Source organism: Hippoglossus stenolepis, chromosome 8 (genome assembly GCF_022539355.2).
Source record: "Hippoglossus stenolepis isolate QCI-W04-F060 chromosome 8, HSTE1.2, whole genome shotgun sequence".
Lineage (NCBI taxonomy): Eukaryota > Metazoa > Chordata > Actinopteri > Pleuronectiformes > Pleuronectidae > Hippoglossus > Hippoglossus stenolepis.
Genome location: NC_061490.1, coordinates 5,107,621 through 5,392,650, shown reverse-complemented (window position 1 = coordinate 5,392,650; position 285,030 = coordinate 5,107,621). Strand labels below are relative to the sequence as shown.

Here is a 285,030-nt window from a genome sequence, read left to right as displayed (position 1 = left end):
AAATTTAATCGTCTCAAAGGGAACCGTGGTCTATTTGCAGCAACCACACAATAAGTATCACGGGAGTTATATTTTTTCTGAGATTTTTATTTTGTTTCCAAACATATAAATTCTCCTTTTAATCCAATCAGGTCAAATGAGCTTCTTTCTTTTTAAATATAGGAAAGAGTTTGCACTTGTCACATTCGGGCTTCAAAGGAAATAGTCCGGTGTGACTGCTGTTATTGGCGGACGCATCACAGATTCTATTTAGGTTTGCCACTGAATTGAATTGACCCTGTGCCTGCTGCAGGCCAAAAGAAAGAAGCCGGAGTTGTGAAGGAAGCTGTAAAAATGCGTCAAGCACCACGGCCTAAAGACAACACAGTAGACAGATGGGCACGTGTGAAAAACCTCGTGTTTGTTATATTGTGTCTCTGAATAAACACCACCTCAGTATCACCCAGTGGTGCGCGTGTGCTGCCTCTGTATACTATAGGCACAAATAAACACGTGTTTAAGTTCAACTGCAGACGCTCAACCGGTGCATTTCAAGATCATTACAGACAAACTGGACATAATAAATTTGTGATAGTTAAACAAGCTGAAGTCGTGCAGTGGTCCTGCTGCAGCTCCTCCAGTCCAGGCACCTGACAGTTGCCCTGATCAGCAGAGGCCTAACACAGGATATCTGCATCAATCAACCAGACAGCACGGGGACTGAAGCAGCCCTCAGCTCACCTCAACCCGCTTCTAAAGCCCTGTACATCTCATTTACAGATGGAACCATCACGACCGTCCCCTGCTTTTTTTTAATTCCTGCATATATCAAAGTCACCTGCATGCGAGAGTTGCACACCGGTTTGTCAAACCGCTGGTGCCCGACCCCTGAACAGTTTTTTATGAAAACTCAAACTTCTTTATGATATATGTGGATGTCTGACGAATAGTCTGGCTTCTGATAAAAAGATAGGAAGTAAAGTATGGCCTATATCACAGATTCAGCAGGGGAAGATGACAGCTAACAGAAGCACAGCCGAATGCATTTAAAATGAAATCAAACAGCTTTTATTAGCGGGAAATATCTAAATGCTCAAACTGAGGATATACCTCCAAAACTCTTCAATCAAAAAGAAATGGAAAACTGTTTAGAATTGTTTTGTTAACATCACTATGACATCTAGAAAATCAATGAAGGTATAATATATTCAATATTAAATCCTTAAAATTATCTAATTCATTTAGAAAATCACTAAAACTTGAACATAGAGTTCCACAGATAATGAATTCACATTAGCATTCCACTGAATATGTAGCATGGTGTCGTTCAGCCCTGTCTGTGCAGTAGTCATTACAAACAGACTGCCGTTTTGAAATGGTTATACTGTATACACACATAATAGGAGGAAATGAGCGTATACTTTTCTCACGTTCACTCTCTCCCACGTTGGAAATAGATGTAATTGAGGTGGCGGCTCTAAGCAGACCTGACAGCTGTGATGAACCTCAATAGCCATAAAAACATACAAGGAGAGAGAGCCCAGGACACCAAGTCTCGTTTTACCTTCACAATCGTTTCCTCTCTGTAATCACCAGCACCGACTCTGCCCTTTAGCCCACTTAAAGGCTCGGCACGGCCACTTTTCCAAGGAGAGTGAAATGCTCTCAGCTTCTGCCAATCACACTTAACCATTTAAATGCCAGTTGAATGTAGAATCACTTATTTTCTCCTTAAATAACTTTCAATGTTATAATATCAATTTAATTTGGCCATCGGTTATTAGACTTATTTTAGCACCACTGCAACACAATTACACTCTGAGATGTGTTTCACCATGTTTCGTCGATGTTAACTCATTATTGTAAAGTCACCTGTATGTGTCAATATCTTAATATAGGTACATTCAAATAGATTTCTGGTTATATATGTTTCTTATTATCAATAAATCATCTGATTAAAACCAAAAATGAACTGAGATGAACCACTGTCTGTGTATTAAAGCCTGATATAACATATTCGCCTCTTCCATAGAGCTTAATAATTGAAATGCCTCATTGCGCGACATGTTCCCTCATTAACATGAAGAGGAAGACTATTTGACTCATTACATTCTCCTGCTGCTGTAAATACTTCCTGGCGGACCATTTGTGTGTTAATGTGCTGCTGAAGATAGTCCCCAAGAAACACACCTACACCATATCCACCTGTTTCAGAAAGTGCGACGGCCCAGCAGTTGTAGAAATTTACTGAGCTATAAAAAAATAAAACTTTATATATTATTTGTGAGCAGTTTAATTTATTTATTTTGAATTGCATGATTGATTTACAAGATTCTCCCACGTTGGAAATAGATGTAATTGAGGTGGCGGCTCTAAGCAGAGCTGACAGCTGTGATGAACCTCAATAGCCATAAAAACATACAAGGAGAGAGAGCCCAGGACACCAAGTCTCGTTTTACTGAGCTGTAAAAAACTTTATATATTATTTGTGAGCAGTTTAATTTATTTATTTTGAATTGCATGATTGATTTACAAGATTTTAAACATGTATGTGGTGCATGTGAGTCCCTTCCTCTGTCTGCATTGGCCCTCTTTCACTTTTATAAAACAAGATGGCTCCAGCTCTGATCAACAGTGATGATAAACATGTCACCTGGGTGGCCATGCTAATTTTCTTTTTTTTTTTAATACAATGTCTACACACAAAACGATGCTAGCCATGTTAACAAGCTGCTTGCTGCTTTACCAAGCAAAGCATCTCAAACAGAGGCCCAGACAGGACCTGACTGGATCTAGGACTTATCCATGGAGGAGAGGCGACGGATCAATAGCTAGGTGGATGAGTTTTTTAAATTTTGTTGGCTCTCTTGTACACAAGGTAACTTTATTCAGTTGTTCATTTGTGATTTTGGTTGTGTGTGTCTAGGAGCTGCTTTCATTAAGCTTTACAAAAACCGTGCTGAGGAGGCGAGGCCGCAGGTGTTGCTCACGAATATGTTGTTTTGGTGCCAGAAGATGTGCTAGTGTGACATCTAGTGGCAATGAATATTGTTTATATAACCTTTAATTTGGAAAACAATTGAATTGACCATAATTGGAACTGAGGGAGGGTTTTTATATCTTCATATGGAATTTCCACAAAGCTGAAACTTCTAAATCTTTCCCTAACTTTCACCTGGGTTCACCTCGTCCTCGCGTTTCACGGAAAACAGTAAAAATGCATCTGGCAAACTGTACATCTTATATAACAGAGAATAATGTGATATTTTATGGAGCTAATAAAAAAAGCGTAATGTGACTGACACTAAGTAACATAGACGTTGTCAAAGTGTCTGTGTTTGGTATTTTTGATGTGAGAACGTTTCAAAATTGCTCTCTACCCAGCGTGCATTTACAGGTCAAGTCATGCGTGTGCAGCGGAGAGCTGACAGCAGCAGATAGTGTTACACAGCTCCGACTGACAGCTCTGACCTCCACCAGGCTGATCGATACGCAGAGAGAGAGGAGGGAGAGCTGGGGGAATGAGGGAAGCTCGGGGAGAGAGTCGAAGAGGAAAAAGTGAACCAGAATGAGGAGTGTTTGAGAATAAAGGAGGAAGGGGATAAAAACGATGGATGACAGAGAGAACCAAAAATGAAAAGGCGACAAAGGAGAGGCCGAGATCAGTTATCTCCCAGCTGAGGGTGTCTGGGTCGGACACCAAGGACGTCTAGGCTTTCACTCACAGAGGTTCAGAGGGGAGGCAGGAGGGAGGGGGAGACACACTGCTGGGACTCAGGTTATCCCCCAGCTAAAGGGTCTCTGAGTTTAGACACTGAGGAGGGTATTAGCTTTCACACACTGCTGGGGTAACGGGGGAGTCTGCCAGATGTCAGCTCCTTACCCATAAATCCTGCTAAATGGGCAGCGGCTATGGGTTAGAGGGGGAAAGTCGAGTGGACGTCACCCCTCTATCATCTTCTGTGGTGTTTGTTGAAGTCGGAGCTGGAGTCATATAATTGGATTATAGTCATCTGATGTCAGCTCTTCATCCCCCGTTATTTCTCATCAGACTGAAGACTTTCCTCTGCTGAGAGTGTTCTTGATTATGTCTATTTCCTGTGTTGAATCAGTTAAATATGAGTCGAAATGTGCGTAGGATCAAGTTCTCCTTTTCGGAGTCTCTATGAAGGTGTAGACAGACAGTGCAGCAGCGGAGGAAGTGTGGAAAAAGCGTGCTACGAAAATGAGAAGTTTTTCTACTGTTTTCCCAAATTAAATTCAAGTAATTCAAGTGCAACAAAGTGCAATTCTTAACAATACTGAGTATGGGTTAAGTGTACAAATACCTGTATTTTGCACAGTGACAACAAATTCCAGTGGAACAAACTCATTGCCAGTTAGCAATCGGTTTATCTCGGGTCAGTTGTTAAGGAGTTATGATTAAAACCTTCTCATATTCGGCCTGACGTCAATACATTCTTGAAATTATACACATGGTTTTGGATGGATTTCATGGGCTCCCGGTCATAAATCTCACTCGCTGCATAAATACCCTTGTAAACTTTAAATTCATATTTTTAAAAAAGATAAAAAGAAAAAAACAAACACCACATTTTGGATTGGACAGTTTTTACGTGATGGCTTTGCACATTTCTTTTTTTTAGAGTGAACGGTTCTGCCTCTCTGCTCAGCTCTCAGACTCAAAAACAATCACTTGCATTCACTGTGATGTCCAGTGAGTCTCAGAAACCACCTTGAATTCCAACCCACCTGCTCGAGTTAAACTAACCCCCAACAGGACAATAACACACGCTCATTCACCCCAGAAGAGAACTTTAAAGAGGTTCTGCTTTTAAAAATCCCTGAGGGCCAATCAGTTTTATAGGCGCAGTCACTGATCTCAGGTCAGCTTTAAACACCAAAGTGACCCTAAAGCACTGCGCGGTTTCTCACAAGAAGCTTCTTTCTATTTTCCTTCTTTTTCTTCCTGCTAAATCTGGCTCATTTTACCTCTTTGTAAGTAGTTTTTTTGACATAGTGGCACTTAGTCTTGTTGTAAAAAGAATGTTTCGATTATACAGTTTCATTGGAGGACTACATATATTATTTTTGATTTGACCTTTTAACCGTCTCCTTTTGTTTACTTCTACTGACTCAGTTTTCTGCTCACCATTTTCCTCTGGTTGCTGAGGCAGAAAGTACAGATGTGCTTGGGCTGAGTCGATTGGTCAGATCCTCGGTTGGGGGAGGAGTTGACATGGAAGAACGGTGGTGAGGGAGCGTGGCACGGCTGTCCGTCATGAAGTCCCTCACCCAGCAGCAGGACGTTCCCAAGATGACTGATGTAGCTGCTGGCCAGACGTAGAGTCTCGATCTTCGACAGCTTCCTAATCATCAAATTAGAGGGAGAGGTACGGTATTAATGAAGACAAAAGGTTTTTCTGAAATTGTGAAAAACTGATGCAATAACCCACATTTTGTTGAAGTTTTTGTAAAGCAATTCAAAATATGTTGCAACATAAAGACAATAATGCTTGATTTTAAATATTTCTTGGAGTGGCCACATCCTGGGCACAAAGTATGACACCTCTATTAAATGAACTCATAACTACAGGCGTGTTCGAGAAATATTTAACAGTGATTAAATGTTATCCAGAGCAATATCAGGGGCTTCTTTTTCCCTTTTTTTTGTCTGTGATCGTATTTGTGCATAAGATCAAACGTCAGGACACAGGCTGCTCTGTACCTGTCTGCAGGCTCGGTGGGGATGAGTGTACGCAGCGCCGTGAACGCCGTGTTGACAGAGTTGGTGCGATCTCTTTCCCGCGCGTTGGCTGCAGTCCTCTGGCGAATTTCCCCCGGGGGAGACATGCCTGGGGGGGCGAGCCTCCCCAACATGCCCCCCATACCTACCCCTCCAATGCCAATTCCCGCACACATCTTCCTCTTCCTGTTCATCTTGATGTGGAAAGCAGACGGGGACGAGGAGGACAGGTGGAAGGCGTTGGAGCTGTGCTCATCGGAGCCAGACCCCTCGCTCCCGTTCTCGTCTTCGTCTTCGGAAAGGAGCGCGATGTCGCCATACAAGAAGCGGCCTGCGGGAGGCGCCGTGCGCAGCATTGCGAATGTCATCTTTATCGTAATAAGAGTCTGGCAGCTGCTGATTGATTCTTGTGTGATTTCCACTTGTTGAGATTAAACTTGTAACGTTTCTGCAAAGATGCTGCTCCCTAAAGGTGTCCACCGCTCAAAATGTCACTTTACCCCCAACGTGTCTTCGCTGCGAAATGTGTTGAGCCAGGTAAGTCAGATGTACCTCTAACAAGGCTGAGTCTATCTTGGCTTAAAAGATCAGCAAGTTGATCTTGAGTCAGAAATCAAGAGTGACTTGACCTTGGAGCTGCTGTGTCACAGGTGGCTGCAGGTTCCACGACCTTCTTGTTTTTCTCTCTTGGTTTACACAAATCACTTCACAGGTCAGTTCCTCTCTCAGTTAATCCTGTGGCAGAAAGCACATGATGAAGTCAAGTGGTTGTTGATTTCTCCTCTTCTTCTCCTCTAAACCTTCTGTCTTGGTCCTTTGTTTCTATATTTGTCTGTTTCAAGTCCAGATGCAGAAACTACTCCCAGTCCGTGGCAGCAGTTTGACTCTCTCTTGCTCTCTGCTGGTCGCCCCTCTTCCCTCTCTGCCTCTTTGCTCCACGTGTGCCTGCTGTCTGAGTGTTTCCGTCTGCCTCTGGTCTTATAGGCGGTGGGAGGGCCAGAGGACTCCTCCGCTCCTCCTCTGTGCGGTGAGGGTCCCCCGGCTGCTGTCTAGAAGCAGGCCAGAGAGACCGGAGGCAAGAGGCAAACCATCAGCAGGAGTTTGTTTTGGCTGCACACTTGTGTGTTTCAGGGGAAATCCACCCTAAAACAGAACTTGCATCATCCCAGTTTGTTGGGTGGGTTTGGTGACCTTAGAGGCCACGGAGCCTTATGAAACTCTGCATGAATACTGTATACATATTCAGTTACTTGGATGGTGACTTAATATGGAAATTGAACAGGAATAAATGTTGTCAACTGACAGGAGTAATAAAGACGATGATCTTGGACAGTACAATCAAATATCAGATGCCTAACACAATCGAACTATTAATATGATCTCATAATAGTCTGGCATATTGTGTTTGCAGGTTTTGACATGGTTTAGTTGTGCAGGCAAAAGAAGAGAAAATGATATCCTACATTTTTCCTGCTTTTCTCTACTGGCTGATCTTTCTTTTTCCAGATTTATTTGACAGAGCAGGCTACCAGCAAGAGGTAGAACTGGGACTTTGGTTTGCGAAACATTTATGTTTTCTTCAACCACTTTCTTGACAGCAAGAAGCTAAGAGGCTCAAGTGGTGAAGTCAGAGTTTGCCTTTCTCCCCGCGTCTTCTTTTCTGCCTGCGGTCTCCCCCTGTGTTTGTCCCTGGGCAGCAGGCTGGGAGGCTCAGGCAGACAAGCCACAGTGCTGGAAGCTGATAGTTCAACCTGGACTAATGGCTGAAGCCTGGAACTGGGCTTATTCATTCACTTGTAGTGTGGAGGAGAGCTGCTATTTTACTCACTTAAACTCCCTTTAACAATCTGTCTTCCTCCTGAGGAGAAGAAGAAATGAAAATAGACAGCAATGGGAGGGGAGACAAGTAGGGGAAATCCCTATGGAGAAAACTAATGAGGAAAAGCAATCTATCTATCTATCTATCTATCTATCTATCTATCTATCTATCTATCTATCTATCTATCTATCTATCTATCTATCTATCTATCTATCTATCTATCTATCTATCTATCTATCTATCTATCTATCTATCTATCTATCTATCTATGTCTGTCCATCTCTGTGTTTGGAAAATGGAGCTTTGCCTCAGATAATATGAAAAGTATTTGACTGCCTTCATCAAACTCTGATCTACTTTTCCAACTTCTCTGGGATTTTATTAGCAATGATCATGCAACTTAAGTCTCATTTCCAAGGAACTGACCGACCTTTACATTTTGTTTCCTGCCTCAAATGCACAGTGGTTAAAGGTCGACAACCTATATGAAACTCAACAATGAAGTCCATAATCCTCAGTAGTACATTAATGAAAACTCTAAACCCAACTGCCGTTGCTGGTATGCATCTTTTGTGTAGATTGGCAACCGTGAGCTGCTGCTGAAAACTAATAGCACAATGAATAATCTGTCAGAGTTACACAATGTTATAGTCACCATTCATCACTCCCTCTCTCCCTCTCTCACTCTGTTCCGCCATCATTTTTTCTCCTCTTTCCATATTTCTCTCCCTCTCCTCTGTATCTATCTCTACCCTTCAATCACAGTCGTAGTGTTTATGCTGTGGTATTGACTGTATGAACAGGAGCCAATGTTGGTTGCAGTTGTTGATTACAGTACATACAAGAAGTGCTGGGAGCAGAAAGGATAGGGGGAAGTATGATGGGGGGGGATAGGTTATAGGTAGGGATCAGACCACTGTCTAAGTACTATAATAAAAAACCCCAGCATGGGTTAAATCTGATCCTTCTCTATAATGTAATAAAAGCTTGGTTTATAGAGAAAAACTGAGAAGCATTATGGTTTTGGCTTTCACTGGTCCTATAGCTAAATATCTATTTATGTACTCATTCATTCATTCTGTCGGTCTGAATGTGGTTCGCATATCTCGAACATTGTTCATCTTATCGGTTTCACACTTTTGTGTTTATAAGAGCCCAAGGAAATGCAGTGTCGAATTTGGTGCAATTTGGACATATGGTAGGTTCAATATGAATACATTTTGAGTAAAGCATTAAACAGCGCCTTACAGTCAGTGGAGGCGGGGCAGTGTGCTAATGTGGAATGAGTTGAATATGTATTCAACGTCCTTTGATAAACTACAGCAGTGGTCGGCAACTAGCAGCCTGAAGTATAGTGCAGTAAACATGTGAAGCAGAATAAAGTGGAAATACTCAGCACAACTAACTTTCCACCCTTGCACTCTTGGCAGTCTTTGTGCTGCACATACAATTCCACGACATGTCCTTAAAATACTGACATAGGATTAATGACTGAGGTTTCATGTTACTGTTGTGGCTTGAGATGTGGTATCAACAACTTCAGATCTTACACGGAATAAGAATTCAAGGGAAACAAGCAGCACATCCAGTCAGTGGATATCTAACGTTTTTCCACATCAGATCATGTCACTCAGCACTGTGCCCTACCAGCGTCCCTGCGTCCTCAGCAGTGACCTTTACTGCAGATCACTTTCCTGCATCAGGGCCTCACCTCAGAGTGTGACCCAGATTCAACAGCTCATAAGATTGTATATTTGTAGGTATTGCAATAGCCCAAAGCAAAGCAGACCAAAAATAACCGAATCACATAGTGAAAACAAACTTTTGACAACCAGCACTGTGGTGTAATCCAGCAGCTGATTTGTCATGCATGGTTGGAAAACCAGCACAGCAATGTGGTAAACAGTGGGGTTTGGCTCTGGTGTTGGATCTGCTTCTGATTGTTAAAGAATAATCAAATAATGAGTCTAATGGATATCTCATCAGTTCTTTTACCAGCTCTCAATTAGAAAACAAGGAGATCTTTGATTTGGAGCAACAGTCCGAAACTAGAATGGCACTCAGTAGAGCTCATACCTCCGCCAAGGCCCAACAGTCACTTCAAAAAGGCCACATTGAGTCTCCTCAGCTACACATTGGCGGTGGTTACGCGTTTCTACCTCAAGCTGTTACCATACAGCGGATGAAAAACCCTACACCCCTATTATTTCCAAACCAGCCTCCCTTGCTGTGATCCGTCATTACATGCATTAGCATGATCCTCCTCTGATTTGCATCTCCCACGAGTGTGTGGCTGCTCTAACTCAGGATCCATTTCTTTCTGAACCGTTGCCCACGGGCCAGAAAACATTTGACGGAGCAGAAAGCAGACTGCACGACTTTTCATCGTCACTCAGAGTTGCATTTGGTCGGAGAATGTTGTAGGAAGAGGAATAGCAACATTACAGCCCAGTAATAGTTACATTTACATAAAACTACATGGAGTGGTGGCCTAAGTGCACAATACAGATTTGAATTAATCATGTTGATTGTGCCTCAGATCGCTGCACATTGATATGATAAATAATACATTTAAAATAGCATGAAATATATATGCGAGATTTGTAGCTAAATTTAAAATTTTGATTAGGCTTCCTGATGTTTTGCCAAACTGAAAGTCCAACTGTGAATATTAATACTAATATTTATATATATTAGAAGAGTCATTTTCCGATGATCGCTCTTTCCATATAGGACATAAATTCAATATGACTGCAAATGAATGCTAATTTTGCTCTGTATCTGCTGCAACTGTCACACCAAGTCAAGTTAAGTGGTGAAGTTGCATGTTGCAGCTGTCAAATTGTCCGTATCTTAAAACAAAGTGTCTCCATACAACTGATATGTAGCAATTGTACGAGTTGGTCTCATTTCTAAATAATGATAATTCATCCCAAATTCCTTCTGTCTTACACATTTTTAATTAGGTAAGTTGCATTATGAACTTGATGGTGCATTGATGCAAATCAGTGAATCTTATGATCAGAATTGTGCTGTTCAATAGAGGAGGTCTATGTAGCAAAAAGGAGGGATTTAACAGAATATATATTCACAAATTTACCTAAAATGAACCGAAATTAAATATACAAGTAAAACAATCCTCATGCATATTAAGCAACAAACCCAACAGAGTAACTAGGATGTAAAATGAATAAGGCTGACACTGCTAAACTTGTTACATGTTTGTCTGTTGATTTCTGACAACAGGACTAGGAAACAGCTTATTGGGGATGTTGATTGTACATATGACGAAATCTCACACACGAGAATCTGTCTGTGAAAAGGTAACATCCCTCAGACAGCAAAGGTTGGGGATTCGGACTTTGAGCATCAGTATGAACGGGTCTCAGAGATGAAAAAAACTCAGAGGGGTTTGGGGACAAGAAGTCTAAAATGTTCGAGTGTGACGGCTGTTGAGCTGGAAGTCGCTTTAAAGCTCTGTAGAAGTAAGAGGAACTGGTGGTTATGGGTTAGTGGGGAGTCATGGGATAGTTAATTATTCTCTAAATATTCTTTGTAGCTGTTTTATATTACTTTTTCCAACACCAGTTAAACCAAAGAGTAAATCTGTTTACTGGGATAAGGACCTCCTGTCACTCTCTCTGACTCTGGCAGGTCGTCTTCCTGTCCGCTGTATTGCACACCAGATTTTAAATGTCACACATTGGACTCTCCTCTCTCTTCCTACGTTTGGACAAGATGCTTGTTTGCTAGATGCTTGACAAGATGCTTGTTTGCACCGTTCCAGAGAATAGTAATCACATATGTGATCTTTTTTTTAACATAGTTCTCCTTTTAAGACACAGCAGCAGCGGCAGCAGCAGCGGCAGCAGCAGCAGCAGCAGCAGCAGCAGCAGCAGTGGTGGCGGCTGCAGCAGCACAGTAGTAGAACACCATCTGATAGTCATTACCCCTCCCCTCTCCTCCCCAACTCCTTTCTCCTCCTCTTCTCCTCTCGCTCGATACTCTTCTCTCAGCTCAGACCTATTATTCATTAGTCTGATGAAAAACACCCACAAACGTAGCCAGGCTCAGCCTCGTGCATACGCACACACACACACACAGTCCCAACCCAGCTGAACTGCTCTGGCGCAGGTCAGGGACCTGTCAAAACTCGGAAGCAGGTCTGGACCTGATATGGTACCACAGAGCAGGCGTCTAGAGGGGGAGAGAGACTCCAAGGAGCTACGCTATTTATCGTAGTCCTTGGACAGTCGTTTTTGAAAAGTGACAGAAGAAGGGGAGAGGGGGAAGGATTTCTGGACTTGTTATGATGCCAACGAGCAGACGTCTGGAGAGGGTCATTACCAAAAGTAATTGTCTGCTTTCCACGCCAGTGAGCGAAAAAAGGAGGACGTCAGGAAGAAGGTAGGAAATGGAAGAAAGCAAGGAGGGATGGTGGAAAGCAGGAGGAGGGAAAAGGAGACAGAAGCAGCAGCAGTTCGGCAGAGGAAGAAAAGTAGGATGGAAAGGAAGGAAATGAAGGTGGGAGGGAAAGTAGTGGAAGGGGAGAGAGTTGGCGGCGGCCTGCCAACGCTCCAGACTGCATGGTGTATTGCATGGGGAAAATGGTCGGAAGTGCTCGCCCCCCCAACTTGCACCCCCACCACCAATTTCAGCCCCAGCTCGAGCCACACTCTACTGTGCTTCCCAGGAGAGCCAGACTCTACAGCTGGCCTTATTAAACCGAGAGAGGCAGAGAGACAGAAAAAAGACGGAGGAGGAAAGAGAGGTCACACAACTGGAAGACATCAGTTGAAACTTTGCTCGCTCTCTACAGTTTTTTTCCGTTCATATCCCGTTTTATGATAGAGTTTCTCACAAACACACTGGCGGTGCACTGGGTTCAAACACATAGTAAAAAGCTATTGTTTGATTCGACGTCCCTCAGAACGCAGTAAAACAATGAAACAAATGCTGGGAAATTAAAGTGTGTGTGACTTTTATCTCGGTTTGTCTGAAAAGAGTGCGTCTGAAGGCTGTCGTCAGACGTGAGCCCTGCTGCACGTGGGTGTCTCTGCAACTTTTCTTTGAATCTCCCAGTATTTGTGAACACAATGGGGCAATAAAAGAAACTTGGACGGATGGGATTCTGTTTCCAATCCGTTATCTGGTGTTCATTGTAATTGAGTCTTTTCCACTCCAGCTCCTCTGAGTTGCCATTAAACATTGAAGCTTTTTGCGTGTTTGTGTGTGTGTGTGTGTGTGTGTGTGTGTGTGTGTGTGTGTGTGTGAGTGTGAGTGTGTGTGTGCGTGCATGCATGTGTGTTATTCTCAAGCAGATGCTCTTTGTTTGACAGTAAGACACATTCACACCTGCAGTATTTCCACTAACAGCTGCTAGTGACTGAGTTACATTGCTTAAATCCATCTCATCTGCAGTAGAAATCCAAGGTCAGGAAAGAAGGGTTCAGATCGGCTGCCCACTCATAAGGTAAACCTGATAAAGTTGATCAACAGTCTAGTATTCTCTCTTGTTTGAATGTACAGAAGTTTTATTTTAAATTATTATAAATTATTATTTTAAATGTGTATTTTCAAAATGTAACTATTTTCAGTCTGGATCTTGGGCAAAGGACACAACCAGTGGATGAATTGAAATGCTGCTGTCATCACTCTTTCAACTAGAATGGCACTCACCTCCTCCAAGGCCCAACAGTCCTCCTACATTCATCAAGCCAAATTTCACCCAATTTGATATCGGTTTCCTAAATGTGCCCAATTGTCAAAGTCCATGAATTATTCTCTGAGAAATCAATGGAAAGTTTTTAAAAAGTGAAACCAAATTCTAGAAAAATCAATGGGTTGTTCCCTGACGAAAACTGAATCCTTTCCCCAGGTTTCGTGGTAATCTGTGCTTCAACTTTGTTAAAAACAAACAAACCAACCAACAAAAAACAGACCTTGGCCAGGTAATAATGGTAAGAAAAAATAATAATAATAATAATGATGATAATGACTAATTGGTTATTAAACATACATATATAAACAACATCAATTGACGTGTCACAACTCTTTAGCCTCCATTTGGTGGCTCTATAACCACCACAGCTCCATTATGTAGTTCGTGAACATTTGCTTACTAAATGCACAGCTATAAAATTGCACCTTGAAGCAGAAATATAAATCTGTCTGAAGATGTGGAGCTTCTTTAGATTTCCAAAACCTGAGTAAATGATGTTTCAGTTGCAGTAAACATCTTTATCTCCCAGCAAATTGTTTTAATTAGGTGCAAAATGCACTGAGCTACATAGCCAGACCCTTCTGTCACACCCTCTCAGCGCTTTACTTCAATGTAGGTCTGGTTCATATCAGCGAATATTAAACCATGATACTATTAATTTTACTGTAGCCTATCAAACTCTGAGCAGCACTTAAAACTCTTCTCCTGACTGTTAGGCCTCTGTTTCCTGTTGAAACTGTGCCGGACAGAGAAAACGAATGGCCCTTTGCCTCTCAAAGGTACAGGGATTGACTTGGTGCCAGTTTGGAAGCACTGCCTGTCACCTGTGAAATATTTGCTTTGTTGCAGTATGAACAACTCTGAAAGCTCCCCGTCCTCAGGAGAAGCTGTTAAAGGCTTTGTTACAACTGAATCAGTGGAATACAGACAGCTGCAGCTGATCTGCGCCCCAGTCATGAAAGGGAGTAGCTTTGATATTAAAACTCTGAGCTGTGATTACTCAGCTCAAAGACGGCTTCTCCGAGCGCAGCACATCCAGCCTCCTTCTTACTCGCTCAGAGTTATTGACGACATAAAAGCAGCTCCCCCGACTCTGCCGTTAAAGACTCTGGCCGGTAGCAGCTCTATACGTCTCCTGTAACAGAGGAGTGGCGGAGCGGTAGCAGGCTAAAAGAGAAATTAGCTGTGATGTCATCGCTGCTAATGAGGTGGCAGGAACGGTTTGACCACCTGACTCACTCACCACCTCACCTCTCTCGCTCTCTGTACTTTTTAACTATCTTTTCAACTCTCTTGATCGCTCTCTCCCTTGTTTTTCCTTCTATACCTCCATCTGCCACCATCTCTGCCTACCACTCTGTTTTTTTTTCCTCCTGGACCGTGTGTTTTCTGCTTAGCCAGGCTGTTTGACTCCAATCACTTCCAGAGCCACGCTTGAATGCAACACTTGGACCGTTTGAGCTCGCTGGAATAAACACAAAGCTCCAAATCTGTACGCAGCTCACTTTGTCTGCTCACAACTGTCGAAATGACAATCAATCTGCTCTCTTTGAGAAAAGCACGAGATGTTTGAGCAGTGAGGTCATGATAAATGTATATCAGCTGAAACAAAAAATAAATAAATTGGTTCACACTATGGTTTTCCAAACTCTGGTTGGCTCCACTGTACGTTCCATGGTGTAATGACTGGCTGCCTCAAATGCCAGGGAGCCCACAGCGCTGACACAGTGAGTAACAGCAGCAAAGGTTGATTGAAAACTACAACTTCAGAACGAATTTTATTTGCTTCGATTGATCTCATTGAGAAAAGGAGAAACTGTGACATACTGCAGTGAAAAAGTTATGAAAATAAATTACCTTGAATCAAAACACTACAAAAAATTTACAAACTTTAAAGTCATCGGCTTGTTTGAACCTGTATAGTTTTTTAATCTATGTGTGAAACTTGTATTTGAGACAACACTTGCTGGAATCACAAACTGGGTCACAAATGGAGAGACCTCCTGTTTCCTTTGAAAGGCAAATCCATCAAGTTTGCTCATGGTCCAACCACAGAGGAACTAAAGCTTAAAGTAACAGTTGGACATTTTGACAAATACGCTGAATTTCTTTCTTGCCACAAGCTGGATCTCTCATGGTTCCATCCTAAATATGCTCTCTCTCTTCTCCCTAAATATGCTCTCTTCCCAAAGGTAACAAGAGTCTGTGTAATGCTTTATAGGTCCATTTTCTTCATTTAAAAAATGTTATTCAAATTTTTCCGTTTATCAAAACAATGTAACTTTAAGATTTGGAGCTGGAGAGAGAGAGAGAGAGAGAGAGAGAGAGAGAGAGAGAGAGAGAGAGAGAGATGAGGTGTATAAGTAGTTCTTCTTCCACTGCAGTTACAGTTTTTTTTTTTCACTTTTTAAAACCCCTTTCACACTAGCCCCATATATATAAGCTGACACCTGTGGCCCGTATGGGTTTTGTCATTTTATTTTACAATCTATATAAAAATGCTGTGGTACCATTATTTGCTGACTGAGTAAACTCTGAGCTCAGTAAATCTCTCATCTCTGTCATCACTGACAGACTCTCTTGTGCGTTTTAGATGTGCATTTTATCCCCAAAACTTTTACTGTGGAAAAGTGGAGATGCAAGACAAATAAATATAGAGTGCAAAAGCACTTATACTTTTATACTTCATATTGAATTTTATGAATGTGGAGCAGCAGTGGTTCGACGCTCACTGGCCAGGCCTTGTATAAAGTCAAACTGAAATTACTGGGCAGCCGGGGGGTTGAAGAGAAGATATTCTTCTCTTTGTTGACCTGCTTGTTCTGCTCCAGAGAGGTCAGAGGTCACGGCCACTGTCAGAGTTACATTTGTTGACCTGATACGACATTTTCGTCTTGCATATACAACTCGGGGTATTTCTATACATTTATCATATAGACTTCAACTATTAACTAAGAATTTGTCTACAGCGAGACTGTCTAAAACTATGACAGGAGCAAAGGAGGACGTCAGGTTATATGGAGTAACAAAGAGGAGGATGGGGATGGATGGATTTACAAAGCACAGGACTTTCACAGAGGAGACCGCTCTCTGTTTCCTCTGTGAAACCGCTGAAACAACTTTGTGTCTTTGATTTGTGATCATTGCACAACCCTGTTTACTAATGTGAACACAAACCACAATCTTTCACCGAGTTCAACCAATTTGTTTTTATGCCTCAAACTAACCAAACCTTGATGGTTCCACAACTTTAACCATGACTGTGCAGGGTTTCACACACATGCTCCTTTGGGCCATATGTGATGGGACAGGACAATCGACATATTGACATTGAACTAGGATGAGTTGTTGTGAACAGTTTATGTATTTTACTGTGAGGAGGGGGACTGCAGGAGGTGTGAGAGTAAAGATCAGTGGTGTGTTGGGAGGGGGAGCAGTGAGAAGAGGAGTTCATTTGATGAACTTGTTAAGGGAGGCTGAGCGTCGAAGTGAAAGATGTGTGAAGTCAGACCTTTGTCTTAAGTGTGTGTGTGTATGTGTGTGTTTGATGTTACAGTCTTGTAAAGCAGCAGCTGGAGAGGGCTGTCCCTTGAGAACCACCGCAGCCGGCTAGTAAACCACACACGCACACACACGCACACACACACACACACACACACACACACACACACACACACACACACACACACACACACACACACACACACACACACACACACACACACACACGCACGCACACACACACACACACACGCACACACACACGCACACACACATACACAGATGCAGCCTTTAATAAAGCTATTGCTTGGGAAACAGGCCAGACCCGACCAATCCGAGGCTCTTTCAAGGCAACAGTGACACGGTCATGCTCACATTCATTTTGATTCACATCCTCTCAGCTGAAAAAAAAAGGGACGGTTGCTAGCTTTTTCATTCTAACTTTAAAGTTCACAAACCACCTTTGTTACTCACCACAAAATATAAAAAAGTGACAAATAAGTCAAAATGAAGGTCTATTGTGATCGGTTCTTTTTTTGATGTATGCAATTATATGTGTTTTGTCTGCATATGGTTCTACTGTAAAACTGTAAATGTACTGTAAAAGTGCCCCATCCAGATGTGGAGTTAGTAATACAAGCCACAGCAGGGGACAGGGAAACACCTAGTGAAGGCTATGAAGTCAGTAGCTCAGTGAAACTCATTAGAACAGTGGAACACCTGGAAGAGCCTGTGAAACCAGACTGAGGTGCATGTCTTCATGTGTATATAGTATTTTGTACTTCCTTGGTTCTCTCTATGCACCAGGAGCAGGAAAGATACTGATCAGATCATGTATTTATTATGGTGAAAACAAATCTTTTTTTTCTTTTTTCAACTGTTCATCCACTTGAGAAAATCTGAGACAGGTGCACGAGCTCTGGCAACAAGTTTTTCTGTTGAGGGCAAGTCTCTGTTTAGACAAACATTAGCTGCAGACAGAGCTCTGAATTAGTCTACACCACAAGAATCTCCATATTTAAAGAAACCACTGTTCTTTGCACATTCACATGTCATCAAATATTTTTTTTTTTCCTTGATTGTAGGAATTATGTTGGATGACATCATGCTGCAGCTGACTGGGAGCAAACACTCTTATTTTAGAGCTGTGGACCGTTTCCAGGGAGATGATATAACACAGTCCAGATGAGTCCCTCCAAGGATTGTCTCATTATCACACACGCCGCAGCTGCACGACCACTGTGTGTGTGCTTTGTGTGTGTGTGTGTGCGCGTGCGCATGCATGCAGGCCGCACGTGTGTCTGTGTGCATATGTGTCTGTGACCATTTAAACTCTACTTGCAGTCAATTACCAGAAAATGACTTGTGTGGACCATTTTCGCTTTAAAAGAAAAAACTAATTACAGGGTTTGGGTTAAGGTTAGGATTGGGGCTGGGATCGCAGGAAAGTCCTGGACTGAGCTTGTTCCATGTGGACGACGTGAAACCGGGGCGTAGCCGGAGCACCGCCAGGGTGGGACTGGACGCACTCCAAATCTGATCGCTCCCCCTCTGTGCCCCCCCGACGTTTATAGGCTGTCTTTTCTATCTCTCTTGGGCTTTTTAAAAACACAAAGGTAAGAAGAGCTAAGTAGATCCAGAAACTTTTTCTTCCAGATTTATGACAGTCAATAACATGGCTGAATCTATGACACACTGTATATCTGTCCCTTTGTCCAGATCAATGAATGGGTTCTTTCTTGGCTCGTGGCACATGCCTCCACCAGGTTTCAGTGAAATCTGTCTAATAGTTTTTGCTTAATCCTGCTGACAATCAAACAAACAGAACCTCCTTGGCAGGGGTTAAAATGGCAATTAAATAAATGCTTTTGTAACATTCCACTTTCCCCAAAGCATCAAAAGAAATCGGATTATCACTGAGAGACAGTATTTTGATTAGATGATGTGTTTTAAAGTCTGACATTTGCAGACAACGTTTTAAAATAAAGAAGCTTTGCATCAGATGGAACCCAGAAAACAAGTCACTGGATTATTTACAGCCATCGTGGTTCTTACTGAAGAACATAAATTGCCGAAAAATCCATTTGGTCATATGACAAAAACTTTATAATATATATATAATAACTACTAATACAATAAGTCAGCAATAATATAAATTAGAATTTTAATAGAACTGCAATTTGCTTTTCTCATTTGCCAAATCAAACTGTAAATTATAACTTAACAGCAATAACCTGCATCTCATGTACTGTACAATGTTCAGATGTAAAAGGTGGAATGAAGAGGAAGAGCAGGAAGAGGAGGAGGAAGAGGAGGAGGAGGAGGAGGAGGAGGAGGAGGAGGAGGAGGAGGAGGAGGAGGTAACAGAAGGAGGGTTTCCGACAGTAGCCCAGACCTGACAGGTTCCTTCATATCCGACTTCATTCAGTCCCATAGAGGGACTCTGCACATGGTAAAGTCATCACAGGCACGCAACACACACACACTCAGACTCCCACACACTGTCTCTCTCATACACAGACAGAATACACACATGTTCTCTCTCAGTCTCAGCCAGGAAATGGCTTTTACTCATATTTGAACACACGTGAAATACAAAGAGACAGACAGACACACACACAGACAAATTCATTTTCTACATTGTTGTATTCAACGATATACAGTACAACAATACAATTCATTGTTGGGTGTTTAGTGCCAGTGTTCAGTATATCAAGCAGATTTTTTTATAAAAGTAGGGGAAGGTTGGGGGGGATATTTGCTCTCTCGCTGAGAGTTAGATGATAAGATTGCTAAGGCCTTGAAGTACAAATCACAAAACACAACAAGTAACAAAGCACAACGACAAATAAGAAAACACAACTTTTATGAAAACACAACAAAAAGTAAGAAAACACAATAACAAATCACAAAACACAACATCAAATGAGTAAACACATCAACTAATATGAAAAGACAAGGTCAAAAAGGGAAACACAACAACAAATCACTTGTGTTTTATAACCATTTCCTTCTTCTTAATAAAAGTGTGTCTGTCCAATCAGCAACAAGTCTTTTCTAGAGCAGGTACCTACCTTTTCAATTAGACGTTAGTGCTGTTGTGTTCTATGATTTGTCGTTGTGTTTTCTTTCCGTACTGAATAGTATATGCAGCTGCAGCCAGTTAACGCTTTGTGCAAACACTGGAAACACAGGTAAACACTCCACTGCTTGAATCACTGTCTCTTTTTTTCTTCTTTCGAATCAATAAACAAAGTGTTAAAATGGCACATTGTGGTTTTATGGGGATTGTTTGCCAAACTAATTGTTGGATTGGCGCGGGTCACTTGGTAACTTCAGTGTAACAACAAGACTCTAGAGCTCTACCATGTTAATTAGTGAGCTTTGGAGCTGCTCGTAGGATTGTGTTACTTTTGGACAGAGCCAGGTTAACTCTTTTCACTTATTTGTCAGTCTGTGTGATGCTTGGCTCGTCGACTGCTCACAGTCGCCTCGTATTTACAGACACATGGCCGTGCTGTTGATCTTACCAGAACATAAATAAGCAGATTTCCCCAAACTATTCCTTTTAAAGGAAGGAAACACTCTTCACTGACGGGCAACAGAGCATGACCCTGGACCTTCAGTGTCAGAGATGAAGATGTTTTGCACCCATTCATCCAGCACCCTGTCCTTTCCACGTTACCAGATGGACGTCATTTTGTGCACTGGCAAAGAAGTGAACAGATTTACTGCTACTCCGAGGGGGACTTGACTTCATGGTTGATCTTGGATTTGTTTTTTGGTAAACTAGTCAGGTTACTTAGTGAGAGGATTTTTAAACTGTAGTTGCAAGCTGCAGTCAGGCCAAATCCGAACATAATACTTTGTCAGCGAGTCAGCTAAATATTGACATATCTTTATCCAGCCCGCTCAGGTAAAGCTGCTGTTTGGTTGGAATTCAAATGAATAACACACCTCCTACACCTCCCAGCCCCAAACCGAAGAGAAATGGGTCTGAATGACTCGAATGCCTTTTTCACCTGAAAACGCATCAGCTCTGCTACAGATACGCCTGCCATCCACAGTTTTAAAGCCGCTAAAACAAAGAAGTTTTAACTCCGGGGCAGGGTTTTAGTCTGGACAGACAGAAACTGGAGACGTTTGGAAACATTGACATACACACTCATAACCGTTTGCTGATTGGGTCTTTTCAGTCATGACCCACCCTTGGCTGATTTGTCAGGCTCCTATCACATGACCCCTGAGCTACCAGTGCAGATCACAACATGGATAATCAATGACAAGTTTTGATGATCCTGTTGTCTCTGCTAACAGCTGTTGTACAGTTAAATTCTGCATATTTTGTTGCTTGAATACAACACAAACACAAGTTGATAACAGCTAGGAACATCTCATCCAATTTATAACATATTTATATCCGTAACGTAATCTTGTCAGAATCAAAGTCATTGACTTTGTCATACAATTCCAAGAGGGGGGGCTTCTGATTGATCTTTGCCCCGACCCTGTCTGTGACATCACCCCTATGAAGTCATGTTATTTCAGTCACATGATATCCATGCTAACCTATAGTAAAAGTCCTGTTGACTAGATTAAGTTAGAACAGGAAATAAAACGACTGAGGTTTAAATGTCCTACATTACCAAATGTCCCAGATTACCCAAATTCATGTGTGTTTTTAGGTGTGTTAGAACAAATAGGGATTAAAAAGGATATGGAGCCAAAACGCTTGTGTGGACAGAGATCGTTTTAGTTTGAACACTGTTTTAAAATGAAAACACAATAATATGGATGAAGCCTAAGACCACCACACATTTCTGAGATGCAGAGATACACCCACAGTCTTGGCCACCAAACACATCAGTTATTACTAATGTAAAGATTTCTGGTTTAATAACAGCTTCTGGGATATTCTGGGATATTACCTCTTTTTTTATTTATTTTTATTTCCATCTTCATTGACTTTATACCATTAAAATCTGCTGATCAATACTTTTGTATAGATGCCATAGTATTTATATTCATATATTCTCAGTAGTTACAGAGATATACACTATTCATTTGTGTTGGGTCATTTTAGAGCAGGGGCCTGAGAAATGGGCCTAGACAGTAAGAGGTTAAAATTCTCACTACTTTGTTTCTGTTTTGACCTCAATAGCATTTTAAAATACTCAGATTTTCTCTCAACTGTAAATGGTTTGAAATATGTATATGCATTTAAGTGTATACTTCTTCATTTTCATAATCTTTAATTTTTTTAATGAGAAAATGAGACAGACATGAAGTTGAACAAAACAATCTACAAATTCACCGCTAAACAAAATGTGTACTTACTTCATCTGGGGTAAGAGACTTCATCTAAGTCAGCTTGGTTGGATGAGCCTCAAAAAAATAGATGCAATTTAGCCTGCTGCCACTAGACGGGGTGAGAGAAGGGGGGAGGAGGGTACGTCAACCGCCTGCCCATAATAACCACCAGACATGACTCATCCAGCGTGGAATACCACAGCAGCCACAGACAGGTCTCTGGCAGACACAGAGCAGAAATCCGAGCCTGCAGCCGAGTTTGTGAATGGGGCAGGAATGAGCAAAACCAGGGTAAATTTAATAGTGCTGCAATAAGTTTCAAAGATTTAGGAGTTTTAAAAATTCATCAAGTGTTTGGTTTGGCCTATTTATGAAAGTCAAGTGTCTAAGTGGCTAAATACTGTGTGTTTTATCGATAAGATGTAACAGCTGAACTAAGAAGAAACTGTTTTCTCTCCTTGTTTCCCTTTATTTCTTTTGTTTAACTCCCCGTTGGTTTCTGTGATTCTTTGGCAAAGCTCCTGCTCATCAAGTCATCACGCCGAGCTCCTCAAACACAGCACAGGGACAACATATCACCTTGTCAGATATGATTGTAGCTCTGATCATCGTCATTCCTGCCCAGATTTCCCCCCGCGGAGAGCAGCACTCAGTTTGAAGACTAACACATGTTGGACAGTCAAATCGTTATTTGCTTATGTGGAGTCCGTCCAAGGCTGGAGGGCCTGCAGAGCCAAGAGTCTAATCTGTGGGCATAAGGAATAACACAGAAATAACATATTGTACAACTTAAAGTATGGCAGGGGAGCAAACTGTGAGCGGTCACATTACATGAAAACAGCAGGCAGGAAGTGTTTTGCAACAGCGGAAAATCTTCAGGTCCAGTCTGACCACCAGACGGTCACACTTCATCTGGCCTGAAGGCTGCGGTCAGTGGATGGATACCTTCCCCATCGTAAGGTTGGATACGCTGTCATACATTTGTCTATGGCTCCCCTTCGCACGTTTTGTTTTTCCATTTCTCTGGCTCACTTGTCTTCTTTCAAACCTTTTCTTATTCATCCCTCCTTTTCCCTTTCTCGTCTTTCCTTCTTTCCTCTTTTGCAACCTTACCTCATCATGTTTTTGGCTCCTTTTTTCGACCCCCCTCTCTCTCCTATACCTTCCCCCTCGAACTTTCTCATTCCTCCCTCTCTCACCCTCTTTCTCTCCCTGTTTGTGGTCAGTCACACTTAATCTAGCTGCGTCCATCTGTTTCTCTTCATTCGTTTAGTCCGGTCTGTTTTCGATTAAGATTACATCAGGCTTTGACCTATTAGTGTGCCGTGATCCTTTTGAAGTCATTCTGTGGTTACAGGTTAAGCTCAAAGCCCACCACTCTTCTTACTCTATATAATACAGACTGTATTGGAGGGGGGAAAACAGTATAGGTTTTTAAAACTTTTCAGCCGGCGACCAAAATGACTTTTTTTTTCCCTGGGATCCAGGATCATTAAATCATAAGAGAGTTCCTGTCATGTGGAGACCCGCTAGAAAAGGGCCTGTGACCCATTTTGGGTCTCAAACCATAATCCAACCTAGCAATCTGTGAACTGGAATATATTGTTCATTTAACCTCATATCCTGAGGATTTTGATTATATTTTGAAAGTAACTCTCCCGACCAGAGAATTTCTGTTCCCTATTAGGGCTGTAGTTCAAAGTCAAGCTCATTTTCCCTGCTACACATAATGCAGACCTCTTGTGCAGAATAGAGTCTTTTCAGGACGCAAATGAGGAATGTAACGATTAAAACCACTAATAATAATTGTGTAGTTTTCATGTGAAGAGCAACCAAAGACGGATCCTAACATCCAGAAGGATATAAATCGGATATACAACCATGTTTCCTAACTACAGCACTGATCCCTTATATTGCCCCCTCCATCATCTTTGATCAGTTGGCTAGTAAGTAAAATGTCAGTGTTCATTTCCAGATGTAGATCAAGATATCATCTCTGAAACCTCAAAGTTAACTCCCCTTTTTTTTCTTCCATTTGGACGCCTGCGAATCGAGATTGAATGAAATGTTAAACTGTACATCATCATTATTCCTGGGTCAAAGCTCGGGTAAGTAGCCAATTGGCCGAGTCGTGACGCTAAACTGACATCTATTGGCCAAATTGTGGCAGGGTGGGATGTTAAAGTCATTTAGACTCATCAGGCTAAGTGGTCACAGTTGACTGAGAGGTCTCGAACCTCCCCACGTCTGGTTGTGGGTAGTTGTCAGTGCCAACAATTCTCAATTAGAGCCGTGGATGAGAGAACATCTGGGCTGCTGCGTCTGTCTGCTCGACATATGTATATGAGCGAACGCCAACAGGCCTGAATTCATTTCTCAAATGAACCGTGCACGTCTGTCTTTTCAACAGATAGACATGGCTGATTTAACACATCCGTCAATCGGGATGGTGTAAGTTTGCACCGATGTTGTGACAGTGTGAGAGCAGAGTGAAGATCCCCTCGCTCTTGCGATGCCATAAATCTGATCACTGAGTCTCCTGTATGTGTGTTGAAGAACATTTAGTTACAGCTGGAGCGGTCAATATTTGAATATGATCAATGGGTCAAATGTGTGATGTGAATGGTGTCCATAGATATGAGCTGATCGATATCTAAACTGTGTACACTAAACCTGTACATTATTTATTTGGAAGACTGGTATTAGCATCGTAAAACCACAATAGATCACATCACAGGCACATAAACACACCATTTGCTTTGCTGCTCTGGTTGTCATCAAGAGACAGTTGTGAAAGTGACACAATCACGAGGACACGTCACATTTTCTTTGCAACATAATGAAAGTCACTGCCGCTTAAAACAGTCACAGACCTGCTGAGGGAGAAGTGAGAAAAAGTGAAAATAGAAACAGCTCAAAAGATGGAGGATGATGAGGAAGCTGAAGCGACTTTACAAACACACACATACTGTATACTTCCTCTTCCTCCTCTTCCTCCTCTTCCTCTTCCTCCTCTTCCTCCTCCTCTTCCTCTTCCTCCTCTTCCTCCTCCTCCTCCTGCCCTCTCCACTCCTCCGCTCACCTCACACCACCTGACTCTGAGCACCATGCAACTGTCACCGTTATAAAAAATCCCCTCCATCGCTGTCCGGGTCGCACACAAGTCTCTCTGTTAGACTGTGCTGAGGTGAATGAAGATATTTAGAGAGGTGAGTGTTTCACCTTTAATCAGCTGTTTGGTGTTTGGTGTTTATCCTGATTAATGTTTTGTTATCCACTCCTCTGTGTCCCTGCCTCTCTGCTGCGACATTACAGAGCTCGTGTCAGCGGAGATGTTGGCAGGTGCGTTGGTTCTGGGCATCATCCTCACAGCTTTACCAGGTAAGACAAACAACACCTCCGATATCATAGCTTAGTTTCATTGTGAGGTGTCAAATCTAACTGAACAAGGTTTTACATTTATTTAAATTCATCTGAAGCAGGAGAGATGAGCTGGAAGGCACTTTAGTTTGTATTTGTACTTTATTTCAAAGTTTTACTTTTAAAAAAGTATCCCACATTATTGTAAAACATGTTTGGAAAGATAAATGACTGACTAATAGGATCCATTATGCACATAGGGTTCTGCAGCCAGGTGTCCTTTGTGCCTTTACGCTCAGGTTATTTATAAGTATTGATTGGCTTTTGTGCAAGGTAGTCAGTCAGGCAGGCAGTTAGCAGCACAGGACGACACCACGGCTGCACATCAAGGCTCAATCTCAGTGTGAACATTTTATGTGTCACAACTGTGGTTAAAGATCCTCTCTGAGGAGCCACATGGAAGGAAACGTTTTACTTGCAGATGATTGAAATTTTCTCATTCTTTAGTTTCTCTAAATCTACAATATGCTTCATTTTGTTTGGAAAGTAATTTCTGGATACAACAGCCAGTAGATGCTTAATCATCCTGGTATCTGAGCTGGTCTTTATTAAAAAAAACATTAGTTCAGAAGATAAAAAAGTTTGAAAAGACAGAGGAGTGTAGAGATGCTTTTCAACTTGAGTGCTTTGTGCAAGTTTGTTTTTTGTGGCCTTTTTTGTATGTGTTTATGCACAGTACATGTTGCTCTTGTGCGGCTTGCTGATTCAGGTTTTGTGTGTTTGTGCCTTAATATTGGTGACCCTGCCCCTGCCCGTGTGTGTGTGTGTGTGTGTGTGTGTGTGTGTGTGTGTGTGTGTGTGTGTGTGTGTGTGTGTGTGTGTGTGTGTGTGTGTGTGTGTGTGTGTGTGTGTATGCTCAGGTATCCAGAGCAGGTGGAGTGTGTCATTTTCCAGGAGAGAGATCTGCGTGTGGGCAGGAACAACTGTCACTCTGCCCTGTCGCTATGACTACCCATCAGGTATGAACATTTTTTATCCTAATGGGCTCTGCATGATGGATGGATAAATGGATATATGGATTTTGTATCCTCTCTTGGTTATTGGATTATAAATATTGTACTTTATATATGCTTATATGCTACGTTCTGGTTTTCAGGCCACACTGTGAAGCGAGTCATGTGGTTCCGTGTGTCTGCGGAGGGTCTCAGGGAGTTCACCCACCACACTGACTCAAATCAGATCAGCCTGTCGTACCGTGGACGCACACGGTAAGAGAAACATAGATACACTGTATGATGGATGTCGGATGAAATGACGTCTTTGAAAGTGACCTGATTGGAAATAAGGTAGGACATTTAAATCCTGGGTTTCAGCTACATCGGGGGCAGCTATTCCAGCTGTTCAGTCCAGATTCGGGGCGTGAAGCTGAGTGATGCTGGCCAGTATCACTTCAGGTTTGAGACCGACCAACCCCTGGGTAGATGGACCTCCCCCGACACCATCACTCTCGATGTCACAGGTACAAACTGAAACCACGAGAACATCTCCCCTGTGATGCCAGTGGTTATGTGCATGTGTGAATGTCTGTGTGTATATGTCAGACCTCCAGGTCCACGTGCATCCAGCCAGACCGGCCAACATGTTTGGCTTCGGGGAGACAGTGTTTGTTGGCTGCCAGGCCAGTGGATGTGCTGCTCCAGGAAGGAGCCTTGCACTCTACAGGTTTGTAGATGTTAGTTACACTTTATTTCAGGCTTAGGTCCATATCAGTATAAAAATTATCTAAAATAAATAAATTACAAAATAGCACAAAAATATAGAATGCAAGCATCACACTCTACAGGTTTGTACGTGTTTATGTTCCGCTTTACTTTACAAAATGTTTTTTTTTTTACAAGAAAATACAATGCTTCTAAAAACAAGATGAGTTGTCTCAGTTAAGGCCGTTAATTGGTCAGTTAATCGAAACACAAAATGATGCTAAAAACAAAAAAAACATAAGCTACTAACTAACATGTAGCTTGCAATTGTCCATCCTGCATCATCATCATATACCACCTGAGGGTTATTCCGTTTTGCATGGCTAGCTGCACCACAAGTGTGCTGTGTAAAGTACAGTCAGCTCTAAAAAGGACACACAGAAAGTTTGTGTGGCAACATGTTGGCTTGTGCAAAGAACAGCACTAAAGCTGCACATTGCCATCATGGCTTAAATCATCCCTACTGGTGTGACCCAGATATTTAACTTTGTTCACTACATTTAAGACTTGGTCGGCCTTAAAGACTGAGGGAAAATGTAGCTTCTGATCCTCATTGGTTCTAACAATCACAACAACAGTCAAATGTAATGTCATAGTTCACAGCATCACTTGAACAAACTTCAAGCAGTGACCGTTAACCAGCATTCTGCACAATGCACGTGTCACTTACTGGAGTAAAATGAACACTGTTTACAACAGGAATGGACTGAACCTCGGCTCTTATGAGAAATGGATGATCATCACTCGTTTTGACCAGCAGCAGGTTGGAGCGTACACCTGTCGACCAATCCCGCCACAAAATGTACAGTGCCCCTCCCTCTCCCTCGCTCTGGGACGTGAGTAACCTCAATCAAACAATCAAGCCGACCAAAACAGGAGGATTTCAGGATACCTGTTCCTACCTATACATGCCTGCAGGACACCGAAACACGTGCAGCTAAAGCTATATTTCAATATCAGAAATAATTTTGTCCAATATGTACGATAGCATGTAAGGATTTTAACAGTTTGATAAAATGCTTAAAATGTTTGATATATGATAAACTATAACTGTATTTACATTTTTTAATATATCTCCTCCTGTTTTCTTCCCTCTTTGTACCAGTTTTCTTTCTTATATCTTCTGTTTTTCCTTCTCTCTCTCTCTCCCTCCAGACGGCCCTCACTCCACCTCTATATCCGTGTTTCCTGGAGGGGAGGTGACCGAGGGGGGGTCGGTCACTCTGACCTGCAGCAGTGATGCAGCTCCGCCTGTAGAAAGCTTTGCATGGTTTAAAGGTACAGGACAGTCCAGGCTGTTTACGAACGGTTGATGACAGAGATGGTGTTTGGAGTGTCCTCTAACGTTAGGTCATACATGTGCTAATCTGCACGCATGTCTCGGTCTGCTCTCCAGACATGGAGAGTGGCAGCATCCCGGACAGTTTCAGGCCTCAGCTCCACCTGTCCCACCTCAAGTACTCAGACAGAGGAGAGTACTTCTGTGTGGCGCGCAGCTCACTGGGGACAGACCGCTCCAAACCACTGCTGCTCAATGTCACTTGTAAGTGTGATGTCATCACTATCACAGGCATGGTGTGCAGGCAAGACTACATCTTACAGAAATTTATTTGGACTATCAAAACCTATATTAGATCTGGATGTATGATGTGCTATATGTCTTAGGCCTCACTCATTCTCTACTTGATGGAGGGGTGGGTGAAGTGTTTGAGTCCACAAAACACTTCTGGAGTCTCAGGGGTAAACAGTGTTGCAGCCAAATCCAATACAATTGACACCACGCGAGCAGTATGGAGGCATTTAATGTTTTTTTGTAGTTGTTTCTTTTACATTTGAAGAAGTGTTCACCAGTGACTTCAATTGTATTGGATTTGGCTGCAACGCTGTTTACCCCTGACTCACTTCACCCACCCTCCATCAGATTAGTGGTGAGTAGATAATGAGTGAATTTTCATTTTTGGATTAACTATTATGTTAATACTACTACTACTACTAATAATAATAATAATAATAATAATAATAATAATTCTTATTCTTATTCTTATTCTTATTCTTATTCTTATTCTTATTATCTTGGTATATTTGAAATCCCATATTTAAGATTCAACATTCAGTTTCCTGGGTAAAAACAGCATTATGGATTTGATATGGTTTGTTGGACACAAAAACGTTCATGATGTGGTAATGACCTTCCTGTTTGTCTCTCTGTCTCTGTGACTAGACTCTCCAAAGAACACACATGTGCTGCTGAGTCCTCGAGGGGACATCAGAGAAGGTTCATATGTAAACCTGAGCTGCGTCAGCCACGCCAACCCTCCTGCCTACAGGTACCAGGAATCAACGTGGCGTTTCCTTCAAGTATAAACCAAATACATGACAAACACATGACCTGAGTGTAACCTTTCTACATTTTAAATGTTTTCATATCATGGTCCTTAAGTGTTTTCCCTTTGTCATCACATAAAGTAGGAATGAGCACTTTTGACCAAACTAGATATGTATCCATATCTCCTTATTTAAACTAAATCCAGTGTTATCAGTCCATCTATCTCTTTCTCTCTCTTTAAAAAAAATGACACTGTTTTCCATTATCATCTCTCCTGCAGGTATGCTTGGTATCGTATTCTAGGTGAACAGGTGTTGGCTAAAGGAACATTTCAGAACCTGACGTTACCATCGGTGCGTGCTCACAGCGCTGGTCAGTACTACTGCACAGCATCCAACCGGTTAGGATACCAAACCTCCCCTGTTGCAACACTCACTGTGCTCTGTAAGTAGTGGCATTGGGTCTCTTCTACATTTAGATTATTATCTGAGATGGTTTTGCCTGAAGCATCTGACCAAATATTGGGGTCAATATCAGCAATCTCTCCTGACCTCCACCTTCCTTTTTTTTCTCTGATTCAGAATCATTGTCACAGTATCCCAAAGATTCATAACACGCCTTTAAAAAGTGACCATGTCATGTGGGAAAAGTAAAAGATTTGATTAGTGCAATCAACATAAACATAAATCCACTCCATGTCTCTTTTTCCCTCCCTCTCTCTCCAGATCCTCCTAAGAACACCTCGGTTCTGGCTCGTCCCTCCAGTGTGGTGGACGCTGGCCGACCGTTGACTCTGACCTGCAGCAGTCAGGCTAACCCAGCAGTGGACAACTTCACATGGCACCGCTTAGCTCTGGACGGGGGCTCTGTACAATGTTAGCATTCAAAAAATGTGATTCCACTTGAAGTTAACTTAACAAAATCATCAATACTGAAGTTCCTATGTGGTAAAAGGTTTATAAAAGCTCATTGGGCCCCTGTTCTGTTTATCTATGTGTCTGTCTTTCTCTGAAACGCTCTTTGTGCTCCATTGCTCAGCGTTGGGCGCCAAGTCTGGTCCAGTTTTCACCTTCTCAGAGGTCGGCCCTGGAGAGAGCGGCCAGTACTACTGTGAGGCCAGGAACCGAATCGGAACCCACAGCTCTCCGGTCCTCACCGTACGAGTCAGAGGTACATTGAGACTCATACATTGACATTATCTCACCCTTCAGACTCTTTGTTTGTCTATCTTTAAATTGCTTCTAATCACTTTTATTTGTATCCCTGTCAGCAGTGTGTTGTTGGTTGGTTAGTTCACCAATTCGGCCTAAACTGAAATATCAATATCAGACAGAATGATATTAGATTCTCTACGAATATTTATAGTCCCTGAAGAGTGAAACCAGACTTTTTTCACCCCCCACTTTTTCACATTTGTAGTTTTGAGTTGATTTAGCAATCAAACCTCATGGACAGTTCTCTAACCTGTTTAAAATGCTGTTTTGTGAAAGATAGAAAAGACAGGCTGGATTTGAAACTGTGTACAAAGTTGGATGACACGTCTCCACTTCCTCCCACTGGTGCCTCCTTGAACATTTGGAGTCTGAGAAGTAGTGATTGAAGATTGGAGCTGCAGTAGCAAGGTCCTGTGGGTACACGTGTTTGACCAATCACTCGTCAGTCTTAGCTGTCAATCATGATGTTTCACCTCATTTTTTACATCATCAAATAACCAAATAAAACCAAACCTGTGGGTTTTGTCCAGGTAGTCCGGCTTCCTCCCACATTTTAGGTCAATTGGAGACTCTAAATTGACCACAGGTATGAGTGTGAGTTGTTGTTTGTCTCTGTATGTTGACCCTGTGATACGCTGGTGAACTGTCCATGGTGTACCCCGCCTCTTGCCCAATGTCAGCTGGGATTGGCTCCCAGAGAGTTTCTTATGAGATCTTCAAAGCCCTGATACGTATGATAATGTGGTGTTACTTTGTGAAACTGATTTTAATGCAGGCAATAGAAGTGACACGTAGATGACACGTAGACAAAAATTTTGGCTTTACTTTTGTAATATTACAACTTAATTCTTGATTTTTCCCCCCGACACGGCTCTATACTCAGTTGTAAGATAATGAATTGGTCATATGCTGATTTACTAGTTTGTTGTTTTGTTTTTAATAACAACAAAACTGGAATATATTTCTTTAAATTGATTATTGCCAACAGTGCAAGTTTGTGAAACTTAAAAACAGACAAAGCAGAGGAACCTGGTGAGTTTCATGAATTCATAATCACACTGGTTCACCTCTGCTTTGACATCATATATATCAGTGTAATGCAATGGAGGAGATGGCGTGTCTCTGATAACCTCAGGGAAACACCCCTCCCCCATTCTCTACATCTATGTTTCTGATTATCTGAGATTTATATGAGATTGTGGCACTAACAGTGTTTTATGTAGGTCTCTGTGAGTTTGAAGTGAGTGATAAAACCTCCCTGTCACTACCACAGCACCAGGTCCAGGCTCTGGTCTTCATTGTGCTCTCATGATTCCTGGCTGTTTGTCTATGAGTCATGGTGAGTCATGTAAAGTCCTCTCACTATGAGGGCAGAGGAGGAGGTGATGAGGTGTTGTGGAAAACTACTATTTGAGTCTAGACAGCTGAAGAAGTGGAGTTAGGTTTGGACATCACAACTGGAAACACACATCTCGAGTCTAGACAGCTGCAAGATGATGCACAGCTCTTTTCCCCGTTCCCTCGCTTTCCCTTTTTCTATTTTTATGTCTGCTGTTTTCTTTTAGCTCACTGCACTTCTATTTTTGTTCATTTCATGTCATCTCTCATCCATCCACCATTTCCTCATTTCACTTCTTGCTTCCAGTCATGCTGACGATGACCTCTCTTATCCTTCCCCCGGCAGGTCGCCTTAAGGTCATTGCCTTGGCATCCGCAGTGGGCGTGTCTGCTGGACTCATCACTCTGACGGTGGCCATTATGATCAGGTGACAGGAAGTACAGTTGTGCCAGAAAGTTTGGGGACTGTTCAAAATGTTACATATTTCTACTCACATACAGCTGACGAGCATGTGACCAGATCCTCTAGTATAGATATATATCTGCACCGCAGACATCAGGATACACAAAACCATGGTTCAATCCCTGCAAGGACACTTGAAGTAGGGCTGCTAAGGGGACTCCACATTCCTATTGGTGAGAGGCTGTAACTGCAAGGCAAAAAAGTTAATTAAACAAACCTCACCCCAAACGTAATTTAATTTTCTTGGCAAGTCTTTTGAAAGCATCATAGCAGTAGACACAAAGTTCACTCATCATTCATTTATGTAATATTTTACTTCATTTTCGAACATCCAGTGTATTTCCAGTTTATGCTTATGCGTGTCGCATCTGATGCAAAAATGCAACATGTGACATTGACAATTGACAATAAACCTGATCCGTCCAAAGCGGAATATGTTACCATGCTGTTTTGCCATGCAGAAATTTAGTTATCAAGTTAGCTGTCTGCTGTAGTATAAAATGTCTGCTGTTTTTAGTTACCCCATTGAAGATTCATGACCTTGCCATTGATTTTTGCAGTCCAACCACTCCTGGGTTGAGTAACGTGCAGTGTTTAGCTGTCACCTCATTGCAAGAAGGTTCTTTGTTCGAACAAATGGCCGGACCCTGAGCCTTTCTGTGAGGAGTTTACATGTTCTGCCCCGTGTCTGTGTAGGTTTTCTTAGGGTAATCCAGCTTCCTCCTGCAGTCCAAAGGGTTAGGTTAATTGGAGACTTTGATTTGACAGTAGGAGTGAATGTGTGTGTAAATGGTTATTTGTCCATGTGATATGCTGGCAACATGTCCAGGCTGTACCCCTCCTCTCGCCCACTCGTCGGCTGAGATTGGCTCCGGAAATTGTCTTTGATTCAAGCATGGTACATTTCCACATCTGCATGATGAAGATCAGATATTGATGGTGAATAAAAGGTTTTTATTCTTTCAGTAAAGCCCACACACCAACTCACACTGACTGATAAACCTGAAGATATTAGTTCTTTAAATTAACTGATATATGTACATTTATATCAGTGATCCATTAGGTTTACATACTTCGTCCGTACTTTTTCCGACAACAATTAATGTTACTGTTAAATAATTACTATGTAATATTTTGTGGTTTTTTTGTGTTCTCATTATCTAGTTTCAGAAGAGGATCTGGTTATGATTGAGGTCAGCTGCATGTGATGTGGAATTGTACACTGCTATTTTCTCACTGCTCGATGGGCTATTTCTGTTGTCCTCTGCATTATTAAAAATGTTTGTTATCTCTGTCTTTTATAGCTTTTTTTACTCAATACGAGTTTGTTGAATATTACATTGATTTCTTTTGCAGGAGTTTGATTTTCTGTCAGCCAGTTTTGTGGATTAATTGCATTATTTTGGTGTTAGATGTTATCACTGCATTATGGTTTGATAATCGCTCCTGTGTCTTCACAGCAAGAACATGCACAAAGTAGACATGGAGTCAGTAGAAGTAGCAAACAAGGTACAGTAATCACTGTGTAATTATTTTTACAATACTCTTAAACTTACTCAACAGTTCTTCTACCTGTAAATAAAATCAAGCTTCTAATAATAATTACACTTATCTAGGATGTGCGATTTGAATTCACTGTTTTGTCTCGACGTGTGTGTGTGTGTGTGTGTGTGTGTGTGTGTGTGTGTGTGTGTGTGTGTGTGTGTGTGTGTGTGTGTGTGTGTGTGTGTGTGTGTGTTTGTGACCCCAGCGTCCGTCACTGACAGTTGACACCATGTTCTATGAGTCAGCCCAACAGACCCTCCCAGTGAGAAAGGGCAAGATGTCTGACATTCCGGTAAGCAGCTCAGTCTTACAACACAAATGAAAACTATCGGAATATTTGATTTAGTTTTTTGTGTATGTGTCTAGGAAGAACCAGAGGACTTGAGTGACAGCTCCCACCCCTCCATCGTTCCTCTAAAAGATGCTCCGCCAATCACAGAGGTTGAAACTCGCAACCCCGCCCCCAACTACATCACTGTCCACTACTCCAAGTTGTGCAGGTAGCTTGTTTTTCTTTTCTTTTTTACCAAACCCAGTTGACATGTAATCGTGCCCATTTAGAATAAGGGTGATTTAGTCATCTGGAAGTGGAGTTTGTTCCATCTTAACTGGGTTTGTACATGCCATGTTCCTCTATCTTCATCTCTTCCTCTCCCCCTCTGAATCCGACTCTTTCACTTTCCATCTCTTCTTTTTTTCATTTTCCAATATTCTGTCATCTTCCTCCATCTGCTCTTCCTACAGATCTGTTGACCGCAGCAGCACATCTACTGTTTCATGTCTTTATTTTACAACCACACTGGTTTATTCATCCCCATCTCCCTCTTGCTCTCTTGTTGTCATCATCTCCTGTCATCGCTGTCTCTTTGGACTGTTTCATTCCTCCTCTTCTTACGCCTTCTTCTGTTTGTGATATTACAATAAATCTCTGGTCCCAGTATTGATGCACAAAACAATATATCTGCTTATGCGATAATCCGACTCAGATGTCCAGATGAACTCATATGGTTTTTATTCGTTGTTGATGTTGATTCAGTGCAGACCAAGTGCAGGTCCACAACCTGCCACTAGGTGGTGATAGAAAACCAAATGACTCCTCCAAAGTTGTTTACACCTTACTGCCCCAGCCTCGTCCCTGAACTGAAGTAAAACAGGTATGTCTATATATTACTACTGATACTAATACTGATATTAATCATAATAATATAATAATAATAATAACAACAACAACAATGATATTAATAATAGTAACTTTATTTATATAGCACTTCTCAAAACAAAGTTACAAAGGGCTTCATAAATGAAACACACACGTAACAACACATTAAAATAGCATTCAAACCAAATAAAAACAGAGTTGTAAAGAATCAAAGAATCTGGCATGACCACACATATAGTATATACACTGGAACAAATCAGAACTAAAATCATCCACCTGCATTCTTAAAATTAGTTTTTACAATAATCAACTACAGTTGTGTCACTGAGATAGAAACATTACACTTAAGGGATGCTGCACACTGGAGGATTTTCAAATCTTGACCGATTTGGGAGACCACAGACATAATGACAGGTTTAATTTTTCATTTTATAATCTTCAGAACACACACACACACACTGGACAATTTGGCCAGAACGTCAGACCATGCGCTATATCTTCTTCAGTAAGAAAAACAGTTTTGCTGTTGCTGTTTTGCAGCGGGAAAAAAAACTATGAATGTGGTCATGGATTTTACATTTTGCAGTGCGAGCTGGAAGTGAGTCAGAAATTCATTGTTCTTTTTCATCACAGCTGTTCAAGTACGCAACATCCGGTTGGTGACGCTTCCCAGTCAGCTCTCTCTCTCTCTCACACGCTGTCTCTCGCTATTGCAGGTTTCTGTTGGAGACAATTATCGTAAATATCAAACATTTGGGATTGGGGAGGCTCCGACTCAATAGGTAGCATTACGATTATTTTGTAAACCCCCCACACTCCAGTCAGAAGGGAAAAATCGGGTCAATAATCTGTAATAACCCGATTATTGTATAGTGTGCAGCAGCCTTCAAATTATGAAACATTACATTCATAGTTATGTGTCTGTTTTATCTTTAATATCAAGCGCCTCTGTGAACAACTGAGTACTGCGACTGGATGATATGGCCATTAATTATTTCAAATAAAAAATCAGTCAATAGTGATTTGTATACAGTAGGCTAACTTTTTACAGCAGTGAGAGTAGGATGTATGTATGTCCACACAAAAGTACACCATCACCTCGATTACTCGCGGCTGTTGGGGTCCATCAAAAAAGCGAGAGTTGGGCTACTTATCAAAAATAAAAGTAATTACCGCAAATTAAAGGCTGAGCAATAAAAACGTCATTCAAAACTCTATTTTAAAGATGTATGGAATGCAGCACACGCTGTGTTTCTTTGAAAAGGATGTAGCTAGCTATTGTAAACCAAATTGACAGAATTAATGGATTGTTTTATTTTTCTCTCAACCCGACATGATCAAATGCGTCCAATGAAAGTCCGAAGTCCTCTTGTCCGAGAAAGCACGCTGTATCCATTATTGACCAGAAGTGGCTAACGTTAGCAATTCTAGATCTTGCAGCATGATCTTGGTTAAAACAACCAAGACCATGGTTGATCATGGTCGAGCATCGCTTTCTCCTCCGCTGAGCCACAGGAGACATTTAACACCTGTGAACTACTTCCCATTAACTGACGTTTATGTGTAAAACTACTTCCCCTTGGCACTTTACATCCATTTCCTCTAAAGTAAAAATATATTCAGAAACCACCAATACTCATCTCCAACATACTGTCACATAGAGGAAACTGCTGAGGTCAGATTTTCATATTTAAGTCCATCGTTCCTGCAGGTTTTGATAAGTTTTCACTGACCGGGTTCTATCCTGAGATCCACATAGAGACGGAATTCTACTCACAAATGGATTAAGTAAAAAATGTCATTTTAAAAATTTGTATTAGAAATGTTTGCATGCATGTCTGCTTATGACAAAACAAAATGTTTATATTTATGTCTGTATATGACAAGGTAAATACAGTTAGTATAAATTACCCCAAAGTTTCCAGTTTATTCCCATTAATTCCCGTATATTACCCTTAATTCCCATGGAAAGTTTCCAACTTTGAATATTCCCGGAATTTTGCAACCCTACTCCTGAGGTTGTTGTTGTGGTTTTAAACTCTGTGAGCAGAGAATGACAAACACTTGATAAACAGCAAAACAATTTATAAATCTGAGGTAGATCTGTTATGTCTTATTCCTCCTCATACACAATGCAAACATTTTGTATCAATATATATTCAACCTTTGTTATATTGCTATTGATTAAAATAATATTGTGATAATTCTTGACATTATTTTATTTCCCAGCTCTACCTACAAAGTAAAGATCTCATTGTGTTATGTTGTTCTGTAATCCAGTCATTGGCATTCAGTTGTGTTCTCTTAGCTTAAGGCCACTCATGTTTCTGCTCATTTTATTCTAGTTTATTCTTATCTACTGACTTTTCCTCTTTTGTCCCTCAGCTGAACCAAACTCCAGGTTGGTCCCGTGAACCAGAGAGACTGTGATGGAACCAGAAACGACCCCCTGTGAACTCAACTGATGCCTTATTACACTATTCTGAGTCAGACATGTTGTTATGGTTCCTCAACATGTGGCCCTGCTGCTGACTGCGAGTCCTGTGTCTGCACTGTGCTGCATGTCTTTCCTGTTCTTCTTTTTCTATGCATCTAACTACAGTTTTATCTGATGAAGTCAAAGTGCTAAAGTCCTGAGTTAGAAAAAGCAGCATCACTACTAATAGCCACTTTGCCTGCATTCATATCAACAGTAAATGTTATAACCACTGTTGCTTTTTAGTTCATGTGTGACATTAAAATTTGCAACCACTATGTAGATGGAGCAATATGACTGTTTGCTGCATTAACTTTTGCAACCTAAGACTAATGAAAAGTCATAATCATTTTCATTCAAACATCTTTGACTCCAATAAAAATGACAGTGTGGTATTACACATGATAGTGGGGAAAAGCTGAAAAAAATAAGCCATATTTGACATGAATCTGCACACTCTATTCTTGTTCTAATTGCTAATGCTGTGACATTTATTCAATTATTATAGCTGTTGTCTTTCCATTTCTACTGTAGCTTAGCCAGCAGTAAAGCAAAAATAAAAAATGTTGCAACTTGATTCTTGTAGTTTTTTTGCAGGTCACGAATACTTCAAACTAAGCATATATTAGTAAAGTAAGAGGAATACAGTGAATAGACTTCAAAGCATTGAATTATAATTTGATTCAGAATTTTCTCTGACAAAATGTTGCTAGCTGCGTGAAACCTCACACATATGAATCAGCCAAACATGTTGAAGCAATGGCACTAATATATTTCGTACGCTCCATGTTATTTTGTACTGTATGTTTCGTACGTTGATGTTTCAGTGGTACGGAAGTGGAGGTTAGTTTTCAGCTCTGGTTGAAGTACTTGTCCTCTGGTGTGGATTTGGGAAGTGGGTCCGCACTGAATATAGCGTGTCCGTCAGGCTGAACAACCCACATCTGAACTTCCACAATGAAGAGGTGAAAGTGATACGGTTGTGATGATTCTGTGTTTATCTTGGTTTTGTTGTATTCTGTGTTCTCTCTCCCTCTCCCCTTTCTGTTCTTCCCCTGCAGGTCATGTGTGTGGCAGGGGGTGTGGCTGGCTTCTCCTCTGCAGCAAGGCACACCTGCTCTCACTCATTCATCAACCTCCCCCATAAAAGCCTGGTCTTGACTCCACTACTCTGCCAGATAATTCCGTCTAGTTCGGTAGTGCCTTTGCTTATTATCTTTCAGTGTTCTTGTTTTGTTTAAAGTGACTTACCCGTGTTTTTCCTCTGTTTTTGCCGCACTTTTTTAAGGCCATGAGGGTAATTTTATTTCTATGTGGCCATTGCAGGATGCAGCCAGTGTCAGCATTGTAGACCAGTGTTGTGCCAAAACGTGATTGTCTGCCAGTAACTGCTCATCATCCGCGGGAGCACTTTCTGTTAAAGTTGTATTGCCTCGTTCATATGCATCTACAGCTGCTTTAACCTAAATCAAACTGTCCTAGCTTCATAAGCATATGTATATTTGAACGTGATAACGAAGGTGTGTATTTGTAAAACATTTAACGTTTATCCTTAATTATAATCACAATTGAGGCCATAGAAGTTAATTGCATAGTCAGACATGACAGTATGGTGATCGTAGGCAATAGCATTGTCTCTGATGTTTGTATGTATTTGTCTATGTCTATTGTCCATGTTTACACTGTGTCTTAGGGGTAGAGCGGTCGTCCTCCTTCAATCAGAAGCTTGGCGGTTCAATCCCAGTCTTCCCCATCTGCATGCCGAAGTGTCCTTGGGCAAGATGCTGAACCCCGAATTGTCCCTCATAGAAAAGAAAGTGCTCCTAATAGATGCAGTGTATGAATGTGTGTGTGAATGGGTGAATGTAAAACTGTACTGTAAAGCGCTTTGAGTGGTCATCAAGTCTAGAAAAGTGCTATATAAATACAAAACCATTTAACCATTTAACTTATAAACGTTGAAATATAATCACACAATTTGTCACAGACTGCCTCAGAGAATGTGGTGAAAGGGGAGTCCAGGTGAATGATGGTAAATCACATAAACCGTGTGTGTGTGTGTGGAAATCAGCAAGATTAGCCATGAAAGCAGCACATGGATGAACACATGCATCATGTGTACTGTGGAGGTGATGATGATGATGATGATGATGATGATGATGATGATGATACATAGTGGACGTCAGCAGTTATATGGAGGTGTCATCATCATGTACTGATTGTAACATTTCCTCCCTTGACGTGTAGCTGCAGTGGAAATATTTTGTGGATTAACGTGCCTTAAAAGCTATGACAAAACAACGATTAAAAAACATATTGAGACATAATGTTTATGATGTTTATTTTGGAAACAAAAACTCAGAACACATCATCTGTTTATGTTTGTAGTCACCAGTTTCTGATTTTCATTTGTTCTTACACCACCAGGGGAAAAAGACGAATTACAAACATTGTCGGGAGGTGAAACCCTGAACATTTCTCTGAACCCCGAACACATTGCACTGAGTCCCCTGTTGTGTAAGACCGATGAATCAATGTGTCCTCTTCCTCCGTCAATGTGTGTGTCTGTTTGTGTAGATTCAGAACATGACAGTGAGGACACTGTAACTTTATGTAATCAGCACTCTGAACGTTTGATAATGAGAGGAAGCAGGGTGAAGCCACATTCCCACTTCTGCTTTTCATTCCTCAACTCCATCTCTTGAACAAGCAATTGGTCTGTTTGCTTTAGCGGGTGAGTACTTTTCACTTTTATACTCTTTGTTTGACATTGTGCTGTCCCCAGAATGTAGAGTAATGAACCGTGTTGTGAATCATCATGTTCTAGGCAGATTTTAACGATGGAAAGTTGGATGCTGATGATCCTTGTTATTATGCCAGGTAAGGAAATGACAACACACAATGATTGTGTATCGGATGTTATCTATACCTATAAATTTAACTCGTGGATTTGTCATCATTTTTGCCTGAAGGTGTTTGGAGTGGAGAGTGGAGGGTGACCTTCGAAAATCAGTGTGCTTTGAGAGGGGGGTCAGTAGTTATGAAGTGCAGCTATAACTACCCTAGGCCTCAAAGAGTCACTCAGGTGGACTGGTCTAGAGCCCTGTTTACATCTGGCAGGTGGCGGCTGCATCACCTTTCTAGTCTCCCTTCGCCCCCGGACTTTGAATACGTGGGTAACCGAAATGGTAACTGTAGTCTGAAGATCAACAACGTACAACCCACTGATCAGGGACAATACTATTTTAGTTTTGTGACAACATTAGACAGATGGACAAGCAAAAGCCATGCTTATTTGTATGTTAAAGGTAACAAAACATAATAATTATTAATTTATAGATTTCTCATGAATAAAGAAAATTGAGTAAAATAAAAAATGTTTCCGTTTCTGTACCTGGACCAGAGTTAACCGCTGTGTTAAAGCCGAGCACTGTGAAAGAGGGAGATGATGTCAGGCTGACCTGTGTGTCAGAATGTCCTACACCTAAAACCATTGTCTGGTTTAAAGATGGACAGCCAGTGCGGAAACCAGAGTTCTCGGTGAGGAGAGAGGATGCTGGGAGCTACTTCTGTGCTGTCCTGGGACAAAAGACAGTCAGATCCAACTCTGTGACTCTGAATGTTCAGTGTAAGTACACTATTAACACTGAATCTCAATTTATAGGCTTTTTTCCACAGCACACCTGGCACCATACTATGTAAAGCCCCATTTCCAATGGTCAAAAAACCCACTAACCCCCAATAACCTCCAGTTACATTCGGCTTCTGCCTGCAATTGGAATTCACTTATTCACTCCGGGGTAAAATGACTCCGCAGTAGACACTGGTTTTATATGCTCTGATCAGCAGTGATGGAAATGTGACAACCGGGTGAACGAGTTAATTTTGCAAGACAGCAGGGTGAGAGAGTGCCTCAGTTTTCGGCACATTTGTTATGTTGAACATGACACACCGGCGAAAAAACAACTAAATAGATACTCCTCCACTGGCAATGGCCTATTGCTCCGTTTCAGGGATACAGTTTTGCAGTTTTACCTGGGAGCCTTTTAAACTGTTGCTCAGGAGGCAGAGTGGGTTGTCCACTAACCAGAAGGTTGATCGATCCCTGCCTCCTCCGGTCCACATGCTAAAAGTGTCCTTTGGCAATATAGTGAACCACTAATAACCCCTGATGGCTTTGCTGACTATGTGACAGATGAATGACTGGCTACAGTTAGCAGTAATAGTTAAACTGGATGCTGAATAGGAGGCTGTTTATCCAACACTGGAAGTCTTCACAATTTTTCTTGAAGTTTTATTTTAACTTTAGGTCATTTTAGTAATTATTTAGGGTTTTAGTATTTTTTATGTCCATACCAAGTCCCTGTAAAAAAAAAAAAAAAATTAATCTAGCACTCAGTTGGGCACATACCTCCATCAAAGCACTAGATTTGTTTTTTATTAGGATCCATGAATCATCGTCCTATCTCACAATGTTAAAGAAAGCAAAATAAAGTTGTAGAAGTAGACAAAAAAAGAATTTCCTCTTGCACAATCTGAACAATACACAGTACAAACTTTAATAAATATATATAATAAAATCTAATGTACGTGAATTACTTTGAGATAAATAAAATGGAAGAAAAACTAATAAAATAATAACTTGTTATCTCCCTGTTGTCCTCCAACAGAGTTAAGTAAATAACCAGGAATATTGTATCATCGCTTCATGCAGTAGCATACGGTTTATTTAACCTAATACTCATTCATTATGTCCTGACTTCATTTCTTTGTCTGCCTGGCTAAAAATCCCTGATGCTCTTTCTATCAGATGCTCCAAAGAGAGTAACCCTGTCGTTGAGTCCACCAGGAGACGTCGTCAAAGGAAGTTCAGTGACTTTCAACTGCAGCAGTGATGCCAACCCACCTGTGAGGGACAGAGGATACAGCCTGTATATGGACGGACAGTTTATCAGTTCAGGGCAGGAACACACCATCTCTGACCTGCAGCCCAGACACAGTGGACTGTACCACTGCCAGGCCTGCAACAATGTTAGCTGGAGGGGCGATGACCTGATGAACTCAACCGACTTTCACCTGGATGTCCTGTGTGAGTGTAAAGACATGTTGCAATGAGACGTCTGGTCTCATGTATGTGTTTATTCGATAGATAGACAGATAGATAGAGATGTTTTTTCTCATCTTGTGTCAGACTTTAAAATGACAAATGACAAAGTTGGAAATTCTCAGTCATCTACTTCCTCAGTTTCAATGTTGCCCCAGTATTATCAAGATGTGTCAAAGAGTCCTGAGAGGAAACATTGTGAAAGGCTCTGAGGGAGACGAAGTGCTGATTAAATTGTTCATGTTGACTAATGCTTACACAGTAGCCCACATGTACATCAACCTGACCAGCCTCCTGATATTGGTGGTCCTACAGGAGAAAAGAATTTTAACAGATTAACCTGATTACCTGAAAAGAGATTGTGCCAAGAAGAAATTGTCATATTTTGGAGAAAATGTTATCAATGAGCATATTTGAACAAAAATGAATAATTTAAGACGTGCAAACACATTGAGTGTCCATCAGCTAAGGACACTCGTCTGCTTTAACCATGTGTGATAGGTTTTGCTCAACCAAAGAGAGTTTGTTCTATTTTAAATATTCTTTGAGGCCTGAAAAGGTGAATGCATCCAACATCTCACAGGAAAAAGTGTAAATCTAAAATTTACTGATTTATTTTTGTCTCCTGTTACTCCTTAACCATCTCTTGTTAATTTCTTTAATCATGAGACCCTCAGATTTGAGGAGCCCAGATTAAAAAAAGCTGCACTGTTATCTCTTGTCTCATTATTCCACATGCGCTGTTTGTCCTTGTTCTCAGACGGCCCAATGAACATGTCAATTTTAGTGGATGATCAACAATTTGCTGAGGGCAGCAGTGTGAATCTGACCTGCAGCAGTGTGGCCAACCCTGAGGCCGACAATTACACCTGGTACAAGAGGACAGACTCTCCCAGCTCCAGCTCATGGCTCCAGGTGGGCTGGGGACAGGTGCTGTCTCTTCCCTCTGTGGAGGCGTCCCACACTGGACGCTACCTCTGCCAGGCCAGTAACAGTGTGGGGGAGGGCAACTCAACTGATCTGCTGGTGACCATGAAAACAGAGGACCGCGGTTCGTGCTGCTAAAAAATAAAACTTCATCATTGTGTTAAACAGAGCGGCGTTAGGTTTGTCCTCTTCTAATCAAACCCTACTGTGTGCTCCTCCTCAGGCAGCCAGATGCACCTGATCATAGCCGGAGTTGGAGTCATTGTTTTGGTGACTCTTGTGGTAGCACATCTTTTGTACTGGTGAGTCAATAAATGTTAGTAAGAGTGAATGTGACACAGCCGTTTACATATATTGTCTCCACATCTCTTATGATGATGAACCTTTGTGATGTGTTCCACCTAAATGTTTCCACCGCTGCACTGTGTGTGTCTCCTGTACTGTACATGTAAAAATGTGTGTGTGTGTGTGTGGGGGGGGATTTATTGAAATATCCTGCTGCTGCTGTGTTTCCCATTATTACGAAACAACTTCTTTGAAATGTGAAGCCACAGGATTGAGAAACAATCGAGAGAGATATGGAGTGAATTTTGTAACAAATGTGGGTTGTTTGTTGTTTTTTTTTACAGGAAAAAACGAACCCGTGTAGCGAAAAAAGTGAGTACATTCAAAAAAGTCCTCAAATAAACGATCTGAACTTTATTAAACTCTTGTGATTGACTGTCAGTTATGCAAGGGTCAGTGGAAAGTTTGACTTCCCATTCAAGAACTAACACAGATCAAAACTAGTCATGAGTCACCTTATGAAACCACATGTAAATTCACTGGATCCAGATTTTTATTTGGATGTGCAGCAAAGTGCCCATACTCATAAATATCAGTCCCATAAATATGACCGATTTTTTTCATCAAGATCAAGATCCATAAATTATTCCCTGCGTGGGAAAATGTAAAAAAGAACTGCCCAGTCTCGTAATGTTTGAAAAAGCTTTTTTTAATTCCTGGATCTGCCCCTTAATCATTATCCGCACCAAACTTTCATGGGTTCTTCCCGGACCTATACCACATTCTTCCACCAAGTTTCAAGGGGATCCGTCCAGTAGTTTTTGCGTTGTTCTGTTAAACAACAGACAGACAAACAAACCTTCATTGGCAAAGGTAACTAGAAGAGCACTCAGTAGAGCACATACTTCCACCAAGGCCCAACAGTCCCCTAAATCAAGCTGCACCAACACACACTCATAGATATCCCTCCTCTTAGTATGCCAGATTTTTTAAATCAAGACTCATGAATTGTTCCCTAAGAACCTAGTGAAAATGTTTTCACTAAGTCCTATATTGCAATGTTAGTGTCTTGAAACCATCTTACCCTTTGTCTGGATTGGCACCTAAATTTAATGGAAATATTTGTTTATTCCTGCTGAAAAACAAACAAACAAACCAACAGACAGGGGCAAAAACATGACCTACTTTTGAGGTAAAAATGTAATGATTTTTTTTCCTAACCTTATTTTATACCTGCCTTTTGTTGTTTCCTCTGCAGCGGACTGCGTTTGGCGCCAAGCTCAGTGGAGAGGGCTTGAGTTCTTCAGCCACAGAAGATCAGCTGGACACTGTTTACGCCAACATCCAGACATTTCCATCCTCTCGTCCAAGGAACACAGACCACAAACATTACGTAAATGTGGTCCACGAACATGCATGAGCAAATGCAGAAGATACAATACAATATATTTTGAATAAATTCACTGTGCATGTTCTCCCTTCAGATTCCCTCTTCTGATGAAGCTGAACTTATCTATACAACAGTGGCCATCAAACCCAGAAACAGCAGAGCTCCACAAGAGTCCAGGTAGGTTCACTGACCAAACATTTAACATCAGTGTTGTGCAATAATGCATTAAACGTGATACCATAAAATGGTGTGCCTTTCGGCATTCAATAAATTTGGTTATCAAAATAAAATATTGAATATTAATATTAAAAATATTAATATTAAATAACTTTAATTGATTAAAGTTACCTCGGGGCACCACCCTTCAAAGGAAGGGAAAAGATAGCCAATTTATTGATTAAGTCTCATAAAAGTACTAACTACAAATTTGGAACTCTGATTAACAATTAAATTAATAACTATAATCAAAATTACCATCTAGATAGTTAGCTAAGTTGAAGGATATAGAGTTCTTGACAGTGTAGAGGTTGGCAAAATTCACTTATGCAACATTAATGAAAAAACATTTGTGAAAGAAAAACATTTATTATGAATATAATAAAGTATAAAAAAACACAAATTACTAACGGTGTACTTACTAAACAAAGATAGGTATGTGAGTATGCATGTGTGTGTGTCTGTGTGAGTCAGCGTGCTTCCAAAATGGCGGCTGGCCACTTTGAAGATAACACCCTTCCCCCTTTTTGGAATGTTTACGACATGTAGCGGGGGGGTCAGAGATGCATGCAAGGAAAGACTGAAGAGCATAACTAACATTAACTTTCAAATAACTTGTAACCACAATATCACAACAACACAAATCAAACTTATAAACATCACACAGAATCGAATAAACAGTCTTTGCTTAGCCTAGTATGATTATTAAGCCCAGTTGTGTTACCCGTCCATGGAAATCGTCTTGCTGGTTGTGTGGCTACTGCCTTCGTGGTTCTGTTGCTCTTTGAAGTTCTCCTGCAGGACATTGCGTCGCTGCTAGGAGGTTGGTAGAGCTTGGTTTGCGAGGAGGTTTCCTTAGTGAGATGAGCTGGAAGCTGCACCTTTGTGCTCCTCTCGAAGAGTTGGATGGAAAGAGAAGATGTGAGCTGGAGAAGCCAGGCTTCTCCCCTCGGCGATGCAGGAAAAGAGGCTGGGCAGCCTTCTCCCCTTGGAGGGATTGTAGAAAAAGAAATAGAAGAGAGGGGGAACAGGCCTTATATTGGCCCAGTGTGTCAGGGTTGGTGAGGCAGATGGAACCAGGATGCAGAGTTTAAACTTAAAGAGTCTTTTTAATGAAAAGTCTTTAACAGAAAAATAACAAGAATAAACGCAGGAATCTCAAAAAGGTCAAAACTGAAGAAACAAAAGCACACGGGAGAAAACACAGGAGGCTTACACAGGAGAACAGGACGGGAGCTCAGGAGACACGGGATACAGAAACACAGGAGGACAGGACATAATGACGACGATCCGACAAGGACAAAAGGAGAGCACAGAGACTTATATCCACACATAGGGAAGGCAGGGGCAATTTGACACAGGTGAAACACATGAGGACTGGTGCAGACAATCACAGACAGGAAGTAAAACTAGACACTAGACACAAGAACCCAGACAACAAAATAAAACAGGAAGTGAAGAGAGAAAACACACTATGAACAGAGACAAACAACTCAGACAAACATAAACACAAGGAAGTGAAGAAACACAAGGTAATAACAAAACCGAAAACTCTCTTAATAAAGAAGAGGACAAAATAAATCAGAATCAGAATCAGAATCAGAAGTATTTATTGCCAAGTAGGTTTACACCTACCTGGAATTTGCCTTGGTATATAGGTGCATACAAGGAACATAAAACATAAAAACACAATAAGTACTACACACATGAAAAAAAACAAAAATATAAAATAAAAAGATATATATAGAAAAAAATATATATAAAGTAAATGCAAAATGCAAAACAGGAGTGCAATGAGAATGTGCAATGTGCAGTTTAATGTGTGTTAATGTAACACAGACTTGAGGCGTGGGGGCGGGTTAAGGGTCCAAGTCAGGTGGGGGTCCCGGGCCTTGTTGATAAGACCAACTGCAGCCGGGAAGAAGCTGGTCTTGTGGCGTGAGGTTTTGGTCCTGATGGACCGCAGCCTCCTGCCGGAGGGAAGTACCTCAAAGAGTTTGTGACCCGGGTGGGAAGGATCGGCCACAATCTTACCTGCCCGCCTCAGGGTCCTAGAGGCAAACAGGTCCTGTAGAGATGGCAGATTGCAGCCAATCACCTTCTCAGCAGAACGGATGATACGCTGCAGTCTGCCTTTGTCATTGGCAGTGGCAGCAGCGTACCAGATGGTGATGGAGGAGGTGAGGATGGACTCGATGATGCAGGTGTAGAAGTGCACCATCATTGTCTTTGGCAGGTTGAACTTCTTCAGCTGCCGCAGGAAGTACATCCTCTGTTGAGCTCTTTTGGTGAGGGAGCTGATGTTCCGCTCCCACTTGAGGTCCTGGGAGATGATGGTGCCCAGGAAGCGGAAGGACTCAGCAGTGTCGACTGGGGAGTCTCTCAGGGTGATGGGGGTGAGTGGGGCTGGGTTCCTTCTGAAGTCTACAACCATCTCCACTGTTTTCAGAGCATTGAGCTCCAGGTTGTTCTGACCACACCAGGTCACCAGATGGTCAATCTCCCACCTGTAGGCGGACTCGTCCCCAGCAGAGATGAGCCCAATGAGGGTGGTGTCGTCAGGCACTTAAGGAGTTTGACGGACTGATGACTGGAGGTGCAGCTGTTGGTATACAGGGAGAAGAGTAGAGGGAAAGAACACAGCCTTGAGGGGAACCGGTGCTTATGGTCCTGGAATCAGAGACATGCTTCCCCAGCCTCACGTGTTGCCTCCTGTCAGACAGGAAGTCTGTGATCCACCTGCAGGTGGAGTCAGGCACACTCAGCTGGGAGAGCTTGTCCTGTAGCAGAGCCGGAATGATGGTGTTGAAGGCAGAGCTGAAGTCCACAAACAGGATCCTGGCGTAGGTTCCTGAGGAGTCCAGGTGCTGGAGGATGAAGTGAAGGGCCATGTTTACTGCATCGTCTACAGACCTGTTGGCTCTGTAGGCAAACTGCAGGGGGTCCAGGAGAGGGTCAGTGATGGCTTTGAGGTGGAGCAGCACAAGGCGCTCAAATGCCTTCATCACCACAGAGGTCAGGGCGACAGGTCTGTAGTCATTGAGTCCAGTGATCTTAGTTTTTTTGGGGACAGGGATGATGGTGGAGGTCTTGAAGCAGGCTGGTACGTGGCATGTCTCCAGTGAGGTGTTAAAAATACAGACTCAGAATACCAAAACCCTTACACGGTGACCTCACAGGTCATGGGGCCCAGAGTGACCAATAGGAGTTGAAACTTGTGTCCCTGGGGGGTTTTCACACCTCTGTGTGACGTTGATGCCCCCTGGGAGACTGAGTTCCGGAGGGTCTGGTTTTCTCCAGAACAAAGGGACATGCGGCTTCAGGCTTTTGACTCCACATATAGGCCGAACTTTGTTTTACAAATTCCATGTCCCGCCAACAGCATTAAATTCTATTATTCACTGTCGGTCAAGTCTAGTGATGTCTGTAGCCCTCAGTCATTGTTACTGTGCAGTCTCAAATTCCCAAATTGTGAAATAAAACCTTGACTGTCACAGAGAAAAATGAAACATTTCTATTTTTTGAGCTGTAGCCAGGACTTTACAGTAAATGAGGTAATGAGTGGATATTCCTTCCTCAAATAATCTATTGTTATAAACTAATTTTTTTTAATGTTTATTTCACCTCCTAATCACATGGGGGTAGCTGTCAACTGCAGTCTCACAGCAACAAGGTTCCCAGTTTGAATCCCAGTTTGTGGCCTGTTTGGAGTTTGCATGTTCTCCCCATGTCTGCCTGGGTTTTCTCCCTCAATTCACCATAGGTGTGAATGTGAAGTTGAATGTTTGTCTCTGAATGTTGGCTCTGTGATACTTGAGTGACGTGTCCAGGATTGGCTCCTGTGACCCTCAAGGGATGCACGATATAGATAATGGATGAATCGACTGATAGATGAAAATTAACAGCACCAAAACCCAAAAGAATATGTGGCTGAATTACTGTGATAATTATGTAGCTGAAATATTAGGATCATCCTTTAGTTCAGTCGTTCTCAAATTTACCCTCACATCTAATGTAGTTTAAAGTAAATATTATTCACATGTGTAAAATGTGTTACCATGGAATGTGAACTTCTGAAAACGACACAAAATCACAAACATTTTTCCAGAGGACTTGACCTCAGTATCTATGTTTCTGCAGCACAAACTGTGATTTTATCCTGTGTAAAAAATAAAAAGTTGAATAAAAGCAAAGGTGGTGGTGTGAGGTGTCAATGCTGCTGTGAACCTGCCATTATCAATGTAGACACAGTAACACCATCTGATGCATTGATGCTCATTAACATCATCATTTTCTCCTCAGGGCCACAATAGGAGAGAGCGAGGATTCTGTGATCTACTCGACTGTGGTCAAATCCAGCTGATCCGATGTGAATAGAAGAACAACAGCCTGGAGCCTGTTAGGATTTTAATAATATAATTAGACACTATAGCCCCAAAAAGGATCGATTTTACACGCACCATGTTTGTACCTTAACAGAAAGAATTTATGTTTTGTTATGTGTTAGGACTGTAATCCGTGGCATACAATAACACTGTACTTAAACTTGTTCTCATACATAAACCTTTATATATATTACAGTATTCCTTTAGCTTTATTCAACATCACACATACATGAATGCACTGTGCTCATTAAGACACTGTGACCTATGCCTTAGAAAGAAATCAAGCAGCTGCCCCAGCTTCTGAAGGCCAGATAGGAAAGGCGTTGTCTTGTCTGATAAATACGCATGCTTACACACACAGAACATACAGACGATAAAACAGAAACACAATGTTTCACACTCCAATGAACAAAAACACTGTGTCTGCAAAACTACTGAAGACTCACAAAGCTTCAGCCGGATAAAGGCTTTTTCTTAATACACAAAACTTAACACTGTCAGAATGTGAAGATTTGCCCAGCTACTATCAAAGGAATGACGAACCTGGGAGCGGCTCCTCATCATTGGTGGATTCCAGTTCCAAGATGCTGGGACCACGCCTCCAACCTACTATTATAAATATTGCACCTGTCATCCGTTCGGGGCGACTCTTGACTACCCCGAGCTACTGACTAAAAGCCGAGGCTGTGCATTGAGTGCCCATAGCTATGCTGTACCTTTTCATTGCTTCTAAATAAATACTTTTTGAACTAAGACCGACCCTTCTCATACCTAAGGATAAAAGAACATGACAAGCCCAGTGTTAGTTAAAAGGTTGAAAATGCTTCATTCTTTTGTTGTATGATGTATTTATTATACCACTTTGTTCTTTCATGGTTTAGTTTACAGTTGCACTTACTAAAGTAGGTATTTCATATAATATGACTATATTTGATAACGCTACCACAGAGATTGGTGCTGTTGTGTTTATGAGACTGCAAACTATAGTATAATTATATATGCAGCAGTGTAGAGAATATTTAATAAGAATAAATTGGACTTTATCACACAGTAACTGTGGGCAAGTTGCTTTTAATTATGACTTCAATACAATACTCAATGCAACAATTTACATCTTACAATACTTATTTCTCACATCACATTTGCTATAAATGCACACATACTGTACATCAGAAGCAAACATGCCACAAACAGTTTAAATGTAGATATTAGTGCTCACATCCCATTCTTTATTCAGGCCAGGTGAAGGACACTCACACAGTGTTAGCTACAGGTACTCAGAGGTACAGTAAAGTCTTCTCTAATACGTACTAAAAGATATATTTCACGAGAAGATGATTTATGAGGTTATTGCACGCTTGGCAATAAGATCTGTGTCAGACAAAAACATCTACATTAACAAGACACAAATATTTACTAACTAATATTTACAAAATAAAGCAAAATACTGATGCAAACATGGAAATTTGGTAAAGATTTAAATCTTGTATGAATAATCATCCATGATGAAGTCAGGCTACTGCATAAAAACACACACTGCATTCAGCTCACGGGTTTATAACAAAATGACAATTATACTGTGTAAATATTTGTAATTTTGTCGAAATAAGTCTGATCAGCTGGAATTACTCACGCATCACTGACACTGTCTGTGTCTTTGTGTTGCACAGTGTGAAAGTATTGAAAGTGCTGAGGCTGCACGTGATCTTTAAAATCTTTAAAATCTTATTGTATGAATCCTTGTGATTACACCTAGAATATTGAAGATAGACCTGAGTCTTTACAAGACTTCATTCATGTTATTGATGTTTAGCTCAAACATTATATTGGTTATTTGTTTCTAATGTAACTTCGGGTGACATTGGAGAAAATGCAGCTAAAAAAAAGAGAGAAGAAAAAGCCATTTCAGAAAAATAATCTCATTGTGTTCTACACAGCAGGAATGTTAAATCCAGTATAGTGAGTCTTGTATTATTTCACTTTTGACTTTTTATGAATAAAATTCATAATGTCTCCATAATATTTCGGTAGCAAAGTTTGAATATAACTTTATCCCCTGTCTCTTAAAGAGCTCTGTCTTTGTTTATCTACAAAACTTCAGGATTTATTCCAGACCGTGGTATTTGGACAGGTGCACATTTTTACTCTTCAGGCTCGGGACATTCAAGTGAAATAAAATCATGGATCTTATAACATTAAGGTGCTAAGTCTCAGCATATATCTGAGTAGGTTCACATCAACATAGAAAGAACTGTGGGGGAGATATAGACCTTTAAACACATAGTAGGCAAAGTTTACAGGTTAGAAAGAAATTGGAGGAATACATATGAAGATCTACATATCTACTATTTTGTGGAAAGTCCTTTGCTGTGAATGGCTGCCTGAAGGTTTTGACCCACAGACGTCATCCGCAGGAACTCTGATGCTCTCTTGGGCTTTTATTTTGGCAAACCAACTACCTTTGATATGATTTTTGCTTTTATGGGACTCATATCCTCAAACACATTAACATTTGCTTTCATGGTCACGTCTTCACTCGTCATAATGAGAGACGACTTTCTCCTCAAATCTGAGCCCCTGATCATTTGTTCTTGAACCAATGATTAAAAAACAGTGTAACTGTCTGATAAATGTGGTCGCTTGACTGCTCTCTAAAGGAATATGATATTGGCAAACATTTTACCATGTGGAATAGAAGTGGAAAAATCCTCAACAAAACATTTTGGGTAAGAAGGGGTGTCGAGAACTTTGATACAAGAGGAACATCGCAGCTTTCAAGACCCTCCATTGTAACACTTCCCGTTGATATGTACAGGATCTGTCCATGTTGTCGTCTCAGTGTAGAAAAAGTAGAAATGTAGGAGCAGTCATCTCATGGCCGGGCCAATTTGTGAACCCCTGGTGAGTTGTGATAGTTCTGAAGAAGAGAGGTGAGAAGAGAAACGGTTTTAACACACCTGGGGCTGTGTGAGTAAATGTTAGCTAGTCCTCTGTTGATCATTCTGTTTTTCATGGCTATAGCAGTGTTAAAGCAGATAAACCAGATTATATCTATCTACTAATTTCACAAATCTCTGTCTGAAGAACAGTTCGCAAATATGCTAAAGCTGTGGTCGACAACTGGGTCAACAGGTGAAAATTGCCACCAGATCATTTGGATGATTAGATTTTTTATCAGATTGACAAAGACATTCACAGGTGTTGCAGGTGCTGAATTCTCTGTCTGTATGTGGAACATATCTCAATAACCATTCATCCTATCGGCGTCATATTTGGCATGTGTATTGTTAAGGACCCAAGAAAGTGCAGAATTAAATTTGGTGCGATTTGAAGACGCTATACATTCAATATTAATAAACTTTAAATAAATAGGTGACCACCGTTCTGTAGCAGCAGTGGCTGTGACATTGTGTTCATGACAATGGCACTGACAATTGATTCTCCCCAGTTTGGGTTTCTACATACTGAGGTGTGCTTCACTGAACTTTAAATAAAGTGGTGAACAGCACCAACTTCAGGGTTGGAATGGGTCCACAGGATGGACTGAGTCCTGTACTTGGTCTTCCTTGCTCCTTACTAATTACTGCAAGTCTCTTTTACAGTTTCAGAAAGAAAACTGCAACCAGCATCACCGGCACAGACCAAAAAAAACGAAAGGGAACTTTCATTTAATTTCTTACAACATTAATTTTCACACTATTAATATAAAGACTGCTTGTGTTTGCATGTGGATGTCTGGGAAATGTCCACACCCTGGTGATGAGTGGTTTATAGATCACTTACAGAGTATTATTATCCATATGTCTTTATTTGTCATTATAACAACACAATGAACTACAAAGCATCCAGCGTCTCACCCTCATGGCGGTAGATATCCACGGCAGAAACCGGGACACTCTGGTGTAGACGCCAGGTTTCTTTGGCATGGCACAGCCTGTTCCCCAGCTCACCACCCCCAGCAGACGATACCGACTGCTCTTAGACAGACAGTCCTCTGCCACAAAGGGACCGCCACTGTCTCCCTGAAACCACACATGGTGCTAGAAGTTTACACACACACCTTATAAGTGCCTCAGCATTGACAGAAAATGTGTGAATGTAAAATTATATCAAACAAGCAGGGATATATGCATTAGATTGTAGATTTTAGATTAAATAAAGATGACACACACATGAGGACATATCTGAGAATATGGTTCCCTGACTAGCAACCCAAACACATGAACATATACCAGCTCTTTTACATGAACACATGCACACTCTGACCTGGCAGGCGTCAGTGCCTCCTTTCTCATAACCAGCACAGAACATGCTGGAGGTGATCTGATTGTCGTAGTAGTCGGGAGCGTTACAGACAGTGTCACTGATGATGGGGACGCTCACTTCTTGGAGGACGTCTGCTAGATGACCTGCGAGTCAAACATCCCTGGTGAAACCAACAATACTACAGACTATAAACACCAATATATGAATATGATTCTGCTTCTTCAGTCAAGACTTATTTTCATCTTTTATCGATCAAAATATACACTGAAGAGCAAATTGAAGTGTTTCAATACAAATAAAAAAAATTTGGAGTGTCATAATTTTCAATCAAAGAAATCAATGAATGCAAATACTGTCATCAAATGAATCACTTTCTGCCGTGTAACAGCTGTAGACTCACCGTAGTACCCAACGTTTCCCCAGCCCGTCACGGTTCCCATCTGTCCGTCTATCAGTCTTTGACCGTATGCTGGCAGGCAAATAGGCTGGATGTATTCTACACACAAACATATTCTCTGTCTTAAGATACAAGCAAACATGTGTGTATGATAATCCTGAACCATCAAACAGAACAAGTGTCCAGACAGGGAGACAAGAAGTGGTGAAATGTCCTCCAACAGTGGCAGTAAATAAAGATGGACGACATGACTGCTCCCTAAAGATGAAGCCATAGCGCCTCCATCACCATCTACTGGCTGGCTGCAGTATAGGTTATAAATCCTGCCTCCTCCATTTTAGCAGATAAGATATTGACCAAACTGAAGCGTCAAAGTACACATCAAATGAATTTTTCTCAAAGATGTCTCTGTCATTCAGGTAGTTAATGATGTTTAAATGCTAATCTTTACAGTAAATTTTGTTTTAATTAGTTAATTGATGCTAAAAACAGGGTGAAACATCATGATTGACAACTGACTGACTTGTAATTGGTCGAGCGTGTTTATCGATGGGAATTCGCTACAACAGATCCAAACCACCATCACTCCTGCACAGACTCTGGTTCCAGACAATTTGTTAAGAATTTTTTTTTTTACAAGCTTTTTTGAAGAACACAATGTGCTTGAACAAGGATTTTTTTTTTAATATATTCAATAATGTGTGGCTTTGCTGAAAGCGATAGAGCATAAAAGTAAACCAGCAATGACTTAAATGTTCACCTTACTGAATCATGTAATTTCTGTAAATAAATTCAAAGGTGATTGTATGAATAAATTCGGCATGACACATATAAACTGTCATCCACATAAAAAAAAAGTGAAAATTGAGACAGAGGGAGAATTAAACTAAGAACCACAAGTATGGTTTTTGGCTGTGATCTTAGCAACAACACTGAAAGAGGCACTGTACACTGAGACATTTAACCTTCAAATGTCCTATATTTTATTTATTCTCTCCTCAGTGCACATAATGCTGTGGTTGTAATTATGAACACCAAACACTAGATGTCAGACCTGAGCTACTGAAACATTGCTTGTTAAGTTTCCTTTACAACGTGTAGAAGGACACGACCATCACATGAGGGCACAAACACACTCAGATTACAGTAAGATCGCAGTAGATGACATGAGTTAGTCCTCTTTTCATTAATATGTGGAGAACATGGAAAAGATCTTTTACTAAAGGAGACCGGGGATTCCATGGCAGAAAGGAAGTGCATCAGTGTTATAGTAATAAGAGGAAATGGTTGAAACCTGTTCAGAGCTGATTTAATCATGTTGGATAAAAGAACCTTTGTCCTAGCGGAATCCGGAAACCTAAAACAGGTTCATTACATGAGGACTGTGTGTCTCTGTCTCCCTCCATTCCTTTGTCATTATTCCTCATCTCTAATCATGGTCATCTTTCAATCAAATGTTCAGGTCGAGTGTGTGTGTGTGTGTGTGTGTGTGCGCGTGCGTGCGTGCGTGTGTGTCCTACCAGTAAAAGTAAGAGGTTGGGTGAGGGCCAGAACGGCGATGTCCCTGCTGTTGTCATCAATGTTAGCATCTACAGAGGGCAGGTAGCTGCTGTGATAAACGATGGTCTTCACCTCCGCCGCGACGCCGTTGACTGGTTTGTTATAGATGGAGCCCAGCAGCACACGCCAGCGATTCACAAAGCGGCGTCTAGCATAGCAGGAGAGACAGGGGAAGAATGTCTCAGGTTTTTACAGCTGTCCACATACAAATACACAGAAATATCACACAAATGGAGCAGACATTCTTTTCAATAGAATATGATTCTACCATCATTTAAGAGTCATGATACGCCACTTATTACTAAATTCTTCAATACAGATTTTTCCTGTTAATAAAACTTAATAAAATAATTATCTCTAACATAAGGCAGCTTTTTCACGTACTCGGGGAAGCAATGTGCTGCAGAGACAATCCAGCGGTTTGAGATGATGGATCCTCCACACTGATGAACTCCATCGTACTGTAAGCTGACCTGCCAAGGCCAGTTGCCCTGCCTGGCATCCACACCACCGACTATACGGTCTGCTGCAAAACTACGCCTGCCACAGTCTGCAGAGAGGAGAGGAGAGGAGAGGAGAGGAGAGGAGAGGAGAATAAATTGCACACTTTATTGCCTAGGTCAGTGGTCGCCAACCCGTCGATCGCGATCTACCGGTCGATCTCCCAGTCTTCACTGTCGATCCCCCAACTCTCTGGACTCACGCCGCAGACCAGCTGTGTGTCGGCTGTCTGTTTTTCACATGCGCTGTGTGTCTGCTACTGGCGGTGGAGTTGCAGGTTTATCTCCTGCATTTCCTTCAAGATGTGAAATATTTGCAGGAGCGGAAGATGCACGGCTTCATACTGTGTAGTACTGGTATTTATTTGAGTACAAGGGACTTCTTTCATACAAGGCAATAATCCTATTTGTGGCCATATTCAAATCAAAGCCTATATGTAAAAACATTGTGCTGCAGTAGCAGCTCCTCTGCAGAACATGTTGTGGAACTGAGAAGCTACATATTTTGCATTGTAAATATGAATTGATATTAATTTGAATATTGTGCATTGAATAGAAAAAGTGGCACAACTGCACTTCTTTGTGTATATTTATTTCTTGTACATTCAGCCTTTAACAGAAATTGCAAAAAATAATAAGTATGACCCTCCTAAGTGGGTTTTTTGGAAGATATCAACAAAATCACGACTGTTTGCTGTCCTGGCTCCTAAATGGTGGAATGAGCTCCCCATTGACATCAGGACAGAAAGTCTATACATCTTCCACCGCAAACTAAAAACACACCTCTTCCGACTATACCTTGAATAAAAGTTTAAACTAACAATTTAGTAGCACTTAAATGGCACTTACTTATAGCACTTTGTAGTTTGGCTTTCTTGAAGAAATTGTACTTTCTTGATTCTTGTTGTTCTGGGTTTGTACCCTCATGGTTGAATACACTTATTGTAAGTCGCTTTGGATAAGCGTGTCACCTAAATGAAATGTAATGTAATGGTAGATCTCGGCTTAAGTTTGGAATTAAAAAGTGATCTTGGGCTCGAAAAGGCTGGTGACCACTGGCCTAGGTAAAGTGTATGTGACACATTTAAACATACGCTATATCAATGGTTCCCAAACTGGGAGCCCACGGAGGGTAGCAAGACACTGAGAGGGGGGTCGTAAGATAGTTTCCAAAATCAAATGTACTTTAAATGCAATTAGAAATAGCCATTAAGCCATCATTGTTACAAAAAAAATATTTAAATTTAAATTACAAAAAGGTCAACAGCCATTTAGTTTTCTCTGTCTTCGCTTGACCCCTTTAACACATTGGCAACATTTTCAGCTGTTTGCAATCTCAAGTCTGCACCTAGCAGTTGTGTGCAGGGGCATTGCATTTCTCAAGCGTAGCCTGCTCTTGCTTGCTTTTCCAGGATTACCAACCCTAGCTTTAAGTGAGCCAGTGTGTCACACAGAACATCTTACCTTGGCACAGCAGAGTGAGAACCTCCCTGCTCTCACAGTCACTGAAACAAAGACACACAGCGTCAGTAACAGCCAGTGTTAGACTGCTGTAAGACAGGTGGTGCATCAGAAAGACAGACAGACAGGTGTTTGTTACCATGGGAACAACGAGTCTTTGATTTTCTTGCCGTAGCTGAGCTCTTCCTGTCTGACACAGAAGAACTCTCCAGCATCTCCACTGGCCTCTGGCACCGATGTGACTGAGTAATTCGCCACACTGAAACACACACACACACACACACACACACACACACACACACACACACACACACACACACACACACACACACACACACACACACACACACACACACACACACACACACACACACACACACACACACACAGAACTATCATTGTTAGGACTTTTCATTGACCCCTAAACTGATCCAAATCAAAATTCTGTTAAATTACACTACATTCACACTATATAATGAGAACAATATATCTCACCTGACAAAGCCCACTTCTTCACAGCTGATACCCGCAAGCAGCTCATTGGCTGAGGAGGAACACACCTCATGCCACCTCCTCTGCGTGGAATCGAAGACTCTGAGACGTTGGTCAGCAGAATTGACCTGGACTGCAGGGAATCATATGGGTTTACTTACAAAACAAGTTCAGTAAAAGAAATCACACACACTCCTGTTTGCCTGTCACATATAGTTATTTCATTTTTCTTTTACAACTGTGACTTGTCCCAGTGACATTGGATATTCATCACCTCTACCAAAGAGGCTATGTTTTGTATCTGTGTTGGTTTGTTTGTTGATTAGCAGGATTACGCACAAAAAAACTACTGAATGGATTACCACAAAACGTAGTGAAAGACTTTCTTTAACATTTTGACGGCAATTTTTCACATTTTTGTAAATTTCTCAAGACCTTTATCTAAAAAGATCTTCATTTAAAACAAAATCCAACATCTGTAGAGTGCAATTATCTATGAACAGTTTTTTTGTGCAAATCAATTCATGAATCAAGTTAAGTATTTTTAGGGGGATGATCTTTGATCAGTTGTGTACGGTAACAAATATTCATTTTAACTATATCACAGAATGAAAGCTACATATTTGAAATCTTTTCTCATCTTTGAAACCATCAGCATGTCCTCTCATACTCACCATCATACAGGCCTGTGTCTTCCTCCATCGTGCAATACATAACTACAGAAGAGTATTAACACAGTGGGCATCAGTGCAATGTACGACGATAACAAAAGACTATTAATTCTCAGATTCATTAGAACATAGAATGTGTGTCTAATGTGTAAGAGCATGTGGTCTAACCTACGGCCCAAACAGCTGCTCCAATGGCTCCCAAGATAATCAGTGTCACAAATGCCCCGATCACCCGGCAGGGGGTGAACACACAGGTCAGAGATATTCCCCTGCTCCCTGCGCACACACACACACACACACACACACACACACACGTTAGTGAACATAGAGAGCCTGTACTCAGAGACACACACATGAATGCACACATGCAGCAGCAGCTCCAACGCCTTTAACATTACATACATTTCACAATTTCATAAACACACAAAGCTGAAGAGAAGACTTAAGAGATGAAATATAACAACAGTGACATTAACTGTGTTCTGCTCATATTTATGTATGCATGAATATGTTTGACAAGATAATACAAAGCAAAAGCTCAGACTGCTCCTGTGTGAGTGTGGCTCTTTGTTTTGGACTCAACCACCCTACAACAAACATCAGCTCAGTGTCCTGGCACAGACTGAAAAGTACAAGTGACACTGATCAATAGTCTAAAGTCTAAAGCACTTCTCCACCAGGCAAGAACAAACCATGTCTGTGCCATGTCTGTCCTGTGTGCACCTGTGTGTCATAGTCTCACTGTCTTTTTCTGCCTTGTTATCCACTGCTCTGAGCAGAATTTGTCAACTTAACCCACAGCTTAGTGTTGAAACACATTGTTGATTGCAAACCTGATGAAAAAACACAGGCATAAACATTAACAGTGATAGACCTCATATCAAGCATTTTCTAATGGATTACTATAGATTCATTTCCCATCATTACCAAGGAGGTTGTGTTTTGTGTTTGTTTGTCTGTTTGTTTGTTAGTTAGCAGGATTATGCAAACAATACAGAATGAATTACCATGAAACTTGGTGGAAGGATGCAGTACGGTGCAGGAGAGAACCCATAATGTCTTTCATGCAGACATGAATTCATTTTCCTCTGAGACATTTTGATTTGAAACTGTAGGAGAAACACAGATGCTGCAAACAACTTCAACCATGGGTTCATTATATTCAAGTGTCCCAGTAAGCTGTGACAGTGTGATACGAGCAAAAACCCTATAACTCTAACGCGACTAAATGGAATTCAGCCATCATTCATTTAATATTTCAACCTGTGATTTTCCTGCAGTGAAAAAGAAAGATTTAAATCAAGAAAGCCTGCATCCATCATTATTTGTGAGTGTCCTGACTTTGAGTGGATATTCTGTTCACTATGAGACAGTCACGACTGTAACACTAATACCGTCCATCTGTGAGGCGGGAAACAGCTGGAGATACTCTAAGTATACAAGTACTCCTTATCAAATCAGAGAAAACAGTTTACATGCCCAGTTTCCTTCCTGCCTCCAACATTTTCCCTCCTCTCTCACACGGGGGGGAAAATAAGTGAAATTAAAACCTCCATTAAAATGTTTAGATGGAACTTTGACATTTAAAATATAAATATTTATAGGGAACATGTTAAATCTTTTAATCAGACAAGCGAACAAGAACAATCCAGCCCAGTTACTGACTGAAATCAGTTCTTTATGTATGTGTCTTGATCTGTGGAAGTAAACACCTCAAAGACTGACGTGGATCCAGCATTATACAGACCCACTGACCCAGCTTGGTCCCACAGTTGCTGAATTTCTATGTTGTTATCGAGAAACATGATAGCTGTGTAGCCCTGCTTCTCCACTGACCTCAACCTTCTTCTACGCTATTTCCTCAAATCTGCTCCCTCTGCTCTACACCACAATTGTCCCTGCCCACCTCTACCTGTCTCTCGATTGGATTTTTTTTTTTTTATAGCTCCTGTCCTTCTCCTCCATGTCTCCCCACCTCCTTCCGGCCACGACTCCCCTCTTTGTGCCTCCTGTTTGCTCCTCCTCCACTTCCATACCTGTCCTCTCTCCTTCCCTCCTTTGGTTAGTCTTCCCTTGCAAACTTGCAGTCAGCATGACGATGGCATTATTGTTCATTGGACTGTGATTAACAATGAGGACTCATAGAAATGAAGCAAATTCAGGCATAAAAAGTGAAAAAGGTAAATATTTAGTGGTTTTTTGATCAATGTCTGAAATCCACTGGACATATTATCAGAGGGACACCACGCTTGTGTTCATTAGATAGTGGTTTCTGAGCTATACCCAAATTTCCCCCACACGTCTCAGGTCCAGCACCAACCGTCTTCCTGTCCACTCGTCTTTTTTCTCAAACTCTTTTCAACCTCTTTCTTTCCCTCTCTCTTACCCCCACACTGTGCTTGTCCATCCCACAGAACAAGCACTCTATTGTGTCCACTTCTACCTGAGACCTCCTTCTCCTATGTGGGTGGGTGTGTGTTTGTGTGTGTGTGTGTGTGTGTGTGTGTTATAAGGTATGGTTCATCTGAAACTACTGTGGTATAGAAAGTGTTGGGACCAGCACTGATTGTATTGTGTTGTAAATGTTGCATTATATTCTGAACAGAATATTTAACTTTAACTTGCATTGACTTTATCTGGGTTATGCAACACAATTCTGTCGACACGATGACAAATTGCACATTTCTCTCTCAAGAGTCAAAAAAATACTTTTTATTTGAACATTTATGCCAAATCTTTCAAGGATTCTTTCGAGGTGTTCTCAAGGCTCATTTATGCTAAGCGTTGATAAGAACACTGCCGTCTGTCTGTACCGTCTTCTGAACGCTTATGGATATGGATGAAACAGACTAAACTGAGAAGTATCACAGGAAATCATGGGGGGTGGTGTAGCCAATAACTTGAATGAAAACACAAGGAAGCAATTTCAACACTGGAGAGGAGACTTAAGGCTGCGTCAGGAGTCACCCCCTCGTTCACTACCCTCTACCTCTACAGCAGTCTAGTGAGCTCATCAGCAAAAAAAAAAAAACACTTTCGGACACTACTTGTAATTACATCATTGTAGCAGGATTATGATGTACAACAACAATGTTGTACTTTGTATTAATACTTTTAGGTAAAAAGCACATTAAAGCTGTTTGCCGAACTCTGAAGAATGTCCCGACAATGGGGCCTTTCACATATGAAGAACGCAGCAGGAGATTGTCAGATTCGTTCACAACAACGCAGACATCTCCGCAGCATTCAGATAAGCATGCAGGAGGCAGGATGTAACGTATAAATCAATTATTTTTGTTTACAGCATATAGACACAGGTGTCGGCCCTGATCACCTAAAGCTCTCTTGACATCTTCATCAGAGTCTTTTACATATGGCACCGCTTTATTGTATTTGTACAGATATTTGTATTGATTTAGTGTGTTAGAAACGCCAGGGGGGCAGGTAAGACAAACTGTGCAAAAAGTCCAGGGTCTCGCACGCTGACTTTTGTGTTCTCACATGCAGCCCCTCCAGAGAATGTCAGGAGTTCAGTGCATGTCTGAAAGTAGCTAAACTGAATGTTTGTACCAAATTTGAAGAAATTCACTCAAAGCGTTCTAGACATATGGTGGACGTACCCATAGTGTGTTTGGATCTGTTGTTGCCACTGCAGTTCACAGAGCTGGCACGAGAGGTGCAAATAAATCATTATGTGCTATACGTGACCCATCCAAATGCTGTACATAATATTTATTCTGTTTGGGTTATTTCTATCCTCACCCATGAGTCATATGGGCAGCCACATGCAGCAGAGTGGAAAAGGTTCGGTGAGTCATTTCTTTTTCTGTGGGATGTTGGGAGGGAAACCCTGAGCTTTGCATGCATTGCGCCCGCCTACTGTAGTACCTCAGGGTGGGTAAAAAGAAGCAGCTGTGCACCAGATGAGATACGTGGCCATCCACGCCCTGCCCCAAACCAAAATGCATAGACAACACATGGTGTATTTAAAACAGAAATAAGGAGCCTTTGCTTGCTTTGTTATTTCTCTGTGGAAAACCCTCTGAAGTCCTTTTCTCTGAGTGTTAGTCGTATCTTGTACTTAAGGTCTGCTTACTAAGTTTTTCCAACTGTTTTGATAGTTTGTTCAGTTATCATAGGGGATACATCTTTTGACCAGTAGCTGTTGTTGTTATATGAGTTGGCATAAAGTTAAGCATTAAAGTTAATTCTTAATATGCTCCTGTTTATTATGTCTCCTGTTCCACTCCAGTCTCAACTGCACAGTCAGCATCCACTGTGTTATCATGGACTGACATTTGGACTTTGAGGAAACACATTACAAAACTACTGTTAAACTCAAACGACCCAAACCAGGACGACCTTTAAGCCAGAACCTACCAAATGTTTCTAGGTGTGGTAGGATGGGATGAATCAGAAGCAGACCTCACATACATAAAGATGGAGACACAACATAAGCAATGACTCACACTTGTAGTGGTTGCCATGGTGGAAAAGTCTAAAGTAAACACAATCCCAGTGTGCAGTAAATATTAGCCAAATTATAAAAATAATGTTTAGCCTTTGCGCAAGTGTGCATATTTGTTTTGCTGCACTCACTCATTCAAACACGCATGGTGTGTGAGCGTGTCGCAATTAAAGGTAAATACAGCTTGTTTCTGAAACTGATGTCTGACCTAATCTAACATAAACACAGACATACGCAAAACAAGCCCTGACACATGTGCCACTCCTTGACTAGACTGTGTTTCTCCTGTAATTACACACACCAAAGACACACTATGATTCCCTGCATCTGGGTGGACTCGCAGTCAGGCTACAGAAACCGTAAAACATCAAGCTGTTCAGACAGAGAGTAAGTTACGGCACAACAAGGACATAAAATGACCAAGAAGACCTGTCAATGAGAATCGATTATGTTGGAATGAGATCAGTTCTCTACTGAAGACTTCACTTAATGGGAGGCTGCTGGCTTCATGGTACCGACACTCAGTTTGGCACTGCAATGTAAGGTGGGTACTCATTGTGTTGTGGAACAGGGTTAAAACGCATGAGGGGGACCTTGCAGTATTTTCTCAGAAATGTTTTAAATCTGTGCTAAAAATAAAAGTGTGTCCCATCAGGAAAGAGTAGTTTCAAAGTGCACAGTGGCACACACGCTTTCTATCAACAGCAACTCATCTTATCTTTCCTTCTATAAAAGCATCATATAATTTGCAGTAAACTCATTAGGAGCCATAAAGCTGCCAAAATGGCAAGCAACAGGAGGACAGATGTGGATTCTCTGTGTTTTCTGTTTTGATGTTTCATTGATGCTGAAGGGAGCGCAGTGTTGGAATGAAGTAGGAGAGTTTCATATTGTTTAGTGGGCAAAGTGAGTTACGTGAGTGTGTTGTACTTGTATGTTTTAATCTGACAATGTTTGATACTGGTAATCTAACTCCTGGATAGATTACCATGACATTTTGTGGAAGATGGAGGAAATAATCCATTCAATAAACATCAGGATCAGGGGGCAGATCCAAGATTTCTTTCACTTTCTTTAACATTTCAACATTATCTTTTATATTCTCAGAGAATAATTAATGGGTATTGTTCAGGTTCAGGACTGATATTTATGAGTGTGTGTAATGTGGTGCAGATCAAAATAAAAATCCAAACTAGTGAATTTAAACTGTCGCCCCTTGGTGGAGTTATTCACTCGCTCAGTGTCATTCTAGTTTTTAATGTGAATGATGTGTTGAAATGAAGTTGTATCTGGTGTAGAACACTGACCGCCCTGAAAGACAAATCTCTTAAAATGAAGAGAAAATCAGAGAGATGGCCAACCAACTTTGAACTAATATGTTAATGGTTAACTGTCAAGTGGACTGATGTCTGCTCCAAAAACAGAGAACGGGCGTGAGCTGTAGCATGACCAGTGTGAGAGAGAGAGAGAGAGAGAGAGAGAGAGAGAGAGAGAGAGAGAGAGAGAGAGAGAGAGAGAGAGAACCGTGTTTGTAAAATGTGCACTCACCCATCTTCCCCTCTGTTACAACTTTCTCAACATACATCTGTATACAGTGGACAGGAATGATCCTCCGTCCTTCTTCCGTTCCTTCCTTACTTCCTCCTTCTCTCCTAACTCCTTAGGGCAAGCCCTCAACAATCCCTGAAGCCTGAAATAATGGAGAGATATACAGAAAGAAAAATAAGAGAGCATTTGAACACCATTGATAATATGAAGTCACAGGACTACTTTCACCATCTATGAGTATTCTTTTTATAAAACGGATACTCACCCTTCTTCCAAATGATATACCTTATATGTTTAATATATACGATCATAGTAAACCGATAGGTCACATCAATATCAATATTTTGACAGTTGTGTTTCATTATTTTACTCGGACACACACATACGATCTTGTACTTCTATCTTAGTGAGGACAATCATTGACAGGATGCATTCCACAGCCCCTTATCCTAACCTTAACCTAATTGTAACCAAACAATCATGTCTTTACCCTCAAACAGCTCTTTGAAAAGTGAGGATCGGCTAAAATGTCAATCTGTTAAAGGCCTATGCTCCAAATGGTACTCACAAAGATATATGTTTAAGCACAGACACACACAGACACAGACACACACAAACACATAAGACCGACTCGGTCAAGGGCCCACTCCTCCCAAACACCAGGTCCTCTAACACGTTCTCAATGTGTAACTTGTGTCTTTTTTCTTTTCCTATTATCTGTATCTAAATCACATGTACACATCTAGTCACATATAACTACATATAAAAGTGATCTGAATGTTTTGTTAACCATCAGCACAGGTTAAAAACAGTTACAGAACTCAGTGTCCTGCAGACATGAAGTCACATGAGACATGGAAACTTTCTTTTAAAGGGAATTCAGATGCATCTTTATCTTATAGCTGGGGATTTTTGCACCATTAGTTTCTCCTAACCTGTTGTGAATGAATTGAGTGATTAGAAACGATAATATTTAAGAAATAATGAATCCTAATCTGTGCTTTGCTATTTGTATCACATTAGTAGCCCGTATGCTCCATCAGGTTAATGTAGACGAACTAAACAGGTTCAACAGAGCAAAGCACACTAAACTATGACCTTTACAGAACTAGATTAACTGTAGATCTAATCTAGATTAACAGCAGCACAGTTTAAAACCTGTTTATAATCATATCAATAAACTAATGTTAGAGTTGTAATAAATCACAGACTGCTGAAATATACTCTTTACTTGCAGAAAAGGACTCACCTCTCGTTTCTTCTCAGCAGGTGGAGCCCTCAGTTTGTATTTATTTCTTCATAAAAAAAAAAACCATAAAACTTATTCCCAAAGATGTAAAAGACGCCACCACAGGTAAATCCCAGTTTCCAGTGAATCCTTATCGTCTCTTTTCACAGGTTCCTGACCGCAGAGAAAGACAAAAGAGTGAGAGGAAGAGTTTTCAGCGACAGTTTGGACTCTTTCCTTCAACCAAAGCCACCTGCGCCCGCTTCTAGTAGAAAACACAGAAACATCTGGAACAACTGGAGCAGGTGAAGCACAAGTTAGTCCGACTTTATCAGAGGTTTGTCGCTTGGATCGTGTGTGTGTGTGTGTGTGTGTGTGTGCGCGCGCGTGTGTGTGGGTCGTCCTGTGAGCGGTCAGCTGCGCAGACTGGAGGGGCACCAGTGACGTCACGTTACGCTTCTGTCTGGACAAGAGCGCGCACGAGAGCTCTGCACAGGTGAACGCACGAGCATGGATCACAAGAGTGACACACATCAACAGCAGCTGCTTTGCTGTGGATGCCCTCATATGACTACACTACACACACACATGCACGTCTCTCTATGGTTGTTAGGACACTCATTGACATAATGCATTCCCCAGCCCCTTACCCTAACCTTGACCTAAACCTAATTCTAACCCTAACCTTGACCTAAACCTAATTCTAACCCTAACCTTGACCATAAAACCAAGTCTTAATGGGATAGTTCACCCTAAAATGAAAAGTCACGCATTATCAACTGCAATGCTGATGGAGTAGTGTTTAAGTCCACAAAACACTTTTGGTTTTTCAGGGGTAAACGTTGTTGCAGCCAAATCCAATACAATTGAAGTAACTGGTGATCACTTCTTTAACTGTAAAAAAAAACATGCACGCACACACACACACACACACACACACACACACACGTTTGTACTTCTATCTTAGTGAGGACACTCATTGGTAAAATGCATTCCCCTTACATTAACCTTAACCATCCAAACTAAATGCCGAACCCTAACACTAAACCCAATTCTAACCCTAACCCTAAAACCAAGTTTAACCATGAAACAGTCCTTTGAAGAAGTTAGGACCAGCCAAAATGTCCTCCCTTTCCAAAAATGACCTTACTATGTAGGGTCTACACTCACAAAGGTATAATATAAGTACAGGAACACACATGTGCACACACGCACACATATGCGTACTACGAACCCTTTGCTGATATCAAAGTTCAATCATTACTCTAGTTCCTTTTCAGCAGTGAAAATAAAAAAGGAAGTTGAAGTCTGACTTAAGTGTTTGTTCTGAGAAAAAAGAAACACACACATCGCTGACTGCTGAGGAGACGCTCTGCAAAACAACAGAAAGAGCAGAAGATGGGTGGAGAAGTGACACAACGCTGCTGGCTGCTCCTCACACTATCTCTGAAAGGTAAGATTGTGTTATGTAGAAGTACCAGCAACATCCATGATAGCTCCTACCTCAAGCATTGTAAAGATCAGCTGATTTATTCATTTTTATTTTGCAAGAAACTGTCCTGTCATCCAGGCTTTTAAGCAGAAATAAGAGAGGTGATCATATCACCCCTGTTTTAGCCTCTTTTACTGATGACTCTTAAGGCTCTCCATGGTCTCCGTCCAGGCTATATCCTATCTTACCTTTTACTTTGAGATCCTCGGGCAGGGGGCTTTTTTTCAGTTCCAGTGTGCCCGGCTGAGGGGACAGGGCTTTTGCAGTCAGGGCCCTGAGGCTCTGGAACAACCTGCCTGAGGACATCTGGGGCCTCATTTATAAAGCAGTGCGTAGGATTCATACTAGAAAAGTGTACGTGCGCACAAAAGCTGAAAATGGTGTTCTTAAAAAAAAAAATTGGATTTATAAAACCGTGTTTAGTGGTATCTGAACTTAATTTGCAGTAAGTTGTTTTATATCTTTTTCAAATGAAGGTTCTTATGGAATAGTTTTGTCACGCGAGCACAAATAACGCTGTTGGTTTTAATGGTAATGATGAAGTGGATCAATAATCTGCTTCTGTTCACCACCTCACGTCAGCATCGTCATTTTCCTGTCTCCAAAATGTTTGTGTGTATGGGTCAGAGTTTGCGTGGAAGTGCGCACATTCGCACATTGTTTTTATAAATCCCAACGTTTGCGTGAGAAGTGGCGTACACAAACTTCAGGACCTGTTTTGTGCTTAAGCAAGGATTATAAATGAGACCCCTGGTCAGTTCAGGGTCATGTCTCGGTCCCATGCTTTTATCAGAAAGCCTTCCATGAGTTTTAATTTCTCTATTTCTGTTTTCATATATCATACCGTGTTGGTTTTTATACATCAAATACCTGTTCCATTTCAAAAGTGACAATTTAATGACTAGTCTATTTCATTTTGCTGCCACTGTAAAGCACTTTGTAATGTGCATTTTGAAAAGTTTTCTATTGTTGTATATTTTTTTCATTATTATTATTATTATTTGTAGTAGTAGTACTAGTAGAAGTTGTATAAGGAGACTTGTTCTTATTTATGTGATACCCAGTGGAAGAATAAAAAATGATAATGTCCATAAGAGGCTGTAGCATTTGTAAAATACAGTAGATAAAAAACAAACTGTAACAATAACTCTAAAGTGGCTACATTCAGTTATTTTGATAATTGTTCCACTCTATCTCAATATAGTGTTATTTTAATACTGAAATTGCTGAAGGGAACTGATACATTAACATCAGCATATTTTTATATTGTGGTTATGATCATTTATTTAAAGATGTTTTTACATCACAGCACTAATTTCAAGGAATATAAATGGTTATAATGTGGTATCTCACATCTTATGCCCCTCAGGTATTCTAGCTGGTGATTGGTCAGTTCATCTCCCCTCTGGTCCCATCTGTGCTGTGACTGGTTCTTCGCTGGTTCTTCCTTGTTCCTATGACTACCCCCAAAGTTCAAATGAAACCAGGGCAGAGGAACAGCTCTCTACTCAGGTGATTGAATAAAGGAGGCATTGTTAGCTCCTGCAGGCCGTGTGTCGACCATGGTGTCCTCTCTGTAAGGGCTAAAACCTGTAAAGCAATGAATGGATATGTGCAGTCACAGGTAGTTGATGAAGGGTAACAGAAATTATTTATTACTGAAGGTTGCACTTTTGAAGAGAGGTTTGAAGACCTAGAGTCAAATATAAAATAAACACAGAATTTATCATTTGGCAGCAACTATCTTTATTGTTCTCTAATAGGGTGGAGGAGATGGAGTTTTGTCCGAGATGTGGTGTCTGGAAGACAGCCGCTGTATCACCCCGAGGTATTGGAACAGAAGACACAGTCAACTGCAACTCATTTTCGAAAAGTACCTTAGTATCCGGTGTGTGTGTGTGTGTGTATGTGTGTGTGTGTCAGGTATGTGTTCCACAGTGCTGGTATTTTCCCAGATCCATCCTACCAGAACAGGGTGCAGTACCTGGGACTAGCAGGAACAAAGAACTGTTCTCTGAGCATCTCTGATCTGAGACCATCAGACAGTGGAAGCTACGTGTTCTACCTCATCACCAGTCACCCAACACAGAAGATGCCAGCGCAGGGAGGCGTACAGCTGCTGGTGGCAGGTGGGAATAATTCACCATCATTTCAAAAGGCCGATACAAAACATGCCTTCAATGTAATGTTATTCATTCCCTAAAATGATGAACAGCAGAAAAGTGATGTTATCTGTGGTTATGAACCGAAAGTCTCAACATGTACATATTTTAACACTGGTAGCCAGTGAAATAAAACTAAAGTAAAACAGAGTGGCACTGAAAAAAGTCAAGTCTTTAAAGGGCTTATAGGTCAGTGTTTGGCCTGAATTCGTTTGCATTAGTTTGTGTATTTAAGGCCTCTGCCAGGCAAACACGCTAACTTCTTTTAAATCTCTTCACTTTAATTGTATTACTTGCCTTATCTGTTTTATTGAAAAACACTGTGTAATTTTTTGTGTTTTGTGTTAGTTTTATTATATTTTATTTATTTCATCTTTTATTTTACTGATCTGAGTGGTAATGATAAGTGTTAGGATCTTCCATCTTTCCATAGATCAATCAATCAATCAAATTTTATTTGTATAGCCCATATTCACAAATCACAATTTGTCTCATAGGGCTTTAACATGGTGCGACATCCTCTGCCCTTAACCCTCAACAAGAGTAAGGGAAAACTACTAAAAAACCCTTTTAACAGGGTAAAAAGAAGGTAGAAACCTCAGAGAGAGCCACATGTGAGGGATCCCTCTCCCAGGACGGACAGAAGTGCAATAGATGTCAAGTGTAAAGGAGAACATCACCAAGATAAAGGTTTTAGCAGCATTGATAAGGGTAAACATTTTTGAAGCATAACTGAAGGTCAGTGAATTGGTGGATTAATGTCATTAATGGTCAAGTGTCTGAGAAGAAATACTATGTATCGAGCAGTCCTGCTGCAATCATAGTCTATGGTCAGCAGCCAGCAAGATCATGATCCACCATCAAGATCGGTGATGATAGGAACCTTTTGAAGCTGACAGGCTATTTGTTACATTAAAACAAAGCAGGGAGCTTGTATCAGCAGCGCTTCTGTTTGTTTCTAACCATTTGGAAGTCTTACAGAATTATGTTGAAATTTACCACCAACATGTGGGCTACATGTTGGTGCTATACACCACTTCCACTCTGCAACCTTAAGTCTGACAGTATGTGCTATTTATGAGAAGTAGAACTGAAACTGTCTGCACATAAAAAGGCAACTATGTGAGCTCAGCCTGGCCATTTTCTTCTTTCCAATCAAATTTCACATTGGTCTTTCTGGACAAACTGCTTTCACAACCAAACATGTGTGGACAAACTCTGACTTGTCTTTGCTGAACATTAAACAAACGGGGATTTAGCACAGGTTAAAGTATAAGAGCCTGTTGAGAGCCAGTCTCACTGTGTGTGGGGGGGGCAGTGTCGTCAGTGTTTTGGAAGTGGAGCTGTTGTTACACCACTAAGACGTCCTTAAGCAATTATTGAGAAACATCTGTGTGAAGTCAAACACTTGTTATTGCCTTGTTGCTTTGTGTTTCCATGTTGTGTAATCTTTTGTTAAACACAAAATCCCATACAATTTATTATTATGAACCTGTCCTGTACAAAAGAAGAAATATTCTGAAATACAGTAGAATAGAAATTAGTTAAAGAAAAGCCAGATATATGTTTTCATCATTTGTTTTCAAATCAGACCATGTACTTATCATTGCACATTTTATAACTCATGACAAAATGATTAAAACCAACACTCAGATTTATGAACCAGACTGAGGTCATGTTCTCAAGGTATTTTGATCTGGGAATATAGAGAGCCAAAGTGTATTTTCTATATAAATAACTAAACCTTGCACCCAGTGGCTTTTTAAAAATAATATAGTAATTAATACGTAAAGCTTTAGACCTTAACTTTGTTGTAAGCCAAAATTGTGAAAAAACTACTTTTTACATAAAGAAACTCTTTTCTAACATACAACTAACACATTTTTGAAATTGTTTGAAATTTATAAATAAAAATGTTTAAAGTTATAATAGAATTGTCCCATACAGTTGATGCCAATATTTCACAGCAAGCAGTTATTAAATGTCTTTGTAGTGCTGAAAAATACAGTTACTGACTGTTATATCCAATGATGAATTTCGTCTGCATGAACACATATAAAGTCAATGATCTGATCTCATATCTTTGCTCCAGATTCCTCCAGTGCAGTGTCAACATCAGTGAGTCCGTCTGGTGGCATCACTGAGGGCGTCGATTTACGTCTGGCCTGCTGCAGCCCTTCAGCCAATCAACAGGCCCGTTTCAGATGGTTCAAGAGCACAAGCGCCACCCCGAGATACAATGGACAGGTGTGGAACATCAGCGCCGTTGCTCCTGATGACTCTGGCAGCTACTACTGTCAGATGCAGACTGGAGAGGGAGAACAGAACTCAACGATGCTCGACATTGATGTAGAGTGTAAGTCAAATGTAATTATGGGAAATATGTACAGTTAACATTTTGGTTTTCTATCCTCTGTTCAAATCCACAGTTTTCATGACTGTGAAATGTTGAAAATAAAAACTACATGTGTCAACTAAAGATCTCCCCTTCAGCAAACTCATCCACTCGTTTTTTAATTCATTCAGCAGCAATTTATCTAATTATTTGTTCAGTCATACATGTAATTGTAAAAATCATCGTAGAAAGATAGCCAGACTGACAAATGAATTGGGTTTGTGATTTATTTGTGTATTTGTGTTTCACTTTTAAAATAGGCAAAATACTCTGGACAGGTATTCAATCACAAGAATTTCTATTAATTCATTTTAGTTGGATACAGAAACGTCCTCATACATATCATTCTAAACTAACAATGTAATGACAGAGTCTAACAATGTAATGACAGAGTCTAACAAGGCTTATACCTGACCTATGACCTCCCCATCTGTCCAGACTCACCTCGAAATACACATGTCTCCATCTCTCCACCTGGAGAGCTACAGAGGAGCCTCCCTGTGACTCTGACCTGCAGCAGTGACGCCAACCCACCTGTCCACACCTTCTCCTGGTACCAGGGTGCCGCGTGTCTCCCTGCAGCAGAAAACAGTTTCCATCAAGCAAGACAGTCCCCGGCTACATCCGCAGGCTCCACACTCAGCAGCACGACCATCAGCACTGAGGAATATGGGCAGCACTGCTGTGTAGCACGCAACAGACATGGATCACAGACTTATTCTGTAACACTCACTGGTATTAGAGGTAGGTGGATGAAGAGCCTCTAGCTGTGTCTCTATTCAGGGGATGCATTCTTCCGATATGCGTTGTCTACCTGGCCCATGAAGACCGCCTCCTTCATGGGCCGTGTAGACCACGAAGGCCCAGATGAGACGGTCTGGTCTACAGAGGATTTACTGAGAGTAGATCAGCCACTTTGACTGACAGTTGCTGTCTTTATTGTTCTGTCCTCTGCAGCAGCGACCCCACCTAAGACCACAGGAAGAAGAATGCTGCTCGTTGGCGTGTGCATCGGTGTCTTATTGGTTATTATAGCCATAATTGCTTTCCTTATGAGAAGGTGAGTTTTTTAGTTCTCTTTCAAGCAGTCAGTATCATCATGGGTTATTTATTTATCCTCAGATGTACAGTACATTGTTTAGTGGACAATATAAGTAATATAATACCTAATAACACTTATGTATAGAAAGTGTGTGGTTAAAATCATCCAGTATGTGACACACAGGCAACTTTACCAAAAATCTTCAGTGCCTGGGTTTGGTTTACATGAATACATTTTTTGTTATGTTTCAACCAAATTAAACCACAGTTCTGATGAAAAAATTATTTCAATGATGTAACTCTCTGTGTTTTGTTGATTGATTTGTCCTCTCAGGAGAAAGAGGTCATCCCACCACCAGTCGTACGTCCTCACAGCGACAACTGCTACAGAAGCTTAAAGACTCAGCGGGCATCAACAACATAAGACATCCCTTTATGATGACATTCAGGAAATTCAAGATAGATCCATTTTGTTCCTCAACACCGTCAAAAGGTGCATTTACCTTCACACCTCATGTTGCCAGTGAAGCCCTATGACACAAGCAGACTCATTAAAGGGGGCCGCTCTGGATCAGGAGGTAGAAAGGGTTGTCCGCAGAGAGGATTCGATCCCCGGCTCCTCCTTCTTTTTTTTTGGACAACTCTATTTATTGATGGCTATCAAGTCATGAAGAAGATTTTCACAAATAAGATTTTAAAAAAGTGTTTCAGAGACAAATTACCAATCCTACCTGTAATTCTTGAATTTCAATGCACTGAGGTGAACTTGAGAGAGGTGCGACTAAATCAAAGGAAAAGGTGTTGGAATATATTTTTTATTTCTTCGTTTTTTTTGTTGGAGCTAAATGCTTCTGTCAAGAATTAACCAAGGAATCTTCAAGAGAAAGAATATGTCTTTATTTGTGATAACTGTGACTGAAAATCTTGTGTTGCCTCCACTGCATATTTCTATGTTGATGTTACTTATATTATTAAAGTCTCAGGTGTGAGTTTGGATACAGCCTCCGTGGTTCATTACATTTGCAGACTAGAGATAACGTGGACCTGAATGAACTGATCCTTTACTGGATTTTAACAACGTCGCACAAAGTCCTGTAAAAGCAGTGTCCAGAAAGAAAAAATCCTGCAGCAGCTTTTATAAGAAGCAGATGATGGGAAATGCAGTCACATTGATCCAATTAAAAGCTGTCAGCAGTTCATACTGTGTCACATTTCTGTGGTTTTCAGTAAACTCTTCACTGTGATAAGGCAGCAACAGACACTGACCAGAGCCTGTGGAGAAGTGAAGGAGGCTGAGAACCAGGAGGACAGTGACTCTGACGTCCATTTACAACATGTCAGCTACTCTCATTAGTTTGCTGAAGTCAAAGTGAGAATCGAGTGATGCGTACAGCTTCTATTTTTAAAAGCTCAGCCAGTAAACAAGGAAGTTCAAGTTCACCAATATTTAAAGAGACAGTTTTACATCAGTTTCATGGGCCTTTTTTTAGTTTCATTTACTTTACACGGTTTGTTTTACGAGAATAGTTCATCAGTGCTGCACATTTCGCTGCAGTTTCACTAATTCTACATACATAAATAATTATACCTAATAATACATAACTTAGCTTCTAATTTTAAAACTCATAATCCATAGCATTAGTGTGAAGAGTGATACCAACTTTAACGAAAAATGTTTTACATATTATTGTCACTTAACCAATTAAAGAACGGAAAACCAAATAGTTTATTGCATAGTACAACATTTTAAAAGAATATATTCTGTAAATAAAAAAATAAATCATGGTATGATGATGAAAAGTCATGACAATGTGCCAAACAGGAGCGTCATTAGATATTAAAACTATATTACAGTAGCCAGAATTGCTGTGTTTGTTGTGTTTATGTTTTTGAGTTGGGAAAATAAATTACAATAATTGAATATAGCAATCATTGATGACTTAAATAACAAAAAATCTTCTATGTTTATTCATTTATTTATATTGGTCAGTTAACAGCGTAAACATTTTACCTGAGCCAGCCTCAACCCCAACCTTCCAATATTATGTAAATAATACTAACTAGAGTGGCACTCATTACAGTGCATACCTCCACCAAGGCAACAGTATTCTTAAATTCAAGATGCGCAAAATTCCACACACTCATAAAACAGTTCCCTATAAACCTGTTAAAAAACTGTAAAAATGTTCAAAAATGTAAAAAAAAAGAAAAGAAAAGCCCATCTCGCAATGTTGAAGGGAATGAAAAAAAGAATCCTGGATCTTCCCTCTGATCCAAAATGTAATGGCTTCTTCCCTGACCCGTTCCACATCCTTCCACCATGTTTTGTGGTGATCTTGCTTACTAACAAACAAAATAACAACCCCCAAACAAACAGACAGGGGTGAAAACATAACTCCCTTGGTGGACATAATAAGTTGTTAGGACTGGAGATAGCCTATGAAGGCGTTTATCAGTTTACCAGAACATATTGTAGGTGTGTATTTTAGACTCAAGGGGGCAGCATATCCTGGTTTGTTTGTGGATACACGGTGCTGTACCAGTATTGAACCCACACCATAACCTCATTCAGACCATAAACAATGGAATTAATAAAACATACTGGCATGAAACACTATCATAATGAATACATCAAATAAAGAATAAAATTGTTACCACGACAATTAACACAAAGGTGGGTAAGTACAAATCAGGGAGGAGGACAATGCCTTTATCTGTTCTGTTCAGCTTCTGTAGTTTATTTAACCAGAAATGCATGGCTGTGCTCCTGAAACAGAAAATCAGAAAAACATTATACCTTTTATGACAAACTGTAGTTGATCCATTTAAACACAGCAGGCTCCTCCTTACCTTTTTATCCACGGGAGATACACGCATCTTCTTACTTGAACAATGAAAGAAGAAAAACATTTGAACTATTTGAAACGAAATTCACAAAAATGAAAGGTGAGATACATAATCTGCATATTCAATGTTGTTTCCTATTTCCTGTCTTTTTCTGCTTGAAGAATGTCACTTTTCAAGCCCCTGGAGGGTTTTTAGGCAATTCTCCTTCACGTTCCCTCAGAAATTATGTATTGCATCTTTTTATTCTTTTATATGTGGAAATAAAAACTAAAAAGGGTGATGTGTGTTTTACTTACCAAGCCCAGATAATAATCATTGTAAGCAACAGCACAATGACAACTTTGACTCCAAAACCAACACGGAGGATTAAATGGTTAACTGTTGGGGGTAGAAAAAAATTTAGTGAGGAACAGTATGTTCAGCAAATACGAAAAATGTAGTTGTTGTTTGCTTAAATTTCAGTTTTATTGTATTTTCAAAATTCAGGCAATTTTAACACGCCGGTCGTCATCCAGATTTGTTTGATATTTAAGTTTTAACATTGTCTCCCTCATCCTACAATTATCCTCCCAATCAGGTTAGTCTGCAACATTAAAGCTATTGTTCCTCAGTGGACGATGTATCATGCAGCTCATGACTGCGGATCAATAATCCATGAGCTTTAGCCTCCCTGCATACTCACTGTCTGTTGTGTCTGTTTCATACACCGTCAGCAGCACACCCATTGAGTTGCCTTCCCCCATGCTGTTCCTGACCCGGCAAAGGTAGAGTCCAGAGTGGGAAACGTTCACAGAGGGGAGAGACAGCACCTGTCCTGAGCCCACCTGGAGCATGGAGCCGGAAAAATCTTTGTACCAGGTGTAGCTATCTGCTGCAGGGTTAGCTGTGCAGGTCAGACTCACATTGCTGCCCTCTACCATGAGACCAGGACGGCTCATCTCAATTGACACATTCAATGGAGCATCTGTAAGATAAACAAAGATCAACACACAACCACCGTGCTGTTGTCTACATTCAGTCATTCAAGAAAATATTCCTGGATGACCCTGACCAAAGCAAGTCAGGCTGTGGAATGATATCCATTAAAAGTTTTAAGACCTAATTGGACATTTTGCAATAGGCCCAATTTGTGCTGAGATTTGGATGATAAGATTGATACTGTAACCATAGTAACAGCAGACATTACTTAAATTACTATTTTATAGTTATTATTATATTATTATATTCGTTATTGCATATTCATTTGTGTGATAGTATCTTAGAATTAAGTTTATTAGTGTATATAATAAGTTACTTGATTATTAAATATGAGTGTATATACAGTATATACTTAGAGAGAGAGAGATTTATAGGTTAGATTGCGTATCATATGTAATATATGGTTTTGTGTTACTTATTTACATTCCCCATTGTTTTTGTTCGTATACCTGCTTGGTGTTTAGATAGAAAGTTGGGTGTTAAACTGTTCTGCTATGTCAGTGATAATTAAGGAGACTGTAAGAACGAAACTGTAACCAGCATGTCTGCATGGTACCAAACAGCTTCCCTTCCTATGACTGAAGAAAACAAAACACACACACAGGAGATACAACATGTTGATTAGTGAGCTTTACAGGTGCTGGTCGGCAGATAATATAACCTTTCACTTCTTATGCTATTCATTAAACTATTTGTTGGACATAATTGGGTGAAACAGAGACTAAAGATAATCCTGAAACTCCTGGTCTGTAGTGTTTCCCAACAGACCGAGTGGATTTGTTTGTATGGGAAAAAAATGTAGAGTTTTGAACTGAGCATCACCTGTGCTAAAATTATGATTTTCTTACTTAATAATTTGTAGTCTTTAAATGTGAACAAGAAACCAGGAGTCGAACTCTGAATATCACCACAAACGTGTTTAAGTAACACTCAACTAACAATGTCATCATGCATTACTTACACTGGACAATTAGAATCACAGGGTCCGATTTATCTGATTCTTGTCCTTCAATAGCACAGGAATAATTTCCTGAATCCTCTGCCTGAGCCTGAAACACTGGTTTGGCTACGGGGCGTCCATCTTTGAACCAGATTATGCTGGGAAGTTGCTGGCAGGATGTTCTACATTCAAGCTTGACGTCTTCTCCCGCTCTCACTCTGTCTGGGTACATGCTGGCACTCAGCTCTATACATCAATCAGTTGAATAAACAGAGAAGATGATATGTAGAAAAGCTGTAAGATGTTGTACTTGAAGTATAACATTTAATTTGAAATTATTTTACCTGTGACAGACAGTTGCACTGATTTCTTGCTACGGTATCCAAACTTCTCCGTATCAAACCTGAAGTAGTAATGTCCAGTGTCATTTTCCTGCACATCATGGATTGCAATGCTGCAGTTGTGCTTCTGGTCACCAAGATATTCAGTGCGATTTTCATATGAAGGAAGATCTGACAGCTTGGTACGTGTCCAGATGTCCCCCAAAAAGTCTCCTTTGTACCATAGAGTCTTTCGAACAGTTTCCCCCTCATTGTATCTGTATGAGCACTTGAACTCCACCGACGATCCCTTCAACGCACAAGGATCTGGGTTTTCAAAAGTCACTTCCCCAGAAGAAGTCCCAGTTCCTGCACAGAGCACATGAGACATGCTATGAAATGTTTAGTATTTGGTATTGATGATTTACATGCAGATTTTAAAAGAAGAAGAAAAGACAATAATTTGAGCAAATTGGAACAAAATGCTCTGCAAAAATTATTTTTTTAATTTTAGGTTGTGGTTTTTGTACAATGGTTGTCATTTAAGGAAGTGGTTCAAATCTGTTATCATTTTACTTCAACATCATTATTATGATTCATTTTGTATTTGTCAGGCGGTGCATCTCAACGTCTCCACTTCCTCCCACTTTCCAGAAATGAAGACAAAACATCCCAGATACTGTCATCATTGTGTGAAAATAGTCATGTGGGGATAGAGCTGTGGTTGTGAGGTATCCTCCCCTAACACTTGAGCAAACATCAATGTGATCATCTTTGAAAAAATGTATTTGACATGTAATTAGATTTTTTAGTTTGGTCCCTGTCCCTTTCACTAACATGGAGCAAGCAGGGTTTATGACCTACACTGCTGCCATGAGAGATGCTTTGGCTTCACTTTTGTTGGGCTGCCATGTCTTCCCTCTTTACATACATTATACGGTTTTAACAGATCGTCCTTTGCTACCCTGTTAAGTGAAAACTATTTTTTATAACAGTACAATGACATAAATGAATAAGAAACAATGAAAACAAATACCGTCCTGTACTTTTCCTTAAAATAAATACTGAAAAATAATCTGTTACCTTTCCTCATGATCAGAAGCACCAGCACCGTGGTTATCCTCTCCATATCGGGGAGACAGACAGTGAACAAAATAAATCAGAAAGCGGGGGACGAGGAGACGGAACGACTCAGACTTCTGCTAATTTCAAAGTTAAGATCGACTCAGAAAAGAGGCCCTGAGGCACGACGTGTTGCTGTCAATACATGCAGTGTGAGATGAGTCATCAAAGATTTTTTACAGCAAGAGTTAAAGAGACCAAAGTAGAACTTGAAATGTACTTCAGAAGGATTGTTGCATTTAGCTCAAGGCTCCCCTGTGTCAGAGTACGATCTCACAGACCTGCTAGCATGGATGTACTCATAGACATGTCAATGGAAAAATATCTTCTTTCTTTTTCTGCTTCATATAATTCATGGTCTCAATATGTAACACTAAACACCACACTATAATTGAACAACCACAAGTACGCAGTGGAAAGTGATGCAATTTCTGATATGATGTCAGCATGTTAACCTACTTATTTAAAAGTAAAACTGAGTTGCCCATGTGAATAAATCTCTATCATTTGATACAGAGAGCTAGGAAAGTAATGGAGACAAAAGGAGTGTGTATGTGTATACTTGTGACTTGTCAGGACCAGTATACGTCATGGAGTAGTCCTGAACCCGGTCCTAATGAGTTCCTCCTAATTTCTTAGCTCCTTGTTAATGTGAGGGGTCCGATGTGAGTTGGGATTAGGTTGAGGTAGGGGTTAGATCTTGGTTAAGGTTAGGATCAGGTTTTGGTGAGGCCTTTCACAACAAATGGAGGCCAACGTGAAGTCCTCATAAGGATAGCTGCACAAACCTCTGTGTGTATGTGTGTATGTGTGTTTTGTGTGTGTGCCTGTATTGCTATGAGGACCAGCTATTAATGGCTCACGTTGAGCCTGCTCAACCTGTTTCTCATTGTTCGACATCTGGCTTGCAAAGCAGGAAGATGTCCACATTCTTTCAGGCGCCTTGTTGTTTCTACCTGCTTTGACTGGAAGGATGGATGCAGAGAGAGGTGAGGACAGGGTAATTTTTCGTGGAGACACTAACAGTCTAAGGATATATAGATAGGTCTGGATACTCGCCTTGGCAGTTCATAGAAGACTTGTGAGAAGCTACACTCTACAAAAATAGGGAAGTATTTATAAATGCTCACAAATCTTCAAATAAGGAAGCTGCTTGCAAAACTACTGAGGAAGTTTCACTTCATTTGGCAGTTAGTGATAATGATGCATCAGTTTTGATGCTCATTCTGTACATTTTGAGGTTGTTTTTTTTCCATTTTACTTGATGTCTTACATTAACAAAAACCCTATCAGACTTGAGAGGGATGGTCATGGCTGGTCAGATTTACAATACTGATTTCAAAGTTGAAAATGAGAAATTATTGATGCACAGTAAACAAAATACGAGTGCTGGCTTGTGTTTCTCACTCTGAATGGCCGTGTGACATTTGTCAGTTTAGTGATTATCATGCTGGAAATGTATAATGTACAAAAAAGACAACCGGGCATAGAATCAGTAGTTTTACAGAGAAGATTAATGAGACAGGGGTTTCTTGAAGGGAGGAGCATTATTTTATTATTATTAAATGATGTAAAATAAAAGCTTGATTTTACAACACGTTTAAAATCTTTGTCATATAAAACAACTACACTAAAATACAGCTAAGAAGGCATTTGACTGTTTGTCTGTCCTCTGGGACACAAGGAATCATCTGCTATTATATGTTGTATGTAAGTGATGTCCTGTGACCCTTTGCAGGTTAATCATTTTGGAATAAGAGAGACTGCGTATCAAGTAGAATGGAGAAGAGGAGGAACGGAGAGATGATGACAACATGGAAAGTTTCTCATATCTTCTTGCTGCTTATGGCTCTGCTCCAAACTCCCACGCCCTCCTCAGGTAATGATTTCAAAGTAGAAGATTTAATCTTGTTAAGTATCCAGTCATACCAATGAACAGTGCACAGAGTGAGACTGAGGTGTAAAATCCTGTCCCATTGGAAAACTAAATGGTACAGCAAGAGAGAAGCTTCCTCTCACCCAAACTTTAATCCATTTTGTAATCTGTCAGACGTTTAGGGGAATTTTAGTTACTTAAGATTTTTTCTAACACACTTCCTCATTCCTCTGTCACAAATCCTCCCGCTCTCTCTCGGAAATCAACCAACTGCACATGGTTAAGAATAGCCAAATGTTCATGAGGGCGGTGGGGGGATTTTGCTCACAGTCACATATTAAATGTGTCAGGTGGCAGGATTCACATCAACCACAATCGGAGGAAAGCTGTGCACAGTGTGTCGTGCAAGATTTCGTCGTTTTTGTGTAATCATACTTACAATCAAACCAACAAACAAACAAACCAAAAAACATTCTGACAGGGGTTCAAACATTATCTCCTTGGCAGAGGTAATTTTACACCAGATTTTACACCAGATAATAAATATACTTTTATTGTTTGAATATTGATTTTAGTCAATAATTGACATGTTTCTCATTTTTTCTCTTCATCCCTCTCTCTTACACATGCATCACTTGCATGTTATCACTGTTTCAGCTCAAAACACCACAACTACCACCAGTAGCACTTCAGCACCCAGCCCAGCAGCTCTCAGTTACAGCACACGCCCAGCCGATGTCACAGTGGCGGTGGGAGAACCTGCAGTGTTTAGCTGTGGCGTGACCGAAGCTTCTCCCAGTCTCTCGTTCACCTTATATAGTAGTCACGGCAACTACACCCTCATCTGCCCTAATGGCCATCTGGAAGATATCCCCCAGGTGAGGTTGTCACTGTGCACCCCGTTGTTTACTCCACACATCTCACTTCATGTTCTCTTTAGCAACAGGGGCGCATCCAGGGCCAGGGGGGCACTGGCCCCAGCAGTAATCTAAATGTGGCCCCTTTACAGCCCGGAATTTACTAAAATCCTTGATCCGCCACTGTCCCTCAATAACACCATCATATTTTAATGAGTTGGGAGTTTAACTCACTGTAAAAACTCACTGTCAATTTTTTTATATTTGTAAGATTTCCCACCAAGGTGAGTCTGCACTCAGGAGTCAAATCTTCTCTTGTGACACATCAGGGTACCCTCAAACACATTGGATAACAGCTGAAGCAACAGCTCTTTGAAGCATATTTAATAAGAAGATGGACAGGGACATTACTTCAACTGATGAAGAAGAGAAAAAAAAGTTTTTGTAATTATATATATATATGTCAATATGTTCAGTGTTTAATATAAGTATTCTCTCTCTCTCTCTCTCTCTCTCTCTCTCTCTCTCTCTCTCTCTCACTCTCTCTCTCTCTCTCTCCCCCCCCTGCAGGCCCTCTATGGAAGCTGTGATGTGAAAAATGGAGAATCACTGGCTGTGTGGGCCCTCAGGGGAACCTCTTTCTCTGACAATGGCACACGGGTCGTGTGTAAGCAGTCAGCAGATCCTGACTCACTGGCCGCTGTCCTTCATGTTTATGGTGAAAAGTCTTCTGTCTCATTCACGTTAAATAGTTTTGATAATATAAGTATTAGTAATAAAAAACTAGATGCACAAAAGGCAATGTCTTGAAACCAAAGCATTGCCCTTGGTTCATTTCATTCAAGGCCATAAAACAGTGATTGGGGCATCAATTAAATCAAATCTGATTTGTAATTCCCTCAGCATGTCCATACAGTACAAATCATAGACTGTGTACAGTACACATGAAAAAAATCTCAAAGATCTTCTCACACTGATGTATTCATTTGTCCAGAAAGTTTGGTTTTGGTTATTTGATGCTACGGGAAAGTGGAGACACAGCATCCTTTTTATTATACAGTTTATGGTACAAATAAAAAATCGGAATAACTTGCAGCCCTAGAATTTAGTCTACATGTCATAAATATGTAATGCTTTCAATCACACTGTCACTAAGCAAATTCTGTTACAAAATATTGCAATTGCAAAATATTTTTAAAAAGTGGTCTTTCTTTTTTCTATTTTTTTTTACCAGCACCAAGACTTTTATTTTTGTTAATGTCTAAGTCCCCCCCCTCTCTGAGAAAATAACTCTTCTTCATTCTTTTTCTTGCTGAGTATCTTCCCTATCTCCTTTGCCTTTGTCCTTCCCTCACTGAGTCCTTCTGCCTTCTCTCCTAGATGATGGCACAAACTACGCCATTCTCATCGGCTGCATCATCGGGGGCTTTTTTGGCATGCTGCTGGTGTGTGGTTTATTTTACCTGATGCTGTGGAGATCAGATAGCTTCCGGAAGTGTTTCAGTAAGTATATATAGTGCTTCAATTCACCGACATGAAAACTGCAGCAAATGCATTAGCTAGACATTGACTGAAGTGATTTTTGATGTCTTTGTGCTTCCAGGGGGAAAAGAAACAGAAGACGATCTGACCACGATTGTGACGAAGGACTCGAAGAAGATAGAAAGCTGAGGAGGAGATGATGTGGCTTGTAAACATCCCCAGTGATAAGCTCCCTTCACTTTTCTTTCGAAACAATTACCTGTTCGGTTCTCGAAAGCTGAAGTGAACCCAGATATGGAGATGCTGTCGTCTGAAATGTTTGAGGCCAGATCCATTGTTACTCCTGATATCTTCTGCTCCTTGTTGTGTCCTCAATAACTGAACCTGTTCACAATGAGCCCTTCAAACAATACACCAAAATGATTGGCTGGGTCATAATTCAGCATTGACTTCCTTACAGTCCTACATAAACTTTGTGTCGTGTTTTGTAATGTGCGTATATCAGTAGTACGACTATGAAGTTTTTTAAAAGCTGGGTCTTGAAGAACACAATGTTTAAATTAAATTTAAATTAAATTAAAATGAATGAATAGTTTTCACCCACATGTTATTAAAACAGTGAGGAAGCAGAGAGGTTGTGAAAGTGCTGAGGAAGCAATCACAAAAAAGGATTGTCAGCAGTTAAATGAGAAGAGCAGCTGCTCTTTGTGTCATTTCACATGACTGACGGCTCCACACAAACACACTAATGGAGGCTAGGAGTTCACAGACAAGGGCTCCTAGCTGAGCTTTAAACAAGTGGTTGGTCTGCTGCACTTTCACAATCTGTCCACTTGAGGGAAGCCCTCGCTTCAGATATAACTCACCAGTCAACGAGCCCTGTACAGAAAAATATTCATTTTTAAAAATGATTGTCAATAAATATCACAGATCACACAACACTCAGACTACTGTTGCCCTTTGTGTCCATGCTAAGTGTTTAATGTATCTGCAAATATTTCAAAATCACAATCTCGGTGCTAGAGTTACTAAAAGTACACTCAGGGATGTAATTTTATGTTTTTTTGCTTCTTGTTTGTGCACTCTACTCTGCCTTTCAATTTCCTAATATGTTTTTATGATAATATTATTATTTTCACTCATTTACTGCACATGAGATATACTTGTAGATACGGTGTGGCTGTCAGTCTGTGGACCATGACCACAATCAAATTGTGTGATGTCCCAAACAACCTGATGTACTTAAAGATTTTGACAAAAATGATGTTATTATCCACATTGAATTCAAAGCGGAATCAGCCAGAACCTCTTGTTTGAATAATTCTGTGATTCAGAATGATCATCAGAGACTTAATAGCATGTTTTACAGAATTCAGTTCCTTAAAAAATTAAAACAATAAGCCCTGGAAAGTTAATCATATGACCCATCTAGTACATGAGGTATATATTGTACATACCAGTGGTGGATGTAACTAAATACATTTGCTTTGATACTGCAGGAAAGTACATTTTTCGTGTACTAGATTTATTTTCAGGTACTTTTACCCCACCACATATATCAGTATATATTTGTACTTTCCACTCCACTACATTTTTACAATCATTGTGTTGCATGTTCACATTGATCGAGATCTCTGATCCAATCAAAGCGGGCAGGTAACATTAGATCCCGCCTCTTACAGCAGCGGCATCACGGATGAAGAAAAAACCTGGAATGGATTTAGAAGCGGCAGATTGAGCCATGATGATGTAATACAGTGGTTCTCAACCTTTTTTCAGTGATGTACCCCCTGTGAAATATTTTTTCAGCCAAGTACCCCCTAACCAGCGCAAAGTATTTTTGGTTGAAAAAAAGATGTAATACACAGCGCTGTGCCATCAGTGTCTGATTTATTAAACACTTATATTTTATTGAATATTTATTAAATAACAATTTTTAAAGGATTTTTGAATGGATGCTAATTTTAAATATATAAAAAAAAAATCTCACGTACCCCCTGGAGTACCTTCACGTACCCCCAGGGGTACTAGTACCCCCATTTGAGAACCACTGATGTAGCAGAAGGGAATAGGATTCACTCTGCAAGTAATTTTGCTTTTAATACTTTCACTATGTTTAAATATAGCAGGTACTTACTTTCACTCAGGTAGAAACATAATGTGGTACTTTTACTTATACTTGAGTTAATTTTAATCTACATGCAACAATTTGTATTTTTGAGTGACAAAAACGTCCTTTTTAGCCAGAACCAGCAACACACACCATACAACTAGGTCTGACATATGGATTTTAATGTTCATATTCCTTGATCCTAATAATCAGAATTATTTTCAACCTACTGCATAGTAATACAAAATAAATGGAATAAGAAGAGCAGCTACAATGTTTGTTATGCACAACAGCAAAAAGTGAATGGCAAGGAGTTGGTACGAGAGTGACGGGAGACACACTGTGAGCAGTGATGCACTGGTTACACATGTCTTTTGCTTCCCCTGGTGGTGAACTCAGGATCAAGACTTTCAGTGCTCTCTTTTGTCCTTCACTTTTTCTGTTGTTTTCATTATCAACCACATGCAATTTAGCATTTAATTAAAAAGTAAATCCGACAATATTATGTTTCCTGTTCAGTCACTTCTTCAAAATGGTCTGTCACATAAAATATATCATTAAAAACTCTGATTTTACACCATACCATCCACTTACACTTCCTATATTATATAAACCGTATTCACTGAAATAACATTGTAATACATAATCATATAATTAACTATAAATATAATTATAATACTACGATTTTAAAGACACAACTCTTCATTACAATTCAATTAACTGAGCACATAATAACTGTGACCACTAGTATTTGACTGACTTAACTGTGATCTTTATTACCCTGACTGTGTTGTGACACCTGATCAAGCAGCATAGGCAGCCAGCACACACACACACACACACACACACACACACACACACACACACACACACACACACACACACACACACACACACACACACACACACACACACACACACACACACACACACACACACAGCAGGACAGAATTCTCCCTCGTCTTTTCGTTTATACAACAGAAGTATGGAGCAACGTGTTGATTCAGCTGCAAAGTTACACTTCACTTCACTCCATGACGGTTTTTGTCCTGTTCTTTTCACTTCATATTCTCAACAGCTGACTATAAAGTCTTATTGGGATGATGCAGAGTCAGAGATAACATTTGATGTTTGCACTACAAAAGATCATTTGAAAGAAGCGTATGTGAAGTATTTGGGAGTCAGTATTTGCTCTTGTCTTGTGCCTCTTTTCTTAGCTCTGGCTGAGGGGAAAAAAAGGTCCAATCTGGTATCACTATCTAAATACACAACACCCTCAGTCATGTGAGGACCAACCACTAACTGGGAAGGCTCTACATTCTTGTGTTTCCCCCCAAAAATGATTGTCTCTTACAAATTATTGTCTATTACCTAGAGGATCAATTATTGACCTCAAACCTTTAGTTCTGCTGTTTATGGACAAACACCATAAATACCATCATAACAGAGACACGGGTGTTATGTGTGAGTGAATGTGTATGTGTTTGTGGGTCTCCACTGATAACCTACATTGTGCAGTGTTTTATCAAGATGACCTTTAAAGGCTATATATGCAGCATTTTAAACATTAACTATGGTCAATGTAAAGGTAAATTTAAGTAACAGTGTCCTGAGCAGAGAATTAAGTCACACTCTCTTGTGATACAAGCTCTTCTGTTCTTTCTTTTGTTGGCTGCACATGTGAGTCCCTTCCTGAGAAACTGCTGCACTGCCAACGTTTACAAAACATGTTGACTCAGCGCAGCGATGTAAACATGACATCTGCATGGACACCAAGTGCAACCCACCGTGACATCGCCTAGTGGTTCGTGAAATGTCATTGTGAGGCCCTGAGTATTGCATTTTTGGCAGCGCCTTTTTGCTTTTTTTGAAACCCAGAAGAAACCATATTTGAAGGAGTTGGGGTTGAGCCAGACTGAGAACTCAAGGACACTGCACACCCACCCACAAATGCAACCTACACCCATGCCCCAATACATACCATGCCTAATCGTCTATTTCCCTCTAAATGGGATCATCATTTAGAATATGATTATCGTGCTGTTTTGAAGAAGACTGAAAACTAGAGATTTGGACCATCATAAAGATGTTGATTGAAGTACTCTCGTATACTTCTCAAAATAACTTCAGTAGAAACTAGAGAGTTCTTTTTGGAACCAGTGGAGTCACCCTCTGCTAGTAATTCGAGAGAAAACAGGTTTCAAGTACTTCCCGGCTGGCTTCACTTTTTGCATCTGGAGTTACAGTAAAGTCTCCGTCTAGCAGCAAACCAGTAGCTTTGATGAGAGGCCCAATGGGAGGGGGTGGTATGTAGCCTATTAGTTGTATCTTTTCAAAGTGTAGTCTGTAGCCTTGCCAGGATTTCCAGGATTACCAACTCAAGCTGGACTGTCTGGTACTGTGGTGTAAAGTTATGGAAGTGCTGAGTAGTGGGGATGAGCTGATAAATGTACACAAACCATATCCGAAACCAGATGATACGTCTAGTGAAAGAGGTGTATCCTCTCTGTACGTCCTCTATCTCCTCTAATTCTACCAGTGTCATGTCATTGTCATGCAACAAAGTGACCTTCATTCAACCTCACAAACAATGTTACAGGAATCTGCTGCTACAGGCAGACAGACACACAACAGCAAACACACAGGTACAGTCACAATGTGGTGAAAACGCCTCGGGATCTTTCCACATTGTGTTTAACAGATTTTGTTTTCTACAGAATTACAAAGTGGATTTGAAACATTATGACCATATTCATGCATCCAGGTTGGATGGGGGAAACGTGTCATAATTGTAAGTTGTGTGTAGATTATTGACATCAAATCCTCTGACAAAAAAAACATTATTGTTAAATTAAGATAGTATGTGAAATAACATGAGAAATTGAAGAGGCCACTGTGAAGCTTCAGGTATTGTATCTTTATTCTCTCTTTGAGATTTGTCCTCACCAGTGGCCTTTTTATCTGCTGTCAAATTATTGTATTATCACTTAGATATACACAACCCCACACACCTCAACACACTGCACACTGTGTCTTTGTGTCTGGGTCGTCTATATCTCCTATAACCTCACAGTATTATCATTCCTCAAGAGGCCAATGCATGCCACGGCTTTGTCAGTATGTGAGAAGAAAAGTTATTAATAGTCGCAGATTACCACAGTGACAAATGCACTCACATATTTTTGCCCACACGTTTTGCACGAGGGCGACACCAACAAATCTACACCTAGAATAGAACTGTGCTTTTATGTAATCAAAGATATTTCCAAACGCTCAGCTTTGGGGTTATTCAATTATTTAACCTGATGTAAGCATTGACAAACAACACCTCACAATTTAAAAAGCAGCTTCTTTCAAGCAAGGTCAGGAGATACTGAGTATAGAACAATTATAATTGTCCCTACTTCCCAGGAGTAGTAAAAGGAAAATGCCTGACAACCATCAGACCAGCACAGTGCAAACAACTCCACAGAGAGGAGCATCAGGGGAATACCTGGGATACCTGACAGAAGACAAATAAAGTCAGCAGAGGCCATGCAAGGGAGAAGAAAAACCAGAGAGAAGGAAATACACCCTCTCTGTCTCATCTCACACATGAGAATTTGTCTGAAAAGGAAGTAAATATCTTATTCTGTCTCATTTAATCTTTGGCCACAAAAACACTCTAACAAATTAGAGTCGTTTCATTTGATCTTGTCATAGTTTTCCTCGTCTCAATATCCCCTGTGGCCTCTCTAGCAGAACCATATAGAGAGTCATCAGAGGATGTTATTTGAACTTTAAGGCTTTAATGGTTATGACTGGTACCACAAGCAGATCTAACGTTCAAATATTTATATAAAAGGTTGCATCAGGGTCTTGTGTAAGATTAAAGGTGTGCATTAAATGGCCAGAGCCAAATTGTGTCTTTGACTCACCTATCCACATGCCCACACGCTGATGTTTATGGAATAACATCCCCACTAGTTTCCTGTACACACACCAACACATGTCCCCTGCAACCATATCACATTCACACTGGATACATGCACACACTCGCACACACACAAAAGTTTATACCCCAAACAAAGAGGAGGAGCAGGCGCTACTTTTTCAGGTGAAATAGAAAAGACATACTTTTAACCAGGCAGTGCCACTGGAACATTCTCACACTCCTCAGCTCCTGCATCCGTCAGCTCAGGTAAGCACAGGTACATGTATGGTGGAGTGCAAGGCCCGGGTGAAGTCAGAATTTGGGGTCAAGGTCACCTTTCGTGTAAAAATCTGAATGTAAAGCTTATCTTATAGTGAGAGGACAGTGTTTTAGACAGAAGGACATATGAGGGGTTAGGGTCATTTGAAGAATTTATTAAATTTGTCTTCATTTCTTTAAATATAGGATATTCATAATATGCCTGTGATGATGAATTAAGATTGAAGTTTCACACATAACGTTTAATTAGTTAATGTTTTCCTCTGTGTGCTCAGGCGGTGATGGGCCTCTGTTTGTATTTCATGGTATTCTTTATAGATGCAACAGGTTCATTATGCTGGTACTGATTATGTTTGGTCTTGCATTTTGCCATATTGGCATTTTGTCCTACTGTTTTGAGTTGAGCATTCAGCAAACATTGAATGTGCTCTGAGATGTATTCGTTTTAACTCTGGTCAATAATATCCAGTAAATGGGCCAAAAATAAATTTCTCTTTTAAACCACTTTTAACCAGAGTAGAAAATCTATTCTGTTCAATCCTGTTTCTGACTGTTTCATCATCTGGGGAGCAAGAGATATTTAAAGATATGGGATATGAAAGACAAAGGCCTGACCTTGACTAATGTCATGCTAACTGGGAGCTAGAGCCATGTGACAAAGGTCATGATGGAAGTAACACAGAAGACATAATAACATGTCTCTGTATCATCTTTGTCTTCAGTCGATGTCCACGTCAAGAAAAATCCAGTGTACAGTGTAAATTGCTGTAAATTTGCTCTTCTCGCAGAAGCACTTGTTTTGCCTATTGCTTAGTTTCACTTTTTTGCATACATGTTTTCAATAACAGGTATGAGTGTTAAAAAAATGAGCTAACTGTCAATTGAAAAAAAAAGAAATTCCAAAAAGTTATGAATCTAACCTCCATTGAGATTCAAGGTTGTCCAAGGTCAGTCAGAGGTGAGAGTACCTAACAGAATCCCATGTAATCATATTACATTCTTTATGTTTTAAATTATAGTTCCTTTATAGCAGTGTAATTAGGCCAATTTGTCCAAACAACCCTTATTAAAACAATATCATCAGCAATGGAAGATTATTCAGCTTGTTAATATAACAGCAATATCTTATTACTATATATTATCAATTTCCTAATGCATATTATAAAACTGATAAACTGTCAGCAACTACACTGGAACCATATATTATAAAATATACTATATGAAGTGAGTCTAAAAAAGAAATTTCTCTTGAAAAGTTGAAATTAGTAGGGACAAAATCAAGGACAAACTCTTGAGATACTGTGAAGCACATGATAGTGTTTGGCCCGATACAGTGAGGTCTTTTTGTGGTTTGAGTGGAGGGTGAACGAATGTTGTCTGCAGACCTGCTGCGTTTCCCCCTCCGAGACAAAAAATGATCCAATGTTTACTCTCCAAACACCCACCATGCCTCCCTGCTGACGAAACACTGACCCCTCACACCACAAGGACGCCCTTCCTGGGGAGAGGGAGAAGCTTGTGCTGTGTTGCTTGCATGCATGTGATGGGGGAGATCATGCTTTGCTTTTCCATTGTTCCTGTTGTTCTCTCTCACAATCATGTTCTCTCTCTGTCTTCACTTCTTTCTCTTTGTCTGACTCCTAGTTGTGTTGAAGATGGGTCAACTCAATATTGTGGCTGTAATGGCAGGTAAATAATATATTCAGCAGATTCTTTCCACATATGTGCAAACATCGTTTCTCACCATCAGTGTCGTGCATAAAAAAGAGTCTACAGGGGCTAAGGAAAAAAAGGCCTTTGATATGGTTTATGGTCTCATGGTCGTGGATTATTGTGTTTTCTCTGGGACATAATGCTCGCTGTCCGTTGCAGAAAGATAATACAATTTTGACAAAACACTAAAAGTCGTAATCTTAAAAATGCAGCAGCTGGAAATTGTTTGGAAGTTGAAGAATGTGACTGTGAATTTTTGACACAGGCTTATACATAAATAACTGTACAACATGAACTTTAAAGGGCATCAAAGCAGCTCACACACGCCTACTGAACTCTTTTTTTTTTACAAACATACAAAAACTCACTTGTGTCAAAAACTTTCAATGACCCTGACGACAAAGTTTTTTTTTTAAATCCATTTCGAAAAAAAGACGAGCTTCTAAAATGTCATCTCAAAGTGCTGACTGTGAGGCGACTCCTTCAAGGCTGTACACAAACAACTCCCTCCCCATCAACCAAATTAACATTTCATTTGTCTGGCTCTCTTGCAGTGCTTTTCACCCTTTTCATGGAAACTGAAGCAAGTAAGGCCAAAACTCTGCTCTGCCCTTATCTTGTTGTGAAACTGGTTTGTGAAGATGTTTGAACTTCTTTTGTCGCCACAAAAAAAAGGTCAGATGCCGTAAAAAAAAGTTTAAATGTAACCCAGTAACATGGACCAATGTGTTGTTCGGGCCACAACTTAATTCAACACTAGCTCTTTTTAAACAATAAATTATGGCGATTTAGTTTCTTTTTCTTATTTCTTCTTGTCCTCTTGTGTTTGCAGGTGCCTTTGATTACAGTAAGTATCAACACCTTTATCTCCCTTATGATGTACAATCCATCTATTATCATCATTTATTAAATTCACCAGGACCCTTTTAATTTGTAACATTTATTTTCCAACAGACTATAAATCGCTACGAATTGGAGGCTTAGTCGTGTCCTTCTTGTTGGTGATGGGAGGACTCAGCGTTTTACTCTGTAAGTGATTAACACAGGTTAATAAATCACTGTAATCTGTGAAAAAATACATTATTACTGAATAATGTGGACCACAACATCGTTTGTGTGAATAATTACTTATTAAATATCAAATACAAACTTAAAGCCATTAAGTATAGTCAGAGAAGTAATAAAGATGAGTGTTGAAGTGTAATCGCAGTAAGACATCTTGGTTTTCCCTCACAGATAACAGATGCTCCAGAAAGGGAAAGTAAGTCATTATTTCCTCTTTAAACTCACTGCTAAATCTGTGTGTGCTCATTTTTTGTGTCATTGTCTCACAAACTGCCATGCAAATCCTGCCCCTCTCTTCTGTCTTGCCTTGTAGAAAAGTGGAGGACGACAACAGTGAAATCTGATATCGCACCTGACAAACCGGTTCTATCCTGGGGGAAGAAAGTCGACAGACAGGGGTGGAGAGATCTGGTGTGTGTGTGTGTGGGGGAGAGTAATGAGGGGGGTGGTTTGGTGGAAACACACCGGCTCAGATGATTCTTGTACAGACCTGTTAAAGGAAAAAAACGTTTATTTAAATAAAGAAAAATACTAACTGAGGTGCTGCTGATTTTGACAAGGGTGGGAACGCAGCCTCATAGAAGAATGTGATGATGTCATAAGTGAAGAGCCCCCCCCCCTCATTATTTCTTCATATATATCTGTACTGATGTGTAAATCATCTTTATTCCTATAGAAAAAAACCTACACGTCTCATGTGTGCTGCTTAGTTGAGTCACATAGTCATAATGCTGCATATAGCTTCTGAAACTGTGGGAAATAAAAACATAATCTTATGTGTAGTCATTGTTCACTTCATGTTTGCTGTATGATCAAGTGGTCCAACATTTCCTCACTGAAAGGAATAGAAAACAACAACTTAAATCAAATTAAATGAAAATAAATGTCATTGTACACTAAATCACAACTGTGGTATTTCAGTGTTCTTTTTTCAGCTATGTCAGGGCTGGATCCAGGGGCGGGGCCAGGGGGGCACTGGTCCCCACTGAAATCCCCCGATAGGCCCCTGTCCTGTCCCTTACTAACAATAATTGCAACAAATATGACAATTTATAAAAAAATTTGCTTTTTTGAAGTAGACAATAGCTGTGTCTCAAATCAGGGATACATCCTTCAGAGGACACAGTTTACTAGCGCATGCAATGTCATCTCAAAGTCAGGCCGCGAATGCTGAAATAAAATGAGACAGCCTGGTCCACTACCGATTTCCGTGACGGGTATCGCCAGCTCGTCCCACTCTTGTTGCTGTTACCTAGCAACAGAGCTGATATTTGATAGGACAAGAGAGTTTAATGCCATTTGTTTTTTTAACATGTACCGTTAGCTGTTCGGTTGAGTTGAAGCGTTTTACTAACTTTTCTTCTTGCTTTCTCGTCACTTACCGGTGCCATTACCTCTTTATAAAACGGTTTGTCACTGAAGCGTAATGAATCCTGGGATAGGTTGGGCCAGGAAGGATCCTCGCGTTGGAGCCTTTGTGTCTCGGGGCTGGAAGGACACGTTTGTTAGCTGCATTTGTAGGAGCCTTCGAAATGAGACAGCTTAGTTTAACCGCTGTGACCCAATCGTCGAATGCAGCCTCAGGAGGATGCTTCTCAGCTACTGTGCTTGGGAGGAACAATTTTCAAAATATATTCAATGTTTTGTGGCTTTGCCTAAAGTTATGGAGCTAACAGTGAACAAGGAAGGACTTAAATGTGCACCTTTCTGCACCGGGCATTGTGCGTGGATGTTGGATATATAATTGGCTTCTCTGTGTACACTGTGGCCCCCTGGGTTTAGACAATAGCTAGATCTGCCTCTAGCGATCTAGCTCTGTTTGCAGCAGATTAAATGGTTTAAATCTTTGTCCTTTACTGAGTTTTGTTTTCCATGGAGCAGCACTGATCTCCTAAAGTTCCCTATCACTGTATATTACAGTATTATAGGTTCTGCCTCTGTTAACCGCACATCACCGTCAGAGTGGAGCTCGACAAACTTCCTCATCTTCGTTCTCGACCAGCAAACATTAATGGTCCCCTCCTCCTCCCGCTCGTCGCTGACTCTGGATCCGCCTCCACGCCCCTCACCCCTCCAGCTGCCGGTCTCACAGCCCAGCACACCGACCCCGGATCAGGATCCACCCGCCTAACTCCAGCGTAGTAAGCTCCGTCCCCCTCTTTTGTCTCTGACACAGAGAACAGACCAACCTGTTGAGTGTGTCAGTGCGGACAGACAGGGTGTTGGCGCACAGTGAAGCTCTCTGCTCCGTCCCTCGCATCCGTCTCACTGGAGAAATTACCTCGTTTCAGTCGCAGCAAAAACAAGTACAAGGTGAGTGTTGACCGTAGAACCAGCTCGTTTTCCCCGCTTGCCTCCTCCGGCTTCAGTCGAACACATTTAATAACTTTTTAATATACTGGTGCGCATCTTTTTTTCCCTTTTTTTTTTTTGCCAACTGACGCACAATTTAGCAACGTTAGCTAGTTATCCAACGCTAGCTTGGGCTCTCTGAACAGACAACTGTTGATGAATCCGTGTATTTCAAACGAACATGGTCAAGAAGTTACTTTAGAACGAAACGGGGGCTCGAGTAAAAAATGTAAAAGTGAGAAAAGTTTTGAATGTTGTTGGAATGCTACAGAACAGCACATGTTACAATCGAAGGTTGTCACGACTCCGTCTACTCGAGCCGACCTGTGCCAGCACAATGGCCCGGCACGCGCTCTGGGACCAACGTCCTGGGATAATAGAGTCCTGCTGTACGCGCTTTAGTGACGCACTGTTTGTACTGGATTTAGATTTAGAGAAACATCTGCTTCAAGTCCAGTTACTGACATTGAGAGGTTTTACTGTGTCTGTCTGTGTTTTTGGTCCTTTTTTCAATCTCACCAGAGAAGAGAAATAAAAACTGTGCAGGCGTTCAACCTTAAAATCTGGCCCCTTGAACGCATTTCACATTGTAATGTATAGAAAGACCAGCTGAGTGGAGGTCTAACAATCTTGGGTCAAATTTGACTATTGAATACCAATGAGGAGCTGTTAGGGAAATGTTTGAACATTGTCATACTGTGTGTGTGTGTGTGTGTGTGTGTGTGTGTGTGTGTGTGTGTGTGTGTGTGTGTGTGTGTGTGTGTGTGTGTGTGGGCCAGCTGATAAGGGCAGTGGTCATATCAGTTTGCTACTATGTGGCACAAGGACAGATTGGGACAAGGACAGATACAGGAGCTGTGTGTTATAGAACTGTTAAAGTCGAGAGGACAGTATTGAATTGGTTCAGATACCATTTTTCCCTTAACCCGTACCGATTCCGATACCTGGACTTTGCCTGTCGGCCAATACCAACACACTGCGGCTTTGATACCACTGCATTTAAAATAATAACGTATATAACATGTGTTAACAGCTGGATGCTACTAACCCTGTATGTTAAACCCTTTGAAAAACATAATAAATATGTTTTTTTAATAAAACACATACATACAGAGAATGAATGTGAATGAATAGGACTTTTTAAAATCTGGTTTGGTCATAACTGACAAAGAAAATGATAAATAGAATAAATCTAGCATTACACAACAATGAAGTTGCCAAGTTTGTTGGTTATGTTTCTTGCTTTGCGTCGTTTGAATGTCGTTTCCAAAGTTAGCTGGTTCTTGTTTTTCAATTGCTTTATGAGATTTCTAGTGTTGTTGTTGGCAACACGAGTGTCGTGACTTGAAGTCTTGCATTTGCTACACATCGAATTTTTGCTTTGTGGGATTTTCCAGCGTAATACATTGCCAAGTTGCTACATTTTCAAGACTAGTAGCGGTATCGGAACATCTCTAGTATTGATGGTATGTTTTCAGTTCGCTAATGGTCGTTGGAACTTTGGATTTTCAAAGGTAGAAACAATTTTCTTCACATTTAAAGAGTTATGTCTGCGAGAAATTGTACTTGTTAGATGATTGAAACAATGATTTGGTTATCAAGTGATCCGTCATCAATATATATTTGGGCCAGATGTTGTTGCATGGAAAGAGACGGTAGAAAGACAGGGATAAACGCTGTCATTTCTCTTCCTCTCTTGAAAAATACAACTGCATGTGAAAAGAGACAGAACAGACAAATGAGTAAGGTCACAGGGGGACAGACAGAGGTGGAGACAGGTTGAGCTGTAGACAGAGTTCTATGTCCTTTCTCAGATGAGACAGACTTAGCTCTCTGTCATCGCCTCACATGACCACAGATCCTAAAAAAGAAAAGGAGAGAAAGAGGTGGGACACACTTTCTCCTCACCTTTCCTCGCATCGCTTTGGTGCCTCACAAACACAAATTTAGAAACCTCAACAAGGAGACATTGATTTTATCGCGAGGGATGTGACTGTGACCTTCAGTTCATTCCCTATGTAACCACAGGCTCCACAGCTCCAGCGCAGCAGAGACGCAGATGATCTTTTCTGATTTGAAAAGTTTATTTTAGCAATACTACAATAGTTTGATACAAAAAAATGTAACATCTTACAGGCAGAGTTTTATCAAAATGTGAATTTTTTGTATTCGAGTTGGTCATTGTCAATTAGTGCAGGGTTTATAGTTATGTGGAGGTAAAGATGAGATGAATGATGGAAATATGCGCCATCATTTCATCCACTGATCATGCCTGCAGAGTGAGGACGCATGGAGTGTGTTGCTAGCAGCTCTGCTAGCCTGGTTACCATGTGTGACTCATTGCTCTTGTATGCCCCACTCCTCTTTCCTAACCGCACTCTCCCTCGTCTTTCTGCCTTCCTCTCTCATTTGCTCTGCCTTCAATTCTCCCACCATGTTCACTCCCTCTCTCACTCACTCGATAACTTGTTTGTTCTTCCCTTTCTATTTCTCCATCCATTTCCCCCCTTTTCTTCATCAGTGCACTGCCTCCACTGATTCCCCACCCTCTGTCTGTTCCTTCTTTCCTATCTCTCCCGTTTATTTGTACTTTTACACAGTAATGCTCTTAAGCTGCATCTGTTGAATTTCATCTTTGGTCTTGATCTGTTATCACCCAACTCCACAGTTGCTCAGCAACGGAAAATACATCTTCTCTTTTTAATAGTTCAGGAATTTTAGGTCATGTGCTTCATCAGTCACATTTCTGGCCTTTCAACTGCTGAGAAACATTTTGTACTGGAGTCCTAGAAATAACAAATTTACAAGAAACGTCAAGTGTGTCTCAGCCGAGATATAAGGTAGCATAGTGTGTGTGTGTGTGTGTGTGTGTGTGTGTGTGCGCGTGTGCGCTCCTGCGTGCGCTCCTGCGTGCGTGTGTTTGTCGTAAAGGATGTGGAATCCAGTGCTGCTAATTTAGGAATAAAAAATGCCACTGAGAACAGGCAGCTGTCTTTGTAGTGCATTACAGGAACGCACACACAAACACACACACACACACACTGGGGTCTAGCACTCAAAGGGCTGGGTGTGGTGAATGAACAAAACCAGGGACTCAGTCACACTGTGCACAGCAAATCTTAAACATGCAGTCACATGCACACAAAATAAAGGAAGCTTAATTTTGGGTTAAATTCATGTAAATACATAAACTCACACGACTGTGTACATTTTTTGATTAGTAGTTTAGATTTATCATACACACATACCGTACATACATAACTTTACAGATTCATATGATGCTGGCCACCATCACTCTTTCAAGAAATGATGGATATGACCGTTGACTTTGTAAAACACTTGCTCCTCACTGCAATTGGATGTAGTCTATTTCAAGACACGTTCGTATGTGTGTTGTCAACTAACTTAGTCACAATAAGGAAGTCCTTATTGTGGCTAAGTTAGGTGACAACACGTGTTACTAATACGAGACGTGTTTACTACTTAGTAAACACGTCTCGTATTCAAAGCCAACTGGTGGCCTTTCTCTGTATGTCTGTGTCCCTCAGTGTGTGTAGATATTCATGCTGCAACAGTGATATTTGCTCTGCTAGCTGCAGGACCTAGGCTGAATCCACACTAATAAGTCACTGTTTCTATGTTTACGTTTGGCGCCCACACTCCTCCTGACTTTCTGAGCACTTAAAACTGAGAAGTTGGGAAAAGCTGCTGGCCACATTTTAGTTTGGAAACTCCGTGGCTGTATTTGAGGATTGACTGACAGAAACGGAGATGATATGAAACAATGACACAGTCCCCTGCATTCACTTACTGAACGTGTCTTATAAGACACAATTCCACGACCAGTGGTGAAACCCAAACATTGCTAACCCTGCTCTTAGTTTTCACCATTGCTGTTTCTCATTCGTGGTTGTTTCTGCTACCAAGCAACCAGCTGCAGAGTAGACAGTCTGCTTCCTGTTTACACTGGCACACACATGCCTAGTGTATGTGAATGCTCATGTGTTATACTTTTCATGTCCGGTACAGAGCTTAAACGCTTGTTTGGTTGGATTGTTTAAGTTTTAAAACACCATTTTAAACTATAAAGTATCAGGTTTAGCTCTAAGAACAGGGTTGTTTGTATTTGTATTTGGTGACCATTCCTATGGTGGCACAAACAGAAAAAGCAGTCACTTGTTCATTGGTAATATGAAAATATTATGGCCAGCACCCATGAAATTTACAGAGCACACCCATTGTACCCAGAGAAGGAATAATTTAGTCTTTCGATTGTCATGCAGATAGTTCTGGTCTTCTAGTTTTGGTCTTCTAGTTTTGGTCTTCTAGTTTTTTTCTTCTAGTGTTGGTCTTCTAGTTTTGGTCTTCTAGTTTTGGTCTTCTAGTGTTGGTCTTCTAGTTTTTGTCTTCTAGTGTTGGTCTTCTAGTTTTGGTCTTCTAGTTTTTGTCTTCTAGTGTTGGTCTTCTAGTTTTGGTCTTCTAGTTTTGGTCTTCTTTCGCAGAGATTTCAAATATGTGTCTCCTTTTATGCTATGGAGGTTACAGCATTAAAAATATATAATTAGGAAAATCAACAACAAAAGTATTACACAATCCCATAATTGTTTTAATAGTTTTTTTTAATATTGCGGGTTAGGGCATTTTTCAACATTTACTGTGAGTTTGATGGAGAAAGATTCTGACATATTTAGGACCTTGGCCGAGGTATGAGAGCCATTCTTGTTAAGGCAGGTGTTGATTGAAGCTTTATGGAGGCGGTAGTTTATGGTGCCGGGTGAAGTGTTTCTATTGTTTTGTCCACCATGTTAGACCGACGCGGCCCCATTTAAGAATGTTAACTGTCTTAAAGGCCCTGCTACTTATTGTGTTACCCATGGGTAAATAACAGGAGAGAAGAAAAAGGGGAAGGAAAAGAGAGGATGATAGTGTATGAGCGTGAGACGGGCATCGAGCCCAGAAAGCCTGTGCTCCAGGGAGTTTAGAAAGGGAGGGGAGTGGCAAAGAGGGACAACAGAGGGGGCGGGTGAGGGAGCAAGGACGTGCAGAAGTGTGTCGGAAAAGGGAAGTGGTAGATGAGAGGATTAAAGAGGCTGGAGAGAATTGGTGATGAGCAGTAGCTTGACAAAAGCAGAAGAGCAGTGTGAACCATCAAATTAAAACAAACGGGCGATTCTTAAATCACATAGGAGGAAAGGAGTGAAAAAAGCAGAGGGTGTGTAGAGAGCAAGAGACAAAAAAGTGGGAAAACAACCCTAAAGACACAAAGAAGAGAGATGCAGTGAAAGCTGAAGACAAAAACAAAACAGGGGACAGTTGGAGACAGGCAGAGAGGCATGACAAAGGCAGAACAGAAAAGTCTTTATCTCAGGATCAGGCAGCGAAAGAGAAGTGGCTCTACAGGGTACTGATGCTCAGGGGACAAGAAAACTTTCAGTTTCATAAAGCTCTCTTCAATACCAGCTTGTATTGGACTGATTGTTTGTTTTATAAAAGTTTTGTATTGCATGAAACTGTTGTTACATTAAAGCTGATACAACTAGATTAATCAGTCAACTTTTTAGACGATCTATATGTTTATAAGTAAAGAAATACCCAGAAATTGCTGGTTCTAGATTCTCTGATGTTGTTTTTTATATATTACTACGCTAATTAGGGCCCGAGCAGCGACATTGCGAAGGCCCTATTGAAACTGATGTGATTATTATTCTTTTTCAGGTAAATGAATTGCATTTTCAGGGCCTAGACATGCTCAAAAACTCACCAAAGTTGGCAGAAAATTCAAAAGTGGTGAAAATTTACGTATTCTGGAGTAATTTGAAATGGGCGTGGCAAAATGGCTGATCAGCGCCACCTAGAACGCAGCCCCTGAGTTAGCTTTCACCGATCTTTACAAAAATCGGTACAAACATGTAATATGACCAGACAAACAAAAACGTCTCAAGGAGCATTATGAACTTCTCCTAGAGCTTTCATCAGATTAACTTAAAATTCAGAGTGTCATTTCAACTCCATGGAGACTAAAATGTATTCAAAGTTTTAGTGTACGTCACACGGTGTGACCGTGGCGTGGCGTCTAAGTTTGATGATTCGCCAAAAAAGAGGGATTTATTATAACTCCTCTGTGCATTGTCAAACCAGCCTAAAACCTCTTTCACCTCTACAGCTCAAATGAGCTCAGACAAGTCTTAAGACCATGGTCAGAGCTGTGACATTTCCTCAAACCATGTAAACATCGAGGTGCGGCTGAAAAAACAACACTTGTTTGTGACTTACCATTTAACTTCAGCCAGGCTTAAAAGGATACTTCAAAAGTTTCAAACAAACTGTTTATTCCAATCAATGCTGTAAATACCCTTATCTTTCTGATGTTCTCCATTACAATTGCACTTCTGGTCATCCTGGGAGAGGATCCCTCAGATGTGGCTCTTTCTGAAGTTTCTAGGTTATTTTCCCCCTGTTAAAAGGGATTTTGACCTGAACAGATCTATTAGTCTCTATGTAGTGATAGTGATAGCAAAAGGGAGGTAAGCCTCTTTACAACTTAAATTCGATTTATAGTAAATTTGCACCGTGTGATCTACACTTGATGGCGTGGGCCGTAATGTGTGATTAGTGGGCGTGGTCCAGCGCCCCCGTGAGGGATGCAGGAAGTGACGTGTTTATCCTTCATTTAACCTTCCACCAGAAGTTAACCCAAACTGAGAGATCGTAACGCTGTGCTTAACTGAAGCTTCAGCTGGAATTCACAAGGGGGGGTTTGTTCTCCACTGTTGAGTAGCCTACTCGGAGTGGAAAAGTGCAGTAAGTGGAAAATCACTACTGTGAGGTGTGTCTCCTCTGCTGCTGCCTCAACATAGCCGCTACGCTGTGGTGTGAAGCAGCTCAGACAGAGCATGGGATCTAATTGCTGGAAGTACTTGTTCATTAAGGACAGTATAAGGAAGGCACACGGAGCCGTTTCGCCCGGTCCCTGTGCCCCCTCCCCCGCAGCTGCATCAGGTCCCGAGATTGCAAGTTCTCGGGCCCGCACAGTGCTGCTCACAGCCCTAGTTATATTTGAGTTTTCGATTGTTAATGAGTTAATCCAGTAATGTCAATATTTTCCCTAAGGCTCTGGGAAATTGGGATCAGCCTTTTTCACATGCATCTCACATTTCACAGACTATGAATCAACAATAAGAAAACATTTCTTTAGTTGCAGGCCTTCACTACCTAGTGATCCAAATGCTTTCAGATATGCACTGAACTCTGGAGATCTTCCGCATTTTCTCCGGAGACGGTGTATGTGTGAGCACAGATGTCCGAGTGAGAGCCTCCACAGTTTCTGTTTCTGTGGGATTTCTCCGCCTGGCCCCCTAGTATAAAGTCAACAGAAAGTCTGCTGAATCTGATGTGAGAACACAGCAGGGGATCCCTTGCTGGATTCACTGTGAGCGAGTGGGTGGTGCGATACACCTAGAGGACACAGAGGAAGATCAAGAGAGTTTTTGGTGATAAAAGATGACACTGGTGTCGATGTGCTCTAAACAAAATCACATGATCACTGCAGTGGAATTAATTTGTTACATCCTGCCTCTGCCTCCTTCACCCCTCACCTGAATTCTGCAGATTATTTGTTGTTGTGAACACATCTGAGCAGAGCACCCCCTGCTGCGTTGTGCATGTGTGAAAGGCAAAATGTTGAGAAAATCTGGACCCACTTGTCCCTCAGCAGGACATGTCTGAAAACGGCTATACAGTACATGGTGATACCGATATGTCTGAGAAAGGCCCAAATTGGCCAATATTCAACCAATTAAACCAATTAAACTGTCCAGCACTAATTATGTTACTTGCTGCAACTGCTTTGCGGCCACTCCAAGCACTCAGCGTTACAAGCACTGTACCTTATCCATCTGGGTGCTGTGCTTTTATCCCTTATACTCCTTAAACTCAATAAATGTTATCACACACCTCCAGCACTCGCACCCTAGCTCCACCTTGAACTAACATTTGCTTTAGAAAATGATCCTCAAATAGGAACAAGGAGGAGCTAGGTGCCACCTCTGTAGAATCTATACCCAGTCCTCTGCTTTTCTCACCTTCTACGCAACCTTTCAACAATATCACCTTTACTTTTCCTTCTTTGTCTTCCTGTCTTTCTTCCCATCTTTCTCTCTCCCATGACGGCCTCTGCCCTCTCTCTGCTCATCCTCGCTCTACTTGCTCCCCACTATGTGTTTGTCTTTTTTCCGAGGTAAACTGTTCTCTTATGGTTGTTGGCCTGTTTCCCAACCTCTACATTCCCTCTGCGTCGCCTTGGGTTGCTGTGTAGCGGCACCAGAAGAATGCTCATTCGGCCCTTCTCCCTCTCAGTTTCTGCCAAACTCTAAATACCAACAACCAACGAGGAAGACATATTGGTTTACTCACATCCTTCGTATTTTTTTAATCACTGAGCCTCAAAGGTCACTGTTGTTTTCCTTCCAGAAACCTAAAGATGTTAAATCAGACCAAACTCTAGTAGTTTAACTGTAACATCTTTAACAATGTCTTTTGTTTTTATAGCGTTACTTACAGCTCTTTCATAACTTTACTTACAGCAATATCTTCACTTGTGTCGCCTTCAGTTAATGTTGACCATTGGCTGATAGGAAAAGCCTGAAATAAAAGATGAGAAAATTACACCAAAAGTTAACCCAAACTTAGAGATCGTAACGCTGTGCTTAACTCAAGCTTCAGCTGGAATTCACAAGGGTGGTTTATTCTCCACTGTTGAGTAGCCTACTCTCAGTGGAAACGTGCAGTAAGTGGAAAATCACTACTGTGAGGTGTGTCTCCTCTGCTGCTGCCTCAACATAGCCGCTACGCTGTGGTGTGAAGCAGCTCAGACAGAGCATGGGATCTAATTGCAGGAAGTACTTGTTCATTAAGGACATTAAGTGTGATTGTTGTTGTCTTACAGTCACACTTATACCGTCCTGGGAAAACCCTATAGAAAAATCTATAGGGTAAGAGAGCTTTTCGTCAGTTTTCAGGCATTAGAAAATAAAAATATCTCAATTGATTCCCAAAAGACGCAAACATCTCACCATCTGATACTAATCTATACACTAAAGGGTGAATGGACTTTAATCATATTTTCATGGATTTTTTTTCCTCAGCAAATGAAAGCTAAATATACAAGTAAGAATCTGGGCATCCACACCTATGCGATCACATGCACAAAGGGACGTACGTTATAGAGCGTTTAAAAACCCTGTGGTAAAAATTGAATAATAACTCTGAAATGAGAAAGAAGGTTGAAGCTTTGAGGCTTTTACATATGAAGTGAAATACATTACACAGAAAGCTTAAGCTTCTCGTGTTATGGCTCCATTAGAGCACTTTGTACCCATCAACATCGGATCAAGTATCTCTGTGCGTCTGAGTGCGAGCGAGCCGGAGAAGCCATTTAATGTCGATGTAAATTGAATCAGATGTGCTATGTGCTTCACAGGGGATGGACGTATGTACTGTAAGAGTGATGAGTTTGTCTCTGTGTGTTAAAATCCTTTGAGTGCCCCTCAGAAAACACAGAAAGACTAAATGTTGCATCACACCTCTGTTGACTTTGTTGGCCAGTCTGAGCCAGTTTGGAGTACTGTAATAAGCTGTGTATCATGCACACACACACATAAAATGTGATTATCATTATAAGAAGATTTGATCTGCTCCATGATAGCACAACTCAGGCTTTATTGAAATAGCAGGCCACATGCATGCATCAGTCAAACATGCAGGTTTTAATACCCTTATTACTAATTAGGGTTGTTGCTACAGTAACCAAGAAGGCTCCATGTAAAAGTCATTAATAACGACATTGTTGTTGATATCACTGTATTTCTCTCCACAGGTAAACATCCTCAAGCTCCAAGATGTCAAAGATCTGTGCTTTGGTGTTGATGACACGTGAGTAAAAGTCTTAACAAGTCTTAGAGTGTAATTTTTGGTCACTAAGTACAAAGGTTCTGTTTGCTCCACTTCCCTCATTATGAGGACATTCTGCCTGAGGACCTGCTGTCATCAGCATGTTGCTGACAGGTGAGCCATATGAAAATGCAGCAGAAAAATATTCACAACAAGCAAGTGGGAATGTTGATAAAGTTTCTAACATGCAACGTCATGCAAACAAAAACACTGCTTTCTTCAGTGGAATTTATTCATCATGTCCTGCCTCCTACATGCTTTACCCAGGTAATAATAATAATAATAATACATTTTATCTAAAGGCAACTTTCACAGCACTCAAGGTCCCTTTATAAGGTAGAGATAAAAACAGAACAAAAAAAACAATGTATCAAAAAGATCAATAAAATGAACAGTGAGTAAAACATGGTGGTTGGCCATATGGAAAACAGTCAAACTGAATATGCCATTTTGAAAAGATGGGTTTTGAGACGGTTTGAAAATGGAGAGAGAGTCAATGTTACGGATGTCTGGTGGGAGGGAGTTCCAGAGGCCGGGAATAGATAACCAGGTGCCCCCCCTCACCTGAATGTTCTGGACATTTTCCTGTTTTTGTGAACTTATCTGTCCTGAACTCCTGCTGCCTTCTTCATATGTGAAAGGCAGACTTTAAAAAAAACAGCTTAAATATCATGTCTGAGGTGAGACAAAGGCAGCAGCGTGGACGAGTGGTACCTGGCTGTCAAGTTGCCGCCTTCTTTCCAAATTTCAATCTGTCTTGACAGCTGGTATAATTATGTGTCCCATAGAGATAAACAGTAAGAGAGCAAATCACTAACACTGTTAGTAGGTTGTTACAGGGTTAACATTAAGCCTCAGATGTTTTAAAGGAGAAAAGCTGAGGGAGGAGGAAGAGAGATGAAGCACACAGAGGTTTATATAATATCTTGAAACATATGTTGATTTCCAGTGAACATATCAGAGACGTATGAGGTGTTTAATACATTGACAGTTTTATTCCTCTGTGATTCTATGGACCAGACACTTGAGTTTACCAGTGTTTTCTGTCAAATTAAAGTTGGATGAGAGCTGAGCTGCTGCAGTGTCATTTAAATGAAAAGTGAATTGTTTGCATTTCAACCTTGTAAACTAGTTCAACAACAACAGATAATCTATTTTCATGTCAGTCCAACCTTCATGAACTGGGATAAACACAACAGTATGTATTTCACCATGGTAAAATGTGTGTGTCTCTGTTTTGGACTTTATTTTGCAGTCGTGTCCCTGGTGTCGGCAGAAGAAGAGAAGCGTACGTAAACTGACTTTTCACTTTCACGAATAACCTTAACTGTAATGATTTGAGCAGTATAGTTAATTTTTTCTGCAGTTACATTCATAAATACTTTTCTTCACATGTTTGATTAAAATCGAGTGTAGTGTTTGTTTTAAGTTGAAATGTATTGACCTGATTGTCAGCTGTGTTAATCATTACTGATAGAATTAAACTAGGCCATTGTGTACATTCCTCTCACTTTGTACTTTTGACTTTATCATGTCAATGTTTGATGTGTGGATGTTTCTGTATATCCCCATCACACCAGATTTTCTCTAATGCTCTACTTTTTCTCTCCCTACAGCGGAAGACGACCCATTTACTTTTGGTAATGCATTGTTTTTTTGTCTTTGTTATTTTTCCATTTTTATCATTTATAAGTTAATGGGAGATGATATCTGCCATCGGCACTAATATTGTAATTTTCTTGATGTTTTTTTAATTGTGAGGTAATTTGGTTTTAGCTTGTTTTTGTTCCTTGTCTAATGGTGATGATGTGTTTGTGCAGACTACCACAGACTGCGTGTCGGAGGCCTGATTCTAGCTGCCGTCCTCTGTCTCATTGGCATCACCATCCTGTTCAGTAAGATGCAGATTACACACACACACACACACACACACACACACACACACACACACACACACACACACACACTGAGGCAAAACTTTTGAAATGTTATTCAGGTTGGGGTCAGGTTTGGGAATGACATTTAAGTTTGGGTCGGGTGCAGTCACATTGGCTGGGCTATTTACCAGATTTTTACATCGGTTGGGCTCACACACACACATTCACAGACACACAAGTCATAAACAGACTCAAATGCAAGATAATATCAAGAAAATCATTGCTTCTTTTTTCTCTTATTGTAGGTGGCCACTGCAGATGCAAGTTCAACCAGGACAAGAGGTAAAAATTCATACAGTTAGACATGAAAAATTGTGAATGCATGAATAAATAAAAGTAGTATGTATGACCAGGTTAGCACAGATTGTGTAGTTTTCATCAACAAAATTGTACTAGATGAAATACTCTCCTCTTACTCTCTGCTCTCTTCTTTTTGCAGGAGGAGGACAGGAAGCAATGCTCAGCAGATGCTCTCTGACCAAGGTAGCAGATATTTACCAAGCAGCAAACCCCTCTATTACCTAAGTAACTGTTTTGGGTGTAAGACTTTATCCCCAGCCAACCCCTCACCAACCAAGACCATAGCTGCATCCACATTATTCTCTCCAAATTTGGCACAAATGTTCACTTGGACTCAAAGATGATTTGAGAAGACATTTGTATCCTTTTAGTTTGTTTTTTTTCATTTTTGCGTCTGTCGCGTGTTAGAGGCGTCATCAGTGGTGAAAGGTTAAAAGTCCCGGTGAGCTCATATTATTGTGAATGCATTATGTCAGGAACACGGAGGGACTGAAACTGCACAGGCATAGAACTTCAGGGTGACAGTTCTATTTGTAGTCAGTTTACTGCATGTCAACAGAATAGACCATCATCTTTAACCTGCTAAAACCAGTCCAGAACATTTATTACAACTAACTAGATGTTCTGAACATTTCTTTGTACATACACATGTAGCATTTTTCCATTTGAAACATTCAGGATTTCATCACCCTGTTTACGTCCTGCTCAGGTCTGAAGTTATATTTAAACACTGTCCATCTGTTTCTCTGTTAACTGGCCGTATGTCACACACACACTGACATTGTATGGAAAACTCCCATAGTGCTGGACTGAGATGCCATGGACCTCGCTGTTCAACAGGTGGTGGGACTCTGGGTGTCTGGCAGGCGTAAGAGGGAGGGGCAAGAAGGGGATGGTTTGTGTCAGAAACAACAGCCGTAAACAATGCCCTTGAGGGTTTGACCGTTACACTCAAAACACCCATGTCTTTTTGCTCCTAAGTTCTAATGTTATTAATTTTTCGCCTCTAGGCTCAAACTCATTTAACTCCTGAAGATAAGATAATGCTGGAAAACTGGAAAACTAAACCAGTTTGATTTAAGCATTGTTGCAGATAATATACACAGGTGGCCCACATGGAAAAACACAGTGTGTGTAAGCAACTCAGCAGGAGCCTACAGGGACATACTGCACACTTGTGCACGCGCACACAAACACACGCACACACACACATATGTTTGTACAACTGTCCTAGTGAGAACACTCATTGAATGTATTCCCTAGCCCCTTAACCTAACCTTAACCATCAAAAGTAAATGCCTAACCTAAAACCAAATCTTAACCCTGAAACAGACCTTTAAAGGTGGGTCAGTAAGTGAGGACCCGACAAAATGTCCTGACTTTCCCAAAATGTCCTCACTCTTTAGGTTGTAGGCTCAAAATGGTCCTCACAAAGATATCTGTACAAGTACACACTCACACAACACAAACACACCCACGTCGTCCCCTTTCCACCACATCAGAGAATGACTGGAAGTTTATTAATTCTCTGTCTCATTTTCCACATACAGAGAGTAAGATCCAAATTACTCTTTTGCTATCATGAATATATATGAATATAATGTGAATATATTGAAAAAAATAAAATACATGAATATATATCCCAATTAATATATATATACATGATATATCACACACACTTATAAATATTCACACATGTAAAATAAAGTTACAGCTTTAAATAGTAGCAAAAATTACGGCTTGGATCACATATTCACATATTTCATGATTTGTTCTTTAAATTCAAATTAGAGGAAAGTAATGTTAAACAATTTACAGTAATATGTTCTATTTTTTATAACCTGGTGTATTGTATAATTCATCCATCCATCCATCCACTATCTTTACTGCTTATCCTTTGATGGGCGCAGTGGGAGCTGGAGCCAATTCCAGGTGACAGTGGGCAAGAGGCTGGGTACACTGGACCAGTTGTCACCGAATCCCAGGGCCAACATACAGAGACAAACAAGCGTGCAGTCACTTTAACACTTCTGGTCAATTAAGAGTGTATTAATCAACCTAATCCCAATCTGCATGTATTTGGACTGTGGGAGGAAGCAGGCGCAAACTATGGTGACATGGGGGGAACATGCAAACTCCACCCCCCCATACCGCCTTGGTGTAGGAATTATTTTGATTGTGATTTGTGAATATGGGCTATACAAATAATATTTGATTTGATTGATTCATTGATTTTCAAGCAGAAAATTGAGGAACTACATAGTTAAAACTCACTCTCCTCTCTGTCTGTCTTTCTGTCTGTCCAGGTCGTTCCTGCGACTGCTAGAGTTCGATCAGAACACACACTGACTTCCCAAACCTGCAACCAAGAGATAACAAGAAGGAGGAGCAGCAGCGATTTTTTTGTCACCCAATGAGAGGCTTCTCTTTGTTTTTTTGTTTGTTTTTTTATCTAGAGAGATCAACAGGAAATAGTCTTGTGCGTAGCTGCTGTGAAGTGTGATGCTTGCTGCCTGATAAGCTACTGTCCTGCAGCCTGCACCTCCACACAAACCCACACTTACACACATTGTCACTGTTACTTTCATCTTCAAGTGACTTCACACAACAGCCCCAATTTATTACCAAAAAAAAACAAGTGTCTACATGCTGTAGGTCGTGTCTCGCTCTACTTTTGCTGTCTGTAATGTATGTGTATGGTAAACATTGATGTAGATATTAGTCGCTAATCGTGACCAAGCTAACCCGCTGTCCATTCTTTCATGTCATATATATACACAATCAATGTGGCCACGATAGTTCAAGATAAGCTGCGGAGTCTGATGTTTAGCTTTATGGAGGAGTTGTAGCGGATTGCACTGTTCAGAGATACAGAAAGAATCTGTCATGTTTCTATAAAAGACCTGTTGAAACGACTGAGTGGTGGACTTTTCTTTGAGTGTCCCTGTGTGTTGTGTTTCACTGTGAGCCACTGAAGCTTGACTTTGTTGAATTTGTTGAACGCTTTTAAGATATTGTATTAATAATATACTTTTCAATATCTAGTTGATTTTTTCAAACTGATCATTGTTGAGTGATTCAAGGCTATAACCAGTCTATACATCATAACTGGACTCTCGCGTAGCACTACAAGTTGTCAGCCAATACGCCACAGTAAACCAGTGAACTAGCCCATTCCAACTGTATAAAATCATAATGTTGAACTGATGACACTGAATCACAAAAGTAGAGCCCGATCAATTCACAAACATGGGTATCAGCATCAAAGTCTGCCAGTAGGAAAACTTATTTTACAGAGCATACGATGCGGTTTTTGATTCTAAGTTCTATATACACAGTTGGTTGTATTTGTGTCGTCTTTTATTAGTAGTTATTTATGATAAAGTTTATGGTCAAAACAAAAAATATCAAGCCTCAGTTACATTTCGTTGTCATAAAATAAAATAAAAGTAGATAAACAACATTGAAATTAATTTGTTACAACAGCAGATAAGTCAAAATGAGGTAGATAAGAGAACACCTGAAATAATGAAATAGGCAATAATATAAAAATACAGAATATTTACTGAATATACACCTCACTCACTTCAGACAGAAATATTATTTAAAGAGACGTGGATAATGTATATAGTATACTACCATTTAGTATCTTCATAAGGGTGTGACCATAACATCTTAAAAAATCATTGCCTTTTTTTTCTATTTACATATATCGACTAATATACCGGTATTGTCCTTTTTTACTCCTTAATATTGGCATTAACCCCCAAAATATTGATCAGGCTCCACAAAAAACATATATAACTTAACAAATTTTTAAATTAGGTTTAAAACAGCTTTGGCTGTATAATTAATTGATATAAATCAACAGACCAATATTAATGAAATGAATATAAGATTGTAATATAAAATGAATGGACTAATATTGGGCAATTCAGAATTCTTGACCTCATAGACAAAAGTTAAAATGATGCAGGTGACACATGGAGAGGACAGTTTGATGTTAAATCAGTGACAGGCAGTGAAGATGGCGTTGTAATACATGATGAGGATGAGTTCTGCTGGAAGCAGGTGAAGCTGAGGAAGAGAAAATATAAATATACAACCGGCTCTGAAAGCGTCCAATTAGATAAACAAATGCAATCTGCATATCAATCAAACTTTACCGTGGCAGATTTTAAATGTAAATGCGAGGGTCTGATCAAGCACTAAGAGTGAACCATTAAGGGGCTTTAAAGGTTCAGTTTGTAGAATTTAGTGGTGAAGTTGCATGTTTCAGCAGAATACCCGTCACCTCACTCTCCCCTTCTAAACAAGAAAGAGAACCTGTGGCATCCTTCAGTTGTCATAAATACTCAAAAGGTGTTTAGTTTGTCCAGTCTGGGCTACTGTAAAAAACATGGCGGCCTCCGTAGAGAGGACCCACTCCCGATGTAAATATAAAGTATTTAAATATAAAGGGGCCATTCTTGGGTAAAGAAACCAACAATTCATACAATCTAGATGAAACAAACTAGTGAAATTATCACTAGGATTATTTTATATTAAATTTCTGCCAATAGAGCCCTTTCATCTAAATCTTACACACTGCACCTTTAAGTTGGAGCTGATTAAAAATAATGAAGTGACAAAACATTAAAACACAAAGACAAGAAACACAACATTTTGTGTGGAGGGTGTGTACATGTACAGAGCTCCTCAAGTCCCAAAACAGTATATATTTTTATCTTGTGCGCACACATTATTAAGATACATTTCTAAGTTGCATTTATAGCTTTTAAGAGTTTGTTTCTCAAGTATTATGTTTGAAACATGGTCCTCCCATCGGCTGAGCTGTTTTCCTTCAGTATGCTCAGCAAATGATTCCTGACAACCCTGTGTCTCTGTGCAAGAGCAACAAGAATGTCATTGTGTCACATTCTCTAAGTGAAAATAAAACTTTATTAGCTTATTAGCATGCTGTGGTAGAAATCTGGTGACTGTGAGCACCTGAGTGATTCAAACACAAACCTCTTCTTGGAATAAATATATCTAATATTATAACTTGTGCGCACAAGATAAAAAAAATATCATCTTCTGGGACTTCCGGGACTTCCGTATGCATGTGATGCCTGAGAGGTGTTTGGGTTTAGAAATGCTCTGGCTCCATCTAGTGAACACTGATGTTTTCATACTAGTCGGACCACTGCTCCGTGCACATGTATTCTTGGTGTTTCTGTAAACCCTGCAGTGTGACGTGTGACCTCTTGTGTCAGTGGATCTGATCTCAGGTGAGACCACATGACACATATAGGAACAGTTACAGTTACAACCGTTGTATGGTTGTTTCCTCTGGTTGTTTCTCAGGTCGCCTCATTAGCCTGCATGTTGTGAGAGGCCCCAACTCTTTGCCCCACCCTCTTAATTTATTCAATCATAGATTATCAAGTTCGCCATCAGTAGCCAGAATTTGACCGGAAACCAGACTAATTTCTTTATAAAAGCCTGAGAAAGAAATTGAAAATGGTCTCAATATGTATGAAATGTATTACAGCTAATCTGGTAAGAAAACTTTACAATTTGCTTATGTTCTTTTCTTACAAAATGCACATAATGATTACAATCTAATGGTAAATCTCCAAGCTACTTTAGATATATTCAGCTGTTTTAAACCGCAACACTGATATTATCGCTCATTTAAAATTAGTACCTCCCCTTCGTGATTTTAAGTCTTTGTTATTTGATGCTTTTTATGATTCCTGTCATTGTTTTAACTAAGTCCTTGTTTTATAAATAAAGATGTTTTATAAATGAAATAGCCCTACTATATTGTAGCCGAGCGTTTTGTTGTCTTATATGTCAGGCCTCAGCCGAAAAAGGACACGAGAGATGGTCATTGAAGCGGGACATCACACCCGTTCATTTTCCGTCACACTTCAGAACCTCTCCCTTCACAGAACCCCCTTCCGTTAAAACCCCCTTCAAGAGTCCCAACCAACAACCTGCTCACACCAGGAACCACACATCAACCCTCCATAATAAAGTCACTAAATAAAATAGCTTACAATAATAAGGTTACTGTATTCAACAATATTTTCTTATGTTGCTTTTAGATTGAGAGAGAGCGAGAGAGAGAGAGAGAGAGAGAGAGAGAGAGAGAGAGAGAGACTATATGTTAGTTATTTTTCCATGATGAATCCCATTCACTATTATTTTGAAGGTGTTGACAGGAACACGTGTTCTCTGTACGTTACTCGACTTACTTAATGAGTAAACTTCTAACTGGCACTTGTCTTGCTACTCTACGGTAACGGAGGGAAAGTAGCGGCGGTGGACTTTAGTCTCTCAACACCTTTTAACCGGGATAAAAAGACGTGAAGCGTGCGGGGACATTCATCTTCTTCTTCTCCTGAAGTACCAGAGAACAAGCAGTTGTAAAATGGACCCCAGTAAATCTCCCACGGCTCCTGCGATGAACTACGGCGGTGAGAAGTCCTCCATGGGCCAGATGCCCCCTCCGGCCTACCTCGCCAGCCCCTACCCGGGGTACCCGCCTCAGCCCGGCATGGGATACCCGCCTCAGCCCGGCATGGCATACCCACCACAGCCGCAGGTACACATCCCTAATATGAAAAAATAAGATGTCCATTTGCACATTAGTGTCCTCTGCACTAATTCCCATCTGTATAACTTAAAACAATTATTTTTACATTATTCCATATGTTTGCCTCTATAATAAATATAACACTGCTATTTAGTGAAGTATACCCATCTATATTACACATACCCTTTTTCATACTCATTCATATTGTATACCATAACTGCCAATATTCTTAAAGCAGGTAATATAAGGATATATATGTATGTATATTTCAATATTTCCCTTTTACATAATTTATACATATAGTATACATCCGTGTGCAATCATCCTGTGCCACTGCATTTTACTTAAAGTATATTTCTCCTCAAATAATATTTCCATCTGTAGTGAAAGGTGTGTGTACTGTACATATTCTCTTTCATTGCCTATTTTACTTTTGTTTTCTTTTTTCTTTTGTCTACCTCATTCTGCTGCTGTGAATTTCTTCAGCATAGGATCAACAAATCTTATCTTTTAAAAACAGTCCTTGTGGGAACTTTTCTTTTTTTCTTTTATATTCTTTGTATCATGTTTTTTTTATGTGGGTGGAGGAGCCACTTCTGAGAACAAATTAATCTGTTAAATCATAAACCAGACATGTGAACTTTGACACTAGCAAAATAATAAAACTCAAAGTGTTTGTCACAGCAACGACTGGCTAACCACACCATATTCAGTCTAGTTTCACTTCCTCTGAGTTTTATGTGTCACTTATGTTTGACAGATCTGATGGGATATTTCACCATCAGGACAAACTGTTTTCTTGTTTACTGCGAAGCCTTCCTCACTTTTCCCTTCATTTTACATGAAAAATTAGTTAGAATTTAGGACTCGATATATGACTATGTTTTCCCCTTGTGCTGCTTCTGTCTTGTGCTGCTGTTTCAATTGTGAATTCCCTCTTTGTAGGATAAATAAAGGTATCTTATCTTAACTCATCACTGGGCTTGCATTATGCATTAGATATATATCAATATAACGTATATTGAACAATATTGATGATAAATATATTGCGATAATTATTGATATTGTTTTATGGCTCAGCCCTATTGGAATTGTGTTTCTTGCCTGTGGCCTGCAGGGCTTCGGATCTCCACCACCTTATGGGAACGAAGCATACGGACATCAGCCTCATTCCATGCGTCAGGAGTACCCAGCACACCCGGCCACTGTCACCGTACACCAGCCCATGGTGTACGTGACTCGGAGTCCGCTGGCCGAGCCTGCCAGCGACTACATGTGTTACTCCGTATTCACCTTGATGTGCTGCTGCCTGCCACTCGGCATTGCTGCCCTCATCTACTCTATCTCAGTGAGTTTGATTCACTCGTATTCACATGCATACTCATGATTAAATTCTAATTTATTTGTATAACACCAAATCACAACATATGTTATCTCAAGACACTTTAAGGCTGAGCCCTTGTAAAATTATATAGTGGAACTCAAAAGTTCCCACTATGAGAAAGCAGTTGGCAACAGTGGAAAGAAACAAAATTCCCTTGTAATGAGAAGAAACCACAAGATTCAGTGTGGGCGGGTCGAGTTGGGAGGAGAGGGAGAGGGGGAGAGAGATACACCAGGAGTGGTTGTGTATCTCTTGGGTTTAATACTGGTTTGGCCTAAACAGCCTCCATTTTACATTCTAAACAGCCTCAGTTATTTGTGGCGTGCATGCGTGCTGTGTGGCAACGCAAGAGTTAGGTATAGTAGGTCTGTGAGGAAGAGATGGCACATGTTGGCAACAAAAAGCTGAGAAAGACATTCGGTGGTCCTTAATCTTGTGTTAGATCAGATGTACCCAGCCATGTTTTTAATAACCACGTGTTCTCCCCCTTTAATAACCACATGTTTGCCCTTGCTCTGTCATCGATTATTTAATAATTGTGTTGATCTGTTGCTCTACAATGTAGATTCAGAGATTTGATTTGACTGAAAATATCATGACAAATCAGTGACTTGATTTCTTTTTTTTACTCAGTTTTAATCTATTTATCTGATGCCTCTTTTTGTAAAATGTATATAGAGGGGACTGTAGTAGTATTTAAGTAATTGCACATTTTCTCCTGTTGGTGCAAACATCTGTTTAATTTTGTAGGCATCACAGGGTCATGGTTCCTGATTTCCAGGGAAAATTGAGAAAACTAATTATGTAATAGAAGGAATGTATTGTTAAACTCCAATCCAAAGTTACACAGCATCATTTATCAGTAAGACATGAATGTAGTATTTACTCTTCAGAAAGCTTCATGAGGACATAGAAGGTTTTCTCTAGTAACATATTCATCACTTGAGTTTAGAATTAATTCAGCAGTTTATATAAAAGCAGTTGTGGGTCTGTTTTGTGTTCAAAACATTTATTATTGAGTTTGTTTTTCCTCTGTGACCCACTGGAATTGTTTGGCGTAAAGAGAGTACATATTTGAGAGGAAGAGTTGGCTGATTGTTTCCATGAGGTTGATTTGAAACCTCAGAGTGGAAAAATACCCCCAGAGGGTGACTTACCACACTTTCCTTCAGAGTCAAAGCTAAATTTAAAATTTGCACATGGAAAGAAGCTGTAAAGTTGCCATGGAACAGCTCTGGTGACTTTCTTGTATGGTTTGAATTGTAAATTGCAATAAAACATACATTTTAGGGAAGTCATTTGTTGCTTGAGTTTAAAGAATGTGAAAAGAGACAAAAGAGACAAGATGGTATTTTACTATAAGACATTCTGCTTTTGGCCTAATAAATGCAGTGTCTCAAGAACACTGGGAGGGAATTCCTTCAAACTTGGCAGAAATGTTTCCCATTGGATGAACTGGTCAGATTTTGGTCTAATGTCACAAGTCAAGGTCACTTTGACCCCAGGATAAAAGCGATATATCAGGGAATTTCATTAAATCTGGCACAATTATTCACTTAGACACAGAAATGACCTGATTACAATTTGACGGTCAAAGGTCAATGTAACCTTGGCCATAATTACAAAATTCATACACTTATTATGACCTTATCCCTTTTATCAAATACATTTAAAAGTCTTCACTACATGAACTTGAAGCCTTGGTGGAAGCATGTGGTCGGGGTCAGAGAAGAACCCATTAAATGTTGGTGCAGATCTGGATCGTGGGGCGGATCCAAGAATTATTTTTCAATTTCTTAGGTGATTAGGTGATTATTATTGAACACGCCCTGGTTAATATGTACAGACCAAAGTCCAATAATAAAGGTATTTTTTCGTATGGCACGTAGGTCAACTGAGTGATGCCTGTCTGCATCTACAGAAGCAGAATCATCTGACTGTAATCTGGAGCAGCCACTCAGCCAGAAACCTTTTGGTGTCTGCCTTCAGCGCCGTTACGCTAGTGAACAGATACTGGAAGAGCCCCAAGGCTTCAGGACTGAGCCGACTACACCCTGATGCAGGGAAACAGAAACCTAAATACGTTAGCTCCTGCTGTGTTTGTGTGAACCTTCTTATCCAGGATATTTCATACAGGAGTCACACATATTCACAGTTTGGTTCAATAACAGTAGATTGACACTTCGGTATCACCGCATTGTTCTGAACCTAATCGGATTATATGAATACCATAATAGTATTTTTGATAAAAGCTATACTATGTTAATACTAACCGGTATTAATATGAAACAAAGGCTTCATATCTATGACGTACCATTACTTCAAATGGAACATATTCAGCTGATACAATATAAAAGTTTTACAGAGCTGTGATATAAGCACCTGTATTGTTATTGGTGCTGTTGCTACACATGCAGCTCCAGATGACTGCAATGAGTAACTTTAGAAAACATGAACTTCAGCACGTACAAAGTTATGTAAGATAGAGTCAACAAACTTGAATCACTAGGTTTATATTAACATCTGATCCAGGCCAGGTTCCCTTTAAAGGAGGATCATTTACATTTCTATATCACAAGTCTTTTTTATGGGTATACTGAATGATCTGTGATAATCCAAAATTGACTGAACCTGATTATTGTTCCCCAAAGGTTGTTTACATTTTTGGCGATTCTGTTTGCTGCCAGCAGTTTCTGTTTGCACTGTTACCATGGACGTGCAGACACTTAATTAAGTAACTATCAGGCAAGAGCTGAAGTTATAATGAGATTTCAGCTGTATGTGTGTGGAGTTTGGTTTCTGGTTTCAATGCAGTGTTGCCTGTTGATCAAGAGGTTTGGCACAGGGGCAATGTGTTTTTCGGAGGGGGGGGCTTTTGCTTTATATGTACATATAAATACACACAATATATTTCATTGTACAACACCAATTTTGCTTGAATACGAAGAAGAAATTCCCAGAGAACTAAAGCTGTAAACTGTGCAAGGAAACATCTCACTTGGTGCATTATTAAAAATGTTAAGGTACGTCTGTCACAATTCAAACTTTTGTTGGACAAGATATTATCCCAAATTTCGATAAATTATATAATTTGCATATTTTAAACCATATTATACCACTGATATAATGATATTATAGCATAATCCTGCATAATCTTTTGTGTTAGGTTGGTATGCAGCATTTCACTTTAGGATTGTGTGTGTGTTTCTGTGTGTGTCTGACTGCTCGTCACTCTTCTCACACACAACCTGACAATGACATGTATTTAGTTATTAATCGATGATGTTGGATCATGAATCCGGATCGTTCCTGTCACTTTAACTCTGATATCCTGGCTGTGTCGCGTCTCGTGTTCTGCCTCTGTTCTGATCCTGAAGCAGCGGCGCTGGTCTGTAGTGGAAACCCTGTATTCACACCTTTTGTTGTGTGTGTGTGTGTGTGTGTGTGTGAGTGAGTGGGGATCGGGCCGGCTCGCGGTCTGTGTGTGTGAGTGTTATCTCCACTCTCAGACTGAAAGGGGGGAGATGAGAGAGGCAACACGACACATCAGCTTAATGTTGGGTACACCAGTGCACCAAGGAACAGTTTCAGTCGCACATGACACCAAAATCTTTGCCATGGCAGCAAAGATGAAATGTTACCAGAGAAATGCCAACATGATTAAGTCAGTTTGGCTTAAGGGGTTAACAACTTTGTCAGAAGACTGCTGTTGAAATTTATCATCTGTCACATGGTACGAGACAAAGTCCGCTTCCTCTCATCCACCACACTTACAGCCACTGATTGGTTTAAATGTTCGGTGTCTTATGTGACTATTAATAAATATTACGTGTCAGCCAGTCAAGCAATAATAGTATCCTGACAACATTAAAAAGTCTGATAAAACCTACACCTATTTTTCTTTTTATGCTGAATTTTTTAACTAATTGTTCACATATTTGTGCACATCAATCAATCCGTGTGATAACAATAATATGCCTCAGTTTTAATGATGGTCTTATTGTCTTCGGGGGGTAAAATCTCAAAAGAAAATGAAATCTCGCTCGCTGTCAACAGTTTCAAATAGAACATCTTTCTTGTTATGTGGTGGAGGCAGAAATCTTGGATTTCAGAAAAACCTGTGCTTTTATTTTCTAACCAATTACAGACACTTTACAAGCAAATAACACAAGTAAAAAACTTGATTTTTTTGCTAATCTTTTCTGAGACTCGGCTGAAGCCTTTACCTGACTAGAACATGCCATATCCTGTGATGTAATCATGATGAAGATCCTATATATATATATATACTGCTGCTGCATGTATCTCTGCAGCTCACCACAGGGAATTATCTGATGCTTTACTGCAAAGACCAAATCTTTCTTCGCTTATGGAGTCGTGGCCGTCGAACAGAAGAGATCAAACATGTCCTCTCAAAAGATTGGTTTACATTGAGCTTTAGCCTATTCATGTAAAACCCAGTGGAAAACCCTGGTATGACTTAATCTGTTGCTGTATTTACTTAAAGGCTGTGATAGTGTGCTTTCTCTAGCTCCCTTTTTTTTTTACATGGTTACTCCAACCTGAACACTCATATCCTATTTCACTGCAGCAAATCACATGCGTTAAAGTCAACAATATGATATCCAACATTTCACAAATCTGATCTCTGAATAATAACTTCCTCATTGGCGACTGCTCTCCTCCTCTCCTGCTCTTAAACATCGGCCGTAACCTTGCTTATTTGCTTTCTGTGAACATATCCTATGTACTTTTGATTACTCACGTCCTTATCATCTGTTACTTTCCCCTACATCAGACCTCATGACGACAATTCATTACATGACAAAGACCTTTGGAGCATCCACCTTAACATTTCCTTGTAGGGTCAAACATTGGAATAGGACTCTGAAACACACATGGAAACATTTCCCAGATCAAATTATTCTTTCTCTGCAGAACATTTGCATTCCTTTGAGCACACTCTTTGTGATATTGTAGCTGCATGAATGACAAACAGAGCGGTGTGGAAATAGAACATGCACAATTGTCCTGGAGTCACTTGTGAAAGATTGTTAAAATGGGCCGCAAAATGTCATAAGAGTATGTTTGCAGTTCAATAGATGCATCCATATGGTTCCAGTCATTCAATACACAGTGCAGAAGTAATGGATATAACTCAATTAGATTTGCAGTTGGTAGTTCGGTAGCTGGGGGACAAGAAAGGGTAGAATAAATATAGTTGTTGCAAAGTGTACTTAACAGACTGCAGTTTCCATGATGGATTTACACACCTCTGACTGACTGTTAGTAGATAAGACTAACACCGTAAGATTGAATCCACCTCAGCTGTGAGGACTGCAAGAGCCGATTGTGTGATAGTTTGGTAGTTAGTACAGGTTTAGGTTATCTGGCCATGTATATGTCTAACCATGTCTAACCATAAGAAGGGTCATCATGTTTAAAACACTGGGGTTGAAACATTATTCCCTTTGTAACACATAATTGATATGTACGCCATCATAAAATAAGGTTAATTTCTCCGGTGTGTATTTTTCATCTGGAATTTGCGCACGCACTTATTTTGTGGGCAGAGTAAGAACATTTGATGTTAGTGAATGAGGCCCATTGGTAATGATCATATGCTGTATTTCTGGCATTTAATATTTGTGTTCGTCTGCTACCGTTGTGCATGTGCACAACTGATGTTAATTGGCCAGTAATTTTGTGGTTTCATTTCATAGCAATCCATCCAATTGTGATACATCACTCCGAACTAAAAATGTTTGCGCAAAATATTAAGTCAGAATATCAGTCATCCTCTGGGGACTCTGAATATCTGCACCAAACGTATGGCAGTCCATATTAAAGTTGACATATTTCAGTCCGGACTAAGTGGTTGCTAGCTAGTTATATAGAACTGTTTGATTCTCATAAAGCACAGTGGTTATATGTGAGCAGTTTCACAGTGCTGATCTGTTGTACCGACACAAAGTAAAGTCTGTCAGATTCACCGTTTAGGTGCATTGTTCAAGTGATTTAAGTTACAGCTGCACTGTATTCAGATCGTGATTTTTCACCCTGTTTCGTTCATTACACTTATTGAACTATAGTTTACCTACTCATCTGGCTCAACAGACTTTCAAAGTGTTATTTAAGTCTTTAACACATGTGTGGTGGCATTAGTGACGTTAGGAAGCAAGGCTTTCCTGGGTTTACACTGCAATAAACAGCAGAATGAATTCCCGTCTGTTGAGAACTATTTGTTGATGATCAGTACAGCGCCCGTCATTTTCCTGTTGTGCTTCCTTGAAGATAGACGTGTCTCTGTCCCTCCTTCCTGCCCGTCCCTCTGTTGCAATAATGTGTCTTGAAAACACGAAATTTGAGTCCAGTAAGTGTGGACAATGTGTTACATTGCATGCGCCATAGTACCCACTTGTATCGTCACTGCAGTTCTCACTCGCTGACTTTTCTGTTTTACGCAACCATTTCAGTGAAATGCCTGTATCTATAAACAGCATTATAAATAGCATGAATGGTGATCACGATGTTGTCACAAGGATCTAATAAGCCTTGCAGTATAGACAGGCTTGCTTGAGTCCCCTTAGAAACTGAAATAGAAACATTGTCAAAAAGGAGTAAGTGCTTGTAAGTACTTCATTCTTCTCCTGAGTTGTTTTATATATAAATCAGTGGAGAGGACGCCTCATTGTGCCTCCGTTATTCTCTTATGTGGCTAAATGATGAGGGAGCTGGATGAACTTTGAGGACATGGAGCCGAGTGATTCAGAGGTAAGAAGAGACGGGAAGAAATGAAAGATTTGGGAAGACAGGAGGGACAAAGAGGGAGTTGGAAGTACAAGTGTTTAAGGGACAATCAAGAGACAGCCATGGTTAGGGTTTGGTGTGTGTCAAACTGTGTGTGTGTTCCTGTATTACTTCACAGAGTTTATTACTGGAAAGGTAAATAGAAGAGGAGGCAGAGAAGGAAATGAGATCAAGTGGAAATAAAAGATAAGGAGACGGGGTGTGGCGGAGAGAGATGGGGATGACTGCTTGAATCTGTCCCACTTAACATCCTCTATGTGGCATTTCAAGCACAAAGGACCAGTGATTTAGCCTCTTGTGAAACAAACTCAGCGTTGATTTCATGTACACATTCTTTCTTTCCTGCTAAGTAAAACAGTATTTTACCTTATAAATGTCTAGATTAATGAGAATTTGTCTTCTGTTGGATGAGATGTGGAGAGTTACAATGCTGAACACAAGAAGTGTCCACACAATAGATTTTTGTCAGTGCTCTGTGGCCAAGCCACTCCTCGCTCGATGGCAGCGTCAACAAACGGTTCTTTGTCTCGTCACATCTAAGCTCATTTTGACAGTGGATTAACCTCCAGACATTAACTGGAGGGGTCTGTACAGTGTGAAGTCATAATAAGTTACTTCCTGTCAACAGATCCCCTCTACTGCAACAGTAAGAACATTCATCATCAAAATACATGGAAATCACTTATAATACATTATAGATTAAATTATTCACATTCAAAAATATTTTTTTACTTAAAACATATTTTTATACTACTGCTAACTGCAACCCTAAATGTCACTAGTTGCTAAATCTAGGTTAGATTATTTGAGATCATAGTATTGATAAGCTCAGACATTATCAGTTCAAAACATGAAGACAAATGATCTACTGTTTAATTTTGCTACATAAAAGATATCTTGCTGACTTTGGGCTCTATTTGGATCATATGAGGACAGATCCTCTTGCATTATTTGAAAGACTGAAAAGAAGGCTGCAGAGCCAGCTGCAGGGTTTAAAAGGGGTTTACTCTGTCCCTAATTCAATTAGATTTGCAAATGTTAAACGTTTTTGAGAAAATAAAGAAATACCGTTTTCAATTCATTTTTTTAGTGGGTTAAGCTGTTTGTCAGACCATAGGTCCATATTAGAATAAAAGTGAAATAAAAACATATATAAAACAAATTAATTAAAAAGTGCAGCACAAAAAGACACAATCCAATCATCAAGCTTTACAAGTACACATGGATTAATAACACGTATAGACAAATATAGATGTAGTAGTAGTAATAGTAGTAGTAGTAGATACTGTAAGGGTAGTAGTTAGATCATCTGTACATACCTAGGCTTGTGGTGTTCTTGCAAATGATCGAAGCGTGTTAAACAAATTGGAAATGTAAATTAAGTTAGACTTTTGGAAGGAAATTAAAGTCTGCACCTAAAATTCTACCCCCACATCACAACAAGGCAGATACACATAGAATAACCTGTTGACACTGATCATAATAAACTGCTGCTTTGCCATGAAGGACCACGTGAGAGCTCCTCATTAAGCTGAATGAGCACAAAATGTGATTATCAACTTTTCCATCAGCAGATTTGTTTTAATTTCTCATTAACAAACTGATAGGATTTCATAATCCCACCTGGATGACAAGATTAAACACTTACATCTAAAACTTCTCATCTATCATCACAAGTCCAAATGATACCATTAGAGAATGTGTTGTTTTTCTTGCATGATGTTACACGGTCGGTTTTAGGAATCCAAGTCCCAGTGGAGAGAGCTATGTGTTAATCAACTGAGCTGCAGAGAATAATGTGAAGACAAACACCTGTTGCCTGCCAGTCAAATTGGCTTAAAGCTTGTGGAGAATTCTGCAGCACAGAGGGTCATAAAGGATGTAAATGGACATTTAATACATTAACACTTAAGTTAAATATTGTATAAAGCAAAGATCGCCGATCCTAATTTATCCTAAAACAAGAAATATGTATTTAGATATAACTGGATGTATTCTGTCTTACAGTTAAATGCATTAGGAAAGACTGAATAAACACGTTCAGTAGCTGTGACCACATTGAATGCAAATATTTGTTCAACTGGATTTTCCCCAGGTCAATATGACTAATGAACTAACTGACTCCTTTTGTTTTCTGTTTAAAAATAATGTAATTTGACTACTGCCAGCCACTAACACCTATAAGGGCTGGACGATAAGGCCTGAAATTATATCAAGATAAACATTTTCACATCATTCGATAATTATCACAATAAATCATATTATTATTTCTTTTAAATTAAGAGACCGATCTTTTCTCCTGTGTGAAGGTTGTGGTTTTAAATCATTTATGTGGCACACTTCCCCCATATATATATATATATATATATATATTGAACCTATTGATGAAAATTACAGTATATTTTCAATTTATTGTGCAGCCCAGCGGACTATAATATACTTCATTGACATTTTGAACAACCCTAGCATTCATGTGGAGACATGGACTTAATACATTTGCATCCCAATAAATTTAGGAACAATATTAATTGTTGGCTGCTAAATGCTCCACTATGTCTACTCGCTAGTTGTTAACAATTTGACGATGTGACGTTCAATACTGGTAGATTGTGTATAGCGGGTATCAGAGATTTGTCACTAAAAACAGTTGCCTCTTGAACTAGAAACAAGATTGATTGCTGCAAGCAAGAAAACAGAGAGCTGAAGAAAAAAAACACTTAAAAAGCTCCACAAGGGTGGCGTGGGCAGAATACTGCATTTACATCAAATAGTGTATTGATCCGTGCAGCTTTAAATCGACACAGGCAATCCACTCTAGCTACCTCGCGATGAATCACCGTGAAGCCTGATCTGTGATGGTCAGTGTATCAGCATTTCCAGTGTCTCAGGCGTGTCTTTTTTCTCTCTTGGGGGCAAGCACCAGGCACAAGCTTGTACCCTTGTACCCCTGGGTGGGCCTCACCCCAGAATGTCAGACTGTAATAAATCCCAGATGTGGCATTTTAAAGACCTACCTAGTGGCCCTTTTGAAGTTAAAAATCAGAGCTCACATTATAAAGGCAGGCTTCCCTTGAAACTGGCTGCAGCTTTGAGGCTACGTCTGTTTAGCCATGCACAAACAACAACAACAGCCACATAGACCCTGGTGACTGAAAAAATATCCACAGAACTTGGTGTGTAAAGGTCTTTAGTATGAAAACAGGTACATGTGTGTCAACCAGAGGTACACAGAGCAGTGTCACAGAGTGGAATGCATTGCCAGTGTTGACTTTGCCGTCAGCCAATCAGATACAGGCCCTGAGCTGAATCACATCGTGGGAGTGAAGGTTAGGAATGATGGAATGTTTGGTCGAGGTGTCAAGTAATATTCCAGCAAGTGATCAAAGTGATGCCAAAAGTGAGGGGCAAAATTTGGCAGACATTTCATGCTTTTTATTTGAAATGTGTAGGTGATATATATATATATATATATATATATATATTTTTTTTTTAATAAGGCTTTGAATTGCAGATTTTTTAAAATACATTTTTGTGTAGTTGGCTTTCATGGGTGCCTGGTGGGGGAGCAAACCTGGAAAGTTACACAGTTGGTGAGGGGTAGAGTTTTCTGTTCAGGCTCGAAAAGAAAAAAATACAGCCCGACCCGAACCAACAGGCAAATCGTTTTTTGTGTGTGAACCGGAGCCTGATTAGGTTAATATAAGCTGCACTGAGATTGTGTTATTGTGTCCCTGAGACGTAGTGATGTAAGTGTTTCTGCTGGCAACAATTAAACGTTGCGGCCTGCCATGACAAAAAAAAAGCGGGGGAAATATCACAACAAACCAATAAACGAGGTTTACACTCCCTGCCAACTCCTGCGCTGGCCTGCGCTTACTTCACAACAATAAACAACAACACTAATCAGAAGTTATTAGGGCTAGTACAGTAGTGAAGGGGTTGCTTTGTGTTAGATTCCCTCTAGAATTTATGGCTGGCCTGCTCCTGCCCCCACTGCAAAAAAAATGATCCTTGTGTGTTAAAAATAAGTCCAGGTGAAGTGACGGGTATCCACACTCAAGTGAGGGGGCTGCGGGTCCTCCCCAGGAAAAAAAAATCCTGCATTTTTTTTCACACCACCTATCCTCTTAAATTAAAGGGATAGTTCATCCAAAAATAAAAATTCACTCGTTATCTACGTCTTCAAACGTGATAAAACAGAACAAACACAACATGCCTCCATACTGCTCCTGTGGTGTCATCGAGGTGTCCGCAAGCCCCAACATTCATATTCGAAACAAGGTCATTGACATTGTGTTTTAAGCCTAAAAGTCAGCTGATTTCTTCCGACTAGGTGCATTCAGGGACCGTCGGAAATGCTATCGTCCACTAGCTTAGCCACTTCTGGTGAACCTTTAGGCTTAAAACACGGTGTAACTGACCTTGTTTCGCAGTATGGAGGCTTGTTATGTTTTTTCTGTTGTTTTATTACGTCTGAAGATGTACAATGACCAATGAGCCACATTGAGTCATTGAGATAGTTTAAGTCTATGTGGAGCTGTGGTTAAACTGACTTCGGGAATTCGGAGAGATCTCATCTATGAGAGAGACAGACTGAAGAAGTACTCTGCTCACTGATCTGAGTGGTTTGTTTGCTGAAGAGAGATTATCTTTGGCTCCCAGATGTCAGGCCGTGGAAATCGAGTGAGCTGTGTATGTAATTAGCTATTTATTGTGTCCTTGCCAGGGAGCTAAAGCTAGCTAACAGTTGTCTGTAGACATCAGCCATCACATCACAATTTTATATTAAAGTGTGGCTTCAGTTTGGTTCACACAATCTAAATTCCCAGGATGCTTTCTGAAAAGCGCTTTAAGCAGCTGTTTTTTTTTTTATCTGATGTAACTGAATCATCAAGATTTAAAGTGAAAATTGTCAAATGAATCAACTCTTGATTTTGTGAAGCGAAATCAAGAGTTGTGAACTGTGGATGTCCAGCCTTTAATTTCACCTAGTCAAACCAACAGGCTCGACTCTTTGACACCATGATTTTTTTTCGGGGGGGGGGTTGTCTCACCACGTGTGAGAAAGGCTCCACAGGCTTTTGAAATCTGTTCCATCCTCTTTCATCAGCTCTTTTCACTTCTGCTCTCTCTGTGATTTTCTCACAAATATCAGGCCCCATCGCTATCCACAGTGAATAGGAAGAAGACCAGGGAGAGAACTACAGACAGACACACTGACCGCATGAAGATAGACAGACACATTTAAGCAGCAGCAAGATACATTTTCATATCACTTTATCACCGTAACCATTATAACCTTGTGATTTATATCATATGATATTATCAACACATGTTTTTGTTTTTCAGAGCACACTGTGAGAAGAAAATTTTAACTAAAATTCTATGTCCTGGAGTAAACCTTTTAAATATTTGGCAATCGCATCGTGCGAAATACAAGCTAACTTTGGTAAAACAGGACTCCCAGTAAATTAATTGCAACTGTAGTCTTTTTATCCTCCCTTAACCATCTGACACTATAAGAGCGTTTGGCTGCTTTTCAAAGTGATAGTTTGCCTGGAGGATTATAGACGACTTACTTTCCCAATTGCTCGGTCAGCTGACTCAGTTTATTTCCTCTGTAGCAGCAGAACATGTTGCAGCAGCCTTCAGAGTAATAACTACTGGTTAAACCAGACTAACTCTCAAAGGCTCACTCAAGACGAACCTAAAAACCCTCACTAGTCAAGGGCAAGATTTAGGCTTCAAACATCCTTAAAAACCAACATTACCCATTTTTACAGCGTACAGCATCAGCTCACTGACCACAGTCACTATTTGTGTCACGTCTGCACCATTTGACTGTTTATAAAGAGGTCTGCACATAACAAATGTTTTATTTCCTGCAAAGCATTCATACAGTAGGTGTTGCAAGTATTCAAAGACACTCACCTCAGACGGTTTCACAGCAAGTTAAGTGCCAGTAAAAACAGAAGGTTGTTGCACTGTGACTGGTTCTTATGAAATTCAAGTCCTTCCCTTGCAGTATGAATGTAGCTTTAGACAGTTTATCATGACAGTTGAAGGAACTTCCACAACCTGACTGTGTACAACCAAACTGTATTTAGCTGTAATATACAGCACACATTGTGTTTTGAATCCTCTAAGACCTTAAACAAGGAACTAAAATCCCTGAGCAGCAGGGGGAGGTCCAAGACTGTTTTTTTTACATGTAAGACGTCTTGATTTCATGGATGAATTTGCCTCAAAATGTAGTCAAACACATTTGCTGACCATTTGTTTCCCCTTCACTGAGTTAACTGTTATGAGACTGAAACCTGGTAAATATCTAGGAGGAGAATAACAGGGAACATTGCATCCATTTGGCCCAATTTGAGGGGTGGGTGTTATATGGTTACATTTGATGATAGATATAACACAGTAATAGTTAGTAGTGAACATGAATGTAGTGTCAATGTAAAGTAATGACTGGACTAGTTTGGAGACCTTTAGCTTAGTTTAGTAGAAATACTGGAAAACTGGTAAACAATAACATCTATGTCCAAAAGAGACAAAACCTGCCTATCAGCACAATTAAAGCTCAATAATTAACTAATCATTGTTTCATTTTATACAAAATCCTGAGACAGACTTGTTGCCTTTGGACAGAGCCTGGTTTAACGTGTCCTCCTCCTGTTCCATCTGAATCTTATTGCTAAACTAAGCTGACTCTGTTCTTGCTGTAGCTTTCATTAACATTATTAACGTTAGAGATGTTGCAAAACTGTCATACACCAGATGGGCAGGATTTATTTTGTGATGTTTGAAATACAGGTCAAAGGTTTCAAAACATGCGCAAGTCTAGATGGCATTAAAGTAAGAAATAAACAAAATTGACTCACATTTAAATTGTAAAGGACCATGGATTAGGAAAATATCCTGTGTATATATCAATATTTTGATATAAACAATGAATCATATGACGTTGTTGTTCTGCAGATGAGGCCCTATCATACATACTTTGATAATATAATGTTCATTTGTGGTACAGCAATCTAACCTTTACATCTGAGAACATAAGGTGGATTTTAAAAATATGTTATATTATATTTAGCTCAGTCATTTACGTTTTAAATATTTGCTCTCACCCTCAGACTCGTGAAGCCAACCACGCCGGTGACCAGCTTGCAGCGGAGCGGAGCAGCAGGTTGGCCCGGACACTGAACCATGTGGGCCTGGGAATCGGACTTCTGTTCTCCATCGTCATGGTTGTCTACATCGTGGTTGTGGCGACTGTCATCTCCCAATAAATCAGCTTCAAAATTGTTCCCATATTTCTTGTCCCCATAATCATTCTACACCAGGTTGTCGAACCACGTCAGGAACATGACCATCAGAAAGGGCTTATATTTGCTAACATGATTGAAATCACCTTTTTTGCTAAAATGCTTTTGAAAAGTTTCTGATATTTGTTTAAGTAATTGGCCACTTGTTTTAAAGAGACCTCAGAAGCTTTTTCCATTGTAATTACGTTTCCATTACGTTCCAACAATGCAGAGTAACCACTTCAGCTTTACTGTGTTCACATTCCATCGACAATTCTTTTTGTTTGTGATTTGTTCTTTCTGTTATCACACATCAAAAAAATATGCTATTTAGTCAAACATTCTTCCACGTTAATGCCTTAAGATCACGTCTCGGGTCCATGTTGCTCTTCCACACATGCAGACTTCATGTTTTATTCAAAGAAAGTTTTACATTTTGTGTTCAAATTGCAAATGTTTATTCATTGTGTGGTTTTAAAGAGATTTGTCTGGTTGTGTGATGGGGGGACCACTGCTGCCTTTTCAACTGATTTGTTGGCTATAAAAATGCACTAACACCCTGTAACCCGCTTAGAAGTATGCTTTGCTAGAATCGCAAAAAAACCCAGCAAAGTAATGCCTTAAAAATAACTCAAAAAAGGAGGGGTTTGAAGCTCACCCTGAACAAGTGAAGTAAATAGTGTCTGTTTGTCATCAGATAGTCTCTGAGCTCAACTTGCACACCACACAGGGAAGGCTTCCCCTTTCTTCCAGTTGAACAGGAACTCACAGCTTCTCTCAATATCAGCAGAAATTTAGCAATAGTGTAGCCAATGTGGTGGACATGGCCAGTTTATAAATCAGGGGCTGTGGTTCTGTGTTTGAAAGTTGTGTCATGTCTCACTGGTCGGGGTGTGGTTTTGTCATTTAATGTCTGTTTCTGTTTTCTTAACCATAGCTGAAAAAAAGATTTTACTTTGTACCAGATTTCTTTATAAATAAAAGTGACGTATGTTGAGAGAAAAAAATCACTTGTGCCGTGGTCTGTTGTGATGATTTGTAACTGAGCAGTGCCAGATCCTAACAAGGTTCGTCACAATACATAAGAACATTTATGGTGCTGCTGGGGATTTTAGAACAGATAAAATGTTCTAATCTTCGTCTGTCTTATATCCTTATGGGCAAATACTGCTGCCCTAAGTTGTGTGAATGTGATTTTACAGTGCTTCTGTATCGTCTTTCCAAGGTACTGAATGTTTTACATTGCCTTAGTAGAGGAAAAATAATTGTGCATTTATCTATGTGTCCTCAATGTGTTGCGGTCTATAGGTTGCAGCACAGGTGGTAAGCAGTGTCGCTTCACAGGGAGATGGTTTGAATCCCGATTTGTGTGGAGGTAGCATTCTCTCCTGTGTTCTCCCTGTGTCTGTGTGGGTTTTCTCTGGCTTCCTCCCACAGTCCAAAGACATGCAGATTAATTGGAGCCTGTGAATATGTGTATGTCTCTGTATGTTGTATTTATATAGCAGATTCACCCATTCATACACTATACACTGTCTGCAATTTTGGGGTTCAGAAACTTGCCCAAGGACACTTCAGAATACAGACTGGAGGAGCCAGGGCTTGAACCAGTGACCCTCTGTTTAGTTGCCGACCCTCTCCAACTCCTTACCCACAGCCAACATGTTATGTTAGCCCTGTAATATGATAATACGCCTCTCGCCCAATGTCAGCTGCGATTGGCTCCAGCTCCACTCAAAGAGGGCTACTGTTCCTCCCACACCCTCTACCTTGTCTGTACTTGTGTGTTTGTCTATGTCTTTTATCTTTAACCCTGTCTTGTCCATTACTGCCTGCATTGCACTTACATTGACTGAAATTAATTCCTAGAGCTGGAATAATGAAATAAAAGCAGTGCAGATGTGTTACATACAATATTAGGAAGAGGACCACAAGGGGAATTAGTGACAGGTCACTTGCATGAGGAGGAAAGTCCAGTACCATTATCACTAAAATTGTCTGTATTATATATTTTCATTATAAATATCCTTTCTATCTTTTTATTTTTACTATATATATATATATATACGATACAAACCACAAACTTGAATAAGCATTACTATTTAATCGCAAAGTCACTTTGCAGCAACTTCTGTTTACAATAATGTTTACTCTGTTTTTATTTTCTCAACCGTTTCCCCATATGAACTTGAGAAACTAATTCAACAGAGGGTGTGGCACACAAAATGTTAAAATTAAAAAAATCTCTTTATTTCCCCTCGACAGTTCTTTCATTTGTGCCAACAGGAAGTGTGTGCTGAACTTTCTGTTGTAAGTGTTTTTTCACAGCTAAATGTGAGCACAGAGTGCACACACACACACACACACACACGTACAAAGGTTGTCCTACTGCTGATCTTCTAGTTCAACAATGTTCCTCTGCTGCCCCCAGTGGACAAAAATGCAACTGTATTCAATAAAAGCTGCAAACTCTTTTAAAGGGGACATAGCATGCAAATTCCACTTTATTAGTGCTTCTACAGGTTAATGTGGGTATCTGGCATGTCTACCAACCCCAAAACTCTGGGGAAAAAACACTCGCGCGTTTTGTTATAGTTCCTCTAAGTCAGAAACGTCATGCTTGAGCGACTCGATTGCGCTTCCTGGGTATTGTGTCGTAACAAGGAACTGGAAGTCTCCCTACATGGTCTTGTAGTGCTCTGTCTGCTTGTGTGCTTGTAGTGGATGGGCAGAGGGGGACATTTAATTATGTGATTGGGAAAATTAAAACTCCAGGACAACAGAAGGGGAATACAAAGTATGGGATGCATATTTGATAATTTATATCATATAAAATATGTAATTTATATCGTTTAAAATCATGGGGGAGGGGGAGCTGGCTCATTAGCATTTAGAGGTCACTCTGTGGAGGGCTGTTTTATACAGGGTAAAAAGGGTGCTGTTTTATATGATCCTTGTGGTATTTTGACCAAAGTATGTTACAGACATTTCATTAAGACCCCAAGGAACCATATCAACTTGTGGTAAAATGGGCATGCTATGTCCCCTTTAAGTTAAACGTGTCATACCTCTGAAATGTTTTGTGCAAAACTCAATGTTAGGTACATGATATATTTACTATATCGATTTTTAACTGCATATAATTTAAGTATGTAGGTGTTCATGATAGTGTGTCCACTCTTTGAACATCAGATGAAGACAAACCAGGAGATTTTGTATCTATGCATGGTGTACACTTTATTAAACATATGAAAATACATGCAGATGGCAAAAACTTGTCAATTGTTTTTTAAAAACAGCCAAATAAATTATGTTACCCTTGGAGCGATTCAGTACAACAAACGCATGCATTTGTTAAATTGTGAAAGTTGTAGTCGAGGCGCGGGAAGTGAATTCCAGTGGGTGGGGGAATCACACTTAAAGTTGACATCACACGCGACTGTTTCTGTAGAATCCACTCGAATCTCATCTTCTTTTCAAGCACTTAGAGTTGACACTGATGTCTGGACTCTGAATAATTCATAACTTATGAGAGAACACAAATCACTTACTATCTAAAAGGCCCAATACCTAAAACAGCTCTGTGCACTTCACTGAGCCTCACTGGAATTTACCCTCAAGAGATAATGACAACACAACAAAAACATGTCATTGTTCCGACACCATGTGGCTAAAAAGATTCAAGCTGATTCATTTGGTTTACAGGAATATATTGATAAACCTAAAGCTGATTATCTACCGAACATGAGTTATATGTATTTAACCATTTAGACCACACAAATATCAAAAACCTAAGGCAATGGTATGTGAGAAAAGATTACTTCATACTTAACATAGTAGTACATAACAAGTACATACAGTATAAGTTGCCATGTTTGTTGTACATTTATGCAATATTTACAAACTCAACACTTCCTCTAAGGTGCGACTGTCTCAGTTGGATCTCACATCACAATAATTTCCATCATCTCCTCACTTCAGCTCGAATTTGAAAGGTTTCTCAGATTTGACCAACTGTCACTGTGCCTACATTCTTAATGCAATGCAAGACCACGAAATGAAACTATAGTGTTGTCACAAAAAGTCGAGCATAGGTGTTGTAACACGTTGACTATTCCTTTTTATATTTTCCTGTGCTCATCAGCTAAAAGCTGAAAAATCCACATTTCTTCACCTGTCTTGAGTGTTTCAAGGTATATGGATACACAAAACCAGCTCACACAGCATGAGAGGTCACAAGAGCACGTTGATATTACCTGATGCACACACAAGACCAAAAAAATGAGAGGAAACAGGAAAGTGACACAAAGGGATGAAGTCGACAAGACAGTTGTGTATTTAACCATTTCTAAATGAGTACAAATGTGCAACTGAAAGCAAAACTTGTCCCAAAACATCATCTCCTTTACAGAAAATGTATCTTGTTAAATAGTAGATCATTGAGTAAGGCGGAGATGAGGGAAGGGACCAGGGGAGGAAGAGGAGGTCTCTTAGTAAGAGCGGATGGCAGGTGGGACGTGAGCGCAGTCCTGCTCATCCAGAGAGGTGTCAATAACCGGGCGGTACTCCAGGGTCACCTGTGATCAAACAAAGGCAAAAGGTGTATTTAATGTATACACACACCATTACCCTTAAAATGTAGAGAACACACTGGACACACTGGGTGTACCTTGCCAGTCTTGGTATCAACGTAGGACATAGTGTGTTTCCTCCAGTGCTGGTCGAAAGGCTTCGTCTCCTGACCCTGCACGGGCTTGGAGTAGTCATGCTCGTCGACACGGTCCTGGAAGTTACAGAGAGGGGAGCGGCTGTTATCAGGAGTGAGGTGTTATGCTTGCTTGTTTATGTAATTATATACAGACACAATAAGGAATACAAAGTCAGCTTAGAATAGAAGAGAGAGAGTGAAGCTACTTTACTACTACTACAACATGCACTGAACTTCAGATAATCTCCTGAAATAATCAGGAGGGGTTGTATGTGAGAACACAAATGTCCCTAGTCAGTTGCTACGGACATTCTCCGGAGGTTCTCCTGACAGCCCTCTAGAGTAAAAACTCTGGAGATTGTCTGAATGAGCCCATGTGAGAATACAGCAGGGGTTTATCCGGAGGATTCACAGCGAGCGAGTGGGTGTGTTGATGAAGAAAAAATATATACAATTATCTCAGGATGAAAAAGGGGTGTCAGACATGAAGAAGACATCGAAGAAGACCACTGATATATACTGATAAATTCAGATAAAACTGACTTTGAAGTCCTCTCTGGCGTGAGCTCCTCTGCTCTCCTTCCTCTGCTCAGCAGAGTTGATGGTCTGGACGGCATTCAGCATCAGATTCTGCAGCTCCAGGGTTTCCACCAGATCTGTGTTCCACACAATGCCTGGAAAGGAGGGAAGAAAAAATACTTTAAGTATCTTGCCTTCCAGTGAGACAAATAAGGAAATCTTTTGAACGTGGAATTGTAAACCGACAGAAACAGGAACACAGTTTGGTGACGTACCTCTGTCGAAGGTCTTGATATCATCCATGCTCTGGTAAATAGCATCCATCTTCTCACATCCCTCCTTCAGGACAGAGCCAGTACGGAACACTGCAGCGTGAGCCTGCATGGTCTGAATAGAGAGGCAGAAAAACACACGCATAAATCATGTTTCTATACAGATCAAGTTTGTCCGAGATTTTGAAAAATATACTAGATGCGCACACAGGCCAGTTGATACTGTGAGGGATCTCAGCAGAATATTCTTTACCAATGTATAGTGTCCAATGTGCAGTGAATAACCCAAGCTATTGTGATGTTTAATTACTTTCTGATTACACACTTCCAAATAGTTTTCCTTTTTCACTATGTCAGTTTGTCATCAGCTTGTGTGCCTGCTTGTGTGTCTACCTTCTGCATGTTGAGTCTGATCTCAGAGGTTCTCAGGCTTCCGTTAGCAAACCTCAGCTTGTCCAGGTTGGCCACAGACTCCTCTCCTGCACTGGACTTCAGAGGAGACAGATTCTCTCCTGAAAGGAGAACAACACATCAGAGTCAGCAGCGACGTGATATGAACTAAAACTTCTGATGTCAGCTATAATTCTGGAGTGTTGACAAAGTAGTGGTGTTATTTGACATTAAAACAGAAGAAGAACTTACACTTCTCAACTCTCATCACCCTACGTCTCTATGTCTAAAAGAGCTGCGGAAACTTGACAGGATTTTTTTAAGTTCTGCAAGTTGTATGAGTGTGTGTTTGACTTCTTGTAGACATTTTTGCATCATCAATGATTAAACAATCCAACAGTGGTCCTCACCAGGTTTGTGTTCCTCTGCAATGGTGAGGGCGCAGGCTCTGCCAAACACCACCAGATCCAGCAGGGAGTTGGCACCCAGTCGGTTGGCACCGTGGACACTGGCGCATGCCGCCTCACCACAGGCATACAGTCCAGGAACCACCTTATCCACTCCGTTAGTATGAGTGATCGCCTGTGGAGAAAAAAAGCAGTGTGTCAAGCTCCTAGCAAAGTACTTCAATACCTCCGATATGTGTACCGTATATACCGTAATAAATAATATATGTTGGTATTTTTTAAACTGCACCAAGAGAAAAATGGAATCAAAACATCTCTAGCACGCATGGTTAAATGTGCCCTACCTGTCCCTTGTAGTTTGTGGGAACTCCACCCATATTATAATGAACAGTGGGCAGGACGGGAATGGGGTCTTTGGTGACGTCGACTCCAGCAAAGATCATGGCCGTCTCCGAGATACCAGGCAGCCTTGTGGCCAGCTGCTGAGGAGGCAGGTGGTGAAGCTGCAGGTGCACGTGGTCCTTCTCCGGCCCGACACCCCTGAACAAATGAAGGCCGACAGGGGTTTAAAAAAAGGGGAATCAGCAGCTTCCTGTTCAGTGGTTTCAATCTTCCAGGAGTGGTAATTTAAGTGTGACAGACTCCTACTCAGTCCATACCTGCCCTCTCTGATCTCTATTGTCATGGAGCGCGACACCACGTCTCTGGAGGCCAGGTCTTTGGCGTTGGGTGCGTAGCGCTCCATGAAGCGCTCTCCCTCGCTGTTGATCAGGATCCCTCCCTCACCGCGGCAACCCTCTGTGATCAGGCAACCGGCTCCGTAGATCCCTGTAGAGATTCACATGTTAAACCAAAGTCTGTCCGACTCACTGATGGTCAGAGATCCAGCTCAGTCATCATTTATCTAGGAATAGCATCATAGTAGGCAGACTTTGATACTAATCCTCACAATAATGTCCCAGTTTGATATGGGGTACAACATTATTCCTTTGTGTAACCATGGTAACTTAAATTAGACATCAAACAGGTCACATCACTGGGCTACTTCATCTGTAAGTGAAGGGTCTGGTGTCGAATGTCCAGCAGGAACAAAAATAAAGATGACCACTTGTCTATGTAACCTCTATGTCAACAAGCTAGCCTGAACAGACTCATGAATCCACCCCATTTTAAAAAAGGCACAACATCGTTATTAAGTTAGGGAGTTCAAATAATATGTAATCCTAAGTACCACATTACCATAAAAGAACACTGAGCGTTAATAAATTAATTGTATTATTGTTCCATATAGTCAATGGGACAGAAGGATATGGTGTAATAGTCCATTTTCTTTATCTCTCATATACACTTGAGCAGTTCTCTAAGAATTAAACTATAGATAATTAGTGTTTACATCTAATGAATAATCTTTAAAAAAAATCTCCCTCAAAAAAAGAATTACATAGATCACTAGATAAAAGTGTGAATAGACTGAGAATGAAAAACATTTCTGATTGTTCATACTCTTACTACACCATTAGGGCTCGACTTTGACAAATGGACTTTGAACTGTTGCTGATAAAATATCTTGATTAGTTAAAATCACTACAGCGCTGCTTTCAGACGTGCACTGGACTCCGCCGTATTTTCCCCGGAGGAGGTGCATGTGTGCACGCAAATGTCAGAGTGAGACGCTCCGCAGTTTCTACAGGCTTTATCCGCCTGGCCTCCAAGTGTAATGTCCGTAGAAATGCAGAAGTCAATGTGAAAGGCAAACTCTGCAGCCAATTCTCCGGATTTTACCCACAGGTCATGTCTGAAAATGGCTTAAGCAATCCAGACATGTCTTTCAAATACGTACACATATTTAGCTGCAGTGGAGTCGTTAACACAAGACTCAGTTTAACGCTTCAGAAACTGAACTACTTCATAACTTGATCTTTAAATGTATTTTTCTCACCAGTAGGATGGAACTGTACAAACTCCAGGTCCTGGCAGGGCAGGCCAGCTCTTGTCACCATCGCATTTCCGTCTCCTGTGCTAGTGTGGGCAGATGTGCAGCTGAAATAGGTTCTTCCATAACCCCTGGAAGGAAAGAAACACATGTGCACAGGTGAAGAAATGTATATTATATCAAAACTATGGTAATTACATAAAGCTGAAAAATCAAGACAGACTATAAGCTGAGTTGTGTTATTTTGGCGTCGCCTACCCAGTAGCAATGACAGTATTCTGGGCTCTGAAGCGGTGAATGGATCCGTCCTCCATGCAGAGAGCAATTACTCCTTTACACTCTCCATTTTCCATCAGCAGGTCCAGGGCAAAGTACTCCACAAAGTAACTGGTGTCGTAACGGAGTGACTGAACAGAAGACAGACAAGCAGAGAAATACAGGAAATTCAGATAAAACCGTGCTTCACAAAAGAACTTTATGGTTGGACGGAGTCAGAGAAAGAAGGTGAGAACCTGTGTGTGTACTTACTCGTCCATATAGTGTATGAAGTAGAGAGTGTCCTGTCCTGTCTGCTACACAGCAGCAGCGGTGAGCCTGGCCTCCTTTTCCATACTTGAGACTCTGACCTCCAAACGCCCTCTGGTAGATCTTCCCATCGTCAGTGCGGCTGAACGGCATGCCAAAGTTCTCCAGCTGGAAAGTAAGACGGCAACATGAGTTCCTGATCTGCAATTATTGTGCGTCAGATGAACCTCAGTCAAAAGGTCAGCATTTGGTTTATAATCTGAGCCGGTCTATCCTTAACCCTTATGTGGGTGTTTAAAATGTATTTAACTACAATTTTACTATAGATGTATTAAAATACATCACCCTCCATTGGTCCATCTTCTTAAATGTATTAAAATCTAATCTTTCTAACTTGCAAACCAGCACATTTTAAATAATAAAATCTGTATCCTGTTTAATTGGTGTAATAACAAATATGTAATTGGATAATATTTTATACGGTGAGCAAGTGAAGCATTATGAAAACTGTACTAGCCTTTATGCTATTGAAATTGACTGACTTGTCAGTGTGATGATTTATTTGTTATAAATATCAGCCTAACAACATTACAGCAGGCTAGTATGTGATATGATTTGATTTTAAATATATATTTACAAAATTATCCCAAAGATTCAAATGATTTCCAGTTTTGAAACCTAATTTTGCTTTTTTTGGGGGGGGGGTTGTTGTACATTCTAATTGAATGGTTTAGCTCTTTAGTGGTCAGAGGCCCGCCCTTGCCAGTTAACATGCAACTGGGTATCTGAGCTAGATCTTACCTCCACTACGGCTGCAGGAGCCTGCTCTGTCATGTAGTGAATTGCATCCTGGTCTCCCAGCCAGTCAGATCCCTTCACTGTGTCGTAGAAATGCCACCTCCAGTCATCATCCTCCATGTTCCCCAGAGCTGCATTGATCCCACCCTGTGCAACAAGTCGACAATTCAAATCAATTGTCTTTATTTGAAGCCTAACAAAACAAATCTGTAAAGATTTATTTCAACATGCAGAAAGACTTGAACAAGCTGAAACATCCATCAAGAATTGATGGATGAAATGTGTTGTACCTGTGCAGCGACAGTATGAGACCTGGTGGGGAAGAGCTTGGTGACGCAGGCAGTGTTGAAGCCAGCCTCTGACAGGCCAAAGGCTGCTCTGAGTCCTGCCCCTCCAGCTCCTACCACCACGGCATCGAACTCATGATCCACAACTGGGTACTGAGTAGAGATCTGCAGACAATGAAGGAGAGACGCTACTGTAAAACCTCAGGATAACTCATGGAGTTTGCATAATGTAAGGCTAGTTTGCTGTCATCATTTTTACATTTTTTCCGACAGTAAGTGTGATTTAGACACCAAATGCAGAGGCCAATATGAGAACACACAAACTGAAATTTCTAGCAAATCCCACTCACATCATCTGATACTTTGGCACTGTTCTTCTTGCCATAGATGGAGAAGTGAAGGTTCCTGGAGCCCTGAACTGCAGCAGCAGGCACCTGACAGAAAATAAAACAGTTTATAACAGAGGAGAAATTAAAAACAGAACAAATCTTAAAATTTAAAAAAATCAAATAGTGACGGCCCCTTATCTAGAGAAATCAAAGACTGCTAATAAACATAGAGTGCTATAAATGTATTGCTACGAGCACCCCAACAACAATACATAATAAATAATTAATGTTTCGTTACTTGTGTCATCACCTTAAAATGACTTAAGTCGAAAGCTTTCATTAGAAACACGTTATAGTCCATCCTCTATCATTGAGCATGTTAACATGCAGCAGCTAACAGGTATTCACAAGGGCAGCGGAAGTCCCTGTTATTAACTCGCTGACAGAGCTCTGTTGACAGTTTACTGTAAACGTTACTAACAATGTATGACGTCAAACAACTCGAGATGAAATAACTTTGAGGAACATTTTAGTTAGACTCGTAAAAAAAGCTTTTTTCTTGGTGTCACATTGAAACAACCTCGGCTACATAACACAGGTTACGAAAGGCGGAGTGCGCTGGTTACGAAAGCTCAAAGTGTGTCCACTTTGGTCCTTTCTGCTCGAAAAAAGCAACTAGAAGACATAAACATGGCATCTATAGATACATAAAGAGTTTAAAGTCGTATTGTTATAACTCACAGCTTTTGATTTCGATAAAACCCTCTTGGAGAGGAGACGGGACGCGGCACGGACACTCGCCATGTTGTCAATTGAAGGACCGAACCTGAAACAAGACGGAGGATAGGATATTCTGCTGCACAGGACCAAACCACTCTCTAAATATGGGGGTGTCGCATATGTTGCACCTAATGATTATCCGCTAAATTAATTCATAAACTTAATTATATCCAAAGAGGCGCCACCAATGCACCTTTAAATAGTATTACACATATAAGGACTCTATTTTCTGCACTTAATTTGTTTGTTGTGAATATACGATCCATCTGAATGTCCCCGCTTGGTATAGTTGGACTGCGGAAGTTTAAAATTGTATAATCAGGGTGAGGAGGAACAAATATATAAGTGACCTAGACGTTTCCTTCAAGGTGAGACGCAGCATCGTGTATCTAACAGCCCTCCACTGGCTGCTTGTAGACAACACAGAGCTGTAGAGCCCCGTGTTGGGTTTATATTCAAATGCTACCGCGAGCATGCACCAGCAAGCCAAGTGTTAGCTAGCATGTTAGCTCGTAGCCGTATTGTGGTTAGACGGGCTGTCAAATTTCCGACTCATGCCAGACTGGGTTCGCTGTGGCGGTGTTTTGGCGAATGCTAACGAGGCTAATTGCTAACGATGTTTTTATGCATAGTTCGTATTTGCAACACAATTTGCAAAGGCCACACGTGCTGTTTCGAACCCAGTTGTGTTTATAACAGTGTACAGTTAGTCTGAAACCAACCCAATGGACCCCGCTGGAGAAAGAGAGGCATCGCAGTTAGCTTCATAATCATACGTGTATGTTTATGTCTCTAAGCCAGTTTATACCTGCAGCTGCTGGCATGTCGCTTCCTGTCAGCACAGGAATAACAAAGACCTGCTAGTTACTGTAGCATCAGTGTTAGAAGTGTTAATGAGAAGCCTGTGCTACTTCAGTATCATCATTCAATCTGTGCTGCACATTTTATCATCACCATCTGCCCATAATCTGCATGTAAACATGTACATTATTACTGATGTCTGTTTCCCCTGTGTTTATGTATGTGTGTGATTGACAGCCTCCATGAACAACTTAAATGACCCCCCCAGATGGAACATCCAACCAGATGCCAGAGGAAGGGGGGCGGGGGCTGGGGATGGCAACCAATGGAACTACGCCCTGCTGGTCCCCATGCTGGGACTTGCTGCATTTCGTAAGTTACACTGTGTGTGTGTGTGTGTGTGTGTGTGTGTGTGTGTGTGTGTGTGTGTGTGTGTGTGTGTGTGTGTGTGTGTGTGTGTGTGTGTGTGTGTGTGTGTGTGTGTGTGTGGTAACAAATACGGGAACACAGCTTTTGAGGAGTTGAGTGTACATGTATTTATACAAACAATGTTAAAGTTTCAGTGTGTAGAATTTAGTGACATCTAGTGGTGAAGTGGTATGTTGCAGCTGAATACCCCTCACCTCACCCTCCTTCTTATATTTAATAAACTTTATATTTACGACAGGAGCAGATCCTCTCTATGCAGGCCGCCATGTTTTTTACAGTAGCCCAAACTAGATAAACTAAACACCTTTGCGTTTTTATTCCAACTGAAGGCTTCCACAGGTTCTTTCATGTTTGGGAGGGGGTGGTGAGGTGAGGGGTATTCACCTGCAACATGCAACATGCAACTTCACCACTAGATGCCACTATATTTACACACTGAACCTTTAACTTGGCCAGGGAGGTTATGTTTTCACCCCAGTCGGTTGTGTGACATTTACACTTAACCTCTAAGATGTTTTTTTTTACTTTTTAAATCTTGATATTTAACTTGAGATTTTGTTATCACAGGTTAAGAAAAAAACTTCAGCATTTAACTCACTAGACTTAAAATGGCAACAAGGCAACCAGAAGCAGTTTTCAGGATTTCTGCATGGTCTGCTAAGTCCAAAAATCAATCATCTGAATTTTAGGCCTTTAATAATTGTAGTATGTTAAAATATTATATACTAGGTCTTAACTATGATTAGGTAGGTCTTAATGTTATTTACATTTTATGGTTTAAATGAACATTGACATAATAACATTTTATTATGTCAATGTTCATTTAACACTACTTCTGTTTTGCTATAAACATTTTTTAAGAGAAGTGTTTTGGCAGTGTGCTTGATTTGTAAGGTCTCTGAGTGTTGTAGTTCTTTCAGTCCAGATATTCGCAGGCTGTAATAAAACTGCAACTGATAGTCTGTCTCTGGCTGTAGTTTGCGAGATAACTTGACAGTGTACGTAGTTGTGGGATTTCAATATACCGTCACATCTGTTGTACTTGACAAAGGTCTTATTATGGTGTTAAAAAGTTTCAAATTTTACCAGGTTTTATATCTGCTCCATTAAAGCCAAGTTTTAGAGACAAAACGCACTCTTGCTTATCATTTGATTGCTTGATCATTTTTACCCTCAGGTCATACAGTCACCACATTACTGTCGCTCAAAACCTGGAGCCAAGCAGGTTTAGAAAATCTGTATTATGTGCTGCAGTTGGTCTGCACTTGAGATATCTTCTCACTCCCTCATCCTATCTCCCACCACCCCATCAGGTTGGATCTGGAGCAGAGAGTCTCAGAGGGAGATCCAGAAGGTCAGAGCCCAGTATGACGAGGATGTGTCCACCATGAGAAATGAGATGGAGGCACGGTACAGGGAGACCCTGACAGAGAGGCGCAGGGCAGCTGCTAAACTAGAGCTGGAGCTAGAGAAGGAGAGACAGAGGGTGAAAGGCTACAAACAGGCCATGATCTCACAGAGCCAGCAGCTGATGGAAGAGCGGAAACAGCTACAACAGGTAAAAACTCCCACCTCAACTGGCCCTCCAGTTCTGATATTGTTCACTTTTCCTACCTAACCTAAAGCTTCTTCTCTATAAGCAAAGCTCTTTTTTCTCTCTTACAAGGAGCGAGAGGCCTTGGAGGAAGAGAAGCAAAAGCTGGTAAAGTCCGGAGCTGCGGGTGCTGTGCTGCATCATGCCCTGGAACGAGAGCAGGACTGGTGCCAGAGAGCCACAGCCACCCTGAAGGAGTTAGAGGGTCACCTTGTGGAACGCCAGAATGCCTACTGTTCCCTCATCCAACCTCGAGATCAGCGGCTGGAGATGGAGAAGAACATGCTTCTGAGGGTCGTCAAACAACCCATCGGGGCAGAACTAGACCTAGAGTCTGACCTGATGGACATTTTTAAGAGAGATAAGCATTGTGCTGACCTGCTAAACAATGACAAGAGGAAGAACGGAAGCCTCATGTGGGTGTATCTCAAGTACTGGCAGCTGCAGGTCACTGTCCAGAAACACAAGAAAGCTGAGGAAGCCATATTAGGAGGGAAAATCCAGCTTCACACAAAGTGACAAAAGACAAGGCTGGTGTTTTTCATTTGACTATTGGAGAGCACTGAAAATGAACATGTATTGTTCATTCTGAGGAATTATCCTTACTTGACAGGGATGTAATGGAAACACACAAGATAATCTCAACAAGATCATGTTCAGCATCTGAAAGTTCCATCCTTCATCTCAGAGTTTAGAAAAGAGGAGATCTTCTGTCAGGTTTAACATGCTGAAATACAACATCACCATTACTTCAGACACTCCAGATAAGAGTCATTAGCTTTAAATCAACTGTGGGAAAACCTACAATCACAAATATGCATTAGGATCTCTCTGTTAATATCCATATTGGATACTCAACCAATGTTTGATTACATATACAGTTTTATTTTTTCTATTTATACCCTCGGAAAGGTGGTCAGAAATTCTGTGTTCATTTTACTGAGATCGTCTGAGGGCCATGAATCACGTCTAGGTGAGTAAGTGTGTGAATGTTGCTCATCCTGTCATTGGTATGAATTAATGGCTTTAAAAAATGATGCATGTCGCCCCAGGCAACACGCAGAGATAAAAATGTCTCATCAGGAAATTTTTATTTAAAACACTACATTAAAGCAAAAACAGGCACACATTTAAAACACACTTTCAACATTAGTAAAACATGGTTAAGTCTGTCAGTGCTCTGGCATGTGTTGATACTTGGTTTTTATATGTTAATGGACGGTTGTGGGACAGTTTCTGTCTTCAGTCTGGTTTTGTGGGAGCCTCTTGTCTATCAGGAGGGAGACAGGACTATTTCAGGTGCATGTGAATTTTAAGGGAACAGATCACAAAGTAGTGCTTGGTACTGAAACTCATTACATTGCTACAGCAAAAATAAAATATAAAACACACTGAAGGCCTGTAATTGATTGTTTATTGAAATCTAGCTTGGTGAGTGTTGGATGTATTGCCACTGACTGTTCAGTTCAATTATTCAAATACATTTTTTTTACTCCTCTAGGTTATTCACATTTTCTCCTCAGACTCTCAAAAGTACTGTTGTATTTCGAGTATAAAAGCATCTTTTGTGGGGGTCTCTTTACAATGTTTTTATTTTACCACAAGGAGGTGCTGTCTTTGCATTTGTTCTCTTGAGAATGGCACAGTAGTGACATGGAAACTAATTCTGCATTTTATAAACTGTGCAACAGGAATACAGAGAAATAACTGACACATTAATACTCATTTATATTCCTATCACAAACGATTAAAGATTATGTATCCACATTTATTAATTGTTTTTTCTCTAATGTGACAATTTTATTGATGTTAATATCAACAAGTAAGTGCAAATAATTTCTACGTACATTTTCATGGAGCTCTATATGGAAATCACTGATAATAATAAAAATATATAGTTTTCTGGGGCATAACAGTTATCTTAAAAGAATAACTTCAGAATGTGTTATTCCCACAATACAACATATTTCACAGCTTTTTAGTGTTTTAATTATGACAAATTAAATCAAGCAATTCACTAACATAATAACTTCTAAAAGTCAAAAACATTTTTTGTAAGACTCTTATTTGGATGATACTGAAATACTAAGTTAGAAGATGTGTTGTGCAGAAGTTTTGTAAAAGTGGCTCATTTCATTAGGTGTTTTATTTTAACTCATAGTGTAGATATTTCATGCAACTTTAAAGCAAATGTTAACGTACAGATACCAGCATGTAAACAAGAGCAAATGTTATGTTGTATTTTCTGTGCTGCAGTTTCTGATGTTCCTTCAGCTGCACCTCCTTGTTTCACTCTCTCCTCTGCGCCCGATGAGAGTTTTCTCTTGGAGAGGACATCAGGCTGGAAGCTCTGAAGTTCACTCTGATTGGCTTTCTGAGGTCCTGAGTTGTGTCAGTCACTTCCTGCTTATTCACCTCATCATTCATCTGCTCTTGTGTGGCTGGCTGTTCCACTGTGCACCCAGAGTTGGCTCTGGCAGGGCCTGGGTCCCTGCCGGTGTGGAGGACAGGTAGGTGGTGCTCTTTCGTAGCTCCGTTGAGAGTGCCCACCATCACTGTCTGACTGGGGCCCCTCTCGACCATGAAGTGCACCACCTGTTGGAGCTTATAACTCTCTCTGCGGACTTTATCTGTCTCTGACAGTTTCAGCCTGGAACATAATACAAACACCAGACTGATGATTTTTAATCTCTGTAAAACTGCTGCTTTACTGCTCTTGGTTAGTTGAGATTCTGATGTTGGTAGGATTTATGACCTCATCACATATCTACAGTGTTTTCCTTATGCAGCTACTGGCAACATATAACAGTGGTTCTCAAACGGAGCCTGACACACTGCCATGGGGTTCTTGAAAAGTTTTTAGATTCACCCACGAAAATGATCAAAATTTCTGTATTCTGTGTTGACATGGTGAAAATACTTTCAGTACATGTCTAATATCTTTCCAAGACTTTTTTGTGTCTTGTTTTCCACACAACTAAGTGTGCAATGATTCCAAGGGACATACATGAATGGGTCCCTGAAATATTTTCTATCTCGAATGGGTTCATAGCTGACGTACACGACCTGCATTGATATCACAATCAGGTCATGAAGAGTAATTTTCAACCAAAGCAAGGCAGAACAGCAGCAGTTTTCAACTGTACTTTGTGTGAATCACTCTTGGTCAAAACTGAGCATGTTCATTCTGCTTTACCTTCATTCATCTTACTACATCATACTGAACACTGGACCATGCAAATCTACAAATACCAAACAAACTTCATAATGGACAGAAAAAAGCTGAATTTCATAGGAGAACAACCTACTTGTATTGTGGTCTTGTTTCAATGATCAGGCTCAGCCAACATACTTGGAGGCTCTCCTTGCTCCACTGGTTGTCCTCGTGAATATCACAGTGGGAATTCACCAGGTAGCAGCCTCCTCTGCTGACACAGTGCATGGTGTGTTCGCGTCAAGAGCGTGAACGTCAGTTATTGTCCGTCTGCACCAGAAATGCCCTTTTTGCACTTCTTACCTAAATCCAACTTGACTTTTATAACAAATCTCATAGGAAAAGAATGTGTCCTCGCCAATGTGTGTGTCTGTGTATCAAGTAGTCTGAGATTTGTGTGTGTTGGCAACGTCTTAAATATCAAGTCTTGTTTCTATTTTTACTCGTCTGAATCACATTGTGGTGAATGTAGTGAATGTCCTCACTCAAAACATCCTGAAGGTTGGTTTTCATTTGAAATGGAGCTTTAGCTCTTTCCATGACGTGAGCCGACCACATGAATCCAGATGAAAGTTGAGTGTGAATCCTCACTGACGTCATACATTGAGCCACTGAACATGCAACAATACTTTTTAGTTGTTTCCTGTATTTACTATGTAAACTCACAAGTTATACCAAACATGATAACCCCACCGAGGTAGAAACATATGTGTTTATAGATTTGTAACTAGTACAAAGTAGAGTTGAACTTACCCTGTGTGTGTGTGTGTGTGTGTGTGTGTGTGTGTGTGTGTGTGTGTGTGTGTGTGTGTGTGTGTGTGTTGACAGAAGTATAAAATTACTAATCTGTCTGATTAAGTCGCCCCATCACTTCAGAGTTAATATCCTCCCACTCCTCAGATGTCTCTCACATGTTGCAGGAAGGAGACAGCTGAACAGATCACTGACTCACAGCAGTAATCCAACTCATTCATCCAAAGCCATTCAAGTACCTTGGCCAGATTCATGCTGAGGGCTACAAAAACTGATGTTTATTAGTGACAAATTCTTCATGTCACCACCATTACCACTACATTCAAAGTAAAGGCCAGCAGAATGCATTACTTTGATAAAGAAACAGTTAGATTTGACAAAGAAAGAGTCTTGAGTTGAACAGCTGTGCGCCCAGATACTGTTTTTATTTTTGTTATGATGGACAGAAGTAAAGGAGGGGTAGGAGTCCAACACGTTTGCTGGCTAGAACTTACCAACACTGAGTTTCATCAAACTGACGGTGAAACTGAATCAGAGGGTGTATGATGGTGTGACTGAGGCAGACACTCACCCCAGTAAAAAAAGTGTATCCCAGCAACACGAGAGCCAGGATTAAATGACTTCCCTTTAATACGGAAATCTGACAAACAGATCTTGCTGTCACAGCATTAACGCAAACCAAGGAACTCAGGCATGAGCATATCATCATGTTTAGAAGTGGCAACCAGTTTTCCATCACAAGCAGGCAATTTGGAACCAATTTAATAATTATAACTTACATATTTATGGCGTCTTTTAAGGGACCCAAGGACGCTTTACATATTTGAGGGAGAAGGACATATTTAAGGAGACAGAGACAAAGACAAGGGCAGATTGTATCAGACCATATGCATTTTTAAAAAGATGAGTTTTGCGTAGTTTTTTGAACGTCCGGGGGAATGTGTCATTGCGGATCTCTATTGGCAGAGCATTCCAGAGGGTGGGGATGGTGAGCAGACTCCGGTCAAGGATCACAGATTCCTGGATAGGGGGTAGGGTTGAGGTAGGTCAGACATGTGTTCGGAGCGAGGCATTGGAGGGATTTGTAAGTGAGGAGATGGAGGGGTTTGTGGGGATTTAACTGACAGCCAGTGAAGATGGATGAGGGTTGGGGTGACGTGCTGCCAGGGCTTGGAACAGGTGAGAACCCTGAGTTCTGCACATACTGGGGCCTGTCCAGGGCTTTGTTGGGTACCCCACACAGAACTCCATTGCAGTAGTCCAGGCAGGAGGTGATAAGGGCATGGATGAACGTTTCGGGCAACAGAGTCTGAAAGTGAGGGTTGGAGTCTGGAGATGTTTTTGAGGTGGTGGAAGGCAGTTTTGGTGACAGACTTGATGTGGGATTTAAAAATTAGGGGTGGAGTCCAGGATGACTCCCAGGTTGCGGACATCCCAGGATGGGAAGATGGTATAGCCCTCCACAGTGAGAAGCAAGTCACCCACCCTCTGGAGGAGGCCCTTGGGAGCCACAACCAAGAGCCCTGTTTAACTGCTGTTAAGTTTGAGAAGAATTGGCTGACATCCAGGATTTAATGCCATGGAGGCAGTTGACAAGGGACTGTGGGGGAAGTTGGGTGGAGGGTTTGGTGCTGAGATATAGCTGAGTGTTGTCAGCGTAACAGTGGAAATTTAGTCCATGGTGACGGATAATCTGACCAAGTGGTAGCATGTATATTGTGAAGAGGCCAAGCACAGAGCCTTGAGGAACGCCATGGTCGACTGGTGCTAGGAAGGAGCAGGAGTTTCTGATATTGACAAACTGTTTCCTGTTGGAGAGGTAGCACTGGAACCAAGCAAGAGCTTTACCGGTGATGCAGAGGTGGTCAGACAGGTGGTTGATGAGGAGGGTGTGGGAAACCGTATCGAAGGCTGCAGATAGGTCCAGTAGGATGAGGATGCTGATGTGAATATGTAGACTTCACTTTCATTAACTTCACCAAGGAGGTTGTTTTCATCTGCATTTGTCTGTTAGTTGCAGCACTACACAAAAACTACTGGATGGATTACCACGAGCCTTGGTGGAAGAATGTTGTATGGGTCAGGGGAGATCCCACTAAATCTTGGTGCGGATCCCAAATTTGTATCACTTAACAGGTAGGTGTTTTTTTTTGACAATTTTACTTATTTCCCAGGAAATAATTTATGGATATTGAAGAAAAAAATTATATTTCTGTGCGTGTGTGTAATTTGGTGCAGTCTGATTGAAATGAAGGGGACTCTTGGACCTTGACTGAGGTATGCGCTCTGCTGAGTCATTCTAGTTTCACTAATGCAGCCGTTACTAGACCTCACTTATTATTTAAAACATACAGAAAGAACAAACATAAAATGACTTTAGTCAAACAATGGCTTTATTATCACACATTCAAATATACAGTAAATTTCTCTCAGACTGGCGTCAAGTCTGACAAACAATTCAAACAATAACACAAAAGGAACAATGATGTCCTGCAGCACAATCTCCAAAACTGTAGTCGTATGAACCTCAAATCTTAGATTTTTTTTCCACCAACACATTAATGATGAAGCATTGTCACAGATTGAAGTAAAACTGTATCTCCTCTAATGAATTATATTAGTTATTCATTTACTGAATAACAGCCAGGACAAAATGTGCCATTCACTGTATCAAAAAAGACATTAGCTGAACCAGGCCGGCCTCTTCCTGGCCCTCTCCACTATCCTCTTGTCTTTGTCCTGCTGGCTTGGTGTCTCGCCCTCATACAGCACCACCGACTCCATTGTCGGCGCCCTCAGCGGGCCTCCTTCCATTGCTTGGATCTGTTGACGAATCCGACCGGTCTCCTTGCACACCTTGGCGTAACAGACGCCGCACAGGATGTGTTTCTGCTTCAAGTGGCCACACTCTGAGCACGGCTCGATGTTGGTCTGAGAGAGATAGCGAGAGAGAAAGAGCAAGAAAGAGAGTGAAGATGTGGATCAAGATATGTCAGGGCAACAGTAAATAAAAACTCAGGTCTTTCATTTACGACTCCTGTTTCCTCATTGTCTCGCTGCTTGGTCCCTAACACTGATAAATGCAGTTCTTGAACAACTTCTGTACAAACTAAGTCTCAAAAGGTAAAAGTGAGTGGATTATTGTGATAAATTAGAGGTGTACTGATACCTTTATTCCAAAATGATGTAAGTGCTAATGAAATAATGTGCATCATCAGTCACATTTAACAACAGGGGTCCTAAACACAACGGTTTCGCTTAGTTTGAATTTTTGTTATAATCTTAATTGCCACATATATTCTGTGATATACACGTAAAATAATAATAAACTTTATTTGTATAGCACCTTTCATACAAGAAATACAGCTTAAAGTGCTTTACATACTATATAGGTAAAATATAAACGAGCCACAAACACTCCACCCAACCCTGCATCGGCATAGTGATGAGTAGATAATGAGTAAAGTTTCATTTTTGAGTGAACTATCCCTTTAAGTTTATTCAGGGGACTTGGACTTGCTGATATTTCAATAGACACTAGTAAAATCACACCTTGAAATGTGGGTGTTCTCAAACTTGTGTCTAATAGTGTATATACTCTGTACATGGACATACTGTACACCCACTAAGCACTTTGTTATGAACATCATTATACTCTGTAGGGTTCCTTCTGTTTGTACTCTAAACAAATTGAATTATTAGTGGGTGGAGCCTCTTTGAGGAGATCTAACTCAAGCCTGATCCGGTGTACCTTAACTTTCAGGAGTTTGCTGTCAGCTCTCCTCCTGGTGCGGTTGACCTCTATGGTTCGTCTCTTCTTGGGCACTGCCATCCACATGATGCTGTCCTGCAGAGCAGAGGGCTGCTCCTGCTCCTCCTGAGGCTGGAGCTGAGGCAGGAAGCTGGGACCACTGACTGCCAGAGCCGGAGCTGCACACAGGAGAAATAAAAACACAAACATGCATCTTCTCTTGTCACTGATCCGTTAGCTGACGTGAATGTCCAGAGCTCCAGGCGGTGAACTCACCCAGATGAGGGTCTAATCCCGCCGCCTGCAGGAGTCTGCACTCGATGCGCAGCAAAGAGCATCTGAGGCTGTTCACTAAAGCCGCTAAATTCATCTTTAAATCTGCCAGCACGTTTCTTCTTTCAACATGTCAGACAGCTCTCGGTCACTCAGTCGGATGACGTCACTACGCGGCGACAACACGCTATACTTCTTCTTCTGTTTGATTTCCCGGAAGACGGCTTTTGGTGATTCACCACCATCTACTGGTTAACTATCAAATTACGCCCTCCCAGTAACAAAATAACAAAACATAAACCAAATCAAGTCTGTTCTCCATGAACTTACTTGTCAAGATAGTTTAAACTAAATGCGTGTTTTTCCTTATCAGTTATTTTTCTGATCAGTTACAGTTCCATAGATATTTTTTCGTTTAAAAAAGTTTATTCCATGACTTTCAATTGAAATATTACTATATATATGTAAAGATGTTTTATCAAATGTTGTAGTAAGAATACATTTGATTTATGTGTATTTCTTTTGTATTATTTCAATTCAAGCTCATAAAGTTTATAGTGGACATACAACTAACATTGATTTATGATTAATCTCTTACCGTAACACCAATTGTGTTGCATTGATGTGATAATGTAAATTATAATAATGAACCATTAAGAAAACGAAATATAATTTAAAAAAATTATTTGATCTAAAAATATATTTTCAATCTCAGAAGACTAAGAACAAAATTACAATGAGAAGCTTTTCTTTTTGTAAAACCTGTCATTTTTATTTGTTTTCAGACGTAATGCTTCAGCTCATGATAACAAAACGGGAGGTGTTGTGTGCTCAGTCTTTATAGGTGGCGGTAAACACACTGAAGCAGCTTTACAACTCTCCGCTCACTCACAGTAGAAGAAGAAGTAGAAGACGAACAAGATGGCGGAACGAGGCTACAGTTTCTCCCTCACCACATTTAGGTAAACTTTGTTAAAATTATCATAAAATGAAAAAAGACACAAAAGTGTTAACTGTAGTGATTACTACACTTTAACAGTTTGATCAAATGTATGCACATATTTCTGTTTCAATCTGGGGAGAGGGTTTCGGGAGCCGCTCTGGTTGATGCACTGTCATTGCAATGAATCGGCTAACTGCTAGCATGGCGGCTAATAGGTTTTTAAATGAAACGCTCTTATCTTTATTCTCCCTGATGTAGATATTTAAAACCCTTGAAAATGTTTTGTTTTTGAGCCAATAACCGAACAGACTGAAACGGCTCGGTGCTTCATGCTAGAGGCATGTGTCTGTTTAGCTAGCGCTAACTTAGCTCACATGAGTCAGTTGTTTTAGCTTTTGCTTTCAATTTCGCCTGTGGAAATTGCTAACGCTAATTCCGGGTTTTCAGAATAAAGTTGTTGGTGAATCTGCATTAAATTTCTCTTCCACTCTGCAGCATATAAACGTAATTTCCTTCTCTGTGTTTCTTCCTGCAGCCCTTCGGGGAAACTGGTCCAGATTGAATATGCACTGGCAGCTGTAGCAGCCGGAGCTCCCTCAGTTGGCATCAAAGGTATGAACTCCTGGAAATCATGGATCATAATAAACTGGGTTTTGGGTCAAATCTGCATCTCTGGCCTTTGATGGTTTTTGACGGGTTGTTGATTAAATACAGGAAATGCTGTAGATATACAGTGGTAATTATATTGGATAATAAACCACATACGTTACATTAAACTGTTTGCAGAAAGGATGACAATCTGCAGCAACATTCATTACTGTGGTGTTTTTTTAATGCAGAAATTAGATGTAAATGATTTCTGACATAGTGTCACTGCTTTGGAGGAATTTCTTTTGACTTGGATTAAATGCCAGGTGCAGATGGCAGTGTGACATAAGCTTAAATGTGGCAGTGGTTACCAGTAAGGAATTTTAAACCTTAAAAACAAAACTCAAAATGCTTATAAGTAATATAACGCTATAGTTAATCCTATATGTCAACAGCATTTTGTCATACAATTAAAGCCTTGTCATGTATCTGAACAAGTCAGTGAGTTATCCTGACACACTGAAGCAGCAACTAAAGCTGTTACAGCATCCTTAGGGGCTGCATTACATTTAATTACATAGTTTAAACAAGTTAGAAAATTATTACCACTAGTTTGGATTTGTGCTGACATTAACTGTGGTATTCTCATTGAATTTCAGCTTCCAATGGAGTTGTCCTGGCAACAGAGAAGAAACAGAAGTCCATTCTGTATGATGAGCAGAGTGTCCATAAAGTGGAGCCCATCACTAAGCACATAGGCATGGTCTACAGTGGCATGGGGCCTGACTACAGGTGGGTACTCTCAAACAGATTGTCTTTGTTTTCTAATTTCAGACAAGTGTCTTTCTATGTGATGTCCATCAGCTTCTAAATTTCAATACAGAAAAACATGGAGAAAAAAAACTGACATTGTTCACTAGCAGCTACAACAAAACTATTCCTAGTCTTTTCCCAGGTTTTGCATGTTTAAGCACTTCAACAAATTGTCCATTGTACAAATATTGGCAAAACATTACCATAAAGTATTAAAATTGATATTCCACTCTCCAGACAGCTACTGATGGCTTGTACTCCATCGTGAGATTTTCTCAGTGGTGATGAGTTTGTACTACTGGCGGTATTATGTGTTTCTTCTGTGATCTATCTGATAATTTTGTCTTCAGTGACTTGAGCTTAAATAGGCTGTATGCCAGTTACATTTGTTGCTACATAGCCAGTGATACTAGTTAAATTAGTTACTAGCAGGAAAGGTGCAGTATCAAACTTCATTCTTCCCACAGTCACCCACAGCTGTCTCCAGCGGTAGAAAGCAACACCAATTTTCACTTTTGGTTAATGTCTATTTTTATCTGTTTATTTTTCTTCTACTGAAGTTAGCTTGCTAACCAGCTATTTCTATCCTGGCTAGCCTCTATTGTCTAGAAAAAACTAGAGCCACTGTAGCATTAGTGCTGCTCAGATGGCATATTATGACCTTTTGTGTGGTAAATGCAGCAATGGCCGAAGCTCTTGGCAAGTGACTGTAACCAGCATCTGCTCTTAGCAAGAAATCACGTTCAGGGGCAGAGAAAACTGACAACAGGCTCCTTTGATGGATTGTTCACATATACACAATCAAACTCTGTGGCGAGTACGGCTGCAGCCATGCATCCCATGCTATACTACAGATTCATTATAGGCATAGTAGAGCTAACCATATGTCTTGTACCCACCCAAACTTATGACATTGGTGAGTTCCATGCGCAGTGGTTGTAAGAACAAAATATAACCATTTATTGTGTGTAGAAGATTAACAAAAACACAGTTCAGGCCTTTGTTGGCTTTGTACATGAAGTTAGTTAGTTTTTCTGACTGCCTAACCTCACATATTCAAAAAGCTTATTGAGTTGTGTTCTCTTTGCAGGGTTCTAGTGCGACGAGCCCGGAAGTTGGCACAACAGTACTTCCTGGTTTACCAGGAGCCAATTCCCACAGGCCAGCTTGTCCAGAGAGTTGCCTCTGTAATGCAGGAGTACACACAGTCTGGGTGTGTATTAACTAAGATGCACGAATATGCAGATACGTCACTGTTGTATTTATAGGTTAGATATATTCGGTCAGAATATTTACCTTGTGGTCTTTTTTCAGTGGTGTGCGTCCATTTGGCGTATCATTGCTGATAGCTGGATGGGATGAAGACCACCCCTACCTGTTCCAGTCAGACCCCTCTGTAAGTTGTTTTCATACTCAAGTTAATATTTGTTAAAAAACAATATTTGTCCTCGGTTAATGTGCCCTTAACAGCAAATAGTTTAACTGTAATTTTTCAAGAAATTGACATCAAAATATATCTGAATTGCTTTTAAGAATGAACTGCTCATTTTGTCTTGGGTTAACTGATAATTTCCAGGAGGTGACACACAAACCTGTTAGTTATACCGTGTATAACATGCAGATCCTGTCTGTTTGTAATGTGCTCAGCAATTACACATTCACCCTCAGGCTACATCCATTCTACTAATGTATTTTGGTTTTAAAGCTAAATTAATCTTTGTCCAGATGAGTGTTTTAGCTCCCCATCAGTAATCCCTATCAGTTATCCATACTAACACAATTCACGTACACAAGGCATGTGTTAGGCAGTGTAAACAGGAAGTAGATTTCCTATTCTGCACTGGGTTGCTTACTTGGAGAATTACCTGATATGAACGCGAAACGAGAATGGTGGAAAGTAAGAGAAGGGATTTCTTATCTTGAAATGACAGTGAGATGGAATTGTTACTGAGACTAAGTGTTTATGTTGTCATTGCTGGCAGTTGAGTCCTGACTCACAAGAACCAGGAAGTCAATGTGGGTTTTTGCACGTCCATATTACTTTGTAGCTCCAGAGTTTCCAAATAAAATGGGTCTAGCAGTGCTCCCAAGTAGTGTTGACGATAGGCGTGTACATAGCAACAGTGATGCAATTTTAAATTAGAATGTACTAATGTGGGATGTAACCTCAGTCTGCAGTGATTTTAATGTGAAGATTATATTATTTTTAATTCTCTGTACTTCAGATGATAACATACTTAATGGCCTAAAGAGTTTTTTCTTCTTGATTGGCAGGGTGCATATTTTGCATGGAAAGCCACAGCCATGGGAAAGAACTACGTTAACGGAAAAACATTCCTTGAGAAAAGGTATGCGTCTACAATTATAAATTTATTTTTTAATCATGCAAATCGTGTTACAAGTACATATATGGATTATGATCATATGTGCTGGGTTTGATACACACGACACAGACTGGTAGATGACCACTTTGTTTTCCATCTCCAGGTATAACAATGATCTGGAACTGGAAGATGCCATCCACACAGCCATCTTGACATTGAAGGTATGTTGTTTATTCATTTAAAAAAAATACCCAGTTTGGTTGGATTCTCTTACTTATACACTGTTTCTCTCCACTATTATTCTCAGTCATTGACACTGCTCTATCTCTGTGTTACAGGAGAGTTTTGAGGGTCAGATGACAGAGGAGAACATTGAGGTGGGGATCTGCAACGAGGCCGGCTTCAAAAGACTCACCCCAGCAGAGGTGAAAGACTACCTGGCTGCCATCGCATGATCAGGTCCTGCCTGGTGCGGGGGCTCGCTGGCCACATTTCAAGACAAAGACACAGCAGCAGAGTAGCCAACAGTCTCATGACACAAACCACGGTTATTCATATTTTCATACCTTGACTATATTCAGGATTATTAATGTGAGATGATAGAATCAGACTTGTCCAGAGCTATTTACCTAAAGAGATGGCTTTTGTGTGTGTGTGCAGCTGACTTGGCTACCACTCACAAGCGCATTAACCAGACTCATTGGCTGCGAGATGGCAGATGTTGTCTCATAACTAATTGGCTTTGTGAAATGTGAAATGAGACAGTTGGCTGCTGTGCTTACAGAAAGGAATGTGGGGTCTGAGTGAAGTCTCAAGTCTACTGTTGAATCCTTCACTTTTCTTCTTTCTCGATTCTGTTGCTACAGCAATACCATCGCTTTACAAATTGAATACTGTTGCATTAAGTATTTGTGCAAAGTGGAACTGCTTTTCAGCGTTACCAAGTGTGACAAATGACCTGGCAAAAAAAACTGAAATGCTAACAAGACTAATGCCTATTAGAACTATTACATCTGTCTGGGGGGGTGATTGATCATGGACATTGACGTGTCCCTGATCATTACCCACCTGAATTTCATCTGTACCTCAACACGCTGTAGGAGAATAAACAAAAGAGAACAAGAAGGGAGGATACAATGGAATATTGTGAGAATTTACTGTCAGGATCTGGTTGCCTGTACAGCAGTTTTACACATTGTACTTTTTTTTCAGGCTAGAAACAATTCTAGAGTTTGTATTTTCTCTTCTGTAATCTGTCCCATTCAAATAAAACAATTAGTTTATTTTGACTCTGTTTTACATTATTTTGCTTGGAGATGGCAGCTCAGAGCCAGGCTATAATTAAATGTGTGTTATCCTAATATACAGCCAGAACAAACATATGGAGCCTCAAAGTATAAGATGGACTTAAAAATTTGTTTCAGCCCCTTTCCACATCCACAACTACTGTCTGAGTAGCATTGTTCATGGAATTATCGGAGTGTGCAGACGGATTTTAGTGGTAATACAATTGTAAGAGTAATACTATCTATATCTTGAATAAATGTAATAGTTTTTATGCAAGGAGAAAACAGTATACCAACTTTTATCTGATAAAACTTAATGAAAACAAAGTTCCTAATGCACCTATAACTATTGGCGGTGGCATTGATGAGGCTACAAATGTATATCAAGATCTTATAACTTATAATTTACTCTAAGTTGTTCTTCGTATACATGTATGTATGGACACATCAAACACTATATAAAGTTAAAATATGTTAAATTATAAGAAATCTACATACTGTCCATGTATGTAGAGAGATGTAATAGACTGTCTATAAAGTTAAAATAATATATAAGTTAAGTTTATAAAAAATCTTTATATACAGTCCATGTATGTATGGACACTTAAAGACTGTTTATAAACTTAAAATAATATATAAGTTATATATCTATAAACACAGTTTATCTATGACGTCTCCATACACCAGTGTGTGTACATATTTAGCGCGCGCTGGTGCGCAGATTGGAGCGGAGCGCGCTCTAACAAACCGGGAAACCTTTTCAAATTGTGAACGTATCGCTCCGCTTATGTTACATTTAAACTTACTCCATGACCGGTGCGGTCAAGGAAAAATAAGCGTTAAAGAATGTGTTGCATCATCGATGAGATGAAGATAAAATACTCTTCACTATTTGATTTAATTTACAATTTTTCTAAGGGATCTATTTTTCCCGGCGGCAGCTTTGGCCGCTTACCTCTTAACTTCCGATGACGTTTGTGGCGCCAGAAATCAAGGGTTTAGTGAGGATCCAATGTGTGTGTGTGTGTATGTGCGCGCACATGTTTGTGTGTGTGTGTCAGCTGGCGGTCACTGTGCTATGTGGAAGGTCCAGTAAGCGCCGCACATTATCAGGCTGAGCAGCGGCGGACTATCCGTGGTTTGTGCTGGTATATGATCGGGTTGTGGGCAAGATGGTGATACTACGCAGCAGCAGCGGGGGCGTCGGGGCTGAGCCGGCGACAACTCCGAAGAGGAGGTCGATGGAGTTGGATACAAGCGGCGACTTTCTGTCGCTGATTCCCGCGTCGCACAAAAAGTCCGCCCGGGTGACCCGCTCCTCCCGGGCTCTGGATGGAGGCTTCACCGGCCACGACGACAGCACTGTGAATGTGAGGATACTCAGCCAGACATCTGCTCAGTTAACCAGACCACCATGTGTGAGCTGGATCAGTTATCCACCTAACTTTGCTAAGCTAGCTTTGCTAGCGTGCTAAGCTAGCTAGCTACACTGACAGCTTGTCACTGGCTCTACTGACATGATCAGACCGGGCACCTGTTGTCTGGCAGTTTACAGAAAGTCCCATGTCTGTCGGACATTTGTCGATTTATACTTAACGACCATTTAAATCTCTTCAGTTCAAATTATCTTCATGTCAATGTTATGTCCAATGATATGTGTCTTTGCACACAGCAGCACTAAATGTTAACAGACTATGTTTTGTAAGTGTCCCAGATGTCAGGAGTGTTCAGTAAGGTGCTGATGTGTTTGGTCAGAGACTGAAAAGAAATATATACATTCTTTAATTCCCCCCACCATTTCAGTCATTCATTAAACTTAGACAAATTCTTCTTTTACTTAATCACTGGAAATAATATTATATCCACATGTGCATTATGTATCCAATACTTTATAAAACAAGCTGTCCTCAATTTTAAAAACGGGCCTTATTTAGTCAATACATGCTTGATATTGATCTGTTGTAAGTTTTTAGATGTTGCTTGACACAAAGTAAACTCTCTACTTTACATCTGAAGAATTGTTCTGCTTCTGAGAGAGGGGTCAGCAGCAGCAGCACCCATAGGGCGCACAGTGACTCACAAGCACTATGATCTTGTCCTGTTTGCCTGTATCTGGTCATGGGACATTCACTGCCACCCAGCAGAGGCAGTCATATGAAAAGTTCATTATTTCTTTATCATAGATAGAGGAACAAATGCATTATTTATGGATCACCCACATATACAAATTAATGTTTGACATGTATGTGTTAAATGTCTTTTGGAGGTGATCTCCTTTTATTCTTACCAAAAGAACCAAATAACAAAATCATCCCGTCAACTGTGTGGAACCCCAATAGTAGTGAAACGACAGAAATAGGTTTGCATACGACACAATAGCTTTAAACTAGCAAGTAAACTTATAAATGTAATAACAGAGAGGCTAAATTATGGAGATTTGTACGGCCAAAATTGCACGTACCTCTCCCATGGAGTATAAGAGCAACAAAGGGCAGAGATGAAGCAGGACACACCCTTTATAATGAGGGGTCCCCTAAAATTGGATGTAGGGATACAGAAAGTTTCAAACGTTCCACATACTGACTATGGAGGCCTATACGTGTCAGATTATAACTTTTTACACAGATTTTGTATAATTGTAATATTAGATTTTACAACTTTACATGGACTCTGTTACACCTCTTACTGCTGTGTAATTGTTACACACACAGTTTGCTTCAGCTTTCTCTGGTAGTTAGAGGGTCATAGTTGCAACTTATTTGTAAAAGTGTGTCTGATACACCTGCTAATATTTTTTATGCTGCTCCATGATTAACTTTAATTCTTGAAAACAGACACTGTGTACATTTGTCCTGTGATAATCCTGTAATGTGACTGTTCCAGGGACACACTGATATGAGGCAGGATGAGGGAAGTGGTGTCCATCTCTCTCCAAGGACCAGAGGACAGAGAATGAAGCAAGAGGTCTCCTATGCTGACATGGAGCCAAAGACCAGCTCTCCTGTGACTGAAGAAAAGGATAGCACCAGGTAATACAGTGCCTCTCACCTTGACCACCATTTAATTATTAGTGTCACTACATAGCCAACTTCCCTCTTCCTGTGGTTTAGGTTTTACATGTGGAAAAGTGGTTGCACCAAAATGACTCTTGGCCAATGCGGATGTACAGAGCCAAGAATATCAAGCTGTACAAGCTGAACAGCTGTACAGCTGTACTCTCAATTGTATCTTTCATGCCATTATCTTGAGATTACAAATTATTTATTTCATTATCTCAAGAATAATTATGTTATGTTTCTGTAGTTTTCCCATGATAACTGGTTATTGTATCTTTTTGGAAAAAGTTTTGCTCATTTAATAATACAATAAAATTAATGATTTCATTTGTTCTCTCCATCTTCAGAAAATCTTCCAGGCTTCAGAGAGAAGGAAACGCATCCAGCGGAAAGCAGCAAGCAGGTGCGGTTCTCTACAGTGTTCATCTTCAGAGCATTTGGATTATTAAGAAATTAGTGTCCAACAGTGTACACTATACTAACAGGTTGGTGCTTTTGTTGATCCATAAGATGTTCCAGATGAGGTAGAAGGGTCGTCCACTCCCAAGAGGAGCCGCTTTAACCTACAAAGCAGAGAAGTGGAGGAGGAAGAGGAGGAGGATCGCTCAGTGCGACGTAGCTCCCGAATTACCAGATACAAACTGGATTCCCGCAACCAGTCAGTGCTCTACGATCGGCTCATCACCAAGTGAGTTCAGAAAAAAAAATGTCATCAAATTCGGCAATTTTTCAATGCTGGATTTCACAGCAGCTTTTCCAAAAGAAATGTGAGGCAAGTTATATTTTTATGGTTGAATTTGCTTGATTGTTGCGCTTGCAATGGGAGCTAAAGACTTAGTTTCATGATATACTTTGGTACAATTTAATGAGCTTTTTCTATGATTTAACCTCAGCACTGCTGAAGCTGTCCTCCAGAAGATGGACGACATGAAGAAGATGAGACGGAGACTGAAGAGCAGAGATAGAGACACTAAAGATGAGGTAAAAATCTGGAAATATGTTTTCATTTTTTGTATTTTCATTTTGACAAAGAAAAAAAATGAAAGCAGTGATTTAATAATCATTTCCTCTTTGCAGCTTGGCGTTTACACTCGGGGCCAGATGCGAAGGTCTCTAAGGACGAATGTGGAGAGCAAAGACCCTGAGGAGGAGAACCAAGGTGAGCTGTATTAGGTTTAGTAACCACTTCAGGTGCATAACTGGGGAATAGAAGCATACAGGTCTGAGTCCAGTTGTATGGGTTATCCAGTGGCAATGGCAATTTTATTTATAAAGCACATTTCATTCGAAGAAACTCGATGTGCTTCACATTGACAGCATACATTAAAACAAAATACATAAATATATATAGAAACAGATAAAGGTGTAATATAATGCATTAAATCATACAACAAATGCATCACAAATCCACGAACCATTTAGACATACAACATAGCACTCAACAGTCACAGTCATTGGATAGAAGACTAGATCCTGCGTGGTTTGTGGGAGGCGTTCATGTTGAAAAAGGTCAGTTCTGTTGTGGAAAGCAGTGAAATTGTCTGCATAGGTCTCTGGTCCTGCAGTAACATTTGAGCCAGATGTGGAACTGCCTTAGGCGACTGAACTTGACGTCACCAAAACTAGTGGCCAAGAATGGGCCGGAGATGAACACCTGTTTTCTGGTGTCCAGCAGACTGTTCGCCAGGTATTTGAAGTCATCTCTATTACCAACTAATATTTTGGGCTGTTTTGACTTATTGATAATTTCATCAGCAAACACTCATTTAGTCTGAGAAAAGAAGAGGATGCAAATCCCAGCAATCAATCATATACACGAATGCCAAATAATACTTTCACAATGCAGCTTTATTTCTAGAGATCGATAAACAGAATTGCTTCTTTTAGACGTTTGACCCGACTGTATAAATGTCAGGTCAATGATGCTGAAATAGCTGGACATGCATTACATGGCAGCCATTAGCTCAGGCTTTATATGATTGAGTTATAGCTGCTCGTGCTGCGAGGTGCATGCATTTCTTTTGGGGAAGGCAGAACTCGGCACAACACCAGCAGTCAGTGCCCACACATCCATGATGAGAGCGAGAAGCTAGCAAGCCGGCTAAAAATAAACACAGCTCGCCTGCTATGCTAATAGAAAATCAAGCTAGTAGTAAATGCTGCTGAGGAGAATACTGTTTTGGGCTGGAGAAAGTAGTGTGAAGCGCCAGCGGCACACCGCAGGATCTGGACATATATCTTTGCGTTATCCACCAGCAAAAAACAAAGATGTAGCGTGAAAAAAATGTAAAAGGTGATGTTCTGAAGTCATGCGCATGCGTATAGCAGATAATTTTTGTCTCCACCACTGGCCGACCACAATACTTAACGCCGACCTGAACTGCGGGCCTTACCCCACATCCAATCCACCGGTGTATGTATATTTATTCTGTGGATGTGAAAATGTTTTTTAAAAAGTACCTTAAATTTTGAGTGTAGATTATTCAGACGGCAGCAGTAGTTTATTATTATTTTTCTAATTCACAGGAGGGGACAAGGAGGATCATGATAAAGAGGGGGAGCAAGATAGAGAAGTTGATGATGAGGAGGAAGAAGATGATGACGAAGATGGCGAGGATGAGGAAGAAGATAACCAGAGGCGCTACGACTTCAGACAGCGAAAGACTGTGGTTCGCTATCAGGCCCCACAGGATGGTACTGCTTCTGCTCAAAACTATTGTTGACTTTATTGGTTGATATTGTTGAAATGTGAACTGAGTTACCTGAAATACATTTCAAGAAAATATTTTAATGTTAAAGGATGGGGTTTACATTTTTTTGGGCTATTAGCATGTGCTGGTAAAGTTTTCATTTGTTTACACTGCACAATCTCCTTTTAAAGACAATTTATCGGATTCGGTTTGGCTTCAACATTTGACACAGTTAAATGACATTTGTTACCTTTTTTTGTTAGAACCCAGAGAGCCCAGGAAGCGCAGCTTGTACTACAAAGACCACTCGTCCCCTACCAGATGCAGGTTCAGATTCTCTTCCACGGCCCCCAGGAGCCCCTACAACAGAAGAAGAACCAGCCGGTTAGTATGACAGCTCAGTTCATTGGTTGCACTGGTATGACAAACCTTTATATGCCATATATATATTTTTATTTCACAGCCTTAGTTACTTTTAAGATGAACATTTTACATAGTTGATAATGTAACTATGTTTTTATATACAAGAAATTTTTAAAGATTAAGCAGTTGTTTAAAGCCCCCCGTTGACAAAAAGAATAGTTGTCTTCATTTTGAATCACCAGTGGTTTTGAGGTTGTGATGCTGCTCAAAGAGGGGGTAGCGGGTACAGTTTCACCATATACTCATATTCAGGTTTTTCTTCCTCCACACAGTAGCCAAAAAAACATCACACCCAACATCATTCAGAAATTTCTTTATATTACAAATACTAGTTCACGACTGAGTCAACTGAGAACAAACGTTTGTAATAACCATGGAACAGATATGTTTTTACTTTCCTCTCTCAGCTTCATCAAAGCCTTTTCTGTAAGATACAGCCTTTGAATAAGTCTCATCTTCACCATGCAAAAGCTATTACATCATATTATTCACTTACTCATTCAGACAGTGGCACAAAAATAAGTTAGGTCAGTAATTCACACCTACAGGGATGGGTCATTACCTCAAGTATAAAATCCATTCAGAAATTCCTCTGTTTTCCCCCTTTTATTTATGATTCCTCCGAACCTCAGGAGTAGTTCTGAGAGGTAAGACCCTCACTACTTGACTTTGTCAGTGTTTATTCTGTAGTTCTTCTTTGGGATCTTGTCTGTCAATGCACTATGGTCGTGTGTACTTGTGGCACATTTGGGTGGGAATACACTTGAAATACTGAGACAGCGAATCAAATTATCCAAACTATACTTTTTAAGTATTCTTCAAACAAAGAAATATTCACTGAGTTTCTATTTGCCTGCCTTAGCATATGTACAGCCTAAAACATTTTGTGTAATTGAATTGTCACTTGGCCTTTAAAGTGAATTGTGTAATGTTGTATGTTGTTCTGGTGGTGTGTTGGTCAGTGTCATGCATGGAGATTGTTTCATTTGAACTAGATGATTCACCTTTCTGTTATTGCAGATCATAATCAGATACTTCTGCTTTGAATAATCTTTTTCTAAATCCATGTATATCACTATTCTATCCACAGTGTGTTTGTGTATATGAATATTGTCTGATTGGTGACTGGTAATGGTGTTGTTCATTTTAGTTGTTACTCAACAGTTGTTGTTGCAGAGAGTGACATGCAGTACTGCTGCCATTGTTGTATCCCTTTGTTTTTGGCCTTGCAGAAGGAGACATGCCATCCACAGTAGCGACTCTACGTCCTCATCTTCAGATGATGAGAAATTCCAGAGACGAAGGAGTAAGAACAGGAGCCGGCCAGTCAACAGGTGAGAGAAGCAGCTGCAGCAGCAGCAGCTATCATATGGCACAAAAACAAGTTTACTAAGTTGAGACCATTTATGTATCATTCAGTTCATAAAGTGTAACGGGGATTAGATAGGACAAGCTCACAAAATTGTCTTTAAAAATGTGTTGTTTTGCATGTTGTCACAGCCCATCATCCTGTCAAGTAATAATAACTTCCCACAGTAATATTTACAGATAATGATGTCAGTGATTTATAAGTTAAGTAATATTGATGTTTCCTTTGTTTTCCATGCAGATGTTTACCAATGAACCTTGTGAAGGAAGACCTGCTGGGAATCCAGAAGGACAGGATGAAGATTGGAGCCAGCCTTGCTGATGTGGACCCCATGTGCATAGACAGGACGGTAAGATGGATGTAAAGATGGAGACAAAGAATTTATGGTCAAAGCAGTCTGATTAAAAAAAAAAAAAACATAACCATACACATTATCAATCCAAACATGAGTTTACCCTTACCCTTTACCCATATTTTTGAAGAGGCACTGTAATTTGAACAAGAAACAGAGATATTTCACCTTTAAAAAGATAGACTGTAAGATTACTCCACTTTTATCAGATGTTTTACCAAAGAGAATTTGAGAAAAATATATTAAAATATCAGTGTTTGTGGCTCAGGTGGGCTTTGGCAGCATTGGGGGCTTGAGTAGACACATCTCGTCACTGAAGGAGATGGTGGTCTTCCCTCTCCTCTACCCAGAAGTCTTTGAGAGGTTCAAGATACAGCCACCCAGGTAAACTGCCTGTTTGAATGTTTGAAAGTGACATGGTTGCTTGTATATACAGTATGTAAAATACAGTGTATACAGTATGTACATGTGCTGTCCTCAGTGTGCTGCTGCCTCAGGCTTCAGTTTGGTTTTCATGCCAATGAAATCTTAAGGAAAGACCCATCATTGGTGTTTGTCATGTCTTCCTTTGTGTTTAGGGGCTGTCTATTTTATGGTCCCCCCGGCACAGGGAAAACCCTTGTAGCCAGAGCGCTGGCCAACGAGTGCAGTCAGGGGGAAAGAAAGGTGTCATTCTTCATGAGAAAAGGAGCTGACTGCCTCAGTAAGTGGGTGGGAGAATCTGAGAGACAGCTACGCCTGCTGTTTGACCAGGTAAACCACTCATCCTCAAGGTACAGCATTAAAAACACTTTCAGTGAGGCCGTTTGTTGTTCTGTTGTTAGCAAAAGAGAAAACTATCAACAAAGAATATCAGAAAACATTTACTGTAAAAAAAGTTAACTTTTAAATTAGAATAAGCTTATTTAATCCATGTGCATTGTAAGTATCAGGTCATAAAATAAGTTAATCTTTGACTGATGAATTGTTTCTAGGCATACCAAATGCGTCCCGCCATCATCTTTTTCGATGAGATTGATGGTTTGGCTCCAGTCAGGTCCAGCCGTCAGGATCAGATCCACAGGTCAGCTGTGCTCCTTACTACATCCTGTCCATGTGTGATGAGTAAAGTTTTTCACAGGCAATTTGAAACTACCAGGAGGCAGCATCAGTAATATAATGCACCTCACTCAGAACTGAAACCAAAGAAGTGATACATACAGATGCATGTCTCTCACACACGTGACTGATCGGTGGCGGAGCAGATAATAATATTTTTTTTAAAAGGAAATCGTTTAGATTGGCTACAACAGTTTGAATTTAGATTGTGGTAGTTCAGTACTTTTTCAGAGATTCTGTGATGCTTTTCTGGAAGATGACAATGCTGCTGTTGTAATGACTATGTGTATGTTGGGTACAGTAATGACTATGTCAACATCACAAACATTATCACCTCAGAAGATCAGTTGATAATCTTAGTCTTTTCTCTTTAGCTCCATCGTGTCGACCCTCCTGGCTCTTATGGATGGATTAGATGCTAGAGGAGAGATTGTTGTGATAGGAGCCACAAACAGACTGGACTCCATCGACCCAGCTCTGAGAAGACCAGGACGCTTTGACAGAGAGTTCCTCTTCGGCCTGCCTGACAGAGAGGTGAGAAACTCGAGATGCACTTTAATGATTCAAATTGGTCCACCAGTGCCTACATTGGTATTTTTTCTTACTGTGATCTATTTTCACATGCTTCATATCTCTAAACTCTGCACAGCCTCAGCTAAAATGTTATGCAAGTCAATACACCGTAATAAAGGATATAAGTACTGAATTTGTCCTATAAATTATAAACATCTCACGTTTTTACAACACATTTTGCTAAACATATTGATCGAAAAGATTTCCAAACAGAATCATGGACATTATATTCCATAACACTCCATAGCTTATTTAAACTATGTACATTTTTTAGGTTTTGAGACATGCCCTTCTTTCTCTGCTCCTCTCCCACCCCTTTCTGGTGCCACCACATGAGGTAGAAGACAAAGGCCATGACATTCTGTTGTAAAAAGAATGAATGTTCTAACTATGATGGTTTTTATTTTAGATCGATTTGAATATGATCATGTAAACAACAATCTCCTGCGGCCACTTCCGGGACGTCTGTTTTTAGGGGGCTATTACTTGGCAGAGACTAGGCAGTTTTTCTGTATGTGTAGAAACTTTTTTAAATGTAAACATCTTTAGGGTCTTAAGGATCTCGTAAGTCTTGTTGTATCTTGTCTTATCTCAGAGCTGTGTGAAATGTACGTAGCAGTAACTCTGAGTGCAAGGGAGTAGACGTTCTTCAGGTTGTACAGTATTAGATCTGGACTGAAAATGTTCATGAAATTGTATTTTCAATGGCAGGCTAGAAAGGACATTCTGAAGATCCACACCAGACAGTGGACCCCTCCGCCCTCTGACACTTTTCTGGAGGAATTGGCTGATAAATGTGTTGGTATGTTTGCATAGCGGCTCCCAAAAGCCCAGAGTTACGCATCTTGCTGCATCAGACAAAGCCCATAACTCAACTCCATCCATGAACCTCTACAGGATAAACTTGCACAAAGTTTTGTACAGATTAAATTCTCTGATAGTTTTAGTGTCCATTACCAACAAGCTGTTTGTCTTTATTGGCAGGTTATTGTGGAGCAGACATTAAGGCAGTGTGTTCAGAGGCTGCCCTTTGTGCGCTGCGGCGTTGCTACCCACAAATCTACTCCTCGTCACAGAAACTTGTTCTTGATGTCAACTCCATTGCCATCACAAACAAAGACTTTATGTCCGCCATGTCTAAGATGGTGCCAGCTGCCCAGAGGTAGTGTATATTATTGCTTAGAATAAAAGTCTTCTGTCAGCCCTGAGGCCTAGTTCCTGCTGATGGATGTTAAGTGAATATGATGCACATTGTTTTTTTTTTTTTCAATTGTTTTTTTTAGGGCGGTGGTATCACCAGCCAAATCCCTGATTCCTGCCATCCTTCCTCTGCTGAAGGCCCCCCTGCAGAACATTCTCCACATGGTCAGCAGAGTGTTCCCGCATGCTGAGAAGGGCTTAAAGAGGAAGAGAGGACAAGGTACAGTTCTGCATTTTCTTCTCTTACTCTGTTTGGGATTCATTTATTCTGGCCCTCAGCAGTTCTGTACATGGTCCTGCATTATTTAATTTAATTTAACAAAATCATTTCCTGTGTCCATAGGGAATTGCAGGGAATGACTAGATTGACTGTTCATTTGCCAACTTCTATTGCAGCATCGGTCAGCCATTTGGATTAACTGCTGCAGAGTGTGTTTGTGCTTGTGCATTAATTTCCAGATGTGGCCTGTGGTGTGTCTGAGGATGACCTGATGTTCAGTGAGGATGAGGAGGTCTGCTTCACCTCGCACACTCCACGCAAAACGCCTGCTGTGAAGGGACTCCTCAACCTCAACAGGTAGTGTGAAACTCTGTGATGATAATCCGTTTGTGAAAACTGTAGCATGAAGGTTAGACTTCTTCTTCTTTTTGTTCATTGATCTTAACTTTGTGCTGTAGGGCATCTATTGTCCCAGTAAACCAACTATTTTTGAAGATCATTTATGCAACTAAGACTACGTTCACACAGTGGGCCCAAGTAGCCCAGATCAGATTGTTTAATGACAGTGTTAACGGCACAAATCAAATGGAATTTGATCTTTTCAAATTTAGATTTGGTCCACTTTCATATTTGGTTCAAAATCAGATACAGATCAGATTTTTTTTTAAATGCAACCTCAATCTGAACAGCCACGTGACCCGAAAGAGAATTCAATGCAACTCTTACGTCACTAGATTGACATTCCTCAAGATTATACGCATGCCAATGGGCGGGTGGGTCTTGTGGAGAGGCACTGACAGATGTAGTTGAAAGTAGCCCTTTACAATTGAAGGACTAGATTTGGATGAAATATGTTTCATTGAAGCCATTCACGTCACAATCCCCCTACTCCTGGCTCCAGCTTCGTATCCATACACACCTCTGTACAGAAGTAGCAGCAGTTACTCCACAAAAATCCATAATTACACTTTCAGTCCATCTCTTTATTATTCTCCAACTCATCTGCTCATTCGCCTGCTTCCACTGCACAAAAACCCAATAATCAAACCGTAAATGCTCACATCTGTGCCCTCTATGTTAATTACCTTTTTCTTCTTGTTAACTTCCGTACACAGCGTGCTGCGTGTTGCATCTTGTTGTTCTCTGCATGCCGGTCATATTAGGAGCATGACCAGTTCACATGGAGTCTGAAATAGGCCACATTTAAAAAATAATGTGAACAGCTAAATGAAATATCGCGAAAAAATTCCGGATTGAACACTAAAGCTTACGGTGTAGATGTAGTCTGAATGAGCCCTTGAAAAAAGTTTAATGAAAATGAATCTAAACATCCCCACCACTTCACCTATCTGTCGCTGTCCTCCCTGGTTGTGCAGGAGTGTGCTCAGCCAGCCGACATCCTACCGTCCCAGGCTGCTGTTGGAGGGCAGACCAGGCTCAGGTCAGAGCTCCCACCTGGGTCCTGCTGTCCTGCATGCTCTGGAGAAATTCACAGTGTACACCCTGGACATAGCCGTGCTGTTTGGAGCCAGTGCAACAGCACCAGAAGAGACCTGTGCTCAGGTAAATGAGATATTCAAGTAGATAACAAGTAACATAAGAATTCGTGGGATGTCTTTGTGTTGGATCAGTTACATTTATATTGACGTAAAATACATAAAATCATCCCTTTCACTGATGCAGACCAGAGGTCCTGCAGCCTTGTCAAATTCAGTTTGTTCTTTAAAGTGGACCTCACTGGCCAAAATGGCTGCCATAGAGACTGTAGTCCATGGCCCCACCTCCCACGTTACTAAAGCCCTAAGTGATGTGTTGAAATTGCTTATTCTGATAAGCAGTCATAAAACAGCAAAGAAATCCTCACTTTTTATTTTATTTAGGTTTCTGCTTGAAATGACTTAAACCGTTATTAATGATCAAAATGGTTGCTCAAACTAATTTAATGATTGCTTGTTTTGACCTTATCTTAACCCATAGACTGTATAGAAAGATAGATGATGTGATTCCACTACCTCCCAATATCCAGATATGAAGCCAAAATATCTTTGATACGAGTGCTTCCATCTTGACATCATATGGAGCCAGGGTCTGCGCAGTAGTGATCGTTCTGTGTAGTTTAAAACCAAAGTAATGGAAAAACTAGCACTTGAACATACATTAGTACTTTGACTTTGCAATTTGGTCCATGTCCTATCCACTAACATGAAGGAGGTGGGGTTTATGATCTATACTTCAGCCACCCTTTTTGGGAGCTGTCATGTCGTCCATCTTTATACAGTCTATGGTTGAATGTTATTGGACAATTTCCTATCTTCCTCTCCTCGTCATACTGTTGATTTATCTGTTTAGCCTTCATCATCCTTTTCATACTGATCCACATATTTTGTTCCGGCCACTGTTCTTTCTTTTACATGTTCTGCAGATTTTTGTTGAAGCCAAGAGGACCTCTCCCAGTATCCTGTACATCCCTCATATCGGACAGTGGTGGGAAACAGTGGGTCCTGCCTTAAAAGCCACATTCCTCAGCCTGCTTAGCTCGATACCTGCTTTCTCTCCTATACTGCTGATGGCCACCTGCAACCTGCGATACGACCAACTCAGTATGGAGGTATCGAAAGATGAGCCATACAATGTTGACTAGCTCCAAAAACAACATATCAATGCATCAGAATTTCTTGAATTTAAAAAGGATTTACATACATTCCTCTATAAGAATGTCTTCCTCATGTCTCACTCTTCTTGCCTCAGGTACAGGAGTTGTTTCGGGTGGAGTACGGAGAGGTTTTCCAAGTCCAGGTCCCCACCAGCAGAGAAAGAAGAAACTTCTTTGAGGACCTGATCCTAAACCAGGCTGCCAAGGCCCCTGCCTCAAAAAAGAAGGCTGGTGAGAAATAAAGAAGTTTGATAACAAAGTACAAATCTAAGTTAGCTTTGTGCAGTACGCAGTAGACATGGACTTTGGTCCTTTTCTAAACTCAGGGTTCATATGTGTTAAGAACAAACAAATATCATTCCATCAGGATCAATTAATGGAAAAAATCAGTAATTTTTAAGAATTCACAAAAAAATGTAAACAAAAACAAACCAATAAGATAAATAATTAATAAGTTGTAGTCTGAACAAGACTTAATGTGTGAAGTGACTTTGGTGACGCTGCACTATACAGGAGTGAACCTATTGAATCACTTTACAGTATCTGTTTGTTCATCAGTAATGGAAGTTGCCGTTTTACTGTTTATGAGCACTTCTGTCATGAAACTTGTCGTATTCATTTTAGTGTCCAATTGCTGTCTGTGAACTCGTTACTACGGTGTTAGTATGCGTGAAATGCCACATAATACGTTATGAAATGGTTTTGCTAAAAAAGGCTGGCTGGCTAACGTCAACATTGTTCCTGTGCAATCGGAAAGCTATCAACTTGGATTATTTGGGTGTGACATCATTCGGAGTGCCGAGCTCCAAGATGTAATGGAACGCGACATTAGATTGGAAGGAGGCTTCACTTGTCTTATAACAATGCTTTTATTGCTTGTTATTGTCATGGAAAGTCTGAATCTGTGAATATCTTTTAAATTTAGCTGTAGTCCCAGACTGTGCAAAGTAAGTGGATAAAAAATCCTGGTTCCACCCCCTTAATCAAATCCACTCCAAAAGTTAATAGCTTCTTCCATGGCCCATACCCCACAGTTACAAGTTGTGATAACTTCTGTTGAGTAGTTTTTGCATAATTCTGCATTATAGTAACATAAGATACAGAAAACATAACCTCCTTGGTCTAGATAAATGTACTTGATACAATTTTAAGGAAAACCCTATTAGTTGAATTCTACAATAGTAATGTACAGTAGTTTATTTTATTTTTTTCAGGCATTTTGTGTAATGGTATTACCCATTAAAATATTTGGTCAGTTTCTGGGAACAAATATAAGTGTGAAAACTCTATAAATGTATCGAATGGACAAGTATATAACCCTTTTCTTTGGAGCAAGAGAGAGGGTCACAGCCCCAAAAAATTCAGGGCATAGTGTTATGTGTTGATGAAATATTGATTCAAAATCATGACTTTTTTTCAGGGTGTGTGACGTGTGTGAGATTTAAGATTTTTATATTTTAACCCTCTTCTCTCCTCAGTGCTCCGTGCTTTGGAGGTGCTCCCTGTTGCCCCTCCTCCTCCTCCACGTCAGCTAACGGAAGAGGAGACCCAAAAATTGGAGGAACAAGAGGAAGACACCCTCAGGGAGCTCCGCCTCTTCCTCCGTGATGTCACCAACCGACTGTCCCAGGATAAACGTTTTAAGGCTTTTACAAAGCCTGTTGATTTAGAGGAGGTAGCTATTTTATTCTATTTCGTTTTCTTCCTAATGAACTCTCTAATAATGCCTGATACAGTATGAAGCTCACTTACATAGAAGTTGTGGTTTATGTGTTATGTGTGAGTTCAAAAAGTTTCTATAAAGTGTTTGATTCCTTGATTTTTGGTGGGGGGTTTTTGGGTGGAGCATCTTCAAAAAAATTCATGGCGTATAAGCAGCTCAGTGAGTAACTGATACTTTTTGCTCATAACTATTATTATTATATACACGTCATCTTTTTGTTTCAGGTTCCAGATTACGCCGAGGTGATCAAGGAGCCTATGGACCTTTCAACAGTTCTCTCTAAGATCGATCTCCATCGGTATGGGGCAGTGAAGGAGTTCCTGCAAGATGTGGATCTTATCTGGCAGAATGCACTCGAATACAACCCTGACAGGGACCCCTCAGGTACACACACTATACAATACATGCATATTCTTTATATACCAAACTGATGCAGAGATATGAGGTGCTAAAATTAAAATCAAATGATTACATTATGTAACTGTTCAGTTCTGTTTTGTCAAATCTAGCCTTGGATTATGAAAGAAACATTAAACTCAACCTTTGTGTGTCTGTGCGTGTGTGTGTTTGGCTTCCAGACCGTCAGATCCGCCACAGAGCGTGTGCCCTGAAGGATACTATCCATGCCATCATTAGAGATGAACTGGATGAAGATTTTGAGAAGATTTGTGAGGAAATCAAAGCATCACGCAGCACAAGAGGTCAATTTTGTGTGTGTGTGTGTGTGTGTGTGTGTGTGTGTGTGTGTGTGTGTGTGTGTGTGTGTGTGTGAGATACGAAAGCAAACATCTCATGATTAGCCTCAGGGATGCCTTTTTTTAACTGTGACATTCTGTGTGAGCCTACTTTTTATAACAATAACCAGCGTAGATAATTTTGGTTACTCTTGGACTGACTTTTTGAAAACCTTATGGAATATTTTACACAACGTTTATGCTTGTAATTTCATGCTGCTTTCATACTTCTTTCAGTATTTTCTCCTTTAAAGAACAATGCAGTAGTTATTTTAAGACTGCACAGTTGCATCCACTTAAATCAGACCTCCAGTTTCATTAGATGGACAGAACCGTTTCAAAGTGGTAGGGGAAAACTACCATCCTTTGTTTTTTGACTTCCACAGGTAGCCCGACTACCACCCGGTTTGCTCCCTCCTTTTACCACGTCCTTCCCAAACAGCCCAAGTCTCCTGCTGAGGACAAGATCACAGACACGACCCCACAAAGAGATCCGGCTGGAGCCACAGCTGCTGTTACCCCCTATACAACTTCCTCTGCTTTCACAACTCCTAAAAACACAGGTAAAAACTACATAGATAACAACACAAAAAATGATTTACACGAAAGAGCTATATAAATAAATCTGTATCGCATTTTGTACCTCCAGCCCAGAGGAAGAAAAGAAGAAAGAGTCGCTGGTCCGCTGGCGTATATGTAAAGAGGAAGTCTTTTTCCTCTCCTCACCTGTCCAGAGATGACATAAAGTTAGGGTCTGATGAGGATGAGGTGGATGGAGACGATGAGGAGGAGGCTGAGAAGGAAGGTAGCCCAGAGCCTATGATGGAACAGGAAAGCCAGGAGAAGGAGGAAAAAGAGGGGAGGAGTGGACCTGCTGAAGATGGGGTTATCCTGTCTGAAAATGAAAATGACCACTACAAGCGGGATGAAAAAGAAGAGGTGGACAAAGCTGTAACAGATGAATTAGAAGAAAATGACAAAGCATTGACAGAGGGAGGGGATGCGAACAGCAAAACCCTTTCAGCAAACACTAAGAATGTCCTTCTCACTGAGACAGAGAGAGGAGATCATCACAAACAGTCCATCACAGCAGAGAGAGGTGAAACTCAAGACCAAAAGCTAAAGGAAACTGAGACTGAGAAATGTCAAACCATACAAAAGGGGGATGAGAGTAATAAGGTAGCGACTGCAGAGGAGATTGCACTGAACAGTCATGCTGAGCCAATGGGGGTGGAAGCAACGGAAACCTCAACCACAGATGCCTCTGCAGCTGTCAGAGGAGAGGAGGACACGCACACAGGTTGGCTATTACCAATGAGTTCTGCTCTTGATTTTTAAGTGCAGAGAAATCGTGAATGACAACCCATTAAATGTTAAGCTAAAGAAAATCACTTGTGCAATGTTTCTAGAGATGACAAAGTCCAAGTATTGAATTCTTTTCAGCTGTGAGGTTTAAGTGAATATGTGAACCGATAGCCATCTTTAACAGTGTTGTAAATACTTTGTGTCCTTGTGTTTTGTGTCTCAGAGCGGAGCGTGAGGCGAAGGACTCGGTCTGTAAAAAGCTCTGTGCTGCAGCAGCAGATGATCGACGTGGACAAAGCTCTGCAGATCCTGGACAAGGAAGTTCCACTACTTGTGGTGGACAGAGACAAATTAAAGGTGTGGGATACTGCTGGTGTCTGCACATGCTCGCATCATAGTTACCCATCCACCTCTCATATAGAAGCCACCAATAGACTAGTGACTGAAGTCAAGGCCCTTATTTTGCAATCTTTTATATGCTATTGTCTCACATTAGCTGCTTTCAGACATGCACTGTCGATTGGACATTAATTCATTCTGAGTATGAGAACACACATGTCCAAGTCAGTTGTTCCAGACAATTTCTGTCCAGAAAATATGTGTGAGCCCATGTGAGGAACATTTCCAGAAACTTCATAGCGAGTGGGAGTGTTGATGACGCTTCTGACATTAAAACTGATGCGATACTAAATATCTCAGTGAAAAAGAGTTGCCAAACATGTAAAAAATGTCAACTTGAAAAGATAAGATTCAAGAGCATTTGGCGTGAAGGGTTGATGCCGGTGTTGATGCGCTGTAAACAAAAACATGTGATCTGTAGGCGGAATTTGTACGCCATGTCCTGCCTCCTGCATGCTCTACCTGGGCCCCGAATCCTCCTCTAGACATTTGCCTTTCACATTTCATGTCTCAAAAGGGCTTTATCAAATTTTCCAGCTAAAATGTCTTGTGCATGTCATGACTCTCTCTGTTGCCTGTCTTCCTCCTTTCTTCAGGAGCTGTTGGAGAGAGTAGTGACCAAGACTGACAGCTTTGAGGTTTACAAGCTGGAGAAACTCTACGCTCTGCTCTGCCAGAGCATTTACAGACACAGACGAGACTTCAACAAAACAGCACTAATACAGGTTGGTACTGGACTGCACTGATGAACTGATAAAGATTTGTTTTACTGTAGATACTTAGAGTTGTTGCAGGAGGAAAAGCACAGGTACAAACCAATAATCTGAGGTTTGGCACTCCGGAAGTCAAGCTTGTGAGAACAATAGTTGGGTCCTTGAACAACTCACATGTCATATTTTATTCTTGCAGTGTTGTCTAAGAGAAGGATAACTACATGTAACATAAACATGGAATATTGGCCATTTTATTCAGTTTTAATAAAATGTATTATTTATGACATTAACCTGTTGTTCTTTTCTTGTCTTTTTATTTTATCAGGAGATGGACCAGGAGATAGAAGATTTCCATTAACTTTTCAACAGGAACCGCGTGACCATTTTTATGTGTTATGCTCATCATCCTTATCAAATGTGTAAATATACAAACATTAGCTCTATTTTCATAGAAATCGACTGGCACATATTTTTGTGCTTTAGCCAAAACTTTGTAACCTCGTTTATATTTAATTAAACTGCTTTCCTCTTAATGTTGTTTTGTGTCTTTTGTGGGCTCAGGATTCAGAGTATCTTGTGAATAATCATGTCGTACATGACATTGTGAACTTTGCCATAAACCCTGAAACACTCGTCCCCGACAGTGTGTACAGTACATTTGTATTTGAAAGTGTCCTGTTTACTTTCTATTCCTGTTTTTCAGGGCATGGTGTGGTTTGACTTAAAAAGCAATGATAATTGAAATTGAGCTTGACAAACTGAAAGTCCTAATACAACATGTACTACTGATTTAACAGCTGCTATAATGACTGATTTTATCATTGTGCCCATTCCACCAATTCTAACCCCTTTCAAATTAAGTGTGAACGAAGCGGTGTGATGACTTTTGTCTCTAGAGAGACTGATAAAACCAATTAAGTGACATTTCCTGAAGACTGAATACAATATGCTGAAGAGTTGACTGTTGGATCCAGGTTATTTGAAGTCTGAACTTCTGAAACTAAGTCAGAATATCATTGCTGGGGTTCCCACTCATACTGGAAATTTAGAGAGAGCTTTTCCTGTCATGGAAACGAACTGGAAATATTTATTTTACATTTCAAGTAAGCATTCAACTAATCTGTGAAACAAAAACACATTTAGGTCTAAGAAAGTTGTACAGTTTGCTGTGATGGATGTAGAAACTAATCATGAACCCTGCATTATTAAAAAGGGAGGAATGAAAATGGGGTTAAATGTGTCAACACCATACTGTTAAATCATATGACAATTTTTACTGATTACTGTCCTGAATTGTCAGAAAAAAACTGAAAAAACTGGTTAGTGTGGGAGCCCTGATCGCGTCACACCCCCAACATGTTTCTGTATTTAGCACCGATCAGTCTTAACAGATTTGGTGGTTTATTCTCCTTCCAGTGAAACAATCCGCTGTGTTTTCATAGTGAAGCACGCGGCGGTTTGCACAGCAGCTTATCAAGATGATCAATGAAAAACAAATAATAGAAAGAAGGTTGAAATAATGGACTGATTGGCATCATGAGACAGGCTCAGGTGTAAGTGAAACTCAGCGGTGTGTCCTCATGTAGCTTCTGCTGCCGCTCTGCCGGGTCATGTGAGGACACGGTGGCAGGCAGCCCAGGATCAGCCCGGTGTCACTACCACAGCGCCTTGTGAACCACCCTCCATGCCCCGGGTCTTTCGAATACACACACAACTACATACATGTCATGTTTGACGTGTTATTGTGGTGAAATCCTGCGCATCTGAGCCAAATTGTCCGAACTGAGCGAGCAGCGGGAGTCGCCGGGGAATGACGTCAGGACGTATCACATTGAATGATGACGCCGTTTGATCATTAAAAAAAAAATCTGCCGTTAAAACATATCAGAATTAGGTCAGCGGAGTAAAACTGCGCCGACCGACACGTCTCTTTATCGAGGTGCGTGTGGTGGTTTGGCCGGAACAAAGGCGCCGGCCCCGGTGTGAATTGAGCTGCTCAGCCGGGGAGAAGACACGGAGATGAGCGGTGCTTGTAGCCTCTGCAGACGGGAGCTGCTGTAGCCGCTGGACCGGTCCGTCTGTCCGCCTCCCTCCTCCGCCGCCGCTGGGTTCTGGGAAACCTGCGAGCCCGAGGAACGTGAGCGCGCCTGTCCGACCCGGCCACGGCGGGGCTGTGGAGGCTTAGCCCCGGGGACCGAGACGGGAGAGACGCCGACACACGGCAGCGACCAGGACCCAGGAAATTAACTCCTCGCCTCGTCTAGACAGCCCGGCAGCAGCACCATGCACATCCCACTAGTTCAGTAAGTTTACCGCCAGACGTGATCAATAATAATGACCGGCCCCGGCTAACACTGGCTACTTGGCCCACCCCACGTCCACGCTACACGCTGCTGCCTCCACACACGTTCATTTATCGGTCTAACGTTACTGAAATAATGGCGAATTCGCTGCAACACACCTCCTAATGGCAGTGCTGCTTTCTGCCCCATGCAAATGTGCGTGTGCAGCGTAGCATAGTGCTGCTCACTTCATCATGATGAAGGCTAACACCACACTGGTACACTGCTGCCTCACAAGTGAACACCCGCACCTTTTGTTTGTAGCACATGTGTCAGTGAAGGGACCTGTGGTCATCAGGTGAAACTGTGTGACAGCACAACACCAAGACGTGAGTCAGGTATTTGTTGTCATCAGCCAGTGTGTGTGCCATCCAGAGTAAGATTGAATGGTCATCTTGGATTTAAAATTATTTTTGATGCTGTAATAGCAGTGGAATCATATTGTCAGAACAGCCTGTTAGGTCACTGTGCACAATACTCATGTGTTAGGGTAATACCTGGGCCCTGGTTGGTTTCTATGGTAATTTTTGGTTAATGATATTATGGAATATGTGTCATTTGTGCACAGCGTCAACTCAAATAGAAGCGTTCTCACTAGATTATTGACAGGAGACTCCTCAACAAGACAAGATATGGACATCAAGGTCCTTATTATATATTATATATCATATTGGTCACATTCCCAAACAGATGAACATAAACCAGTTAGCACAGTGAGGCGGCTGCCGTCCTGAGAGTCAGGGGCCCTGGGGCCACACAATGCAGGTCTACTAGTGAATTCATATTGTCTTTATGGTTTTATACAACTTTTGTAATTTAAGGATCCCCAAAAATTGTTTTCATTATATATAGATTGATTACTTTTGTTGTTACCAAATTCCCCAGAACTCCAGCTGCTGTATTTTAAGTTTGTTTTGTCAGCCAGTGGACAAACACCAAAAGTTAATCCAGGTTTGAGGAAAATGAAAATGAGAAAAAAAGCAGAATATTTATTTATGATAAGCTGACACCAGCAAATGTGTTTTAGTGTTTTTGCTTTACAGATGACAGACCTTTTGGTTGGTGCTGCTAATATCAAAGTATGTGAATAATCTTGAATATCTGTCAACCGACGTTATTATGAAAAAGTAAGAGTAAAGTAATAATAAAGTAATTGTATTGGATAACCACTAGTGTTTTCACCAATTGCGTTCCCTTCCCATGTCTTGTTGTCCATGTTGTTATTAGAAATAATCTTAGTCTTAAAATCATTAACCTTAAAATCCACTTTATTACTCTCATTTACCATCAGAGGTTTTAGTAATGCTACAAATGTCAACACAGCACTTTGTTAAATTTCTTCATAGAACCATATTGATTAATGCTGTTAGTCTTGATGCGGGGAAAGTGCACCTCATGCAGACTCTGTGTCTCAGTGCTAACATTAAGGTGTGTGTGTGTGTGTGTGTGTGTGTGTGTGTGTGTGTGTGTGTGTGTGTGTGTGTGTGTGTGTGTGTGTGTGTGTGTGTGTGTGTGTGTGTGTGTGTGTGTGTGTGTGTGTGTGTGTGTGTGTGGGCTACATTAACACCAGGCTTTACACATGTTGTTTTGACAGTTAAACTGTGATATATGGTTTTTAATAGACACAAGAAACACTGCATAGTGTTTTAGGCTTATTCTGTAAATACTTATTGAATTGCAGAAATGATTACAAACACATGTATCTCTGTATTGTTACATCGTTGTCTTAGAGTGCAGCTTACAGTAACTTTAACTTGTGATAAATCTGTTTTAAGAGCATGTCTTTGGTGTTTAAAATGTTAAAACCATTGGCAATCGCTTGTTTTAAAACACAATATCCCAAAATGTATTACTTCATCTAAGTAAGGATGTTCAGTTTCTATTGAAATGCAGCAGAAAAAAAAACAACTCCTCACAGTTGTTACACTGAAGGAGCCATTTAGGCAAATTGTCATTGGCTGTCTACAAAAGAAGTACTGTATGAATGTACACTGATCAGTCTCAACAGTAAAACAGGCGAATGGTTTTAATGTTGTGGCAGATCAGTGTAGTTTTGATTGGGCAAGCAATAGAAACAAAACAAAAGTACAAAATACATTTTAAATCACTTTACAGACGTTTCAGAATGAGATTCAAAACAGGCCAAGGATATAAACCAATCAGTGTTCATACAGACTGTTTTTGTGACTTATTACACGTTTGACATCTGCATATCTGTTTTGTTTCCTCCCCAGAGATAACAAATTTCACGAGTCTAGCGTGTGAACACAACCACCATGTGACCCTCAACACTTTAGCCACGGATCTTCCTTACACTGAGTAGAAGTAAATAGGCACTGGTTTCACGATGTCGAGCCGGCGGAAATCAACCACACCTTGCATGGTGCTGCCCTCTGATGTGGTGGAACAGGAAGAGGCGGAGGAGAAAACAGAGAGGACCAAGGAGGAAGAGGCGACGGAGGAGGAGGTGGAGGGGAAGGTGAAGAAGGGAGCTGAGGAGGGGCCGACTGCAGAGGAGCTGGGTCAGGCTGTCGTGGTCGTCCCCACACCACCAGATACAGGTACTGTAAGATTCATTTTGACCCAAACTCCCATGTGTACGTGACAGAACAAACGCCAGTGGGAAATATTTGTCACAATAAATGTTATATTGTTATTATTAATATTACAGATGAGTCCAGTGTCTCTCCTGTAGAGGACAGTGAGGTACTTGATCCCTCACTGAAACGCAGCGCTACAAACCCTCCCGAGGATCCGAGCAGCGATCAGCCGACAGAGGAGCAACAGTGTGAGACGCCCGAGGAGGGAGGAGCAGACCCTGTGTCGGTCGCTGCCATTTCTGTCAGTAAGACACCCATCATGAGGTTGAAGACCAAGTCCGAACCCAAGAGGATCGCTGTGTCCCTGAAATCGACGGACGAGGCAGCGGACGGCTTTGGAGGAGGCGGTGAAGGAGAGGTGGGGGGAGAGCAGGAGCCGATTGAAGCTCCTCTGGGGCCGATGACACCTGTGGAGATGCTGCTGCATGACTCCATGAAGCTCGGAGGAGGTGGCATGCTTATCGGCCCGCCATCAGAGCAGCATAGGAAGTCATCCATTTTAAACCCTACAGTTCTGCCTCCTGGCCTGGCACAGGTAAAGACTCTTTTGATTATTAAAGACTTCAGTAAATTCATTTCAGCAGCACAGGTGTAAGAACACTCCATATACCCCTTTCTATGTCAAATGAATACATGTCATAAGATGTAACAGGGTGGTTATAATGCTAATTATCCTCAACATGGATGTTAGATGACAGTTTAAAGCTGGTAAATATCCATTGACACTTTTTCAGGACAGCAGGTTGCCAAACAGGGTGTGAGCACAACTCTCTGTATTTCAAATATCCCTCCATCTCTTCCTTTGTCCCAGGTGCTGTCAGCTTTCCAGGCCCAGCAGAATGCAGTGGCAGCAGCTGCAGCTCAGCCTCAGCTACTGATTCCCCTCAGCAGCATCCCATCCTACAGTGCAGCCATGGACACCAACCCTCTGCTGGGCAGCACGTACAAGAGGTTTCCTTACCCCTCGATGGCCGAGATCAGCAGCCTGGCAGCACAGACGCAGTTCACAGAGGAGCAGATCAAGGTAGATGAAGGTGTCGGACAGAGGATGTGGTGCTTTCACTCGTCTGTCTCTATAGCACCTTTCATGCAGAGATCCTGTTAAGAAAACCTTTCATTATTCTACATGTGCTTGTTTACACTAAACCACACAAGCCAGCATCATGCTTACCCAGTCTGTGACTGACATCAGTTAGCATGCCAGCATTCAGAAATGTGACATGTAACACATAAACATTAGACCCATGCTGGGGCAGCCTTTTACACAGATTTGAATGTGTGACTTCCTCCTCTGCCAGCATAAACAACATGTGCATCTTCCTGTAGCTGTGAAATTCAAGAACAACCTTCCTGCCTCGATCAGGTTGTGTAAAAGGGGCTCCTCTTGTGATATAACTCAAAAGGTTACAAGTAGAAGCTACCTATTCTGTATATTGTATTTAATAAAAAGTCACTTTGATTTTAATTAAGGATTTGAATTGAATATAGTAAATAATGCCTTTTGGCTTATTTTGTAAAATAACTGAGGAATTGTGCTTGATCTCCACCCAGGTGTGGTTCTCAGCTCAGCGGTTGAAGCACGGTGTCAGCTGGACTCCTGAGGAGGTGGAGGAGGCCAGAAGGAAACAGTTTAACGGCACAGTGCACACGGTGCCTCAGACCATCACTGTCATACCCGCTCACCAGCTCTCAGCTGCTGCCAACGGCCTGCAGTCCATTCTTCAGACCTGCCAGATAGTGGGCCAGCCCGGCCTGGTGTTCACACAGGTAGGTAAGGAAAGAAAAGGTGCCATGTCTACCAAGACTCGGCTTTGACCTTTGAATCAGGTCTGAAGCAGATTGATTTTAGTTGTATTTAGTTTTGATTGAGAGAATATGTAAAACAACATTTTGTGCTGGACTCACATTTTTGTTGCGTTATGTTTGACGGTGGGCAGGCCTGAAGCTTGGTGCTGGCGTTACTTTTGTACTATGCTAGCTATTGATAGAATGCTAAAGAGAAGTAAACAGAAAATAAAAATCCACAACCAGGTGGACACACACCCAAAGAAACTGTTGTAATGCCACTGCACATTATACCAAAGATGTTCTGTACTGTATCTCGTGAACCCAGGTCTTGTATTTAACAAATGCAGAGTGAATAAGTGAACTGTTGAAATGAACTGGAGATTTGCATCTTTTTCTCTTAGCAGGCTGTTCTGATAGTGGTAGTTGTTTCGGTCTTTGGTCAGACTCATAATTTACATATTAGAGGAAAAGAACCAGGTTTTTGGCCCTTTCCATTTGCAAAGTGTTTAAAGTAATAACAGATTAAATACTTCTCAGTCTGGTTATATATATGTCATCCTCATATCCATAATTTTTGGATTCTTTGCAGGTCGGTCCAGGGGGCAACCTTCCAGTGACCAGTCCAATTACGCTGACAGTAGCAGGACTGCCCAGCCAGTCCCAGAGCTCCAGCAGAGTGTCCTGTCAGCCCACCTCAATGAACAATGAGCTGAAACGAGCCACCACTGTCCAACCTCCCTCTCTTTCTCCACAGGTGAAGACAACCTTAAAGCTGGCTTTTAGACAAATATTTGTTTGGCATTGTGCTCTCATTGCTGTCAACAGACAAGTTATACTTGTTTAACATAAAACTTTTCTCCCTCTCTCTCTAAGGAGAACTCGGCCCTCTGCGCTGACACATTCAGTATGCGGCCTAAGAAGTCCAAAGAGCAGCTGGCGGAGCTGAAAGCCAGCTACCTGAAAAACCACTTTGTCACTGATGCAGAAATCGCGAGGCTCATGGAGCTCACCAACCTGACAAAGGGAGAGATCAAGAAGTGGTTCAGTGACACCCGGTACAACCAGCGCAACTCCAAGAACAGCAACGTCATTGTTTTCCACGATGGAGGGGGTAGAGGAGGTGGCAGCTGTAGTAGCAGTGCCACCATTGTTATTGACTCGAGTGATGATAACCCCACTTCTCCCCTTCCTCCCTACACACCTCCTGTGAAGGAGACACGACCCAAAACGTGGAACCCATTCCCAGACTTTACTCTGCAGAAGTTTAAAGAGAAGACACCGGAGCAGCTGGTGGTGCTGGAGGAGAGCTTCGAGAAGAGCAGCAACCCATCAGATGAAGAACTGAGCCGCCTGAGGACAGAGACGAAACTGACGAGGAGGGAGATCGACGCGTGGTTCACTGAGAGACGAAAAATGCCATCTGTCAGTACCTCTCCAGATTCTTCAGAAGGAGGGAAGATGGAGACGGAAGGAGCAAAAGCAGGAGAAAGAGGAGGAACCTCTTCTTCACCTTCCGCCACCTCGTCTCGTAGAGGCAGTCAAACGCCGCCTGGAGGTCACAGTAGGAATCTGCCCTCCACCAGCAGCAGCAAGAAAGACATAAAAGATAAGAGTAAAAAGACTCCAGAGCAGCTCCACATTCTGAAAAGTGCCTTTGTGCGGACCCAGTGGCCCACACCAGAGGAGTACGGCCAGCTGGCAGAAGAGAGCGGCCTTCCTCGGTCTTACATCGTCAGCTGGTTCGGGGACTCTCGCTACTCCTGGAAGAACGGAAACCTGAAATGGTTCTTTCAGTACCAAAGTGGTAACGTAGAGGGCGCGAGCATGGGAGGAGGAGGCACTAAAATGGGAAACAGCGGCGGCAGAAAAAGACGCGTCCGAAACCGTGGGTGGGGTCGTTCCCGAACCAGGAAGCAGCCGAGAAGGTCCGCCTCCTCCAGTGCAGAGACTGACAGATCTCCCCCTGCGAAGAAATTCAAGACTGGGAGGGAGATCCTGAGGGAGTACTACCTGAAGCACCACTTCCTCAACGAGCAGGACCTGGATGAGCTTGTCACCAAGACCAACATGAGCTATGAACAGGTAATGTTTATTAGGATGTGAGAAAACAAGGACATGTATCACTCTGTTATAGTCAGCTGTCAACCAGGGCCCCATCTCCCTAAAGCTTCTTAAAAGAACAGTGTGCAAGATCTACTCGCAGAAATTGAAAATAAATATTACAATTATTAATTTTTTGTATTTCTGTACTTATCTTGCAATTTCCATTTTCATTGAGAATAGGTTGGGAGGGGGTCGAGGATAATGTTTTCATTTGGGTATTATGACTTTAATCTAAGAATTGAGTTTTCATTTGCTTAGCTCTTCATATTTTTCTAAAATGGACAAACCCAACACTGGTACTGCAGATGGTCTTGCACCTTTTTATGTTACATGAAGGCCACCGTACCTTCTCCTACACGCTCTGAAAGGGAAGGGTGAGGCGAGGGCTTTTCCGTTGCTTTTAGTCTGCAACCTCACCACTAGAGGTCACTAAATTCTGTATCCTAATCCTATTTATGATTCCTGGTGCAGCAGCTGAATGAATGTGCTCACTTTCTCAAACTGACTTCCACAAATCATGAATCTTAAAGTGCAACAAACTGAAGATTGAGTGATTTTATAATATAGTGCAGCTCATAGGCAGTTACTAAAGTGTGTTCATCATCATTCCCAGCATCAGCATTCATCCAGCATTTCCTGTTGGCGTTTAAGAGCGTTTGTAGCAACACTTCTTATATTGATCGTTATCGGGAGATTGGCAGGATTTTAGAAACACTGAGGTCATGACTTCATGTATCCAGCAGAACTCCAATCACACAACTAGCGTGAAATGTTTGTATCGGAAATGTTGTCAAATTTATTATATTTAGTTAAAAAATAGGAATTATGTAATAGTAGAGTTTAACCTACCTTCATATCATTAAAACCGCTAAAACCCCTGAAATATCACTGATGACATGACCTTGGTGTCCTCAATAATATCAGCAGCCCTGCTGTCGTCATTCTCCCACCGTGTTTCTCTCTTCTTGTAAAGGTGAGGGAGTGGTTTGCTGAGGTCCAGCGGCGCTTGGACGTAGGTGCAGATCCCTTCCAGGAGCCGGCTGCGGAAAGGGCGGAAGGAGGAGAGGAGGAGAGAGAGGAGGCGCAGGGAGAGGCGTCAGTGGCCCCCGAGGACCAGACCGAAACTGGGATGGGAGATGAAGAAGATGATGAAGAAGATGAGGAGGAGGATGCCGACGACACGGATGACAGTGAGGTTTGGGAACCATCGCGTAGCGTCAGGAAATCCTTGTCAGTTTCTGAAGACTAATGATTGTGGAAAGTGATGGTGAAACATTACAGAATGTTACAAGAGACATGATCAATGCTGGAGGACAGTTAGCTGAACCAAGTCTTTTTTGCCACTGATTTTCCTTTGTACACATTAGCAACATTGATGAACTGTTTTTTCAAACTATTTCTGAATCATGTCTAGATGCGACTAACAGATGGACCATAACTTTAACTCACCCTCTCAACACTTATCTTATTAACTGTAGGTGATGTGTCACAGTTTAGACAATAATTGTGAATACGAATACCATGAAGTGCAATCTTCAAGCTGAGCTAAAGATGAGAACTGATGAAACAGTTGCCCCAAAAGATGGTATATCCAGGCACATCCATACACCTTTCTTCAGAAGCAATTGATGAACACTGACTGTTGTAAATTCATGATTTTTGGAGGAACTGACAGTTCCAATGTCCAGCATGCTCCTATTTAAATTTGCACTCCTTCATTGCTTAAATGAAGCCAATAAGGGAGATTTTATTTTTCACATTTATGCTGCATTTCCCTAAGAAGTAGTGTGTGATGCTGTTGTGAGCACAGGCCTAAATTCTAACTTTGATCCCCAGCATTATGAATGTTTAATTCGTGGTCCCAAACTAACTGCACACTGTTTCAACAAAGGTGCTTAAAAACATATTACTAGATGTCACTGCTGAGCAATCTCCCTAATAAATCCAGCATACATCTGATAGAGGAGCTGGTTGATTTGACACGTTACAGCATGTTTTTTAAAGCACCTGTGAAGATCGACCAGGTTGTGTGAGCTCGACATATTGGATTGATAATGACAGTGTAAATCAGGTATGTCATCTTTAAATGACAGGAAAAGTACCTTAACGCTGAATGAATGCCAATGCCATGATGCTTTTAAATAACGCAGGATGTCTGCTCCAGTCTTCCCTTAAAAGTGACTCATTCGTCATTAATATTATCGCTATAGATTTTTAACTGAGCACCTACAGATCTGATGGAGGAATTCCACAGTATGTGTTAAATATGCACTGCTATTAATGTTTTTTAACAACACCTTCACCTTTTGATAGAACTCATCCCGTGCTACTATCAACCTTTGGAAAGAGGTTATGTAAATTCATCTAGCACGAGGCTTTTGTGCCAAAGCTGAATGTGTGGAGCAGCGAGCTACAGTTTGAAGCAGAGGCCCCGTTTGTTAACTGAATGATGAGGCAGACATCTAGGTCCAATGACATAGAAACAAACAGAACTATCCTTGCTGCAGCATTTCACTTAGAGTTTGCTTGTGGTGGGATTCTGATGGGATGGACTGTTTTTTGTTTCCAATGGGGGATGCATGTAAATATAAGCACCAGCTGCAGCTCCAGTGTGAATTGAAAGTAAATCGATCCGCATGTTTTCCCCTTGACAAGACTGCTATCACCACCAAATCACCGACTTTTTGCCTTTAGGTTTGGGCTCATGTTAAAAATGAGGCCTGAGAATTATTGTTAGTCCTGACCCGTACTTTAAGAAGCACTGTTTAACAGTATTTTAAATAATAATCGGACTCCAATCTGCACTGAACAGAAGAACATGAAGCACCTAAACTAAACTTTTTAAAAGTTGCACTTTGTCCGCTTGTGTTCACAGTGGACTAAATCCTGATTAGGCACCTTAATCTCTTATTACACCATGAAATGGCTCTGAGAGACCAAATCTCTTTTGTATGACGTAGAACTGAACCAGTATTTTGCCTTTTTTATCCTTAGTGTGTTTTCAAGGGGAGGAATATTATCAATGTATCAACTTTTATAATAATGTGTTATTTCATATTTGGATGTGCATATGGCTCAAAAGAAAATAGTAGAACAATCACCTACCACTTTGTTTCGCTAAATTGCACAATTTGAGCCCAGTTTTTAAACCATCTGTCCTTTTGAAAATGCGCGTGTGTTACATTTGTTGTTATGTTTGTATTGTTGGCTTTAAATTATGGGAATTGTCTCCTATCTCTCCTTCTCTGCTCTCACATGCCCCTGTCTGATTCAACCACTTTCATCCAGGCCACTTTTGTAAAATAAATGCCTAGTTTTCATGTGCACTTCCTGAAACATGTTCCTGTAAATGTCTGCAGTGTCCTGGTGGTTTCCTGTCTCTGAAATGACAGGGCTGTAGGGACGACTTCACAAGAACTGAAACCAATCAGAAAATTCAAAAAGGACTTTTCTTGGAAAAATAAATTTCTCTCATGGAGGGAATCGTGATACCTGAAGGAACAGCACAGCATTCCCTCTGTGGTGGGAAGTCTACCAAATAACGCTCCTCTTTCCAGCTGTTTTCTTTGTGCTATACTGCATCAAGAGGACAATGGACTGAAAACTGTCTCGACTACAGTTGTTCACACACAGGGGAGAGACTCTGATGAAGCTTTGCAGATAAACCTATGTGCCTACATGGCTCGTATACTCGTTTGAACAAAGGATGACAAAAGAATTAGTGAATTTGTGAACCAGTGAGTGATTCTTTAGCGAGGCTTGTTCAAACGAAGGTGTGATGCATGACCGAGCTCTGCTTTCTGCTGATGCTAAAAGATGCCTAAATACTCTGAAGTTGACATTGGAAACTTCTGTTTTAAGTCCTTAAACAAATAACCTTGGTGTTTTGAATTTTGTTCTGTTTTAATAAGCACTTGTCACATGCTACATGTTGGTACCTGAGTGTCGCAACTGGAGGAGAGCTGGAACTGCTTTGTTGTAATGTGACAAGCGCAAATAACAAATAACAGATTCAAAATGCCGAGGTCAACCTATTGTCTAATACTGCATGCAATAACTAAGATGAACAACTGCTCATTTTGTACATACATTATAATGGGTTGGTATACTTGGCACAGTAGAAGCCTAATCTAGGATTTAACTTTTGTGTAGCTTTTAAGACTCTAGTTGGTTTTGAATTATTAAATTGACTAGTACAATCATGGACCTGTTTTTTTCTCTTTTAAAAATATTTCATCTACTCTATAATGTTTAGTTTTAGTGCTTTGCTTTTGGGATTTTGTAGTCTCAGCAATTGAGGTCATTCTTTGGCAGCCATTTGTAACCGTTTGAATCCTTGTACTTTGTGTGCTAATTCTGTACACATGCTACAAAAGGGCTTGTCCCAGATTAACTTCTTTTATTTCTGAGGTTAGGCTTAATTCTGTATCCAGGTATCCAGCCCACAGTCTTTTACAGTGTGCTCTTTCTTTACTATTATTTTTTTATCTAAAGAAACTGTGTCATTACAACTCTGTCCAGACACCAGTGGATTGCTTGTTAACAATACTGACTCATACAATACGTACAGCAGACTAGTGTTTTTGAAATAGAATCTGTTTTAGAGTTCAACCAGTGTTGCCCGAGAGGCTTTTTGGCACTTTGGTTGCAAAAAATATAAAATCACAACTCAAAAGAAAAGACATGCTCCTGCAAAGATTGCATTTTTGTAGCACATGGGAGGTTTTTTTTATTTGCTTGATAATATGTCAAAAGTTAAAAATGTAGATATATGACAAAAACGATTTAAAATGTTGAGCAACACTTTAACTTGCTTTGAGAGGCACTCCATTAATATTGCACATAAAGTCCTTTGAATGTTGCCTTTTGTTCCTCTGGAGGGAAAAATAAAAAACATCCCTGACATATTGATGTCATTGGGGTCATCTCAGATTTGTCTTGAAACCAGAGTAAGTCTAATGAAAGACTTGTCTGTTGCCTTATTAGAAATGTAGGATCCAGTGATTTTGGACCTTGTTGCATCTCAGTCTCTGCTGCCCAATTTTGAGCCATTCTTTTTAAAACCAGTGTCTCTTAAGTAGCTGAACTTTATGGAAGGAGTGTCCCTATAATGACTTAGTGTTTTGTAACAATACTGTAACATAATGACAGTTAATGACGTCCTGATATGAGGTTAATAAGAAGAGTATTGTAATAGTATTACATCAGGAAATTAGGTTCTCAAATACTTCCTTCAGTTCCGTTGACGTGTCTCTTCTCTGAGTTGTGATTTTATATCCGTCTCTCTTCATGTATCCCAGTATTCCTGTGCAGTAGAGCTTATATTGTGATCTGAGTAGTTTACCTGCTGTCCTATTATACTCATGTGTCATATCTGTATGCTTCGCTATACTTCTGCTTAGTCCTCACTCGTTTTCTGTATTTAGACAAGTAGTTGGTTGAATGTTTCTTATGCAATCAGAGATTCAAATGTTTTCACTATATAGCAGCTAGCTTTTTGGTTTAAAAAAAAAAAATGCATTCTGTCAATTGTAATACACTGTACATATGAATAGTTTTTTATTATTCATTTACTGTGGACTTTCCACCTTTTCTTTTTTTAATCTAAGTTTATCTGCTGACAGTTTTTACCCCAATTTATTTGCTTATAATGGGCTTGATTTGCTTCGAACTTGTAAACTTTTCTCTTTGTTCCTGCTTCAATACAGCATACATCTCCAGACCTGTTCAGAGAGTGATGACAATGATCTCTCCTGTATTAAGTAACAGTTGTTTCCATAGACACAGATACTGTAGGAAGAACCCAAAGGTCTAACTCCATGCTCTGCTTTAATAAATGGGTGTGTGTTAATTTAAAGACAACTGATATTTATTGTGCCATTTTCAAGTGATGTCACCCCTGACTTTAACTGATATTAAGTCCTTTTTACCAGGTTTTCTAAATAAGCTGTAATTTGAGTCGTGTAAAATCCCACCATGAACTGGTTCATCTTATCCAGTACACCTGATGGATGACTGGAGGAGGGGATTCTGGGATTGATGTACTTGAGGTGGGACTTTTTGCAGATGATTGTTCTCTCTACAACCTTCATGAACAAGCTCTGCAACAACACCGTTCAACTTGGGGGTTTTCTGTGTCTATGGAAGGGACTTTTCCATCTACACTCTGCCCATGTGTCTGAAATTTGTTAAAACACTGAGTATCTGTCAGAAACTTTGATTAAACGTGATGTGCGATCGCCTCTGCAGGTTTGCTCTAGAGAGCTAAACAAACTTTGCAAACTTTGCTTCCTGCAGTCATCAACTTGAAGCGACCGGCTGTGAGCCAAACAGTTTCTGCAATGTTAATTTAATATCCTGGCTGTTATTGGGGCTCTGGCTTGAGTTTTAGCTTGATTTTAAAAAATTTAAAAAAAAGATTTATATTTTATACTTGTTTGAGGACAAACCCCAATAAATTTTGATCAAAAGATGTGCACTTGTGAGGACTATCTTGCATGTTTTGCTTTAAATGTGATGTGAAGCAGTAAGATTTGGGGCAGAAAGCACTGCATAGAGTCCTGTTCCAATCCTGTGAGATATTCATCATTTGTTACCTTTTCTAGAAATGTTGCAAAGAATCTCATCAAAACCTAAGAGATTAATTTATCAAAAGTGATAATAGTTATTAGTATTAATAGTGTTTTTAATAAACCGTCAGTGATGCAGTGTCTGTTTTTTTTGTTTTTTTTTGTAAGGGGAACAGATTTGCATTGAATTAATTTTGAAGAAGTCAGTATGTGAGGATATCCCGCACATCAAGATAATATTGCATATGTTTGATCATCAACAGGCTTAATACGCAGAATCTTTTATTTCTCTTAGATGTATAGTAAATTTTTGTGCAACTTAACAGAAATTCAAAGCTCTTACACAAAATCAGATGTTAGACAGAGCTGAAAAATGAGACGAGTGGATGGAATAATGAAAACCGCACAAAACAAATTAGTTGTTTATGAAGAGAACTTGAAGTATGTACTAGAGGATGAGTATTCTGTGTTTAGTGTAGTATTACCAAGCAATAATCAGATGCTGCCAATAACTTTCATTTGACTGAAATAAATTTAAAAAAGCAGAATTCTAATATAATCGTCAGCTCATGCTTTCATTTGGACGTGTGGCAGTGAGGGATCTCTCCTCTGACATGAAGTGATGGGTTCAGGCCAAGTGAGTTCTTCTCTCACCCGGGGTTTAAACCTGGATTACAACGAAACAGAGCATTTTGATCACAGCCTTTGTGTACTTTCTGTGTTGAGTCATGTATGCAGTAAGGAAAAAAGTAACACAAGAAACATATACTGCAACTTATGGTAAAAATGGAGAGGGGTGATTATAAATGAAAGTGACAAACATTAATTCAGCGTGAAATTTTAAAATGTCATGAAGTGATTCAAGAACATTAAGGATTTGTGTTTTTTATTCTCTCTTTACTATACTTGGCATTTTAACTGGCTATGAGTTGATTTTTTTTAAACTCATAAATTCTGAAATATTTGAGATGTGTACAGTAATTACAAAAATGAAATACTATTCATGTTAAATTGATTTCCTCTGACTACATTTGTTTTTCTATACATATGCTGATATAAAAAAACTTCTACATGAAACACGTGTATGAAGGTTCTGTTACGGTTCATGTGTGTGTGTATGATGGGTTGGGGGCACAGTGGAGACAGAACGTTTTTGCAGTCTTTGTTTTTGGGGATGTCAGTGTCCAGTTAAATGAAAGTTAAGGAGATATTTATATGTGATGTTTTCTCTGTTGCTGATTGAGCTGCATATTTTCATGTCGGAACCTTCCGCCCGGAACTATTGTCAGTGGACATTGTATCAGTCGTACAGTTTACAGTGAGAGACAGTGTACCCACGAGTGTGTAAACTTCACTTTTATCCTCTGAAGTTCGCGTACTGGTCATAGACTGTTTAATTAAAGGCACTGGTGTGTTCTTCAGGTCCGTATGGAGATATTGGGGAGTACGTTTGACGACTCTGTGTTTTCTGAGGCGAGAGACCGAGTGTGTGTGTCTCTGTCTTCATACAACGCTAAACTGTGTGAACCAGAGGTGAGTGAGTCCGACTATAACCAACCAAACCAGGCAGGTTAACGCTAGTTAGTCCTGAAGCCAGGACTCTGAGGACTGTCAGGAAGGTTCAATGACGAGTGGACAATGTAACGAGGTGTAAATAAACTGTGATGTTAGCCTGTCGACATTAGCCTTCCAATCATTGCTAGCAAACATTAGACTGCTTACGTACCTGCTGTCACTAACCTGTTAACGTTAGCCTGTCAAAATTAGCCTGCTAATTATTGCTTGCTAACATTAGACTGCTGAAGTACCTGCTGTCATTAGCCTGCCAACATTAGCTTGCTAATCATTGCTAGCTAACATTAGACTGCTGAAGTACCTGCTATCATTAGCCTGACAACGTTAGCCACCGCTACATCCATAAGGCGACTTCACATCAGAATCATTCTTTGAATATTTGTAAATGTTTCGTAAGGAACGATGTGATTACTTTATGACAAACTTATAAATAATCAAATGTAACAAACGTCATGTATCACTTTTTGTTTGATTGAATCCTGGTGTTCTGTATAATTTGTACCAAATACATTATATATTAAGCAGTTTTCCCTAAATGAGCAAAGATACTGTCAGGGTGTAAAATCAAGACAACATGTAAGCTAGCTGTTAAACATTAAAGCTGAATAAACTGGATCAAAGTGTATTTCTCCATGTTGCTCTGTATGTATGTGTGATCATGTTAACTTATTCCTAGTGTGTCTTATTTGTTGAGTAAGTATTGTGTTTGTTCTTTGGTTCAGTGACACTTTTTCATGTTGCATGTGTGGCTTAGTTTCTTGTACAATGTGTAAAAGTCAAGAACATTCTCCACCAGTCAATGATAAGCGGCCCCTAATTACTCAAGTGTTTTTATGTTATTCTCCTTTGTCTCGCTCCTCTGCAGTGGTTTTGTGAGAGCGCTGCTCTCGATACAGACGATGCCCTGGAGAAACAGAAAGTTTACAAGTTCAGAGGTGACTTGGCCGTGAGACAGGGGAACCATCAGGTTAGTATTTTGTCAATCGATCATCTCGAACCTCAGACCACTGCACTTCTCCTGTATCACACAGACTTTCTGAAACGTTAGTGGCCAGAGTATCTGAGGATTTGAGTTTATTCTCCTTCAACGTTCTGAGTTTATTTACTGCAAAGCTGTTGTCATGAACCAGTATTGGAGCATTTATGTGATGCTGCTCTTTCTGACAACTACGTACTTACAATTTTTAAATGTAAATCAATAGGATGTCAGTGGTACAGCTTCGGTTGTGTATCCTAAAGAGCACTGAAGGTTTTCATCACTTTTTAATTTAAGTTTCCTTATTTCCTACCATGTTTCAGTGTAAATATCTATTGTAGTCAGCAGGTTAGTTTTCCTTCAAGCACAGAAATGTATCTGAAGACCTAAAATAAGATCAAACCAGATTAAGTTGTTGGAATAGTAAAAATTGTTGTAAACTGCTATATTTTTACAAAACACTGCTATGTAACCATGATGTGTGATTATACACACACACGCGCAACGATCAGATATTAAATTCATTTATTTTTCTGTGATTTCACAGTAACGGTACCAACAAAAGCAGCTTGAAGCAAATATAACATTGACTGGACTCATAGTCGCTGCCACATGATAACCTTTTCTCTTGATATCGTTCAGACAAGTTTTCCATTGTCCACTTTGATGTGTAGTGTGTTGTTGTGTTTCTGTTCTCATGGTGTGGTGGGTATAGAAAGCCGTGGAAGCATACAGCGGCTGCCTAGAGTGGCTCGCTGACAACAACTTGACCATCAGAAGAGATGTCCTGGAGGGAATGGCCCGATGCTGCACCAAACTGGGACAGAGAGACAGGGCTCTGCACTTGGCTGACTTACTGGTAAGTCCCCTGTGAGATTTTCTTGTAAGTGTTTTCCATGTAGCACAGTGTCACGTACAGGGGTCTGTAACCTGCTGTCTTTGTCAAAAAACGCCTTATCTTGCAGTGTTAAAGAAAAGCAATGTAATCAGCCACCTGATCTGTATGTGCCCCAAAATGTAATGGGTTCTTCCCTGATCCATACCACATCCTTCCACCCAGTTTCGTAGAAATCTGTTCTGTAGTTTTCACTCAATCCTGCTGAATATCAAACGAAAAAACATAGGCGGAGGTACTTATGCATTTAAGACAAATCCTACCCAAAATTCCTAGTTATGAAAAAAACAGCAGCCAGTTACTTTTCATGTTAATCATTTGTTTTTTATCGTCAATATCGTGCAAGTAAACTCATCAAATCTCAAAGCTTCCTTAACACAGCCTTTATTTCTCATTGACTTTGGCTTTATGAGCCAATAAAGTTTGTGCTTTTATGTGTCTCAGGAAGCTCCAACATTAGTCTGCCTTCAAACAGCTGGAACATCTTTAATAATTCAATGTACCACATCTGCTTATTGTCGGCCCTCTGGTTTAAACTGTCCACCAGTGTAGCTCAGTGTTGCAGCCTTTGTCTTTAGAGGTGGTTTGTTCATGCAGCATGTAAAATTATAACAACTCTAATACATCTAAAGTTGATCAGATGTTCTCTGAAGGAGCCAGGTGCATTTCAGTGTTTAATAAAATATCATAAGAAATGGGTCAAAAAGTTTGTAGTTGGTAGTCATTTTTACAACTTCTCTCTCCAGAAGAAAGAAGCCTCCAACACCAGTCACCTGACCAGCCTCCTGCTGCTGAAGGTCCGCATCAGTCAGAACACACACACAAACACACACACATCTGTAAATGTAATAACAAAGTTATGTAATAGACATAATATCTTTTATTACAGGTCAGCATCTATCAGCATTTTGGAGCCATCGGATCACAGATGTCATGTCTCCAGCAGCTGTGCAGCCTGCTGCCCTTTAACCCCTGGTACTGGTTCAACCTGGGTCAGATGTGTCTGCAGCTGCTGGAGAACAGACCCACAAGTAGGTTTGACTTCATTTCCAGTCTCATTTAACACCCATATCATTTCTTAAGTCAGTCATGCAGTAGTTATATTTTTTGCTATATATGAATAAACAATCTTGTTCTGTTGTCTAAAAAATATGTGTAATGTTATTTACCTTCCCTAGGTTTATGTTCCTCTAAGAGGTGTGAATCAGCAGAGGAGCAGAAAGATGGAGAGACGGAGGAGATACAGGAGGAGGCAGCAGAGATGGATGAGGACAGACTCCAGCTCAAAGCTTGCACTTGTTTTGTCAGGACAAGGTACACTGTTTACTGTTTACACACTGTACGCCACATACACACAAAATATCAACCATTGTACAATAGAAATAGGTACAAATACCACTAGAAACATATTGTAATAGTTGAAAATCATCATGTTTTGTGTAATCCAATAAAACATTTATTTATTTACAAGGAATTCTGGAATTGAGGGTATTTCTTCAACTTTTGATCAGTTGTCACTTACACTCATGAAAACGGAGGACCCGAAATCTGTCCAACGTTCTCAGGGCGGATGATTATACCAGGTCTGAAGAGGGCCTTAATGTCTCCCTGCTTGTTTTGTCTCCCTCAGACTCTTGTTGAGAATCCTTCAGCAGCAGCAGTCCTCCTTTGTGTTGCAGCGCAGTGAACGTGTCCTACAGACGACAGATGAGGCTCTGCAGCAGCTAAATCCTAAAGAATCAACACTGCAGACTCTCACTGAGGTGAGTACGCAATACTGACACACATCGTGTCAAGACCTGATATTTATGAAGTTTATGTCAGTCTAGTTGAAGGGTCACTGACTTAAAGTCAGCAGACAGTTTTACACAATTCAGTGTCTCTCTTTGATTTCCCAGGTGATGTCAGAGGACCTGATCCCAGACAAGATGAGGGAGGACTACCAGGATGGAGAGAGTCTGGCCAGTGTGTGTGTGCAGAGCTTCAGAGAGCGCTGGTGGAACAAAATCTTACTGACTGGTGTGTTAGAGACTGACGAAAGTCTGAGTCAGACAGAGACGGACACAGGCTCCTGATGTTGAATGTTTACAGAAGGGACTGAGGACCACACTGAAGACGGCTCAGCCACTGATAGATCCCATCAAAGAGCATCAGACACAGACTGAATGAACTGAAAGTCAGATCCTGGGCCTCATGGCTTTATGTCTGTAAGTCACTACTACAGCTCAAATGTTTACTTTTATTCATTTATAATGTATATAAAGACGGACACATCTCCACTTCCAGATTCGAACGCTGCCTTCTTGTGCATTTGGAGCCAGAGTCTGCGCAGTAGTGATCAGCTGATGGAGCTAGCTCTGTAGCCAGGTCCCATTGATAAACACGCTCGACCAATCACGTGTCAGTTTCACCACATTTATGACATCAAATCAGTAAATAAAATCAAACTCTCTGGAAACATGTACATGTAACCTAAAAATACAGAAACTACCTTTGAGAAAAATGTATTTGATGTTTTAATTAAATATTAATTTAGCTCCATAACCCATCTGCTAACATGGTGGAGGGGGGATTTATAACTTGTACTGTAGCCAGCCAGCAGGTGGCGATCAAGACAAGTCATGTCATCATCTTTATCTACAGTCTATTATTCAAATGGAATAGTAATGTATCAGTGCACAGGGAGATTGTCCAGAACCAAACAACCCAGATGTACTTGAATGTTTTCCATCCTCTTCGTACTGTGTGAAATGTAATGACAGTGATTGTGTTCAGCATTGAAGTAAGAAACAATGTCAGACATTTTAATCGGTTGAATGTTTAAATCGCTCATCAAACATTAAAATTGTTGATGTTGTATATTTTGTTATTGTTTTTGCAGCTGAACTATTAAAACTATTTTCACAATAGTTGGAGACTATGACATTTACATGGCTGACCAAAGTCCTGACACACACTTTCATGTTACATGTCTCATCTAAGGACTTGACTTGACTGGAGTTCGTCCCATTCAGGTTTTGTGACAACACTAAGCTGCCTGAGCACCTGACACACTAACTGAAAACCCATTTGAGGAGAGCAGAGGAGTCAAACACAAACACTTTGAATATTCTACTAAATCTCCTTCTACAGCCAAATACTAGATTGTTCTGCGTAATCCACACATCACACCTCTCCATCAGGAATCCCACAGACTCCAGTGCCTGACTTTGTCACATTTATCACTGTGCCTCTTTAGATCACATCACATGCAGCCCAGAATGACAACACTGATATTAGTCCAAATCCAGTCATGTAAAAACATTGAGACACTCAAAGGACCCAGCTGACAGCAAAGGTGTCAGTTTTATCAAATCCAGAGAGCACAGAACTAGTGATTAACTGTCTATACACAGCAGACACATTTACACAAACACACAAAACCTCCACCGCTGTACCCAGAACCCTTCAGGTGACTGCAGTGTGTATCTGTGGAAAGGTCAAAGTGCACCATGATCAGTGTCTCCACACAGCATGATGGAGGAACGCCTGGAGAAGAATCTAAACCTGATCCAGAGTCAGTGAAAGACTCTCGGTCAGAGCCACGTCTCATACAATCAGTATCAGCGTACCGGTCTTACTATCACCACCACAGCTGGAAGCAATGCCAAGGTTCAAGAGTCAAACACTCCACATGCTACAGACCCCACACACAGACAGCAAAGAACCGTCTGTTATCAGTCAACTGGAGGACTTTTCTTTCTTCTCTTCCTTTCTGTCAAACAACACAATGGAACCACTCACCTAACCTCAATCTGAAGGTGGAACTGATAATCATAGACTACTGTCTCCTCCTACATCACTGCAAAAACAGGCAAAGACAGGCCCTCAGTTCCCTTTGACTCATTCAAGAGGACACACCTCTGGACTCCAAACCACGTCTCCTTTCTCCGAGCCTGGAGCCTGGAGCCTCTGTGGGTGGGTGCACCAAAGTAGACATCAATAGCCATGGGAACTCGGCTCCAGACGCACCGGGCTCTTCTCCCATGCAGGTACAGGAGCCAAGATGAATCTACAGCCCCACACTGCCCACAGGGTGGTGGCTCGAGCTCCACTGCCAGACTCAGCTCCTTTGACACCACCTACGGGACGGGACATGAGACGTTGGGACAGCCAGGCTGGAGGCCAGCTCCTTCAAACATGAATACTTCACTGAGAAGAAGCAAGAGCTTTACTGAGAGACTCACAGCAGCATGCAAAGGAGCAGGACTAAATCCAACATGACCAAGAGCTGACAGAAATATACAGACTGTGGAGTTATTAAACACACACACACGATACAGTTTAACTTTTAACTAAACTGTATCAGGATCAATAATTGTAGAACAACAAAACAAAAATCGGGCATTAAAGTAGTGTCTGAATAGACATGCAAAAATATTCTATCTATCTATCTATCTATCTATCTATCTATCCTTTTATCTATCTATCTATCCTTCTATCTATCTATCCTTTTATCTATCTATCTATCCTTCTATCTATCTATCTATCTATCTATCTATCTATCTATCTATCTATCTATCTATCAAATGGTCAGATTTTATGTTTCTCACTGAGCATCAGTCATTTTTATACTTAAAAACTCTTCTTCAGGATCGCAAGTGGCAGAAAAGAACATTCACTATTTCAAAGTGACAGCCAAGCCAACACAGTATGTAAACTGATGTGTTGACAAACATTCTCTTGTTGTTCTCACCTTCCTTCCTGCCACATCTCCCGTGGTGTCAGCCAGTCTCTGCTCCTCTGCCAGTGTTTGCCTGTGAAGCTGTGCCAGCCGCTCGCTCTCCCTCTCCTGCTCAGCGTCGACCTGCTGCAGGCGCTCTGCCACGTCGCCCTGCCAGTCTGACTCCAGGCCCAGCTGGCACGCCTCCGCCAGGGTTTCCTCCAGGGTCTGCGTGCAAAGAGACAGTTAATGGATACAAGAGGAGGAGATCACAGATACCTGGGCCAAAATCCAGAGTCTGGATGATTGTGAGGCTTTGATCGTTTCTTGTAAAGCCTGATGTACGAGCGCACCAAGATCAAGTATGTTTCAAATTTATTACACTGGGTCCATATTGGAATGTGTCAATGATCTGCATGTTTGACTCTGTGTGATGCAGAAGCTCTGTGAGGCTCTTCTCCTCTGTCTGCCTTCTTCATCTCCTCCTCCTCCTCCTCCTCCTCCTCCTCCTCCTCCTCCACGTCATGTCCCATGAGGGAAAATGCTCATGAAAAATAAAAGATGTTAATAGAACACAACATGGTAATAGTTTCAGCCAAATCACCACAATAATCTGGTGTCAATTACATTAATGTAACAGCTGCAATTGGTCAAAACCTAAAAAAGCTTACTGGCTGACCTGTTACTGCTGTTACACAAGTTCATTTACTCTATATCCAGCAAGGAAGCAGTGATAACTTATTACATTTTATGGTATTACATTTGAAAATAGCTTTCTAGATTAATAAGAAGCATTATTGAGAAACAAAAGCAAATACAAGCCAAGAAAAAGAAGGTTGTGGGGGTTAAATACGAAGAATTTGTCACCTGTTCACCTGGTCTCCAATGACGGGTGGTTGGAGAAAATCCTGGTGAGCCAGAACGTTCTCTGATGTTCAGGAAGTTCAGAGACTCGAACCAGTGCCGGCACCAGTTCACTGCAAAACATATTATTATTTTCAAATTCCAACGTTGCAAACCTCTGCAGAGAAAATCATGACTGTAAAATATAATCCAACTGATTAACAAACACTTAAAACACTAAATGATGTTGGGATCTTTCTGCAGAGTCAATCATCTGTCTCTGCTGATGTCAATGACAGATGTTGCCATGGTAATGGGTGTGAAAGGTCAAATGGAGGAGGCAGTGAGCAGCTCGGGCAGCACACAGAGGAGGAACAGCTCACACTGAAGAGGAGAAGGACACCCACACTGAGCAGGAACTCAACTCAAAGCTCAGTGAATCGCGGTCGCTCTCTAGTGGTTTACACTGAAAAAAGTGGCAGGAATGCTGCAGCAGCTTCTCTCATGATCAAACTCTCTGTGACTCAACTCCAACTCTGCAGCATTTTTCAACCACAAGGGGCAAGACAATTTCTCCAATGATCAAAACTGTAACTGCTACAGCACAACTACGGTTAACTGATTACTTAAGCCATGCAATCATGAGACACAACAAATCTCAATAAGAGTTGAGATTTGATTTACTTTTATTTTCCTCGTCTTGAAAGTGCACTGTATATGTTTCAGATTTAATAATGATTCTATCAATCTTCACAATCTAGATTGGACTGAACACAATAAGAAAGTCTGAGCGATGCAAAAAAAACCCACAATTTTTTAATTAGCCAGAATCTAGTTCGCCAAAAAGGGCGATTCCGTGTCAAATCATCAGACTTTAGGGCAAAACCATCACAGATCTTAATGAAAGAAGATGTGTGTTCGTAACATTGGTCCCATGAGAAAACAATATACATAAGTAGAAAGAACAATAGGTTATTGGGCACGTGCAGTACTAAGGTGCCAAAATTGCCTGTGTTTAGGATCTCAATAAAGGGAGATATATGTGTTATTGTAGGTCACAATGAAATCCTTACATGATATGTCCTTGTGAGCTGTTTTTTGCTGTTTGTTACACTATGTACTGTTCTGCAGCTGCTGTAGCACTTTGGTCCAAGAAACATTTCCCCATGGGAACAATAAAGTATTTGATTTGCTTTGAAATGGTTCTCAGGTCGATTTAAAGCTATTTTCCAGCTCCATGTTCATCTCAACAGTATCCTCGATATAAAAATAAATTCATTATGGGTGATAATAACAGTTAAAATTGAATTGCAAAATAAAGCCAAACCTCAAAATTTGTCAGATCTTATAATACCATGAGGACCTTTGAGTCTTTGCTGGTCATTAGTGATCAGAGCATGGTCAGGCACATGCAACAGTATTTTAGATTTACTCTTACAAGCACAACGAAATAAAAAACAAGATTCACATATTCTCTAAGATGATAACAAAATGAGTTGTGGTGTAAAGAAGATATTAAATTAGGAACAAACTACTGAATCTGAACCGCTGGGACAGTTGTAATAAAGAATCAGATCCTTTTTTTTTTTCTTGTGTCGTTGAATTTGTTGAATGATTACTTCACATCTCTTTATTCGAAAGGCAGGTTTCATGAAAGTGGATGATAACTTATGATATAATTGTATTAACATTCACTCCTTTCTGTCTGATGGATGCAGCTGTAATTCAAACCCTCCTCCTCAGGTGGCTGCAGCAGGAAGCCGTGGTTCTGTCGTGTCAGCCACGCCCCTTTCTGCTGCTGGCTTCCTCTGGATGGTCAAGTGCGATCTGGTGCAAATTTCACAGGAAGTGCTGGTATAGCGCAAAACACTGGCAACTGATGCTGGTGTTAGATACTGAAAACACATCCGGTTCTGGCCTTTTCCTTTCAAAATAAGAGCGTTATATGAACCAGTCTCAAAGCCCAGAACTTGGCAAAAATTATGGAAGAAGACAGTGGTTGTGAGCATTTATAGCAGAGATAATGAGAATAATAAGATAATTTTCTCTCTCTGAGTGACACAGACAAACTGATGCATGCTTTTATTCCGAGGCTTGAACAATGTCTGGTCCACCCAAACATCTGGGCCGCAGCACACTGAGGTCACGTCACTGCTGAACTCATGTCCTCACATTGGCAGCCTGTCTGTTCCTGTGCTGATTTTAAGATGCTGTCACTGGATTTTAAAGCACTTCATGGTCTTGCACCAGCAGACATGTGACACATGCTCAGTGTATGAACCAGGACGGCTCCTCAGGTGCTCTGTTATGAGTCTGTTGCTTTTTCCAAAGTGCAAAACTAAAACTTTTGGTGAGGAAGCTTTTAGCTTTTATGCTTGAAGCCCCGAAACACTCTACCTGAGGACCTGAGTGTGTCGACATCTTTAAACAAAATCTTAAAACTCTTTGGCCTGGCTTCAAATTTCTATTCAAATCTATCTCTGTTAATATATTGTGTTTTTATCCCATTTTATGGATTTATATTAATTCAATTTATTGTACTTTGTACAAAATATTTTTTGTTATATCAGCTTTTAAAATCTTTTTTATGGTCTCTCATTGTCGGCATTTTTATTTGTTCTGTCTTATTCTTGGCTCATCAGTCAATTGTGAAACACTTTGAGCTGCACTAACCTGTATGAAAGGTGCTGTACAAATAAAGTTGGTTTGATTGGTTGATTGATTGATTGAATTCCAACTGTCAACTTAATACTAATAAGCCTGATTATCATCCTGTGAGTTATAACAAACAAAGTAAAGAGAAAAACATACATTTAAATATTCTCTAGATACACTACTCTTCTGTGCGGTTTGCTGATGGAACGTGACTTCTCTGTGAGTAACTTTTGATTATCTTATTAACAGAGATGTTTTGAAAATGTCTAACCCTAACCCTTATTTTTTTCGGTAATATTTTTGAAATGTAAACTAATGATGTCACTGTCCTATCATTAAAATAAAAATTATAAATAATTATCTTTTATTAATGTTATAAATATACTCTGGGGATCAATTTCTATTGACAAATATTATTTACGCTGTAGACTATGAGTTTTATATATTGTATAGCTTGTTCCATTCCCCTCTGCTTTCTGGGTTTTTTCTGTTTTGCATCGATCGGCCCTTGTTGTGTTGAAGCAGTATTATTTTTTGTTTTACTTTGAAAAGCTGCGGCGGATACGTGTGCCTGTCCTCCAGTAGCTTCACCATGTGTACAACTAGCTTGCCTGTGATTAGCCACGTCATGTAAAGTTAGCTGTGGAGCGGTAGTGGTATATCTGGCAGCCTGGCTCGTAGTTTGATTTGGGGGAGGACACTGGTTCATTCACGGAGAGGGGGCGCTTGTTTCGGGGTTAGAGGTCGGCAGTAACCCGTTGGGAAGATGTCTGACATCGGGGACTGGTTCAAAAGCATCCCGTTCATCACCAGGTCCTGGTTCGCTGCTTCCATCGCTGTCCCCCTCATCGGGAAGCTGGGGCTGGTGGACTTCAGACACCTGGTGCTGGTGCCGGAGTACGTCTTCAGCAAGTTCCATGTACGTTGTTGTTGTTCTGGTCTCTGCTGTGTTGGTCTGTCGGCGTGAACTCGCTGCTTGTTGTGTGCTGGGTGAGCTAGCTTAGTTAGCAGGTGGCTAACAGGGCTCAGTGAGCAGGCCCCGAGGTGTGTGACAGCCAATCACAGGCTGAGACGTAGGAGGTAAGCACTTCCGGTTGCTGTCAAAATGCTACTTAATTTAGCAACAGCGAGATGAAAGTGTAAATATAACACGGTGGTTGATCCACCAGAGAACCGAGCAGACATGTTGTAACTCACACGAGCAGCTTTAATAAAACAAGTTGCTCACAGACTCGGTATGAAACGACCTCACCCTCCATTACTCACTGAGAGGTTTAACAACGTTAGCTCAGCAGGACGTGAATATGTTTCCTGAAAAACTCAAAATGAACCCTGCAGCCTGGTTATTTGCAGTAGTGAAGAGTAACCAAGTACTGAACACATTGAAGTATGTGTACTTTATTTGAGTACTTGTATTTTATTAAACTATCCATTAGGCTATAAAGAAGTTTGTTAGCTTCACCCCCACGTAACATAAATGTGCATTAACAGTAATCTGTGTATATGTATGTGATGATATCTTTGATTCTTGAGCTACATTGATCAGTTGATATAACATTTTTATTTCAAATGTTGTTTAAGACTTGTGAGGTTAAAACATGTTAGCAGACAGGATTGAAATATGTTTCCTGAAAAACCCAAATTCGATACCACGGCAAAATAACTAAACAATAAACTTCATCACACAGTCTTTTAATGAAAGTATTTGAACATACAAAAAACAACAGTGGCTATGTAGCCTTCAAGTAATAGATAAAAAGAAACATAAAGCAGACCAGTGGCATGTGTGAAAATTATGATATTTCAGTTATCAGGTACAGCTCAATGACTAAGAAAACAGCAGAGGCTGCACAGCAATGTACCACACACACACACACACACACAAAATAAATGATCCGATGCCTATTGTTCATGAATGTTTAGAGTCATCAATGATTTATTCGACTCAGTTGAAGAAACATTTCATAACATAGTTATGTGGACAAATCTCAGCAGGTCCAAAATCAGCTTTGCCAAATAATGCAATCCCAGGTCACTTTTCAGATGCCTTGTGGTCAAACACTTTTCCCAACTAATATTTTGGGTTTTGACTCATAATTGATAATTTCATACATCAAACACTCATCTAGTCTGAGAAAAGATGGGATGCAAATCCCAGCAATCAATCAAGTACACAACTGCCAAAAATGATTTCTAGAGATCGATAAACAGAATTGGTTCTTTTAGACGTTTGACCCGACTGTATAAAGGTCAGGTCTATGATGCTGAAATAGCTGGACATGCATTACATGGCAGCTGTTCTGCAGATCAAGTCACACATTCAGCTCTTCAACACTAAATAACACTTAAATCAACATGTGATAGGAAAAAATGTGTTTTAGCTCAGGCTTTATATGATTGAGTTAGGCAGTTTGGGATTTTTCCACATTTTAAAGCCAACTAATTCTGACTTATATATATATATATATATATATATATACACACACAGAGACAAACAACCATTCACACTCACATTCACATCTATTCGGTCAGTCACAGAGAGAAACTCCACACAGAAAGATCCCAGCCAACGACAGTGCTGAACACTGCACCTCTGTGCCCCCCCCATTTAAAAACACAGAAAATCATTAAATGTGCAGACAGTACATTTGGCATTTTTGCTTCATTAAATAACTAAAACAATTAATCACGCACCAAAATTGATTCAGATGATTTTTTTTTTCTACTAATTAATCCACGAAAAAATCTCATAATTTTCTTGTACTATCGTTTATTGCTACACATACCACTTCAGTTAAGTTGTAACTTTTTTATAAAATTTCCCTTGAGAAACCCTGATTTATCACAGAAGATGGTTCATCCTTTCATCACCTCTTGAATGCTGCACTGATCCGACTTCTGTCACCATCAAACAAACCCTTTGAATCCTGTTGTGCTGTAACTCTGCAGAGGAACGCCAGCTGTCAGTTACCACTGTTTGAGAGCTCCAACGTTTTCCTTTGGAATCCAACAGAGACACGAGGCTGGATCTGCACACATGCACACAGCCATGTTGATATCTTACTACATTTCTGTCAGATGAACGTCTCTTTTGTTTGTTTCAGCTCTGGAGGCCAGTGACAGCCACTCTGTATTTCCCTGTTACCCCTAACACCGGCTTCCTGTACATGGTCAACCTATATTTCCTCTACCACTACTCCACTCGGCTAGAGACGGGTGAGACTGCTTATGGTTTTTTAAAACACACACAGTCACATTAAATGCTCTTCCCGTCACGCTGATCTTTTCTTGGTGTGGTTTTGCAGGAGGATTTGATGGCAGACCTGCAGACTATATCTTCATGCTCCTCTTCAACTGGATCTGTATTGTTGTATCCTTCTGAGTGGCATCGCTGAATACCAGAAACCTTCAGTTTCAATGACGAATAATCTACCTACAGTAAATTATTCCTTCAACAACTAAGGTTAAATGCCTGTTAGCCTGTTTCCCCTCTACCACACTCTGCTGCTTTCTTTCCCCTCTGCATCTCTCGTTCGTCTGTCTTTTCTGTACCTCTCCCTCCCCCCCCTCCCTCCCTCCCTCCCTGCAGCACTGTGCCATGTCAGGGAGGCTCTGTGCCAGTGGCCCAGTGTCAGTCTACCCCTGCAGAGCAGAGAAACCTAATCTAGGTCACATGCAGCACCAGCAGTGCAGCCTGGCCCACATCTCAACACTGTTTTGTCAGGAGTTCAGCTCTGGCACTCTGGACATTTCTTGACCTGAGGCAAACCTCAGCTTTCCCACAAGTTTGGTTTTTCTCACCTCAGGCTAATTGTGGACATGGGTGAAAAAAGGAGTGTGTGAGGTGTGGGAGGGTTAGATGGGGTCTAATTTGCCACGGTCAGATGCCTTGCTCACGGGGCGAAGAGGCAGAAGAAGTGGTAGGTGAGAGTCAGCTTGTGTTGTGGATTTAAACTGGCAACCTTCCAGTCACCAGCTGCTGTAATCTTAAGGCTCCAGCTGTGATTGTACTCAGCCACAAAGTTGCCGTCCTTGACTGTGTGTGTAGATAACCGGGATGCTGATGAACATGCGGGTGAGACTCCTCTTGTTTTCTCTGTATTTTTATCAAAACATGAAATCATGGCCACTGTACTATATATATAATACATATATATATATTATATATATATATATATCTCAAAATAAATAAACGTAGGCTCTTAAAATGTCACTTGGCTTCACTAAACATAACTGATATATTGAGCTAACTCCAGCTATAATAAGAACGAGACTTTAGACTATAAATGCTCTCAGTAGGGCACAAACCTCCGCCAAAGACCAACAGTCTCCTTAAATTCAATCAAGCTGCACCAACTTGCACACACTCATGGATATCAGTTCCAAAAATGTGCATGATTTTTTTTCTTAGAATTTAGACGATCACACACTACTGAAAAGTTCCCTATATTATTTTATATTCAATTTCTGCAAATAGATGTTTTTCATTTGTTTTCATTGTGACACTGTTGTGCTTTTGGCCTCTGTACTTCAGTACAGTAACAATAGGTTGAGGCTAAATGTATTTATAGTTTATACACAGCTGTGTTTCTGATTCTTCCCTTTGGCTGCTTGTGTTTCAGCTACTGATGATCCCACTGATCATGTCCGTGTTGTACGTCTGGGCTCAGTTCAATAAAGACACCATCGTCACCTTCTGGTTCGGAACACGCTTCAAGGTACGTCATGTACATCACAAATGGTACTTTTTGTATCTTGTCTTATTAAAGGTAGGTAAGGTCATATATGATGTGAATTTGAAGGGTTTTTATTATTCAACATGCAGATAATTCTAATGATATGCTTTATATCTGTCTCAGGCACATTATCTACCGTGGGTCATCTTGGCCTTTAACTTCATCATTGGAGGCTCGTAAGTAATTCTTTTTGATAAGTAGGATCAAAGTCACATTTGAATGGTTTCATTTTGAACACACTGTAGTATAAGGGCTCTTTCTCACCTAACTTGTTTGGTCCGGACCTTCAGACTGTTCAGTTTAGTCCGAACCAAAATAACGAATGCGAAAGGTTCCTCAGACCACGGTCCAGCCCAACGGACCCAATTTGAGTCTAAACAGAGACTAAAAAGAGTTGGCCAAAAGAGTTGGCATATTTTCGGACTTTTGGACCAGTAGGAAATTGAGACAGCACGAAACAAGAATAGAAGAAGAAAAAGAAGTGAAAGCAGCTCGGAGGATTTCTTGCAGTCTTTGCGTCTGACGATATCATTTTTAAAAGATGAGGACGTTCATTTGACACATTCAAACGTGTCGAGTACTGCGCCTAGTAGTGATATAATGATGATATTGCAGTGGCAATAAAAATGACGAAATGAACTAGTTCATTAATTTTCTCCTACTACTACCTGCTGAATTGACAACACGCCGACGTCTGTCTACAAACCAATCGATCAAAACACCCTAAATGAGAATTTGGGGTCTTGAATTAATGAGGAATGATTTTTTTCTTCTGCTTTAGTAGAAAATAACCTGAAAATGAGCCTTTTATATGTTTTAAGTATTATAACTGTATGTGTACATTTGACACCAGCAGTGTAACTGAGAAAAATCTGCACAACTTTCCTGTTACTCCACAGTTTTGTGAATGAACTGACTGGGAACCTGGTGGGTCACCTCTACTTCTTCCTCATGTTCAAATACCCCATGGACCTGGGTGGACGCTCCTTCCTCTCCACACCAGAGTTCTTGTGAGTTCGTTTTTTTTTTTTTCATCCTGTGCTTTATTTTGAAGTTTTAGCCTCCTGTACTTTTAGTTTTAACAATCGACTCTCCGATTGACTCATTCGGACTTGTGTGGCCTGTCAAGAATAGTCAGTTGGAAATGGAAGCTGATATCAATCCAGCTGGTAACACTTTCAGATTTTGGCCAGTTGTCACAAAATTAACAAAAAGAAATGTATGTAGACTGAAACTGGACTGGTTTGTGGAGCCGTACAACAGTAATTCCAATCTTCTCATAAAATGTTTTTTTTTAACTTGTGAAAAATCCCTTAATTTCAACTGTTCTAATGTCAAATGTTTTGTTATTTTATTGTTTGAAAATCACATTTTCATCTCATCCCTGTGCACATCCCTCTCCTCCTTCCAGGTATCGCTTTTTCCCCAACAGAAGGGGAGGGGTGTCGGGCTTTGGAGCCCCTCCCACCAGGAGACCAGTTGCCCAGGAGCCGGCGGCAGGAGGTCGGGGAGGACGTTACAACTGGGGCCAAGGCTTCCGCCTGGGGGACGACTGAGAGGAGGCCAGAGGAGATGGCTACACCCTCCTCCTCCTTAGCTTCCAACAACAAACAGCCGTGCAGCTGATGATTGAGGTTAAAATGTTTGCTTCTTCACATTCTTCTCTGTTTGAGGGAATGAACAAAAATCTTTGTTAATAAATTCAACTTCATGATTAGTCTTAAAGGATATGACGAGATGAAATTTGAAGAAGCATGCATTTTAACTGAAAGAGCAGCACGTAGCAGGACTCGGACTCTGGCTGTAGGCTCAGTTCACCATGAAAGCCAATAATACACTACTGCGGTCGAGTCCAAGTGAAGCAGATAGAAGAGAACATGAATAAATAGTTTGTTTTTGTAATTTGATGATTCTTGATCTCCCCTCCCCTTTTTCTTCTGCCTTTCTTTATTTCATCCCTCCTTCACCTCTTCTCCACACACTGCCACTGCACTGTCGAGATGAGATGCTGCAGCTGCACACCAGCACGCTGCTGATTTTGATTCATGTGTTCCTGTCCTCCGTCTCTCTCTGTGTTGCCATATCAGATTACAGTGTAATTACCAACGCACAGGGGCCGCGCTCTCTGTCGTCCCGTCACAGAACATAAAGCTACAGAGAAGAGCAGTTTCCAGGTCTGAATGTACATGGGTGTAAAATGTTTGTTGAATCCCCTGTGGCACAGACCTGATCTTTCTTCTGTCTTAAGATGTCATGATCTGAACCAAAATGAGGTGAAAATGGGATTTGCTTCTTTTTTGTAAATATAACAGTTGTTCATTGAAAGGGAGATTGAGTCTGAGTGTATGAATCTTATTTTTCCCTTTTCCAGCTCTGGGGTAAAACTTCTCTCCAGAATCAGGAGGGGGGGGTTCAGCTGATCATGTGCCTGTGTGGTGAAACTGGGGCTGATACTAAAGTTTATTTTCATGATCAACTAATTATTTTTGTGATTCTTGTTCTATGAATTTCAGAAAATACAGTGAAAAAGTTTTTGGTCTGACAACAGTCTCAAAGATATTCCTTTTATTGTGACATCCAAAAAGTTCAGAAGTGTTTCCAGTTCATTAACACTCGTTATTTTTTCTGCTAATGCAGAGATGTAAAGGTAATGATTTCACCCCTGTCTTGTTTGTTGATTGGTTTCTGAGCAAGATTACGCAAAAAAACTACTCAACGGATTACAAGGAAACTTGGAAGAATGCATAATGGGTCGGAGAAGAAACATTACAATTTTGGTGCCAATTCATAAATTTTTTTTATCACTAGCTTCCACATTGCAAGATTTGTTTTTTTTTTTTGGACACCTTCAGTTTTCCCACAGAATAATTTATGGATCTTGATGAAAAGTATCAGGCACATTTAGGGAAGTCATGTGTATCGGTGTGTAATTTGGTGCAGCTTGCTTGACTTTAAGGGAACTGTTGGGCCTTGACAAAGTTTGGCGCTCTTCAGTGCTATTCTAGTGAAATATGACTTTGTAATTGCATTTCAAAAGCAGATAAAAATAACTGATAACTGGACGCTGTGTTGCTCGGGCTTAAAGTTATTGTAGGTTTGCATATACAACACTAACTTCTTTAACCAGTGGGTCTATGGCAGGAAGTTTTTTTTGTGTATCGGTTCCAATGACTGTCCAGTGTGTAACACAAACACGTTTCCCATGGTCGACCTAAAGTCCTGGACAAGTGGAAAGATGGAGTAACTGCAGCTGCTTAAGTGTGTTTAATAAAAAATGGGCTCAAACAAATGCATCACTTCAAAGATGTCCGAACACCCTGTAAACTTCAAACCCAGTGGTTTCAAATTATGATAGAACTTTGAAAAATTGTTTTGTTAAGTAAACAAGCAAACAGTCAGTCTCCCTCCAAACCCTGGTTCATGTTTCTCATTCTCATGCATATCATTAACACTGGAAGACAGAGGGGAGTTGTACAGTCAGTTGTGTGTTTATTGAGTTACAGCAGGCTTAGAAAATAAAAATGCAAAGGTTTCCATACAAGCCAACCAAATGTACAGTATCCCAGAAACGTGTCCGAGCATAAAACCAAAGCAGCAGCAGACATTCAGCCAGCAAACAGCCATTCAACTGCTGGTCAAACTATTCAAAATGAGCTCAACTTAACCTTTTCCCACTTGCACAGATATCACACGGATTTGACCCATAAAAAATGAGGTCCCTTTGAAAATCATTTCTGAAATTTTTTTTTTTTTTTAAAGAAAGCTGTTGAAGCACATGCAAGAGCAGTTGATGATGGCTTTGCTGAGATATTTACCAATTATTCCAAATCAAATCAGCACAGTTTTTTTTATCATTTCATCAATGTGAGAAGTTCACAAGCCTCCATCATGTTTGTCATGAACTGGAATCAGCCCTGAGTCCAGTGCTGCTGCTTGGAAAACACGGACATACCTACAGCCAGGAAGCCTGGAGAGAAGACGAGAGGCTTGTTCCCAGATCAGATGGATTCTGACCGCGTTCAAAGAAAGGAGCTTCGACTAGTTCATCATGCGTCAAACACTGTCACCAAAATGTTCTTGGCAAGTTCAGTGGAGAATATTTAGTTTAAAAAAAACAAGGTGAAATCATCACCAGGCTGTACTTTAGGAAACGTCATCGGTACGAGAGCTGAAAAGGCAGCGTGGTGCGATCCTACCGACACACTCTCTCCAAAATGATCTTTTTATCATTTCTATTTCTCAAAAAGAAACATTCTGTGCTGTTACCTCAACGTGCCTCACGTACTGATGCAAAAACCAGCTGGTAAGGAAATGCAATACCAATAGTATGATGCACAATGCGTTCATTCATTCACTCGACCCAGTGCCGTCTGCCCATGTGGCGGCCTGTGTTCATCCTCTGGCCTCTCGGCTGTTGCCATGTTCACATCTCTCAAAACACTGTTACTCCTCCAAACATCCCCTCGAGCACATGTGAGTGATTCCCACCTTCACCTTATTCTATGAGGATGAGTCAAGGTGACGCTGCTGGAAAAAAACAGAAACCCTACAGTGTGAAATGAAGTGGCCATGAGAATATCTATCACTACAGCAGGGATATGCAAGTGCCATCAAAGACTGCTCATAAAGAGTCGTGCGCAAGTTTGATTCCCAAGAAAATAGGACTGATTGACAGAGATTATCATACGCTCTGATCATTGTACGAGAACAAAAAAGAATTTTCAGGGCACCAGTCAGACTTGTTTAAAAATGTAACAAAACTCGCCCTCGCAGTAAAACTGTACAAACCTTTTTCTTTGTAATACAGAAAAATATTTACAAGGCTGCTTCTGTTTTTTTTAAGTGTTGTAGTTGTAAGAACAATGCATCAAGTCCAGCTTTGGCACTCCTCTTAGCATCTGCACCTCACATCAGTGCTTCCAGCGGTAGACCTCCAACGTCCCCGGAGCTTTGTGATGACATCGCAGGCAGACAGCTGCATCACTGGTTCCACGTTTGGTCATCATCCAATGGTGGTCAGCGACTCACCTGGAACATAATCAGATATCAATATTTTTTAAATACTGTTCCGAGATTAGCATTGAAAGTATTTGCTTGAATGAACAAGAAAGAAAAATGAAAACACGACTTGCCAAACTAACTGATTTTATGTTTTTAAACAAACTACAAATATTTCCATGTTCTCCCTCTCCTCGTCCTCCCTGTGACGGCAAGCGTGCATATGCGTGTGCTTGTCGACATGTGTGATGCTAATGACAGTGTGGACCAAGTATCATCCTGCCGTCCCAGCATGCCATCTCTGAAGGACCAGTCACACATAATTACACACTAATAACTTCCTGTGTAGCCGGAGGCTGCAGCTGTGGCATCTCAATGGAACAGTTCAACATTTCTGTTTCCATTTATGTAAGCCGAGTCACACAATTAATCCCAAACTCCGCCATCAATCCATTCTGTGTGGACACTTGTTTCTGGTTGGGGCCACAGCGGTCTAGGACATATCCAGCTGTGACCAGATACCAAACTTTGGAAGATACATACAAGATATTTTTCTACCGATGTTCCCCGGATGGCCAGAAACATCTGCAAATCATTACTAATATAACTGAAGGTGTTGCCCCTTGTTATCAATATGATCTTTACAAAGCCATAATATGTCAAATGTGTGATTTCATCTTGTTAAGTTCAACCCCAAGCAAACAAAACAAACAACTAACAGTTTAAACTTGATTCATTTGATCAGGGTCGCAATCAGCTTTACATTTTGTGCATGTGAAGTAATTACATCACAGCATTTCCCACTGACTCAACTCAATCCATGATTTTGAGTGACAGGTACACACACTAAGCAGTGATAGGTAAGTTCCCGCACGAGAGCAGGAACTGCATTGATGCCATTGCTGCAGATGAAACTACAAGGTCTGCGTGGACAACAAAAACCTTTTTGACAAGAGCGTGGGCACAGTGCTGGTCACACCAAGTTAGAGGGTTTCAAGTGAAACAGTGGCAGGACAAATTAGAATATTACTGGCTGCCACAGTCTAGGTAATTAATGGGAAACACTGTATCTAATTTCTTGATCCCTCTGTTTTTTCAGTACAGTTTCTTTTCTTTCACCATTTTGACCTACCATCAACCAGTGACTCTCTCTGGTTGCTCTAAGGTCAGAACATCGGAGTCTGTTGACAGCCTCTGTCTTTCCACTCCTCCGTCAGTCTCCTCCTCCACTGCCACAGTCACCTTTACCCACCTAGCAAGAAAACAGACAAAGTTTAAAACACAAAGAGACTCCTTATAGGAAATACAAAACATATGAAAAATATTTATTTACTGTTTGGCACTAGTTATCAAAGTACCATACACACATTCATGAAAATGTAGTTCATGGAACAATCAACAATTGATTATTCCAGGATCCACAGTGGTCTGGTATTTATTTGTCTGTACAACATGAATCTGACACAAGCAAATAAAAATAAGAATGACATTTATTTTTTCATGTCTCCACCCACCCTTTATCAGCAGTGCCAGAGATAGTCTGGTCCGGTCTGGTCTGGCTCAGGTCTGTCACACTGTGGGCTAGTCTGTCAGTCAGCCTCTCTACCTCGTCGTGTTCTGACAGCTTGGAGGGCTCTGTAGCTGCTGCGTTCTCACCAGCCTCCTCCACGGCACCAGCGTCTGTACAACAACAGAGAGCACAAACTCAAACAAGAGAACCTGACAATTTGCAAAACAATATTAAGAGGAAAAACCAGAAACACTGCCCTGGGGTTGACTGCCACCACCTACCAGTGCAGTTTCAGTCTGCATTCATTTATTTATTAATTCATTGAAGAAACTCCTCAAGGTGTTCCTGAGAGGTTGGGTTCAAAGGACCAATATGTGTTTGGTCTGACCACCAAATTCTGATCAGTTCCTCCGGACAACTCATACACATACTGCCTCCGGGCACCGGCTATCGCAGTAGTGAAACACATGCTCTCTTCCAAAACTCACCAGGTACAGCTTTGACTTCCAAGGAAATGCTCTTGCTCTGTTCCTGGCCTTCTTTCTGCTGCTCGGCTAAGTTTGGGTTTTGGAAACCTTCCATCCAGTCCAGACTTTCACCGTTCTTCAGTACCAAGCGGTGGTCCTTGAACCAGCGGACAATGTCGGTGCGTCCCAGGCTTGTTTGGACCTCCAGCTGACTGTACTCCTCAGGAGATGGCCACTGGGTCCGACAGAACATCTGTGAGAACAAATAAAAAGAAATGTCCACTATTAAAAAAACACTGTTTTCTTTAATAATTCTTTGCTGCGATGTGACGATGCTGAGACACAGTTCCTTGAAATCCCCTGGAGCAGTAAAACATAGAGCCGTCCACAGGGACTGCACATCATAGCTGCCTTTATTCTCAATTCAATTGAGAATTACTTTGAAATCCTCTATCTTTATGTTCAATGTAGGGTGATATGATGCTACAAATACATTAGCTATTGTTGGACTTTTATTTTTAGTAGCTGAAATGAATGGATCACCATTGATAATCTGTACATTCCTTCCCACAGTGAAAAGAATGTGGCCTTGTGCGCCCCGGACCTGACTGTGGTTTTTGTGATCAGATGGCAGGATGAACTCAGTCTCTGAACGGAGTCAATATGTTTCTGGGCATATAACAGTGAAACACGTACTGTTACTGTTATAGAGACGTCTCATGCACATACTGCATGATCCATGATAAGGTTTTGTAATCCTTTGGGGTCCCACTGTTTGCTAGACGTGACACTTCTCTAATATCCTCTTTACTTAACCCGATCTGACCTTGTTGTCACTTTACATCTTATTTCACTTTTAATATTCAGGTATCAGCCAATTTCATCATGTAGTGTCAATCACTCCTCTTCTTGTCAACTACATGTAAAATACCTTCTCAAAATTGATCATTTAATTTGACACATCCCCCTTCAGATGATATTAAAAAGGTGCCACCTCATCAACTAATCGCTTTAAAGTCTCATCTCATTAATCTGTTGATACCATTAGCTGCATCTCTGCAATTAGAAGAGTGCTCATCTTTATACCATTAAAGCTCAAATCATCGCTCTGACTCCTGGTGTATTCTAATACACCTCCTCTTACCTCTCGGAGCAGGGTGAGGCAGCGGCTGCTGATGGGAGCTGGGCTTGTGGAGGCTGACAGGATGGGAGGATGGGGGGAAGAGGAGGCGGACGAGGTGAGGATGGGAGGAGATGCAGAGGAGGAGAGGGTTGGTGGTTGAGGGGAGGAGGCTGCGAGCACTGGAGGTGAGGAGGCTGCGAGCACTGGAGGTGAGGAGGAGGAGGACGAGGAGGAGAGGACAGGTGGTTGAGGAGAGGAGCTGAGGGGTTTCCCGTCCTGCTCTCGATGAGAAGCCCCGTTCAGCAGAGCTACGGGCCGCTCTTGTCGGTCCTCCATGTTTTTTGAGGCCATGGTGAGTATAGTCTTCTCCATGTTGTCCCTCAGTGCCCTGCGCTCCGAGAACCAGCAGTCCACCTCCGTCTTGGACAATCTGGTGTCCTGGGCCAGCTGGTCTGCAGCAGGGGGAGAAACAGTAGATTAGATGTGGAAGCTTTTTTAGAAACCTGAAAATGTACTCTCTCCCCAGGGGAACTTAAAAATGTGTTCATTGAAGACATTTCTGCTGTTCCTGTCATGCATGAATCCACCAGAGACGAGCCTACAGCTCCTTTAGGGTAAAATAAAATTAAGTCAGATGCTGTGAGCAACTATAAATAGTAGGAAAAAAAGTACAGAATTTCTTTAAATAGTTAAAAAGTGAGGATACTGAAGAACCAGCTGCTCATTTGTCTGCCTGAATAGAACCCCATTTATCCTAATTCAGGGACAAAGGTTTAATAAGTAGCTTAAATGTTCCATCATCCTTTTTGTTGGGAAACTACACGACATTAAGTGATCCTAATAAGATATCTGAGAAGCTGATTTTCTGCCTCATTAGCTCCTGATCTGCAGGAGGGCTGATATGTGTTTTTGGAGGCAAAGGAAAATATAATGTGCTCACATCAAGCATCTGATTTTTGCACTTGGGCTGAGACCTCAAGCAAACAAGTTAGCAAAATAACATTTGCTCGAATGCACCGATACACAGGCTGCACACAGAATAATGCCCTTTAATGAGGCGGATTGTTTTCTTCCCAAGAGTTACATTAATGCCTATCAATTATTTGTTAAAATACATGACAGAACTCTGTTAATATTTCTGTATCCGAAGATCTCCCCTCTGGCAAACATCATATCAACTTACAAAAATGACACTGATACTTATATTATAACTGACTCAATATTTATCTGTATTTTCTTGATCTGTAAATCAGTCATGTACATCACTCCTCTCTAAAGCGGTTTTCAGACATGAACGCCACAAAATGTCTGAAAAAAGAACTACACATGTGGAGGACGCAGCAGGAGAATGTACAGACACATTCAATACAACAGGCGATTGGAGGCATCTGACATATAAATACCGCACAGTGTTTTTGCTTGAAGCCCATTGACACTGGCGTTGGCTCTTTTTGCATCAAAAGCTCTTTAATCACGTTCTCATCATCCTTTTTGATTTGTATTCTTCAAGTTCGGCCTCTGTCGCGTGTTAGAAACCTCGTTTACACAGCTTCTCGCTCTCTGTGAATTTTCAGACATTCTCGTGCTGTGTTCTCACATTTACTCAGAACGCAACTTAATGGATTCCTCCTAGAGCTTCTCTATGTTGTAAACCAAAATAAGGAGGAAGTAACAATCCGGAGGCGTGAGCTTGTTAGCGGATGATGTGTGAGCTGTACCGAGCTCTGCCTCAGTTGGAGAGCTGCTCCTCTGGAAACTCTCCTCCAGCGCCTTGAGCTGCTCTGACGTCTTTCCCTTCACCCTCTCCAGCAGGGGAAAGTGGCTGGGAACCGCTTTCTTTACTGGACCATCTTTCACTGCTGGTGTCACCTCTGTTTTCACCAGCACTGGTGGTGGAGGAACACCTTTGAAAAGTGACAAACAGAGAGGGAATTCTTTTTAATGAAGAGATATACTGATTAATGTTTTAAAATGATGAAGGATGAATTGATGCAGCACAAGCACAATGCTCAAAAACTGTTTGTAATGGTTTGGTGATTAAAACTTTTTTTTTTTTTTTTAAACCAACAAAAAGATGTATGATTAATCAGGGAGTGTATTTCATCATTTTAAATGTGTGGCACTGTTCACACCTCGTACCTTTGAGATTAAGGAGCCTCTGTTCACTGAACCACTTCTTTATCTCTCCTCTGGACAACCCGGTGGTCTCTATCAGCCTGTAGATCTAATCGCACGACAAGATGCAACAGGGGATGAAACAATAAACACAGGTGTTTGTCTGTGACAGTTTTGTGCTTAAAAACAGCGGCAGTAGTAAATAAGACAATTAAAGCAGCCCCAAAAATCTCAACTCATAAAAGGCATGGCTCAAAAGATAAAGCCATTTGACTCACTTATTCTTACCTCATCTTCCTCAGGGAAAGGACAGTGTGTGTAGCTGGACCTCAGTACTGAGAGCTGCTCGCCTGTTTTATTGGGGTCAACTGTAAAATTTAGCACTTTGGAGGACACCAGCTTGGGCGCCGAGATTGTTTGAATGATGGAGGGGCGTTTACTCTCTGTGGCGATCACTGCAGAGGTCAGGGGTCGTTTGAGTGACTGTGCCACCTGTCAAAAACATGGAGGAAATATCAATTAGAGTTTAAGAAGGGTTGCTGCAAGACATATTAACTGTTTGCGTTACTGTGTGCGCAGAGGTGGGAAGTACAAATACTGTAACTAAGTCCATTTTTCAGGCATCTGTACTAACGTTTTTTACTTTATTCCCTACATTTCAACACAAATATCTGTACTTTCTCCTCCTTACTTATTCAAAACAGGCTTGTTACTGTCGCTTTAATGCATTTCATGTGAATTATCTATTACTTTTATTTGGCATCATCGAGTGCCGCCTTCCCAACATCGAGACAGATTTGAACCTAAATGTACAATAACACAGTAAAAAAGATGTTCCTTGTTTTTTAATCTATTAGGGCAGATCACACACAACATATGTAAAAGGGCATGAGACTTATCGAGACGAAACAGGAGACCCAACCGCACAGAAGAGGCACATATGTAGGCACATATATTTGTGACAAGGAGAAACAACATGGGAGAAAGTGAAGAATCAGCCATCATCACTGAGAACGACGACGAATCAGAGCAACAAAACATTTCCCATCCCTGCACTTATTTAAATGAAGGATATTTCATACAATACACTTTACACATTTCCTCCTGGACAATGTTTCATGCTCATCAGTCTTCTCTTGCTTTAACTGATTTTAGTGTATTGTTTTTTTATTTGAAGTAAGTGTGGTTTAAGTGAAACAGTATTTGAACTATATTACTGTGACATGATTCTCAGTTTGCTTTGACCTTCAGAGGGGAACTTTTTACTTCTATACTTAGGACATTTCTGAGCCTATACTTTACACTTTTACTTGAGTGAGGAGGGTGATTCAATACTTTTAACACAAGTACCTGTACTTCTACTGGAGTAAAGAATGTGTGTATTTTTGCCACCTCTGTGAGTCTGTATGAGTCTGCCCAGTGTTTTCTACCTGGGTTGCCACTGTGAGTGCCAGCGGTGCACAGGTGACAGTGGAGCCGTTGACTACAGGCGTCAGCACCAGGCTGGTCTGTCCCAGCAGGTGACAGGGGAGGGACTGCAGGACAGAGGCTCCTGGCTGCATGAATCTGGAGGCTGCAGACATGTTTGTGGATGACTGGGAGTTGAGCTGAGGAGTCACCACGGTGAAGGTTTGAGTCATAGAGGAGATTGTACCGTTGAACATTTTCTTCCTGGCTTCTTCCACCTGTAACAGAGGGAGAGGACTTCTTATACGGGTTTCTGCGTGTGTCGGACAAAATTGTAGCAGAATTAGTAAACAAATCAGATATGTATGCAAATTAATTGATTATTAATTTGCAGGTCTGTAAAATTCCTAGGTTTGTGTAGAAATTCCATTGAAAAAATTCACATCAAAGCAGTTACCCAACAAAAGCCCACAAACTGATCAGTGATTATTGTTGACTAAAGAGACAATTAGCATTCCTGTGCTTTTAGCTGGAATTACCTTTGCCAACTAGGTCATGTTTTTCGTCCCATCTGTCTTTTCTGTTTGTTATACAGATTTCCACTAATACTTGGTGGAAGGGACATGGGCCAAGATAGACCCATTACATTTTAGTAATGTGTTTTTGACATTTTCACAAATTTCCCAGGAAATAATTCATGGATCTCGATGAAAAACTGATCTGACCTGTTTAAGGAACTGATATCTGTGTACAGATTGATTTGAACTAAGGGGACTAGTGGGACTTGGAGGAGGTTTGTTCTCTACTGAGTGCCACTCTAGTTTACTGGGGTACATTTCCCAGCCCATGAAATACTGCAGCCAAGAATAATTATTCTCTATACTTGCTAGAAATAAAGTTTTTAAAAAGATAATTAATTTCACTCTTTCAGAATTCAGTTCTGTTTGAGCCTCTCAGTGATGAATAGTACGGTGGAAAAATACATCAAACCATAGTCAAATGATGAGAATTAAAAACAGAGTTAACCTGACACCTCGTACCTCCTCAGGTGACCAGCTGATGCCCTGTTTGAGCCTCTGTGTGGTGAACCACACTTTGATTTGCTCCTCGGGATGTTTCGAGGCTGCAGTGAGCCACGAGAGCTCAGCCTGCGTCGGGTAGGGGAACTTGTTGAAGGACGAGATGAGCGTCAGGTTGTCGTCTAGTGACGGATTGTATTTGGTTGTGTTGAGGGGCACTGCGATCTTCGGCACCTGAAACAAAACAGTCAGCCAGGGAAAGTCTTTTCACACACCTAGAAACTGATCTCTTCAAGTACTGTTCCGAGGTATTGTGTTCAGAAAGGGCATTTAAAAAAGTATTTTTTCTGATAATTTCCTTGGAAGCGTGGTGAGAGTGGTTCAGTTTCCTGAAGAAAAAAAAAGAGACAAACTTCCTTTAACTGTACAGGAACAGCACATAGGAGAAGAATTCTTACCTGGGTATAGTTTAGAGGCCGCTGGAGGGAAGGCATGATGTGAGAAAGGCCGTCTGCTTTAAGTAGCGTTGATTCAGGGATGATGACCGTCCCGTTGACATTAAACGCAGTGATTGGTTTCTTGGCCAGGTCTTGGGTCAGTTTACCCAACTCTGTCCGTTTATTATCTGACGTCATTTTTGGTTTACCAACCTTCACTGCGGCGGGTCTGCTTAGTGGCAAAGTGCCGAGTTCGTCCCCTTTGCCAGAATTGGCGCTTGACGTGTTGTAAATGACTGCGTTGTTACTGCACCCCTCTATTGTCTGTTCTAAGATTGTCTGATTGTTCATTTTTATACGCTTGAATTTAAAGTTGCTCTCCCCAGGGTGACACCTTTCATTGTGCTCCGTCAGGGTGTCAAACTTTTTTGTGTTGAAGTTGCAGACGGCACACAGATACAGGGGGTTGAGGATGACGTTAGGATGGTTGGCGTCTACGTGTTCTTTGAAAGTGTTCAGGTTCTGTGTGGAGAAGGGGCAGTATTTGCACTCATAGCCCCCCTGCTGCCTTCGTTGGGGCTTAGAAAGGTCTGGTGGCTCAGTGGCAGGTTTGTCAGGAGCAGACGGGAGGTCAGAGGCCTTTCCTGATAGATCCAGGTCCATGGATGAATCTGCTCCTGTCGAAAGATCTGCCTCCATAGGCCCATCCTCAGTATGGTTCTCTGTCGTTATCTGTGAGAGAAATTTCAGCTTCAGATGGATAATATGGGCAGAAATTTGCATTTTCACATACGTCGACAGACTGACATACTAGTTGGATAATGTCCTTGATTAAAAAAGCGAATACTGAGACTAGTACATGGCTGAAATCCTCAGAAAACTGCACCAAAATACTAAAAGATTCTTAAAATCAATCTACCTTTGAACAACTTGCTCAAACCTTAATCACCCCAAATGGTAAATGGTCTGTATTTTACTAATCTTGATGACCACTCAAAGTGATTTACAGTACAGTTTTAACATTCACACAGTGCATCTACAGTATGTGCAGCATGTTTTTTCTCGATGAGGAGGGGCAATTCCGGGTTCAGTATCTTGCCCAAGGACACTTCGGCATTCGGAAGAGTGTGATCGAACCACCGACGACCGCTCTAACCCCTGAGCCATAGTCATTCTAATATATACACACACAGGGACACAGAGAATACAAATATTCAAATATCATATGCTGATGTCAGACATACTGAAGGTTTACCTCCATATTGTGTGATTCCTCTGCATCATCATCCAACTCAACCATGGTCTGCTCTGGTCGAATCATACAGGGAGTGGAAGCTTTTCGTCGACTGGACATGTTGACGGTAGATACTGGGTTTGTCCTTTTGGACGGCAGCCCTACACGTGCTTGTGCGTGGCCAGGGATGTTGTGATGGCGAATATGGCTGAGGTGCCAAGGATGCGGGACTATGCAGCTGTGGACGTATAGTCAGGTGTAAGAGGACAGAGATACAGGCAGCAACCTCAGGACAGTTTCTGGGATGGGACTGAGCAGCCAAGGAGCCTGAGGAGAAATCTTCCCCTGGGGTGCGATAAGTGGCCTGAGAGAGAGGAGGGCAGTGAAATGTGAAGGTCTGGTGGAAATGTAACTGTTTTAGTGTAGTGGAGGCGGAGCTCGCTGACAGTGTCAGCTACAGTGCTCTCCAACCTCCTGGAACTGCATGACAGGATTCTACCTGCATTAGAGAGAAGAGAAGAGAGACAGACCATTATAAACATTAGAAAGACATTTTCATTTAGTTTAAAAGCAACTGTTAGAACCATAGACTGTGTAATGATGGACAGTATAGCCGTTTTCAGACATGACCTGCAGATAAAGTCCGGAGAATTGGATACAGAGGTACCTGCAGTTTGCCTTTCACACATGCACATGATGCATTCACAACCACATTATTCAGGTGAGAGGTGGTGCAGCAGACAGAGACAGGAAGTGACATAAACTCTGCTGCAGAGATCACAGACCAAACTGAAAAGCATATATCAAATAATTTTTTTCAAAGGGGGTTTCTGACATTTTTGGTAGTTTGTATCACACTGATTCCAGTTCCAAGAGCTCATATTTCCCATAACATTGGTTTTAATTACTATTTTAATCAGTAAAACCACATCTCACCTGAAATGATCAATGCAAGTCATAGAAATAAAGAGAAAGCAAATTGCTTGTATAACATACTGTACAAAAAATGTAGAGCTACTATTTTTAAATAGCTTCACCAATTCTTAATTTGTATGTGTAGAACTGAGACGAGTTAAACACAGCATATATGGAAAATGAAGAAAAGTGAGTTTGAGCATTTTAAGTAAAGCAACATGTTGGGTTATTTACTCTCAGCAGCGTCCCATGTGGATCTGCAGTGAACCACCACCCAAAGGAGGTAGAGACTACAGCCGGCAAAAATGGCTCAAAAGGAGAAAAGGTCGAAAGAGGCAGACAAACAAACAGTGGACAGAAGCAGACGGTCAACAGGTGGTCAGCTGGACACTGGTGCTGAAATAACTGCACAGTGTTCTGGAGAAGAAAGGGATGAGAAAGGCAGATCGCGTGTTTTCCTCACAGCAATAAATCCAATAAACAGCTTTCTGCACCGTGTGAAGTCCATAACCTACACAACTCAGACAAATCCTAGTGTTTGTATTTCAGTGTGTGTGTGTGTGTGTGTGTGTGTGTGTGTGTGTGTGTGTGAGAGAGAGAGAGAGAGACACAAATAGAAGTCAGCCTCAGAATCATCAAGGATGTGGCAGATAGGAAGAGGAGGAGAGGAACGATATACCGTATTAGTTACTGTTGATGCAATTTAGAGCTGAAATGATTAGTTGATCAAACAATTAAATAGCATAATTTCAACTATTATAAAAGAAATGTATGAAAGTCCAAATCACCCTGGTTCCAGCTCTTCAAATGAGAACATGAAACAGTTTCTTAATGTTCTATATTGCTCAATGATGACTCCTCTTTATCCCTCACTTTAAATCATAAACATAGAATACTGCTGGCAGGTCTTACTGTGGCAAAGACCATACTCACAGTGTGGTTTAATCCCAGACTGCCATTGTTTGAAGGCTGGAGGGCGTCAGTGTATAGCCTCCCTTGACTGCACAACTGTGCGTCCTAACAGGGCCAAGCCAGGCCCTGCTCAGGGATGGTCGGGCATTGCCACGTCTCTGGGGGGCCATGTTTAGAGACGGGCTTTCTCCCCTCCCACACTCATCGACGCCCAGTAATATTAAACCCAGTGCAGGTGAGCAAATTAGTGGAGATGGCTGGTTAGAGTGATGATTTAGCTTTTTCCTTTTCAGTCCACTGCTTTTTTAATTTTGTGCCTTTTATTTTCAATCGTTACTGCTACTGTGTCTTGCTGCATTACTGTTGTTAACATTTATTTGGACACCCCCATTTTGTGTGCTGCACTGGAAATGTTGTTGTTGTTTGTATGCTTTTGTGTCTCATCAGATCTAAAACAAAGAAAATAAGCAACATGAATTTATCACCTCTGCCTCTCTATTGGGCATGTGTAACTTAACTATCTTATATTTTGTAGACTAAATGATAATTATGATATTCTATCCCATGTGGCCATGAAAAAACTACTATTAATATATTTAATACATTTATTGAGTAAATTAGGCCTAATTATTCACTGAAGATGCTGAAATAAAATAAGACCATCTATTCCTGCTCAACATACACAAGTAATATTAACATTAAAAACAAGCGGTTGCACAATCAGGACGACAGCATGAGCAACTATCTGTGAAGCCACATGGACTTTGCCCACTTACAACACTGACATGTTATAATTATAATTATTGGCCAGACTCAGTTTAACTCTAATGGTTCAGGTGGCAGCTGAATTTTGCAGTGTCACTCTGACAGTCAACAATCACGACTTGGAAGAAGTTTTTAAATCACAGGATAACTTTGACGTCTATTTATGCGGCTTGAAAAACAAATTACACAGCAGAGTGTGAACAGGGTGAGAAATCATCGACAAAGCAGCTTCAGACACACAATTTAAAAAGCTAAGAGCGACTTTATTTGGAATGTGTAGAAACGAAACCCCCATAGAAAAAAAGAAATAAAAGCAGTTACTAAAAGCAGGGTGAGAGCGAGCAGAAGAAACTTACCCGCGGTAATATTGTAATATATGAGAGAGAGAGAGAGAGAGAGAGAGAGAGAGAGAGAGAGAGAGAGAGAATTATCTGACTAAAAAAAGTCTATTGATATTCCTGAGGCCTCACGCTGAAGCTTCATATTCATATCCACATGGGTAAAAAAATCAAATGAGTCGATGCAGCAGCGGTGCTCTTCTTTCAGGACATAATGAGCTTCCATAAAACCAAGTTAGCACAGAGGACGGGGAAAAGTCCTCTTGGAATCTCATGTGTGCTGCACTACTTCAAAATGTGATGCTTAAGAGTAAATACTGACAAAAGAAACAGGTTTTACTCAAACAAAGATTCTGTTTAACAGTATGATCATATTTAAGTCTATTACACAGGGAGGGGCAGCAGTAAATGTGCGAGTATGACTTTGTGAGGCTTCTTTCAGCTCAGCACATTAGGACTGTGCTAATCCCTTTAAGTGTCACATATTTAATATGGCCGTATCCAACAGCTACGCATTAATCACATGGCACTGTACCCTTCAAGGCTTGACGGCTGTCATTCGCCAGCCGACTCATTGTCCCGAGATATCTCAACTCCTCAAACAACCCACTGAGGCATCATTAGAATGCAGACTCATTACCATGGTGTCGCTATGGCAACCGTGGACGTAGAGCGTTAGTCACGTCGCTGCTACAGCCGTGTCACCGACAGAGATAGGGGTGACCCCCTGACTGCATGCAGGACTGTGTTTGGTTGTGTTAAGAGACAGAAAAAACTGAAATACTTGGGAAAACAGAAATCTTGCAGAAATAGCCTACAGGCTGAGTGTGCGTGTTGAAAGCCTGGAAACCCCCCCCCATCCTGCAGGATGAAGAGTGTTGTGGTGCATTTTGTGAGGTTTCTTCAGCTTCTCTCATTGACAGACGATTGGGGAAGGTCAAGGAACAGGAGAAGAAAAGGCTACACTTTCTAGCAAAATCCCAGCTGGTCAAAGGAGGCACACAAAAGATTCGCCTGCTAAAAGTCAAGTTCACATGCTGCCTGATTATCCTACTGACCCTGTTTTTAGTGCTACACAGCTTAGGTGCTTCTGAGAGGAGACTTGATGTAAACACAGCAGTGTACACACTCATTCTTCCACTTGCTATTGCTCTCTCCCTCAAAGTCTGCCCTTGTCCAAAATCGAGCAATGTAGCCAAGATAAAGCAGGAAGGAATTGGAGATGCATCTGTCGTGTCACTTTACATCATCCGCAGAACTTGTGCTGACACAGGCTGGACACTTTTGGACGTGCTGATGGGCGATCGCGACTGGATGAGGATCCGACTATGAACAGAACCGAGCTGTAGCTGGACCTTTACCTCCTACTGTGCGTGCTGAGCCCACACAAGTAGAGGGCGGATGAGCAATTTTATTTATGCAACATCCATATTAGTAAGCAGCCAACACGACTGCTAAAGAACTTATAAATAATGTTGGTGTGGCTTAAAAGCTGCTGCTGGCTCCTCAGATAAGGATCACACTAGACTGCCTGCATTTAGAAAAAAGATATTCACGATACAGCTGCTTTCAGACATTTACCTGAAATTTTCTAAGGCTGTAGGTGAGAGTTCAAATGTCTGTGTCAGTTGCATCGGAAATTTTCCTAGGAGCATACAGCCGGAAAATTGCTGGACAATTCACAGCGGGTGAGTTGCAGTGTTGATTGTGTTTCTAACAAGTGCTGACAGATGTGAAACTGTAAGAATACAAATATCTCAGAATGAAAAAGAGGTGCCATACACATAAAATATGTAAACTTGGAAAGACTATGAGATTCAAGAGCTTTTGGCAATAAGGGCTGACGTCAATGTGCTGAAGACAAAAACACTGCTTTCCAAAGCAGAATACGTCACCCCCTGCCTCCTGCATGCCCTACCCAGGTGTCACCAATTGCCTGAATGTTTCAAAAATGTACTGGACAATCTCCTGCTGCATTCATTATATGTAACAGGCAAACTCCAGAGAATGTCCAGACTGAATTTCTGGAAATTTCCAGAGTTCATGTTTAAAGGCAGAGGCGGATATTTAACACAATTCGAACACAAACAGCTCTGCAGTTTAAGTTGTAGCAGTCGAGTTTAACTCATGTGCACGGACTGCCTTAAACAAAGAGAAAAGCTTGTGTGAAGTGCTGAACACTGAGGATACACTGGCACCAACAGCCGCCTCCTCCTCCTCCTCCTCCTCACTCTATCATTTTCAGAGGAGGGAGGGGCTGCTCTCTTGCTGCCTTGGCTGGATGTTTGGGAGCACAGAATGCCATCATGGAAAAGAGAACCAGTACACTGTGTAATTAATAACCATGGCAATGTATTACTCTATTCCACAGTTGTTCAAACTTTATCAATACAACTTATAATAATACCTTTATCATGGCCTCGCTAACCGACTCCAGCCTCGTGGATTAGAAGTAATCACTTGGAGTCCTTCAGGGAAGCAGTTGAGCAGTTAGATTGTTTGGCTGTAAACATCTCGCAGAGAGAAATGCACCCAGACTAATGTTTCTGACTGCTGTCTGAAGCACTTGATGATGTCTGCTTTTGAAAGATGCTGTATAAACAAACTAATTAATTGTGGATTCAAACTTGGCTGCTTTTGTAGGCTGGGTCATACAGTCAGCCTCCACCTGTTAGTTAAAGTGTCTAACCTAGTTAGCTTGTTAGCTGCTGTGTGCACTGCAAGCTCTGTGCTGGAGACACAAACTCCCCACTGTCTGGATGCTCATTAAACTTGTATGAATACTCAGCCTGGCGGTCCCTCGCCTGCTCGTCTGTTTGTCTGTACTCGCCTGTTGTCTGGCTGTCTGTCTGATTGGAGCATTATATCAGGGGATCCATATTTCTAAAGGAGCTACCTTTAATGCTGCCAGGCAGCAAATACATTCATCAGCGCTGGCAGTAATCAGTTTAGGCTACACACTGGCATACATACTGAAGAGAGCACAGGGGGAAATCAATACAAACCCTCAGTAACACCAAGCCTGTCTAGTATGAAGACAGACAGATGATCTAATACAGCAGAAACATAGTGGTACAATAGAAAAGCATATAATAAATAAATAAATATATATTTATATATCCAAAGAGCAATGAGAAGAGAATGACACTAAACAAGTGAGTCACACCCCTCTGAGATTCTATTTCTGGATGTCATTAATGTAATAAAAATAGTGGGGGGGAAATGGCTCAGACTCAAAACCTGGAATGAAGTGTGCTTCTGATGCAGATATCTTTTATTAACTTATAACTTGTCTTAACTTTATACACATCAATGATTGGTGTGTATAATGATGAAATTACCTTTCTTCTCAGCTGCCATACCTGCTCATAAGTGAAGGTAAAAGGTCATAACTCTATTTTTTAAATGAGATAATTACGTTAATAAGTAGCTGTTAAATTATAAACTGCAGCCAGACTGATCAGCTGCACTTGAGTCTCCTGCACGGCTAAGTACGGTCTCTCCTGGACAGCTTGAATAGAGATTAAGCTCAGGAGCTGGCAGATTTGGGTAGGGGTCATTGTTGTAGCTGAAGAAAGAAGGCTGGAGAAATGAATGTACTGTAGAGACGCAGTCAACCGAGCGCCAGAGTTTTCAGGCATGCAGTCATCACAAACAAAGGCATATGAATGGCAACGTCTGCGGCTCCTGCACTCGAAGCCTTGCCTGAAGTACAAACCAGTCGGTTACACCAGGGCTCTACAATAACAAGCAAGGCAAAAACAAGAGAGCAGCATAGAAACAACAAACTGCAGCAACACAGACTGTAGCAGTGCCAGGACTCTGCTCTTACATAAACTAAAACTTTCAACCTCCATCACACACTGTATTTCACAAACACATTGCACAGAGGGAGCACACACACTGTACTGTTGGCATTACTGTAAGGGGTGTGCATCTCATTCTCGTCTTGTTTTGAGTGTGTTTTCCCTCCTGGTTGCTTGTTCCATAAGTCAGCCACTGCAGTGAGGAGGAAAGTGTGTGTGTGTGTTTGTGTGTGTGTGTGTGTGTGTGAGAGAGAGGAGAGGCACCTCCACCATTAACACAACGAGTCCCAGCAGGGGTGGGAGAAGCAGAATTTCGGACCGTTGCAGACTTAATTTAAATCTCATCACGCTGCTCCTCCAGTGCTGCACTGTGTCTGAGGGCTTGGTGTGTTCTGCATAGCAACAGAGAAGCACTACTGGAATGAGTGTAGATGGGTAAGAAACTAGACTGGCTCCATCCAAAGGTAATAACATTTACAGACCATCTCCTATAAAGATCACTAACAGCATGTACAACATCTGTTCCTCTGGACAGAGCCAGACTGGTCGTTCTCCTGTTTCCAGTCCATAGGCTGTATTTTGGAACCATTTGGAACCAGAGTCTGCGCAGTAGCAATCGGGGGATGGAGCTGCAGGAGCAATGTCCCGCCAATACGCAGCCTTGATCAATCTCAGATGTCAATCAATACATTTTATCTATAGCATTAAACAAGTAATTTCGACCAAACTTAATCGCAAAAAGTAACACTTGGACATCCACTAATACGGAGAAAGTCAGGATTTACTACCTATGATAAGTATTAAGTGCGACTTTTAATAATTGAGAAACATTAAATTACCTTACAAACTTCTTGTTACCTGCCGACATATCCATTACACTGATGCTATGTATTGGAATGAAAACCCCATTTTAGTGGCTCCTAATTTTAGCAACATCTGTTCACATCAGCAAGTTTGAGCTGCTGTAAATTGTGTATATACACACACACTTTTTTTTCGATCAGCACTTCCTCTCTATGGTATCTTTTTATATTTTAAGTTGCAGGGACTCGGGAGGGCTTTTGTTCAGTTCAGCCATCAGTTTTTGTGACAAGTTGTCAAACTTTTATATAGATGTCCCAGAAAAATACTGATCAATGCTGTGCCCTTGTTCAATCTACTAATGTTGTGAGTACTGTCTAGCAGGCTGCATTAGATAGAGGAACCCGTCTTCCATTTAATGTGGTTCACACACTGAACACACACTGCCAGACCTGTCTCCTTACTGAAAACACAGGCACACCGTCATACACACAAAGGGCAAGCTATAAAAATACCCAAGTGTCACCCACTCTGCGGCTGATGGTTGTGTTACTATGGTAACACTGTATCCAACAGAAAGCGCTTGTGAGTGTGTGCTTGAATCCAGGAGCAGAAACACAGAGGTCAATCAGTGTCATGACTGCAAGGACTTTACTTTGTCTGCACGACAGTAAGGTGCACACCCCTCACCTAATACTGCACATGCTGACAAATGTTTTACATTATAATTAGATCTGAATGACACGTTCAGAGGTAAGAAACATTAGGTCTAACAAAGACTTCTGTTTTGCTCTAAAGCTGCTTTCAGACCTGCACCGACGTCTGAAAATTAACCTGAAATTTTCCTGAGGGGTTGAATGTGAAAACACAAATGTCTAAGTCAGTTGCGCTGGACATTTTCAGGAACCTTTCCTGTGATCCTCCTATAAAATATCTGATTAGCAGGAAAAAAGTTCTTTAAAGTCACTGTGAGCAAATGGTTGATGACGTTTCTAACTTCAAAAAACAAACCCCGAAAATATCTCAGGATGAAAAAGAGTCTATATGTAGAGGACACAGACAAAAATGTCAATTTTGAAGACAATATGGTTTGAGAGGTATTGGAGTTAAGAGCAGACACCGGTGTCGATGTTCTGTAAACAAAAACACTGCTTTCCACAAGGGAGTTTATACGCCATGTCCTGCCTCCTGCATGCTCCGGCCAGACGGCACCTCTTTCCTGAACGTTCTGGACGTTTTCCTGTTGTTGTGAAGCTCTGACCGACGTCTCCTGCTGTGGTCTTCAAAGGCAAACTCCAGAAAATGTCGAGTTCATGTCTGAAACTAGCTTGTGAATCTTATCAGGGGCATGAAGAAGAGTGAGTTTTACCTTTGTTTGTAACTGAGAGCACATTTAACTAACTTACAACGCCACTTGAGAAAACACCATCTTTTTAATGCCTCTCTGAATATTTAGAAGCCGGCAGTGTACCCAGGAAATTGACTCAAAAGCAGCTATTTTACCAACCATGACAGGCTCTGACTTTGTTTTGCCTGTTGACCATCAGGAACTGACATGCATCCAACGCCCCAAACCATCATGGAACATCTCTAGCTTCATAGGTTTGGTTTGCTGCTGCAACCCCTCCGCACTCGCAGAGCGACCCCAATGACGAAGGCCCACACGTCAGAGAGTGTTGACTTGATTCCAGGGGGCTTCCCGGGTGTCAATGAAAAGCAAATGGGGTGGGGGTGGAGTTTTATTACAGCAAATGGAGTAATGCAGTGGTAAACTACCACTCTTGAACATTTTATGTGGCTTTTGTAAGAAAGCCCCCCCCCACCCATTCACTTGGTTTTGCCCTCCTATTTGCTCTATGCTCTTCTCTTTCACTCTGCCTCATGGCCTTGCACACAAACAGACAGTCACCCTGATAACAGCACATTACTCTCCCACACAAACCTTGTACCACAACGTCAACTATTAAGAGCTTTTACCACCAAGCAAAATGGGAGTTTTTTTTTCGCGGGCAGGATAAAATGTTTGACGAGAGTTCTTGGTTAAAGTAGTTGCTTTGTGGGACACAACTGGAGTAGGGCAACGGTCATATAGCACAGAACAAGCCACTTGCAAATTAGGTCAACAATGACAAAGAACATTGGAGAGGTGCTGCAGAACTTCTGTCCAACTGTTATCACATTTGAATCACTGCAAATTGTATCACTTTATGATGAAATGTATTTTTTTTAGGAGAAATATTTATATTTCCGTGCAGCCGGTCCTGTATATTTGTGCAATCAGAAGAACAGAAAGCTCTCTGTTGTTAATTCCAAATGCGAACACCCAGAGAGTTTGGCGTTCGTTTGCTAGAGTCACTGCAAGTATTCCATGTACTTCCGTGCGGCCAGATTTCCCACCTGCCAATCTCTGCTTTCTGCAGTGGGTGTGGCTTGTGAATAGTCTCCGGCCTCTCCCCATTGGTGTAACTCTGACAAGTGGGGCGAGTCTAAACTCTACCACTGGCTGACGTGGTGCAGTGCAGAAGGCCTTTTAATATGCGCGCTCTCTCTCTATCTCTCTCTCCATTTCCCCCCTTTCCTTTTTTCCAAACTTGAAATTTGGAGGACACACTGGGACGTGAATAGGGGAGCGACTCTACACACATGCAGGCACGAATGCTCAACGTGACGTAAAGAAACCAAATTGTGTGGATGGGTATAAAGCTGATATATTTTTTGACAGCTGCGTGCAGAGGTTCAGAATTTCAACATGAGATTTAATGTGTAACTGCAGAAGTAGTTTCAAGTTCTAACAGACTGCAGTGGCTACAAGAAATAAGCCCCTTGGCTGGTGGATGATGTGCACAGAGTAGTTTAATACGCGCTTACACATGCAGAATCACACTGCTGTATAAATTGCTATGCACTCATAGAGACTTAAATAATAATCAATGCAGCAATGAAGAACTGACTGAAGTCTCCAAAAATACACAGATTATGAAATGACTGATGGCAGATAATAATAATGGAGCCTGATGTACTGTACCTGCTCTTTCTCCCACACATATACACAGACTTCTCTTTCAATTTTTCACTGCTAAGCCGTCGCTTGTTTCCGATTCACACCACTCAGATATTCTGACTCTGGTGTGCTGCTTCTTTACTTTGTCATTCTCTGGTTCTCTCAGTAGATTTCCAACAAAGGTACCACAGACATACCTGTAATGCTCTCTATTTATTTTGACTTTGCATACAAGATTTCCATGGGTGAGAAATAGAGACAGCATATCAAGAACATTACGAAAGCAGGTGATTAAAGCGACTACACCCAAGAAGGATGTCAACCTTTGTGTGCTTTACCTGTACATGTTTCTGCTTTGGTTTCCACTAGAGCTGTGGTGGAAGATTTTCAGGAATCCAACAAAGTGCTGACATTTACACTAAAAACTGACACAACATGACACTTTTACTTTAAGGGTTAAGGCGAATGTGGGACCTTGGACTTTCTCGCTTCTGTCTTTTCTTGTCACTCAGTTATCTCTTCCTCTGTATCACTCTGTCTCACTCAGACATCACACATCTTCTGATACAGTCTTCATGCTCCCTCTCCGTCTGTCCCTAAGCATCTCCTCTGCTCTGCCGCTATAATTGTCTCTTTCCCTCCATCACGCTCTCCCTCTCAGCCCCACCTACAGGTGATGACCTCATCTCTGTGGTTGCCTTAGTCACCTAACAACATGTCAGAGAAACCGGCGGAGGAGGTACAGCGGAAAAAAGGCACCTGAACCGAAAAACCCTGCAACAAAGCACAGCTTAAAGCATCAGTGATGTCGTCACAGGGTCGAGCTCAGCACAAGAGGCCTTGATGACAACAGCATCCGTCCTCCAACCCGTGATGACTCATTCCACTGTTTCACCAGGAGAACGGACAGCCATTATATCGCTCTGGACTAGATGTGGACATGTGGTGTTCAATCACAAAATTCTGGATGTTCCTGATGAATGCAAGAGACAAAAACATGCTAAAACACACTGCAAGTTACACGCAGGTTACAATATTTATGTAAGCAAAGCATGAACAAATATCAAAAGCATACAACAGGAAATCTGGTGTACGGGACACTGCAATTTACTCCTATACAATCAATCAAAAATATCAACATGTTATTTTAACCTCCCTGCCCAACTTAAGTCTGGATAAATGTTGTTATGCTTCAAATTTATTTAGATGTTAGTTGTGATTTTGCCAACAAATTTGTTTAAATATGTGCAGATTCATATTACGCTACAACGCCCATGCACGTTGTTAATGCTGCGCCCGAAAATGTGCAGCGTCAGCGCTTAAACTAGAAGAATAAATAAGAAATTAGCACGTTCATCTGTGTGTTTACCACTTTCTGCTGCAGAGTAATTTGACCCGGGAGCGAATGCCAATTGCTTCTATTCCCACTGGAGACAATAGTCAGATTTTTACCAGTGGAAAAGGGACATGTTTGTTCCCTGCATATAGCTATTGATCTATGTAATTTTATCATTTATTTTTTCTTTCAAAAACAGTCAGTCATTCCTAATATGTACAATATAATTTTTGTATAATTACATTATTTTGTAGCACCCACTAGGTATAGGCTACAGCTTTGCCACTATTGTTTATTGTCTCCCTCTGATGAAGCAGCGACCTCCCCCCTCTGAAAAGTACTAATGGGCCCTTCTCTCAAACATTCACAGTGAACAGCTGTAACATCAGCAACACACACATCCCATATACTACCTGCCAACTGTCCAGCTTCATTTATCCAAAATAAACATAACTTCTCAGTCAATGTGTTTTCCTGTCAATCGTCTGCCCCAGATTAGCTCTAGTTACCTGCCAGAAACACTGTCAGACAATTTCAATAGCCCTTGCGAGCATGACTAACACGTGCAACATCTGGCAGCACGCTGACTCAACAATCTGATCTCACACGTCATTTATATAAATTGCATTTGATTATCCTGCACTTTCTTCTCTGCTACACTGTATATCATGGTCTTGGGCATTAAACACTGCTTTTGATGTCACACGCAGCTTGATCGGAAACACATTTGGCATTGGTTTACAATAGCTAGTGCACAAACTATCCAAGGAAATCCTTCTAAACGGAGAGATTTGTGTGTTCATGCAACTCTTGGGTTATAATTTGACACAAACTCTTGAGGCCCTGTGATATTCTATGCAAATGAATGTGACAGACCGAGTCTTGTTCATTTTCCACTTTCTGACTACCGTGAACAAACAAATGCCTCTAGAAAAGAATGGAGCGGATCACCTCACAGCTGGATGTTTCGCCTCCTAAGAGGTCACAGTACGTTGACAACCACTGCATGGCTGAGCAAGACTAGGAAAGAAGACAATTCAGTCAGGATAGATTTATTTTTATGCAACTTTCCCAGAAATAATAGCTGCTTAACACCTTACGGGAAGTAAAACCAATGATTTCCCCCATCGATGCGTTATGATGGAACAACCATCAATGTTATAGCCAATGAGGTAGGATAGTGACCTAATATATATATCAAATATAATAAATATATATATAAAAATAATAATAATATATAAAATGTAATTAAATACTTTGGATTATAGTATTTCTAGTATATATAAAGAATTTATTTCACGAATCAAGTGTAATTTTAAATGTACATTAATGCAGCATCAATCAAAAATAATTTATTGTAGTCTTAAAATCTGAAACTACACAACAATAGGAATGTTTACTGTTTTAAATTTTTCCAGTACACTGACATGATAACAGTGAGGTTTCGCAATCAAAAACATTCATATTTCTAAACAGAAGTCTTGTTTCACTAGTTGGTTTAATTGATACAATTACTTCAATATTAATAGCATCTATTTTAGCTATGCTCCCGACATTAAGCTGCAAAACGCTTGGCTACACCATAGAGCAGACAACGGTCTGTGTGCGATTTGAAACGAGGTGGTTTACTTTTATCAACAGAAACCCTTTGATTGTTCAGCCCCCAATAAAAATGAGCCGCCTGTCATTCCAAATTACATAACATTATCTCTGATATGGCAGATCACACGAGGAAATCATGTGAAGAACAAAAAGCGAGCCATGTTTCTCTTCACGTGGAGAGAGCAAGAGTGCGTGGCTTAGTGAGCGAAGCCAACTTCTGTCCCAGAGGAATTGCTAGTAACTGGTGTGACAGGAGGGTTAACTGCTCTGTGATCAAAAAAACCTTGCATCTTTTTTTTTTTTACGCAGAGGGTGGAACTGTTGATCAGAGAGCTTTTATGAACACAACATAATAGATCACCGCAGTGCCGGGAGAATATCCTCTGATGAACAAGACATTTCTACAGATATACAGTCGGCAGTATCCATAACAGGCACTGAATGCTTTTCAATTAATGTGCCCACCTGTAGGGAGTGAGTGTGTAGACCTGTCAGAGATCTGACACTGTTCCCTAGTGAACAGGAGCAAACCTGTTTTATCACAACTACTGTAACACTGTCATAGCCCGGTGTTAATTTTTCCTTGTTTATCATTTTCATCATCATCACCACCACTACTACTACTACTAATATTGCATGTTGCTTATGACAGACTGAGATCCAACCATCATGTAGAATATAATTACAGGTCAATAAACATCAGATTTAAGGTGGTTTTCTTCTCCCGTCACCTCAACTTTGGAAATCGACCAACGCCAAGTATCAATCTGGTACCAGGGCTCTGTTTTTCTCTGCTTTTAATATAAAATGTGTGCTCCTTACTGGATGGAATTCACTGCAGTTGTTTTTCGTGAGGGCCAGTGATAACTGTGCTACCAAAAGATCCCTCCGTGACACAATGAATAACAACATTCACACTGTATGCAATGTGTTTTGGTTCCATGGCCGAGACCCAATATGCCTAATAATAGCATCAATACCAACCTGGTGTTTGGCACAATTGCCTGTGGATAGAGATGACATCTTTGGCACTGGGGTAATAAACAGTTTAGGTGCTTGTAATTACTAGTGGTTAGGGAGGTTACGCAATAACTACCAGACGTATTATCACAAAATTTGGTGGAAGGAAAGAACCCATTCAATTTTGGTGTGGATCCGGATCAACCGGTGGATCCAGGATGTTATTTTCACTCTCTTTAACATTTAATACGGCTATTTTCAAGGTTTCCACTGATTTCTCAAAGAATAATTCATGGATCTTGTTTTTAAGTTGTACACAGTGCGACCTGTGAAGATACCACGGCCTGGATGACCGCGAATCTTCACAGATATCATGGATTTTGATGAAAAATGGGACTGATATTGTGTAGGATTCAGTGTGGATCCAGATAAAAAAAGAATTAAGCCAGGGGTCAGTAGGGTCTTGGCGGAGGTTTGACCCTCTAGTTACCGCGTGTGACATGTTTGATGCTCATGATGTACACGGTTATGTTCATGCCTCAGTCCAGTGTCTTCCCAAATCTTAACTCAAGCCTTGTACAACAGGAAGCATGAAACACATTGACATAGATCAGACAGCCACTATCCCTCCATGTGATCTCCCAGGGTGCACTGAGGACATGTTTCCCCTGCTATAGACTGAGTGCGGCACGGCACTCGGCCAAAGTTGATATAGTGAATAAAAAGAAGCCATGTGTGACTTTTTTAAACTGCTGCTGCAGTGACACACGCCAGTGCTACAGCCCTGCGTGTGTGTGTGTGCGTGTGTGTGAGCGGGGTCTCGGAGGGGAGGAGGCGTCACCAGGGGTAACGTTCCGCCTACATCACAGACACGCACAAATCAAAGTGTACAAACAGCGACGCACGGGAGAAAGTTGCGGTGTAACGTCAGCACCGGAGTGGGAGCGGACACACACCGGCCGAGCTGCGGGGGTTTCCAGCGGCCAAACCCCCGCGACGTGACAAGAGGGGCGCAGAAAAACACTCTCCCCCAAATGTCCACCCCCCCCTCTCCTCCCCCCCTCCCTCGCCATCGACGTAACAACATGTCGGCAAAGGACGGCCATGTTTTGCTGGTTATGTCGACACGGGGAGGAGGAAAAGTGAGACACGGCGCCTCTCCTCGCTGCCTCCGCGGTCACCTCGTCTCAAAGTGGAACTTGAACACGGCGGCGATAAACGTCCCCGTAAACAAGTTGGCGGCCACATCGCGTCGGTGGTGCAGGTGGAGGCGTCAGGGGCAGGCAAAGTTCATGCGGCGAGACAAGTTAAAATATTTATGCAGAGCCGTGTGGGTGTTTGGGAGCCGGGCGGGGGCAGGGGGAGCGAAGCGCCGCAAACAAACAAACTACACGCAGTTAGAACTTGGGAGAGCAGGGGGGGGGAGTTTTCAGCAGGGAGCCGAGACACAAACAACACACCAGCAGTTTGTCCCATTTCTTACCTGGCCGCCGTGTTGTTGTCTTTTGGCGCGATGCTCAGGCGGTGCGGGTACAAATCCCACCGCCGCCGTAAACCCACGAAATGAGCCGAGTCTCCGCTTCTACACAGTCGCGCGGCGGCGGCCCAATAGCCGAGCAGACAACAGGCGACAGGAAAGGAAAAATTGGCGATCACAAGGAGGATCTACGCCAAAAGCCACATGATCGCCGACGTCAGAGTACGTATTTGCATGCCGTACCGGAGCGCCGGTGTCCGTCCATGGCGGGTCCATAGCGTCGAAGCCAGGGAAAGTGCGGCGGCAGGCGGGGGAAAGTTTAACAAGTGTGCGTCCAGGCAGCGGGAGGAGTCCTGGAGGCTGCGTGGAGCGTGCCCGCTGCTGGGGGGAATGAATGAGCTGCGTGTTGTGGCCGTCAAGTTTCCCCTGTCCTGATGCCTGCTGCCTGTCTGGAGCTCATTGAATATGTAAGTATGCGAAGGGGGCGTTTCTTACTCGCCCCCAAAGCCCCTCCCTCCCTCTGTCACCCCGCCCACCCTCTCCCCGTCTCCCCCGCGTGTGCACGCGAGGCGTGGAGTTGCTGCAGTGCTCTCTCAAGTGGAAGCCGGTGCGTCCTCCAACCGTGCACGTAGTCAGCCGACACATCTGGATCGACCAGAGGTGAGCCTGAGGTCAGCTGATCCTCCCGCAGTTGACAGTGCTGAGAGAAACTGGCCTGACATGACACAAACACACACACACACACACACATACACACGGAGCTCCATCCTGCGCTCTCACACACATACACACACAACAGTGACCTCCACTGGATCCACACCAGAACTGATTCTGACCTTGGGCCCATGCGCGGTGTCACACCAGGCATGTAAGGACATGTTCAACGTTTGCACTGCAGCACATAGAGGAAATGAAAATGAAATGTTCCACCACCACAGAGAAAACTGGAAAATCTCCTGCTCAGAGAACAGCGCACCAGATCGGCGGCAGAGGGATGGAGCCTGGAGTTCTCACCGCTTTGTTAAGGGACACCAAATGTGGCCTGTCCAGCCTTGGGCTGACACTGAGGTTCTAATCTCTTATTCTAATAGGGAATCAGCAAATGTATTAGTGTTGCTTTGCAAATATTACGTTGAGTCAGTTTAATCAAAATCCTCGGGCATTTAAAAAACGCTTTCCTAATTTATTCCAACAAGATTAATGACACTAAACAGGCTGGTAAGATCAGACAGAATACATCAAGTAAGGAAGATTCAATTAATATACTTCTGTATTGCATAGGCTAATCGGGTGTTTTTTAAAAACTCGTACTTCACAGTTTACTGTCTTCAGCTCTGTGACAGCCTTTCTCGCTGCTCAGAGGTCTGTGCTCAAATTATTTTTAATTTTAAGAATGGTCTCAAGGTCATTCATTTGAATTTTTGAACTGATGGGCCCCATCAAACTGCTGAAAGTGAAGTCACATAACAAAACTCATTCTTCTTTTTAGTTCTTCTTCTTCTTCTTCTTCTTCTTCTTCTTCTTCTCATTACTATTATTAATGTGTGCACAGTGTATATTGCTGTTTCAGCCACTGTCCAGTGGGGTTTGGAAAAACTAATATGTAATTTAATGTATGTATGTGTAATGCATGTAAGATATGATTTGTTTATCTGTATATTTACATCACTTATTGAACAATTAAAAGGTGATGAAGCAACAGAAAAGCTGTGTGTTCAACCATTTTTATGCAAATTATCAAACCAGTGACCTCCAGAAAAAATACCTGGGCTCAGTGGTACAATCTCAATAATTCTGTATGTGGAAGGACCTTGTTTTATGAACGTGGACATTTTTTCTTAAAGGTTATTGGAATAGACTCACTACAGAGAAGTGGGAGAAGGTATTTCATGTGTCCAGTATTAGGTAACTGACTGTTGAATGGCCAGAGAACCGGATTAAATTAACCATCAGCACAAAGGATGAGTAATACTTAAAAACACACCTATTTGTAAATAAAATTGTAAGTAGAGAAGATAGTGCTGTAATGACTCCCAGGGTGCTTTTTTGGCACAAAACATCCAATCACTGAGCTGAAAATGCTGTTGCTTTTACTTATGAGGGTGGATAAAATGCCAAAGTTCATATTTTATAGCGACATAAGAATTTTAAATAAGTTTAGTTCCAAATTCTGGTTTATTTTCAGATTAATTCTTAAACTATGGCACTGTGTTTAGTTTCAAATTGCAACAGAGAAGCGTTTGGCATACAGCTCTGATTTGTGCATCTTGTATATCGTTGAAAGCATTAGAAGTCTGTTTATCAGGACATTGTCCAGGAGACCCATGCACGTTTGTATCTCAAGGAATAATTTTAGCTGTGTCAGATTGAAATCAGGAATCATAAACATCAAACTATTACAAGTGAAAATATAGCTGAGTGATTAATGTAACAAGGTAAACATTTTGTAAATACTGCAAATATAGTTAATAACTGATCAATCAAATGAAAGGCAAAGGTTGTAAAGCATGTTACAGATTCTGAATACAAATACCTTTGCAAACATTTACATTTCCCTAATGAAAATTAATTACAGTTAATTCATCACAAAACTAACAGAATATTTTGTAATAAGACCATAATATGTTAATTAAATGTATTTTACCCTTTTCAGTAAAAAGGGCTGTCGGTCACTCTGCTACCAACTTCTAGTTCCTCCAACATCATTTCTCACTGCACCTTTACATCTTACAGGAGTTCTTCTTTTAGAAGCATATTCTTCTTTCGACAGATCACATCCAACCTACCAGTCGATTATTTGAAAACATTGATGAAGGAAGAGTGAACTTCATTAGGATCAGATGATCATGGGCTGGATTTATGTTACTGTGTCCACCTATGGTCTTATTTGTGTCTTTTTCCCTGAGAGATCTGAAAAAAAAGAGGAAAATGTATATTTTGTACACTTTCTTAGCATATTTACAGTATACATTCTCAACCAAGATCAGATGAGCGTGACCTTTCCTTAGGATAAATGTGATTGAAATAAAAGGTCACTAGATGGAGCCAGATGGCTGTTCCATCTCTTGTGTAGAACTTCTAAACCTCCTAGTGGGACTGAATTGAACTGGTTGTATACTGATTGGTAAATGTGCATGGAGGACAGGCTATGGTTCAGTATAGCAATTAATTCATATGCTTATATCATTTTGGGGCTATAGATTAAGACCATAGACTACTAATCACTGAAATCACTTATCAATTATATCTTCACAGCTAAGAGAAATTTAGTCCCTAGTCTTAAATTAAACCACTCTCACTTTCCTGTTAAGACTGTTATATATTTTATTTTAGTACTTTAGTAGCATGGCAGATTGTGACAGGATTAACTCACTGAAGTGAACATTTAGTGAAGTACAGGATGACATTAGGAGGCTTTTCCCTTCCATTTGTCCATCATGTGATTTCTTTTTTTTATACGCAGCTGTATGACAATTAACTGTTGGGTAAATCCCTCGTCCAAACAGTGAATGTTTAGCAGCCTTAACTATGCACAGCAGATTGGTCATGTTTCGGATTCCTCAACATGCCAATATGTGCATGTAAGAGACAAATTTGGTATACAAATAATGACTTCCTCTCATATTTTAAAACCCAAAACCCAAGGCAAAAAAAGGCAAAAAGAAGAAAACATGATTGAACTCTGTTTCTTTGTTGTAAACTAAAAACATAAATATACCCAGTTTCAAGCTTGCGTTATTGATATTTACAAGGACAGGGTTAGCATAACATTAGCTAATAGATTTTTAATGAAAAGCAGTAAAACTGGCACTTCATCAGTTATATTCATCTTCAGATTGTTGAAAATATAAACAATGAAATAAAGCAGGATTATTTTCTTTAGTCAAGAATGTAATAGATTTTTCCTTGTAAAGCAGTGCTCTAACCCTGGCTCCATCCTGCATGAATAATGCTTCTATTTATTGCTTTGATTTCCCCCTGGTGGCTGGCTGCAGTATAGGCCCTAAACCCCACTTCCCCCTTGTTTCTTGTTTTTTTAGATAGTATTTTTATTTTATTTTAGATACTGTAGGTTAATATGTGTGTAGCTCACAAATAATACTTTACGCACCTTTCTAAGAGTTCTCATTTTAAGAGTGTTTAACCGAGTCAAAGAGATCCTGTTAGCTAGCTACATCTGGTAAAAATCTACCATTGGTGGCAAGTCAAATATAAGATGTCCACTTTTGTCCTACTTCTGTCTGAAATAAAAGACCCATAGTTAAAAGAAAATACTATCCAATTCAAGTGATAAATCTGAGATAATTGTTTTAGCTGTGTATTTGTTGGGCTAGCTGAGCAAAGCTAACAAGTGTAGCAATAAGGGGGATGGAGCTTAGCGAGTAGTCTCAATTACAGTAAGCACATTGTAGTGTTTCACTGCTGCCTTGAGATTGTAGCCTACTATGTAATGGGAGTGTTGCAGTTCCATGAATTTTGGCAAGTAAGGCCGTTTTCAGACATGACCTGCGGGTAAAATCCAGAGAATTACACACAGAGTTTGCTTTTCACACATCCACAACGCTGTGTGCCCTGCGCGGGCACGTTCACAACAGCATCAAATCCTGCGCATTATTCAGGTGAGAGGTGGAGCAGCCGGGTGCAGGAGATCATGTGATCATGTTTACAGCAGTTTTGTAAGTTTTGTGTCACCGTTTTTTCACTTGGAGATAATTTTCTTTTAATTCTTTTCATTTTTGTGTCTGTTAAGAGCCTCTCACTCTGACATTTGCGTTCAGACATGCACCTCTCAGGAGAAAATACAGAATATCTGCTTCAGTGCATGTATGAAAGCAGTTTTAGTGTGTTATTGTGAATAGGCTATGTACTGACTTATTGGTATATGTGTGTCGGCAGATTGTGCATGTACATGCCAGAGAGCACTTATCCTTCCTTCAGACAGTAAAGAGCTGGAATGTAATCAAGAAGCTGCTTGGTAACGATGCATTCACAGACAACTCATCCAGTGGGGTTTGATCTCCCACTACAACCCCAAACTGAACTTCCCTTCCCACGATAAGGTTCAGCCATGACACAGCTGTTCATACAACCGTGGTGGCGCAAATGCAGAGGAGGAGAAGAGATTAGTAAACTGAAAAGAAATGAGTGTAAAGAGGATTAGCAACAAAAACAGTAATGGTTGGGACTTTTTTCCGTAGGTGTCACAAGAGACCTTCTGGCTAGAGCGACCATCCTGCCACAGCTGTGCTCCCCAGTCCTCTGGTGGAGACCTAGAAACCAAACATTAGAATACTACAGTACAACAGAATACATTTAGGAAAAGTCTGCTACTCAAGCCCTCTCTCTGTCACAGGAGAGTTTAAATAAGTCCAGAGGCGCTGGAGGTCAATTAAGTTCAATGTGCTGGTAGATTTAGTAAATATGTAGAATCACTGAAGGCTGGTCTCACAGAGGAGAGCCAAGCCATGTGTTGGATTAAATTGTTTTACGGCATAGTTCTGCTTTTTGAACAATACTAAAAATTGGCTCAGCTGGAGCCTAAATCCAACACTAAACTCTTGGCTCATCACTCTACTGTACACTGTTCACATGAACCTTGGATTGCGAAACAATCGTAGTCATATAATCAGAGAAAATACAGAATTGTAAGTGTGTTTTTGAAGAATCTCAACTCTTGACATTAACCTGATGAAGAAAAATTCATTACATGGAAGAAACCAGATCACTGCTCCTCCTCTCCATCCCACTCCCTCTGCTCCTTCTTCTCTTCCCTCTTATCCTCAGCTTTCTTTGATTTCAAATCTGCGTAAGTCTTTTGTTTGTGAGACAAAAACAGCATTCTTTCTAATTGAGCAAGGCAGCAGCACAATGCACAAAGCCTGGAATGATTTTCCCATGGCACACGAAAAGAGGAAGAGGGCCATTTACCCGGCGATTCATCACCCCATTTCCATTTCTGTGAAACGCTTATCCTTGTGGTTCAGGGTATTGTCACTTCACAAAACCATGATATGAAAATATTCACCACAATGACACGAAGGAGAAATTTTGAAATTGCTTCCTCTCTGTATTTTTGTATTTGAAATGTAAAGTGTTTTTTGTGCTTGGTGTCTTCACTAGCATGTTTCAAGTGATTGCACAGGGGTGTCTTCCAATGTTTAATACCAATCAGCAATATCTAGACTTATACACGCCATTCAGCCAAAACAAAACATTAAAACTGGTAACTGGTTTTAATGTTGTGGCTGAATTGTGTTGTGAAGTTTCTCAGAGTCTGACAGAGCGACCACTGTAATCATCAAACACACACATGGTTACAATTAGTCCATATGGCTTCAAGTAGCGGAGGGAGAGAGAGAGAGAGAGAAAAAGGAAAGCACAGAGACAGTGGAGGCAAAACGAATAGGGTGTAGTTAGAGATAGAGGTGAGTGGAGCGAGGAGGAGTAAAGTTGGAGAATGAAGAGAGAAAAGATAAAGAAAACAGGATGAAGGAGCAAAAAGAAGAGAGAAGTTGAGATAAATGAAACTGGCACCAAATGATGAACAGCGAACCAAGTGAAGAAGAGGGATAAGGGGCGTGGCACTTGCCTGTATTTCTGCATATACCCTCTGTCGCGTCATTAAGAACAAAAGTGGTCCATTTTCTAATTCTTTTAAAGAAAATATTATTCATGCAATATTCATAATAATTATTGACCTTTTTCGTCACTTGTTGATTATTGATTGCCGTTTGCTGTGTAATGTGAATAAAACTTGTTTTATTACCTATCCGTAAATCAAAGTGCTAAAAAACAGGTCAACTGGACTTGGTTGAGTTTCTCATCCAAGAGGCTTCTTCAGTTCTAATTGACTCTCTTGGATATACCATGACCTGGACCACTGAGAATCTCCACAGACCTTACTCGCAAACATGATTTACACCGGAGTCCCATCAGATAATAATTTCCATGATCCTATATGCTTCACAACGTCATCGAAGTAGTTCTTTTGTCATTGTTATGTTGATTGAGAGACCCCTAGTGGCCAAGTCGCATATTGTACGTTTTACAGCCAGAATCTTTATGCTCATGAAGGATGGAGAGTGTCCAGTTCGATGTTCTCACGACTGCGTCCATGCTTTCTGTGGATGATGTGAATGCAATCGCTGTATCAGACCATGACCTCAAGTGTTGAAGCACAGGGTATGCACCTACAAAATCTAAGATCATATTGCTCTCCTGGGAAATAGTTGAATTCACTGCACCATGGTGGTTCAAGTGTCTTGAGGTTAAGTTTGTGACTGAAAAGATGTAGTTCATACAACATGCTCTCTGATATCTACAGAGAGCAAAAACGTTTCTTCCAGAGGCGCCAACCCCCCTCCAGGTATGACGTGCGAAAGGTGTTAGCAGTGGGGTTCCTGAAAACGCCTAGTGTGACATCATGCTGATGGTTGGTGCTGTGAAGACTGTACCCTTTTGTTGTGGTGAGGAGGGAGCTGAGGTTGCCACAGTAAAGAAGGGAGGAAGAAATAATGACAAACAACAAAAGCAGTAATATTCTCAACCTTTATTCACGCTTGAGAACAGAATAAATTCAAACAGGCTTTACAACCTAAGTTTACCTCAGCATGGGTCCAAGTGCAGGATGAGAACAACCTGCACACAGCAACAATGCTCCCTTTGTGGCTGTGTCTATGCAGCACTATATGGACATGGACTAAAAACAGTCATCGGTAAAGTCAGTCCAGACCTTTCCACGTATCCCATCTCTTCCTTCGGTTTCGGTGTATATCTGCCTGGTTTACGTATGCATGATAAACCTGGGTTGTTAGTCTGTAATCAAAGTATACAGAACGACGTCACATCATCTGTTGGAGAGTGGTGCCTATTTACAGAGTGTGTTTCCTTTTCATTTCTGTGTATATCGTGTTGCAGAGAGCCTCCTCTTACTTGATAGGAACTTAACATGCATCCAGCAGTAGAATTCAGTCAGGCCTGTAAACAGAGCTGTGCATACATCCAGTAAATAGTTTAGATTAAGTTTTTATTGCAGGGCTTGGGAATAAGGCTATAATCTCCTGAAGAATACCACATCATCACTACATTTCACTCTCTTGTTGTTTTTGTATGTGTTTCTCACCAAGTCATTAAAGTGTTTACCTCTTTCACTTTCTTTGTCTTCCCGTCCGCTCTGTTATTTGGAAACCACAACATTTTTTTAGTCCTTTATCTGTTTGTCATTATTATCATTTCATTCCCTGATTACAGATTTCTCGACTCTATTTTCCAGTTTCAACATTCACATCCGATTTCAGAGCACAGGAGGCAAGAAAATATAGTGCCCAGCGTTAAAGAAAGGCACATCAAGAAGTACATATATATATATATATACCTATATCCCCTCTGTAACCTATATCCCCTCTGTAACCTTATTTCTAAACCTGCTACGTTTTGAATTTAATTTCCCCAGCCTTTTGGAAGTTGGATGAAAAATGCTGGTGGACATTTACTCTGGATGCTGAAAAAGCCCTCCAGTAAGACGAAAAATATTGCAAATAACCACGGGATACAGAATGAAAACAACACCACAGTTCTGCTTGACCGCCTTACTCCATTTCCTTTGGTTCCCACCCCTCTCTAGGTCGTTTTAACTTTTCGATCTCACCTTACCTGACCTTTCTTCTCCGTTCCTTCTCATTTCACGATCCTCGCTTCCTATGTCTTTCTCATCTACACCACAGCACTAACTGTGGTAACCCCTCCATCAAACGATTGCCCTGCCAGTCTTTAATTTTGTACACCAACACTCCACGATAATAGACTAAACACAAGATGAAAAGACGGAAATGTAAAAATGGGAAAAGAACATCTTGTTCTCCTTACTGTCTTCCTCTCCTTTACTTTTTATGTTTGCAAAAAACCCAAACATGAGCCTTCCAGCTGGGTGTGTTGCGTGTTTAAGAAATTTAATTGGCTCAAAAGTGGCTTAACGACCCTGCCGGCTAATGGTGTCCGTTTACAGCCAAGTGAACCAAACCCAGCAAAAGAGTGAACGGGGGCACTGCTGTGACTGCAGCCTGGCCGGTCAACTTGAATTGGACCCACCTGGGAAGCAGGATTTATTCCAGCTTGATTCACTCAGATTTACTGGTTTAATTGAATGGCCGACCCATGGTCACAGACACGGGTTGAACAGCCTCCCTGAATAATGGACGGGAAGAGGGGTGAATGGATATTTGATCGTTGATGGGGAAAATTGTTTGAACCCTGAGAACATTGTTTGATGTCCAGTATGGGATCTGGAGTGCTACCTGATTTCATGCTGTTTCCTCTTGGTGTTGTGTAACAAATTCAGTTTTGGCTGGCCATTAAGGAGGTCACCACTAGGCTTAGATGAATGGACACTATACAGCTCTTTTTTCTTTAACAAAGAGCACTATAGCACTGTGTGTATTAAGGACAAAAAAACGACATAAGTATAAATAAATACATGTAGAAATAAAGAAATAGCCTTTCATTGCAAACTGTACTTATTTTTCCATTGATTTCTTTATTTATATATTTATTTGTCCATTTTTTGTCCCTCATATGTCTGCACTATCTTGATAAATGTATCTTTGTAGTTGAAAAGTTGCCACCTTTCATGTATGATGGTCCAAGTTTTAAATCTTCATATGACGTGATCTTGTTTTACCTCTCACAATACAATGTGCTTGATTTTTTTGGACAATGCAATAGTATCCTAAACGAGACTTATTATCCTCATATTCAGGTTCATAATTATAAGTTTGATTAATACTTGAAAATGGTGACATGCTCCAATTCACTGTCCTCATATTGTCCATTGCTGCAGCTCCTCTTTTCAGCCTCTGTCTGAAACACTTGGTTTTAGCTCCTGTCTCTTTAAGGCCCCTCCTCCTCTGCTCTGATTGGCCAGCTGACCCACTCTGTTGTGATTGGTCAATCACTTCTAGTGTGTGTAGGAAATGCCAACCTCTGCTCTCACTTCACCTGGCTTTGTTAGAGAGCGTGCCAGGCTAACTGCTAACACTCGAAATTATCTGCCGGACTACTGATAAGACGTTTTAGGAGGAGCTCCGTTTATTGTGGATTTTGAGGAGGACTTCTCAGAACATTTATATACACAGAAACAACTATATAACACACTAGAGGAAAGAACAATTATAATATTCTTCCTTTATTGTCTAGTGTCTATACAAACTGGTCATCCCCAAAAACAGAAGAGTTTAAGAGGAGGTAACAGAAATTCCACGGTACACTGCCCCATCTTTACTTTTATTGACTGTTTCAGCATAAGATCTGATGTTTTGGTGGCAGTTGACAACATCATACAGTCAAAACAAACAAGTGGGACATGATTAGACATTGTTTTGCTTCCTTCTAGTGTCAAGACCAAACTGTTTAGCTTATGAAGACCATGTGTTACTGATGTAATTTTTGCTTCATTCATGAAAAAGCTTTCAGATTTGTTTGGCAATTAAATCTTCTGGCATATGTAATGTGTTATGATGACAATGGAAATGTTTAATTACTATTGATTTTATGTGTTTGGTTGACAAATCATTTCCTTCCTCTTTTCTGCAATAACTTATACTGTGTAGAAACAACTTTGAAGGTGACTGATCCTGCAAATGTCATTTGTTTCAATATGTGTGCCACAGCAACATAACACAATCTCAGGAACAAATATGTTAGAATAATTCATGCTTGTACAAAGCCACATCTGGGATTTTTCAAGTATCTGCATAATTGTCTTGTCACTATGCCAATTGTATTGCAGATCTGGATCCAGATAGAGTCTCTGGGTGATTTCTAGTTTGGTTATTTTCATAAATTTTATAATACCATGTCAAATTTCAGGACACTTGGACCCACTGAATTATTCAGAAACTCCCACAGTGGTGCCCCTTTCCTGTCTGAGGCTATTCCTTGTCTGTTATCTATATTTTCATAGATGATACAATCACAAATTTATGACAGAAATTGATAAGATCAGAGTATTTGTGAATACATGGATATTCCCTAACCCCAAGCTGAAACATAATCCGTCATAAATCTGCCTGAGAATCTGTAGGCTGCTGTTGAGTAGAGTCTTCTTGTAAATGTGACCGCAGTCAACCCCCTTCTCATCAATTTTTAGTGGCATGTATGTGAGCCTGTGTGTGTGTGTGTGAGGCGGCTGGAGGAGGAAATTGAGTGGCATTCTGGTTTCCTTTCCCCGGCTCTATAAAAGCTGGGAGACTGTCAGTTGGTTAGCCTCTGTCCCCGCTCTAACCCAAAATAAAAACCACTGGACATCTGCATCAGCTCTGAGAAGGTGGACCGCACTGTTCTACCTTCAGCGTCTGCAGACTGGAGCATTTTATGCCATTTGGTGGTCTCTTTGATCCTAAGTGCTTTCTCAACATCAAGTTAACCTTGTCCACAGGCGCTTTTACAGTTGGTGGATGTTGAAACAGAGACTGAGCAATGCAGTGAAAAGAATGATTCACATCCGTGTTTGGTATAAAAAACATTATGGTCAGCCGCTGGATGTCTTTTGGACATTGTTCTCAATATCAAACACATGTAGAAACTTGATATGTTTTTCTTGTCAAAAACAAATGATGTCACTGGATTGTCAATTGAATGTAGCACTAATTGCATTATGTTATTAGTTTCCGGTAAAAGTTAACTGTTTATATACACTTTTCCCCATTTATTCTTTGCACACCTGACTCTCCTCTTTTTGGTAAATTGTTGATCTTTACTTTCAGTTTTCAATCTCGAAAATCTTGACATCTGTTTCAGAAATGTTGCCATATGTCTCCTGTCCATGATGATTGTGAGACTATATTGAAACAAAGGGAATCCACTGACTGCCTAGGACATACATCAATCAAAAATCTTATAGGAATATTAATAATCAAATGCTAAATCTATCATCTTGACTCAAGGTGAACCTTTCTCTTATCCAACATCAGAATTCCAGACACGAGTTGGGATTCATGCACCATCACTCATGACTCACTAAAGTCTCACCTGCGTCCAACCGGCTAAAGCTGGGTTCCATTTAATGACTGCTCCTCTTGTTGTTTTGTACGGCTGACTGACCTCCTCGACTTCCTCCACAGCTGTTCTATCCTAAACAAGAGGTAAGTAAAGACATCATTGTAACCTAAAACAATGACACTCTACACGTTAACAACTTTTAGAACAGGAAGGCTGTGTACTCGTAAGAAAGTCCAGCAGTACTTTGGTATAAAAGTGACAATGCAGATAAGAGGTTTAATGGAGGCCTCCTTTGGGCCGCAATATGTAGAATTTGAATTACTGAATAACTGGAATAAAAGCCAGAATTTTAATCTGAATAATATGAATTTGTATAGTTAATTTGAATTATTGCATGACTGAATGTAAATATCATTTTGAAATTTAATTTATTAGTTCTGAATTCCAATAAACTTGATATTGACTAATCAGCACTACCTATATGTTTTTGGCCATTCTCTTCATTTTATTTTTTTTCCCAGGTGGAAGAAGACCCTAAGTGTAAACTTAATCGTAGGCTTGTTATGTGAGCACCCCAGTAACAACCAAATTATGTATCATATTTTTGTTCATAATTTGTGCATGTGTCTTTATCTTATCTTATCTTATCTTATCTTATCTTTATGTCATTATAGCTCCCTTTTATTTATCTTAATGATCGACACGGTGATGCTAACAACTGGCTGAACCAGGGCCTTTCTGTTTGGAGTTTGAATGTTCTCCCTGTGTCTCGGGGTGTGAATGTGGTTGTTCGTCTTTGTATGTCAGCCCTGTGTTTTGCTGGCGACGTGTCCAAGGTATATCCTGCCTCTCACCCAATGTCAGCTGGGATTAGCTTCTGCCCCCCTGTGTCCATCAAAGGACAAGTGGTCTAGATGATGGATGGATTTATCTGACTTGTGATGCTCATACGTGACAATTAGGGAAGCAAAAATTATCAAACAAAAGTAGATATAAACTGATTATATAGGGTGCCAGAGATACAAGCGTAGAATAACTGGTGCAAATTTGAATTTCAGAGTGAAAGATTGTTTAGTTCATGTCATCTACAGTATTTCTATCTGTATTCATATTATATGTTGAAGAATTTAATTCTTTAAAATGTATCTTACAAATCTCTCCATGGCCTCACTCTGCAGTACATATCCGGCCTTCTTCGAACCTGCGATCCTTCGACCGGAATCTGCTCACCATCCCCAACACCAGATTGTGGAAAGAGCTTTCAGCTAGCAGCCCCCTCTTTTTGGAATGCTCTGCCAACGGAGATTCGCAATGCCACATCCCTCTGGACACTCAAAAAACTACTCAAATCTCATCTTTTTAAATATGTATATGAGGTGAACAGGAAGATATTGATTGCAGGTTTGGCATATTCTCGCGGAACTGTGCACAATAGCTCTGCTACTGAAAGAGAAACTCTCTAGACTACCATATCAATAGGATCGATAGGAAAAAGATTCCCCAGCCCTGCCATAAATTATTTTGAACTCCGTATGGAAAACAAATTTGGTTAAAGTCCTATTTATTTCAAAGAACACTGTTTCCTATAAAAGTACTGTATCAGTATATTTTAATATGAAATAATAAGTACCCCAGGGCTCCATCCTTGAACCTCTGCTTTTCTCTCTCAAGTATTTGCAGTCATGGAAGTAATCTTCCTTTTTCTGATACTGTATGTGCATATAAAGGGTGAAAACTGATCAAATTATAAAATTGATATCAGTCTGTTGTAAAAAGCCAGATGTCTTGAAATCCCCTGGTCCTAAATTCCGATAAAACTGGAATGCTTGTCACTGGCCCAGACTGACATAGACCAATTTGATCAAGTAACAGTAACTCATGACAAATGTGTGATTTCAGACTGACACACGAGAATGTGGGTGTCACTTTTGATCTTCTCCCTCTCTTTCGATCAAAAATGAAGCTTGGCTTAATCATTAGTTCAATCAGGAAGACTTTCTCTATGACTCCTGCCTCCTCTAATCAGCTGACTGTGGGATATTAACTGTGATCCAATCAGATTGGGCCATGATCTAACGCAGCTAATCATGTAGTTGCTGTCACACTTTTTATCTGTTCTCCTCTCTCACTGTCAGCTGTCAGTGCAGTGATTTGCTGCGATCTTCCATCTCCCCAATCACCTCCAGTCTCACTATTCAGTGCCTTGGTCAAGGTCTTCCTTTATTATGTGGCCACACCCCATTTTAAACTTGATGACATCATGCATAGTCCAAGGACCAAACTGATTTATATCACGTCTCATTCTTCAATTGAGCTTTTTCCCTATTGAAACTTGTATTTCTCTACCTATTATTATTATTATTATTATTATTATTATTATTATTATTATTGCCACTAGCTCAATGCAACTGGTCAAGGCAGATGACAGCAACCCTGAGCCTGGTTCTGCTCAAGTGCCCTGAGATCATTTCCGTCATGATTTAGCAATCAAATACATCATACTGTCAGATTGATTCCTCTTGCGTGTTGTGTCTGTTTTCATTACCTTTTAGGTTTACTTTAAATACTGTATGAGGAAGAAATACAGCAGAGCGTCAGAGGGCGTGGATGTGCAGCAGGAGTCAAAGGCCACATGCACTATATTCATCATTGGGTGGTTTGACAGTACGAGGACCCCAAATGACTCAATAAGGGCTCATCCTGAGGGGACCCCCAGCTAATCAGAGTGAGTGGAAACACGAGTGGACATAGGAGAACCTGAATTAATAATTGGACCATGAATGTGTGTGTGTCTACAGGGGGATGTCCTCTGGATATGAAAGGTCACAGCAGTTTAAATGGCACCTCCTCATGTGGACAAAAGTATTTGATATTTTAACTGAGTAAAACAACCTGATAATGGAACGACAAACTTTTCAAAACTTGAACAAAACTCTATTGGTGTCTAGTGAAGTAATAATGCCATTAACATGTTTGTGTTGGCGGGAACTTCATTCAATTCCACCATGTAGCAGCAAAGGACATGCTTTTTCTTTCATGTGAAAATGGATCAGCTCAGAGCCATAATTTTATGATATGTTGAAATCCCTGAGAGTGCTCATTATGTACATGCAGCTGAGGGAATATGTAACCATTTACAAACCTCAATCCCTGTGCAGCTCAGTGAAATGACTAACTGTGGGGGCTTTGTTCAGTGTGTGTGTGTGTTTGCGTTAAATGCCTTGAAACAGATGAGGGGGGGTCCTGCCTTGGTGGTGGCCTGTTAAAGAAAAAGAAAAGGCAGCGGGAGGCTAGATACACACACACGCACACACACTGTATGTACCCCGGCATACTCTTCTTTTTTTCGTATACACACTCACCAAAGAGGCTATTGGAGGTAACTGTGTCAAAGACAGAGGAGGTAGGGAAGGAGGGGGGTAGAGAAAGAGGAAGCTGGAGCTAGAGGGGGCTGCATGCTAATTCAAGCCAAATGAGCAGCAGATGAACTGAAGTGGTTTTGCCTTGTAGCCTCTCACAAACAGACACTCTTTCTTCATTACTCACTACATTTCTGTCAAATGAGATGTATTTGTTATGTTTCCTGGTTGGTTTGTACATTTGTTTGTAAGCCAGATAATACAATACAACAGAATGGATTACCACGAAACTTGCAGCAAGGATGCAGTAAGGGTCAGAGAAGAATCCATTTTGCTGCAGATCCGGATCAAGGGGTGGATCCAGGATTAGTTTTTTCACTTTTTTTAACATTGCGAGATAGGGCTTTTTTTTATACAATTGTTTCTGGCATATTTAGAGGACAAATATCTATGTGTGTGTGAAATTTGGTGCAGCTTAATTAAAGTTTAGAACTGGTGGAGCTTAGTGGAGGTATTCGCAATACTGAGTGCCATTCTAGTTTATTTCTGCATAGTTTTTTTTATTGAAATAGCTATTGTGGATATAATTAAGTAATTTTTTTCATTTTCATGGTATATTGCCACATATGTTCCAAATATGTGAGTACGTCAAAATATATTTTTATTTTAAATAAATTTTGAATTATATGTCGATAGAAATAAATATTCACACATCACTAGTACATGTTCTCCTAGTGGCTAGATTCAATTTTCAAGGTACATCATACCATGTTTGCTTCTTTTATAATAAGAATTTCTAAAACACACAGAAAAAGCAAAGGAGGTGAGGCAAGAAAGAGACTTGTTTGTTTTAGCAGGAGAAATTGAGGAAGAATAAAAACAAAAGAAGTAAAGCTGGGGGAAAGACTGCTGAACACAAGACATAAATACAAGACACAAGTAAGTGGCTGTAAAAACAGTCGAGACACAGAGGTAGTGAAATATTTGACATGTTGGTTTTGCAGTTATAAACTGGAGTTGAAACAGGATTTCTATGAGCTGTCAACAAAGTACTTAGCCGACTCTTCATCTTAACTTCCCCGAATTCTCTACTTACTCAACAAATAAAAAATATCTGCTAACTGTTCACACTACCTTATCATCAACAAAAAGTTTGCCAACAGATGAAGACTTGGGTCAGCGATTATCGTAGCAGTTTATAAAAGCAGTCATGTGTGAGTTCCACTGTGCACATGGATGTTTATGTTTGCAGTCTATGTGGATGCATGTCTGTGTCTGTGTGATTTTGTGGGTATTCGAGGGAAATTTACCACATGAAGAAAAACCTTCAACATGGTAAGAATGTGGGTAATTGTGTTGATCCAATTAGCTGCTGGCCTGCGGTGTCAGAGCCAATCAGGAGACAGAGCACCATGGGGTCGTTAGAGGAAAAACCAAAGGCCAAACACTAATTAGCCCAGTAGCTTTTAATTCTGGCAGGCTCTGTGTGATGTGGATGAACGGGCAGCGGAACGAGCGCACAGCGAAACGACAGACACACTTCCTCTCACACAGACACAGTGGAAGCTGAACATGTACACGCAGCAGGCGAATGCTGAGTGATTTCTGAGGAGCACGCATTAACCCACCTGTGTGATTGGACGATGGAGGTGAGCAGTGGAGTGCAGCCACAAAATCAAACACAAAAGTGAGGCCGAATCATCCTGATTGCCCCCTGGTGGCTGGTTGCAGTATAGGTCATTAACCCTGTATTGTATGCATGGCCTTTGTAACCCTTAATATAAAATATAAAATGATTCACTTACCTTTAAGAATCTTTGGGTTTCATCTAACAGAGTATTTTTGTTTTCCAGCTGCTAACCCTTTGAATGGTGAGGTCATGACAGACTCGAGCTCATAAATCAGATCAAATGTATGATCAATGACACAGCGAGGGGCCAACTTGGACGTTGTAGTTAGAAAACCTCTTGATAGTTTTAAGTACAATATCACTGATTGATTGGTGTTGAAAAAAAACAAAAGAAAACAGATGTACATGTGTATCTCTGCGTTCTTTAGTTTTTATTGGCATGTATGTGTGTGTGTTTGTTATTGTGTATCACAATGTGATGTTGCAAAACTTCTGGCTTTTAAAAAACTAGTATTTGTTAAAGCAAATGCATTATTCATTTTGTGGCACACACAGACATTCATTTACGGTAAAAGCATCAGTCTGGGGTTGCACTCTTGTAGGTCAACACCTGCAGGGAACCAATTGCGCAAAGGAAATACATCGTGGAACACAGTTCTGTGTGTATGGCTGGGTTGTCAATATAAGGGTCAGAAGAAAAAACATTTTCTCCCTCACCTCTTGTTGTCTCCCAATAAAACTGAGGCAATTGGAAGCAATAACACAGAAACAACATCAGTTAATGTGGGTCATCTAACTTGTTGTCAACAGTTTTTACTTGCACTATTTTCAATTGCAGAACAGTCCTCATATCTTCACATGGCCAATTCCCTTTTAGAGAAAAAGAAAAAAATATGTTCATTTATGTGATTTGGGAGGACTGACCCTTATGTTGACCTGGTCTCTTCTGGTCATCATTTAACACCTGTGTGCTTCATTGGGCAGATACTTTCCTCTCAGTTGACCGAGGCGACTTTGCCGAGCTACAGGGAGGTCATTAGTGACACTGCCAGGCCTCCTTGTGAACGCATATTTTATACTTTTTCGCATTTTATGAAACAATATGTATCACATTGGTTCATCTGTATGCAATTGGCTCCAGTTTACGCAGTGGTTACAAAACTGGCCGTGGCAGCAATGAGATCCTTCTGCAACAAAAGTAGCAAAATAAAATTCCTCCTGAATTTCAGTTTCATCTTTCGCTGTCACCATCTTTTCTCCAACACGTCTACAAGGTCATCTGAGTTGAGATATCCACCGCTGGTCACAATTCTGTTTTATGTAGTTGATGAATATGTCAGACAGCTCGTCGTTGTTTGAGTTATCATCCCTAAGCTTCACATGCAGTAAGAATTGTAGCTGGACACCATCCAGACACCATCCAGACATTCTACCACTTAAAAATAATAATTGAAATTACAATGATGATGATTCCATTGGCTTCTCTTTCTCTATGTCTCATATATCATTCGATCCTTTTCTTCTTTGATGTTTAAGGATGCATGACTGACTGATTTCACCAGTGTCTTTGTGAAAATATCCAAGACACTTAAGTCAATTACATGCTCCCTGACTTTGAAACAGAGAAGTGGCACTTGGAAGAAGTATAATCAATCAAGTTAAATACGCAAAATTGATACAAATCAAATCGTCTCTGGGGACAATTTGATTTGATTCAAAAGCAAAGTGAATCACCCTGATATAATACATTAGCACAAATATAAATGTCTACTTAGTCTCCAGTTCATATCTATAATGCAGTGGGATCACTGTCACATTATAAAACAGTATAATCTGAGATTATGGACCAGTGTCTGGCCAATTCTTTGACATTTCCTACTCCAGACACCATGACTACGTTTACATGGACAGCAATAGTCAGACTATTGACTTTATTCTGAACTAGAATGGCACTCAGTACAGAGTACACACCTCGATCATGAAACCACACTTCCCTTATGAAACCACCACATTTAAATTCACTAGATCTGGATTTTTAATTAAATATCATTTCAAAAGCATGCCTTATTACTTATTGAGAAATCAACTATATCTAACAAAGTTGGGTTATTGCTGATTATGACCTTATTCAGGTTAAGGTAATCAGAAATTCCTGTTTTCATGGCACTTATTGGCTTATTCATATTATTTTCTTAATCAAGGTAATATCAGAATATTGGTGTTCATGTAAACGTGTCCTGGTCACACCATTCAATCTTAGGAAGCAAGTGAACAATGTGATCCACCTAAAAGACGGAGGTCACTAATTCCGGCCTGATGAAGTGATACATGACGTACACATAGAGCACAAACATGACATTTTCGTCCATTACTGAACACTTGGTACAAACAGAAGACTTGATCAATGTGGAGCTGTTCGCTGCAAAGCCTGAGTCAACAAGGAAGGGAAAAGTCATGGAGCTCTAACGTGTTGTTTGCTGATGTTTTCAATTTTCCACTTAAAAGACTCTTAAGTTGGAACAGTGTGTTCCGAAGAAGCCCCCCCCCAAGTTCAACAACTGAGTTTGTTCTTATTTATTTCAACCACGTACCAGGGCACATAGTGGGAGCAGAAATGGACTCACTTTTGCTGACTTTGATAGATGCCCATGTTGCATCCAACATTTTTCCGTGACGGACGATGAGGGATGTTGTGGGAATATGTTAATGAGCACAGGCACCATTAGGCAGTGGAGCGGTGAGACAGTGATGCACAATCTCAGACAGATGCCATTGTGTCGGAGGCTTGTGGAAATGTCACTGTTGCCACTCAGCACATTCAGTGCACTGGGAGCATAAGAATGATTTCTGAGGAATGAGAATTACATATCTAGTTTCGCAAAAAATGCCATAACATGCATTTTTAAAATTTCATGCATAATGATGAAAACAATGTGGTCACATGTAGAATGTAATTCCATTCCATCATGGTTCAGCTGGACTTAACTATTAATACATTCATTTTCATGCCATTGCACTGGTGACAGCCAGTGGCCCAGAGGCATTATATTTTGGGTTTGTCTGTCTGTCCCTCTGCCTGTCCCTGTTTTGAACATGATATCTCAAGAACGCCTTGAGGGAATTTCTTCAAATTTCATACAAATATTCAGTTGGAATCAAAGGATTAACTGGTGGTCAAGGTCGCTTTGACCTCACACAGCACATTTTTTGTGTTGTAAATGCAATATGTGGAACATCTCCAGGTAATGTCTTCAAATTTCTAAACATTCACTTAGACTCAAATATGAACTAAGGAGTGGTCAAAGGTCAAAGGCCAAGGTCACAGTGTTTTTGGCTCAAGTCTGCATTCAGGGAAGTTCCTCACATTTTGACCAGTTGTCACTTGGACTCAGAGATTGGCTCATTAGATTTCAGTGGTCAAAGATAAAGGTCTACTAGCATAGTAGGCGTACAACTACAGGGTGTTGATTCTAGTTTCTTCTTATTCTGAGCTCTGCTGTGAACAATCCACTAATGATCGTAATTAATGATGCAGCCAGAGTTGGGGGGTCTGATAATTCCTGGATGCCTGTCATTTGTTACTCAGCAGAATAGTTGGCAAACATGTTGTGAAAAGGCAAAAACAGGAGCGTGAGGCTTTAGAGAGGTGGCACACTGCCTGTGTTTACATCATAATCCCAAAGAAAAATGGATGAGTAACTTTCTGCAGAGATCAGGGGAGTAGCTGGGTGGTACAGACTGGGAGAGAGAGAGAGAGAGAGAGAGAGAGAGAGAGAGAGAGAGAGAGAGAGAGAGAGAGAGAGAGAGAGAGACCCCTAGCAAAGCCAGGTAAAGTGAGAGTGGAGGCCAATATTTCCAATATGTGCTAGAAGAAACTGGCCAATCAGAGCAGAGGATTAGAAACTATTAGTAACCCCATCACAGTGACAGTCTCTAACTGTAAAAGATAATCAGTAACTCAGAGATTTCAAGTTATTTTCAAGTTTATCCAGACATATCCTATGGAATGAAGTAGAAGACACTTTTTACTTGAAGTGGATGTCCAAACTCCTTATTTCACATGTTGCCAACTTGTACCTAGTCAGTGGAATGAAGCTGGTTGACTGTGGTACTATTAGTTATAGAAACATTAGGCCTTCTCATACGATCAGTTCTGTTTCTTCAGTCCATGGGCGATGCCAATACATACATTATCATCTGGTTTTCCAAAGTTAGCTGCACTGCAATAACTGAGAGTGAATTTATAAACTGTATATCCTTTTGTTCATGAGGCAAGTGAGCATCCAAGATTACGGGAGGGTCCTCGTGTTGGAGATTTCTTCATCAGAGAGCCTAGACAAGGCTCTGTGTGGCTGTCCAAGCAGGCAGTGTGGTAACTTTGTTCCAAGTTCACCAAGTGTGTGAGTCCTCCATGTGGACTGAAAGGACTATATTAAGAACATCAACAAGTCTACAGTCTACAACAAGTGTTGTCTGCAGCTGTTTGTGTTATCACCAAAGATCCCATTTGCTTTTTCAAATGTTTGTCTGCAGCTTTAAAAAAAAAACTCTGAACAAACACTTCTCAAAAGATTTCAAGGATTAGTTTAGTGACCCTTACGAAGCCAGATCCCATGGGGGGTCTTAATCTCTCTATAATCTCCAGTATGATTTCTGGTCAGCCAAATGATGAAACTTTGTGTCATGGTCATTGGGGAGACAGGACTCAGTGTGGGTCCAGATAGAAGCCACATTTTTTTGATCACTTGTTTTTGGACTCTGTTATATTTATAAAACACTTCTTTATAATAAAAACTGGATGGAACAGTGTGTCACAGTTTTTATATTGGATTATATTGTTAAAAATGTGGTTACACTACTTGTATTTCCATCTATTCTCCTTCTCATCAGAGCCCTGACATAAACTCTCAACCACTTTAGGTAATGCGTGTTAACGTCCTCGATGCAAAACTAGCACACAGCAATGAGTACTGTATATGTAATCAACCCTTCGTGACCCCACCTGTAAAATGTTCCTTTCTTTGACAAGATAGCCGTTCACCATTTTTTCCAGGTGAACCCCTGGTCATTAAATCCAGGATTATTTTTACCATCTGTTTGAGTTATGACAAAATCCCACAGCTGGTGGGCACCATGTTCAAAAGAGTTTCTTCTTCAAAGGGCAAATACAGAAAAGAAGTCTAATTTGTGCCAAAACAGTTGTGTCATTTGTACCAAACACGTACATCATAGATCTTTTTTCATCACAAACTGAACATCCTGTGTTGCACAGAACAATTGAATTAAGGTTTTAGTTTGCACTTGGAAGTGATTGAATTAAATGTCTGCTTATCCAAGTGGGGTGCAGGCATGGGAGGAGAGCACAGGAGGGACTCAGCTGGGATCTGCCATGATAATCCATTAATGTGCATCACTGTATTTACAGGAAAAAAATAACAGACTGGGGGTTACGTTGGAATTGATGGATTATTTATGTGGAAACATAACTGTGTTTTGCACATATAAGTAAGTTCAAGTTCAAGTTAAGCCTTTTTATCGTAAGTCCCCCCTTCTCATTAATACACCTTGACGTGTAAACATCTTCACAGCATGACACAAGCTCTCATCAGTGCACTGATGTAACAAAACTCATTTTCCATTTCACAATTTCCACTAAAACACACGTTTAAACAACTTTATTATCTTCTAACTGCATGTATCTTGTTGTATTTTGGTGCAACCATCATTGAGTGATCACGCCTGCGGTAAAAGTTAGTTTGTTTAATTAGCTGAAGATGAGTGATAACTCTGAGGGACATTTTTGCTGAATCGTGGATCTAAAATCAAGGTCTGAATTGAGCAGTGGATTTGGAGAATTGTCACTCCCTTACTCTAGTCTGATTCCTGTATGGATGGGTCTAAAAACAACACTGTGGAAACAGGGGGTTTCATTGGAAAAAATGTGCTTTTTAATTTATTTTGGGATGCTCTTGATTTACAAAATCTTCAATAGCATGAATTATTTCTTGAACATGATGAACTTAGAATCACTTAGAATTGAACAAAGCTGAAACTAAAAACATTGCCACATGGTCGACGGCATCCACTAATAATTCCGTTTGCAGGAAATTAGGTCACGATTTTGCTCTCTGTTCTTGATTTATGAGCTGTGTCTCAATTCTTGGGCCACATCCTTAGGAGGCTGCATTTGAAGACACAGTGCGTCACAGCAGCGTGACTACACTGTCCCATTTCTGAGGCTGCTTCATATGCAGACAACAAATGCGTCCTTCCATTCCAGAGCAACAAAGGATCCAACAGGTGGATGTGTCTCGGGCCATCCTATCCCAGGATTCATTGCGAGCTGTTGACACAGCGAACAGGTTGGCAATCTGAGCGGCTGAGTTGCAGGCCCCTGAATTTGGACACAGCTATAGTTTGGAAAAATGGATTCTTGAGTTCTAGCCAAACATGGGTTTTGTGAGGGCAGAGTGACCTTTAACCTTTGAGCACCAGATTCTAATCAGTTGGTGTCTGAGTCTGTGTTTGTGTCACAGTACCTGTAAAACCAATGTATTGTTCAGAACTATTCTATCCACTCAGCAGCTAAAGAGCTTTGCATTTTACTGTTTTCAAGTTCAGCAACAAGGGCTTTGAGGAGTATTTTGTTGAACAGAGCAGCATACCAGCATCCCTTGCTGGCATATATGTGTATAAAATTTCACTTATCGCAACCATCTCTTTGTTTGGAAGTTTTTATTTGGGTTTATCATATCATTTCATCTATTTATTTGTGCAAGTGTGTGAGTGGTTATATTTGTATGTAGTCTACATGTTAAGGGGTAGATGATTGGATCCATCTGTCATTTACATGCTTTACAGAGAACAATGCATCGTTACAAAACCTTCTATTCATAAACAGCAAAAATGTAATTATAGGTGATACAATTCAACATTTTGCATGATGTACTCAAGAACTCAACAAGTAAATTCCTACATTTACTTAAATAACAGACTACTATTTTCCTATGAACCATCAAGACCAAATTGAACAGGTATGCCATTGTGTCAACCGAACTTAATATTCATAACAATAACAATAAAAGCATTGTTAAGAGATTTACATGCAACTGTGGTTCTATGAATATCCTGCAGAGACAAAGAACATAGATAATGTCAGTGGGCACGTTTTTAATACAGAGGTAAGTGGGTGCATTTGCAACTTATAAACAATCTACTTGGCAGAATGTATGAACACTTTCTCTTTCTCTCTTGTGGTCTCTGGATGGAAGCCTAGTCCATTGTATACAGAAAGCCAGGGCAGAAATGATAGGTGGAGTAATGTGAGGGATTACAGACTAAGAATTGCTACAGTGAGGTAATATCTGGCTCCTTTTCAACATTTAAAGTTACAGCTCTATGTAGTTTGTATAATCACTGTATTTTAAGCAGTATGTGTTGTTGTGGTGGTATTATTTATTTTACAGTTCTTTTGTTTAAAGGTCAGATCTCTGAATATAACAATTTTTTAGGTATTTTTGCAACCAGACAAATCGGATTCATTTACCTCTGTCTGTATTTTGTGCATTCCCAAAGTGTGACTCCTGACCCATAATAAAATATACACTACACTCCACCAGTGCTGTGTAATGACTTTGATAGATAGGCAAGCAGAACTGAATCACCAACTTGCAAGTCCCTGAGCAGACCCAACTTCGCTTGGAAAGGCTGGCATGGCCCGCCAGAGTTTTCCAGTCTGCCCTGATGGTCCCAGAGCATGACAGCCCCACCACCCCAACGCCTCCTGTAGGTCAAAAACTGTCAGTAAAGGGTGACGCCCACTGCCTGCGACCCATGAACAACCCCTAGTGACCAGGAGAACTACTGCTGGCAGAACATTGCTGCAGCCTACAGATGCCGAGCTACTGTCACCCCTCATTGCCATTGCTGTCATTGAACCAGCACTAATGTGGGGTTCAGTATCCTGCTCGAGGTCACAGGGTGGGGGAGACTGCAGAGCTCCTGGTTGGTGGACGACCTGCTCTACCTCTTGAGCCGCAGCTTCCCCGCAATAAAACTCCAAACACATTAGTAGTTGAAAAAAGTCTCCTCAAAGGGTCCAAATTCATATCAAAAGTTCTACACAGGGACAGCATAATGACAACCAGCACCAAAGCCCACTGGCTGGAGGGGAGATGAAGGCAGAGGTCCCGCCATGAGACCACCACTCCAGTCTCCTGTCCCCCTCCAAGGCCAGTGCACTCTGGGCGGCCAGCTAGATCACGCCAAAGGTCTCTATCGGAACTTCCAGGTGACACTTCTTTGGTGCAACCTGACGTCCTCCAGGGAATCAGCAACCCACTCATGGTAGCATGACCTTCCTCACCTGCTAACATCAGTCAGACTGGGATTGCCTGCCCCTGTTGCAGTCTGGGAGTCCAGCCAGTGCACTCCTGCTGCCCATATGTTTGGACGGGAACTCAGAACATGGTCATTTCGTTTGGGCCAAGCCAGAGATTACCAGAGGAAAAGACATGGATAACTTCTGTAGGCTGAGGGATTGCCTACAGGTGGTCCGTGACTATGCCCGCTGGGCCAAGGCCTAATCCAGGAAATTCTGCTCTCCCCTCTGGTTCACTAGTCACAGCCTTGGCCGCTTGACCATGGCTGCTCCTGTGAAAAGGATAGAAACAGTAATAAACCACTGTGGCCACAAGTGGGCTGTAAATTACAAGACGGATGTAAAAAGGCAAAATCAGATCTTTTAGTGGATTTAGTACCATAACACTGTATTTCCTCCAATTCAGTATATTTCTATTTGCTGTCTACTTTTAGCTTTACTGGTCAACGACTGCTTGCCTTGTTTGTCCAGACAGAACGCAACTGCACTCAGCTTCTCTCTAACCATACTGAAATCAATCGTCTAATCTCATCTCATCTACATTGTTGCACATACGTTAGTCTGTCTTTGCAATCCAAAGAAATGTTTAATCATTTTGGGGAATACTTAGATCTAGATAGACATAGGATTGATACCACTCTTACATTCGTACAGTATGAAGATGGAGCAAGGAGTCATATGGATTTTGTCATTTAACACTTGGCAAGAAACTTGATCATGATTAAAATAGAAAATGTTTACCAAAAATATCAAACTATTCTCTTTAACCAGATGTAATGATTTCCTTTATCATCTATCGTTACTTTCTCCCAGTCAGCTCACTCTCCTCGTCATCTAATCCATGTTCACATATATGAGCTGCTGTGGCACTGAGGAGGCACAGGCGCTCTGCTGTGGATTATTCTTACTGTTTCAGCCAAACATTTCCTCACTGCATGGAATCAAGACAAAAAGTTTTTCTTTGAGTTATTTTATTGCAGCCGCCATCTTTCAATTACATTTCCATTAACAGTTACAGGTCTGGAGAGTCTGTTTCTCTTGTGTCATCTGCACACTCACAGTGGCCGTACTGTATGAAATATATACAGACATGCAATGCACACAAGATGTTCATTATTTCTTTTGGTGTCTGTGCGTGTGAAACTCTTTGTGCACATCACTGGATAAAGAAAAACAGACATTTAACTATATTTCCGATGATGTGCTATTATTTAATGTGAATTAATTCCCAAACCCACAACCCTAACTGAGCCATTACCAATGCAAGTATTACCCTAACCCTCAACTGTTAAATTGATCTTCTCGTGCTCAGACCAAAACATGCTCTCATACAAAGTCACTCAAGTACACACGTTCTCCTCCCGGCTGCTCCCCTGAATGTGTATTTAAACCACACTAGAGCGCTCTGCCGTCATTGCCTAATGCTGATGAATTTGTGCAATAAAACACAAGGCCCGCAGAGGACTGGCCTTCACTACCGACAATACAGGGACTCACACTGGTCTCATGCAGTTTAATGGGCTGAGGACACTGAAACCACACTGTGTATACAAACCCACTCAGAAAGAGAGAGAGAGAGAGAGGGGGGGTGGATGAGTGTGAGGTGAATGACAGAGAGTGAGTCGGAGGCAAAGTTAGTGTGGGATTAAAGTGTAGAGTATGTGTTTACAAAAAATACTTTAATGGCTACATGAATAGAATTAAAGTCTGTTACTCTGTCAGCCGGCCAAGTAAGGCAAAGGTGCTTTCACAACACTGGCAAATAGTCATCCATTTCCTGCCAATTTATCATTTAACATGTATTCTTCTGCGACACCTCAGGAGAGAGATTATTTTGCAAATGTGGACCAGTTTCTTCAATCACGAAACTTTTAACTGAATATTCTCTCTGGGCATTCACGTGCTCTTCTGAAGATCCCATGAGCCGAATCCTGAAGTCGTTGTTCTGACTTCAGTGTGTTCATGTGTCGGAAAGTGGAAAAAACATGCTATAAACAAAATGTGTTGTGTTAATATGTTTAGAGCTTTCAAACTACACCTTTACACCTCTTTTCCATATCTGCATGATAACGAAGAGCAAATAAAAAGGATTAGGTGTGACAGGAATATTCATTATTTAAAACTTATGCACGTAAATCATAAAAAAACATCTGTATTGGATAAAAAGTGGATGATGCTTCTAACACGCGACATATGCAGAAATGAATGAAAAAACACAAAAAGAAAACAAATACTTCCAAGGGAAGAAGCGGTAACAGAGACGAAGATGTCTAAAGAATTTGTGGTGATGACCACACCAGTGTCTGTGTGTTGTCAAGAAAATCATGTGTTCTTCGCAGCAGAGATTAAACATCACTTTCTGCCTCTCCATCTCTCGCCTGAATAATGTGACGGATTTGTTGCTGTTGTAAACATGTCTGTGCAGAGAACCTCTTTCTGTGTTTTGCATGTGTGAAAGGCAAACTGAGGGTAAACTCTTTAGCCAATTCTCTGGATTTTACCCACAGGCCTTGAAAATAGCTTAAGTGATGACGACAGCAACCTCTGCAACTTGTGTAACAAAATTATAATGACTTTCAGAGTTGTTGTTCCTACTTGAGATGGTGTTTACCTAAATTTTCTCTGTTGGAAAAATACAATTTTCAGATACTTCTGGCAACACACGAAGACTATTCTATTCTCTTTAGTTTTTGCTGTATAGATTTTTGCTCCCAAAAGATTATTTTAATATTGATATTTGTGTATCTACGACCAGAGTAGAAGCTTATATACACTTAACATGTTTAGCTAATTTGTGCCAGTTTCAATTCCTGACATAACCCATATAATTAATTAATTTAAAGTTGTTTTCGCCAGACGATTTATTTGGCCAATAATAATCTTAAAACAGATCACATGACATTTTATCATTTAACTCAGCTGTTTTGGTTTATAATTATTAAATTTATTGATTATTTGTAGGTTTGTCACTGGTGACCTCTCACACATCAGGATTATACCGTATTTCATTGTATGAACACAAACCGTCTGTATGTAGCATTAGTCTCAATGCACCAGATATGACTCCACAGCGAGCAAGTGGACAGAGACACAGAAGTTAATTCCATTCACATGCTTTTTTTGTGGTTTAGCTCAGAAGTTTCTACGAATCTCTCACATGTTATGATGCATAATAATAGCTTTCACAGCACGGGACCATAAAAAATACTTAAAGAAAGGTAGGGAGAAGTATGGAAATGTATGGATTATTTGTTTATCACACAGCTCACAGTCATATCTTTATTATTCTAAACTATATTGAATTTAGCCCAGAGAAACGCTATAACAATTATAGAGGAAGTGAGCTTTTTGCTGACCTTACTCAACTGGCATTATGATCATCATTAACAGATGAAGGCAAAATGATAGTAAGCTAACGACAATGTGGAAAACCAAACTAAGACAATGAACAATTAAACAACTTGAGGCGTCATAATGTTGTGAGCAAAGAAGTGTTTGGTTTGAAACACAGTGGATGAAGCCTGAAAAATGCATCTCATTCTTAAACACTATTATGTCAAGTATCCTACAATTATTTATTAAAATATGAATTATTGCAGCTTTAAAACACAGTGCAAGGTTTTAAAGCCAAGTATGTTAACTTTTAATTTCCCCTAATACTACCAGGTTTTTGTTTGGTGAGAGAATGAGAGAGATGTGAGAAAGTGTGGGCAGTGTAGTGATATCAAGCCGTGATTAATAGTGACAGCAGAGCTGAACTTGTTCAGTCTCAGTGGTGCGGATGGACACACCCTCCTCAGTGACAGCTGGAACCTTGATACTGTTAGATACAACCTCACCAGAGGAAATGTTTAGAAAAGCTTTTCCTCCACTCTCTCTGCTCCTCCTTGGTAATTCAATCAAAGGATTAAATGTTGCAACATCAGCTCTGGTTTTGGAAAATATTCCATCCGTCACTATGGAGACAGCTGCTTGATAAACAAGAAGAAGGTTGGCGTCTCTACAAAATGTCACATTAGAGCACTGCAGCCTTGTGTGCTGGATCTAACTCGTGTGAGCTTATACATTTCAAAGAAATCGAAACTTTGAAGTATTAAGTGATCAACAGTGTTGTCTCCTTCAATGATCAAATCTTAAAAAATCTAATTTGCAAACTAACTGCAGCTTTCTCTCGGGTCATTTAGTATGTTTTAAATTCTGGAATTCATGGATGAAACTCGTTATTTCTGAGGTTTTGACAGAACTGGAACACTGGTGCTTCAGAGGTCCCCAGTGACACATGTAAGTGTCATCAAATGTTGCAAGCTCAGCACTGGAATGCCAGATTTTTATGGTAGGATAATTCCCACAAGCTCCTGCCAGTCGTTTGCCATCATTGGAATCTGAGCAATGGTTTAATATTAAGTTGGAGATGCGAAGAAACTGGGTCCAATCCAGAGTCAATGTTTCAAATTCATTGTGGGGAACAAATAAGTTCAGTTTTCCACTGCACACAACAATTGCAACTCACCAAATAAAGCTTGAGTTTCTCAACTGAGGCGGAAAAAAAGAGAGATTTCAAACCAAAGAACCAAATCATCGGTCCCTGGTGGCTGGCTGCTGCATAGGCAATAAACCCACCTCCTCCATGTTAGTGGAGTGGACATGGCCGGTTCAGATTTTTCAGGTTTTCTGGCTTCCTCCCACGGTCCACACACATGCAGACTGGGGTTAGATTCATTTAAGACTCTAAAGTGACCGTAGGTTTGAATGTGTGTGTGGGTGTGTCTGTATGTTGGCCTTGTCCGTGGTGTTCCCCGCCTCTCGGCCAATGTCAGCTGGGATTGGCTCCAGCTCCCTCCGTGACCCTCAAAAGGATCAGCGGTATATATCAAGGATTGATGGATGGAGTGGAACGTCATGATTGACGTAACGCATTGATGGAAACTCCATATCAGACAGACTCCGACTCCAAATGACAAGATGGCTGCACCTATATTCAGGATATTTTGGATTCATTTTTCAACAGATGGAGGAAGCGAAGATTTAGAGTCCATCTTCATACACAGTCTATGGTCTATGTTAAGGTTCTCATTAACAATGACATCTTAAGTTTGTGTAAATACTAACTATCTTCTGTCAGTTGTAAATTAACTTCAGAATATTATTTATTAGCTTGATAGAACATCATAAGAACCTCCACAAAACTCCCAATAAGCTTTAGAACTGAATGGTACATTTGCCGACTCTTTTCTGCTTGTGTTGTGTGAGAGTGCGTGTTTTTAACTGTATCAGTAACAATAACCCAGGTGTGTAAGTATGACAGGCTTTCCAGTGTGATGTTACTCTCACAGGACAAAGTCTCCCACTGACATCTGGCTTTACTTAGAAATTGGTGAGTGAAGATACACTGTGTGAAATTGGCGTCAAATTTTAATCCAACATATAAGAAGAGCAGTGCATATGTTGCAGATGATACAAAAAAATGCAGTGTTATGAACTAATCAGTGCTTCATGGCACACCCTTATGAAGGGAAACAGTCTCCAGGTGACACAACTGTTTTACAGAGACACGTAGCCTCCATTTGACGACAAGAACAAAAATAATAGAATTGTTTATAGATTAACCCCCCAAAAAGAGATAACAAATGATAAAAAAACAATCAAATGTTGCCAGATTTGGACTTAGAGATAATTTTACGTTATGTCCACAGTAAATTCCAAATCCACACTTCAAAACATTCAACTATTAAGCCCATGAATAAAATAAATTTTCTCCAGAAAAAATCTTGTGACTCTTGACTTATAATCAGAGAAACCAGCAGTAAGATAAAATAAATGGTTTCTTTATGGACAGGAAGTTGACTGTAAATCAACAACAGTTACACTGTTTTCTAATGGGATTTAAAACACCTCTGTTTTCATTTCCCACTTCTAAAATCTCAGTTTACTAAATCACTGTATGAAGCACATAAACATGGCACAAATGCACACGTGCACAGAAAAGTAGAGTAGGTTCAGATGATGAATGTGGAACTTATGTATGTGCAGGTGTTAAATGTTACGTCAGGAAGTTTCATGATGCTGTTTGGCCAAAAAAGATTTACTATCATACAGATCCATCCCCCAACCTAACTTTTAATAGACTGACTGAATAGTAAAGAATGTGAATACCTTTCCACATGTGTGAAAACACTTGTGTGACAGTGGTGTGGTAAGGGATAGTAATGTCAGTTCATTGATTACCTTCATATTCTGTAAAGAAATATATGATGTTAAGGGGACAACTTTGCTGATCACGTGATATTTAAGACTTTATTTGTAAGGCACTTTTGTTATAACAATGTACCACAAAGGGCTGTACAGGATAAAAGCAATAAAAACAATAGTTTTCCGATAAATATATTGACAGAAAAATTTGTACAGACATTTTTAGTTTGAGGTTGACATTTGTGGTTTTGTTAGAAATTTCTCTACGATGCGTTGTTTGGGAGAGACTTTTGTTTTCCCCATTGGTTAACATGTAATGATTTACTCGTCCTCCCACGTGATCATCAGGTTACATTTTGGATTTGTCCAATTCATGGGTTTATAAAGAAATACATGCACTAACGACATTCCAAGGAGCCCCCACAGTTTTTTAGTTTTTAAATCTAAGATAAAGTTAGTCCGGCAACATGCTAAACTAAGGGCATTTTCACACCTACCGAACCATCAGACTTTTCAGTTTAGTTCGAAACCAACAGGTTTGAAGGTGCCTCGGGCCACGGTCCGCAACAATTCACCAAAGTTTAGTCTGAGCAAAAGAGGTGCTCTTATTCCAGGACAATTGCAGGAGGTTGAGACAGCATTAGAAGAAGGACAATAGAAAAAAAGAGAAGAATAGAAGAAGAAAAATAAGTGCTTTAAGTCTTCACTTCCAATGATACAATGTTTGACCAACGAGCTCATTTTGCTGGTAGTAATACCATGATAATGAAGTGGCTAAGAAATGAACGCAGTTAGCTCATTCATTTTCCCCATTCAAACGGAAAAAACTAAATGCGCTTTATTCAAAATAGTTAGCTAATACATTTGCCAAGTTCACAACATGACAACGTCAGACAGCATTCCATAAACCAATCAATGTACAAGTAGACAGCCCATGTGCATGGGATGACAGGACGTACTGATGTCAAACAAAAGACTTTCAGGAGGGAAAACGCCTTAAGATGGTGAACGTGGTAAACAGTCAACTCAGCACATATATCAGCTCGGGAGCATTGTCATTGTGAGCATGTTGCTATGCTATTATTTGCCTTCAGCTCAAAGAACCACGGCGTCCATGCATAGCCATGTAGCTGGTGTGGCTGTGAACGCGGTGCGGAGTGCTCGTAACACAGTGATTCACAAGTGTTCGACTTTGAATATCGAGAATGAGGCTCCCAGTGGATCTGGTGGAATTTAATATATCCATATTCACCACAAACATTCATTCTCCATGAGTCTGTGTTCCTCACCAGCGTCAGTCACTGTCACTGCGTTAGTCTGCTTATGGGAATGTTCTTTGATGCTTAATGATTTTTACTGCAGCTACAGCGCTGGAAGTAATGTGAGAGTTTGTGGTTGCAAAGTAACGTCACCGGAATGATGTGTATTCGGCCCACCTGTGAGATAGCACACAAACACACACACACACACACACACACACACACACACACACACACACACACACACACATTTACAAAAGTCTCTTTTCCCGCCTTTGAATCTATTTTTCACATTTTCTCTGACTAGTTTTTTGAATTTTGATCCACTTGTAGCTGAATTTCTCATCTCCATTGCACACACACACACACACACACACACACACACACACACACACACACACACACACACACACACACACACTGTTGTGGAAACTAGGGCAATGGAAAGCCCCTTCTCTCCCTCTGCTCTCTCCTGGCTGCTGCACTAAGACTCCTGTGCATCACAGCTGCTCACACTAATGCTGTTTTAATATGATTATTGGTGCAGTGTGTATCAAGCCTCAAAAACAATCACTGTTGTATCCATAAGAGAACTGGCCAGCCTGCATGTTGGCAGCATGATGAAAGTTCTCCAGCCTCCACCAGTGATACACAGACTGCAGCCGGCTGCTTGCGTCTCCGGTGTGTTCCCTATCGTAACTTGTAAACAATGTGATATTGTGAAGGATTCCTAGGGTGGCCCTGAGAGGTCAACGCACTGCAACTTAAGACAACACATGCAAGTGGACAAAACACAAGCAAAGTAAGAAAACATCTTCATCAATTTGACAACACAACACCACACATTACACACAACACAACACATGACAGAAACGCGTTGCAATTCCAGAAACGCGCTTCAAATACAGAAACGCGCTTCAAATACAGAAACGTGCTGCATTACAGAAACGCGCTGCATTACAGAAACGCGCTGCATTACAGAAACGCGCTGCATTACAGAAACGCGGACAGAAAACGACAACAGAAGTATTTCCAGGGGACACCTAAAAGTGATGGAACCTGCTGCCACAGGAGCCACAAAAATGTCCAATATGTCCAACAAATTTGGTTCCACAATATGGACAATACATTGCCTGGAGAAGAGGAAGAATGTGAATGCTAAGTGCTGTAAATTACTCACATACAGGGGCTTGCTTGTTAGCGCTGTTTATTCAGTTTAACAGGAGAAAACGGCATGTCTCTAGCTCAAACCATTGAGGAGTCATGACGCTCTAAAGACAACATGATATTTGAGATCGTATACGGCCCAGTGGGTCTCAGAGGGTTAACAGGATACATCTGCAAAAATAAAGTTTATTATTAATTAAAATAAACCAAAAACGTTTACAGTTTAGGTCATTTTCCAATATCACTGACGGACACCGACTTTAACAACTCCAAACTGCGGCAGCAACAACAACCGGACGTGTCCATCACTTTTAGGTGTCCTCTGGAAACACTTCCGTTGTCGTTTTCTGTATTTGCAGCGCGTTTCTGTATTTGCAGTGCGTTTCGGTAATGTGTTGTGTTGTGTTGTCAAATTGATGAAGATGTTTTCTTACTTTGCTTGTGTTTTGTCTACTTGCATGCGTTTTCTTAAGTTGCAGTGCGTTGAGCTCTCAGGGCCACCGTAGATTCCTCTGTAAGGTTCAACATAGATAGTAAAGCAAAATCACACATCTGTTAGATCTGTATAATGCAGTGATATAGTGCATAAATAAAATGAAATGCTTTGGGCCATTGCTGTCTTCTGCCCAGCGGTAACATATGGCTCTAAAGTGCCATGGTTTGGACATGTGGTGGCTCAGCAGGTACCCTTTCTTTCCTTTTTTAAAATCTTTATGATATTTTAGTTTCTCACACACCACATATAACATTTAAGAGAAAAAAGCTTTTGAGAAGTGACGTGATTTTTATACTTCCTCACCTCCTATGATGACTTTCACTCAGTGTGCTCCTGGGTCCTCCCATATACTAATATTGAGCCTGCGTTTCTGGAAAAGACTTTTGTGGTCAACAGATGTTGAGCAACATTACTATGCAGAGAGAACACAGTAGTTCAACATGTACGTCCAAACCAGCTTTGGGATTCTCTCTGATTCAGACCAGAGTGACATAACAGAGAATGCCAAATGCCAACAAAAAACCACACTGTACTACTGTCCAGGATTTTCTGCCCCCTGCGTTCATGGATTCCCTTGAATTTATTTATTATACAACCTTCCCTGGCTATTGCAAACCCCAGGTCATTGTTTCATTCCCCAATCAACAGGACTTTGGTGGCCCTGAACAAGATTTTCTTGTGGCCCCAAAACAATCCCAGGCCAACCAGGGCCACTCAATGGAATTGATGCCAACGTCTGTCCACATAAAAAAAAAAAAAATTGAACTAGAATTGCAGTCAGTAGAGCACAGATACCTCCACCAAGGCCCAACAGATTGTAGTGATCAGTGAGTGTTTGCTTATTCTCCGGGCACAATTTTTTATAACTTTTTTGTTTTACATGGTACCTCTCGTCTGACATCACACAGAATATGTATTTATATTCTAAATACATAGGTTAGTAATTTCCCTTTTTGTCTCACCGAATCTTCTTCCCTGTTTTTTCTTTCTTGTATAAACATTCAGTCCTAACTCCAAAGAATAAGAACATTTCGTTGTCCTGAATGTACTTGGCTAAAGTGCTTCATCTTTTTAATCACCGGTCACTAGTTAGTCAGCAGGTCTGACTTGTTCATCTCTGATAAGCCTGTTTTGCTTTCGTGGCCAATCACTCCGTCTCGCACCACATCCTGTGATGCAGCGTCAGAGGTCAAAGGTCGGGAAGTTCCGATCAGCAGCAGAACAGATATTTGTTATGCAAGAGTGAATAATGACACATCAGACAGTCTGAGAATTATGTGACCAGACAATAAACACTAATGAACTCCTCAGTCTGGGTTGTGTCTCAGATTAGCTTTTAACTTGTTACTTTCTTTATCTGTTGACATCTTGTGACTCACAGCGTTGGGTGGTGAAGTTGTAATAAGATTAACTTGATGATCCATTCACCGTGAAGAATAAAAAGTTACTATATAGAATAAATGTTACTTGCTTCCATTAAGTCAATTAACCACAAATAACCTTCTTATGTTTAGTAATAATAAGTAGAAGAGTATCTATCTTTTTAGTGGAAGGTGACCTGTCATCTGCCCACACTACTATAGCTGCTTTCAGATATGCACTGAAGTCCTTTTCCAGGAATGTTCTGGAGGGGCTTTATGTGAGAACACAAATGTCCAAATTCAGTTGACATTTTGCAGAATTTTTCCTGCCAGACCCCGAGATAAATGTCTGGAAAATGTCTGAGTGAGTCCATGTGAGAACGCCATAGGGAAAAGTCCAGAAAATCCACAGAGAGTAAGTGGATGTGGTGATGATGTTTCTAACAGGCAAAACGGAAAATAACAGAAGAACACAAATATCTCAGAATGAACAAGAGGTGTCATCCATGTAGAGGACTCTGACGAAGATGTCAAATTTGAAAGATTCAAGGGCTTTTGGTGATAAGTTTGACGCTGGTGACAATGTGCTGTAAATAAAAACACGTGATTTCCGCAGTGGTATTTATACGTCATGTCCCGCCTCCTGCATCCTTTACCCAGGCTCCACCCTTCACCTGAATGTTTTCCGCAACTTTTTTCTGTTGTGGATGAGTCGGACCCAGCCAATCTCCTGCTGCGTTCTTCATATGTGAAAGGCAAACTTAAAATATCTGGAAAAATTGTGTCCGGATGTTTTCCTGAGTTTATGTCTGAAAACAGCTTATTATCACCCGTCTCTACTCTATAGAACAATTCACTTCTTTAACACCAGTGAGTGACCACGGAAAGACCATGCGTCAGTGAAGTCACAGCAGGTGTTTTTCCTTTACCAGCGGATGGAAAACACGTGCAGCCGAGCATCAGGCTGGGTGAGGCCGGGTGTCAGTTTCACTGCCCTCTGTGATTCAGTGTTGATTTACACTGTAAAATGGACGTTGCGACTGATTCATACCCACATTAGTCTGGTGTCAAGGAGAATTCCCCTGAATTAATGTATGGAAGAGAACACATATTGTTTATATATATATGGCTGCACCATTTCCTGTAAGTGGTAAATGTTTTACTCACCAGGCTCATGTTACCGCGTGAACCCTGAACCTGGCATAATGTTGTGACGTGATAGTCATGGACAAATATCATGACCACGGGCCATATGGACACAAACATGCCCCTACTACACAAGCCCTGCTCGTACCCCTGGCCAACCTACACCCACGCAGCATTGTACGCCCGGGCCACACTGGCTTTGTCAGCGGCACATGTGCAACTCAGAACGTCTTGCTTTTCATTTCGGTGCCCATGTTAACAGGTTGGAGACTCCACACAGCCTGAGGAAATGTCAGATACAATCTTAATGCAATGTATACTTTATTACGTCACATGATTTAATCTGCCGATTAAGAAAAACATTCAAACTATTTCATAATCATGCAACACTATCAAAATCTAAGAAAAGTTGAATAATACATTTTAAAGGCAAGGGTCACCATTGGCTCCAGGGCCCATGTAATCTGTCATTGCCTATAGTTGTAATGGAGTCTTTTGGGTAACAGGCCAGGTATTTGTCACTGTAAAAACAACAATCTTTGTTTCTCTAAAAGAGAAGTCATGCATGTAACTAACGTTAGAAATGTTAAAGTGACAGATGACAGTGTACAGTGCACTTTTAGCATAATTCCTGAAAACTCTATTAAAGCTGCTGCTATCATGTGCATCCAACCTTTAGATCTCTGTTTTTCTAGGTCAGGGGAGGTGAGCTGTGCCTCCATTCTGTCAGTACCATTTATAGCATGTACAATATTTGTCTTTTGTTATGACCTGATAAACCACAGAAAAGGGTTACCAAAAAAAGGGCTTCACAGACACTGCATTTTCTTAAAAATCTGTTCTGGAAGGGAACCAAAGCAAGACTTTTGATATAATAGCTTGGGAAAAAAAACAAATCCAGTTTTGTTAAATACAGGCGGACACAAAACCAAATCCAGATTCAAGCCCAAATCAGCAAACTCCCACCACAGTCAGCCCATAAACATAGTCTGGAAGGTCAGAAGACATCCAGATAGAACAGTCGTTTACATCACCATGCTTATCCATTGGAGTGTATTATATTCTGGGGCTTTCCACCGCTGCAGGGTTTGTAAATCACACACATGCATGCATTGTTACAATCAATCAAGACGTTTTTCATTTCCATCAATATTTTTCCACTCAAACTCCACAGAGAGCTGCACAGTAAACTGTGTCTGATCTGTCACCTCTCTTCTGTGTTGTTAGTGAGTGTGAATACACTACATGTTAACACTAAAAGCAACAGGTGTGTTTTATTAAATCAGGTTCTTTAATGTCAAAATAGGCAACAAATGACCTTATTCATCGAACACAAACATGACATTATCTTCCTTTGTCTTTATAAGAGCTATGTGTAAAATCGTGTGTGTGTGTGTGTGTGTGTGATAGTTTGTATATAAGGATAGATGACATGGCTGCTCCTCAAAAGTGAAGCCAAAGCATCTTGATCGTCACCTGGCGGCTAGCTGCAGAGTCGGTCATCAAGCCCGCCCCCTCCATGTTAGTGGATGGGAGAGTGACCAAATGTTTCTGTCATTTTAGGCAGCTCTTATCACGGCGATGTATGTCCAAGTGTTACTCTTTTTGTCAATTAAAAGATTTTAATTAGTTATTTGATGCTACAAAGATGGGGAGAAATGTCACGATTAACAGCTGAAAGTGACTTGTCAAGGTCAATGTACTGGCGGGACCATGATACTGTGGCTCCACATCCTGATCTTTACTGCGCAGACTCAAGCTCCAAATCTAGTAGATGGTAGCGATTACATCTGGGATATTTTGGCTTCATTTCTGGACAAGGAAGAAGTGGCGAGGCATTGTTCTTTACATACAGTCTGTTGTGTGTGTGTGTGTGTGTGTGTGTGTGTGTGTGTGTGTGTGTGTCTTTTGATCTACAAGGCTCTAAAGTAACTAAAATCCCTCTATGACACCCTTCAAATTGTATCACATGTGCTTTTCATAGATGCCATTTTGTTTCCCAATGTTTTATCCAAACCATTGCAAATTGATGATTATTGCAAAAGTACAGTGCTTTGCAAAAATCCTTTAAAGATTTATGCCGAAACAATTTTCATGTTGTATCAATTGAAGATCGATGACATGCAGTGTAACAGAAACAGTCTTCAAGGTGATCAAATACAGCATGGATTTGTTAGTAGGAGTTGGAAAAAAGACTTTCAGTTAGTTTAATTTCCTTTCAAAGAAAATGTCTAATCGCTCCCTTATTAAGTGGTTAGTATCAGGTACTTTACCACATGCTGTGCACTGGTGTCACAGTGTCATCACTGAATCACTGAGTATTTTATCTAATGGGATGTATAGCCTCACAATTATTAAAGCTTCATTTGCCTCAGGTCAAAACTAATCCACCTCTATATGAATACACACAAATGCATTAGTCCTGATCAAAGGTGGATCCAGTGAATATGAGCCTTTGTGTGTCTTATTTTATAAATCAACTCCATTTTTCATCTATTTCCCTTCTGATCTTAATGAATTTAAGCCTGACTCGCAATCCTTCAGTCAGAAAGGTCATCTGAGGTTTCAAAGCATCATACACATGTGCATACACACATGACTAAGTCACAGCAGCATGAGCTAAGTCAGGCCTACGGATGTGTTTTAATTCACCTACTGCCTTTCAGAATTACCCAAATATGTCAATGTCACGGATAGACACTGTTCCCTTTATCACTCTGACTTATGCCTATAAACTCTGCAACGTCATATTGGGAGTGGGCAGAGTATGAAAATACAGTGTCCATGAACACTCTCTCACATTTTCATGTTGATAAAAAATGGATAATTGATTGAAATCAAACAACCACAAGGCCCCCTAACAAATTCATTAAAGCAACACAATCGAGCAGTTGCTCTCTGTGACACTCTCCCCCTACAGGCGGGGCCCGTAATTCACTGTCGTAAACACAAGCTGTGGTTTGTGCTTCTACATGCACAGCTGTACACATGTGTATTTGTTTTCAAAGAATAAAAAAGGAACCAGCAACCACAGAAGGCAAAGAACCGTGTCAACTGACAAGGTCGGGTGATGTTACAGGATTTTTCACAAATATAATGCATAGTTTTATTTGTTGTGACATCGCAAACAAATAGAATGAAAAGCATCAGAGGGATAATGAATACCCTGGACACACGTTCTATAAAGGCTAATATATATATATATATATTATATATATATGCACTATATCTACTACATTTGTTTTGCAAGAGTTGAATAATGGTGCTGTGATCTTTTACACAACATAAATATCTCAAATGTATTTGTTCCGTTGCTTCAGTGAACATCTTTTTTTTCTCTTTCTCCGTGTCTCACACACTAACTCACTTATTATCAGCAGCTCCAGGACATATGATCCAGACCCATTAAAACATCCATTAAGTGTTTTACCGTCCTCTACAGACAGGCAGGATTCTGGATGATTAATCAGGTGGGAATTTGTATACTTTGCGTCTTTTAGCTCTCGCCAGCAAGTACAAGCTGCTCCGATATGACTCAGTCACTTTCTCATTTCCTCTTCAATTCCATTCCTTTGACAATGTCCTCTTTGGTTTCTCCCCTGCCTCTGCCGTGACGTACATATTGAGAATACAGATAATACCGTCTCTGTTTGTTGGTGCGTGACATTTTCCGTAAAGCATGTTGCAGATTTTCCTTCACGGTACACCATTTCTAGCGCTGTGGAAAAATCTGAGATGCCATTCTCTCTAGTGTAAGATTGTGTCCTATTAAAAATATTCAAAGCTGTCATTTAAAAATTAAAAAAACTTTGTTGCTTTAAAAGAAATATTGCATATTTTCCAAAACTTTCCTTCAAAACTCCAGATCAGTTTTCCTGTCACTTTTGATATAACTGATAGACAATTTATCAACCACAAACTTGAGTCTTTTGGTCTAATACTGTCAGAGATTTTGTATTTTACACATATTTGAATAAAATACTTATTTTATTTATGGAGCATTTTAAAAGCTGTTCATGAATATTGTTGTGGGCACTTATGGAGTGAAAGCCAGTAAAATAAGAAAAAAAAAAAAAAAAAAACTTTTTTATGTATAGACTCATACTATAGCTGGAGTTCAGTAAAAAATTACGATTATAAATAAATGTAACACAACCAGGCCGATCCAATTTTTTCTCTATACCAAGTGTTCAATGACAGGCCAAATAGTTTGAATTCAACAATGTTCTTTCTTTGTAATACCCTGACATACATTGCATCTGTTCACAAACACACTGTGATACACTGACACAGTTGTGAGCTGGACCGTGAGCTGGCAGTTCACTTTGGCAGATTGTTTCTGATATGAAACTAAAAACCCAATGCTTGTAGATCAGGACTGATTCAAGCTAATAGTTTACTCTGTGCTGACCTGGTTTCTACGGAAGCGTATTGCATTCTGTTTTTCTGAGATTTCCGAGATAGTTATCTCAGAAAAACAGAACTTTTTTTTATTTTTTTCAGAAAAACAGAACTTATCTTGGAATTTCCGAGATAATTATCTCAGAAAAACAGAACTATACGCTTCCCTAGGTTTCTCCAAGGGTAAAAAACAAACAGTGCGTATTATAAAATTCTAAATCACTTAATCATTTCCAGCCACTGGGTATGCTCTCTATACCCTGGAGGATAGAGCGCTCTCTTTCTTTCCTGCGTCACTCACTTCCACGCTCTTTACGCTTTCCAGCCTTTTTTGTCTTGCTCTACCTGGAATATTAATATACTGCTGGTCTGTGTGACCGGTGACTTCACAGAGGCAAAGCCTTTGACTGACACTGGTCCATTCTAATTATTGTTGTTACCGCTGTTTCCACTGCTCTCGCTCGGTTGCCCCCTGCAGAGGCATGTTGGCTACTGATGGGAACCACATTGTGGGATCTACCTGGTGAGACAGAGACTTCAAAGACTCTTTAACCCTTTACCTTTGTATCCCCTGCAATTACACACACACACACACACACACACACACACACACACACACACACACACACACACACACAGAGAGCACTATATTCGCTGTGGGAACAAAGCTTGGCAGGCATGTAGAAATTAAACAAAGAGAAAACAAAGCTGTGTCCAGGCTTTGGACTTCAGCTTGCACAGTGTCTGCACATTCTAACTGAAGACTGAGAACATCAATCACTGACTGGTCACTTTTCTTTACTACTTTCTTTCTTTTCTTGAATTTCCTTTTTCTTTCTTTTTTCTATTTGTTGTTACTCTCTTCCTCTACTTTGATTTATCTGGTGTTCCTGTCATACCTTATTTAAAAAAGCACAATAAAGGTTATTTTTATTTTTCTGTGAATCTTTTTTTTCTACCCCCTGATCCCGATTTGCACTAAAATGGAACTGGTTCTTTCCTAGGTTATGCTCTGACTCTCATGGAAATCGATTGAGTAGTTTTTGTGTAACCCAGCTAACAAACAAACAAACAAACGCAGATGAAAACCTCCTTGGCGGAGGTAATTATAGTGTTCTTCTCCTCACTGTCAACAATACGTGTGCATACTGACATACAGTAAGGTTAAAGTGTGGCGCTGAAACACTTCATGACCTCAACCTCCACACTTTTGGCCTTGGTACATAAAGGATACTGCTTCCTGCACTGGCACTGAACATTGGCACTGGATGTAAATTGTGTTTAGGGTGAATCATCAAATATGGTAAATAAGGTACTGGGCTGGGTTACAAACCTTAATCTTTAAGACTCTACTAACGCAGATGGTAAATAACTAATTCAAGGTTTTTATCTTATTACTTTTAATACCCTAAACCTCTTTTATTCTGCAGCAGCTTGAGGCACCGCAGTAAAGGTGAAAAATACGAGGTAAGAATTTTTATGAAGCCACCACCGTGTGGGAAACTACAATGAAAAATCTTTTCATTCTTTTATTGGCAAATGATGCGTCTGTCCTCTTGTGATTTTAAGAATGGTCTTGACTCAAGCTGACCTTTTTTGGTGACTCTTCTCTGTGACATTCGTCTACTTTCACATTATAAAACAGCATCTACACATTATGCAACAGGTAGTAACTGTATAGTTACAAGCCTGGTACATCAATGTTCTTTCAGCAGGTGCAGCTTTTGTGTGTGCACCAGGTAGCATACCATCCTACCTTCAGCAAAGAGAGCGGAAGTCATTTTTTCATATGGACCTGTGTTGGTCAGATCTTTTCAGAAGTGAAGAACATATGGAGACACTGGGGCGCACAACACAGCAGGATGATCCTCTTCATGGTTCTTTCTCATGCACCAATATCCACGGGGTTCAGTCCCTGTAAAAGGAGCAGCGAACAGCAGTGTGGAAATCATTTTACAATTTATATAATTTATTGGAGAGTGGAATCAAGCCCTCATGTCATCTGTGCATAGGATCAATCCCTCCCTCCTGCCCTCTTCTGTCTTACTCTTTATCTTTATCTGTGTCATAACTCATGTGTCATAACGCATAAGTCATCTGCCTACGTTACCATTTTCCTTTTTGTCTCTCCCTCGCTAACCCACGTGTCATACAACCTACACATGTTCTCTGGCAGCCTTACAGGTTCCAATAATCTGAATGCTGAGTGCTTAAAAGACGAAAATCAAATTTTCTCATGGCTGTCGACACACGCCCCCTCTGCACTCGCCGCGGTCTCTGCGTTGCGCTTGCTGCCGAAAGGACAGGAAGTTTGGATGTAAACCAAAGTGGGAACATGGGCCACTTCTTAGCATGAGGTCACCCCATGGTTTCACTCACTTTGGCTGCGATGAAGGTCGGTGCAGACGCCATGTAAGAGACACTGCAGGTTAACATTGTGTTTGATGATCAAAGTACAAAGTTGTTCGTGCTTTCATTGGGAGTTGTGAATGTAAGGACCCAGATGCTAGCTTTGTGAATGTGGACATTGTTTGCAAGTATGTTTGCATGTTACTATCTGTAAATTATGGTTCTATATATCTTTTGAGATGTATACAACTTTGTATATTTGAAGAATATCTACTGCATATTATAAGGAAATTAATTGAGGGTCTAGGTAAATAAATGAATGAACTGTGATATGGGCTCAGTTAATAATCTTATATATATTTTTTTTTTTCTGCTGCAGTTGAAGTCTTTGCACACCAAGTCCGTATTTTTGTATCCGTTTTCAAAATTCCGGTGAAATTTAATTCTGAAAATTCCCAGTCGGAGAAAAAACATTGGGTCCCTCCAATCCTGGGAAGCCGTCAAGAATAAGGATGATTTCATCTCTTTGTGACCCCAGCTGATGAAGCTCTCGCCATCATTGAGGTCCGGGAGCGCTTGACAAGCAGCCAGGATGAACCAGCGCGGCAGATCAGGACCAGACTCAGTTGTTTCTACTCTACCACCTCTCCTAACTCCTCCTGGTGAGCCTCCTGCCAGCTGCTCTGCTGAACCAGCAGAGCAGCTGGCACCTCACATGGAGCCAAACTCTGCTGAAGCTTCAGCTCCACCACCTCCTCTGACAACGACTGCTAAACCTTCAGTCACTGCTGAGGAGCCAACCAGAGAACCACACTCTGATGTGGCGTCGTCTCCACCCCCTCCACTGACCCTAACCCCATCTCCACTGACCCTAACTCCATCTCCACTGACCCCTCCTGCTAAACCTGCTTCAGTCCTGGATGGTGAGGGTCTTTGTACGGAACCCAGCTGAAACTTACCAGCTCTATGGTAATCATGGGCATGGTGAGAATCAGTAGTGAAGTGACCTGAAACAAGACTAATTGTGAGTTTGTGTTGTACATTTTTTGAACTTCTGAACTGCAAACTCACCTGTCAACATAAACATGCACACCAATATATGCATCTGTTATGAGTTACAGTTTACTGGTGTATCTCTTATTAAAAAAAAGCAATGCAAAACAATGAAAATAAAGATTTCAGTTTTACTTTTCTTAAACATGAGTGTAGTGAAAAACCAACATGGAGTTGATGGTCATTGAACCCCTTGCAACTCAATGTGCTCCGTGAATGGCACTGACTATTATTCTCAAGTCATTCAGTTCAGGTTGGATTATAAAAGCACTAAACTTGATTGTTGGTCATGCATCCTGTTATAAACCTTTTAAACATATCATCAAGTCAGTGAATGTAACTCCTGCTCACCTCTCGACTCCTGACAACTACAATCTGCTGCTTTGTTACCAAGCAGAGTTAACAACTTTACATTAAATTATCACTGTGTATCTCAGGTCCAATTATTAAATAATAAAAATTGTTACACACAAGCTCTCTGAGCTTTCAACTGCATTTTAAAGTCTTCTGTCGACGCCCTGTCTCTATTGGAGAGGCAGAAGATGAATCTAGATCTTTTACAACAGTTCATTCAAGAGAGACTTGATTCACAATGTTTATTTGACAAGTGCACAAGTAATGTGAATGTTTTAGTCTTTGGCATTTTAGACCCCTGTGTGATGTCATCAGGATTAGAAAGGGGGTGAAGCAGAGCGCAGAACAGGAATACCCCCCCGGGTCTAGACACTGGTGGTGGTTCAATGAGTCATGCGACATCCTCTGCCCTTAACCCTCAACAAGAGTAAGGAAAAACTACAAAAAACCTATTAACGGGGGGAAATGTAGAAACCTCAGGAAGAGCCACATGTGAGGGATCCCTCTCCCAGGACGGACAGAAGTGCAATAGATGCCGTGTGTGATAGGTATATTGTGTCAGGCAGTCTTGTTGAATTTAGTCCTCGATCAAGTGCCACCATGATCGGGTACCGCCATCGTCCACAATCCGTCGTCATGATCCACTGACACTATAGGGATCCATGATCATGATCCATGATCGGCTGCCAACACGATACAGGATTGTACATATGATTGAGATCAGTTGAGGTCGGGGATCCGGATGAGGTGATGATGATTCTGCTGAAGACTGGAGGAGATTGGGGTGGAGGTGGGTTATGCACGTCAATGAATGACGGCTGACTGCGGAAGAGAGGAGAGGGGATTTAAAGTTTGACAGGTGCTGAATGATTGGCTGAAAGAGACCGTGGCAGATCTGATTGGCCATTTAGGAACGCCCATAATCAGCTGATCAATAAGCAGGTTAAGTCTTCCTGACTGAACTTACGCTCAGCTTCATTAGTACCTTGTAAAAGCACTAAATGTTACTTAAGTTATGTAGCATTCAAAGTTTTGTTTAAGTTAAGTTTTATTATCATAAAATATACCTTAAGTACTAAAAGTAAAATAGTTAATTATACAAATAAATAACATATACAGTTGGAGGATTATAATTAGTTATAAAGTACACAACTGTAGAAAGTGAAAACTGGACAGAGTTTTCTGCCTGTAGATACAACTGCCTTTGTGACACATTATATTCTTGTTCTGCTCTCAATGTCAAAGTAAGAAAAAACTGACTTTTACCAAGGGAACATTGCATCATACCCTGGACCATTCAGTACACAAAAGGGGCCTGTTAAAATGACTTTTCCATACACATACACACAGGTGTAAAATCTACCCTATCATCTTTGTATATATACTTTATTATGAACTTCATATAAGGTCTGTTTACTTATTTTCTGTCTGTGAGAATTCAAGGTGAAAGAAAAACAGCAAAGGTTTATTTGATCATGTCAACATGAACAAACCCTGGCCTTCATCAGGGCGTGGGAATGAAGGAGTGCTTGGACTGTTTGGGTTTTGCATTTTGGTGCAAACCTACACAGCAACTGTTTTCTGATAAGGTGTAATCATCTCTTTTTCAGAAACAAATCCTTTCTCAAGGAAAAACTGAATGTCTGAGGAGGATCGCTTGCTGCTTTAATACAGTGCTATGTCTCGTGTGAACGTATGAGCTGCTGAACTCTTACACTTAACCACTAAATCCTTCGTAGTCTTTAAGCCAGCAGTTGCCCCAAATCGGAGTGCCCCCTCCAGCCTCAGGCTGGCAGGGCCTCTATGGGTCAACTTCTGACCACCAGGCGCTTGC

At 40.7% G+C, this 285,030-nt stretch overlaps 20 protein-coding genes, 1 long non-coding RNA gene and 1 other non-coding gene across 30 annotated transcripts in view; 14 read left to right on the top strand and 8 right to left on the bottom strand.

Annotated features, from left to right (window-relative positions):
• Positions 1 to 6,683, bottom strand: part of LOC118113931 (basic helix-loop-helix transcription factor scleraxis) — a 13,018-nt gene extending 6,335 nt beyond the window's left edge. The window contains exons 1-2 of the mRNA XM_035164062.2: positions 5,708 to 6,683; positions 5,132 to 5,348 (exon numbers count right to left, since the gene is read on the bottom strand). Coding sequence (XP_035019953.1) covers positions 5,132 to 5,348; positions 5,708 to 6,093 — 603 coding nt within the window. The 5' untranslated portion in view covers positions 6,094 to 6,683. The remainder of the gene's footprint in view (positions 1 to 5,131; positions 5,349 to 5,707) is intronic.
• Positions 6,684 to 25,120: 18,437 nt separating this feature from the next.
• Positions 25,121 to 38,266, top strand: si:dkey-33i11.1 (B-cell receptor CD22). Of its 2 annotated transcripts, XM_035164035.2 has the most exons (19): positions 25,121 to 25,286; positions 25,393 to 25,458; positions 26,358 to 26,456; positions 26,594 to 26,705; positions 26,811 to 26,956; positions 27,039 to 27,159; positions 27,897 to 28,033; positions 28,353 to 28,475; positions 28,594 to 28,740; positions 29,419 to 29,524; positions 29,804 to 29,967; positions 30,249 to 30,398; positions 30,562 to 30,693; positions 32,422 to 32,503; positions 33,999 to 34,047; positions 34,289 to 34,375; positions 34,450 to 34,583; positions 35,120 to 35,237; positions 37,628 to 38,266. In XM_035164035.2, the coding sequence occupies exons 2-18, from the start codon at positions 25,410 to 25,412 to the stop codon at positions 35,220 to 35,222; spliced, it is 1,941 nt and encodes a 646-aa protein (XP_035019926.1). In that variant the 5' UTR covers positions 25,121 to 25,286; positions 25,393 to 25,409; the 3' UTR covers positions 35,223 to 35,237; positions 37,628 to 38,266. The 2 variants fall into 2 exon arrangements, with proteins under 2 accessions (XP_035019926.1, XP_035019928.1); XM_035164037.2 differs by lacking the exon at positions 35,120 to 35,237 and having other exon boundaries at positions 37,628 to 38,264.
• Positions 38,267 to 40,302: 2,036 nt separating this feature from the next.
• Positions 40,303 to 50,161, top strand: LOC118113305 (B-cell receptor CD22). 2 transcript variants are annotated; one of them, XM_035162859.2, is made up of 11 exons: positions 40,303 to 40,452; positions 40,550 to 40,598; positions 40,691 to 41,026; positions 41,122 to 41,346; positions 42,529 to 42,807; positions 43,583 to 43,873; positions 43,973 to 44,051; positions 44,379 to 44,406; positions 45,293 to 45,427; positions 45,519 to 45,601; positions 49,943 to 50,161. In XM_035162859.2, exons 2-11 carry the CDS (start codon positions 40,559 to 40,561, stop codon positions 50,001 to 50,003), a joined length of 1,557 nt encoding a protein of 518 aa, XP_035018750.2. In that variant the 5' UTR covers positions 40,303 to 40,452; positions 40,550 to 40,558; the 3' UTR covers positions 50,004 to 50,161. The 2 variants fall into 2 exon arrangements, with proteins under 2 accessions (XP_035018750.2, XP_035018748.2); XM_035162857.2 differs by having other exon boundaries at positions 40,546 to 40,598.
• Positions 50,162 to 51,080: 919 nt separating this feature from the next.
• hpn (hepsin) lies at positions 51,081 to 67,042 on the bottom strand. The gene is made up of 13 exons (XM_035164639.2): positions 66,638 to 67,042; positions 65,389 to 65,530; positions 59,541 to 59,648; positions 59,376 to 59,417; positions 58,705 to 58,834; positions 58,349 to 58,468; positions 58,213 to 58,253; positions 56,633 to 56,798; positions 56,209 to 56,396; positions 54,692 to 54,787; positions 54,292 to 54,434; positions 53,883 to 54,047; positions 51,081 to 52,942 (listed from the first exon to the last, which is right to left on the bottom strand). The coding sequence occupies exons 2-13, from the start codon at positions 65,423 to 65,425 to the stop codon at positions 52,898 to 52,900; spliced, it is 1,281 nt and encodes a 426-aa protein (XP_035020530.1). The 5' UTR covers positions 65,426 to 65,530; positions 66,638 to 67,042; the 3' UTR covers positions 51,081 to 52,897.
• A 270-nt stretch (positions 67,043 to 67,312) lies between these two features.
• Positions 67,313 to 74,702, top strand: LOC118114280 (sialoadhesin). The gene is made up of 8 exons (XM_035164640.2): positions 67,313 to 68,069; positions 69,478 to 69,620; positions 69,872 to 69,936; positions 70,032 to 70,237; positions 72,363 to 72,626; positions 73,104 to 73,409; positions 73,623 to 73,725; positions 74,041 to 74,702. Exons 1-8 carry the CDS (start codon positions 68,015 to 68,017, stop codon positions 74,102 to 74,104), a joined length of 1,206 nt encoding a protein of 401 aa, XP_035020531.1. The 5' UTR covers positions 67,313 to 68,014; the 3' UTR covers positions 74,105 to 74,702.
• Positions 74,703 to 75,344: 642 nt separating this feature from the next.
• Positions 75,345 to 80,029, bottom strand: cd22 (cd22 molecule). The gene is made up of 7 exons (XM_035162824.2): positions 79,875 to 80,029; positions 78,816 to 79,160; positions 78,493 to 78,717; positions 77,236 to 77,517; positions 76,850 to 76,931; positions 76,557 to 76,590; positions 75,345 to 76,473 (listed from the first exon to the last, which is right to left on the bottom strand). Exons 1-7 carry the CDS (start codon positions 79,918 to 79,920, stop codon positions 76,444 to 76,446), a joined length of 1,044 nt encoding a protein of 347 aa, XP_035018715.2. The 5' UTR covers positions 79,921 to 80,029; the 3' UTR covers positions 75,345 to 76,443.
• Positions 80,030 to 80,752: 723 nt separating this feature from the next.
• On the top strand, positions 80,753 to 85,069 carry LOC118114382. Of its 2 annotated transcripts, none has more exons than XM_035164832.2 (6): positions 80,753 to 80,902; positions 81,652 to 81,792; positions 82,447 to 82,667; positions 83,217 to 83,364; positions 84,027 to 84,149; positions 84,250 to 85,069. In XM_035164832.2, exons 2-6 carry the CDS (start codon positions 81,693 to 81,695, stop codon positions 84,315 to 84,317), a joined length of 660 nt encoding a protein of 219 aa, XP_035020723.1. In that variant the 5' UTR covers positions 80,753 to 80,902; positions 81,652 to 81,692; the 3' UTR covers positions 84,318 to 85,069. The 2 variants fall into 2 exon arrangements, with proteins under 2 accessions (XP_035020723.1, XP_035020724.1); XM_035164833.2 differs by having other exon boundaries at positions 80,889 to 81,021.
• A 5,280-nt stretch (positions 85,070 to 90,349) lies between these two features.
• Positions 90,350 to 94,115, top strand: LOC118113306. The gene is made up of 7 exons (XR_004697319.2): positions 90,350 to 90,418; positions 92,075 to 92,119; positions 92,698 to 92,730; positions 92,976 to 92,990; positions 93,098 to 93,172; positions 93,380 to 93,404; positions 93,522 to 94,115. It is a non-coding gene; the product is annotated as an uncharacterized LOC118113306 (long non-coding RNA).
• A 1,171-nt stretch (positions 94,116 to 95,286) lies between these two features.
• On the top strand, positions 95,287 to 110,660 carry LOC118114049 (phospholemman). Of its 2 annotated transcripts, none has more exons than XM_035164243.2 (8): positions 95,287 to 95,521; positions 105,435 to 105,490; positions 106,764 to 106,796; positions 107,125 to 107,148; positions 107,329 to 107,403; positions 107,691 to 107,727; positions 107,885 to 107,931; positions 110,052 to 110,660. In XM_035164243.2, the coding sequence occupies exons 2-8, from the start codon at positions 105,457 to 105,459 to the stop codon at positions 110,069 to 110,071; spliced, it is 270 nt and encodes an 89-aa protein (XP_035020134.1). In that variant the 5' UTR covers positions 95,287 to 95,521; positions 105,435 to 105,456; the 3' UTR covers positions 110,072 to 110,660. The 2 variants fall into 2 exon arrangements, with proteins under 2 accessions (XP_035020134.1, XP_035020136.1); XM_035164245.2 differs by having other exon boundaries at positions 95,295 to 95,521; positions 107,885 to 107,928.
• A 3,268-nt stretch (positions 110,661 to 113,928) lies between these two features.
• LOC118114225 (cysteine-rich and transmembrane domain-containing protein 1) lies at positions 113,929 to 130,836 on the top strand. Its single transcript, XM_035164546.1, has 3 exons — positions 113,929 to 114,337; positions 115,446 to 115,676; positions 129,656 to 130,836. The coding sequence occupies exons 1-3, from the start codon at positions 114,164 to 114,166 to the stop codon at positions 129,809 to 129,811; spliced, it is 561 nt and encodes a 186-aa protein (XP_035020437.1). The 5' UTR covers positions 113,929 to 114,163; the 3' UTR covers positions 129,812 to 130,836.
• A 2,206-nt stretch (positions 130,837 to 133,042) lies between these two features.
• sdha (succinate dehydrogenase complex, subunit A, flavoprotein (Fp)) lies at positions 133,043 to 140,826 on the bottom strand. Its single transcript, XM_035164029.1, has 15 exons — positions 140,736 to 140,826; positions 140,016 to 140,099; positions 139,669 to 139,830; positions 139,382 to 139,525; positions 138,584 to 138,748; positions 138,314 to 138,462; positions 138,062 to 138,186; positions 136,782 to 136,950; positions 136,467 to 136,662; positions 136,126 to 136,297; positions 135,719 to 135,837; positions 135,329 to 135,440; positions 135,078 to 135,208; positions 134,496 to 134,609; positions 133,043 to 134,403 (listed from the first exon to the last, which is right to left on the bottom strand). Exons 1-15 carry the CDS (start codon positions 140,796 to 140,798, stop codon positions 134,317 to 134,319), a joined length of 1,992 nt encoding a protein of 663 aa, XP_035019920.1. The 5' UTR covers positions 140,799 to 140,826; the 3' UTR covers positions 133,043 to 134,316.
• A 239-nt stretch (positions 140,827 to 141,065) lies between these two features.
• Positions 141,066 to 144,994, top strand: ccdc127a (coiled-coil domain containing 127a). 2 transcript variants are annotated; one of them, XM_035164465.2, is made up of 4 exons: positions 141,066 to 141,142; positions 141,813 to 141,947; positions 143,318 to 143,562; positions 143,671 to 144,994. In XM_035164465.2, the coding sequence occupies exons 2-4, from the start codon at positions 141,818 to 141,820 to the stop codon at positions 144,115 to 144,117; spliced, it is 822 nt and encodes a 273-aa protein (XP_035020356.1). In that variant the 5' UTR covers positions 141,066 to 141,142; positions 141,813 to 141,817; the 3' UTR covers positions 144,118 to 144,994. The 2 variants fall into 2 exon arrangements, with proteins under 2 accessions (XP_035020356.1, XP_035020357.1); XM_035164466.2 differs by lacking the exon at positions 141,066 to 141,142 and adding an exon at positions 141,159 to 141,552.
• A 139-nt stretch (positions 144,995 to 145,133) lies between these two features.
• Positions 145,134 to 147,181, bottom strand: zmp:0000000930 (telethonin). The gene is made up of 2 exons (XM_035164467.2): positions 146,907 to 147,181; positions 145,134 to 146,248 (listed from the first exon to the last, which is right to left on the bottom strand). The coding sequence occupies exons 1-2, from the start codon at positions 147,038 to 147,040 to the stop codon at positions 145,888 to 145,890; spliced, it is 495 nt and encodes a 164-aa protein (XP_035020358.2). The 5' UTR covers positions 147,041 to 147,181; the 3' UTR covers positions 145,134 to 145,887.
• A 2,759-nt stretch (positions 147,182 to 149,940) lies between these two features.
• mrpl32 (mitochondrial ribosomal protein L32) lies at positions 149,941 to 151,779 on the bottom strand. Its single transcript, XM_035164835.2, has 3 exons — positions 151,593 to 151,779; positions 151,317 to 151,495; positions 149,941 to 150,496 (listed from the first exon to the last, which is right to left on the bottom strand). Exons 1-3 carry the CDS (start codon positions 151,684 to 151,686, stop codon positions 150,248 to 150,250), a joined length of 522 nt encoding a protein of 173 aa, XP_035020726.1. The 5' UTR covers positions 151,687 to 151,779; the 3' UTR covers positions 149,941 to 150,247.
• Positions 151,780 to 152,411: 632 nt separating this feature from the next.
• psma2a (proteasome 20S subunit alpha 2a) lies at positions 152,412 to 157,540 on the top strand. The gene is made up of 8 exons (XM_035164263.1): positions 152,412 to 152,551; positions 153,068 to 153,144; positions 153,780 to 153,912; positions 155,024 to 155,146; positions 155,248 to 155,329; positions 156,208 to 156,281; positions 156,421 to 156,478; positions 156,596 to 157,540. Exons 1-8 carry the CDS (start codon positions 152,511 to 152,513, stop codon positions 156,710 to 156,712), a joined length of 705 nt encoding a protein of 234 aa, XP_035020154.1. The 5' UTR covers positions 152,412 to 152,510; the 3' UTR covers positions 156,713 to 157,540.
• Positions 157,541 to 158,502: 962 nt separating this feature from the next.
• Positions 158,503 to 176,584, top strand: LOC118114105 (ATPase family AAA domain-containing protein 2). Of its 2 annotated transcripts, XM_035164347.2 has the most exons (30): positions 158,503 to 158,913; positions 160,427 to 160,572; positions 160,947 to 161,002; positions 161,110 to 161,287; positions 161,493 to 161,580; positions 161,677 to 161,758; positions 163,126 to 163,293; positions 163,553 to 163,673; positions 164,345 to 164,359; positions 164,945 to 165,046; positions 165,322 to 165,430; positions 165,702 to 165,817; positions 166,012 to 166,186; positions 166,408 to 166,496; positions 166,906 to 167,065; positions 167,816 to 167,906; positions 168,089 to 168,266; positions 168,388 to 168,524; positions 168,764 to 168,881; positions 169,901 to 170,087; positions 170,947 to 171,132; positions 171,273 to 171,408; positions 172,656 to 172,852; positions 173,125 to 173,284; positions 173,479 to 173,601; positions 174,021 to 174,197; positions 174,284 to 174,934; positions 175,163 to 175,296; positions 175,935 to 176,063; positions 176,377 to 176,584. In XM_035164347.2, exons 1-30 carry the CDS (start codon positions 158,716 to 158,718, stop codon positions 176,407 to 176,409), a joined length of 4,440 nt encoding a protein of 1,479 aa, XP_035020238.2. In that variant the 5' UTR covers positions 158,503 to 158,715; the 3' UTR covers positions 176,410 to 176,584. The 2 variants fall into 2 exon arrangements, with proteins under 2 accessions (XP_035020238.2, XP_035020239.2); XM_035164348.2 differs by lacking the exon at positions 164,345 to 164,359 and having other exon boundaries at positions 158,504 to 158,913.
• On the top strand, positions 170,219 to 170,328 carry LOC118114408. Its single transcript, XR_004697446.1, has one exon. It is a non-coding gene; the product is annotated as a small nucleolar RNA SNORA5 (small nucleolar RNA).
• A 932-nt stretch (positions 176,585 to 177,516) lies between the features above and the next one.
• Positions 177,517 to 190,741, top strand: LOC118113866 (zinc fingers and homeoboxes protein 1). Its single transcript, XM_035163913.2, has 8 exons — positions 177,517 to 178,354; positions 180,628 to 180,954; positions 181,065 to 181,528; positions 181,805 to 182,017; positions 182,545 to 182,760; positions 183,371 to 183,535; positions 183,655 to 184,863; positions 185,858 to 190,741. The coding sequence occupies exons 2-8, from the start codon at positions 180,741 to 180,743 to the stop codon at positions 186,131 to 186,133; spliced, it is 2,757 nt and encodes a 918-aa protein (XP_035019804.1). The 5' UTR covers positions 177,517 to 178,354; positions 180,628 to 180,740; the 3' UTR covers positions 186,134 to 190,741.
• A 1,984-nt stretch (positions 190,742 to 192,725) lies between these two features.
• zgc:101716 (uncharacterized protein LOC492784 homolog) lies at positions 192,726 to 197,808 on the top strand. 2 transcript variants are annotated; one of them, XM_035163917.2, is made up of 9 exons: positions 192,726 to 192,793; positions 192,876 to 192,986; positions 193,894 to 193,995; positions 194,720 to 194,863; positions 195,646 to 195,696; positions 195,789 to 195,930; positions 196,078 to 196,213; positions 196,530 to 196,662; positions 196,798 to 197,808. In XM_035163917.2, exons 2-9 carry the CDS (start codon positions 192,882 to 192,884, stop codon positions 196,972 to 196,974), a joined length of 990 nt encoding a protein of 329 aa, XP_035019808.1. In that variant the 5' UTR covers positions 192,726 to 192,793; positions 192,876 to 192,881; the 3' UTR covers positions 196,975 to 197,808. The 2 variants fall into 2 exon arrangements, with proteins under 2 accessions (XP_035019808.1, XP_035019807.1); XM_035163916.2 differs by having other exon boundaries at positions 192,746 to 192,986.
• A 117-nt stretch (positions 197,809 to 197,925) lies between these two features.
• On the bottom strand, positions 197,926 to 203,693 carry LOC118113678. The gene is made up of 4 exons (XM_047340829.1): positions 203,643 to 203,693; positions 200,469 to 200,672; positions 199,635 to 199,829; positions 197,926 to 199,020 (listed from the first exon to the last, which is right to left on the bottom strand). Exons 1-4 carry the CDS (start codon positions 203,691 to 203,693, stop codon positions 198,733 to 198,735), a joined length of 738 nt encoding a protein of 245 aa, XP_047196785.1. The 3' UTR covers positions 197,926 to 198,732.
• Positions 203,675 to 210,380, top strand: derl1 (derlin 1). Its single transcript, XM_035163918.2, has 8 exons — positions 203,675 to 204,018; positions 206,204 to 206,315; positions 206,405 to 206,469; positions 207,148 to 207,174; positions 207,722 to 207,817; positions 207,959 to 208,011; positions 208,735 to 208,845; positions 209,247 to 210,380. Exons 1-8 carry the CDS (start codon positions 203,866 to 203,868, stop codon positions 209,389 to 209,391), a joined length of 762 nt encoding a protein of 253 aa, XP_035019809.1. The 5' UTR covers positions 203,675 to 203,865; the 3' UTR covers positions 209,392 to 210,380.
• Positions 210,381 to 211,307: 927 nt separating this feature from the next.
• LOC118113867 (zinc fingers and homeoboxes protein 2) lies at positions 211,308 to 238,522 on the bottom strand. 2 transcript variants are annotated; one of them, XM_035163914.2, is made up of 13 exons: positions 238,065 to 238,522; positions 222,167 to 222,644; positions 220,933 to 221,643; positions 220,496 to 220,708; positions 219,479 to 219,733; positions 218,337 to 218,540; positions 218,073 to 218,157; positions 217,652 to 217,837; positions 215,955 to 216,385; positions 214,832 to 215,063; positions 214,348 to 214,513; positions 213,966 to 214,085; positions 211,308 to 212,863 (listed from the first exon to the last, which is right to left on the bottom strand). In XM_035163914.2, exons 2-12 carry the CDS (start codon positions 222,263 to 222,265, stop codon positions 213,968 to 213,970), a joined length of 2,700 nt encoding a protein of 899 aa, XP_035019805.1. In that variant the 5' UTR covers positions 222,266 to 222,644; positions 238,065 to 238,522; the 3' UTR covers positions 211,308 to 212,863; positions 213,966 to 213,967. The 2 variants fall into 2 exon arrangements, with proteins under 2 accessions (XP_035019805.1, XP_035019806.1); XM_035163915.2 differs by having other exon boundaries at positions 222,167 to 222,509.
• Between the last annotated feature and the right edge of the window lie 46,508 nt (positions 238,523 to 285,030).

Excerpts from the sequence above, each read along its gene's own strand:
- LOC118114280 (XM_035164640.2), top strand. The coding sequence starts at position 68,015 with ATGGGTGGAGAAGTGACACAACGCTGCTGGCTGCTCCTCACACTATCT. Across the intron at positions 69,937-70,031 it reads AGCCGCTGTATCACCCCGAG|GTATGTGTTCCACAGTGCTG; the intron begins GTATTGGAACAG and ends TGTGTGTGTCAG. Across the intron at positions 73,410-73,622 it reads AACACTCACTGGTATTAGAG|CAGCGACCCCACCTAAGACC; the intron begins GTAGGTGGATGA and ends TGTCCTCTGCAG.
- ccdc127a (XM_035164465.2), top strand. The coding sequence starts at position 141,818 with ATGAACAACTTAAATGACCCCCCCAGATGGAACATCCAACCAGATGCC. Across the intron at positions 141,948-143,317 it reads GCTGGGACTTGCTGCATTTC|GTTGGATCTGGAGCAGAGAG; the intron begins GTAAGTTACACT and ends CCACCCCATCAG. Across the intron at positions 143,563-143,670 it reads AGCGGAAACAGCTACAACAG|GAGCGAGAGGCCTTGGAGGA; the intron begins GTAAAAACTCCC and ends CTCTCTTACAAG.
- LOC118114225 (XM_035164546.1), top strand. The coding sequence starts at position 114,164 with ATGGACCCCAGTAAATCTCCCACGGCTCCTGCGATGAACTACGGCGGT. Across the intron at positions 114,338-115,445 it reads CATACCCACCACAGCCGCAG|GGCTTCGGATCTCCACCACC; the intron begins GTACACATCCCT and ends TGTGGCCTGCAG. Across the intron at positions 115,677-129,655 it reads CCCTCATCTACTCTATCTCA|ACTCGTGAAGCCAACCACGC; the intron begins GTGAGTTTGATT and ends TCTCACCCTCAG.
- LOC118113867 (XM_035163914.2), bottom strand. The coding sequence starts at position 222,265 with ATGTCCAGTCGACGAAAAGCTTCCACTCCCTGTATGATTCGACCAGAG. Across the intron at positions 221,644-222,166 it reads AGGAATCACACAATATGGAG|ATAACGACAGAGAACCATAC; the intron begins GTAAACCTTCAG and ends TTTCTCTCACAG. Across the intron at positions 217,838-218,072 it reads GAGGCTCCTTAATCTCAAAG|GTGTTCCTCCACCACCAGTG; the intron begins GTACGAGGTGTG and ends CACTTTTCAAAG.
- LOC118113678 (XM_047340829.1), bottom strand. The coding sequence starts at position 203,693 with ATGGTGAAGCTACTGGAGGACAGGCACACGTATCCGCCGCAGCTTTTC. Across the intron at positions 200,673-203,642 it reads ATCCGCCGCAGCTTTTCAAA|TGTTTGTTAATCAGTTGGAT; the intron begins GTAAAACAAAAA and ends TAGTGTTTTAAG. Across the intron at positions 199,021-199,634 it reads GAGATGTGGCAGGAAGGAAG|GTGGTGTCAAAGGAGCTGAG; the intron begins GTGAGAACAACA and ends CCCGTCCCGTAG.
- LOC118113866 (XM_035163913.2), top strand. The coding sequence starts at position 180,741 with ATGTCGAGCCGGCGGAAATCAACCACACCTTGCATGGTGCTGCCCTCT. Across the intron at positions 180,955-181,064 it reads CCCCACACCACCAGATACAG|ATGAGTCCAGTGTCTCTCCT; the intron begins GTACTGTAAGAT and ends TTAATATTACAG. Across the intron at positions 181,529-181,804 it reads TGCCTCCTGGCCTGGCACAG|GTGCTGTCAGCTTTCCAGGC; the intron begins GTAAAGACTCTT and ends CCTTTGTCCCAG.
- psma2a (XM_035164263.1), top strand. The coding sequence starts at position 152,511 with ATGGCGGAACGAGGCTACAGTTTCTCCCTCACCACATTTAG. Across the intron at positions 155,330-156,207 it reads TGTTCCAGTCAGACCCCTCT|GGTGCATATTTTGCATGGAA; the intron begins GTAAGTTGTTTT and ends CTTGATTGGCAG. Across the intron at positions 156,282-156,420 it reads AAAACATTCCTTGAGAAAAG|GTATAACAATGATCTGGAAC; the intron begins GTATGCGTCTAC and ends TTCCATCTCCAG.
- LOC118114105 (XM_035164347.2), top strand. The coding sequence starts at position 158,716 with ATGGTGATACTACGCAGCAGCAGCGGGGGCGTCGGGGCTGAGCCGGCG. Across the intron at positions 168,525-168,763 it reads AAAGAGGAAGAGAGGACAAG|ATGTGGCCTGTGGTGTGTCT; the intron begins GTACAGTTCTGC and ends ATTAATTTCCAG. Across the intron at positions 175,297-175,934 it reads TGGACAGAGACAAATTAAAG|GAGCTGTTGGAGAGAGTAGT; the intron begins GTGTGGGATACT and ends TCCTTTCTTCAG.
- cd22 (XM_035162824.2), bottom strand. The coding sequence starts at position 79,920 with ATGGAGAGGATAACCACGGTGCTGGTGCTTCTGATCATGAGGAAAG. Across the intron at positions 77,518-78,492 it reads TGTGATTCTAATTGTCCAGT|ATGCTCCATTGAATGTGTCA; the intron begins GTAAGTAATGCA and ends TTTATCTTACAG. Across the intron at positions 76,474-76,556 it reads TATCTCCCGTGGATAAAAAG|GAGCACAGCCATGCATTTCT; the intron begins GTAAGGAGGAGC and ends TTTCTGTTTCAG.
- sdha (XM_035164029.1), bottom strand. The coding sequence starts at position 140,798 with ATGGCGAGTGTCCGTGCCGCGTCCCGTCTCCTCTCCAAGAGGGTTTTA. Across the intron at positions 140,100-140,735 it reads TTTTATCGAAATCAAAAGCT|GTGCCTGCTGCTGCAGTTCA; the intron begins GTGAGTTATAAC and ends ATTTTCTGTCAG. Across the intron at positions 134,610-135,077 it reads ACGCCAGAGAGGACTTCAAA|GACCGTGTCGACGAGCATGA; the intron begins GTCAGTTTTATC and ends TGTAACTTCCAG.
- mrpl32 (XM_035164835.2), bottom strand. The coding sequence starts at position 151,686 with ATGAATTTAGCGGCTTTAGTGAACAGCCTCAGATGCTCTTTGCTGCGC. Across the intron at positions 151,496-151,592 it reads GGGATTAGACCCTCATCTGG|CTCCGGCTCTGGCAGTCAGT; the intron begins GTGAGTTCACCG and ends TCCTGTGTGCAG. Across the intron at positions 150,497-151,316 it reads GCAAACTCCTGAAAGTTAAG|ACCAACATCGAGCCGTGCTC; the intron begins GTACACCGGATC and ends TATCTCTCTCAG.
- hpn (XM_035164639.2), bottom strand. The coding sequence starts at position 65,425 with ATGTATGTTGAGAAAGTTGTAACAGAGGGGAAGATGG. Across the intron at positions 59,649-65,388 it reads TGTAACAGAGGGGAAGATGG|GGAGCAGGGGAATATCTCTG; the intron begins GTGAGTGCACAT and ends GTGTGTGCGCAG. Across the intron at positions 58,469-58,704 it reads GAAGAAGTGGGCTTTGTCAG|TGTGGCGAATTACTCAGTCA; the intron begins GTGAGATATATT and ends TGTGTGTTTCAG.
- LOC118114382 (XM_035164832.2), top strand. The coding sequence starts at position 81,693 with ATGGAGAAGAGGAGGAACGGAGAGATGATGACAACATGGAAAGTTTCT. Across the intron at positions 83,365-84,026 it reads CGCTGTCCTTCATGTTTATG|ATGATGGCACAAACTACGCC; the intron begins GTGAAAAGTCTT and ends CTTCTCTCCTAG. Across the intron at positions 84,150-84,249 it reads TAGCTTCCGGAAGTGTTTCA|GGGGAAAAGAAACAGAAGAC; the intron begins GTAAGTATATAT and ends TTGTGCTTCCAG.
- LOC118113305 (XM_035162859.2), top strand. The coding sequence starts at position 40,559 with ATGGAAAGTTGGATGCTGATGATCCTTGTTATTATGCCAG. Across the intron at positions 40,599-40,690 it reads GATCCTTGTTATTATGCCAG|GTGTTTGGAGTGGAGAGTGG; the intron begins GTAAGGAAATGA and ends TTTTGCCTGAAG. Across the intron at positions 45,602-49,942 it reads AGAGCTCCACAAGAGTCCAG|GGCCACAATAGGAGAGAGCG; the intron begins GTAGGTTCACTG and ends TTTTCTCCTCAG.
- zgc:101716 (XM_035163917.2), top strand. The coding sequence starts at position 192,882 with ATGGAGATATTGGGGAGTACGTTTGACGACTCTGTGTTTTCTGAGGCG. Across the intron at positions 195,697-195,788 it reads CCAGCCTCCTGCTGCTGAAG|GTCAGCATCTATCAGCATTT; the intron begins GTCCGCATCAGT and ends CTTTTATTACAG. Across the intron at positions 195,931-196,077 it reads GCTGGAGAACAGACCCACAA|GTTTATGTTCCTCTAAGAGG; the intron begins GTAGGTTTGACT and ends TACCTTCCCTAG.
- derl1 (XM_035163918.2), top strand. The coding sequence starts at position 203,866 with ATGTCTGACATCGGGGACTGGTTCAAAAGCATCCCGTTCATCACCAGG. Across the intron at positions 206,316-206,404 it reads CTCCACTCGGCTAGAGACGG|GAGGATTTGATGGCAGACCT; the intron begins GTGAGACTGCTT and ends GTGGTTTTGCAG. Across the intron at positions 208,846-209,246 it reads CTCTCCACACCAGAGTTCTT|GTATCGCTTTTTCCCCAACA; the intron begins GTGAGTTCGTTT and ends TCCTCCTTCCAG.
- LOC118114049 (XM_035164243.2), top strand. The coding sequence starts at position 105,457 with ATGTCAAAGATCTGTGCTTTGGTGTTGATGACAC. Across the intron at positions 107,149-107,328 it reads AGACGACCCATTTACTTTTG|ACTACCACAGACTGCGTGTC; the intron begins GTAATGCATTGT and ends GTGTTTGTGCAG. Across the intron at positions 107,932-110,051 it reads GATGCTCTCTGACCAAGGTA|GTCGTTCCTGCGACTGCTAG; the intron begins GCAGATATTTAC and ends CTGTCTGTCCAG.
- si:dkey-33i11.1 (XM_035164035.2), top strand. The coding sequence starts at position 25,410 with ATGTTGGCAGGTGCGTTGGTTCTGGGCATCATCCTCACAGCTTTACCA. Across the intron at positions 25,459-26,357 it reads CATCCTCACAGCTTTACCAG|GTATCCAGAGCAGGTGGAGT; the intron begins GTAAGACAAACA and ends GTGTATGCTCAG. Across the intron at positions 29,525-29,803 it reads GCCAACCCTCCTGCCTACAG|GTATGCTTGGTATCGTATTC; the intron begins GTACCAGGAATC and ends TCTCTCCTGCAG.
- zmp:0000000930 (XM_035164467.2), bottom strand. The coding sequence starts at position 147,040 with ATGCACTGTGTCAGCAGAGGAGGCTGCTACCTGGTGAATTCCCACTGT. Across the intron at positions 146,249-146,906 it reads GAAACAAGACCACAATACAA|GCTGAAACTGTCAGAGACAG; the intron begins GTAGGTTGTTCT and ends ATTATGTTCCAG.